This window comes from Carassius carassius, chromosome 3 (genome assembly GCF_963082965.1).
Source record: "Carassius carassius chromosome 3, fCarCar2.1, whole genome shotgun sequence".
Classification (NCBI taxonomy): Eukaryota; Metazoa; Chordata; class Actinopteri; order Cypriniformes; family Cyprinidae; genus Carassius; species Carassius carassius.
The window spans coordinates 39337077-39625434 of record NC_081757.1 but is presented as its reverse complement, the minus strand read 5'-3'; the positions used below and the strand labels follow the sequence as shown (position 1 = coordinate 39625434).

The window sequence follows — 288358 nt, the reverse complement described above, 5'->3', positions numbered from 1 at the left end:
ATATATATATATATATATATATATATATATATATATATATATATATATATATGTGTGTGTGTGTGTGTGTATAATTTAATGTTATAGTATTCTGTATAAAACACAATTATAAACACAGACACACCACACACAGCAGCAATAAACACGCTAATGTTTAACCACATTTCAAAGTACAAGTACCGTTGCTTGGCCTTGCATCATTTCCTTTTTTCTAGCAATTAACTTTTAGTTTATTTTAAATAAATATTTGAATATAAACAAAACCATAATATATATACATATATATATAATTTTGGTTCATACAGAATGCTATAAAATTATATATATATATATATATATATATATATATATATATATATATATATATATATGTGTGTGTGTGTGTGTGTATAATTTAATGTTATAGTATTCTGTATATAACACAATTATAAACACAGACACACCACACACAGCAGCAATAAACACGCTAATGTTTAACCACATTTCAAAGTACAAGTACCGTTGCTTGGCCTTGCATCATTTCCTTTTTTCTAGCAATTAACTTTTAGTTTATTTTAAATAAATATTTGAATATAAACAAAACCATAATATATATACATATATATATAATTTTGGTTCATACAGAATGCTATAAAATTATATATATATATATATATATATATATATGTGTGTGTGTGTGTGTGTGTGTGTGTGTGTGTATAATTTAATGTTATAGTATTCTGTATAAAACACAATTATAAACACAGACACACCACACACAGCAGCAATAAACACGCTAATGTTTAACCACAATTCAAAGTACAAGTACCGTTGCTTAGCCTTGCATCATTTCCTTTTTTCTAGCAATTAACTTTTAGTTTATTTTAAATAAATATTTGAATATAAACAAAACCATAATATATATACATATATATATAATTTTGGTTCATACAGAATGCTATAAAATTATATATATATATATATGTGTGTGTGTGTGTGTGTGTGTGTGTGTGTGTGTGTGTGTGTGTGTGTGTGTATAATTTAATGTTATAGTATTCTGTATAAAACACAATTATAAACATAGACACACCACACACAGCAGCAATAAACACGCTAATGTTTAACCACATTTCAAAGTACAAGTACCGTTGCTTGGCCTTGCATCATTTCCTTTTTTCTAGCAATTAACTTTTAGTTTATTTTAAATAAATATTTGAATATAAACAAAACCATAATATATATACATATATATATAATTTTGGTTCATACAGAATGCTATAAAATTTTATATATATATATATATATGTGTGTGTGTGTGTGTGTGTGTGTGTGTGTGTGTATAATTTAATGTTATAGTATTCTGTATAAAACACAATTATAAACACAGACACACCACACACAGCAGCAATAAACACGCTAATGTTTAACCACAATTCAAAGTACAAGTACCGTTGCTTAGCCTTGCATCATTTCCTTTTTTCTAGCAATTAACTTTTAGTTTATTTTAAATAAATATTTGAATATAAACAAAACCATAATATATATACATATATATATAATTTTGGTTCATACAGAATGCTATAAAATTATATATATATATATATATGTGTGTGTGTGTGTGTGTGTGTGTGTGTGTGTGTGTGTGTGTGTGTGTGTGTGTGTGTGTGTATAATTTAATGTTATAGTATTCTGTATAAAACACAATTATAAACACAGACACACCACACACAGCAGCAATAAACACGCTAATGTTTAACCACAATTCAAAGTACAAGTACCGTTGCTTAGCCTTGCATCATTTCCTTTTTTCTAGCAATTAACTTTTAGTTTATTTTAAATAAATATTTGAATATAAACAAAACCATAATATATATACATATATATATAATTTTGGTTCATACAGAATGCTATAAAATTATATATATATATATATATGTGTGTGTGTGTGTGTGTGTGTGTGTGTGTGTGTGTGTGTGTGTGTGTGTGTGTGTGTGTGTATAATTTAATGTTATAGTATTCTGTATAAAACACAATTATAAACACAGACACACCACACACAGCAGCAATAAACACGCTAATGTTTAACCACAATTCAAAGTACAAGTACCGTTGCTTAGCCTTGCATCATTTCCTTTTTTCTAGCAATTAACTTTTAGTTTATTTTAAATAAATATTTGAATATAAACAAAACCATAATATATATACATATATATATAATTTTGGTTCATACAGAATGCTATAAAATTATATATATATATATATATGTGTGTGTGTGTGTGTGTGTGTGTGTGTGTGTGTGTGTGTGTGTGTGTGTGTGTGTGTGTGTATAATTTAATGTTATAGTATTCTGTATATAACACAATTATAAACATAGACACACCACACACAGCAGCAATAAACACGCTAATGTTTAACCACATTTCAAAGTACAAGTACCGTTGCTTAGCCTTGCATCATTTCCTTTTTTCTAGCAATTAACTTTTAGTTTATTTTAAATAAATATTTGAATATAAACAAAACCATAATATATATATATAATTTTGGTTCATACAGAATGCTATAAAATTTTATATATATATATATATATATATGTGTGTGTGTGTGTGTGTGTGTGTGTGTGTGTGTGTGTGTGTGTGTGTGTATAATTTAATGTTATAGTATTCTGTATAAAACACAATTATAAACACAGACACACCACACACAGCAGCAATAAACACGCTAATGTTTAACCACATTTCAAAGTACAAGTACCGTTGCTTGGCCTTGCATCATTTCCTTATTTCTAGCAATTAACTTTTAGTTTATTTTAAATAAATATTTGCATATAAACAAAACCATAATATATATACATATATATATATAATTTTGGTTCATACAGAATGCTATAAAATTATATATATATATATATATATATATATATATATATATATATATATGTGTGTGTGTGTGTGTGTGTGTGTGTGTGTGTGTGTGTGTGTGTGTGTGTGTGTGTGTGTGTGTGTGTGTGTATAATTTAATGTTATAGTATTCTGTATAAAACACAATTATAAACACAGACACACCACACACAGCAGCAATAAACGCGCTAATGTTTAACCACAATTCAAAGTACAAGTACCGTTGCTTAGCCTTGCATCATTTCCTTTTTTCTAGCAATTAACTTTTAGTTTATTTTAAATAAATATTTGAATATAAACAAAACCATAATATATATACATATATATATAATTTTGGTTCATACAGAATGCTATAAAATTTTATATATATATATATATATATGTGTGTGTGTGTGTGTGTGTGTGTGTGTGTGTGTGTGTGTGTGTGTGTGTGTGTGTGTGTGTGTGTGTGTGTGTGTGTATAATTTAATGTTATAGTATTCTGTATAAAACACAATTATAAACACAGACACACCACACACAGCAGCAATAAACACGCTAATGTTTAACCACATTTCAAAGTACAAGTACCGTTGCTTGGCCTTGCATCATTTCCTTATTTCTAGCAATTAACTTTTAGTTTATTTTAAATAAATATTTGCATATAAACAAAACCATATATATATACACACACAATTTTGGTTCATACAGAATGCTATAAAATTGTGTGTGTGTAATGTAATGTTATAGTATTCTGTATAAAACACAATTATAAACACAGATAAACCACACACAGCAGCAATAATCATTCCCTTTTTTCTAGCAACTAACTTTAAGTTTATTTTAAATAAATATTTGCATATAAACAAAATATATATATATATATACACACTCACCTAAAGGATTATTAGGAACACCTGTTCAATTTCTCATTAATGCACTTATCTAATCAACCAATCACATGGCAGTTGCTTCAATGCATTTAGGTGTGTGGTCCTGGTCAAGAAAATCTCCTGAACTCCAAACTGAATGTCAGAATGGGAAAGAAAGGTGATTTAAGCAATTTTCAAGAGGGTCTGGCTGCAGACTTGCACTTGCACTCTCAGACTTGCACTCTCAGACACTTGCACTTCCGCTAGTGACATCACTTGCAGCCTTTATTTTTTATTTTGTTGAATTATTTTTCATTACTTTTTGTTTGAATCTCTCAACATTTTATAACAATAGCCAGGTGGTGAAGACAAGAAAAAAGAAAATAAATTACAATGTCACTTGCAATCGCTACTTGCACTCTCCGCTACCTGTGACGTCACTTGCAATCAACACAAATCGTGCGTGTTGCCAATGGAGACAAGACGCTGTGGTGGTGATTGAACCATATGGATTGAACGATTAAACCTAATTTAGTACTGTAACGTACAGGGTCCTGCAAGAAATCCGTGGCCAAAGCACCAGAATATGAACGTTTGCGCAAAATCTCTCGCTAAGCTTAGAAAAACATAAACACTTTACATTGCTTAATGTATTAGATGCTATTAAAATATCAAATTAAATATACAGTTCATAATTTTAATGAATATATATATATATATAGTATTTTCCTCACATACCGCAAAATGTGGCATAATGGAGTAAGATGATAAAGGTTAAACTCAATATGCTTCTCTCCAATATGTACAGGCAAGCAGGTGAGCCCAGAATAAACGTAACACGCAAAGTTTCGCGTTAAACATTTTTCAGAATAAACTGTTTACAACTCGTTTATATCACTGTCTTTGTCCATTAAGATACATTGTGTTTTATTTATAATGATTTTCTATAGGAGGAAAACGTTTAATGTACAATTTAACGTACTGCGTTCTGTACTCGTCTGCTTGCCTGTACGGAGTTGATCCTTTTAAAATCACTTAATGCATTTCATAATGCACGTTCATATTTGCTGGTTTGTATACATGTTGAGTCAACAACAAGACATATAGGCTATAGGCCTACTGAATTGTCTTTATCATCTTAGTCTGTTATTAGGCCACATTAAGTGTTTTTCGCTGTATGGGAGGACAAAGTTTGCGCATTGTGTTCATAGCCATCTGCTTGTCTTGTAGTGCATTAAATAATAACTATATATCAAATTTGGTCTTTTAATTAAACTTAATGTATCTTAATACATTATGCCATATTAAGTGTTAGTTTTTTCTACAGGAGGAAAAACGCTTAACGAAAGACTTTGTGCATTGCGTTCATACTCTGGTGTTCTGGCCACGGATTTGCCGGTTAAATTAGTTTAATAGTGTAATCACCACCACAGCGTCTTGTCTCCATTATGGTGTTCCTGTGTGTGTGTGTGTGTGTGTGTGTGTGTGTGTGTGTGTGTGTGTGTGTGTGTGTGTGTGTGTGTGTGTCAGTGATGCGCGGGTTGATCCAAAATGAGCGTGTGCCTGCGGTCACCCGCGGTTACGAGTCATCCAAAAATATTTTCAATGATATTCGGGTCGCAGTCGGTCGGGTCCTTTGAAATAAAGATGCCAATTAAACCTTTGTAATTTATATAGTACTATACACGATTTTGAAATATATAGGCCTACACTTTATTGGCTGAATAACTCTGAATAAATAGAGTGACAACCTTTCCGCTTTACGTTGTACAACAATTTTACCCTTTGTCCTGCCTCACGCACATTGAGCATCTGTCCCGCTTTTTCATTCGACCCTGCCTAATAAATACATGGATACGTCCATAGGCGTAGTGTTTACTTATGTCCAATAGTTCAGAGGAGAGAAATAGAGAAGATGCACTTTTAATAGCGAATGGACCGCAGCATAGCCTACCCTTGATTAAGACCTGTAGATGGCGAAGCAGAGAGAGCTTTTTTTCTGTGGGACATGGAGGAGAATACGACATGAAGCAACATGGTGCATGTGAGTAGGCTACCACAGAAAAAAAGCACATCATCAAGAAACATGCAAATCAGTGCATTCGTTTTTCAATAAACCAAATGACCCACAGGCTGACAAAGTTTGGGCAGCAGAAGTGACGAGCATTTATCATGCCGTACATGACTGCAGTAACAAGTTTGCCCCAGTCATTTTTCCAGATTCTGAAATAGCTTAGAAAAAAGCTGTAGAAACTTTGGGTGATATTTTGGGTCAGGTAGTGTCTTAATCTTTTAGTCGGTGGGTTTAAAAAGAAATATAGGCAATATATTACAGAAAGCTTGAAATGTCTACTTTAAAAAACGAAAAAATATTCAAACCAAAATAAACGGCTACTCTCTAATTATGTAATCCATATGAAATGTGCATTTTTCTCTGGCGTTCATGGCGAGTCCGCATCGTCAACTTCATCTCAGCAGCGACACAGAAAACACCAGTTTATTACTAAACAATTAAATGTCTCCTTGCTAATTTAGACACATTCATAATCATTACTTTAACCGGTTCTTTGTGGCAAGCCTTATGTGTGCGGTCAAAACGCTTATTATCATGTAGGCTAAAGCCTATTTAAGTAATTCTATTAGTATAAAGGGGCAACGCATTTACTACTTTTAAAAAATGCGGGTCCACGCGAGGGGGCAACCCTGTAGGGTCCACAGCGGTGCCCGAATCCAGCAGGGCTTGGAAGGGTCATCCATTAACTTTTACCTTTAACCTGTGGGCCGGGAACCGCCGGCCTGCTTACTGGTCGAGTGCGTCGCTCCTGGTTCACCCTCCGGGGGAAAGGTGGCGCTCGCTCCCCAGCCTTGTGGTGTTGGGCCACCGCCGCCAACTCAATGGCCTCCACAACATCGCCGACGGTGTGACGGTTCCGCATTCCTACTGCCAGCCGAAGTGGACGAGGAAGGGCCCGAAGCAGGTGATCTATCACTACTTGCTCTGCTACCTGGGCAGCGGTGGGACCCCCGGCGAGGAGCCAGTGATGTGCTAGACGGGTTAGTTCAGCTGCTTGTGCACGGGCTGGCAACTGGGCCTTATATTCCCAGTCATGGAACAACTGTGCCGCACAAATGGGTGAAAGGATCAGCAGCTTTGTGGCCTGAACACGGGGATCGGGCAGTGGACCTCTTTGGGCAGTGGCAGAACGAAGCGCGGCGATCTCTCGCTCCGATTCTCCATGGCGGGAGACCATATGCTCCATGATCTGCTGTTGGCGGATGCTCACCTCGGTGAGATGTTTCAGTAAATCCTCCATGGCTGGGGAGGAGCAGCTGCCTGCAGGATACACAAAAGGAAAGGGGGAAAATCGTAGATGAGCAATATGGTCGTAGACCAGGGAAAACTCAATTCTGGGGGGTTTGCTTGTCAGTGATTCTTCCCGATTATGCCCGATAAAGGCCCCAGAGGTTGAATTTATTGTAGGCAACCAGTTTCAATGTGTCTGGGTGAGGGGTGCTGGTGCTCCGCTATATGTACTCCGTGAAAGAGAAAGTGAGGTGACATACGGCCAAGTACTCAGAATTCGTGCTCTGCATTTAACCCATCCAAAATGCACAACCACATATTTGTTATGTATATATAAATACAAACACATGCTTGTATATATTTAAGAAAAATATTTAATGTTTATATATTGAATATATTTATATATGATATAATAATATAAATATATAGATGTATAGACATGTAATTAAAAAAATATATACTGTATGTGTGTGTATTTATATATGCATAATAAACACAGCACACACACATTATGTAAACAGCATTTATTTTGGATGCGATTAATCGTTTGACAGCACTAAATGTGTGTGTGTGTGTGTGTGTGTGTGTGTGTGTGTGTGTGTGTGTGTGTGTGTGATTATAGGGCCATCACTTTAACCAAATTTCTAATGACATTTCCTGTCATGTTGCATCAGTTCTGGATATGTGGAATGTAGCGGTGTTTAATATATTTATTAGCATTTATTTTATTCTGTGAATTAAAATATGCCTACATATGAACCTAGTGCTCAGATTTATTTTTATATAACTTTACTTCGACGGTCCTGTCTTTATGTTGTCCACAATAAACAAGTCAGCTTCTAAATTTTCGGAATATTTGTAATGTGTATTTGATTGATACAAAATGCATAGTTTTAAAACGTCTCTCTTTGTCTTTTTGTTAGGCTGAGAGCAGTGACCTCTATTGCTCAGAAAACGTTACTGCAGTTCTCTTCATTAATCGCAAACAGGATACATAATACAGTATTACCATTGTAATTATTATAACTGGTCAATCAGTTATTTAAGCCTAACTTTAAAAAAAGAAGAAAAAAACAAGCCTGGAGTTATTTTTGTGTAACCTATTTTTATTGATTCATAGCAGCACATTTACAGAAAAAATAGCTGTGAGAGTAAAAATGCCCCAACAAACACAAAATACTGATAATAAATAAATTGCCACAAATATGTCAGAAGTAGCTCATATATTTTATCATCACATCCTACAGAAAGTTTCCAAACCTGACGACACATAGCAAACTGACACACAGTTAGACTGATATAATACCTAGTGTGCACATCATTATGGCACATTAGGAATTATCATGTATTTATGAGCAATAGAACCATAAGAGTTTAAGTTCCTCTTTGTTGAAGGATTAAAAAAGTCCAACAGAATATGAAAAGGCTGTATTTTTTCTTGCAGTTGCTCTAACCGCTTAACTGTTTAAAGCAATAAATTACCTGTTACACAAAAATTAAACAGAAGTGTATATTGCATTAAACAGATCGAAAAGTAATATTGCATATTATCTAGTCACAATTACAGAGATACATACATGTATATTTATTGGAACATATTTTAAAGGGGTGTTGGTTTCATGACCAGTCAAATTATCTGCTACAAATCAGACAAATCAGAAGGCACAACTACCAATGAATGTATGTGTCAACCAATATTAAAAAAAAACTGATTTTAGAGGCATATTGTTTAGTATAGATTTTGTGACTGGGATGAGTAGGAAGAATGTGTCTCAGTTTACAAATAAATGAAGCTATTTTTGATATGCCTTATTAAACTGTGACTTTTAATATGTTTTAAAGAAAAAGACTACCAAAAGGCAGACACTTGCACACTTTACCTATTACATTTTTTATATATTCATTGAACTACATATAATAATTGGTCCCAATAATTAAATAAAACATCATTTTTAGGGGCAATGCTTGTTTTTATGGCTTGTATTTCCCAAAATATTGATGAAATCTTTATAGGAAGTCAAGTTCTGACCAGCCAGTTATTAAATCCCCATTAAAAATCCAGAGTTGAGAACCATGATATTCTTTTGCAATAGTGAAACTGAATCACTGTGCATTATAATGATGACTCTCAATAATGTCTGTGCAGCCTAATCATGATGTTATAGTACATAGGTTACACAGATTATTTTCTTTAAAAGATGTCATTCTGTATGAAAAAAAAACAAACATCTGCAATATGTCATAATTATGCATTTAATTGAAATCTATGCATTGATTCTAATTCTGGAAATTCTTGAGACGAAAGTAAATATTTTCTAAAAAAGAGGTATGGTGAAAAGGTAAATATCCACATAAATATGGAGAATTAATAACAACTAAATCACAATAAAATGCTTTTTTCCAGTTCCCGTTCACAGTTCTTCCCCGTGCAGAGATATATGAGAGCACCCTTCAAGCAAAACTTCTCCAAAGAGGAGGATAAAATAGTCTCTACTTAAAAGTAGGCATAGAAATCACCAAAGGTTCTGAGCAAAGACAAAATACCATAGCAGGCTCAAATGAGCCATTTCTGTGACATTACAGAGAACAGCTCCCTCATAATGTATATATTCATCCTGATGCTAACAACAAGACAATCTGCCAACTAACTTCACATCAGCCAAATATTCAGAGCACACAAACTAGTTTGGCAGCTTTACATCACGTCTGACGCAAGAACACATTCATGAGCTTTAAAGGGATACTCCACCCCAAAATGAAAATTTTGTCATTAATCACTTACCCCCATGTCGTTCCAAACCCGTAAAAGCTTTGTTCGTCTTCCGAACACAATTTAAGATATTCTGGATGAAAACCGGGAGGCTTGTGACTGTCCCACACAACAGCCAAACAGCCAACAGCCAAATTTTCATTTTGGGGTGGAGTATCCCTTTAAATGCATAGCTCACGTGATGTTTCTCTACAGTACATTCAAAACAAACTCACTTCATAGCCGAATATTAAAAACACCTGAGCCATGAAAACAGCCAATATAGATCAAGGGTTAAACATGGTCTTCGGTTTTGACATGCTGATGGCTATTCATTTAAATTGATAAAAAAAACTATTTCTGCTACAAAAGATAAAGGGTTGCTTCCCCAACATATTGAGCATGTGTATTTACTGTATGCCAGTATGTTCAGAGAACTTGTCGATAATACTTGTTGGACACTCCCTTCTGATTTGCCAATAAAAACAATCGGCCTTGTTCCAGCATACCAGACACTGGCAAATAAAACAACCCAAACCATCACAATGACACAGCATGCTAAAAGCATAAACTATCAACATTTTTGAGTCAGTAAAAGACACATAAAATAATATGTCACACATACACATGTTAATATAGGACACTCGGACATGCAAAACAAAGCAAACACCAATTAAATGCAGGAATGAACATTTCTAATTGGTATAGTGTTATACAGATTAGTCTAAACTAGAAGTCCAAAGACACTAGAATTATTAATACAGTAAACATGTTCTGAGATAGACATCTTGATGAAATGTCAACGAGTCACACTGAAAACATATATAAAGTGCTAGGGGGGAAATGCCAAAACACATTTCTCACTTAGATTTCTTCTTTCCCCATTTGACTGCATAAAATAGTTTTACAAAAGCAAAATAGCTTATAGATACTCAAGTGTACCGAGACAGAAAGGGATTAACGACTTTTTTGCAAAAGTGTTGAAAATAAAAATCTCACTGCAGACTGCTTCTGTCAAGCATCCTTGAATATGTTAAACAGTTAAAAACAGAAATCACAAAGTTATCCGAGGCTCACTGAGAAAGTGGGGTGTCTAAAAATCATGTTCAGGCATAACTGCAGTCATCTCATGTGTCCAGATCTTCTCTTTCTGTCACTGTAAAAATAAAGAGATACTCGAGGCAGAATCTCTAGGTTTCCAGGTGCATCAAATATCTGTGTACTTCAATATAGTTCTCAAATGCCTCAAAGCCTTTATTTATGATGGGGTTGCTGCGGAACTAATGACAGTCTTTATAGCAGTTCCTCAGAGAAATGCTCTCGCATTGAGGTTTCTTGAGAATTGAAGATCAAAACAGAAGCGGACTCTGCCAGATCTTTCAACAGGCGACTCTACTTTCTTAGTGTCAATATATAGAGTGAATGGCTTGCTCTGTGTATATGTCTGAAAGAAATATCTACAATCATGTATGGAATGGATTGGGAAGCCACACCTTGAAGGCCCTAGTAGGAGTGGGAGATGTTATTGCCTTGCTCCTGAAGGCTCACCAGAAGGTGGTCAATCTTCTCCATGTTCTGAGAGGTTGTCAATGTGGTTTGTACAGTTCCTGGGTCTGCTATAGACTGCCCAAGTAAAGACTGGATTTGATCTTCACTCTCTTGCTGAGTCTGTCCAGACTGATTGATGGCAATGATCTGGTCAGACAGTGTAGATCCTTGGCTGTTCATTAGCTGACGGCACTCTGCAGGAAATAAATCATTAGAATAGGGCTAGACAATAATTTTATATCAATATATATTTTGATATAATTTTTATTTTATTTTTTTGCAGCAACTGTGAGTACTGTTCATATTTTTTATCCTGGCCGAAACACTTTTGTTTCAATCTATAAGATAATAAGCCAATGTTTTAGTTTAAAGTTAAACAAATTAATTTTAATAAGGTGAGTCTGAGAAACTTAGATTATGTTTATTTGATGGAAATCTCACCTTTCTTGTTTGTATGAAGGCTAAATACAAATACAAGATTTGGCAAATAAATTGTTCTAGAAGTTTGTAGGAGTTTGTAGGCATTCTTAGCAGTTTTTCTAAGGCTTTTTTTATGTTCATATCGATATCGGAATATTCAGAATATTTAGTGATATAAATTTTGGCCATATCGTCCAGCCCTACGTTAAAATGAGTTAAGGCTCTGAATTATGAGTCAAACAGGCAAGTATGTTGAAGAGAATTGACTAACCGTTCTGAATCTCAAAAAGGAACAGGTCTGGCTGCTGATTCTGATTGGGCTGGTTGAGGCTTCCACTCATTGTGGTCTGAAAGAGTTGACCAGGCTGTTGTACTGGAGAGGAAGTGCTAGTCTGAATTCTGGTTACATCACTTTGTGGTGCAAAAAGGGTTTCTTGAGAAGCCATACTCCCTTGCATGCTGGATTGGGCCATGAAGAGGTTTACAGACTGTGAAGGGCCTGTACCAGAACTTGGTGCCAACTGCATTGGTTGCTGGTCTTGGAAGATGGGCTTATTCGAGGAGGGGCTGATCCCCATAGTAGTCTGATCCTGAAATGTCATGGGTTCAGATGACTCCTGCTGCCTGACTGTAACCATGCCGGTCTGAGAAAAGGGAAGGGAAGTGTTTTGTTGTTCTGGAGAAGATAGGCTACTGTTGTTCATCGATCCTATCTGGACTTGCCCACCAAATAACAAATTGGAAGTTTGCTCTTGTGTCACTGGAGAATTTAAGGAACCAAGAAGTAGACCAGCCTGCTGCTGCTGACCAGAGGGAAGTTTGCTTGGTGACTGGGAGATGCTCTGGAACATGGCTCGCTGTGGTGATTGCTGCTGCTCCATTGAAGTGCCTTGCTGAATGGGGGACAGTTGGGGTGGAGTCTGAAATACAGATGGTGCCTCGAGAGAAGATGCCTGCATAGAAGTGTGAAAGGCCAGTTGCTGTGGCTGGCCAGCGTTAATGGCAAGTTGGACTGGTATGGCATTTTGGGAAAGAAACATACTGGTCGCAGATGGGTGAGCTTCCGCTGACATGTTTGACCTACTAAGAATTGTCTGATTGTTTTGGAAAAGGGAAGCTTGGATCTGATCCTGACTGGGTGAGTTCTTCTGTGTGTGGAAAAGAGCCTCCTGTGGGCTTTGGGTTTCGGTCATGGCTGTAGGGTTGTGAAACAGAGAAGGCGAGGAATGACTAGGCTGCTGCTGAAGAAAGCCAGTTGCTTGTTGAAACAGGGATGCTTGTTGCTGCTGTTGGGGTGGGGTTTGCTGGAAGAGAGAACTTCCATTCTGCACCATACCTTTGGAAGAGCTCTGCTGCTCTGAAATACAATGTATTTGAACCTGGGGCTGAAAGAGCTGATGTTGAAGGTTCTCCAGAGCTTGCTGCTGCTGGTGTTGCTGCTGCTGCAACTGGATTTGTTGCTCTTGTTGCTGGATGTGCTGCTGCTGTTGCTGGATTTGCTGTTGCTGCTGCTGGATTTGCTGCTGCTGCTGTTGGAATTGCTGCTGGTGCTGTTGAAGTTGATGGTCTCTTTGTTTTGAGAGTGAATTCTCACTCTGGAGATGGATGTTGCAGAATCCCTTCGCTTGCAGCTGCCGAACGGCCTGCTCCAGCTGTGCCACCTCATCTGGAGGTAGAAGTGAGAGCTGCTGCTGTGAGTTGTCATCAATCTGGGAGAGCCCCACCACTGAACCGCCACTGTTTCCTGTCCTCTCCTGTCCGAGACTCTCTCTGTGTTCCAAGAGGAATGGCTGAGCTCCTTGCTGAAGTAGAGATTTATTAGGCACATGGAAAGAGCCACTGGGTGCAAGACTCTGTTCCTGGATGGTGCTGAATGGCTCTTCATTGGAAAAGACAGAGTTCTGAGATTGATCCTGTTCTCTTGTTTGGTGTGCCAGTGGACTGGAAAATTTGCAGTTATTGGTGGAGACCTCGGCACTCATATCTAAGGCTTGCTGGGCTGAACTGATGACTTCAGAGGTCTGTTGGGTTGCAAACACGAAAAACACGGGCATTTATCAAAATATATGAAAATAGGGACTGATTTATTGTGGTGGTTTCTGTCTCATGATTTAAACAAACCTTGAGAGCCAAAGGGTTACTGGAGACCTCCATTGGAGTGACGTCTTCTCGTTTAACAAGAGGCAAAACTGGCGTCAGCAAGGCAGTATCTATTACTATACGAAACAAAAGACAGGTGGCCAGTGACACTTACATAACCCTGGTTGTCATTGACAATATTACGTAATGCTAATAGACACACAGATGTTTGCTCACCTTTCATTTTTTCAAAACAACAAGGTGTCACTGGAGGCAAGACTTCCTTTTTCACAGTAGCATCGACAACTGTAAACGAGCATGTTTCTAGATCAGTGATTTTTATGAATTGTTCTGAATCCTGTTCCTGGAGGCACACCCACAGTATACATTTTACCAAAAGAAACACACCTAATTCAACTATTCATTAGTAGAGACTATGGATGGGTTAGATAAGGGAGACACCCAAAGTGTGTGCTGTTGGTGTGCCAACAGGAACGGGGTTGGGAAACACTTATTTTTTTTTAACAAATCTGTTGTGATTAAGAGTCATGTTTATGGTGGACATTAAACTGACCTGGCTCTGGAGTGTATGTAAATGGTTGAACATCATGGGAACGTCCAGCATTCGTAACAACATAGATACCAACAGATACAGGAGATGTGATAGCTGGATTTTGATATGGAGGGACTTTGACAATAAGGTGATTCTAAAAGGGAAAAAGTAAAAAATGGAAAAATGGCACAATGTATTTATTAATTTACTTTTTGCAGTTGAATCTGACTTTTTCTTATAACATCATCAATGAGTGACAATTACTGGTGTCTGGAATATATACAGTTGTTTTCAAAATTATTCAACCCCATAGAGACTGCAGTACTTTACAAATACAAGCTTTTCTGAAGATCCAGGATCTAATACAACTTGCATCTATAACAGTTCACTGGCATATTAAAAGTGATATTGTCAATATATAATGTAATATATTTGAGTTATGAGATTTTTTAATAATACTGATATGTCATAATTATTCAACCCCTATTCAACATTGCTGTTTTTAAATCACTTATTTGCATGGTGGGGAATAAAACCATCTCAAAACACAATTAAGCCTTTAGAAACTCTATTAAAAACAGAATTAGCTTGAGCTGTTACACATACAGTTTGGCCAATGCATGTATTGAAGTTGAGTAGCAAAAATGTCAACAGAGATCTCACAAAAGCTAAAGAGAATAAATATCGTAGTACTTTAGAAAGGCTAAGGCTATATGAAGATTTCCAAGACATTGAAAGTTCCTAGAGACACAGCTCTCAGCCTTATTCCTTAGCTTAAAGTGTGTTTTACCAGAAAATCTTTGAGGTTGTGGAAGAAAAAGCACAATATCATAAAATGTTTAATCAGAGCAACTGAGAAAAAACCTGCAATGTACAGCCAAAGACTTGCAAGATGACCCGATGAAAGGAGGAAAACAATTTCAATGCAGTGTGTAAGAAAAACACTAGACAAGTATGGCCTTCATGTTGAGACATCTTGATAAATACCACTCTTGATCAAGAAGAACAAAAAGCCAACTTCAACTTGATAAAATTCATTTGTGTGGACCTGTGGAGCTCTGGAGGAATGTTTTATGGAGTGATGTGACCAAACTGAAACTTTTTGGACCCATGGATCAGCGGTATATCTGCTGTAAAAAAAGGCAAAGTTCATAAGCAGAAGAACGCCATCTCCATCCTCAAACTTGGAGGTGGATAAGTCCTGTTATGGGGTTTCTTTGCTGTAGAAGGAAGTGGAAATCATGACTGTATGAAGGACATCATGGATTCTTTAAAGTGTCAGGCCATTTTGACAAGAATTGTGATGCCTTTGGTGCAAAAACTGAAGCTGATGATCAATGGACTTTCCTGCAGGCCAGTCATACCAAAGTACACATCCAAATCTACTACTGCTTGGTTCAGGGATCAGTCAAAGAATGTACTTGAGTGACCTGTTCAGTCTCCAGGCTTAATTCTCATTTCAAATATCTGGTTGAATTTGAAGAGAGCAGTGGCAATGTGAAAACCAAAGATTATCAGTGATCTGAAAGCTTTTTCAGGTGTGGAATGGGCCAAAACTGTAGTAGAGAGGTGACAGAAGCTTCTAAACACTTACAGACAGCGTTTATAGGTAATTTTTAAGAATAAAGGATTCTGCACAAAGGGAGTTGAATAATTTTGAACATGAATGTTTAGAGCCAATTCGAATTTTATCATGATTCATCAATGTTCCATTCTCAGAATCACTCAAAAGTGTATTAACAAACTTTCTCTAATACTTTACTGATGCCTTTGTTAAATTGATTTCATAAAATGTTATCCTCCACAGCAAATTGTCTTGCAAGTCAAGGGGGTTGAATAATTTTGAACACAACTGTATACAATTTAATGGTTTGTGTACTTTAAGGGGAAGTCATGGCCTAATGGTTAGAAAGTTTGACTCCTAACCCTAAGGTTGTGGGTTCGAGTCTCGGGCCGGCAATACCATGACTGAGGTGCACTTGAGCAAGGCATTGAACCCCCAACTGCTCGCTGTGCACCGCAGCATAAATGGCTGCCCACTGTTCCGGGTGTGTTCACGGTGTGTGTGTGCAATTTGGATGGGTTAAAAGCAGAGCACGAATTCTGAGTATGGGTCACAATACTTGACTGTATGTCACGTCACTTTCACTTTATGTGACGTCAAAGAAGATTATCAGACAATTTGATATGATTCACTCAAATCACCTGCAAATGAAATGGTATGTCAGACCATGCATTTTGTTGCAATTTCAATAATAACTTTATTTTTTTATCTAATTTTTTTAACCCTTTTTACATACATTTGTGTACATTTTGGACCCTATAAATAAGTATAACAGAACTAGCTGTGGCAGCACTCAATCTATTAAAAAACACTGAAAATTACAAACATCACTGGTGGCCTTTTAGGGCAAGCCATTGCAAAAGCAGATATATTAAAAACACTTACTCAAAAAGAAGTAAAAACCGTATTGCGTACTGTTTGTTTTTGTAGATCATTAATCTGCCGATCTTTCCATATTCATGTCAGGCAACTTGTCAGACCTGTGCAATGCAGCCTCTATTTCTGCATGGCTTGACCAGCCCACAGAATCAAATAATAGACACAGCAGGCACTATGGCTTACCTGATGGAAAAACTCCATGTCAATGTCAGCCTCTGCCTTCCAGAATTTATCATCTGCCGTAGTCAAAGAGGCAGAGGTTAAACAGAGCAGGGAAATCCGCACAGAACAGGGCATGACACTTTTCAACATGTAGAGATACCTGAAGCACTCTCCTGAAATAAGACCTTGGTTCCTTTGAGAAAGTTTTTTCCAATAATAAAGACTTCACTCCCCCCTTTAACTGAACAGCTGTGCAAACTCTTCTTGAGAATCTCAGGTACTCCTGCAGGCTGGGCTATAAAAACAGAACCAGTCGGAGAAAGAGAGAAAGCGACCATTAGAATGCACAGCCAGGTAACAATGTTTCTGTCCGGCAGACCATGATTAAATACTTTAGTTTCCGCATATCTGTCATTATGTGCAGGTCAACGAAGCCATATAGCCAAATCAGCTTGTGACTAGTGAAAAAACCTGGTTGTTTTTGCTTTGTATCCACACATGGAAAGCATGAAGGACCATAGGTATTATGCTGGTAATGCATGTTAAGTAGGCAAGCTTTGCATTTTTTACAATTTAATGCTGCGGAACAAATGCTTAATTTAAGTGATTTAGTATACATTTTTCAATCAATTAAAAATCTGAATCAAAAATTAATTACATGATAATCAAATGAATTGCAATTAACAGTGAAATTATGTGTCTGCGTTATTTACTTAAGTCTTAACTGTTCTTCAGCATTTTACACCAAGCGTTCCACATCTTCAAGACTAATGGATCCTCTGCAGTGAATGGGTGCCTTCAGAATGAGTGTTTTCAAACAGAAAAGCAGAAAGCTGACAAAAACAAAACAATAATCCACAAGTAATCCACGGTTCTCCAATTCACCAATAAATGTCTTGTGAAGTGAAAAGATGCATGCTTGTAAGAAGCAAATGAATCATTATGACAATTTTTTTTTTCAAACCATCATTTTGGGCCAAAATATCCATAAACCTCCATTCAGTGAAAACATCCAACCCCAACCAAAATCCGCCAACATATTGGTTTAGAACAGTTTTCACTTGTGAACAGTGCTTGATCTGTGCATATTTCTCTCCTGATTCAGACGAAACAACTTGTTTGGACTCTCATTCTGACGGCACCTATTCACTGTATTGCTGAGCAAGTGATGTAATGCTACATTTCTCAAACCTGTTCAGATGAAGAAACAAACTCATAAATTTTAAACAAATTAAACATTTTCGGATTAACTATTCCTTTAGAATCCTAATGCAAATGCAACATTATTTCCTGTGATAATCAGCATAATGCTACAGATGGTGTCAGCAGAACTTATTACAATCAACCTGAAACAATCATCTACTTGCGGGTGACACTGAAATTCAATTTCAAAACAAAGTAGTGCAATTCACCACACACTTAGTAGCTCTCTTCAGTAGGCACCTGATGTTCTGCTTTGGATTCATTCTTTTTTAGCTCTATGGCCTTAATAATATAAATATCCATTAAACCCCCTTCTAATTCCTACCTCTCCTATATGATGAGAGCACCAGCTGGGCTCACCAGTGGGGAGATGCTAAGAATAACCCAAAGCCACTCACTGCACAGTATGGGAGACGAAGAGGTCTGTAATGTGAGCACAGAGCCATCCGGGCGTTGGATGTTGACTCGAAACACCAGTCTGGCACGGGTGCTCTTCTTCTTAGATCCAGCCACCCCAATACGGGCCTCCACATCAGCATTCCTGAGCTTTAGGATCCCCACGCAGTCTACACTGCACAGACACCCGAACATCAGCTGGTCATCGTCAATATCAATACTTCCAACCACATTTGATAACTACAAAATTACAGAATGCAAAGCTTGAAAGTCACGAAGCTGACATGTCTTTACATACGCCAGAATCATATTGCTGCTGGGATCCAGAGGCACTTCGATGACAGTTGTGCCTTCGATGTCCACTTCCCTACAGGTGGTTGTGTTACGGCCTGTAACTCTGCAAGCCTGGTAGAAGCCATGGGGCTTTACACGTCCAGCATCATTGGCAACAAAAATCTGCAGGCCTACTGACTCCTTCACCCCCTCAAGCTGTGAAGATCAAGAAACTTGCGTTTAACAGGGTAACATGCATCCTTTTATCAATAGAGAAAAGTAAGAACCATAAGACTTGGCACTCAGTTTTTTCCTCCACATTGAAAGGTTTCACATAAAGAAACCCCTAGTGAAAAATAAAGATACTAAAATGTATTTGAAATAAATATATTTAAATCTCAGTATACTGCAAATACATCAACATGATATTATGTAATTAATAAAAATACCTTGTAATTACAGTTTTGGTATCCAAAACTGGTATACTTAAAGTCTGCTAGAAGATGGACTAATGAAGCAGAGAGTGATTTACACTGATTGGAGTGTTTTTGAAGCTGGAGCCACCGGTCTGGACAAGCTCACAGAGACTGTAACTTCATGGGCCCTATCATACACCCGGCGCAATGCGACGCAAGGTATTTCAATTTCATTTTGAAATTTTAATTTCACCATCAAGTTAGATACATCAACCATAACTCCTTCAAAAACAGCCAGAAGCCTTGGAGTTATGATTGATGATCGACTGATTTTCTCAGACCACATTGCTAAAACTGTCAGATCCTGCAGATTTGCTTTATTCAACATCAAGAAGATCAACCCCTTCTTTCGGAACATGCTGCACAACTCCTTGTTCAAGCTCTTGTTCTGTCCAGGCTGGACTATTGCAATACCCTCTTGATGTTTGCCTACAAAACTACCACTGGCTCTGCACCCATTTACCTAAATTTATTACTTCTGACTTTTGTGCCCTCTAGAAGCTTGCGTTCTGCAAGTGAATGTCGCTTGATTGTGCCATCCCAAAGAAGCACAAAGTCAATTTCACGGACTTTTAAATTAAATGTTCCCTCCTGGTGGAATGACCTCCCCAACTCAATCCGAGCAGCTGAGTCCTTAGCCATCTTCAAGAATCGGCTTAAAACACATCTCTTCCATCTTTATTTGACCCTCTAACTTTAGCACTCACTATTCTAATTCTATTCTTAAAAAAAAATTATTAACTACCTTTTTGTATTGTATTTTCTTTTCATTTATTATGCAATTATGTGTGTGTGTATATATATATATATATATATATATATAAGACCTCTAACACTAGCTTGCTCTATTCCATTTCTTTTTATTTATTATATTATTTAAAAGCCCTTGCTACGTGTACTATGTTAAGCTAACTGAGACTTGTTATAGCACTTATATACCATTGCTCTTTTTTTTTGTTTTTGATTGCTTCCACTGTCCTCATTTGTAAGTCGCTTTGGATAAAAGCGTCTGCTAAATGAATAAATGTAAATGTAATGTAATGTAAGGCGCAGCGCAAGTGTGTTTGCTAGTTTCAGTCTGGCACCGTTCGCATTTCCCCGTCCAGCGCCACGTCGTTTAATTAGCAAATGCATTTGTGTTCATTTGTGCGCCCATGGGCGTGCTGGTCTAAAAAAGAGGTGTGTTCAGGCACATTGTTGGCGCACTGCTATTTTAAGGAGCTGAATATAGACTGCGCCATAGACCAACTCTAACCAGGTCTAAAGTCTGGCGCAATGTTTTTTCTTTGTTATTTAAAGAGCGTGTTAGTATAGACGGGTCCACAACACGCATACATGCTGCTTTTTTTTTTAAATGAAGTTTTTTTATTGGTTTTCTTTTATATATAACAAAACATACCAGTACAAAATTAAATAAATAGATACACTGTGTACAAAACAACACAAACAAAAGTAATTATAATAAATAATAATTGAAATGACATTTAAATGCACAACAGGGTAAGCAAGTCACACTTCAAAGGATGACTGATATTAGATCCATGCCTTTTTATGAAGTAATAATCTGAATACAATACCCCACATATCAACATCCCTGTGATTTCCATTCACTTTAGCTAACATTTTTTCATATGAAACATTCTCTATCATAGATTCAATCCACATTTTAAGTGAATGACATTGAATATCTTTCCAAAATCTAAGTATCAGTAATACTGCCGTGATTACCCCTACAGTAACAAGGGAAAACTCTTTATTTTTAATCTGAGGAATATCAGATTTATCTCCTAAAAGACAAATCCTTGATGAAAATGGAAGTTCCACTCCTAAACATCTTCCAAGATATTTCAACACAATTTCCCAGAAAGGATGAATCATTGAACATTGCCAGAGAGCATGAATGTATGTACCAGTTTCTTGTTTACATTTCCAGCATTTATTATCAATCAGACAACCCATTCTGAAAAGTCGCACTGGTGTATAATAACACCTATGTAATACCTTATACTGAACACATTTGCCTCTTGCTTCCTTTATATATCTTCCACTGTAGGACAAAATTCTGTGTGTCCTTATCTATGTCACTATTAATGTCTCTTTGCCAAATCAATCTCAAGTTTTCACAGTTCTTATCACCAATCCTCAAAATGAGTTGATAAAATTTAAATTATTTTTGAAGGGGTCTTGGTAATTCACAAAATGTTTCTAAAACATTATTTTCTTGTCCCATAGAAATCTTTGCCAACATACAGTTTTTAATCTGTAAATATTTCCAGAAATGATCCCGGCCTTCTAAATGAAGTTTTTCTTTTAAATTAGTATAAGATAAAAGCTTATCATCACTAAATAAATCTTTTAGAGTGCGTATTCCATTTCTAAACCATTGTCCCCAAAACAGGGACTTTTTCCCTACCTTAATATAAGGATTATTCCATACTGATGAGTAATGCTGACACATGTGAGAAATCTTACATTTTCTATGGATGTTTTCCCAAACCTCTTTAGAATGAAGCAATATTGGGTTGGTCATATTATGCTGTAAATTCCCCTCATTTTGCCAAAAAGGCCTCTATTGGCCGAAAAGGGTAAGTAAGTTGTCGTTCTATTAATACCCAATCTAAATCTAAAACATCTTCCTCCCAGTGTCTGGTGAGCTTAGACATTTCAAATGCTAATTTGTAAAGCTCTACATTAGGTAATGCTAAACCCCCCCTATCTCTAGGCAAACATAATTTATTAACGCCAATCCTGGGTCTTTTACCTTCCCACAAAAAATTCTTAATCATAGCATTATATCGCTTATATATCTGGTGAGGCATAGTAACGGGGACCATCCCAGATATGTAATTAAACTGTGGTGCTATCGTCATCTTTATTATATTAATTTTTCCCCACAAAGTTAACACAATTTTCTTCCAACTATCTAATTTTGTTTGTATTTTCTGCAACAAAGGTACCATATTTAAATTCAATATATTCTCTAAATTAGGGCTTAGGTGGATACCTAAATATCTAATCCCTTTCTGCATCCATTTAAACTTAAATGCACTGACCGAGGAAGAGAAGCACATTGCTGATACTGGCATAGCCTTTGACTTATGCCAGTTGATTTTATATCCTGAAAATTTAGAATAAGATTCAATCATATTAAGAAGTACTGGTAAGGAGCATGCAGGGTCTTTAACTACTAGCAATATGTCATCTGCATATAACAGTAATTTATGTTCTCTATTCCCTGCAAATACATCTTTAATTCTCGGTTCCTCTCTAATCATTGAAGCAAGCGGTTCCAAAACTAATGTAAAAAGTAGTGGACTAAGAGGACAGCCTTGGCGGGTAGATCTTGATAGATTAAAAAAGGATGATGTTATTCCATTAGTTATTACAGCTGCTTTAGAGTTGGAGTAAAGAATTTTAACCCACTTCACAAAACCTGAACCAAAACCATATTTTCCTAAGGCCTCAAAAAGAAACCCCCACTCCACCCTATCGAAGGCCTTTTCTGCATTAAGCGATATTGCAGCAATGGGATCTAGATTAGAATGATTCATCCACATGAGGTGTAATAGCCTTCTCATATTGTCAGATGAAGATCTATTTTTAATAAAGCCCACCTGATCTCGGTGTATAATTTTAGGTAAAATACTTTCTAATCGTGAGGCTAATAATTTTGTTAACACTTTACAATCTACATTTAATAAACTCATGGGACGGTAATTAGCAGGATCCATCCAATCTCTATCCGGTTTTGGTATGAGTGATATTAAGGCTTCATTAAAACTGTCAGGCAACATATCATTCTCAAGAATCTCTGCATATACCTCAGTTAATATTGGGGTCAACTCATCAACAAACTTCTTATAATATTCTACTGGGAATCCGTCCGAGCCTGGTGATTTTCCAGGTTTCAAAGACATTATAACAGTTCTGACCTCCTCTTGTGTTATAGGTCCATCAATTGAGGCTCGTTCATCAGGGGTTAAAGTGGGCAATGTAACATTAGCTAGAAAGTCTTTTAACTCCTCCTGACTATAAATGGATTCTGATGTGTACAGTTTTGAATAGTACTGGATGAACACCCTATTAATTTCTTTGTTGGAGGTGAGCACCTTATTTCCCTCCTTAATTGCAGGTATGACATGACATGCATCATGTTGCTTTATCTGTCTAGCAAGGAGTTTCCCAGCTTTTTCCCCACTCTCATAATACTTGGTCTTCAATCTAAATAATGCATATTCTGCTTTTTTATTAAAGAATTCATGAAGATCAAATTTTAATTGACAAAGCTGTTTAAATTTAAAATCTGTAAAACGTAACACCAAATCCTTCTCTAGATCACTGATTTGTTTTTCTAAGAATTTCACTTTTCCTACACTTTCTTTTTTTTCCTACTTGCATAAGCAATACTTTTTCCCCTGATAAATGCTTTACAGGCATCCCATACTGTTGCCAATCTCTGAGTTGACCCAATATTAAGTTCAAAAAACATCTTTATGACATCCTGCAATGAATCTACAAAGGCCTTATCCTCCAGCATAAAGGTATTTAGTCTCCACCTCCCCCGTTTCTTAAAATCTACATTCACTTCTAATTTTAATTCAACATGTGCATGATCTGTCAGTCCTATTACTCCTATTATACAATCAGCAACAGAGTCAATTAAAGAGTTGGAGATCAGAAAATAATCAATTCTTGAAAAGGTCTTGTGACAATTTGAGAAGAATGTGTATTTCCGTTCTCGTGGGTTAACCATTCTCCAAATATCTGTTAATCCATTGTCATCTTTAAGAGTATGAATAGCAGCCCTATCTCTGGGGATTGATCTGATGTTTGTTTTGACTTCTATCCAGGATGCCATCCATAGTTTGATTAAAGTCACCTCCAAGTATAATATGTCCCTCGAGGTTGGCTAATATTTTGTTTACCTCATGAAAGAATTCAGGCACTTCCTTATTTGGTGCATATACATTACAAAACACTACTTTAACATCATTGATCTTTGCTTCGATGCAGAATATACGACCATCCTTGTCTTTGTGTTGATTCAACAATAGAAAGTGTATTTTCTTCCTCACTAGTATAGCTACTCCACTCCTCTTGCTTGACACAGAATTATGAAACACATGTCCGACCCAGTCATGTCTAAGTTTCAAAGCTTCCTTTTCATCTTTAAAATGAGTTTCCTGTAAAAAGGCAATGTTAGTTTTCCTGAACTTAAGATATGCAAGTATTTTTTTCCTTTTAACAGGTGAACCAAAGCCATTTATATTCCAAGATATTATATTTATACATTGTCTATCCATCACACGCTGTGTAAAACTGTGCACCTGTTGTGCTCCGATGCAGTTTACTTACTAAGTTCCAAAAATAAATAACAAATAAACCTTTAACATACAAACTGGTATTATACCCACAATCCTTTCTGATAGAAAACCAATTATTTACATACACGCTGCTTATTAAACACAGGGACGCACAGTAGAACACAAACAGTCTGTAGTATAATGTATGTCTGCACTATGTTTGTACTTTCTTCTACACTGGAAGCTCCTGTCGTCAAGTCAAATTCCTTTATGTGTAAACATACTTGGTAATAAAGCTCTTCTGATTCTGATGAAACAAATGTATTTTATATATATAACCTTTTTTTTACTAGGGATGAATAGTACTCTTCTAAAACCTACTGTAGGTTATTCTGGTTTAAATAAATGTGTGTTACCTACCTTGATAGTAGGGAAACCCTGCTGTGTTCGGTCTTTCACAGACCCACGGCTGCCTTCAGTTAGGTAACGCGCTCTATGCTGAGTCTCAGGCTGCACCATAATCTTCAGTTCTTTCCCTTCACTTTTCTGAGGATACTGACGAGACAGTATCCCACCTTTAAGGCCAGAAGCTTGTGGTCCATCAGAGCTATGAAACAAAGATGGTGAACATCAGTTAAAAACTACTTTAACGGCGGTTTATGTACCTTTAATTTTTCCAGAAGTAAAATTTCTGTCACCCTTAACTTTCTCTCTTGTCATTCAAATAACTGTTTGACTTAAGGCTGGAAAACACTACATCATTTTTGGCCAAATTAGTAAGAAAAGTACGAAATTTAAGATTTTCAGCCATCGGAGTTGAGAGATTTGTACAGAAAAATTCCAGTTAATCCAGTCGAAGGGAAAACGCATCGATTCGCTACAGGCCTTTGTTCACCCCCTGGAGCCGTGTGATACACTTTTATTTTATGGATGGGTGCTTTTTATTTAAAATCTTTTTGACTGAAGCAATGCAACACCCACTGACTTCAATGATAGAGCTTCAAAGATCAAAGACCATTTTTAATATAACTCTGACTGGATTCATCTGAAAGATGAAAGTCATATACACATAGGATGCCTTGAGGGTGAGTAAAAGGCAATTTTTGGGTGAACTAACCCTTTAATGGGAGCGTTAGGAAAGTTATGAACAAACATTCTTTCAGAATGTTAACATGACTCTAATGTTCACATAACTAAGGAAAAACATTTAAAAAGGTTTTCAATGATTAGAGGACCTTCAGAAATACAGTTTTAAAAATATTCTTAGCTGGGAAATGTTTATAAAGACATGAGAGTGAGTAAATGACAGATTTTTTATTTTTTTTGGATTCAGTATTTTGGTTCCTTCACATCAATCTCCAACAAAGAGGCACCAAAGTTTTTATGAATGCCATAAGGCCCAAAGTGCACTGTGATACTAAATGACTCACCTTGCTTTGGAGCTGGTCTTGCTGTCGGGGCCAAGTTGCGAAAGCACAAAGTGTGGACCTTTGGCACTATCTGCATCAAAGACATCCATGCTGACCTCTTCAGCAGGGACCAGTTTTGGCCCGGGCTTCTGTCGTGGGGTGCACTTGCGGGCCTTGCGGGGAACTTCAGTGTTGTCATTGTAGGAGCTAGAGCTCACAATGCTGAAGTTGGACACCGACTTTTCTATCCAGATGTTGCTACTCTGCTCCGAGTCAAGAAAGAGCTCATCCTGGCAGGACATGTTGCTCTCATCGAACAGGTCCTCTGGTGGAGGCGAGATGTTGAGGACAGGCCGTTTGGAGGGTGTCATCTGGTGCTGCTGCTGGGTCTGCTGGCCACCTTTTTCTCGACCGGAAAGCTTGTTTTCCGCAGCCAGAACCTCTGCTTTTCTTCGACTGCTAACATCTCCCGGCGTGCTGCTTTCGTGCACGGCGATCCGCTCTGAAGCTGAGGTGGAAGAGGTGGGAAAAGCCCTGTGAGGACCTTCCATGCTCAAAGCAGAAGAGACGGACGATGCATCTGCAGTGTGTACAATTAGACATTGAATAAAGGCTTTGACAAGGTATCAAAATGAGCCAACAGTAACAGTCAAGTCAAGACATTACTCATGATTGCTTTTTATCTTTTCTCTCCAATAGTTCCTGTTTTTAATCTTTCACAGAGCATTATCTATCATTAGGGCAAATATAAAAAAAGCAGTTGAAATGCTGTGGAAATGAATCAACAAACAACGGGAGCAAAATGATCATGCGGAATAACATCTGTGGAAAAGAAAAACAAGCATCTCATGTAGAGTTACTGCAGAGCAGGCATGACATCACTCTCCAAGACATTACGCACAGCCCGCTAGCCATAATATCCTCTCATGTCTTGGGTTTTATTTAAGCATAGATTGGAAATGCAGTAAATGAGCTCTTGCATATGACACTCAAAAACTGTTATATGGCATATGATTCAATATTTATTCCAGTGGAGGGTATAGATCTCTCATCCAGATGTGTCAAATGATGCAAGCAAATTCTTATACAAATTTGCACAAATTTTAATGGGAGTGAGCTTAGCCAAAGAAACAACATAAACCAGTGTCTGACCTATGAAGCAGAAAACTGCAGAGCATTTTGTGTGCAGACACTCCCTGCTTCAGAGAGAAATTCCTGGAATGAAAATGAGACAACCAATGAGTAATAAAAGTGGATCATTAAAATATATTAAAATGAAGATTATGACATTGGTCAATCAAATGGATGAGGTAAAGCATTCATATACCGTAGTTTTAAAGAAGGTACATGAATCATGTCTGTGGTATAAGACTTTTTCAATAATTTTGTTTGTTTCATATAAATGTGCACATTAAGGAATAAAAAGAAATTAGAGAACAATTTATTAAAAGGATAGTTCTCCCCAAAAATCTTCATTTTTCATAATAACCCATACAAAATACTATATATATATAGTACAGACCAAAAGTTTGGACACACCTTCTCATTCAAAGAGTTTTCTTTATTTTCATGACTATGAAAATTGTAGAGTCACACTGAAGGCATCAAGGGCTATTTGACCAAGAAGGAGAGTGATGGGGTGCTGCGCCAGATGACCTGGCCTCCACAGTCACCGGACCTGAACCCAATCCAGATGGTTTAGGGGTGAGCTGGACCGCAGACAGAAGGCAAAAGGGCCAACAAGTGCTAAGCATCTCTCGGGGAACTCCTTCAAGACTGTTGGAAGACCATTTCAGGTGACTACCTCTTGAAGCTCATCAAGAGAATGACAAAAGCAAAAGGTGGCTACTTTGAAGAACCTAGAATATGACATATTTTCAGTTGTTTCACACTTTTTTGTTATGTATATAATTCCATGTATAATTCCACATGTGTTAATTCATAGTTTTGATGCCTTCAGTGTGAATCTACAATTTTCATAGTCATGAAAATAAAGAAAACTCTTTGAATGAGAAGGTGTGTCCAAACTTTTGGTCTGTACTGTATATATATATATATATATTCTCATAATTTTTTGTCCATCCATTGAAAGCCCACACAACCAAAATGTTTGATGTTTCAAAAACTTCAGTCCATTTCCAAAAATATAACTTTTGTGTTTTTTTTTTTTGTTATTAAAATAAATAAGCAAGCCCAGCTCAGGTAACAGTAATGTTGAAGAAATGTAATGCATTATTTTATATGAAAAGTACATAATTACTTTTTTATGGAGTAACGCAATATTTTTAAGCATATGAATCGAGCTGTTAAATCAAAGTCCTTTGAAGAAATATGAATGCTTTATATAATGACCAGATTTAATTTAGAATTCCATAAACAAATTTATGATTTTTTTCATGTGAAGCAAGCATGTTTAGCCTTCTATTAACCATATTTGATTAGCTTTTCGCACGTGCACTGATACATGTTTATATAAAAGCCTAACTTAAATCTATACATCATATGTCTCTTTTGAAGGCTTTGAAGATTAAACCGCTTATGGATTACAAAATGATGGGCGAAAATTAGAAAATTCAAAAAGTATCCCCATTTGTGTTTCAGAAATTAAGTAGTTAAATATCCACATTTAATTTTTATTTGTAAAGCCTATGAACCAATACAATATGAGTGATGTAATTTGAATGAGATACTGAGTCATCTGAATGACAATAACAATGGGGTGAGCTTAACACCCCTCCTTATAAAACAAAGTCAAATTATCGCAAAATGTGCTCTTTACAAAAAACTCATGATTTCCTTTTTTATGTGAAGCTTTAAAAAAAAGTTAGTATAAAGCACTATATAATGTGACTTGCCATCCTTTTACCATCCTCACCTTTTGATTGCTCATATGCAAATCATAATGGCAGAGGATGCATCCACAAAAGTTCAGTTTCTACACTATACCGCTGGTCTAAAAACAAGACCTGTAAACAAAACTGATTCAGATAACAACAACGATTCTACAGTAAGAGTAACAAAACCTTGTTAACACCCAGTGAAACAATAATACTCACACATTAATCAGAGAGAATGATTTGCATCCACCTTTAGCATTTATCACAAAATATGAAACTGATAAGCTTTATTTATACTTTGCTTGCTATTTATGCCGTATCCTCATTTATAAGATTTGTTGCTGTGTCTCACAGGCAGCATAAACAGTTTAAATGAATTAGTTTAATGGGATTGATCAAACTGTTGCATAAATGTGGCATGATAAACATGAAGACACCTGCATGCACAGGAAGTGTGGTCAAGCCGTACATAATTAAATCAGGAAGAAATCTTTCCATGTGCGAAATGCTGTCTGTAATCTGACAATAATAGTAACCACAAACCATTGTCTATTCAATATATTGAAATCGTCCTTTTCTAAACCAAATCAACTGTGGGTGTGACATGTATGAGTTTCAACCATTTGATTTTAAGTCAAAGGCTTAAAATGCTTTTTTTTTTTTAGATCTTTATATTATGTTTCTGGAGATAAGCATCTGAGTCACATGCATCTAAAAAAAAATTAAATATTTGTTAATATTTAATATACAACTAATATACAACTGATTATTTTCCCATCCTTACTTTCATTCTCTGTCACATCAAGACAAGAGTATCTGATCCAGTGACATTTGAGTCAGAATTGTTAATTAATTGAAATTATTAATTGAAACCCTGTTCTGGAGGAGGACTACAAAGCCAGAGGTTTTCATTATGCATTACGTTGCAACCTCTTGGCTGGCGTGCAACAAAACACTGAAACACACTGTCTCTTCTGCTGATTTAAGGTAGTTAAATGTGGCTGCAAATAAACTTTCATTACAGTGGGTCTGAAGTCCAGTGTAACATCAACTTTGATAGGAATTTGAGAATGTTAATATGGAAAAATGCAGGTTAGACAAACTCAACAGAGTCAATAAAGATTCATATTCATAAGATGATAAACCAGAGTTAGATAACAGATAGTATATTCAACTTTGGACAATCTGTAATTATAATTAGAGAGACCCGTGGTCACATCAGAGGGTCCCACGACAGACTGAGAGATTGGTTTGAGTTTAGGAGGCAGGCTGGGGGTAGAACACAGAGAGGGGCAAAACCAACTAATCTGAATAAAGCAGAATATAGTTTATTTACCCTACTGGTCAAACGTTTTGGAAAATTAAGATTCAATTATGTTTTTGAAAGACGTCTCTATATGCTGACCAAGGCTGCATTTATTTGATCAAAAATACAGTAAAATCTGTAATATTTTGAAATATTATTACACTTTAAAAGAACTTTCAGCATCATTAGCATCAGTCTTCAGTGTCACGTGATCCTTCAGAAATCATTCTAATATGCTGATTTGCTGCTCAAGAAACATTTAGCACTATTATCAATGTTGAGAACAGTTTTTATTATACAGCTATACACTACCATTCCAAGTCTGAGGAAAGAAAGAAAGAAATTCTACAAGGGAAAATGTATATTATTAATATAACTTTTTTACTGTATTTTTGATACTTCTGAAAATGCTTATTTTTAAAAAACATGAAAAAGCTTAATGATTCCAAACATTTGACCATTAGTGAATATTCCTGTTAATTTACATGTTAAGGCCATTAAAAAAATCTATTTCGATGAATAGATAAACATCTAGAATGTTTTGTTAAAACACATGGGCAAACTAAATAAAAAAACCTTACTTTACGTTATAATTAAAAAAAATATGTACGAAAACAACATGAAAAGTTTTCTTGAGAAAGGAACAATACCTTGCATGTATGTTTTGCTATTATTCAGTGTAAAAGAGAAGATAATAAAGGAAACAAAAAGCTAGGGTTAGAGACAAGACGATGATACTGTCACACACCTGGACTTATTTTGTGTGTTTTTTCCCCTGTGACCCAGTTTCTGTCTTCCGTGTCTGGTTTGATTAGTTTCCAGGTGTGTCTCTTCATTTCCCCATGTGTTCCATGTCCCTGTTAATTTAGTCATGCCATCCACCTGTGTTTCCCCAATTATCCCTTCTACTTAAGCCTTGTCCTTGCAGTTCTGTTTTGTCGGGTCTACTCGTCTAAATGTCAACTTGTCTACTTGTCACCTGTTACTTGCCACTTGCCTCTTGCCACCTGTTATTTACGACTTACCTTGTTTATGTTTTATTTAATAAATCCTTGTTTCGTTTATCCCTCGGCTCCGTGTTCCTTCCAGCAGCATAAGCCGTGACAGAAGACCCGACCTAAAAAGTTATAAACTGCGTGTATTCCCTCCGTTTTGTTTTCCGTTTTTTTTCACAGTCTTTTTTCTTTCCGTAGTGTTTCATGGATCCCCTCTATCGCCCCGAATACCTCCTCCTCCTGCTGGAGCAGGAGGGACTGTCTCTCGAGGACCATACCAGACGGTTTCTCTGGCTAGCTAATGCCACCAGCTACCCGGACCACGCGCTCTGCACCTTTTATCACGCCAGCCTGAACCCTAGGTGCAGAGCGTTGTCGCCCGAAGATGGTCCTCGGGAGGATTTCGCCGCATTTATAGAGTGGAATCTGGTGAGAAATGGGTCCCCTCTCACGGTCGGCCCAATGGAGGATCTCGCCAGGTCCACTCTGGACCCAGAGCCCAGCCTACAATCTCCCCACGGTACGAGGCATAAGCCCGAGCCCACCGATGACGGAGAGCCAGAGAGCATCCCGTCAGACCAGGTGCGAGAGCCGGCGACACTGCCCACCATGAGGGAGCAAAATATGGAGCGCCAAATGGGTCAAAATGAGGGGGGTTCCAATTCACCTATGCCTGATCCTCTGTTAAGCCCAGGAAGGGCTCCTGATTCCCCGTTAAGCCCAGGACGGGCTCCTGTTCCCCCGTTAAGCCCAGGACGGGCTCCTGTTCCCCCGTTAAGCCCAGGACGGGCTCCTGATCCTCCTGTAAGCCCAGGACGGGCTCCTGATCCTCTGTTTAGCCCAAGAAGGGCTCCTGATTCCCCGTTAAGCCCAGGAAGGGCTCCTGTTCCCCCGTTAAGCCCAGGACGGGCTCCTGTTCCCCCGTTAAGCCCAGGACGGGCTCCTGATCCTCCGTTAAGCCCAGGAAGGGCTCCTGATCCTCCGTTAAGCCCAGGAAGGGCTCCTGTTCCCCCGTTAAGCCCAGGACGGGCTCCTGATCCTCCTTTAAGCCCAGGACGGGCTCCTGATCCTCCGTTAAGCCCAGGACGGGCTCCTGAACCCCCGTTAAGCCCAGGACGGGCTCCTGAACCCCCGTTAAGCCCAGGACGGGCTCCTGAACCCCCGTTAAGCCCAGGACGGGCTCCTGAACCCCCGTTAAGCCCAGGAAGGGCTCCTGATCTTCCGTTAAGCCCAGGACGGGCTCCTGATCCTCCTTTAAGCCCAGGACGGGCTCCTGATCCCCCGTTAAGCCCAGGACGGGCTCCTGATCCCCCGTTAAGCCCAGGACGGGCTCCTGAACCCCCGTTAAGCCCAGGACGGGCTCCTGAACCCCCGTTAAGCCCAGGACGGGCTCCTGAACCCCCGTTAAGCCCAGGACGGGCTCCTGATCCTCCGTTAAGCCCAGGACGGGCTCCTGATCCTCCGTTAAGCCCAGGAAGGGCTCCAGCCCCAGAGCTTACTCCAATGCCTGCTCCTCCAAAATTCCCACCCTCCCACCCACTCCTGCCTCCTCCTCCGCTGTCGTCTGGCTGCCCCTCTGCTCGCCCTCAGCCTACCATCATTGTGGTGCGAGCTCAGCGGGACCGCCATCCTCCAGCGACGCCTTGGTCGGCGTCTCCCTCACCTCCGCCTCCAGCCTCTGAGGCCTGGACTCCGCCTCGGCCCGTTGACCCGTCGGCTCCACCATGGCTCCTAGCTCCTTCCTCTCCGCCGTGGCCCGGCAGTCCGCAGGCTCTGCCTGGCTCCCTCGTCCCTCCGGCTCCGCCTTGGTCTGGCGTCGTCCATCCTATGCCTCGGGACTCCACTCCTCCGGCTTCGCCTCATCCCTCCGTCCCTCCGGCTCCGTCAGGCTCCTTCATCCCCTTGGCTACACCTCAGTCCTCGGTCACTCTGGCCTCACCGCGGCCTTCCAGATCCACATCGCCGCGTCAGTCACCAGAGCCATCTGTTCCGCCTAGGACCTCCGGCTCCTCCCCGTCACCCTGGCTCTCCGTCTCCGCCTCGGGCTCCTCCTCCACTTGCTCCGTTGCCGTGGGTCGAGTCCCTGGAGTCAGTGACCATTCCTCCTCCATGGCTCCTTCCACCGTCGGCCCCACCTTGGGCCGTTATGGCTGTGGCCTGGGTCCTGCTGGGTACCTCCTGCTTCACATCCTTCCTGTCTCCTCCCTGGCTCCTCCCTCCGTCATCTCCTCCCTGGCTCCTTCCTCTGTAGTCCCTGTCTGCTGGCCCCCTCCTGGGAGGCTGTCCTCCACCGGAACCTCCTCCCAAGTTCCCACCCACGCCTCCCTTTGTTGTTTCTACGGTGCGAGGACGCACCTACCGGGAGGGGGGAGTACTGTCACACACCTGGACTTATTTTGTGTGTTTTTTCCCCTGTGACCCAGTTTCTGTCTTCCGTGTCTGGTTTGATTAGTTTCCAGGTGTGTCTCTTCATTTCCCCATGTGTTCCATGTCCCTGTTAATTTAGTCATGCCATCCACCTGTGTTTCCCCAATTATCCCTTCTACTTAAGCCTTGTCCTTGCAGTTCTGTTTTGTCGGGTCTACTCGTCTAAATGTCAACTTGTCTACTTGTCACCTGTTACTTGCCTCTTGCCACCTGTTATTTACGACTTACCTTGTTTATGTTTTATTTAATAAATCCTTGTTTCGTTTATCCCTCGGCTCCGTGTTCCTTCCAGCAGCATAAGCCGTGACAAAACACAAAAGAACGAAACAATAAATGCAAATAAATAAATAAACAAACAAACCAAACAAAACACAAAACTACAAGCAAACAAAGAAAAACAAATGCCAAACAACAGGTCAAACAATTAGAAAATACCAATAAAACAATAAAATTATACACAAATAAAATATGAATTAAACTATAAGAGAAAATTGCCAGGAGAAGAAAGTCCAATTTGAAATTTTAAACTAAAGTGAATTGCATTTTGAATGTATAAATAGGAACTCAAAAGAAAAGAGTGGAGGAGTGTTTTCACCGTGGACAGATTCTTTACTCAGTGTTCAAGACAGGAGAAATTGCCAATTATGCATGAATATGTTTTGGATATAGAATTTCTGAGAATATATTTAGTTTATGTTGATGCAGACTGGAATATACCAAAATAAAAATTCTAACATTCCTACTGTAATTTTATACCTAACAGATTTAGTTACATATTTCTTTATTTATTTTAATGTATGCATGTTTGTTTGTTCGTTTGTTTAAATTCACTTCAGGGTTTATTTGTTTGTTTGTTTTTTTTTTTTTTTTTTTCTGAGCTTTATTTGGAAATTTGGGACTTTGAGGCACTGAGCCAAATATGTTCATTCACAAAGCTAGAACAATGCCGGCGGGCCAAATGGAATTTCATAAAGCAAGACTTGCAGAATAACTTTTATGTGTTTATTATTACTATTATTATTAATGTTGAGTATGTTAAATACCAAGTAAACAATGCTTTTGATTTAAATGTAATTAACATTTATTAACAATATATTTGCTCTTCTGATGCCCCAATAAAAGTTTCGAAATATCTTTTTCCCCCACATTCAATTTATTTATTTATTTATTTGATGGTTTTCCTTAAAAAAAATACAAATTAGGAACAAGATTATGTTTAGACCACAAACCCAATCTATATGCAATCAGATATATTTTCCTGATTAAATAACAAAGTATTATTTTAATATTTACCATTAAAACAACTTTCTGTGCTTAAATGTCCCTATTTTCTGGTCCTGTTGTGAACAATTCATTACATTCGGTGCATGTTACTCCAAAAAAAAAAAGAAATGTTAGTTGCCTGTTATCTTTTATCAAAAGCTTGCTCCACCTCTGAAATGAGTTTCCTCATTGTCACCACACTCTCTCCTCAAACCACCTGTCAAAGACCAAATTAATCAACCACAAAAAATGTGGGCAGGTGAATATGTATCATGATGCATGCCTCAGCTCCAGTCTTCAGCATCTGAGAGAAAAGATGGTTTAAAATATGAAAACAAAGCTTACCTGTGGCGAGAGCCGTCGACGGCGGAAGTCCTGCCTCTCCACCACTTTTTTGACTCATAGCGGCTGCGTTCTGCTCTCTAGAAGACGGCAGCTGCAGCTCTTTCGGGAGAAGATCATATACCGATTCTAGAGGGAATCAGACAAAGAAATATATTAAGCCTCAGACAGTAAAACGCAGCAAGTCAAAATAGCCTTGCACAGATTTCTTTGTGGCAACTGATATATGCAGCGAATTTCCAATTCTCATTTCAAGTGGATTATCCAGGGCAGGGGTGATAATCAGCACAACATTCATTTCAGTACTTTTCCATGACCATAAAAGTCGTCTACATCTGTCAGTCCAATTCTAGGTATACAGTGTCTTTCTGAACCCCTCACGGCCTGGCCATCAACACGGAAAAAGTCCTGACTGCTTATTTTACACCAATAGTAAGTGATAAATACCATTTTTGGCATGCCAGAGGCCTTAGTCACTGCTCTGTGATTGTAGTGAGTTATTTTAACAGAACAAGAACACAATGCCTTTAAACCTTGCTCGCTATTCTGACGAGTACAACTTTGAAAACAAGGCTGCTACAAGGGATTAGAGAAGTTGAGAGGTGATTTTCACTGATCCCAGCAGTTAGACCACATCGAGCACAAAAAATGGATAAAACAAATGAATATAACCGTCACAGACAAGCTCCTCGATTCATTCTGTAGCTTGTCATTTATCACTGGATCTGAATGAGATTATAACGTTTCAGAACAGATCGTCTCTCACATCACTCTCAGAGATTATTTATCAAACCTGCCAACGGAAAATTTGAAGTGAGAGACGATGCCATATTTAATTTAATGTGTGAATAAAACGGAGGCTGTGAAAGATAAAAAAATACAATGTGATCAGTAGGTTGTCCTGTCTTAATGTTACAGGTCAGGGATTTACCAATTTTTTTGTCATCCAAACACAAAATGTTTTCTCAGAGTACCCCCTGAGATTATTATTATTATTATTATTATTAATAAGTTAATAATAAATTATTATGTTAGTTAATTTTATTATTATAATTATTATTCTTTCATTATCAATTTCATAATTTAACAACGCATTTGCATATTCAAGCTTCTCTCAGTTAAATGTCATGACATGCGATTAAGCAAATAAAATATTCCAAATTTTTCTGTGAATGTTTTATTTTAATCTTTTTTATTTTTTAATTACTAATTCATCGCATTTAACGGCAGAATTTGTTTAAAAACCTTACCTTTCATTATTTTGTTGTATATTGAAATTGCAATGTGATAAACACTTAACCCTCTCATATTGCTGCTGCTGAAACATCCAGGCATTAAGAATGCCACACTTTGATGCTAATTGAAATAGTTGCTTTTTAAGGCTGTTCACACTTGGCTTAAATTTTTATAAGAACCAAATAAAAACAAACAGTCTTTGCATTGACTTTGTAGCAGGACTTTACATTTTTAGTTGTGTTAGTGTCTCAGTCTACATTAAATCCACCCTGTTGTTTTTAGGAATGCAGTCTATTTTATTAATAATACTAATAAAATATTATTACATTTTTATTATATTTTAAAATAAAAAGTAATTTGACATTTCACATTGCAAGTTATAAAGCTTCCCTTTCAAATGTTAAACCTTCAAGCTTTTATTTTGGCAGAAATCTGCAGGGGACACCTTTATACAAGGCAAGGCTAATTAAACTAATTTGCTAATTAACTTATAAAAGGTTGAAAACTTTATTTTAAAGGACCAATTCTCACTACTGAGTAGTTGCTCATTAGCATGCATAATACAAGCATATTGGCTGTTTATTAGTAACTTACAAAGCATAAATCATTGCCTTATTCTGCATGATCATATTTTACATCCCTTCATCCTCATCCCTTGTTAAGTATAATAAGCAGCACATTTATTGAGGGAGGATTCTTAGATAACAGAATATATTGTGTTCCCTAATCTACGGTGTTACCAGTTTAGGTTCAGAAAAATAAGCAACATGCAGAGATGAGTTTTTATGGATTAGAATTTACTGTGAACCGAGCCGTTCTGAGACACAGAAAGCACCCGATCATGAGCTGCTTGTGTGTAAATGAACACTGAAACATGCAAGGCATAAGACTACATTGCAGCCTTTTGCGATTGGATAATTGCAATTTGCATGATATTACAATTTTTATTTAATTTTGGTTAGATTTATATCAACTCACAAACCCCCTGCGGTTCACAGTTTGGGAAACTCTGTTCTAGGCATTGTCCATTTTCTTGTCTTTTGTCCATTTGACATTTTTTGAAAGACTTTTTTCCATCAGCTGAATGGTTGGTATAAAGGCACATTGGTATAAAGGTTTGACCTATTGAACATTACTGGCATAAAATGGAATCGCAAAATGTAATGGCTTACAAACAGGTTTCCCAAACACAGACAAACAGGTAACCACACCCCCAAGTCACACCATTGGCTGAACAAGGTTGACATGTTAAACCGCTCCAACCAAGCAAGCATGTTTGTGGAACACCACAGTGTTTATCTACATATGATTTACTTATAGCAGCCTCTGCACACAGGAGAAAAAAAATTCAGATCTGAGTATGTCTACATATGTTCACACTTTTTCCATCTGCATGTATATTCTAATACCTCGTTCTCAGAAGATGTCAAGCAGTCTTGTACAAAATAAAATGTGAAAAGCACCAGTGTGTTTAGAGGCCTCTTAAATTCTGAGAACAAATTCATCTCTTATGCGGCCTGAAATAGATGCAAACATGGGGGCATGGGGGTAAAGGCAAATTCTTGGTATGGCCATGAATACAGTTTACAGAGACGGGAACCAACAGACACTCTCTGTTTCTAACTCAAACAAGCCTAGGAAAGTGGATTTTAAAGGCCTTGAGACCAAAAACATCACAGTTCTTACGCAACCACCATTACTTTTTCCAAATCATTTCCAATCATTGTCTGGGGGAAAAAGCTAATGGTCCTTGATTTTTCCCTTTTATAATTTACAGCACATCTCAGATGGCAGTACCATGTTACTTTGACATACACTTTTGATAGGCTTATTTCAATTCTGGAGCTTGCATCTTTCTGGAGCTTCACCATGGGAAGTCAATGGACTTAATAGTGAAGGTTTAGTGATATTTTCCAGACCTGTCATGGCATGTTGCTTATGAACTTGCAGATCAATAGCATTGTACGAAATTTTCCGTTGAATCCTCACAACTGCTGCTCTTTCTCGTATATTGAGTAACTGCATCTGGTACCAGTTAACATAAATAGGTTTTTCTAATGCACAAAAACACATTAATCACTTATAAGAAATGATAGTGCCCAGCCTGCTCTTTCCCTGCTTAACCAATTTCTGTCTTAGGCTGGTCTGCACATGCAGGAACATGTATCGTGTGCACAGGGCCCTTCAAGTTAACAGATTGCCAACCACATAGACTGAAAATATGCGCTAAGACTGTGGCTGCAGAATCAGTACCTGTACCTTGTTTCTAAGTGTTTCCACTCATTTTTAAGAGAGAGAATTCCTATTTTGCTGCATAGTTTCTTCCCAAACAAACAGGACACAGTGGTTGCCGTTCATGTCCCAAAACACAATTTTTTTTTTCACTGGGGAAAAGAAAAACAAAGAGCAATATCATTAACTTGGTAAACATTATGATGTCATTGCTTCTGCAACGCAATTTCTCACTTTCCAGCTCCTTTCTTGTTCTGACTAGATCAGAAGCCAAAACACACTTGCACTGAATTAAAGGGACATATCACAGTCATTTACCCTTCCTTTTGTTGTTTTAAATGCAGAAGATTTGCTTTTTTGCTTAATGTAACAAAAAAAAAAATCAGCAGAATCTTCATGTTGCTCTTTTTCATACAATATTTGGGTGAAATATCATTGTAATTCATTTGTAATTCATTATCAAATGTGATAATATGATGTACCAACCACCTTCCCAACCTTTTAATTATAAGTGTTAATAAATTCAGATGCTGTCTTAATCAAATAAATAATAATCAAATGGTTGTGAGGGTTGTTTGATTGATTGGTTGTGATTGGTTGGTTGGTAGGTTGATTGGTTGTGGTTGGTTGATTATGGTTGGTTGCAGACATGGGGACTTGTGACTTGGTGACTTGGACTCGAGTCGACTCGAGTCGCTATTTTTATGACTTGTGACTTGTGACTTGACTTGACAAAAAATAAAATACTTGAGACTTGACTCGGACTTGGAAGTTAAAGACTCGGGACTTGACTTGACTTGAGACACGATGACTTGAATGACTTGAGTGTTAATCACATCATGTTTTCAGTTTGAATGTAAAATATATAAATGATTTTAAAAAAATAAAGTTGATTACTCAGCTGGAGCGCAGGCTGAGAATAGCGTTGTAATGACTGGATCACGACACTATCATCAGTCATGCCCTCTCGTACCTTACCCACACCACGCCCACTTAGATCAGATATCACATCAACATGTCAGCCGGAGGGGTACAGAGGGTCATCGCTTTTGGCTTCAATAATATTTTGCAAGATGGCAAACGAAGAACAGCACTTTGCAAGATATGCAAAATACAAATCTCGGACAGCCAGACGACAACCTCATCCGTCATCTGAAGAGCTATTCTGCCAAGTAAGTGCTTGTCAATTTGTTAATGTTATCTGGTTAGTTGGTAGTTAGCTAATGTAATAATAGCTAAAGTAGCCATTAAAGGTTGTATCAGCGATTTCAGGCCCAAAAAAGGACCCAACCTAAATGCTCACATTCATCTAATCTTTCCTAACGATCTGCTACCAGGCCGTCAAAAAAATGTGTTTCTTGCAGGGGCGGCGCTAGGGCTGGGCTAAGGGGGCTTAAGCTCCAAATGTTTATAGTAAACCCCCGAATATTTTGTTACCTTGTCTTTCTCATAGCGCAAAACAATTAATCAGAAGAAAAAATGTGAATAAGACTACAGCTGCACCGATTACCTAATCCTGAAAAGTGCATATTACAGTTTTATATATATATATATATATATTTTCCCTTTGCATTAAAAAGTATTCACGACGTGCTTTTGCAGCGTTGAGCATTGAAGCCAATCACAGACATGTCTGTTGAATGCATTGGCCAATAAGAGGCGTGCAAATGAGTCGCTGTGCTGAAGATGTGTTTTGTTTTGCACGAGCTCACCCCATGGTGGGATCATCATGAGGCTACATCGTGCTCGGCTTGCAGACAAGACTCTCTCGAATCTTATATTTTGCAAGTGCAATACCTTGTAAAAGAGGTAATTACAGGTATTACAAGGAGAGGGTGACTTATGAGGACATAACCCATGTCCCCATTTTTCAAAACGCATATAAATCATATAGAAGGGTTGGGTGTAGGGTGATAGAATATACAGTTTGTACAGTATAAAAACCATTACACCTATGGGATGTCCACACTTTTCACAAAAACAAACGTGTGTGTGTTTGTGTGTGAGAGAGAGAGAGAGAGAGAGAGAGTGTGTGTGTGTTTGTGTGTGAGAGAGAGCGAGAGAGCGAGAGTGTGTGTGAGAGAGAGTGAGAGTGAGTGAGTGTGTGTGTGTGTGAGAGAGAGAGAGAGCGAGAGTGTGTGAGAGAGAGTGAGTGTGTGTGTGTGTGTGTGTGTGTGTGTGTGTGTGTGTGTGAGTGTGTGTGTGTGAGTGTGAGAGAGCGAGTGTGAGTGAGAGAGAGTGAGTGAGTGTGTGTGAGAGAGAGTGTGTGAGAGTGTGTGTGTGTGTGTGTGTGAGAGAGAGAGAGAGAGAGAGGAGAAATGTAACAAAATTTTAATGTTGTATGTAAACTGTGTTTGAGAGAGAGAGAGGGAGGTGTTCAGAGAGGAGGAGTGTTGGATGTTAAGCTGCTATTTGTTTTATGGACTCAATGTTGAAAATGTAAAACATTTCAAACACTGTTGGCAGAAGTGAAAAATAAATAATTTTATGAAGTTACAATTTTGTTTGATTCCATGATGTATTTAACTGAACATGAGTATTTACAATGCAAATCCAAATGATTTTAATTTACCGACAGTTACTTATTAATTGTATTTTCACTTTATTAAGATCAGATTCTGCAGGTAAAATTACAATAATAAGGTGACTTGACTTGGACTTGACTTGACCTACTACAGGACTTGACTTGACTTGACATAGCTTGTGACTTGATTTGACTTGACTTGCCCAAGAAAAAAATACTTGGGACTTCCTTGAGACTTGAAGGTTAAGACTTGAGACTTACTTGAGACTTGCACATGTGTGACTTGGTCCCATCTCTGGTTAGTTGTGATTAGTTGTGGTTGGTTGGTTGTTGGTTGGTATGTTGATTTGTTGTGGTTAGTTGGTTGGTTGATTGTGGTTTGGTGGTTGGTTATGATTGGTTGGTTGGTTGTTGTTGGTTGGTTGGTTAGTTGATTTGTTGTGACTGGTTGGTTGGCTGGTTGATTGGTTGTGGTTGGTAGGTTGTGGTTGGCTGGTTGATTGGTTGTGGTTGGTTGGTTGTGGTTGGTTGGTTGGTTAGTTGGTTGTGGTTTGTTAGTTGATTGGTTGATTTGTTGGTTAGTTGTTATTGGTTGTGGTTAGTTGGTTGATTGGTTGAGGTTGGTTGTGATCAGCAGAAGCTTCATGTTGCTCTTTTTCATACAATATTTGGGTGAAATATCACCGTAATTCATTATCAAGTGTGATAATATAATGTACCAACCACTTTCTCAACCTTTTAATTATAAGTGCTAATAAATTCAGCTGCTGTAAACATAAGAGAAGCTATTTTCCACTAAAATAAAAGCTGAAAAATGAACTAATTAAGACAGGCATAGAAATGTATATTTAAATTTTACAGAACTTGGTTGTTGTTGTTTGTGGTTGGTTGTTTGTTTGATTGACTGGTTGTGGTTGGTTGGTTGGTTGATTGGTAGCTTGATTGGTTGTGGTTGGTAGGTTGGTTGTGGTTGGTTGGTACATTGATAGGTTGATTTGTTGTGGTTGGTTGGTTATGGTTGGTTGGTTGGTTGTGGTTGGTTGATTGGTTGGATGGTTGGTTGTGGTTGGTTGATTGATTGATTTGTTTGTTACTTGTGGTTGGTTAATTGGTTGTGGTTGGTTGGTTATGGTTGGTTGGTTGATTGATTGGTTAATTGATTGGTTGTGGTTGGTTGATTGGTTGGTTGTGGCTGATTGTGGTTGGTTGGTTGGTTGGTTGGTTGTGGTTGATTTGTTGATTGGTTGGTTGATTGTGGTTGGTTGATTGGTTGTGGTTTATTGTGGTTGGATGGTTGGGGTTTATTGTTGTTGGTTGGTTGTGTTTGGTTGGTTGTGGTTGGTTGAGGTTGATTGTGGTTGGTTGGTTGTGGTTGGCTGTGTTTGGTTGTGGTTAGTTTCATAGGTAAATCAAAAATTTTTTGGCAAAATTGTTTGAATCTCAATCACACATTTTATCAGAAAAATCATTCATTCATCCATGCAGCCCTAAATATAATTATGGTCTGTGGTGTTAATCTTCATAATACAGAAGTTTATGCCACACAAGGAAGATGTTCTCTAACCATAAAGCTCAACATATTTGTTTTGTGCATAAAAGGGGAAATGAAAAGAAAAGAAAGGAAAAAACACATTCTGCAAGTTCATTCATACTTTCATTGACTCTTGCAGATTCTTGGCACTTGTTCTAATTAGCCCTGGGTTACGCGAGAGTGCCAGTGCTTTTGGCTGTTGGCCCTTCAAGTCCCCCGTTACCCCTTCCACCTTTAGCCCCTTGTGCTTTTCATCTTGTTAGCTTTTTGGCTTGATCTTCTTGTTTTATTTAACTAGCTAAACCGGTTTCATGAAGTGCCTGCAAGGCTTGTCAAGCAGAAATGTGAACTGTCAAATCACAGAGGAAACAGAAGTTGGAAACAGATTACAAAGGAGTAAGTGACAACTCTATGTACAATATATAGAAAGACTGAGCCTATGTAAACTGTTTCCAACCTCTGTTTCCTCTGTGATTTGACAGTTCACATTAATGCTTAGACTCAGTCATCCAGTCATGCTACCAATCTAATATTCAGGACCAAACTTGATATTATTTATGAGTTGATGGGCTTTGCATGAATCAGATCACCGCATTTGGTCATTTGCAAAACCTTGTGAGACATTAAATGATCAAAAATTTGATTTTACTGCAACCCAACAGAGGTGAGCAATGTACAGTATTTTAATATTTTAAATGGGTCCTGGTGCCTGATACAGACAGTGCATTTGAGGGTTTACAAGGTGAAATTCTCCATTCAAAGGACAAGAGAGATTTAAGCTGGGAATCATTTATAACACTCCACAGATGTTTATTACCTATTCCAGCCTGATGCCGATGGCACCATAGTAACCAGGAGCAAAGTGCAGCCTACATTTCCAAGCATTCTGAGCATTAAGTAGCTGGTAAAGGGAACTTTAAATGGATGCTCTATATGAGGCAAAAACAAAGTAACTGTTGCTGCCCTAAAGCAAGGACTACCAAGCCAGACAGAAAGCGAGAGATTACACAGAAGAACCTGTCTAAAGGTGTACATAAATTATATTGTTAATCAAACTGTGTGGCTGAAATGACATGATTAACACATTCTATAGATAAAATGAAGTTATCTCTCTAATATATAGTATTTTCATATGTATGCAAAAATCAGTGCTTAAAGGAATAGTCCACTCAAAAATTCAATTTTACAATTTACTCGCCTTCAGGTCACAAAGGTGTAAAGTTTGTTTCTTCATCAGAACAGATTTGGAGAAATTTAAAATTATATCACTTGCTCACCAATGGATCCTCTGCAGTGAATGGGTGCCATGAGAATTAGAGTCCAAACAGCTGATAAAAACATAATAATAACCCAGAATTAATCCACACCACTCCAGTCCATCAGTTAACATCTTGTGAAGTGAAAAGCTTCGCATTTATAAGAAACAAATCCATCATAAAGATGTTTTTAACTTCACATTACTGCATTTTGGTTGGTTGTAGTTATGACAGACAATTACTGTAGTTATGATAATGCTGCTTGTTTGCAAACTTTTTTATTTAGACAAACTGGAAATATTAATGAGACATTAGTGTGACGAGTGGGGCGGGGCCGAGGGACGTGGGAACGAGGAGCGAGGCCGGTGGAGTGATTGGAAATGAACTACACCTGTTCGAACCACCGGTCTCCATCCCACGGAGGAGATGGAAGGATATAAAACTGGAGCGACGACAGTGAAGGACGAGAGAGGACCAGGCCTGGGCTTTATTTTATGTTTTGGTTTTTATTTGTGCGCATCAGTCGTCTGCGAGGGGCTGATGCGCTGTTTTGTGTTTATTTTGATTATTAAAATTTCAGTTAGATTGTCCGCCGGTTCCGGCCTCCTTCTTCCGGAAGAATATGAAGGTTATATTATTGCAGTGGTGCCGAAGCCCGGGAGAAGGAGGGACGCACTGCTGAAGATCCCTCGCCGCTGTGGTGAATCCGCGGTGCCATCGAGCAGGCGAGGAGTGTGCCGCCATGGACGCTCGAGGCGGTGGGCTGGAGTGAGTTGCCGGGATGGGCGAGCTCGCTGCCAGCCGCCCGCGATGTGGAGGGGCGGCTGCCGTTCGTGAGGGAGCGGAGGAGTCGGCGCCGTTCGTCAGGGAGCCGGAGCCTGCTGCCGTCCGCCTGAACGGGGAGGAGCAGGGAACGGGGGACTCCTGCCGGCTGCCCAAAACCGGAGGAGCCATCGCCGTCCACTGGGCGGCGGAGGAGTTTCGTGCCGTCTGCCGAGGGCCGTTCAGTGCCACCGCCAGGCACCACGGAGGAGATCCCACAGCTGGTGTAGGGCCGAGCAGCAGTGCATCTGGGAACCGGAATTTTTTTTTTTCTCTCTCCTCTCTCTCGTCTCTGTCGCTCCTCCTTCCATCTCCTTTTCTCTCGCCTCGTCTGTCCTACCCCCAGGTTCCCGCAGGTCCCCGTGAGCGGTCCCCCCCGGAGGGAGGGGGGGGGCAGTAGAGCGCAGTCTCGAGGGTACCCCCCGGCCTGCGAGGGGCGATGGGGGTATGTGACGAGTGGGGCGGGGCCGAGGGACGTGGGAACGAGGAGCGAGGAACCACCGGTCTCCATCCCACGGAGGAGATTGAAGGATATAAAACTGGAGCGACGACAGTGAAGGACGAGAGAGGACCAGGCCTGGGCTTTATTTTATGTTTTGGTTTTTATTTGTGCGCATCAGTCGTCCGCGAGGGGCTGGGGCCTGTTTCAATAAGGAGGTTCAACCAACTCTGAGTTTAAACTTGAACTCTGAGTTGACTTACTCTGAGATGGGAAACTCTGAGTTTTCGGTTTCAGAACAGCTGAAATGAGTTAGTTCAATCAACTCGAAGTTGACTGACTCTGAGTTAAGCGCGTGCACCGTGACTATAAAAAGCCATTATCAATGGAGCGCAGATATTATGATTCACCATGGCAACAGCGTCAGAGAAAAGGAGGTCTGCATATTTCTCACCAGCAGAACTGGATATGCTTATGCAAGCATATGGAGAACTTGAACACATCTTTAAAAAAAAAAAGCAACACTGCTGCAGCAGCAAAAAATAGCTGCTCGAGTCAATGCGTAAGTTGACTTTTTTTTTTATATATACAATTTGGGTGTAGGCTAATTAATTAAGTAATCAGAATAGGCTACTGTAATTTCATGAAAGACTGTAAAACAATTGTATATATATAAAAAGTTGATTTAAAATCTAATTTTAAAAGGTATATTTTTAATGTAACCTCCCTCTACACACACTTTAGGTCAATTCAAGGATAATTCATGTAATTGTAGCCTATATTGTTTATTTGAAAGCATTAGATGTGAAGTTTCTTGTCTGTCCTTATTGTTCAAGTGGTTGAGGTTGATTTGGGATGTAGAAATTAATAAGTACACTGCATTAGTAAGTAGAAATAGTAATTATTACATTAATCTAATTACACTGGTTGAAGATGTAATTTGTTGTTATTAATTAAGAGCTATTTTATAGTAAATTCCCAACTGTTTTAATATCAGAGGTGAAACTGGAAGAACAGTATTTTATTAAACCTATTAATTTAATTTTCATGTAAAGGTGCAATCCTGCAGGCATCAAAAGAACATGGCAGCAGCTTAAAATGAAATGTAAAAACATAATTCAATCAGGTAAGCCTTGATATTTGCTATAGTGTACCTATTTGACATATTAAATAACTAAATAGCATTCAGTGTCTAGCAGTGCAGCAGCATTTTTGACATTGGTCTAAATGTTCATTCTCTTTTGACTACTCAGCCAACAGAAAGAAGGCAGATGCTCGCAAAACGGGGGGAGGACCTGCACCACCACCTCTGACTAATGCAGAGGAGATGGCCCTGAGCCAGAATGCTGGACGGCCAATAGCTGAGGGAATTCCTGGAGGGACTTCATCTGAGCCAGTCACTCCAGAAGATTCAAGTGCCTTCATAAAATGTAAGAGGTGTACCTACAGTATGTGCAAAAAAAAAAATGATATTGACTTTTTGTGATATTTCCTATTCCTATCCTATTTTGTGATAGTTTTTTTGTTGGTCCAAACAGATTCTGACGGTAATATCTGTCTTTTGGAGCCTTCTGTCCCAACAGAACTACAGGAAGTTGTAAGTAGCCTATAGTCAATGCACCATAAATTATTACAAAGTGTACTCTATGAAATGCTCATCTTCACAGGATGATGGAGATGAAGAAACAGTTTCTGCTGCCACAGAGAGGCCTACAGAGGTCATGTTAATATGGGTCTTTACACATCAAACAATCTACACATTCACATTTTTTATTTTGAGTACTTTATATCTATAAATGGTCATTCTTATCTCTACCCTCCCAGAGTGTGGAAAAACAACAGGACGAAGGTCTATCAACTTCTGGTGCACAGATGAACACAGTTCAGTTACTTACAGTAAATGCCACAGTTTAATTCTGTAAAATTTTCACAAAAAGGCTACACTATGTAACTCTAATAATGTATTTTCAGTTGCCAGTTAAGGAGTTATATAGACTTCTTCTCATTAAAAAGATAGAAAAAAACTGCAAAGAACTTATATACTTGGACCGCCAAATCCAAAAGTCAGATCTGGAAATTGAAATTCTGAAACAAAAGCTAAAGGTGAGTGTAGTCACAGTTGTATTCTAGAAAGTATTGAAACTATATGAAAACCTTTATTTATTTTTTATTTTTTTGTAGGAAATGAAGAAGAGCATATAAATTTCTGTGATTTAAAGTTTATTCTTTTTGTGTGGGAAATAAAAAAGACCATATAAACTGCTGTGGGTTTTTTTTTTTTTTGGTGGTAGTGGTGGATATCTTGACTAATCTGAGAAGACATTGCGGCAGATCATATCCCGGACTACCCTTCCATCCTGGAAATCTGCAGGGTTGATGAGGTCTTCCTCAGGATCTTGTACTTGTAGGGCAGGGTGTTGCTCCCCTCTAATCATGGCAATATTATGGAGAACAACACATGCCACAATAATGTTACAGGCCCTTTCAGGGGTTACCCTGAGGTGACGTAGGCAATGGAAACGTGCTTTCAACAGGCCTATGGTCATCTCCACCCGGGCTCTCGTCCTGCAGTGTGACACATTGAAGTGCTGCTGGGGTCCTGGTTCAGGTTCTGGGTAAGGGGTAATAAGATTTGGTCGGCATGGGTAACCCCTATCTCCCAGCAGAAGGCCATCAATCTTTCCTATAAGAAAATTCATATTGTTTTAGTGCTGCATAGAAATTCTCCTGCAAGTGTGTAGTGCATACATTGAAATATGTGTATAGGACATACATTTACTTACCCCTTTCCAGTCTGTTGCTCAGGGTTGACTCTCGATATATTCTTGAGTCATGAACAGACCCGGGCCACTTTGCCTCCACATTTGTGATTATATGTGCAGCATCACATATGATCTTGAAAGTGCAAAGAATGACACATTTACAGTATTGTGATGTAGTCTTTTACCATTTGAAACAGTAGGCTGTCAGTATATACCTGCACATTAATACTTCGCAGAAATCGCTTAAGAGCGAGGCACACTTTCCTGACCGCTCTGCAAACAGTAGCTTTACTAATATGTTCTGCATCTCCGATGTTATACAGAAAACTACCATTTGCAAAGAAACGTAAGGCAACGCAAAGAATCTGTTCTGATGTAAGAGCACGGCCGCGATGTGTGATGTTTCTGATGTATGGATGGATGAGATTATGGATGTATTTTATTGACTGTAAAGAAAAACGGTACCGCTCAAATAAAAATGCATGGGGATATGACAAACAATCCACTCTGGGCCTCAAAATTCTCTCCCGACGTAAATGTAACTCCCTACGAATTAATATAGCCTCTTCGTCAACCGGATCGTCCATAAAAGGACATGCCATTTCATTCCCTTTGATGCCTCTGCGTAACTGAAATGTGCGCAATGAATAAATGTACCGAAAGAATGAATGAGGTGTTTAAACACCGCTTACTCTTTTAAAAAGGGGAGGACACCTTTAGAAACTCTGGGTTTAACGAAGTAAACCTGCTCCCGACCAGGTTAGGTTCACAGAGTAAGTTACCATAGTAACTGACTCTGAGTATAAGTTACCTCTCTTTCAAAAACGGGCTTGACTTACCCTGCTTTCTCAGGTTTGACATACCTCCCATTCTGAAACGGAAAACTCAGAGTTTGCCTCATTTCAGGGTTAACCAACTCAGAGTTTTCACTTAACCTCCTTTCTAAAACAGGCCCCTGATGCGCTGTTTTGTGTTTATTTTGATTATTAAAGTTTCATTTTGATGGTCTGCCGGTTCCCGCCTGCTTCTTCCCGACGATTACAAAGGTTTTATCATTACAATTAGTTAAACAGTTTTTTGTGTGTGATTCTGTAAGATTAAAGATTTTTTTGCAGAAAATGTATTAAATAAATTATTTATATATATATATATATATATATATATATATATAGTTATTGGGTGAACAAAGGCCTCTTGTAGCGAATCAATGCGTTTTTGAAAGAAAAATATCCATATTCAAAACGTAATAATCACTTTAATCTATCTTGCGCTCACTGTTGTAAACTAAGCAGTTCCGAGGAATGACAGATGAGGTCAGGTGTGCACATGTGCCACTCAGAAGTAACGCACGTGGAAATGCAGAAAAGAGGTTAAAACAAAACAATGGTCACTAATTAGAAGTACAAAACAAGGATTTGTAAAGAAGAATGTTGGAGGATTTCAATATAAGCCAAGAGGAGACTGGTTTTCCTTTGCTAAAGTAAGGAAACTTTGCTTTTTATTAAACTTCCCATGGACCGATGCAGTGGAACACCTGCTGAGTTGCATCCAACTGCTTGAAAGATCAAAGACAATTTGTATGAAATAAGAAAGTCATATACACGCAGGATGACTTCAAGGTGAGTAATTTACAGGCTAAGTTTCATTTTTGGGTGAACTAACCCTCTAAATGAATACATTTTTAAATATAAATTATTTTGTGACCCCTGGTCCTCTGGTTGAAAACCACTACCTTACTGTCACTGAAGCACATTTCCTACAGTATGTGAGCTAATTTCCTTTAGGTCACAGATTAAATTGAGACTGTAATTGTAAGCAGATAAATAACTACACAAAAATAAGGGCTCTTTTTGAGTATAGTTTACTAAATTTTAAATCATTGCAAAATGTTTGGAATTTTAAAAAATGTGTTTGTGTCAGTGCAGTTACATGTGTGTCATGCCATGCAATTACTTTGTTTTCATGATCAATCCATGGTATCATTTCTGAGTACTTCATTGAAGTATTTAAATTTTAAGCACATCATTTTTGTCATTTAAGTATATATCTCAGTGGCATCACACATTGCAGTACATCTTTACTTTTTACCTTTGTCCTAAATTGTGATACCATCAATCAAACTCATTGTCACGAGGAAATTAACATGGGATTTCTACTATAAAGAGATCCAAAGAAGATTTAAGAGATTTTAAGAGATATTTTTTATGTTTCATGATTAAGTCAAAATTATCTTTCAGAAACAAAGGTCAAGGTTAGAGCACAAGTACACTGATAGATGAAACAGACATGCAAGCAAAATCTGTAGTCACACATTCAGAGAAAAAAAGTTATTAAAATCAGACAACAGATGTAACATTGTGATCTTACATGGGTCCAATCAGAGAGAGTGAATGCGGTTTCATTAAGTGATAGCACAGCCAGCTTCCACTTCATATATTTAACCTCTGGACCGCTGTGGTATAGGATCTACGCCGTCCCACGAGGGCAATAGATAATGAGAACATCCAAGGACAACAAAAAACAAGGCCAAGAAAAAGCCAGAACACTTTCAAACCAGCTACATTATTAGTCTAGTGTCAATTGCTCTGGCCTAAACAATGGCCTAACCTTGAGGCAGACACGAAGGGGGACTTTACAGACCAACCTGGGACAGGGTGGAGGAACAAAGTGTACCGTAAGGAGGATGTTTGTTTCATTCTGCGTGCCACCACATGCTTCCCATTATTCCACTCCATACACTCTTAACAAATAAGGTTACAAAAGGGGTTTCCAAAGCAATGGCATTAAATAACCATTTTTTTAGTGTGAAGAACCTTTTGTGCAATGGAAAGATTGCATCCATCTATGCCAACAAAGAACCTTTATATTATATGTACTGCATATTTCTGTGGTGCTTTAGATCCAAGGGACGTTGCCAGAGGAGTTAACTGAATGTGGGAATGAGGATGACTTTTCCCTAATATATACATACACCAACCTCTATTCAGCTTACCCCAGACACAGAGACTAGAGGAAAGAATAAAAGCACCTCCTTTCATCATAAGTGGATGAAGTTTGCCAAGTTTCCATGTTTCTGTTTATATTGGCAACTCATATCTGGCAAAAAATAAATAAATAAAAACACACAAATTTGAAATGTGTCTTCAGAATGTCCTCACCGTGGACCTGGTTTCTTTCAAGTTTTGTCAGCAAAATTTTTTGTCAGGAGGTGTACTACACAGTACTAGAGATTATGCAAACAGGACTATAACATTTCAACTCAATGGAAATGCATATGCTAAACTGATGTCAGAGAGTGAAGGATTCAAAAAACAAAAGTTTTTTAAGAGTACTTATAAGGCTACGGAAATACAGAAATTGAAAAAGAGTGAAAGTATTGTTTTTAGACACTTTTTTTGATTTATATTAATAAAGCTTGAGTGCTTAAGTAAGACTTCGGTACATCTTTTTGTGTAATTTCATAATTCTATGTATATTGACAAGCATTTATGACAAACTAAAACATTTCTATTAAAACTTCTATAGCATGCATTTAAATTTGAAATGGTGAAGTTGCAATTCTGTACATTTATATTCATGCAATTACATTTCTGAAAACATTACAACCATTTCACATTTAAGTATATTATTTCCTAAATAAATACTATTTTTAAAAGCATGCTAAAGTATACTTGTTTCACAAGGTTATACTATCTGAGCATGACTTTTGACCTCTTGAATCTTAGAAATGTGGTATACTTTGTACTGAATTCATGATAAAAAATAATGCAAACACTACCTGCTCTGTATGTAATGCTGCATATTTGTTTTAAGAACCGAAGGGGAAGTACATAAATTGCAACATGAAGTGTGAATTCACCTGAGATGACATTCGTGAGGAGCCTGCTCTAGCTCTCAGCTGGATCTCAGCAGTGAGGACAGAAACAAGTCTGTGTCTGCCGTGTTTACCAGCAGCTTCACAGGACGGTGGAGCAGGGGAAGAAACAGACACTGGGCTCAGATGAAAGTAGGGCCTCAGCGCAGTGAGGAATTCATGCAGTTTGCACAAGCTTGGCCACTGCACTGACACAAACACAAACACAAAGCCATCCAACCCTCGCTGAAAGACTGACAATCCACATTTAAATCGCATTTAACAATTCAACACATACGCATTTCAATGCAATAGAAAGAGACCCACATTAACAGCTATTACAAAGATGCAACCACATCGTAGCTGCATGCAAAACTAAATATTTAAAAAAATCTGAATATGTCAAATCGACCCGGTAAAGGTCTAAATGCCTGACATGGCATGATATTCGCTGTACAAAAATGTGAGAAATCACAATTGATGAGTGTTTACAAATGCAACGTTTAAGTGTTTCTAGCTATACCTGTGTGGTTTCCTGTTTATACCTGTATTTTATGATTACCACCTGTGATCCAATTACAAAAAAATGGTGATAATAGGTGTTAAAGGGTTAGTTCACCCAATAATCAAAATTATGTCATTAATAACTCACCCTCATGTCGTTCCAAACCCGTGAGACCTCCGTTTATCTTCAGAACACAGTTTAAGATATTTTAGATTTAGTCTGAGAGCTCTCAGTCCCTCCATTGAAGCTGTGTGTACGGTATACTGTCCATGTCCAGAAAGGTAAGAAAAACATCATCAAAGTAGTCCATGTGACATCAGAGGGTCAGTTAGAATTTTTTGAAGCATCGAAAATACATTTTGGTCCAAAAATAGCAAAAACTACGACTTTTCTCAGCATTGTCTTCTCTTCCGTGTCTGTTGTAAGACAGTTCAAAACAAAGCAGTTTGTGATATCCGGTTCGCGAACGAATCATTCGATGTGACCGGATCTTTTTGAACCAGTTCACCAAATCGAACTGAATCGTTTTAAACGGTTCGCGTCTCCAATATGCATTAATCCACAAATGACTTAAACTTTTTTAATTTGGCTGACACTCCCTCTGAGTTCAAACAAACCAATATCCCGGAGTAATTCATTTACTCAAACAGTACACTGACTGAACTGCTGTGAAGAGAGAACTGAAGATGAACATCAAGCCGAGCCAGATAACGAACAATAGACTGACTCTTTCACGAGTCAAGAACCGGTTGCATCGGTTTTCGGATCACCAGTAGTGTGTATAGAATAATGTGGAATACGTTCACAGCTTTCTCAAGCAGTTTGTGATGCATTTTGGAAACAGGAGATGAGCCCCTGGTCTAATGCACCACCTGTCTTAAGAAACCCCTTCTCAAAGACTTACTTTTAGTCATTATTTTATTTGGGTAACACACATATTCTGAATGCCTTTGGCAGAATTCAAATAAGCCATTTTAATCTAGATTAATCTAGATTAATTCCAAGATTACAGTGAGATTAATCTAGATTAAAAAAATGTATCTATGTCCACCACTAATATATATATAGATATAAAATAAAATCAAAGATACGTTTGAATTTGATTTATTGGCCCTGATAATGCTAAATGTCTGATTTCACCATTAAAACAGGGCCTGCATTGTACCACTGGAAACTCATTTTAAAATATTTTATGTGTTATACAGTATGTGTTATCAGCTAAGCAAAATCATGAATATTTCTATTCTGGTGCCACCATTGAGCAATGGAGGTCAAGACCAAATTTGGATCATCATGTAATACCAAATATGTTTGTTTTGTCGTTGTTGTTGTTTTAAATAAAGAGTACTGTTTGTTAACTGTTTATCATGTCTTAGAAGTAATAAAACATTTTAAGAAGTTTCCATTTTAACTTGTATTTTGGCTTTGTGAGAGTTTTGTATTGTGAGATCAGGATCACATACTGAAACAAATCATAACATGGAACAATATCCCTCTGTAAGTTACTTCTGAAAGCATGTAAAGCTATGGAAAAATCTGATAAAACATTTGGATGTTTTTTTTTTTTTTTAGAGTGAGGTCCAAAAGCACACAGACAGAAATTAGGGACCTATAAACAGTGCAGATTTTTACATATTTCTTCATTTAGAATTTCCAAAAACCTAAAACTGCAGTTTTGCCTTTATTTTCCACCCCCCCCCCCAAAAAAAAATCCCAGATATTCGTTGTGACCTCAGATTTATGTAGCCCACTGTTCTTCCCTGTCATCTTGTAAGAGAGAGTCCTCAGCTCTGTGCGTTTGTCCTTTGGACTCAGACTAAATCCACACCTTGAGAACTTTAATAACATAAGAGCATTCGGCTGGCAATCTAATGAAGGCTGTAGAGTGTCAGCGGATTCATTAGACATGGAGAATGAGAACAGCAATGCAACTGGGCAAGAGTTGAGGTTAACAGAAAAATGAAACAAAAGCATCTCACAATCTCAAAATAATAAACTGACACAGGTTTGAAAAAGAACACAACAAACTTTTAAGTTAAAGTGATAGTTCAGCCAAAAATGAAAATGCTCTCATCGCTTTCTTACCTCCAAACTTACATGAATTTCTTTATTCTGTGAAACATATAAGAAGATACTTTGAGAAGTTTGGAAACAATATGAGAGAGAAAAAATGATATTTGAACAATCCCTTAAAGCTAAGTTAAGCTAGATTTGCAAGCAAATTGAAGCATCACTTCATGTTCAGCTGCTGAAAGATTTTACATTCCCAGAAAGACAAGCATGAATTTCCCTTAGTGCTGAAAGTCACAGCCTAAATCATAGCACAATTTAATAACTTTGCATTTTATGCAAATCAACTTACAAATGAGAATAATACAATCAAATTATACGTTTAGAGAAGAGAACAGCAGTACAGTGCTTGAGAACAATAAAAATGCTAGAGCACACAATAAGTGGAGAGCAGCAGGAAAAATAATCAATTGAAAATTCAAGTTCATTATGTAAAGCTATATGTTAAAAGTGGGACTCTTAAAAGTGGGATTTTTTTATTAAATGCTGCGGTCTCTGCCTGTTAATCTTGACAATTTTCTTGGATATTTTTGGATTTAATCTTAATGCAGCAGCAAATGTCTCATTTAAAAAAAATGACTATTGATAAAAAAGCACAAACACTGGATTAATAAACAGACTTATGCAAGCAAAGTTACATACTAAGTTTAAATGAAGACAAATAAATAAAGGCATGCTGACACTATGGGAATATTATGGGTTATTTCCCTACTACAAAAATTGTAACAGTGCACTGCAGTGATGATGTATTTCTGTGAAGTTAGCATCACCCTGGTTCACTTCACAAAAAACGCAATAGGGTTTTGGCACTGGCTTTTGGATTATTGTAGAAAATAAGCTCTGTGATCAACAAACATTTATAATTCGTACACATTTTGTTCATTATGATAATCTTCACAAAGGAGCACAACCCTTTATGAATTCTGAAGCCTAAATACAATTCCCATAAGTAAAAAGCTAAACATCTGTTATGAACAAACGACACCACAATCACATCACTATCATTAAGCTTAACAGCAAAAAATGTCTTCTATTAAAAATTGAGTTTGAATAGTTTGCAAGAGTGTGATTGCAAACAAAATAAGGTTGTGAATTCACAAAATGCTTAAAATATCAAAAGGGGATGTTACTGATGTATTTTATGTCATTGAATAAATGTAAAAAAAAAAAAAATTATTTTGAGCTTGTGATGACCACCACACTGTCCAGCGGGAAACTGGGCCAAAGGGGTGGATGAAACGCTTCTGGGTTTAAGAAGAAAGTCGATCCTGTAACCTGAGTGTTTCTCATCAGCCAATGGAAACTTCCTGCATATTTAACACACGGTTTGTGTCTGGGTCAGGGCAGCATAGACAAAAGATCAGAGTTCAAAAGCTTCAGGCACTTTTTATATATGCCTGATACAAAATGTGAAAAGACCAAAAAAAGTCACTTATGTAACAAGCCTGAATATTGGATATGTTATACGTGTTTCATGGTTACACAATACTGCCCAGAGAGGTGCCACAACAATTCAGATATTGACCGTATCATCAGTTCAATCCCAAACATATCTCTATATTTAGGTCTTTAGAAATATAAGCTAAACCCTTTGTATTTTATGATGGTTTCATATGGTCTTGAAAACGGTAAATGAATTAATATTTTAAATATACACCTGAAAAAAATGAGAGTGCACACATTGTATATATATATATGTATATGTTCTATATGTACTGTATATGAAGTGCATCAATGGATTTTATAATTAAGTAACAGATTAATCAATTCATCAATAAGGCGTTTTCATTTTAAAACGATCCCTTCTCGCCAAAATACGTGTCTATGATCTATAATAATAATTAATCCTCCAGTGAAAAAGTTCTGTTGTCCTCTCACAATGGAAATAACGGTTTGTTAAACTTAAAAGCATCTTCATGATGGATTTGTTTCTTACAAACACACAGCTTTTCACTTGACAAGACTGGAGTAGTGTGGATTATTGTGATGTTTTTATCAGCTGTTTGGACTCTCATTCTGACGGCACCCATTCACTGCAGAGCATCCACTGGTGAGCAACTGATATAATGTAAAATTTCTCCAAATCTGTTCTGATGAAGAAACAAACTCATCTACATCGAGGATAGGCTGACAAGTGAATGAAATGGAAATTTATAAGTGACTCATTTATTTTCTTACCTTATTACTACTTTACTACGGAGTACAAAAAAGATAAATAAATCTTCTTTTGTGTTCAACAGAAGAAAGAAACTCATGCAGGTTCGAAACAAACTTGAGGATGATGAGATGACAAAATATTCATTTTTGGCTGAACTATCCCTTCTTGAACGCACCTCGGACAACTCAAAATGCTGTCTGTGAACATCTACGAGTCAGAAATAAGCCGGTTCGTCGACTGGTGTGATAAAAATTATTTAATAATAAATATAAAGAAAATGGAGGAGATTATATTCGATCCAAAATGTATAGGTGACTTGTAAGAAACTTACAAGTATTTGGTTGTTTATATAGACAGCTCACTTACTTGGGGAACTCACACGAAATGGGTTTGCACTCGGCTGCATCAGAGACTGTACTTCTTACGTAGATTACGTTTTTATGGGGTTAAAGGTACAGGTTGTAGGACCTGCCACTAGAGGGCGCACTACCAAAACAATAACAATCGCGTGGTTTGATGACGCTAAGAAGGAGCGTGGAATGATGGGATTTGTTGTCTTCTAACCAACCGCTGAAGGCTATATCAATCAGACGGAAAGATAAATCATGGATTTAACGCGAGTTCAACAATTTGTGCAAGTAGATTACATACAAAGTCAATGCAAAGACGCGATCAGACTATGGATCAGACGCGTCCTCGCGTGGGTCTAGAGACGCGATGCCCCGCGTTTGGTGTGTATGCCCCATAATACTAATCTTGTTGATCGTTATAATAGTTATAATGTGTCCCTGAGCAAGACACTTAACCCCTAGTTGCTCCAGAGGCGTGGACCTCTGACATATATAGCAATCATAAGTCGCTTTGGATAAAAGCGTCAGCTAAATGAATGAATGTAAATGTAAATAATAGCATACCTTTTCTGTAAAGATACGAATCAAAACAACTCACCTGTCGAGTAAAACACAAGCGAGATCGGCATCTCTTTCTAGTTGAAGTTTGTCGCGAAGCTCTCTCCATCTAGAAAATGCAACAACGATATTTATACTCGCTCTTTCCCTCCTCTTGTCCAGAGCGGCAGACGGTAAACAGTAATTATGTTCCATAAAAAAGTAACACAATCCACCATAAAACGTGCAAGAAGTAAATAAGGAACTAGCTAGTGGTTTGCTGGACGCTAGACACTACTTCTGCATTTGTCCACGACACTGTTGTCATGTGGTTTCTACATCAGTAAAGGCGGTAACAAAGGGTAACTAACGTCATTGACAGGCGAATGCACTGCCCCGTATCTGTTTAGAATGAGAATTTTCTCATGATTTACTAGTAGAAAACATTAGAGATATTGTTAGTAATCAGCTGGACAAAATATATAACACTAGCCTAGTCGTTTTTGGATATTTTAATGCAAATATCTTACAAATTGTACCTTTTATAAGAAAATCATGATGTTGTTCTACAAAGCTGTTTTAGAAAGCATAGTTAGGTATGGTGTTACAGTATGGTTTGGGAACCTAACTATACAGCTTAAATCTAAATTAGCACACCTGGTGTTGACAGCACTAAAAACTGTTGGACATGAAGAATACTCGAATCTTCAACATTTATATGAGAATTGCATTCTGAATCAGGTACAGAAAATCGTGGGGGAGCAAACTCACTTTTTGTATTCACAGTATGAAATGCTCCCCTCCGGTAGAAGATATAGAGTCCCAATGTGCAAACTTAATAGGTATAAGAATTGCTTTGTGCCTGTATCTGTACGAATGCTGAATAACAGTTTCACTAAAACTAAATAAACTAAAACGTATAAAATTAGATATAACTATAGACTTTTTTTTAGCTATTTTATAATAGTCCAAGTGTGACAAATATATTTTTGAAAAGAGAAATATTTAAATGTAATATCTCCAAATACTTTTTAGTATATACTTTTTTTAGGTATTTTGAGATTGATTATAACGAGACTTTACTGGACACATCTAGAGAAGCTTACAGTCTATGTCGCTGACTCTATAGCACATACGAGGGGAACGCAGGGCGCTAATGCAGTGAATGAAAACAGGATTTGCCTCTATAGAAAACAGTGATCAGCTGCATGGAATTAATCAGACTCTTGGCTGGAGTTCAATCCCACATCACACAGCCTCTCAAGCTGGACAATGTGTTTTCAAAGCAGTTCCCCTCAGCTCACATTCCAAACAACAGCTCGCTAAAAATAAATTCACCAGCCACATCTCCAGGGCGTTTTGCCATCCTTCTGGAAATGCGCAGCCATATGCTTAGCTGCATCTCATCCTCACTGTCGTCGCCGTCACATGACACACAAGTTCATTAGCCAGTTTAATAAGCAGGGACGTGAGAGGGGAAACAACAATGTGAAAAGGTCAACTGCAGATGTCAGAGAGTGACAGGAATACTGAAAGAGTGAAGACGTGAAATAAAGAAACAAAACTGGCCCTGGTCTATGAGAAAAGGCCTAATCCACCCACAACTTTAAATAAGCTCATTAGACAGAGGCCTGTTTCTCTCACACAGTACTGCTATATGTCATCATTTCTCTTTTTCACTTTCTAATGCTTGTACAATTACTCTACCAGCAGTTTCATGACCTTATAATAACTGAGAGACTAATAATGTAATAATTCATGTCACATTAAAGAACTGCTTAGGAAGGTGATTACGATGATCTCTAGTGTTGTCAAAAGACCCGGTACTTCGGTACCAAGTCGGTACTAAGAAAATGAAAATGTCACGGTACCAGGTTTCTTTAAGTACCGGTGGTAACGAGGACCCGGTCAACCCGGTTCTTGACGCATACAGCGCTATGATTTCCGCGAAGCAGAAAACGCGGACGGAATCTCAAAATCCAGTCATAAAAATTAAACTTACATTTTAATATGGACAGTCACGGAATTTGTCAAAGTTAGCATAAATTAATCAAATCAAATCTCCATAAGGACCAGTATCTGTAAATGTTAAGCCACAAAAGTTGGTTGAAATATGAATCCGTGTTCTGCGCGTCTCTGTGTGAATTAATGAATGGCAGAGACGTGCGGGTTTGTTTACTACATAGACTGAAGCGCGTGACGCTAGCAGTAACTTCAGCATCTGCTGTCTCAATGAGGACATACTGTAAATACATAAACAACATCACCAGAACTGTTCTGATTCACTTCACAAACATTTTACCGTTTCATTTGAGTAAAACTAGTGTCAATTTAAAGGTATTCACGTCAACCCGTCAAAATAAAAAAGTTAATTTTTCCATTGTGCTATAAATATTACTATTATTTAGAAGAATGTATGTGATACTGCTACTACTGTTGAAAAAAATAATAAAACTTTATTTTTTTAAAGAAATAAATCACACAACATTTCTTCCATGTTTTTATTTTAATAGAAAATCCCCTTTATTTACCAAAAAATAAAATGTGTTTAAATGTCATTAATTAAAACACAAAATAAATTTGGGTGAAACTTGTTTACTGTTTTTCATAATTATATTACTTAAGGATAAAGAATGGCATTGGTTTTATTTTGAGTGATAAAAAGCGTTTGTTTTTCTTTAATTAGCATATCTTTGCGTTTCGCTTTGGTATCGAAATTGGTACCGAGAACCGTGGATTTTCACTGGTATCGGTACCAAATACTGAAATTTTGGTACCATGACAACACTATTGATCTCACAATCATGAAAAATCTAGAAATAACAGAAGAAAAAAAACTGATATACAGGCCTGAAAAAAATAAGACATTGATATTTTTAAAAAGACACTGAATTTCTAAAGTCAGTATCACCTTTTCTATCAATGTTCATCTGAAAAACACTTTCAGATAGAAATTGTTCATTGTGTGCTGGATGTAAAACTATAAATATTTGTTAAAATGTGTAAAATGTCAAATGTCACTTTTAAATCCTTATCTAGTTATCATCAGTCAATATCAGGGTTATTTTGATTAACTGAACAAAATACTACTACTAATAATAATAATAATAATAATAATTATTATTATTATTATTATTATTAATAAAAATAATAATAGTTTAAAAAATAAATAATAAAAATAGAAAATACCAAAACGCACCGCAAATTTTAAATTAAATTAAAAATTGCAAAACTAAAAACTAAAACTCTAAAATTAAATAAACACTATAAAAAACTAATAAATATGACAAAAACACAAATTTAAAAGGAAATCAGAAAATGTAAAAATAAATCCTAATTAAAAATATCAACAAAATCTATACTCGTATATCAGATTTTAAAATAACAATAGACATAATAAAAGAAATCAATAAAAAAAAATCTAATATAAATTACATACATTTTAAATAAAAATTTAAGAAGAATGTAGGTTTTAGCAAAAAGTTTCTTTTTACACATATAAACTTTAACCTGAAATTCTAATAAACTACACAAATAGTTCCTCTGCTTTCCTTGCAAAATGAGTTTTCACTGTTCCACACTCCTGAGATCTCCTCCAAAACCTAACCTGACAATTATTATTCACAGTCATCATCTCATTTAAAAGAGAAATAAATATTGGAAGGAAATCCCTGTTATCCCTGTTCTGTGTAACCTTGAGCTCACCTCTGATATTTGGCCAGAAGAAGTGGATACGGAGGTTGTTTATTTAATACTCTAGGCCAGAGGTCTCCAACCACATTCAGGCTAAAGACCTTTTTCTTGGCTAGAGAGATGCAACAGGTGTAAAATATTACATCAAATGGAGTGTTGTATTCACATATTTGTTATGATGTTTAAAAAAGCAAAGCCATTTGCCAATATTGATGTACAGAGTCATATGCACTACATACTACACTTTCATCTGAATAAATACATTTTATTGACAAGGGAGTTGAGCTTGAGCTTCTTGACTTTTGTTGAAGTATTGACTTCCTGTAGAATAAAGATACATTATCTGTATAACTGCAAGACATTAATTCAGAAAAATGGGTAACACATCATTAATTGGACAACTGAAATCAATGTCTAAGTGTCAAGAATGTCACGCTTTGACTATGAAACAACAACAATAACAGCAGAAGCGGCAGCGGCAGCGGCCAGCAGACGATTGCCAAGAATTGCAAATGAGATTAGGCTGTGTCTTATGTAACATGTGCGACTAAAGCCCAGATTCAGGATACTACACTACACACCTAGCAGTAGCACTCGTCATTGACCAAAACATCTAATGAGATGAGAATCTACATCAAATCACCACACAGATTAAAATCTAAAACTGTGGCCTCTCTCTAAGGCTGACATGTCCAACACAAACCACATAAAGACCATCTAATACGCAGGAAATTAAACATGCACTAACAGTGGATCTCAGAGAGAAGGGTGTATTTCATGAGAAAGCTGCCCATAATAACTCTCTCTACGAATGAGAGCAATGTTTGAGCCACCGCAGCGAGGGCTTCAGCGGGAATCTGAGCTGCTCCAAGTTTGTGTTCATAAAAAGTGCTGCTCTTTAATATTGTTCAGGCCAGTGCTCTGATTGTGAACTTAAACCTAAAACTATTAGAATTTGATTTTTTTTTTTACTATTTCAGTTCAGTGAAATAAAGATGAGATAAATAATATTACATGAAAAAAATGTAAATGAAACACTTAAATGAAAATTAGAAATAACTGAGAGAAATAAGATGAAGTGCCAATATAAGTAAAACTGAAATATACAACAACAAAAAAGAACTTGAATGAAAATAAAATATGCACACATAAAAATGAAAGCTAAATGTTAATACTAATATATATATATATATATATATATATATATATATATATATATATATATATATATATATATACACACAAATGCATAATATGTTTGTATACTAAAATAAGAAATATGTAAACAAAAAAAATAAGAAAATAAATATTCACTTAGTTTCAAAATGTTTTTTTTTCAGTAAAAAGTTCTTAAAAAATCTGTTTTTTGTTCTTAGTGAAAAGAACATTTTAATAGTTTAAAGAACCTTTTTCCACTATAAAGAACCTGCACTGGAAAGATTTCATGAATGTTAAAGGCTCTTCATGAAACCATCAATGGCAATAAAGAACATTTACTTTCACAAGCATTGGCTTTTCTCATAAACACCTTCAAAAAAGTCATATTCACTCCCTTTAGACCTTTCTTTTTCAGCTTTCTTCAACCACTGTATATAAATCTCTGTGAAACAACACAAGTTCTCTGATGTGCAAGTTCATTTCCCTGTAACCGAAGGAGACACAACATGCACTGAAACATGGAGGACAGTAAAACACAATGAGAATGAAAGTTTGTTCTCACTTCTCTTAAAAGAACAGACTGATTATATATTCTCCACAATTATACTGTCTTATTACACAGTGTTTGGCACACAGCAGATGGCTCCATGTAGAATGTGTTAAATGGATGTCAAACTACATCAGGAGGTCCATCAACCATGTCTGAATGTCTAATGAACTTAAATATCACACAGCCATTCATCCCATCAGAGATATTTATACACAAGATAAAGAGTGCTATGCTGATGTAAGTTACAATACACACACACACCGCCCCCTTAAACAATATGTGTGTATCATCTCACACAAGATAATTTATTTGGTCAACATTTAAACAATTAGTCACTATGTAAACTAACAACAAAACTGCTTGACAGTGCAGAGGGGCATTACCATAGACTGTGCATTACACAAGACGATCGGGCTGCGTCCAAACTTCTAGTGAGCACTACCTAGGCAGTATTTTTGTCTAGGTAGGCAGCGCACTAGGTTTTGGAACACAGCCTGCGCGTGCACGGAGCAGCATAAGTGCAGAATGAGTACCGTGCTGGAAAAGTGAGCAGAAAGTGAGTTACCTTTGGAGTAGAGGGACTTGGGCGAATCGAGGTCGACATCCGCGCTGAAGAGCGAGGTGAAATCAGAGGGCATCGCAGTGCCTCCGATCCAACAAGAAAAGACTCGGACTTGCTCTTCAATTGCAGCTTCTAACAAACTGTCATGGTTTAGTTTGGCCGAAACGAAAAAGCAAAACAAACGAAAGCCAGGTGCAGAGAAAGCAGGCAGTGACACTTCTGGGTATCATAAATAAAGGGTTTGCGTCGCTCCGCGCTCCTCGTAGTGTGTGTAGGTGTGTGTGTGTGTGTGTGTGTGTGTGTGTAAACACTCCGCCAGCGAGCGCGAGTTTGTCTGTTTCCTCTGTGGCCCCGCCCACTCCACGCGTCATCACTTCACAATCACAACACTGAGCTTACTCTGTCAAAATATATGGATGATATTAATGAAAACTACTCCGTTTGTTTACATCAACCAGAAAAAAAAATAGTTAAAATTATTTTTTTTTATGATTGTTACCCTTCATAAAAGTTTTGGGGAGATTTATCCTTGTACGTCCAAGAGAAAACTGGTTTAAGTTGTGATTTGACCTCAACAGATGTTTTAATAAATCAAAAAGCATATCTGTTAACTTTATGCTGAATCTTATTATTTTATTTGATAAATTTCATGGGCTATTCATATTTCAATTCATTATTCAATTTGCCAAAGAGTTAAAGTTAATTGGAATATTGACCTTTTTTCCGTAGGCCTAGTCTTGTATTTTTGTATATTTATATCTGAAATATAAATTGTAAACCCGATTTTTATTTATTTTTACTTATTTATTTGGATGTCTTTTTATAATTGTATATGTTTCTGTTTTGTGTTAGTTTCTAATAAAAAAAAATAGATAAAAACACTGAGGTTCATTAGGCTAGATTCAATCTTAGTTAATATAACACAGATCACTTTACCTGCCACGATAAGTTTTTGAATAATAAAGACTAATAAATTCAGTAATATGTTGGAAATAATTCTTGGGGTATTCTCCTGTCCAAAAAAAAAGCTGTTTAAATGTCTTTTTACATTAGGCTATATACTGTGATCCAGTAAACTATAAACATGCAAAATTCAGTGACAGTATTTCACCTAGGGGCTATTTTTGTCATCACTGTAAGGATGCAGTTATCTACTTATTTTGTAATAGTGTTGACTTCAAAGTGATTTGGGCTAACTTTTCTAAATTTTTAAAAACATTATTTATCATCGAACGTCTATACAAATAAAGTTGTAAATAAATAATAAAAATAATAACTGAGGGACTTACTATTACAAAAAAGTTAAAATGGTCACTGATGTTCCAGAAGGAAGGACGATGCATTAAGATCCAGGGGTGTTTTTTTTTTCATTCTTTTTTCATTTTTAATTTCTTTCATTAAGTACTGCTCTTCAGAAGCTACATAAGATGTTTCCAGAAGACAAAATAAATTCATTTTACCCTGATCTTCAAAGGATCTTCTCCAGGCTCTTCATGCATCGTTTTTTCTTCTGGGGCATCAGTGACCATTTATACCTTTTTTAAGAGTTGCATGTAATAAGTCTCTCAGTTGTCCTCAGTGAGAAAAGATTGATCTCAAAATCTTACATTCTATATGAGTGGAAGATGTTTATAGGATCTTTGTTAGAAAACAAACCTGTGTGCTAGTGTTTAACAAAGCCATCAGTGTCTAGGAGTCACGCCATCATGTCAGAGCTGTTCCTGGGAAAAATTAAGCCATTATTGTCTAGAGACCACGCGAGCGAGCTGTGAGGAGCGTTTGACACCAACACATGATTCATGTTCAGCATAGACTCACTATTGTCCTCACACAATGAACGTTAATGTCAGAGCTGTGTACTAGACAGTTCAATTAAAATCAATTAAAATTCAAATAATATTTAAAAAAAAATCCTAGAGTTTGACAGGAAAAACTTGTCCATACAAACTTTAAATGTGTGAAAGTTTTATAGTTTAAAAGCCATGAGGAGATAATGTAAGCCGTTGTTAATAAAGAACAATTCATTAATTATATATCCTTAACTGCATAAGCATGAAAAAAAAGTGAGATTAGACGATCAACTTGTGATCACAATTATTTAATAATAGACAGATCATCAGAAAAGCTACATTGAATAGTTATTAACTCTCCTTTATAATACCTCTTGAGATATATCTCCATATGATTTGTTGTTAGTTGTCTTTCATATTAATACCAGGCTGCCACGTATTAGTACACTGTTTCAGCCCTGCCATTTCAATCAGTCCAATTTGTGTATCACAATTTGACAAATGTTTATAGCCCTGCCATTATTTTATCTGTATTATTTTATAACTTTGTAGACTACTAAGTGCTTTATTACCCTATAATACACATACCGACAAAACATTTAGACATTCTAAGATGATTCATCACAACAGTAAATTATTTGCAAACAGATTATGCTGGAATAATTGGCACTTTTTTTAATTTATTTTGTCAGTACTACATTATCAACTTACTATAATAACTGGGACTTCCATTTAACTAAATAACTAACTAACTAAATCCTATGCATGAACGTAACACTAAAAAATTGCCACAGAAACAGAATAAACAGCATCATCTTGTGTACAATTAGCGTTTTAAGTAATCAAAACGATTACAATGTTTCTGCATTCACAGATAAAGGGATATTGAATATGTTCGTTATTGTGCATTAATTATATCTAAGTTAATTTTGGTTTTAGATCAAGAAACTATGCATTTGACGTATTTAACACACTCCGACTTCAATTAAAGATGGTCAGGGTGTAATTCCTCCTCCGGGCCGCTGGGCGCTCGAGTGCGTCACGCGTCAGGCAGAAGCGGAAGCGGAAGGAGCGGCGTCAATCAAACTAGTGTGCTGAACAACAGAAAAGCATTATTTTTTCTTTAAATATTCGGATTTATTGGGTAAAAATGCCGGACTTAGCGGTAGAAAAGGTCGTCGTTCATCCCTTGGTGTTATTGAGTGTCGTCGACCACTTTAACAGGTAAATCTGAGAGTTGTGAAAGCTTTGTATTAAAACTGTTAACTCACTGTCATTATGTATCAATGAAAGTAGCCGCTACAAGCTAGCAGTCACAGTCTAAGAGCAATTATACAAATAAACAATATTGTAACAATGCTTAGGTTGGAAATGTTATGTTATGGTGATGCATACCGGCTTAGCTTCATAGAATTTAAAGTTTGTTGTAAGATATTGTAAAAGTAAGCAGATGTCTGTCAGTTATTATGATATAACTCAGCATTATAACTGATCGTTTTTCTCACAAGTAGACCTATAAACTCTCCGAACATGAACAATCAACACACAAACTCCTGAATTTTATAATCTATTATAATTATGTGCCACTGGAGCACAAAAGCAGTCATAAGCAGCACGGCTATATTAGTAGCAATAGCCAATATTACATAATATGGGTAAAAATTATATTAGTTTTCTTTTATGCCAAAGGTCATTAGGATATGAAGTGAAGATCATGTTCACTGGATATATTTGGTAATTTTTCTACTGTAAATATATCAAAACTTTTATTATTAAATTATTGATTAGTAATGTGCATTAATAAGAGCTTCTTTTGGACAACTTTAAAGACGATTTTTTTCAGTATTTGGATTTTTCTGCACCCTCAGATTCCAGATTTTCAAATAGTTGCATCTCAGCCAAATCCTAACAAACCAAACATCAATGGAAAACATATTTATTCAGCTTTCAGATAATGATAATCACAAAACTGACCCTTATGACTGGTTTTGTGGTCCAGGGTCACATATGTACTTTACATTTCTTATGTTAAATCCTGTTTTTGATACTGAACCTTTGATAATGAAGTACCTTACAGTATAATATATGTGTGTGTACATTTATTGTATATGTCAAGGTATTCACGTTACATGCTTAGCTTTTGGAACCGACACTTTCAGACATGATCTGACCTCGCTCATATTCAAAGAGCCATTTTAAGATCTATTCAAAACCAGTGTTCCTTTTTTTTATCTATCTTTTGTGTTCTTTGCATCACATATCTTTGTTTTGTAGGATTGGTAAGGTTGGCAGTCAGAAGCGAGTTGTGGGTGTTCTGCTGGGTTCGTGGCATAAGAAAGTGCTTGATGTGTCCAACAGCTTCGCTGGTATGTTTGCAGCTCTTGGTGCAAAATACACTTCTTTCCAGTTGAAATATAGTTGATGTAATATTTTAATCGTGTGGCAGTGCCTTTTGATGAGGACGACAAGGATGATTCAGTCTGGTTCCTGGACCACGACTACCTGGAGAATATGTATGGCATGTTCAAGAAAGTCAATGGTAAGATTGCTGTACTATGTCCATGTAAAGAATCAATATCATACATACGCGTTATTGAATTTTTGACATGTCATTGCTATAAGACTCGACCTCATGTCCAAGCTCATGTTTTTTTTGTTTTTTTTTCTTGTTTTTTTTTACAATTCTAGCAAGGGAGAGAATAGTTGGGTGGTACCACACAGGCCCAAAGCTGCACAAAAACGATATTGCCATAAATGAACTCATGAAACAGTACTGCTCTAATTCGGTATGTAATACTCTTTCTTTTAAAACTGCGTTATTTCACACTATGTACCCAGCAAGTCATGAATTGTCAAAAGTCAAGACTGAATTTCGTATTTGTAATAGTATTATGAGAAATTATGTAAGTTTTATTTATATATATATATATATATATATATATATGTGTGTGTGTGTGTATATATATATATATATGTGTGTGTGTGTGTGTATATATATATATATATGTGTGTGTGTGTGTGTATATATATATATATATATATATATGTGTGTGTGTGTGTATATATAGATAGATAGAAATTATTTCTGAGAATTGGCAGGAGTGTTTCATTTAATAGATAATAATGGCTCAATTTTCCTGACAACAGGCTATATTTTCTTAAAGCAAAAAATAATGTTGTTGGGTTATTTATTTATTTATTTTTTTCAATTTGATTTTGTATTTCCCAAAGGTGTTAGTCATTATTGATGTGAAACCCAAGGACCTGGGGTTGCCAACTGAAGCGTACATCTCAGTGGAGGAAGTGCATGATGTAAGTAATTTTTGAAGTTATTAAGCTATGTTAATATATTTCTTACATGCTAATTGTTGACATTTTTCTTCGCTGAAGGATGGGACTCCCACATCGAAGACGTTTGAACACGTGACCAGTGAGATCGGAGCAGAGGAGGCAGAGGAAGTTGGCGTGGAGCATTTGTTGCGGTAAGATGGGGATGAAAACATGTACATTTCTGTTTATTTGATTTGTCATTTGGCTGTCAAAAATAACCTGTTAACTATTGAATATTTTCTATTTAAGAAGCATTCGATCGAGCAGCCAAATAAAATCAGTTTAGGCAAAATTCTTCTGATACTGATATCACATAAAATATTTACTCACATAAAATATTGATTCCAAATATTTTAACTAGTAATTTTCTTACATATTGCGAACATTATTGCACAGATAAACTGGGGAGAAAAAGGACAGCTCTCATTCAAACAGAGAGAGCTGATATTGGAGGCAGTAACAACACACTATATTACAGACACAGCTGTTTTAAGTTCATATAAATTTATATTTATAAGCCTATTAAATTGTAATTGTGTCTTTCAATTACTGTAGTGTTCAATGGCTATAATTACTCCAGTAATGTTTAAATATTTAAAATATGGTATCTTTGTTGTTTTACATTAATCTGGATATTTATTGTGAATATCTTAATATATATTACAAGTTTTAATACTAGATGCAATTAATCAATTACTAAAAAAAAATCCTATAAAGAACCTAGTTTATTTGTTCTCATGGTGATTTTTGCAGTGATATCAAGGACACAACAGTTGGCACTTTGTCGCAGCGCATCACCAATCAGGTTCATGGCCTGAAAGGGCTCAACTCCAAGCTGTTCGATATCAAGAGCTATCTGGAGAAGGTTGCAACCGGCAAACTGCCCATCAACCACCAGATCATTTATCAGCTGCAGGACGTGTTCAATCTGCTGCCTGATGTCAACCTGCAGGAGTTTGTCAAGGCCTTCTACCTTAAGACCAACGACCAGATGCTCGTGGTCTATCTGGCCTCGCTCATCCGCTCTGTAGTGGCACTCCACAATCTCATCAACAACAAAATCGCCAACCGTGATGCAGAGAAGAAAGAGGGTCAAGAGAAAGATGACAGTAAGAAAGAAAAGAAGGACGAGAAGGAGAAAGATAAAGACAAAGACAAGGAAAAGGGAGACGCTACAGCCAAGAAAGATGACAAAAAGGAAAAGAAATGAACCTGAACTGGCATGAACTTGGTCTTACACAATCTTGGCTGAATAAGGGAGGAATTCAACGTTTCTTTGCCGCCTCTTGTAACCATCTGCAGTTTAAATTGGTCATTTTTCTGTCTCTTGATATAAATGGTTTACTTCTGGTTTTGATTAAAAGAGAGAAGGGGATTTGTTTCAAATGTTTTTTTCCCTTTTTGATGTTTTGGTCAAGGTTGACCCATTTACACTTACATTATAGTACCATTATTAGACCATTGCAATATCAAGACTGATGTCCAGCACTGCAGGCATGTCATTGCATTGTTTCAGTGTATTTACAGAGATTTTTTTTTGTTTTGTTTTTTATCATAAAAAGCCAAAATGTCAAACAAGCTTCTCTGGCCTAACTTGTTTTTATTTTCTTCACAACATGCAAACCTTATTTATTGCAGTGATCATTAAAAAAAAAATTCCTTGCTGATCTATAAAACAAAATGTTTCAGAAAAAATTCTGCTCAATAATTAAATGGTACTTTCACTTTTCATGAAAAAAAATTTACGTTTTATCAAAGCCATGTTCAGTGTAAAATTACAAGACAAGTTAGCAGATAGAGCAGTCAGCGATCCTCTTGATGAGGACTAAGTAGTTTTGTAACTATGAGTTTCTATGCTACATACACTTTTACAAACTTTTAGAAGTGAAATATGTGTTTGCAGTGAGTGTACAGTACACAACCACCCTATAATGATAAAAATCTACCCAGTGTTTTTTTTTTGTTTGTTTGTTTGTTTGTTTAAAATCTCATTGAACAATTTCCCTTTTCTCAATGTCCCTCAGAGAGTGGCTTGGAATAAAGGGGCGGGGTCAGCAGAGCTCATTTGCATTTTAAGGAAAATGCTACAAAACGGCTTGTGCTGAAAAGAGCTGTTTTTAACCAAACTATGTTACAAACTTTTCATTAAGACCATAAAGAATCATATGAACTTGTGGAAAATGAGCCCTTTAATGCCCTAGAGACTGAGGATCTTCACCAACATCAGGTCAACGGCTTCCTCTTCCTCAGGAGGTTAGCACACATCAGCCACTGATCCTCCCGAGAGCTTCTCTTCCTTTCTATGACACATGAAACGAATGCTTATATTCAGGATAATACCGTAAGAGCTTCTGTAGTACTGTAATGTTAACGTGTCATGCAAAGAAAAGGGATGAATTCAAATAGGCTCACATAGCCAGATGTACTGTATATAATTTATAGTATTAAATATACTTTATAATCAAATGATTGTAACAGTGTAATTTTAATGATCTCATTAGTTGGCATGATGCCAGTGAATGTCAGAGCTAGTGGTGGAAACATATCCACATCGCAATGATTGGATGCTTTCTTAATTTCTGCTTTCTCATTGCTGCATTTTTGTGTTTGTTTTGTTATTGAGATGAAAGCGGCCAGCACTGTACCAAGGGCTTCTGTGAAAGTGCTCTGTGACTGCAGTCCCTGTTACATTACAAAATGATTTCTGAGGTGTCCCGTTTTGTATAGATGTTAATGAAATTGAAAGGCTACACCTGTATAGGTGTTCAGCTAAATCTAGCTGTTTTGATAGCGTTTAATTGTTTATATTCAGAGTATATTTAAATATAGTATTGTTGTAGAAATGTAGAAAATTGCTGTCTTATTCATAGTGTTTGGTTTTAAACTTAAGTTTAACAGTTTTTTAGAAAGTAATTAAAAGTAAATAAAAACAGTATTTTGTACTCCTTGTCCTTAATAAACATTTTCAACTTCAAATCTCTTAATTTCCTACATATAAATATGACTTTGATTGGTTATTATATTGCTAGTTATATTTATTTGTGTGTTTACATGCAAATGTGTATATCCATTTCAGAAAACATTCCATGATAACATGAGCATATGTTTACTGTAATTTGGGTGATGGTTAGACTTTAACAAGAATAGAACAATATATTCGATATATACGACATATATATATTTGACGTTGTAAGTAAATATATTTGATTCAAGATTTACATTAATTTTTTCTTGACCAGAGACGGCACTAAATGACACATTTTTGACTTGTTATTCTCTTATTAATCTTGAAATGTCATGATTTGGCTTTTTTTTTATCAACCAATTATGTAACTTTTGTCATTGGAAAATAGTTTAATTATTATTTGAGTGAAATATCCTTTCGTTCTTTTTTCCCCTTTTTAGATCATATTTCTCTGCAGTCCCTTGGCTTGTCTCTAGACCATCATGGTATTCAGGAACCTCTTTTCAGAAGTCTTGAAGTCCTTCTTCCTGAAAATCAGCAGGCTCAAACACCTCCAGCTCCAGCTTACGAAGGGGAGCATTTAGAGAGTGACCTTGAGGTATTGTCATTTTCTTACCATATTTAACTGGGATCTTGTTTTATCTCCTAAATCAATTTCAAGACATCTTAGAGTGTATTATGCTCACTAATTCATTTTAAGGTCAATCTTTTTATGAGTAATGTTCATAGACACTAATCCTGATTTGTGTTTTCTTCATTAGCCTGTTAGTCAGGAGAGACAGAGGAGGAGAAAGAGTAGCTTTGAGAAGCTTCCCTCTCTTTATTTGTTTAACTGTAGAGGAAGCTCAGGTCATGGTCAGAAAGTGGAGGTCCAGATTACTGCATCCATCAGTGAGAGACAGGCTAAGGGTAGATCAAACAACCATTTGACATTGTGCACTAATTTTACTAGAGCTTTGTGCATCATGAACTCTACATCATTTTCATCACAATATAGGAAAAATCCATAATATCACACACTTTATCAAAATTCCACTGAAGTTTGATCAAAACCACAATCAGATTTTTATTCCAGGATGAATGTTATGGTTAAACACAGATGAAATCAAGCAGACATCTTTTATCATTGGCCAAAAAAGAAAAACATCCAGCACTAATGCGGCTGATAACCATCTGCCCATTGGTGCATCTGAAGAACATGAGATGCCAATGAGAAAGAAAAGGAGGACAGAGAGTTTTGAGAAGCTGTTGTCTCTCAAATCCATTAAATGGAGCTGCGGTTCAGACCAGGCGATGATATATGAGAGACAAGTTGATGGTAAACCAAACGACCAATTGATCATTGCAAATGAGTATCCATTAATGGGAATCTTCTCATGAATCAGGGGAATGTTTCTGTTCCCAAAGATGGTGTGTCCTTAATTGCCACACTGTATGTTATCAACAAACAAACTTTTAATCAAAATCCAAAATTTCAATATGATATGATTTTTACTGCAGGACATGACATATCTTCATCAAAAAATATGAAACGTGGTTTAAAGAAGTTCGATATGCCATATTAAATTATTTGTTTTATTTGTTTTTCCCCTCTTTAGATCATATTTCTCTGCAGTCCATTGCCTGGTCTGCAGAGGATTCTCTTTCCAGTGATCGTGAAGACCTTCCTCCTGTAGATCAGCAGGTTCAAAGCCCTCCAGCTCCAGTACACCACAGTCCAGTCAGTCCAGCCTCAGCTCACAACAACAGAGTGGACTTGACAACTGAGGGTAAGTTTACTGCCCCAAAAATTACACACAACACTGTTTGACATTTCATGTCATCTACATAATTAATCTTTCAACAAATGACTTTCTGAGCTATTATGAAATCGGCAAAATGCTTGGTGAGGGAGGAATCGGCTGCGTCTATGAAGGGAAACGCTTGGAGGATGGCATGGATGGTCCCTGCTGAATGAAAGCCCAAGCCGGCGGATTGATTTGGGGGAAATCCTTCTACATGGTTCAAGGTACTGAGTTACAAATGATTTTGAAGATAAATCTGTAATTTTTCAGATATAATCTAAAAAAAGCTGTTCTTTCATTTTGATGTATTTGAATCTGATTATAATGTTTGTGGGCAATAACCTTGATCTCTGTATTTATTTATTTATTTTTTTGGTTCCAGATCACCAAACCAACATGAAGGAAATTGTAAATAGTGGGAAACAGAGTAACGAGAGGTTGCTGTGAAAGCCACTCCTGCCATTATTGTTGTTGTTTTTCTCTTATAGTTATCAAATTATATAAAAATATATAAATATATAAATTATAATTATATAAAAAAAAATACATTAAAAAAAATTTCGCCTGACTTTTTAATTTAAATTTTCTACCTCTAATCAGAAAATTATTCTATGCTAATTTATATTATACTAAAATGTTTTGTTTATCAAGCTTGTGTGGGTGTAATGATAATGCTGATATTAGAAGATTCGAGTGGGAAAATATAAGTAAAATATTTACGGGCCTAAGTGGCGAAGTGAAACTTGCATGTTTATGAAGAGACTAACGATTTACAAACTGAACTTAAGATCCAGAGCTTTTTCCAAATCTGTATGTTTAGTGGCATATTAAAAGTGATGTCATGTTTTTGAGCTATAGGATTTTCTTTTCTTTTTAATACAGTGTCAATCCCTATTCAAAACTGCTGTTTTAAGTCACTTGTTTATGGTAGGGTCAAAGCACAACTAGAAGGACCTTTAATTAGCTTGAGATGTTACAGATACATATATTTTAGCCCATTAAGGTAAGGTTGAGTATATAGCAAAGTCAAATGAGCTCTCACACTCACAAAGGCTTTAGAAAAGAAATCATTTTATTACATTAGAAGGTCTATGGCTACAAGAAGATTTCAAAGACACTTAGTCATAAAGGTACAGTAGGCAGCCTTATTTTGGTAATATTAATGCAGATAGATAGATCCTATATAGTTCTTTAATAATGTTTTATGGAGTAATGAAACCAAACTGTAACTGTTTTGTAGATATATTTATACATAGCAATTTATCTTCGTCTTTTTCATTTTTTATTTTTTTACCGGAAGTGTTTTTCACTCCTGAACAGCAGGGAGCAGAAGACCTCTCCACTGAATTTCTAACATTAAAACCAGAGAAGAAAAACACCGATTCAAAACACACCAGTTTTATTTCGATATGTTAGAGACCTTCATATATGGAGATGTTATACATATAATTTGATCCGGTGCGTTGTTTCCGGTAGTGTAGGCTCTTCAGAGAGGTGAGTGTCTGAAACACTAAACACATCTCTTATTGTGCTAGATAAGACGATTTTCAGTACATTGTCAACTGTTAATTGTCTCGAAATTTTGTTTACATCTGATTCTAGAGATCGCCGCAGGTTCAAAACATCTGTCTCTGCCTTTACTTCACACCCTGTAGTCTCAAGTCTCACTGTTTTCACGAAATCCTGACAACACTGGTTTTTATTTATTTATTTTACAAATGATACCAGCTCGTGAAGAATCACTATCGTACATGAGCTGTAAAACTGTGTGGAGATTTGAAAGGTTTAAAAGTTTTCTCGAGATTAGAAAGTAAAACTTCACGTCTGTTTTATAGTATTTTGTATTTATTTTAATGGTATGATATAATAAAGCCTTTATAAGTAGCGCTGTCAAACGATTAATCGCATCCAAAATAAAATATTTATTATGTATATATAAAAACACACACATGCATGTATATATTCAAGACAAATATGTTATGTTTATATACTAAATATATTAATATAGAATATCAAATATAATAATATAAATGTGTATACATGTAAATATTTTCAAGATGTGTACTGAACGTGTGTGTATTTATATATACATAAAAAACAAAGAACACTTGCATATGTCAATTGTTTTTGTTTTGGATGTGATTAATCACACACTATGTAAAAGCATATAAAACCTACTGTATCATATTTGATATGTTGATTTTTTAAAATCTGCTGAAACCCAGTTATGCATAATCTTCTACATGCCTTCTGTCGTCTGATTAATAGTAAACTTGATACTTCAGTAAGTAAAAGGTAAAAGGCTGTGTAGTATCACTCTAAAGCTGTCCTTTAGTTTGCTCTTTTTGCTGTGAAATCATTAACGCTTCTATAAAATAAACATAAGAATAACTTGTGTATTGTTACGAAGATTTCAAATGACACATTTCCCATGCATCCATTTCTTTTCTTTTTTTTATCATCCATGCATCCATTTTTTTTGACAAAACATGTTAAAATGCAAGTATGTGATACATTAGGCTTTTGAGGAAATTTGTAGGATGTTTATTTGTCCATCTCTCAGTCATCATTGATTTGCAGTTCACGCATTACATGTCCCCCCGCCCCACAATTAAAACTACAGAGTTTCCAAAATGAAACTAAGCATTTAAATACCAAGATGTATTTTTAGTATACATGGATTATATGCATTTTATGTAAGTAGTATGTTTGGTTTTATAAATAACATGTGCAGCAATTTGCATATTTTTGTTTAGTTTGGCCCTATGTAGGTATAAAATAGTGATAATAAAGACTGAGACACAAATGGCACTGTTTTGCAGAATGACATTTAGCAGCTAACAGCGTTCAGTGCAGTCAACTTTCTGAACCCCTGTACATGTATCATGGAAATACCATGTTTTTGTTGACAAGTTTGAAGGAATACAGGAATCTAATCATCATGTGCAATCAATTATATATACAATCTGAGACCGTGGATCCATAACTCTTATTAAATGTGATCATAGAGTTATAGTGTTTGATTTATAACATTTGATTTCTCCTAGGTTATAATGCTGCTGGCTCAGATAAATCAGTCCGCAGATTTCCAGCATGAGGGAGATGCTCAGGAGGTGACTCTCTGCTTAACTGAGAGCGTGGGGATTGCAGGTCAGAGCTGTACACTTTATAAACATTTTCTTTCTATCAAAAATTGGCATTTTATTAAAGGGGAAGGTGTGCATATGCTGCTACCTTTCCAAAGTCAGGGGTCAGTAAGATTTTATTCAGAAACGATGCATTAAATTGATCAGAAGTGAAACATTTCACATTTTAAACCAAAATATTAAGCAGTACAACTGTTTTCATCAGACTGATGGAAAACATGGAGACTATCTAACCTTCTTATTTGAAACTGTAATAATATTTAATAGTATTGGTACATTTGCTGTGTTTTTATCTGGTCTTGGTGAACATAAGTGCCATTTGAATGTTAGTGTACTCCAGTATTACAGTCATGACGATCTATGCCAGTCTCTAATTGTGCTGTTAATGATTCAGATGGCGATCAGAGCATGGACACAGTCAGTCTGCAGGCTGTGACTTTATCAGATGGCTCCACTGCATATATACCTCACAACACTCAAGGTTTGTTTATTACTGTGCCCAATGAACAACAATTTGAGCAGAAACATTTTAAGATGTAACAAAACTCAGCATCATTTATAGGAAATAAATTCACGTATAGAATGGCAAATGCTATATGTGAACCTTTCCACACTTTTCATCAAACATTTGTATTTACTTTAATGGAAATGCATTCTCATGGGATGCAAATCTATGACATTGTCAACTAGTTTAGCTGCAGGACCTCAGAATTACTTGTTTATCAATTTCATTTTTGTATTTATTATTTTACATATATTTAAGGAAGACTTAAATATATGAAAAAAGAAAAAAAAGGTAATTCTATCTCACAATTCAGACTTTGTTTCTAAGATTTGCATGAAATAAACTGAATTGTGAGATATAATCTCAGAATTGTGAGTTCATGTAGTTTACATCTGGCATTTCAGAGTTTATATCTTGCAAATCATAGACACAAAGTCTGAATCGTGAGATGTAAACTTGAAACTGCAAGAAAACATCAGAATTGTGAGAAAAACTCACAATTACAAATACGAATTGTGAGATGTAAACTCAGAATTCTGAGAAAAAATAGAATGTTAGATATAATCTCAGAATTCTGAAATGTAAACTTGAATTGAGAGAAAACACCAGAATTCTGACTTTATATTTTGCAGTTACTATTATTATTATTTTATCAGAATTGTGTGAAACAAAGTGAGATATAAACCCAGAGCTGTGAGATAAAAAGTTGCAATTACCTTTTTATTTTTTTACATGGCGGAAACACACTTTCATACCTATTAGCCAAATATAACAAGACAGCTAAGATAATAAAAGATGAAATTGAAATGATCATGAAGCATCTACAATCTGTAACTCCTGTATTTCCGGTTTTTAAAATAGTTGCATGAGTTTTTGCTTTTCCATAAAATAATGCAATGGAAGATTTTTTTTTTTCAAACACAGTTAACATGATATTATAAATGAGGCATTAACTGAGTGCTGGTTGTTTTTTTTCCCCAGAAAGCAATATAGTAGAAGGACAGGTGATCCAGTTAGAAGATGGGTCTTCTGCTTATGTGCAACACATCGATGTTCAAAAAGCAGGTATTTTACACTTTGTTATACAGAAAATCTTTATATTAGATTCACCAGACGTGATTTGGATTTTTTTACATTTAGGAAGAGATTTAGGATGTTATTTATTTATTTTTTAATTACACTAGATGAGTCAAATAACTGGACGGGCTCATCTGTGTGTGATGTTGTTGGTAATGAGAGCTTATTGCTGGAGGATGCTCGGACGGTGCAGCTGGAGGATGGAACTACTGCTTACATCCACCACACTGGAAAAGGTTTTTCCTTTCTTCTCTTTTCACTATGCATCAAGATGTTAAATGGGATTCGGGTGAGCATGCTTTTGAATATATCTGTATCAATATTGCATAGCAGATACATATGAACCCAGTACCCTGCAGGCGGTGCAGTTAGAGGACGGCTCCACCGCTTACATTCATCACGCTGTTCAGGTGTCACAACCAAACACCATTCTGGCCATCCAGACGAATGGCACGGTAGCAGATTTGCACACAGAAGCAGCTATTGACCAAGAAACAATCAATGCTTTGGAACAGTACACAACCAAGGTACAACCAGTATGATTAGGACTAATGTAAAGATATTCACAATATATTTGCTGGCAATATTAAAATCAGAGAGCACTGGTATATATCATATGTTATAAATTATTTGGTAACACTTTAGCTTAGGGAACACATATGCAATATTAACATTATTATATATTAATAAATTCCTAATTTGCTGCTTATTAGTAAGGTAGTTATTAAGTTTAGGAATTGGGTAGGATTAGAGATGTAGAATAAGGTCATGTAGAATAAGGAAATAATATGTGCTTAATTAGTGGCTAATATTCTAGTAATATGCATGCTGATACACAACTAGTTAAGATACCCTAAAAAAAAGTGTTACCAATTATTTTTAGCACAATCAAAGTTAGTAAAATAAATAAATATGTAAAGTGTAATTCTAAACCTTGCATTCTTTCCTGGAGATTGAAGAAATTGACTCGTACACAAACTCCGAGCTGATCACCGGTGATCCTCACGGGCTTGTGGAGATGCAGGTGAGAATGTAATTTTCAATGCAATATAAAAATGTCATTAGCCAAACTCGGAGTCGCTCCAAAACGTTTATCCTCCCTCTCTTTAGATCGTTCTTCAGGATCAAGGAGTTCGGCGTAATGCGCAGCAGCCAGGAGAGAAATGTTTTCGGTGTAATTATGACGGATGTGGAAAGCTTTACACCACTGCAAATCATCTTAAGGTTATTATGGTTTATGTAGTTGAGCTTGTAAATAAAAGCTGTTCATCATAGATGGCATTACAAGCGCAATGCATTTATGAGTGCATTTTGTTTTTCAGGTGCATGAAAGAGCACATACAGGCGACAAGCCATACTGTTGTGATCTACCAAGCTGTGGAAAAAAGTTTGCAACAGGTAACAAAAACACTAGCACAGCAAGGGTGCAATACATTTACATTGATTATAAGTTGCATTTATAATGTTACAAAAGATTTCAATTTCAAGTAAATGCTGCCTATTCTTCACTCCTGAAAAAAGTGTATTGTGGTATCCACAAAAATATAAAGCAGCACAACTTTTTATACATTACATTACAATTATATATAACAACAGTGTAACAAATGTTTCTTGTGCAGCAAATCATCATATCAGAATGATTACTGAAGTATCATCTGACACTGAAGAGTAATGATGCTGAAAATTCAGTTTTGACACCACAGGAATAAATTACATTTTAAAATGTATTGCAATAGTAACCAGTTGTAATATTTGTTCACAATATAACTGTTTTGACTATTTTTTTTATCAAATAAATGCACTAATGCAAATAAATGGCAAAATTTTTGGACTGTTATATAATAATCGCGTATAATTAATTTCCTTTTAGGTTACGGTTTAAAAAGTCACATCAGGACGCACACTGGAGAAAAACCTTACCGCTGTCAGGAGATGGACTGTAAGAAATCTTTCAAGACCTCAGGGGACCTTCAAAAGCACACCAGAATTCACACGGGTACGTGTCTTCAAATCTTCCATCCATTTATCGGAATATCATGAAAATATTAACTATCATGGAATTGAAAAGTAAACAAAAGGCTGCATGCATAAGAATCTGAAAAGCTGTTTAAAATAGCTTCATATGAGGATTTGTCCTATTATCTGTCCTATGACACTGTCATACCACGGTACCACCACAGTGCCTCCTACCACTGATCTATTTCTTCTCTGTTCTTTTAAGGAGAGAAACCATTTCTATGTCCATTCCCGGGCTGTGGACGATCCTTCACTACCTCAAACATCTGTAAGGTGCACGTTCGCACACACACAGGAGAGAAACCATATCACTGTCCAGAGCCAGGCTGCAATCGGGCGTTTGCCAGCGCAACCAATTACAAGAACCACATACGGATCCATACAGGTGTGCTGCTCTTTAGCCTTAAAGGGATAGTTCCCCCAGAAATTGAAGTTGTCATTCTTTCTCACCCTCATATCGCTCCAAACCTTTAAGTGCAACTCAAAAGGAGAATTTTTGAATAATATGTTGATCTGGTAAGATTTTAAGTAAATAACAGATTCTGTATGCATATCTATCATGGCCATTTTTATACTTTTATGGTGCTTTTATTTTGTAACTTACCACTAACCTTCATTCATACTCTGCAAATTAAAAGTCACTACACAATTATTTGGTTACAAAGTTTCTTCACAATATCTCCTTTTATAAAGGGTTTGCATTGACATGAGTGGGTAAATAGTGGCAGAACTGTCATTTTTTTGGGTGAACTGTCCCTTTAAATATCTGGGTTTTTCAAAAACTGACCTTGTGTTTTCATGAAAGAAAAGAAAGTCATGTGGATTTGAAAAGACATGTAACTTGTAGCTGTTTATTTGAATCCTTTAATCATAATTTTGAATCTAACCTAACTATAATTATGAATTCAACTCTGTGGAATGTCTAAACCAGTGTCTTTATTGCATGCAGGTGAGAGGCCGTATGTTTGCACAGTTCCCGGTTGTGACAAGCGATTCACTGAGTACTCGAGTCTATACAAACATAATGTAGTGCACACTCCCTGCAAACCCTACAAGTGCAACCACTGTGGAAAGGCGTACAAGCAGATTTCCACACTGGTCATGCACAAGCGTTCAGCGCACAATGACTCAGAGCATATAGAAGAGGAGTCGGAGGGCTACTTTGAACCCCCTTCAGGTTAGCTTTGAAAACGATCTTGATTCTAGACACTAGATGATATTTTCTGAGTGAAACTGGGCTGTGTTTTGTATTCAGAGGCTATAGATGACCCCTCCCTGACTGTTAGCCCTGTGAAGTGTGAAGACTCTTGTCCAGAGATGGATTCGGAGATCTCCGATGTCACAGAACAACATGTAACATTTATCACACAAGATGGAGAATCACAGGTGAACATCAGGGTTATTATACACACAGTTTTCACTCGGAAATTAAGTGAATTTCTTTCAATTGTATTAAACATGAAAAACTGAAATACACTGAAGAATTGGTGTTGAAACAATTTGCACAAAAAATTTCATGACATTGCAATTAGTTTATATGTGCTGCAGTCATAGACTTCTACAAATATAAAATCCAGAAGCTGATCATATTACATTTGCTGAATGGGGAAATTGTCTGATTTCTGACAGGCGGTTGGGAATGTAATCACAATGGTAACACAAGATGGCAGTGTGATCACCATCCCACCCACTGAGTCTTTACTGTCATCAGCCGAGGCTCATTCAGTGACTATGGTCTCAGAGGACGGGACTGAAGGACAGGTGTGTACATTTGGGAACCAAACAAGTCTATTTATGTCTGTGGTTCTCTTTCATCATCTCGTGTTCGAGATCCACCTATGGGAAGGGCATCCGTACCTGACCTCTGCAGAAGCATCCAATTGCACCAAGTCTGGCTAGACAGACAGAAGCATGCAGCCAATGCCAGGTAAGGCCCCGCCCCCTTACCTAGGGGTATAATAATGGCTGCAGCGCTGCTATTCTCCAGTTGACATTTGCTTCTCGCGATCTCTGCATTGACACAGTTCGGTTGGATTACGCTGCTCACCTTCGTGTCTTCAGGGGGACATACCGATTGATCAGCCTCCGCCAGGCGTGACTGTCGTCTTCTCAGCCTTCTGCTGTGTTCTGCATTCAGGGCCGCCCGCGCTCTCGTTGTTTCACCTGCTACCACGGCTGCCCGCCACGGATTTTTCCGATTTCTTCTCCGGTATGTCGCTTTCTAAATCTACCGCTTCTCCGGGGAATAGCCTATTACGGGCCTACCCGGCCGCGTGTGGAGCACTCATCGCTGCTAAGGACCTTAACCTGTTCTGCGTGGTTTGCTTGGGCCTTAAACACGCTCAAGAAGCCTTGGAGAACACAGAAAATTGCAGTCATTGCCTTATGCTGCCCTAAAAGCTTTTACGACGCCGTCTTAAAGTTGCAGCGACCCAGTGTGGCGAGGTCGGCTTTTCTGACTCAGACACGGTGACGAAGACGTGCTACCGGGGGACTCCAGGGGCTCCTCCTCACTTGTTTGGGCTGACCAGCCAAATCCCGCATTCCCCGAAGAGGACATCTTCGCGGGCAACCTCATGCTCGCCAACGAACCGGCCGGTTCCTGCGATGAGGATGATGCGGCCCTTCTTGGGGTCTCAGAGGACGAGGAGGCCATCCCGCCCTCTGGCGTTCCCCAGGCTAGCGGCCACGCAGCTCTGCCTCAGTCCATCCTCCTGGAAGTTTGTGAGCGAGCGGCCGCTCGCCTCAACATTGAGTGGCCGGCTCCACAGAGCGCCACCGACCAGGAGAGGGATATTTACGGCGGAAAAGTGTTGGGACCTCCTCCTGGTCCGAGGAAACAACTCTTCCCCGTCCTTCCAGCGTGCGCTAAGCATATGAGGCACAATTGGAGCGACCCGCTCAACTTCAAACACGGCCTTTCGGGCCTTTAAGTAAAGGATATGGCAGCTCATGGTATGGGTGAACCCCCCCACCCCCACCCCCCCCGCTATTGAGCCTTCCATCCCCAGGCACCTTAACCCCGCTCAGGGCGGGCTGCTCGCTCCCCCTAAGCTGGTCTTGCCCAACAAGATGGACCGTTTTTCTGCCTCAGTTCACCAGGCCGCATACAAGTTCTCGGCCTTGGCTGTCGGGGCCCTGAACTCTCGTCTGTCCTCTCCGCTTACCAGGCGGAGGTTTTGGATGAATTAGGGCAACAGCTAGAAAAGGGAACTCCTTCTCTACCCTTGTGGAAGGAGATCCTCACGGTGAACAACCTCGTCCTTCGTAACGCTCGGCAGGTCGTCCAAGCCTGCGGGCGCTCTATGGCGCTTTCTGTGGTGGGAGAGCGCACGCTCTGTCTTAACCTGTCAGGCCTTCCTGACAGTGAGAAGTGGTGCATCGCGGGCGCGTCGGTGGAGCCCGGCCGGGCTCTCTTCGGCCCCGCCGTCGCATTGATGCAACAACTGTGTGACGACAAGGAGGACGAGGCCTTCAAGTTATGTCTTCCTAGGAAGGCGGCCCCACGCCAGGCACCCCCTGCGCGTCTGCCTAACACTCCTGCCATGGGACGACACTTCCACCAGGGCAAGGAAAGGCCCCGCAACAAACCCCCTCCACGTCACAATAATCCACCGCCTGCTAAGCACTGGGGAAAATCGACTCCCGCCGCGGCCGCTAACCATCTAACCCTACCCCCATCGACTCGAAACGTAAGTGGCCTGCCTGATGTTCGATTGATGGGGGCATAGAGTCCGCGTTTACGGGCCACGAGCCCTTCGGACTCTCTCCCTGTCCCAGGACCCCCGTTCAAAAGATGCAGGGTCTCCCGCGGATGGATTGGTTCCTCTCCATTCGAGGCTGCCCAGCCCATGTGTTTAATGAACGTTGTGTGTTCCCCCCTCACGTTCAGGGGGTCTGTTGTGAGAAAAAGTGCAAAAGCAGTGTCTCCACACCGCATACACTCTGTTCCCCTCACCCAACCAATAAAGGCTTCGGCCCCAGTGTTTCCCCAACTCTAGACACAGAAAAACAAAAAACACATTAAAACAAACGAATCAAATGAATTTGTTACGGAGAGAGGATCTCTCTCCGCAGAGAGAGTCCATCTCCCTGCGGAGAGAGGAAATCTGTCTGAACCCCTGCATGTTGCCCCTGGTGTGTCCACTAGATGGCGCCATTGCATCACAAATAAACCAGCTGGGCTTACACAGCTCCGCTACGGCTCGGGTGGGAACACTCGCGAGTCACGAATGGGCTTGGCAAACTGTTTCGGCTCGCCGAGTGGGTGATGCGTACTATCATGCAGGGATATAGACTGCAGTTTGCAAAGAAACCCCCACATTTCAACGGTGTTCTCTCTTCACACACGGAAGAGAACACCTCACACATTCTGAAAGTGGAAATATCCTCCCTCCTAACAAGGGAGCGATTCAGGTGGTGCCCCCCCAGTCTGATGAATCAGGGATTTTATTCTCGTTATTTCCTGGTCCCAAAAAAGGACCTTTGTGTGTTGAACAAACAATTGAGGAAATACAATTTCAGAATGCTGACTCATGGCTCGCTCGCCCGTGCCATAAAACAGAACGACTGGTTCACATCGGTCGACCTGAAAGCATATAAGCATTTATCCGCCACACAGGAAGTTTCTTCGTTTCGCCTACCAAGGCACATGTTACGAATTCACAGTTCTGCCGTTTGGGCTCAGTCTAAGCCCCCGGTGTTTCTGTCTGTGTGCGGAGGCGGGTTTAGCACCCATGAGAATGTCAGGTCTGAGGATTCTGACATACATAGACGATTGGCTCATCATAGCCGAATCGAAAGAGAAAGTGTTGCAGGACACCTGCCGTGTGCTCACGCACATCATATCTCTCGGGTTCAGAGTGAATGTGAGCAAGAGCAATTTTACACCCAGTCAGAATGTAATTTTCCTGGGTTTGGAGTTGGAACTCAGTCTCCATGCGAGCGCGTCTCTCTCAAGAGCGCGTTCTCTCTCTAATGAACTGTCTGTCGCAGTTCAGAGAGGGGGGGAAAGTACAATGCGACAATACCACGGCAGTGGCTTATATCAACCGTCAGGGCGGCGTGCGCTCGTCGAAACTTCACGCTCTAGCTTACAAGCTTTTAGTGTGGGGCAGACGGGTTTTCCTGTCGTTACGCGCGACTCATGTTCCGGGCCTTCTAAACAGAGGCGTGGATCTTCTTTCAAGGGGAAACCCAATCTACGGAGATTGGCGCCTTCACCCGCAGATAGTGGATATGTTATGGATGAGATTCGGACAGGCAACCGTAGATCTATTCGCCTCGCGCGAAAACTACCATTGTCCTATGTTCTTCTCGCTAAAGGACGTGGATGTCCTCTCATTCTGATAGCACCCAGGTGGCCCAAAGCACCATGGCTGGCGGAGATAATCCCTCTGTTATATGCCGAGCCGTGGCATTTCCCCCCCCCCCGCACGAACCTATTGTCCCAAGCGAACGGGGAGATTTATCACCCGCACCCGGACAGGGTGGCTCTTTGAGCTTGGCCCATGAGAGGACGGACCTAAGCACATTTCTACGCGATTCTTGTATGGCAGTAAGTGGCAAGTGTTCGAAGGGTGGTGTGATGATATTTTGTGTTTCCTCCAAGACCTCTTGGAAAAAGGCAGGTCTTTTTCCACAATTAAGGTCTGCTTGGCTGCGATTTCGGCCTGTCGTGGGCTTTGAGGGCTCAACAGTCAGGCAGCATCCTCTAATCCGCAGATTTATGAAGGGTGCCCATCGCCGCTGGCCAGTCATCAGGAGAACTGTTCCTGAGTGGGACCTCTCCATGGTGTTGGAGGCTCTGTCTCATATCCTTTTGAACCTCTTGGAAGTATTTCCCTAAAGCTGCTGTCCTTCAAGACAGCTTTGCTCTTGGCATCAGCCAAACGTGTCAGTGAGCTACATGCACTTTCGGTTCATCTCTTGTGCACTAAATTCTCTCTTAGTGGAGATATGGTTTCCCTTAAGCCTAATCCGGCCTTCATGCCGAAGTGCTTCCCTGCGTTCACTTCAGAGGTGTTGGAGCTGTCCGCTTTTCAACCACCACCTTTTTCCTCCCCGGAGGATGAGAGGCTAAATGCTCTGTGTCCCGTCCGTGCTTCACGGACATATATGAACAGGACCAGTGCTTTCCGGAAGAGCGACCAGCTCTTTATTTCATGGGCACCCCCTCATGGAGGGAATACTATTTCTAAGCAACGCCTCTCACATTGGCTTGTGAATGCTATAGCTTTGGCTTATGAATCAAAGGGAATGCAGCCACCAGGGGACATCAGAGCTCATTCCACGAGGGGCATTGCCACCTCTTGGGCTTTGTTTAGGGGAGTGTCGCTAAAGGACATATGCTCCGCTGCCAGTTGGGCTTCTCCTCATACCTTTGAGTGTTATTACCGGCTGGATGTTACCAGTATCTCGGTAGCACATTCGGTTTTAGGGGTGGGGTCTTCTTAGCCCTTCCCTGCAACCCCGCTGGAAGAGGTGAAGAAGGAGTGAATGGGCCGGCTGGCCATGCACATCCCTGTCACTAAGCATGTTTTTACATTCCTTTTCTGGGTGTATTTATTTGCACATTGGTTATCATGTGTGTGATGCTAACATTTTTTCATGTGCTTCATATGCACAGCAGTCACGATTGTGCATCAGTATTGCAGGTTCATGAGTATGGGACGTGTCAGGCACCGCCTCTCTGGGGTGACCATCCTTCTCTGGCTTTCAGAACCTCACTGTGAGTGTATTGGGCAATCGGGGAGCTGTCCATGTCTCATAGGTGGATCTCGAACATGAGATGATGAAAGAGAACAATAGGTTACTGTCGTAACCCCGGTTCTCTGAAACATCGAGTGGAGAGATCCATCAGCATTGCCCCGCTTACCACACGAGAAGCGAATATACTTACTGAAGAATAGCAGCGCTGCAGCCATTATTATACCCCTAGGTAAGGGGGCGGGGCCTTACCTGGCATTGGCTGCGTGCTTCTGTCTGTCTAGCCAGACTTGGTGCAATTGGAGGCTTCTGCAGATGTCAGGTACGGATGCCCTTTCCATAGGTGGATCTCTCCACTCAATGTTTCAGAGAACCGGGGTTACGACAGTAACCTATTGTTTTTATTTCCAGCAAATACATCAAACTTTCTCTTCTTAATTATCACATAACTATACTGTGTGGATATGACATATATTTATAGTTTGGTTCCCTTGACACAAAACCAATAGGCCTTTGATTAGAAGCTCTGTGACCAACAAAAGTTTATGATTCTTACACAGTTTGTTCATCATGATAATCTTCACTATTGAACACAACAGAAGTCTAATACAATCGCAAAAAGCTAAGCCAAGGCTATGAATAAGCTTCAATGTCACCATCATTAATTCTTTGACCGCTCTTTCTGGCATTATTTAAAAAAACCTTTTCTTTCAACTTCTGTAGTCCTATAAGCCATTTGATAGCTCAAGTCGAGTAAAAGCTTGAAAAAAATCAAAAGAGGGTGTTATTGATGTATTTTTATGTCATAGAAAAAAACATGAAAGAGACTTTATTAACCACAGATGAATAACTTTACAACTATTAAAAACTTTATTTCAGGCATTTAACCAAAAACCTGTTCAAAATATCCACTGACTTCAAGACGATGGAACTGGAAGTTTTAAAATGCTGCAAACACATTTTGGGGTTTTGGCTTGGGGGAAGTCATGGCCTAGTGGTTAGAGAGTTTGATTCCTAACCCTAAGGTTGTGGGTTCGAGTCTTGGGCCAGAATACCTCGACTGAGGTGCCCTTGAGCAAGGCACTGAGCCCCAAACTGCTCCCCGGGCGCCGCAGCATAAATGATGCCCGCTGCTCTGGGTGTGTGTTCACTGATGTGTGTTTGTGTGTTCACTGCTGTGTGTGTGGACTTTGGATGGGTTAAATGTGTTATGTCACGTCACTTCACAGCAGTCTATAAACTGGTCACATGAACGGTTTGTTTCTGTTTTCTCCAGATGACTACTATGATTCCAGAGTTATCATCTTCCAGGAGCATACAGGATGAGTTATCAGCACATCCAATTACACTTCTGGCTACTTCTAATGGCACACAGATTGCTGTTCAGGTATAGTTCGCTTAGGCTGGAATGCATCACAATTTTGACCTGTTTGATTTGCCATCTATAGGAATTCAGCGCTTGCTACTTAAGGGTTAGTTCACCCAATAATTAAAATTATGTCATTAATAACTCACCCTCATGTCGTTCCAAACCCGTAAGACCGCCGTTTATCTTTGGAACACAGTTTAAGATATTTTAGATTTAGTCCGAGAGCTAAGCATTGTCTTCTCTTCCGAGATTTCAAAACAAAGCAGTTTGTGATATCCGGTTCGCGAACGAATCATTCGATGTAACCGGATCTTCTTCAACTAGTTCACCAAATCGAACTGAATCATTTGAAACGGTTCGCGTCTCCAATATGCATTAATCCACTTTTCCACAATTACTTAAGCTGTTAACTTTTTTAATGTGGCAGACACTCCCTCTGAGTTAAAACAAACCAATATCCCGGAGTAATTCATGTACTCAAACAGTACACTGACTGAACTGCTGTGAAGAGAGAACTGAAGATGAACACCGAGCCGAGCCAGATAATGAACAACAGACTGACTCGTTCACGAGTCATGAACCGTTTCTGTCAGACGCGTCTGATTCGAGAAACGAGGAGCTGAAGATACTGTGCATGCGTGATTCAGCATGAAGCAGACTGACACACAGAGCGTCTGAACCGAACTGATTCTTTTGGTGATTGATTCTGAACTGATTCTGTGCTAATGTTATGAGCCCAGGTAAACCGAAGGCTTGAATCAAGGGCAATCATCGCCAATGACGCCATTACGTAGAGCGCAAAAGAACCGGTGAACTGTTTTTTCAACTGGTATATTGGATCGAACTGTCCGAAAGAACTACTAGTGATCCGAAAACCGATGAGTCAATCTTTTGTTCGTTATCTGGCTCGGCTCGGTGTTCATCTTCAGTTCTCTCTTCACAGCAGTTGAGTCAGTGTACTGTTTGAGTAAATGAATTTCTCCGGGATATTGGTTTGTTTGAACTCAGGGGGAGTGTCAGCCACATCAAAAAAGTTAACAGCTTAAGTCATTTGTGGATTAATGAGTATGCAAACCATTTCAAACGATTCAGTTCGATTCGCTGAACTGGTTGAAGAAGATCCGGTTACATCGAATGATTCGTTCGCGAACCGGATATCACTACACTTCAATGTTTTGAACTCTCTGACAACAGACCCGGAAGAGAAGACAATACTAAATAAAGTCGTAGTTTTTGCTATTTTTGGACCAAAATGTATTTTCGCTGCTTCAACAAATTCTAACTGACCCTCTGATGTCACATGGACCACTTTGAAGATGTTTTTATTACCTTTCTGGACATGGACAGTATACCGTACACACAGTTTCAATGGAGGGACTGAGAGCTCTCGGATTAAATCTAAAATATCTTAAACTGTGTTCCGAAGATGAATGGAGGTCTCACGGGTTTGGAACGACATGAGGGTGAGTTATTAATGACATAATTTTGATTATTGGGTGAATAACCCTTTAAAGTCAAAGCCAGATATGGGCCAGTTGGTTTGTGTATATAAATGTATGTTTTTGAGCAACTGCCAGGAGTCTGGAGCTAAAAGAAAAGGTACCCTGTGCAAATTTTGTGAAATTTGATTGAAACTTGCAGACTGGCTCTGACTTGTCTGCAGCTGACATCGACTCATTCAGACTGCGAATCAGGGGAAAACATCTGAGCAAAGTCATGTCGTTTATTCCAGCTTTCAGTCACTCATTGAACTCTATCTGTCTAGCTGGGCCTGTGTGTGTGCATTATTGAACACAGATGTTGTGTTTGCTCTTCCAGCTCAATGAACAGACTTCACTGGAAGAGGCTCTGAGAATAGCATCATCATTACAGGGAAGTGAAACATCAGAACTGGCCAATTAACTACCTTCACCTCCTGATGCAGTATGACTAGAGATTACACGAGCAAATTATGCCCTTTTGTAATTACCCTTTCGCCACAATTGTACAGATGTTAAGCTGTGCACTATGATAGTATTTCTAACAGATTTTGTTCACTATGATATAGATCTCTAAAAGGCAGAAACCTGTTTGCAATTTTTGAATAAAAAGTGATGAACGGGATGTTTGGTGTGTTGTGATGCTTTCCCAATGTTTCCGATTGCCTTGAAGCACAAGAAGCTCAGATCAAATGCTGCTGAAATTAAAGAAACATGCGAAATACAAATAATACATTTTTAAGTTCAGTTTTTATAATTTACATAGTTATGCTGATAATATGAATTGCATTTTCACTAGTGGTCTCGGATGTTTTGATATGTATAGGCTACATTCATTTTTATTCAAAAATAAAAAAGTGAATATTTTTGGCAAAAATAGTTATAAAAAGTGAAAACCAGTCAAGTTGAGAAATAACAGTTATGCAAACATCATGAATGTTTATTATGAGGATCTGTTTATTATGTGGATCTGTTTATAATGTCACATGGAAATAGATCAAATAAAAAATATTATTTTCTATAAAAAGCCTTTTATAAAAATTCATGTAGCTTTATTTAATATACTGTTTATTTAATATACTGTTATTTGTTATTATTTATAAATTGGCTCATGAAGAAATGGTCAGAATGCATGAAATGATATTGTAGTCAGTACGGCAATACTGAAGAATATGAAAAAGGAAATTGCTGAAAAACAATGCGGTCTCTAGAACTTGTTTGTAAGATGACTTACGCCCCAAAGACTGTCAGTGATTCTTAGTGCTTGATGTCATTTTTGTGGAATATTAACTTCCTCCTCTGACTTCATACTAATAATTGTTTGTTGTGGGGTCATTTACCAGACCTGTTTTTCAGGATTTGATTTTCCTTTTTTTTTTTTTTGTGAATGCAGTGCAGAAAATACAGGAAATCTTTTTTTTAAATGTTTTCAATGCCTGCTACATCTACAAATGGCCTGGTAGATGTCACCTGACACATTTCTACATTCATTTCTATTTATAGATTAAGACTGTTATTGTTTTAACAAAGATTTGCAGATTCATTATGTGTGCTGCATGTGGCCAAAGATTTATGTGGTAGCTACCTGCAGACAATGCTCTTGTTTGGATGGATGGACATTGTTTTATGGAACACAATTTAATCATTGCATTTAAATAAAAACGTGGTGGTGATATGTCCTGAGGCGTGACATACTGCACGGCATTAAACAGCTTTTTATTAGTTATTAGAAAATACAAATGTAAGGTTGATGGGTTTATTTTTTATTTTTTTTACATATGCAGTAAGTGTAAGCTCCAGTTCAGTAGGCTAGTAAGCAAGCACAAAAGTTAGTTCGTCAGAAAGCGGAAAGTGTGATGAGGAGGAAACCTTAAGCGCTTATCATACGAACAGTATCGCGGTAAACAAGTGCTGTGGTTATTTATCACTTAATTATTCATTTACACATTGCATATATATCACAAACTAACATAAGTGACGATCCTGTGTGGAAGATTACTAATACAAAATACATTAAAAGGCCGACTCTAACAATAATAATTCGCACAAATTGAATAAAAGGGTTTATTTTTTTCCTAATTAAGTGCTGTTTATGGCTTAGTAATGCTCACATGGAAAGAACCCTTCACTGACTGTAGTCAAAAACACTAGACTGGACAACGCCGAGATTGAAGGCACGGATAAAAGGAATTCTACTGCGTTCGGTTCTATTTCTAAATGTAAATGTGATGAGATGTATGTAAAGCGTATGTCACGTGACTCGCGCTCATGCTGCGCGCGCTGAGAGAAGAGGATCAGTCTTACAAGCGCTCTGACAGCTTTAACTGAATTTATCATGCTATCCCGGGACGAAATACTCAAACCCATCTGGTACGCCTTCACTGCCCTGGATGTAGACCGAAACGGGAAAGTATCCAAATCCCAGTTAAAGGTAAGCAAAGTACTCTACCGTCAACTGTAAATCAATCACCTGTTTGAGCTCTAGTTTCCGTGTGTTGGCTCTGAAGGGTTTAGAGTCAAGCGCAGTCGTTTATCCACTTAAGGCGAGACACTGCAGGCAAAAACACTTTTTTCAAGCACCTGTCAATTTTGAGATTTTGGGCTTTTTGGTTTTTCATAGTGCTTTTTCAAACTAGTGGAAGGAAAACATCCAAAAGACACTGTTAAGTGTTTCTTTTATAGCACTTTATCTGTTTGTGTCAATAGATTTCAATTACAATACATATTTTTAAAGGCCGTTTTCTCAAAATGAGTTTTTTCTTCAACACTGAGCCATAAATCTCCACTTCAGTAGCACTTACACACACCAAACTTGACATTTTTATTCCTGTCTATATTCTGAAGATTTTTACAGAGGGATTTGTTCATATACATTTTCCTTGATTATATACATTTTATTCCCCCCAAAATTGTGAAAATATATTGTTTTCTGGCTGTTCAAAGTATTTTCTGAATTATGGAGTGACAAAAAAAGATAACCAGAATTCCCTCTGTAAAAACATTTGACTCTGTCAAAAAAATTAAACAAAAAATTTGAAACTGACTTCATCTAGTGTTCAGATTTTTGTCAGTGTCTCGCCTTAAAGTTTTATCTATAATATCAACTTGCTCGTACGAGATGTCTCTTGTAGACATATTTATTCAGACAGGCATAAAAATCTAGATGTAACTTAGATGTTAGATTAGCAGTAACCATCCAAAGCGTATTAATTTTTCCATATTTTACAATAATAATAATAAAACAAGATGACTAAGTCAATCAACATTTTCTTCTATACAAATCAGAATGCTTTTACATTTATGCATTTAGCAGACGCTTTTATCCAAACATCAGTTTTTTAGGAACACTTTTCATGCTTTTTCATCACTATCCGCTCTGACTAAAATTTCAGGATTTACTTTTTCATTGCCAAAATTAGTTTTGTAAATAAATTCACATGTCATTTGCATGTAGTGTAACAAGTGTAATAAGCATAAACTCAGTGTAGCGTGTCGAAACTTTTGACCACGCTTGATCTATTTTATTTTGCATGATTGAACCCAAGTGGCCTAGAGTTGCTGTCTGTCTCTCTGTAGGTTCTGTCTCACAACCTGTGCACCATCCTGAGGATCCCTCATAACTCTTCAGCCCTTGAGGAGCACTTCAAAGATGATGATGAAGGACCAGTGTCAACACAAGGATACATGCCCTACCTGAACATGTTCATACTTGATAAGGTAATAAATACACTGTCTCTTATCAAAGAGCAACTTTATTGTTGTATTTCACTCCAGCAGTGATCAGATGACAATAACAGCATGTTGTTCTTGTCACAGAATGATTACTGTATACCTCCTACCATCACCAATACAGGTTTTTGTTTAAGAATAGATCATTATCATTTCCTGGTGGCACATTATATCTCATGACTCACATCGGCATATTCTTTTTTTTGTGTGTCTGTCTGGTTTTCTGTGCTACGACATTCAGCGGGGTCCGAAATATAGGATTTAAATTGGAAAGAAAATAAATCAATGAATAATGTCATCACACACGATGCATGAAAAGTTTATGTATGCTATTTATATATATAGTACTACTCAAATATGTAATTTTTTCACACTGTTCATATTACTTACGATGCTCTTTAAACATGCTGCTCAATAAAACGATCCCGTCATTAAAGGAAAAGGGCAATGCATAAAACTTTCAAGCTTTGAAATTAATGTGCATTTTTAGTTTAAACCCCAAACTGCATCATTTGCAATATAAAATATATTCACTAGTGGTCTCATGCTATTTCAGCGATCCATTAATGTTTTCAGTACTTTTTAAATTGGAAAGTTGTCCAAAGATAAAACAAAGCTTGTAAATACTAAAGAAGATGAGACCTAAAATGCTAAAACATCTGTAAGGAAGTTCATATCCATGGGCCGTCACTTGTGATTCATGGGGCATGAGACTTGTTACTCACATATTCATTTTTTTATATCACTTGCTGAAAATGAATGTTTAATGAGACTTCTGACGAACTGTTTAAAATTTAATACTGTTTAAGTTGAAGTATGAAGTTTCTGTGGTACCTGTGTCACTTAGTGTAGGATTACAAAAGTAAAGCATGTTTTCAAATACCTTATTTTAAGTTATTCTTATCTCTACAATAGCTCACTATTTTATCTGGGGCTGAAATGTGAGACAAAATGTGAGTTTAGCGTATACATTTCAAGAAGAAAAATGCACAAGCTTGATGTCTCGATTGAAAGCTAATATCTTGTAAATGTACCGCCAGTGTGTTTAGCCCTGTTTTACTCTATTGTCTTTCTCTGTGTAATTTACCCAGTTTTTATATTTTAGCTTCCAAAAACTGTAATCTGTAACTAAATCGCAATTAAAGCATCAGCTATGGTTCCTCATCGGCTAAACACCCTCTGGCTCCGCCTGCTACAGTAGCCACGCCCCAAACTCTCACTATTGGTTGAGCTGGAAAGAGACTGACAGATATTTGTGGACCGCTCTAAATGTTTAGATGGTGCTGGGAAGCTCAGTTGCAATTTTTGGGGAAATAAACCCATGAATGGCATACTGATGAGCAAACAGTAAACTGGGTTAAGAGAATGTATTCTGACATAAAAAAAATTCTACAATTAAATTCGGCGTGAGATTTTAAGCTGATTTGAACTGAAAATACTCTCAGTGGTCTTGCCAGATAACATGCATTTTTCTCTAGTGTTATATTCTCAACATAATTCATCGTATTTTAGGTGTGAATTCGGTTAAGTTAAAGATTTCTGCTTATTTTTCTCATTTGACACACAATACTTATTTCTTAAATAAAGTGCAAAAACGTTTTTCTTAAGAAAAACACCCAAATTTATCTGAAGTTTCGATATATTTTCTTCTTGGAAGTGAAATACAGTATGATTTGCTTTCCCCCAACATTCAGAACTTACAGCATCTCTTCTGCTTACTTTCGACTTCACAGTTGGACATGTGCATTCAAAAATGCTTTTCTTTGTAGCACTACTGTAACGTGTGGTTATGACTTCTGTAAACGTTTCTGTTGCCGTCATGTCAGCTCAAACCTGTTTGACCATTCTTCTCTGACTTGTCTTCGAGGCGTTTTTCTCCCTGAGAAACTGCTACTTACTGTTTTTGGTTGTTTACCCCGTTCTCTTTAAACTCTAGAGACTCTCAAGTGTGAAAACCCCACAATATCAACAGTTTCTGACATACTCGCTTACAGTAGGCCATATTTCTTCAAGAACAAGAACTGAACCTCTTGTTGTTTAAGCATTGATATAGAGGTTGCACTTTATTTTACAGTACGTGTACTTACATGTACTTATAGTGTACTTACAGTGTATTTATCTAAGAACGTTCTGGTAATACAAGGTAACTACATGGGGTAGGGTTAGGTTTAGGGGTAAGTTCAGGGTTAGTACCTAGTTATTACATAGTTATTGTAATTACTATAATAAGTACATAGTATGTACATGGGGAACAGGACTGTAAAATAAAGTGCTACCGATATAGATATATACATTTTATTGCCTATGTTCACTGATTTCCTTGCTGCTTGGTATGAAATTTCAAAAAATCAAGCCCCTTTCAGTTAGTCAACACAAAACAAACTTTATGCGTTGCTTATAAATTCAGCCAAAAGATTTGAAATTGTAGCTCTAAAATAAGGTTTATTTTTAATATTTTAATTGCAGATCCAGGCCAACTTTGACTTCAACGAGCTGAATAAGATGTGCTGGACTTTATCTGCACCAAAGCACATCAGTAGCAAACATCTACTCATCTCAAGGGATGATACCTTCAAGGTGTGGTGCATCTTCAACTTCCTGTCTGAAGATAAATATCCACTTCACATTGTCACAGAAGAGGTTGGTTCTAGTGCATTTAGTGGTTTTTATATCTTTTTCTAATTACATGATATCAAGTGGAAATAACGCTGTATTTTGTGTTGTATCAGCTGGAGTATTTCCTGCGCAGGCTGTTTGCAGCAATGGGTTGCGGCTGGAATGAGGACAGGTTTGAAGACTACAAAATGCAGCTCAGTGCAAAGAAAAAACATCTGGATGCTTGGGAACTGATTGAGCTTATTGGCATGGGCCATTTCACCAAGGGCATAAACACTCAGACTCTCTCCATGGGCATCAGTGTGGTCCATCAGGAACTTGTGATGGATGTTATTAAGCAGGTGGGAGTCTGTGTTAAAGCCAATGTAAAAATCCATTCTCCAAAACTGGAGAAATAAAGAGATGTTCCTTACAAGCGATTAACTTGCTGTTTTTTATTCAAAAGGGCTATATGATGAAAAAAGGCCATAAGAGGAAGAACTGGACAGAGCGATGGTTTGAGCTCCATCTCAATTACATGTCCTATTATGTGAGTGAAGACCTCGCAGAGCAGAAGGGATGCATTTCACTTGATCGCAACTGCTGTGTTGAGGTAAAATCAGTACTTGTTATCATCAGTACAATCATAATTGTGAGAAAAAAGTCATAATTGTGAGATAAAAAGTTGCAATTTTTTTTATTCTATGGCAAAATTAAGCTTCCATATCATGTCGATCCAACCCTGTATGATTTCTTATGAAAGCAGACGTTTAGCAGAATGTCCAAGCTGCTCTTTTCCATATAAAAAAATGAAAAAACTGTCCCTTGAAATATCTAAATTGCTCTGTCTTTGCAGTCCTTACCAGACAAGGATGGAAAGAAAAACCTCTTTATTATAAAATGTGTTGAGAAAAGTTTTGAGATCAGTGCATCGGATAAAAAGACAAAACAAGAGTGGATTCAAGGTATTGCATGTCTGTGCTGGTTACACATAGAGGTTACACTTTCGACTGTGAAATATTTGTCTATCCACAATGTCATGTGTTCATGTGTATTCAGCCATCCAGGACTGCATCGTCCGCATAAGACAGGGCCTTTCCTCCCCACACCGAGAATCCAGACAGAAACGCAGGGAGCTGAGAAACAGGATGAAAGCCGAACAGGAGATGATGGAGAACAGAATGAGACAGCTGCAGTTGGCCAACGAGAGAAAGCAGGCCCAGCTGGAGGCCATGAGCAAGGTACTCTAATCCTCCTTGAAAGATGTTACTGAAAGAGTCAAATACAAGTTACCTGCTAAAACGGCTTCTTTCAAGTATATTTTAGTAGTATCTCTATTGGAGATGTTGGATTAAAGGTGCATTTAGTAGTTCTATATCTAGTGGTAGCATTGCTGTTCATCGTGTACTTGAAACTAGTGAGTTGTGCATCACTACTTTCATATTTACTCCGTCAATAAATCTAATAAAACTGCTAACACAATTGCTTCCAAAAACACAATACTTGGCAATGCTATAGCTTTCAATACAAGATATTTTATGTTAAATAAGATATACAAAACATTCTCTTTCAAACCTGGTAGGTCAGTAAAAATAAACTTAAGCCATGCATTTTCTAGTAGATCTTTTAGAAGGACATCCCTAGTGAAAAATAAAATAAATATACTTAAATGTATTTGAAATACATTTATTTCATGCAAAGTATTCTACAAATACATTTTTATATTTATGTACTCAATAAAATGTCCCGCAGTTGTATTTATAGTAAACTAAACTGATATACTTAAAAGTATCCTAAATTGGAAAAACTAATATGGCACTTAATGCACTTTAATTGTGTAAAAGTAGTGCTGAAGGACAATTAAAGATATACTTAGTATATTTTATTGTGCTGAAGTGGAACTATTGCAGGTGTACTTCAGGTACACTTTAAAGGTACACTTAAAATATTTTGCATTTGAAGTCTGATATTATTCAAACATCATACAATCAAAAGGATGCACCGGTTTTGCAGTCTGGACCGTTGAACGGGAGAGCAGAATCACTCTTGTGATTGATGGACAGATTTGAATTGTTAAGAGAACAACTTGATTTATATATATACACATTTAGGGGCATGTGGTGGTGTTTCAGAGTACCTCTTCTGTTACAATATCGGTTTCGTTATGTTCTCTTTTCGCTGTCAGTTCCCCTTTTGGCTAATTTTCATTCACTTACTTTTTTTTTATAGCACACTATTAGTAATTAGAAACTAACGTTTCACTTCTTTGTCCATTTATTTTCTCCCATTACATTCTCCCTCTAATTAGTTTTCATGTTACATTTACAGTCCTTTTCGACAATGATAAGAAAGCTACAGAACCTACTGAAGCTCTGAGACTGATAAATGTGAAGATATTTCTAGAACTTTTTTTTATCTGTTAAAATATGTTAAAATTGCTATTGAAGCCATAGCTGTGTGGTTTCAAGTGGCTTACAAAAAAGTCCTGTCAAAAAAAGCCCCAAAATATAGCTTAAAAACAGCTTTGCTTATGCAAATTCATTTTAGGGCACCTGCAAAAAAGCACTCCTGAGCAATGAAGCCACACTTCCTGTGTACAGGCAGTTTTGACAGTCACTGGTTCCTGTTTGATATCCTCAATCTCAAGCACAAAAACAGTCTTAAGTCGCTGGGGTATATTTTTAGCAAGAGCCAAAAAATCATTGTATGGGTCAAAATTTCAAGATTTTGATTTTATGCCAAAAATCATTAGGATATTAAGTAAAGATCATGTTCCATGAAGATATTTTTTACAATTCCTTCTGTAAATATATCAAAACCTAATTTTTGATTAGTAATATGCATCGCTAAGAATTCATTTGGACAACTTCAAAGGCGATTTTCTCAGTATTTGGATTTTTTTGCACACTTAGATTCCAGATTTTCAAATAGTTGTATCACGGCCAAATATTGTCCGATCCTAATAAACCACACATCAATGGAAGGCTTATTTATTCAGCTTTCTGATAATGTATAAATCTCTATTTCGCTGAGACTGGTTTTGTGGTGCAGGGTCACATATTATGCTTTACCACCTTTACTTCAGGATTTAATCAGACTTACAGAAGCCTTTCATGCTTTCATTTTCTCTGGATATGGCAGAACCTGCAGGAAGCATCAATGATGGGTGATTTTGAGGAACAGAGAAGACTTCAGACCCAAAATGAACTACTGGACCAATACAGACGGGACCTGGAGCAAGAGAAAATGGTAAAAGCAACATTAACGTTAATGTCCCACTAGCAGACATCTCTCCTCTCCTAAAAGGACCAGGAGTCTCTTGCATATCTATAGCGAATCCCTGACACCCACAAATGATATGCAATCCCTTAAGTTGAGAGAGAGTAAGATAGGGGCCCTGTTTCCTGGATATTAAAGTGTTTTTTTTAGTTATTCAGTCACAAGTTGTCAGCTGAGATGCACGCCTGATGTAATAAAGAAACGTAAAACTGCTTCTTAGGCTCGAATGCAGATGGAAGAGCAGGTGGTTGAAAAGGCCAATGAAGTGGAGCAGTACTGGCAGCGTACACAGGAGCTGGAAGAAATGTACCATCAACTGAAAAAGGCACTAGACGACGAGAGGCAGGCCAAAGAGGATGAAGAAGCCCTGCGCAAACTGCAGGCCAGGTGCACAAACACACAACATTCAGTATACACATCAAGTAGTCAATGTTATGGGCCACAGCATTATGCAGAAAATGTGTGTGTTTTATTTGCAGGCTGCTACAAGAGGAGGCCAACAAGAGGCTTGAATTAGAGCAGATTCACCTGCAGCAGCAACAAGTCTTATCCCAGTCTCGGAAAGAGAAAGAAGAGCTGGAAAAGGAGCGAACAGAGAAGGAACGTGCCCTGCAGGCTGCACAGGAGCAGCTGGAGAGCCTCAGAAGACAGAGAGAGGGGGCACAAGAGGAATACATGGTAGCAGTTTCATAATGATAGAGTGTATTTAGGGATTTTTATACTGTTTGCTATGTCTTCTGTGTTTTACTCTGTAGCAAAAATGTCCAAGTGAATTCACCTTCAGGTCATCTAAGATGAATTTGTTTCTTCATCAGATCACTTGCTCAATAATGAATCCTCTGCAGTGAATGGGTGCCGTGAGAGTACATAAAAACATCATAATAATCCAAGTGACCCACACAACTATAGTCCATCAGTGAAAAGCTGCATGTTTGTAAGAAAATCCATTCAAGACGTTTTATATATAAATAATCACTTCTGGACAAAATACATGTCCATAATGCATAAAAATGCTTCTATCTTCTGTTGTCCTCTCACACTTTTACACAGTGCTTGATCTGTGCAGATTTGTCTGCTGAAGCAACATTATGCATAGCAGACTTTTTATTTTATTTTAGCCGAATCAATGATTTGAAGTTAATCATGAAGTTGTTTATTACAAACATACAGCTTCTTTGGATTTTCTTTGGATTCATGAGGAGTACTTGTGAAATATTGTGATGTTTTTATCAGCTGTTTGGACTCTCATTTTGACGGCACCCATTCACTGCAGAGGATCCAATGGTGAGCAAGTGATGTAGTGTTAAATTTCTCCAAATCTGTTCTGATGAATAAAAAAACTCATGCACGTCATGGATAGCCTGAGGAAGAGTACATTTTCAGCAAGTTTGCATTTTGGGCTGTACTGTTCCTTTAAGGTAAATGATCAGAATTTCAGTGACTTTTATTGTTTTTCAGGCCATTACAAAGAAACTGGAGCGGGCAGCTCACAAAACAAAGAATTGGAAGCACAAAGTCTCTAACCATGAGGGCCTACTTCGAACCATTTCACCAGGTGACAGAGTGTAAACTTTCTCAGATGGCAGATACCATTTCCAAAAGCACCAGATTAATGGTTTTCATGCATTTCTTAGGCTCTAAGTGTCCCACTAGAATGACCAACTGGGGACAGGCAGCGTTCACTGACACAGAGCTGAATGAGATGGAGAGGATTTGGCAGGAGAACAAGAATAGACCATATGATGGACAATAACATCTGAAGCATCCATTTCTTTTATTTGTGTGTATTTATTTTGTGTTTTCCAGGTAGTCATCATCATGACTCTTGTTAATGGTTAAATCTGTTGTTAGTAAAATGTGTTTTTATTCAACCATTTATTAATTGTGCGCTATTATTAATGGAACATTAGCAGCTAAATGATGTGCAGTTGATGGTGTCGATTTTGTACAAGAGTTATCAAAATAATGTAAAATGTGACATCCATAGCTTTTAACGCTTTGTTGTATACATTGTTGTTGTTTTTTAAACACACTTAGAAAATGTGAAAGTATTGTCATTCAACTTTAGTAATTTCAAGTGTATTCATTTTTTTAATGTGAAAAAGAGAGTTTGGAGGTGCTAGTGCTATCAAAGCACCAGATTCCTACCGTATCCACTAGATGTCCTTATTGATACATAGACAAACCCATAAGACCAATTCATACAGTTTTTGTAGACTAGAGTCACTGATTGACAAAATACACATTAACTGAGATACTGTGTTAGCAGCGCATGCATAATCCATTTAGCTCAAAAGTTGCATTTTAACTTCACCTTGTTAGAAAATATATACCAGAATAAATCATGCTGTTCATGATGGGTTGATGTGGTTCATTTTGTCTTCAATCTCTTTGTCAACCGGATGAATTTAATATATTGATAGCATTTTGCATGTATGCATGTAGACATATGCTTTAATCCAAAGCAGCATACACTAAATTGCATTTAAGGTATACATTTGATTAGTTAATGCATTTTCTGGGAATCAAACTTATGACCTAGCATAATTCCATACTGGAATGTTTGAGATTTTTTTTAATCTCTGTTATTATCGTTGTTATAAAATGATTACAGTGCGTTTACATCTTTATTTTATTTTACTGTGGTGGTGGGTGTTGTTAGGCAGGATGCAAAAACGTAACCATAAAATCACACCAACTAGAGTTGTTAGCTAGAGTTGTAACAAGTGGTTTGATAGCTTTTTATGTTAAGATATCAAACTGTCAAAGTAGCCTGATAAAGGGCATATTGTAAATATCTGGCGCCTTAATGAATCAGAACTTATCACTCTGCTTTTGAGTTCCAGATAGACCGTAATTCTGTGCAGTGTAACCATATACTGTATAAAAACATTGTAACTTACAGAGTTAAAGTCCCACAAATTTCCCAGTTGTTCTTTCTGCAGGTTAGAGACTTTCTTTATGAGTGAATCATTGAATCATTTATTCAACCGGTTCATTTGAACACTGATTCATCCGCGAACAAAGTTCCACTTTTGTGTGTTTGAATCAGGTTTGAATCAGTCTATGGTTTGAATGCTCGGAGACGATGCGACGGTTTATTTTGCTTTTGAAGCTGTTTTCGTTGGCAAAGTAAAAATAGACAATGTAAGTGGTAATACTGCCTAAAATGTACGTTGCTAAATATGATGTTTTTTGTTTGCTGAATATCAAATTTGATCATTGAATATCGCCTCTTCGGCTTGGACGTATAACGTCAGGCCTACTAATAAGAACAACATAAGCAGTTTTCTTTTTTACCAATGGTTTTAGTGTGACTTATACCTTCAAAACTAGTGTTTTAACATAAAAAAGGTTTTGGACATAAAACCTGACATTGGCTGACACATTTAACGTTAGTGGGGCGCGAATACAGTAGAACGTTATAAATCAAATCACCAAACTCAGTAAGATCACATTTAAAAGTACAAGTAAGCTTATTGTAGCATATTATAAACATATAACGTGTAAAAACGTTCAAAGACGACTGAAAAGTGGTCGAAGTGCGATTTTTACAGAGGGTAGATTGTTTGCTGATTGCATTGAAAATGTTGATGGAGTGGAGGGATCGAATATGCAAACATATATATATATATATATATATATATATATATAAAATTATTTTTTGAGCCAAGACCCAAAATAACTAAACACACACACACACACACACACACACAAAAGTCTCACTATTGTTCTAAATAAGCAAAGGATACAGGTACAGGCAGTATGCTTTGAATGTCTAAAGAAGGCTTTCTATATATTTGGAAAGGCTTAATATATTTTTATACCAGGCTTGTTCACAGATCTGTCTGACCTCCACAGTAAGGAGTGGTACATGAGGGAGAGCAGGAGGATGGGAGAAGTCCAGGAGGGACCGGTGATGTGGATGTGAGTGACATACAAGCAAACATCAGATGTGAAAGGGGAGCCTTATCCAGAAAAATGGTACACATTGCTTTTCATTTATTTATTTATTTACACTTCTACAGAATTCAGTGACCACTCACTTTCAGCAACTTAAGTACAGACCCCATTCATTTTTTTCCTTTCAACAAAACCTTGGTATTAAACCCTTTAATTAATAAATCAGCCTGCTCAGAAATTAATTAAAATTAATGTAAACATAAGACAAGACTGAGTACTTAACCTTTTGCATAAATTAAGTGTTAATCCACGACACAGTACGTAGATTTAATAACAGAGTTGACAAATGTAAAAAAAGAAAAGAAAACGTGACGTGAAATATATTATAAGATTAAAATTTATTGAAAGTATTAAAAATATTTAATACAAATACAACTGTCTTTTTGTATTAAAATCAAGATGCTGGCTATAAAAAAATCGCCCAAACTTCTTAAAAGTGCACAGGAAGCATACAAGAAGTGAAGTGCCAAAAATGACCAACTAGTCATGCCTATTAGAGACAAAAATGGCAACAATCTTACTACCGACCAAAAAAAGCAGATGGGTACAATACTTCCATGAAGTACTCAACCACCCAGAGCCAGTTGGCCCTGCTAATCCTTCTGCAACAGGTGACATGCTTGATATCCAACTGAGACAGAGGTTAAGCTTTCCAGCAAAGCCATGAAAAATGGAAACGCTGCAGGAATTGATTCCATCCGTGCAGAAATGCTTAAGGCAGACCTCGATACCTCATGCAAGATTCTTACAGACATTTTAAGAAATATCTGAGAACAAGAGACCATCCCAGATAACTGGAATAAAGGCCTTATTGTGAAACTCCCCAAAAAGGGTGATCTTCAGAGCTGCGGTGACTGGCGTGCCATCACACTGGCTCTCAGTCCCATCAGCAGTTTTCTGTAGAGTTCTTCTATACAGAATTGACAAAAATGATTTTAAACTAGCAGGATTCAGAAGTGGAAGAAGGTGCATAGACCAGATCTTAACATCATCGAACAATGCCTCAAGTGGAACACCCCTCTGCACATTTAAAAAGACACCCTATGGAAAATCAAGCTATCCTTCGGAGTTCCACCAAAAATGGTTTCGCTGGTTTCGCTGATGAGGCTGTTCCACAGGAAAATCAAATTCAGCGTCATTGTAGACGGTTACTTGTGAGAATGGTTCCCTGTATAGTCTGGTGTGCAGCAGGGCTATATCATCTCTCCAATTCCAATTCTTTTTGAGGTCACAATGGACTGGATAATGTGGAAAACAACAGCTGACAGACCCAGAGGCATCCAGTAGACCTTGAAAAACTTGACTTTACTAGTGACCTTATGTATTCTGTACAAAAATGTATTCTCCACAAAATTTCAACATCTCCAAGAAAAGACAGACAGACTGAACAGCTTTGCCATGCAGGTGGGCCTGAACATCAATCCATACAGCATGCTGAAACTTATCGAATCAAGTGGAAACAAATCATGATGCCTTATGTCCCACTCAAGACGAAGAGGTGTAAGCCAATACGTAGTTCTTCAGTGGTTATTCCGTAATTATACATTATTTTATTTATTTTTTTATAATTGAAATAGCAATCACACTGCGGCGACTGCCAGTGAGTGCAGACAGTGAATTTCACATGTCGCCTCATGATACAGTTGGCTACTATTAGGTAGGTACAACTGTTAACAACGGAAATGACTTGCAACCACACTGATTCCAATGAACAGCATTTAAAGGAATTGCTCACACCAAAATGAAAATTTTGTCATCATTTACACACCCTCATGTCGTTCCAAACCTGCATGACTTTCTTCTGTGGAATCTACTTCTTGGAAATCGTTTTGAATGTAAATGGGTGTCAAATGTTGTTTTGCCTCGTGTTTCTTTTTTGATATTTAGTAAACAATCAATTTAAGGCTGTATTTATCCAAAAGGTTTGTATAGGTCTTTCTATTCTGGATTAAGCCATTATTCTAGTAATAGATTCTGGGAATGTATACTTTTTGGGAATGAAGCCTCGCAGAGGCATAATTAAATGTGCTATATTAGAAGTTAATGCATTATTAATTATCATTATTATTATTATTATTATTGTGTTCCTGTAGCTCAAGTGGGGGTTCGATTCCCTGGGAACACATGATAGGTAAAAATTGATAGCCTGAATTGACTGTAAGTCGCTTTGGATAAAAGTGTCTGCTAAATGCATACATTTTATTTAATTTTAATTTCTTAACAATATATGTGAACCTGTCACAAAACCAATCATAAGGGTAAATTTTTGGAAATTGAGAGTTCTGCATCATCTGAAAGCTGAGTAAATAAGCTTTCAATTGAAGTATGTTATAGGACAATATTTGGCTGAGATACAACTATTTGAAAAACTGGAATCTTGAGGGTGCAAAAAAAATTGAAACATTTAGAAAATAGCCATTAAGTTGTCCAAATAAAGTTCTTATCAATGCATATTACTAATCAACAATTACGTTTTGATATATTTATGGTAGGCAAATTTACAAAATGTTGTGATGGAACATGATCTTTTCTTAATATCCTAATGATTGCATAAAATAAAAAATCTATCATTTTGACCCATACATACACTTATGACTGATGTCTTGGTCCAGGGTCACATACTGTATGATAGTTTAAAATACTCAAACTAGCCCCATGCAGTTGACAGATCAGCAGATTCAGATCTAAGTTAATTAATCAAGACGATGTGCTGAACTTCCTTTGAACTTTGTTCCAGAAAAGGAACTGAAACTCATTCCATAAATGCTGACAAATTATAACATTTAAGAAACCAGATTCCAGAAAACATGTCCTTACAGTGAAACATAAGACATGCAATAGACACTAGTCTTCACAAGTGAGTGTCAAAATAAACAGGACTATGTTACGCTGTGTCTTCGTTTCTGGCACTGGGCAGGAAAAGAGAGCCCACGTGCAGTTTCTAACGTCTAGTACCTGCAGAGATTGTAGCATTAGCTGAGCTCATCTGTGGGTTTTAACAAAACAAATGTTAGACATTGGAGCCGAAACTAAAGTCACACTCAGAACTGCAATGATGCAAATTAAAGGGAACAGTTCATTCTTAGGCCATAGCTAGTATGGATAACAGGCCTTAACATGCCAATTGAACTTGCACTGAGGTCATTGTCATTATAAAGGCTTTGGACAAACACAAATTACAAGCACACATTTGTTTTTGACTTTACACTGGACATCAAGTATCAAAGTACCAAAATCAAAAGTAAACTGAAATGATCTTAAAATACAATATATTCATATAAATATAAATGTATGACATTACTTTAGTATAGCCACCAATTCTCACTATTAATTAATTGCTTATTAGCATGCCTATTAATAACATATTGTCTGTTTAATTAGTACTTATAAAGCACTTATTCTGCATGACCATATTCTACCCTGTCCCTAATTCTATTTAAAACCTAAACTGAACAACTATCTTACTATTAATAAGCAGCAAATTAGGAGTTTATTGAGGAAAAGTTGTGATAATTAGACCTTAAAATAAAATGTGACCAAATATATTAAAAATGCTTTTGTAAATTTGTAAAACCAGTAACCACTGATCTATAAAGTGGATTGCTCATGACATTGTAAAAAATGAAGCCACTTCGTTGTAACCGAATTCGTTGTAAACTCATGTTTTAACAATTATTTTGTTAACGGCATGCATTTTGAAACAGTTGATATAAACGTTGGTTAAATTAATAATTAATGTAAAAACATATAGGCTACATATAACACTTAACTTCTATAATTCTAGTAGAATGCCATAGAATTTGCACTGTTCTGAAGAGTCTGAAATGAAATGCATCATAGAATTAAGATTACAGACTTCAAGGCATGAAGATGTATTTCCATGATGCATGTTAATCTTTGAATTTTAATACAATAAAGTGCAATATAATAAATATATAATATAAATATAAATATAAAATATTAAAAAATAATAATATTTATTGTATATGTCAATTTCTGCTATTAATACTACCAGATATATATAAGTTTATGTTAAACATTTTCTATATAAATGTTTAGTTTTTGGTCAGTTTGGTCCTACATTTGGATTTTTATATATTGCTTATCCTGCCTGAAAAGACCATAAACATTACAGATGACTTCTGAACATTACAGACAACATCTGAATGATTACATGAAAGTAGTCCTGTGTGACTGAGACCTTACAAATTGGGTGATTTTAGGTCATTTTTACTTTCATTCAGTAATACGCTCTGTCTGTAGGCAATTGCATATGGGTGCATCTAACAAATCCGGTGGCTTTCCTGCCTGATGGCAGTCTAGAACACAATGTGCACTCCATTCATTTATATAGATTAGTGCTAGAAACATTTAATATAGTCTATAAAACATTGCCCAAACCATCTCATTTAAGGGCTTTCTGCACAGTCTTTTTCATTACAGCCTTTCGTCACTCTCATTAAACATATGACGCTCTCTAAAGATGTCCAGCAAGATCTTCGAGAAATGCCAGGAATCACCGTCATACACAGTAAACACCTTTTATACAGAGCCAGATCACACACCTCTCATAAGCCAGCTGTACATCCACATACCTGTGTTGGGTTGTTATACAGAGAAACCTTGCAGCTCAAGTTTACACTTTAACTGTATATGATAAAACATATTTAATTTGAAATATCTATATATAAAAGCACATGCTAAGTGAATGAGATCTGTTGTTTGGACACATCTAAAGAATTGGGAAACGTTAAGTCCTTTATTATTAAGTTCTTATTTCGCCACGTTATTCCAAAAACAAACTGAAGTTCCTTCAAATACTTGTTCTCCAAGGGCATCAGAAAACAATGTGGCAATAGTTCCTTTAAAGGGCTTGTTTGTTTGCATGACTGGCTGTCATTCAAATGATATACCTCTAGGCCTAGTCTTACTCAATAACAGACCTGATAGCTGTGTGCTGGTGGCACTCAAGTTTTCCATAAACTATAATTCTGTTTTTCTCCTCAGAAACGTGTTGACTAATAGAAGACATCACTGTAATTGAAAGCACACAGTTAAACTGACAAGACACATGTGAAATACTTCACGTGTTGGGTTTCGGAAGCACAGATTTGACTTTCGTATAATGCAAAGTAGATTCATGAACATATCTTCAGTCAATGGTTAATTTTTTGGGGGGATGTTTTCTCGATGACTTCATTGTTTAGTGCTCTTTATGGTCTGGTTGGATGGTAGACTTTACAGTCCACAGCTATGTTGGCAAAATTATATCAACACATGGGCCTTCACAGATGATTGGCACCAAGCGAAAGCCAACAGTGCCTCTCTCAGAGGAAATAGCTCTTCCATTGTAAATTAACTTTGGGGGTCTTTGTGGGACTCCGTTAAAGCCCTTTTAGCATTCCCCAACATTGGCAATTCCAACCTTTTCTAGTTTTGCTGGTGTGACCCATTCAAGCGTAACCCAACCTGAAGATAATCATGTTTTGTTAATGAATTTTTATCATTACCCTTAATAGTAACTACAGCAGTAAAGTTTACATTAGGTCATGGTGAGCTACAGTAGAGTGCTGTTTTTGTAGGAAAGAACCCAGAAACGAGTTAGGATGTCCAGGACAATAAATGTAATTTACTCTAGTCTGCTATCATCGCCTCATGTTTCTAATTGTGGTTTTGCAAACTAATCTGGCTTTAATATTGGGGGAAAAGACTGAAAGAGTTGTTTGAAGGTTAATGGTATTGATGTCGAAGGTGGTCTAGTTTGTTTAGCTTTTTACTTCTGGCGATTGTATTTAGGCTTTAAAATTCATAAAAGTTGTGTTGATTTGTGAAGATTATCCTGATGAACAATGTGTAAAAATGACTTTTGTTGGTCACAGAGCTTATCGTCTGCAATAACCCCATAGAAAAATCCTTCTGGGTTTTTGTTGAGGGAACCAAGGTGAGGCTAACTTCAGGGTTGACCTACAAAAATACGTCATCGCTACAGCCAACCTTACCAAACCACAACTTTTTACCAGCTAGCTAGATAGGGTGCTGACATGATGGCATTGAGCGTATAATGTGATGTTGATTCTTTTTTGGTAACAGGAAGTGGAATGACATGACCTATCTTTAGGACAGGTGTGCCCTGCACGCCAGTGCCACCTGCATTCAGCCTACATGTAATCCCCATTCTTCATGCTTTGCCACATTTGCATTGTTCGCATTGCTGATTTGTGAGCAGTCGTTTAGACAAGAACATCTGTCATGTGTGGCGGCTGCCAACAAGAATCTGAAGTATGGCAGACAGTCGGATGTGCTCTGAAATTCAAGTTTAACTATGACCAGCCAGTATTAGCGCCCAGAATAAACAACGACCACTTATGATAAATCTACATAAAACTCTGAAAGAGTAAACAGTTTAATGTGTAATCAAATAAATAAAATGTTGATCTGTTTTATGGAAAAGGATGTTTAATATTTATATGAGCTCACAAATCTTAACAATCTGCATGGAAAGAGGTCACATTTAAACCATTTATGAAACCGAACTGTTATGACTTCAGTCAAAAGATTCATAAGTCTCCTGTGATGGCCAGTGAACTGCAATTCCTCCAGAGCATCCCATTTGTCCCATTCTAAGCATTCTGGAGGGATTCTCTGTTCTGCTGCTTTGCTCTCTCTAATCCTCCACTCCAGGAAGCATCTATATTTGGAGAAAACTGTGAGAGCCCCAGTCCAGATGTTTTGCTAGGCCGACACCTGCTCTCAATACAAGTCAGCAGGGAACAACTAGCCAACATCATGCACGTCCCCAATGCTCTTGCAAACCTCAGTCCCATCAGCTTTTTTTTTTTTTTTCTAGGAGCGGAGACACACTGCAATGTCTCGCCTCAAAGGCGCCTGTGGCCTCTTTTACTTATACATTACCACAAATGAGACCACTTGGCTGTGATCATTAGATGAAACCCGTTAGTTATATCCAACAAAGATTTGTAGATGTTTCATCTTACTGTTTATTAAGTGAGATATCCTTTTCAAAACCCCGGAAGAAAGGCGAGACTTCTTGTTTACCTGTTTTTTTTCTCAGTGGAAGGCATGTATTACATATGAATTGGCTGAATCACACAGTGTATCAAATTATACAAGTTGACATGTTGAGAGCAAAACCAAATGATGACACACTTGAACTGCCCTGGCCTCTACAGTGACATATCTGTCTACTGAGGTCTGAAGAGAGAAGCAATTATTGCCACTTAGCATTTCTTTCAAATTAAAATTTGTGCTGAATTTGTTTTGCAAAGATTGAGTAGCAGTGGTTTATTGGAGATTAAAATGATGTTTTTTGGAAACACTGGTCTCTTCTGGGATGTCCTGTGATGAATATAATTTCCTATTGGCCTCATTCATGAAACATGAGCAGAATGAATTTGTGCAAATTTTTCTTAAAATTATTCTTGTGTAATGTCTCATTCAGTTCAGCGCAGAATCTCCACAGAATTTGATCTTTTTTTTTTTTTTATAAGGGCAAGAAGCTTTTTTAACCCATTGATGTTTTTTGATTAATTTTGATAACTGTATTTTTAGTGTAAAAATAACATTTACAAATATGTAGGGCAGCTGCATGTTATGTTCTTCATAAAAAAAAAAAAAGTAAATAAAAATCAAGCAAATGTTTTATAAATGTTTTATATATCTATGATATAATGAAACAATTTAAAATTGGAACATTTTATACAGAAAGAAACATAGGTATGGATGAATTTTCATTTTGTAGCGTTACACCCTGACTGGCTTAAATAGCTTTTAAAGAGCTTTAGGTTGAATTCATGGATTAAGACATGTTTATGCAACTTGCATGAGGATTATACAGCATTTCAAGGTGCTTGATGACAATTGCTAGTGAGAGCAACAATGTTTTACATATCTGCAGAGGAACAAAATGTATGTCCTCTAGTTTCAAGTCTATATATGTTCCAGGCAGTAAAATGACTTTAATGTAAACCAGAATTACATTTTGGTACATCAGGGCAAGCCAGAAAAAACCCGCAGTTTGGTCAGCACATTTGCAAGCATGCAGCCCTGTCTCATGGCACTTAATTAAGTGTGCTTGCATTACTGTGGCTGTGACAATCCACAGCACTCAAGGGGCTGCTAGAGTTACTTCCACGTGTCAGGTCTGTTTAATGTAAGGTGATGTTATTAAGGTGGTTAACTAAAACCATACTGACAGTTGAGTGAGTGCTGTTTTTACTGAACTGCTGCTCTGCCATCGCAGCTGTTGACCTGAAATAAAAAAGTTTACTCTAATGGCCATTCCGTACCCCTTTATGGCAGTGCTAAGAATAAATGGCAGGGCTCAATTTAAAGATGAGTGAGATTTAGTCTCAGCCTTAGACGTCACACCCATTGACTGTTGGCCATCTGGGCTATTGATGCATTTATGCTGTCAGTCTGTATGAATAGATTCTATTACACTCAACATCAGAATGCTAGAATGCAATAGAAAACGTTTATTTTAATATTCTTTCTTAATGTCACATTGCTCATGTCACATGCATTGTCCAAAGTGGGTGACTAGTTTGTGTTTTCTGTGTGACAATCTGCAAAACCAACTTTCTATGCATGTCAATTATCCTTTTCAGATTACAAGTTCTATCAAAATCTAAATGTTATAAACTATAGAGTTTTCTTCTGATCCAATTTAAAAACCAATATTGCTGAAATGTCTGCTGAAATTAAAATGCTGTTTTGAGGATTTTTACACTTCAGCGTATGAAATTTAGCTTTTGCGTTCTTACATACTTTCATAACATACTTTATAGGACAGGTCTTATTGTTCATGCAGAATTTAGGATATATTGTCATGCAGTCACACGAATTGTAATTAATCTTTTCTAGATTTATTTCAAATAACAGCAAAACCCAAAACAAAATGTAACCAAAAACAGTAAACATACCAGAAACATTAGTGGCACCACAAAGTATTGTACATACAGTAACATCATTTTAGGTTCAGTAACAGACATCTTGCCTGATATTTTTTCGTGTTTCTTAAAACTTTACAGATATGCTATCAAAACAAATGGATAAAATTTTAGTGCCATCAACATCACATATAAGCACACAGAGAATGGAGTAATATAGTGTTCTTCCCTTCATTTCAAACTAACGGATGACTGATAACCATCTCAGGCAGGAAGTGCTTTGCTTGGTCAGTATTTGTCTGTAATTAAGTATAAATATGAGTGTTTATTTCAAGTTAGAATAAATGATTAGAAAAACATATTTAACAGCATATTCAGCAGAATATAAAAAGCTGGAATTGTAATACATGTACATAAGACTCTCCATTCAACAAAAACACACAGGTGACACTTTTAATGCTTAAAAAATAATTTACAGAACAACAACTCCGTTACGCATGAGTATAGCATTCATACTTGGAAAAAAAAAGTTTTTGCAAATATATATAAAAAATACTTTGCACACTAGAGCATAATGTTGTCTGCTCCAAGCTTTCATGTGTCTTTAAAACATAATGCCTTTAGCCTAGTTGTTCTAGTCATTAAAAATCTGTTTTGTACGGAGTGCATATCAATAAGTGCAAATTATTTGCCTTTTACACACTGTGCATCTTTCTAAACATTTGTCAGAATTTGGTGCTTGTTTTGCTTTTTAACAGCAGCAACAGTATTTTTGTTTTGCAGAACACACCTGTTGTCACTACTATTTTGACCCGAGTTTAAGATTAGTGCTATTGCTTTGTCTTGGTTGCATGTAGCAGTTTGTTCAGCAAATATAGTAGTGCATTGCATCATATCACCAATCACCTGAAACTCAGGATCAAGTTTTTGAGAGCAGGTAGTGGGATGCAGGAAATTCAGGGCAGTGTTTTGTACGTCACTGTTCAGGTGCAGTTTTCAACAGGCACTGAAGGCTTTACTATGGTCCTACTAATTGCACAGTGGGTCTCCCTGCAGTGAGAGGTGGTGCTGATGAGTCATGTAGAAGAAAAAGGCTTCATGCATCTGAGATGCAGCTTTGGATCTTATCAATCCATAGCTGGGCATTCTGAGCATCTCCTGCACAGAAGTTGTACACTCGTTTAGTGGTCTTTAGCTGCAGGGACAAAGAAAAAGAGAGAAGAGATTTTAATTTATTTTTAAATTTCCATTCATGCTGATTGGTCATATTAACAGCATGTTTACAATGTCTGCACCCAAACTCTGGCCGCACCCAACTATTAACCTTATTATTTTACATGGCAAGTATCCTATCTACTTGAATGGGAAAATCCTTCAATCTCAAAAATAGCTTGCCATGCTCACATTTAAACAACACATTTCAAATCAAGCAACAAAGTCTGAGGTACTGCTCCATAAATGTTGTCTCTTGTGCTCACATTAACAGAAGCTTATAATTCAGGCTGGACCAGTCAATGCACACGTGCAGTCCTAAACAAGTGTCTGGAGACAGCATTTCCATCGCAACCGGAGCAGCAGCGGTGACACAATGACTTTACCGACTGGCTCTTTTCTTTAGAAGGTAGAAGTTATTCAGCCATATTTTGCTTTGCACTTTCTCCCATTTAGAGTAAAATGAATACACCGTGTTGTTATATCTATACAGTCTCAGCCTCAGACGTCACAAGGCACACAAAATGGTCATCATCTGATGCCAAACTCCCTCATGGAAGAAGAAAACCATTTTGTTTACAACAGTGACAATGATCGCATATCAGGATCAACTAAATGCTGAATTTACACCCCAAATGTGATGCTCAATAAAGCGAACTATGATTGGTTGTCAGATGGCCTCTTGACTGGTTCTTGGACAGCCAAAGCTGCGATGAAGTCAAAACCTTCTGCCATCAATCTGAAGGTCTGGCAATGCAAGACTAGGTGTATCTAAATAAATGTCTTGGATAAAGCCCAGCTTCAGACACTGCATTGCTTCATTAACTGGAGGAATACTTACATCAAAGAAAGCCTTTTCACTGATGTGTTTGGGGGCTCCTATAGTTGGTGTGGCAATCAGGACAGATTCTACTTCAGCCAGGTCAATATAGCCACGACAGCTTGTGTCCACATCCGTCTCATAATACCTCAGCTATAGGGTGTCAAAATGCATGACAAATAAATGAATAAATTAAGGTAAAGACCAAAATACAAAACATTTATAAACGACTCACCTGATGTTTTGTTACATCAAGAACAAACCACCTAGCTTTCCAAGCTTTAAGTAATGCCCCTCGCTTGTACAGGATTCCCTCAAATGATCTGTATAAACAAAGATATGATGGCTTGTTTGCTTTCTCTATAAAGTTAGATTATGCGGTATCAAAAGTGTTGTCTGTCATTGTTACCTATTGTCTTCATTCTTTGGGGTAAACTGATTATAGAGCGTGGCTGCCCTGCGATTAACCCCGTTGACTGCAGTGGGGCTGCTGTCCTCTCCGAGGCTGCTGTCAGGTAGTTGCAACATGGAGTGTCGCTGATAGGCCTGCAGGTTGGAGGTGGGGACCAAACCAGAGATGGACACTGACTGTTTCCGCAGCTATGAGATTAAAAGGGCAAGAGATGAGGCCAGTATATCTGGAGAAGACACTTTGCTACTTGCGAAGTCAACAAACAAAGATGCGTCTTTGGTGCTTTCTAAAGCCTTTATACTATTGCATCCCCAAGCCATAAATAAGCAGCTTTGTTTCTACGGCTTAAAGCTACAGTTCTTGATGGTGATGTGATATTGGGGTTTCTATTAAGAAATGGCAGTTGAAGCTACATTTGTGAGGCAAAGTGGAACTAAAATAGCTGGACAGAAGCAGCACTCACATTGCCCTCCTGTTTGAGGTCTTCCTGGATGCTGTCTCGCACCTTCTCCAGCGTGGTGTGCCAGGGCTCAGACTGCTGCCCCAGTTCTCCCTCCAGCCTCTCAATGTCCTGTAACCACACAAATCCATTTTAAGGCTTTCCTTTACCGGTGCCTTTGATCAACCAGGAAATCTTTGGGTTATGTTTTGATATTTTTGTCATACCAAGCAAGCAGCACCATGTTTTTTGATGGTTGTTTGCTTTATAGTAGCTAGTATAATTTCTGCTATTCACAGATAACATAAAAAATGGATGAGGAGATACAGATTGTGCTTTCAGAATTTCAGAAACACTGAATATTGCACACATCCACAAGAAAATTCATGAAAAAGTATAGTGTGAAAAATACAAGATATGTCCTGAATTTTTTCAGCTGCGTGATGCAAGCAGAGGAAACAACTACTCACTCTTCTGATAGACGCATCCCTTCGCACCTAGGATCGGCTGCAATTTTACTGCATCATGTAACATTTTCACTTTGATCATGGGAGGATAAGGACTTGGTGAGAAACTATTAAAAGACTAAGACATATGGACTCACAGCCAAGAGTTTGGTGATGGCATCAGGCTGGGCACGGCTGACGCTGCTGTAACACGGCCAGACGATCCTCCTCTTGGTGGTGGCAATGGTGTCTGACTCTTCTGTGCTCTGTGAGCGCACCACGAGCATACACCAGTCATAAGACGGGCCTGTGGACAGTGTCTCCCCAGTGTAGAACTCCCATGTGGTCAGATTGGGGATCGAAATCAGCGGTTTCAACACCGCCTAAAGGGGAAAAAAAAACCTTATTTGTTGGATTTTTCAGTTCTGACTTTACATAAAGGCGCTGTAAACAATATTAGTCACAGTAGAATTTTTGCCAGAATTAGCCGCTGAATTAATCACCCTCCCTCTTTCTAAAATCGTACCCATGAAGGTATTGTTCTACCATTATGCATGTTTATATGCACTCATTTTCTGAGTCAATTTTGTCAAATGGAATGAATCAGATCAGATTTCAAATTATGAAAGTTCAGTTTATATGAATGTTACAATCTGATTCACACAGTCATTTACATGTTCATTACAAGCATTCCCAAGAAAACTTTAGCGAATACACAGTGCCCAGTGCACCATGTTCAGAACCAGAGAAAGCCACCATGATAATGTTGTATACTCTTAAAAAGCTGACATATTATCAGAAGAGCTTGTTTCTCAAATGTTTAGTAAATATCCAGTCTCCTTTACTGAACAGTGTGGAAAATTTAAATATACATACGCACGTTTGAAAGACTGAAAACATATGCAAAACATAAAACGTATGGATTTAAGTATTTACATGCTTAATTTTTTCTGTTGATTGGATTATTTCAGCTCTAGCCCTCTTATATTACTTTTTTTTAAAACATTATGCTTAATCTTTTCCCATCCTTAAAATCTCACAGTCTAAAGATTACAACGTGTGACCCTCTCTCCAGTGTTTGGTTGTTACAAAGGTATGGGAAGGAAGAAACAGCCCACAGGGCCCTTTGCTCTCACTAAACTTCATAAAAACTCTCATAAAACCTGTTTTTGTTGGGCTATGGGTGACTCGCTGAACTTACTCACTCATTTTGAAACAGTGTCAGGGGATGACTGCCAGTAAAAACAACTTTCACTCAAGCCTGGATTTGAGGATAGCACACTTTCCCACTCAAGCTTTGTGTTTTATGACTGTCACCACCTGATTCACATGTAACAAGACTGCTTTACAAAAACAAAGAGGCTGTTTTGCAATTGTGGGGAACTATTCTTCACTGTGAATAGGATCTGGCAAAAGACGCCAGCATGTTTGGGACTGGTAGTCAACATAACCTCTAAGCAGAGTGCTTTAGGGTAAAGGCCATTAGATATGTCTGGTACCTCTGTACACACTCAGATAGACTCTTTACCTCCGTCTCTGAGGGACTGTAAAGGTAGTTGAAGAAGAGAGGGCTCTTGCGGTGCATTCGGTTGATACACTCCCAGATACAGATTCCCCTCTTGGACGGCTTTTCTCCTTTGTCCTCAAACAATGTGCCTTTAGTGACGAGACACAAAGAAGAACTTGTGAATTACATATTACTCAGAGTAATGTGATAAGGTTTGAAACAAAATATCAGAAGCCAAGTCTGATAAGACTAGCAGCACTTAAAAGAAGTGCTTCCAAAGGTCATCTAGGGCATCTACAGGTAGGTAAAACTTTTCTGAGCAAGACTGCACGTGTCTGTTGTAATACAATACAGGCATTCAAATCCATGTTTATTTGAAGAACACAGCTGAAAAACATTTGCACAATAACGTAATTATGGCAAAACAAAAAGACAAATACTGTTTTGTGGTGGAATGTGTTTCTTCTTAAAGAATGACATGAAGAGTTTTGCATACACACCGTGCTCCAGGCGCTCGTAGTCCGAATCCAGAAGGAAGTTTTTGAAGCGATTGGAGATGTAGTGGTATGCCAGAAACTTCAGATAGTATTGATTAAACTCAAACTCAAGGGGGTACTGGTTATGAACCTGGAATAAGAAAGACAATGCGTCACACTGGAGAAGCTGTTTGGACACATTTCATGGCCACAGCAATTCAACAAATATGAATAGAACACCATTGAGACCGCAGTTCAAGAAAATTATTAGTCAACGCCCAGGAAATTATTACTTGAAGGGAATTTTAAAATACAAAAAATAGAGCAGCAGGAGGGACATAATGTGGTAATGTATAGCCAACAGGAACTAGACAGAAGAGCTTGCAAAGTTCTCACACTCCAGGCCACCTGGACTTCCTGGCAAAAACAACAGCTGCCTCTAAGATGAGACACTTCTATTTTCAGATGCTTTCACTATATTTCTGCGGCCTGTGACATTGCAGAACCTCCGCTGGGTCATTCAAATGCTCTACGCCTTGATTTCATCACATATTCCTAAAAACAATACATGTCTGTAAATGGATGGGAGTGGTGCGCATTGTCTCTGGAGGGAGAAAAACTCTTCAAGCCCTTTACTTAATGTAGCACAGACTGAACAGAAACCCCAAAATTGCAGTTTTCCACTGGTTGTGCTAAACTTGCCGATGTTGGGAGGTGATGGCGAAACACTCCAGCCAGGGCAATGCTGGCCACAGGCTAAACACCATCTGTGTGCGATCATTTCAAAGGAAGCTAGGGGTAGGTAGATGTGCCGAAGGAGCAGCTCTGTCTAAATTACTTGCCCACCATAGGGATTGCAAAAGGAAAGCTAGAGCATGCATTCTGACAGCTGAGTCTTTCTCATCCTCCTCCTTCTGGCTGGACGCTGCAGGAATGCTGTGAGCTCATGGAAGAAGCACGGTGGGAACAAGAGAGGGGTGGTGTGAGAGACAGAGACTGGGAGTTATGAAGTGATTCTGGGCAGTGTGTGAAAAAGAGAGATGGAGCAATTGGTTATTTGTTATTTAGCAGACACTTATCCAAAATGAACATGGACAGTTCCATTTGGTGCAGCCTGGGGTTAAGGTGTCTTGCTTAAATACACAATGGTCATGGGGTTCATGAGTCTTTCCATCTGTGGCTTGAACATACAGCCTTTGGGTTTCCAGCCCAGATCTTTAACAACTACGACTCCACCACCCCAGATAATACAAAAACATCAGAAGATTGCTGGTTCAAGAAACAACATCATTAACTCCTTCAGCAAGGCAAGTAACTCCAGGTTACTTTGGATAAAGGTGTCTGTTACACGACTGCTTATATAGCCAACTTGCCTGATGTACACAGTCAAGAAACTGGAGGAAGATGGGAGTGAAGCCGCTGCCCTGGCTGCTGGGGGTCAGGGTGCCACGTTGGCTGAATTTGTGGCCAAAAGACAGCCACTCTTTCTCCAAAAGCACCTGAAAGCCCTCTAAGGTCCTGTAAAATGGATCACTGAGCACCTGCACAAGGGAAACCACCTACAGAAACAACAGAGAGCAAGAGAGGAATGTAATGAGTAACAAACACGGGCCAATACTTGAGAAGTACGCAGTGTAAGTAAATGCTGGCCCTATTGGATTTTACCCTTGCTGATTGCAATGGGTGTATCAGTCACAACTTTTATTCATCTTTGGAACACAAATTAAGATATTTTTGATAAAAAAACAAGCGCTTTCTGACCCTGCATAGACAGCAACACAACTACCACGTTGAAGGCCCAGAAAGGTAGCGATGACATTGATAAAATAGTCCATGTTCAGATGTAATTTTATGAAGCTACAAGAATACTTTTTGTATGCAAAGAAAACAAAAATGACTTTATTCAACAATTTCTTTTGTTCACACAGAGCTCGTTCTGGGACTTAACCCGGCAATGTTACTAGGTCCCCGACCCTGAACCAATCCCGCAATCAATCCTGGGATGTGTTTGCGTTCACACAGAAGGCAACCTGGCAATGTTCCAGCAATTTACCGGGTCCAACGTGCAGTGTGAGAGGGGCTATAGGAGGGGGAGATCTCCTCAACAACCAGCAGTGTGCAGCATCCACTTGGATGATGCAACGGCAGCCATATTGCGCCAGAACACCCACCACACACCAGCTTATTGGTGGAGAGGAGACAGAGTGATGAAGCCAATCAGAGTATGGGGATGGTTAGGAGGCCATGATGATCAGAGGTCAATGTGCGAATTCAGCCAGGATGCCGGGGTTACACCCCTACTCTTTTTCTAAGGACATCCTGGGACTTTTAAGCACCACAGAGAGTCAGGACCTTGGTTTAAAGACTCATCCGAAAGATGGTGCTTTTTGTCAGTATAGAGTCCCCATGACTACACTGTGGTGCTAGGACCCACACAGACCTCAGGGTGAGCACCCCCTGTTGGTCTCACTTACACCTCTTCCAGCAGCAACCTAGTTTTCCCAGGAAGTCTCCCATTCAGGTACTGACCAGCTCAACCCTGCTTAACTTCAGTGGGCACCCAGTCTTGGGCTGCAGGGTGATATGGCTGCTGGCCTTGTTTACAAGCAGAGGAACACACTGTAGATAAAACAATCTTTTTAAACATGTCTGAAGATTTCGACAGAGAGGATGACTTGTAAATTTTTGCCCAGCCCTACTTATTTGAACCAGAATATAGAGACAATGAACTAAGGAGATGGCCATTATGCGCAAGAACAGTAGCTCCTGCATCACCACACGCATGTGTCATGGGTACTCTCGTGAACACGCATCGAAGACCAACACGGAAGAGAAAAAAATTGTTGAAGTATGTTTTTTTTTTCCTCAGATTTTTTTTTTTTTTTTTTAATAGCTTCATTAGATTATGGTTCATCCACTGATGTCACCTGGACTATTTTAACATGTCCTTACTACCTTTCTGGTCCTTGATCGTGGTAGTGCTCTTGCTGTCTGCAGGGTCAGAAAGCTCTCAGATTTCATCGGAAATATCTTAATTTGTGTTCTGAAGATGAATGAAGGTCTTACTGGTCTGTGGTTTGGAACGACATGGGGGTGAGTAATTAATGACAGAATTTCAATTTTGGTAAAGTATCCCTTTGACAATTCCCCACCAAACAAGCAACATATGGTGAGGAAGATTACTTACATTATTTAGTTTTCCATTTTACTCTGAAATACATCCAAATACTGAAGAAAAAAAAGGTTGCAACTTCCAGTTTATGTGAAAAAAAAATATTTATAATCAAAATGCATTGTGAATACCACTTCAAAAATCAGTCTGCCAGATAATAAAAGGGCAGAATTTCTAGAGCCTTTTTCAATGAGTTACAGAAATATAATTATTGTAATCAATTTCACAAAGCAATAAGCAATATCACAACACCTTCCAAGACTGAAAGCATGGCCATGTGACAACAATGTGATTCTGTTCTCTCCTACAAAGCCAGACATATGGAGACTATTTAGATGAGTACATCACATCAGGCCTACAGAGAGTATGGCAAAATTATCAAGAAGCAGGGAAATTAACAAGAATAGACTTGTTCAGACACGTGCATGATTCTGACCACAGCTACATTTAACAACCCCAGTTGACACTTAGTTGAACACAATTCTGTTTCTAATGACAGTTAACTGATCAAGAGGGGATGGAAAATCTGAGCTGGGACCGCAAAAATGTCTCTGCTGCAACAGCATAACAAAATTAAAGTTTCAATTCAAAATAGACATTAAACAACAACTTTTTATGTGCAAAGATGACTGTTAGGCATTTGTAGGTTGACATTCCCATTACTGTTTTTACTGACTGACACATGAACTTTTGGTTCAACCAATGGCCGAAATTTGGAGTGCAACTACAAACAGTTTTTAAGGAAACTGGTTATCATTATTTTTTGAACAATGAAATATGATTGAATGTGCATTGGGAATCCTGTTTCAAAATTGGAGAATCATATTTGAATCCTATAATAGGCAAAGACAAGGCAGAAGGAATAGGACTGTTAAATTGTCACATGCTATTGCACACGTGTGAGACGATGCTCACCTGAGTGGTAATGTCCCAGCCATCCTCAAGACTAACTAGTACAGATGATCCACTGTCCAGCAACTCCACCACAACCAGAGCCAGCTGCAGAAGCTTGTGTAGCTGTTGAACACACAGATACAGAGTACAAAACAACACATTCTGTGTTTAGCAATTCCTGTGAATTTATTTTAACACTGCTGTGCACACTGCTGACTAAGAGCTGTGAGAGTGTCTTGGCAGAGATCCTTACAGATAATATTGTTTTAGTGTGTTAGACACAGTGGGGACCATCAGGCCAATGGGTTTTTGTGAGTGAGTGAGGTTTTAGAGTGGTAAACAACTTTATTTTGCTTTAATTGTGTCATGCAGTTTTCCCATCTTTGTCTTGTATAGTTTCCTCATGGGTGACTAGTTTTCAGGAAAGAAAAACAAGGTCAGAGTCACACAGACCAACCTGTTTCTGGTTTTCTTAAGATATAGGCCACTGTGAGTCACAATAAGAGGAAGGTGCAGGCATATGTGTGTTCAGAGGTCATGCTAACCTGTAACATCCATTCGCTCTCCTCCAGAGCCTTAAGGAATGATTCCTCTGTGTCTGAGGACATGGAACTGGGTGCACATGCTCTTAGAAGCTTCTTGAAGGAGCCCTTCACCTGTCTTGTGTCTGCAAACTCTACTGGCACCACTTCACAGTTCAGTGCTGAGTCCAGTCTTAAGCCCTGTCATGGAAAAGCATTTAGCACAAACTTTTAATTTGGTTTTGTTTTATTTCTGGAAATAACAGAACACATAGAAACAAACATTTGGATTATGCCTCTGGGTAGAACATTGTGTAGAAGTTTTGCTTACTTCCAGACCTGAGTCACAAATTTGTATTTCAATAAGTTTTTATTATATTCTATCCAAGACTATAAATTTGAGCAGACCAACTATTAAATTTCCACTTCACAGACAACAACAAAAATTCAAAACAGACAGTTAATGTACTGAGTAGGACCAGCCAAATAACTTAGAGTTTACTTAACTGTCAACCACAGGGCTGATTTATTCCCACTATTCATTTTAATCTTTTTTTGTTTTTTTACATTGAATATTAAAGAAACACATTATTAAAAAGGTAAAACACAACACAAAGTTCTTTCAGGCATCCAAATGTAATATAATTTCAGCCAATACAGACAAATTGTGTCAATAAATCAGAGCTTTTATAAATGGCTATTACAAGGTCCTTATCTGGTCATGAATTTATTATGCGCTGGGGAGAACACTGTCCAAGTATTTCAGGGTGATATGACCTGGTACACTTCAACACAAAAATGAAAAAAGGCTATTTAGAAATGAACACTTCTTTTGGCCTCCTTCCCCATAAAAGATTCATCACACAAGGTCAGCATCAAATCCTTAGCTTCTTCTCTTGAAGAACTCATAGTAAGTGTAACATCTTTACCCTGAGATGAGACTTTTCGCCAAAGATGTAGAGAGCTGCTTGATGCTTGAGGAGTTGGGCCTGGAGGTTCTCAATGCCTGTAGGGGGCGCCAGATCCTTGCCAGCCAACCGCGGGCCCACGTCATGAGCAGCGGGATGCTGGCTGAATCTGCTGCTAGAGCGCAGACTAGCCCACACACCTTTCGGAGAGAGGGGATACAGCAGATGTGTGTGACAGGTTAGGCAGGATTACAGAAATTGCTTTGTAAAAACAAACCATCGTAACTAATATCAAGGACGGGCAAACTTAGCAGTGCTAAATGTGCTAAAAGGTGCTTAGAGTACTTTACACTTACTGGTAGCATAAAATCATAATCAATTTAGCCACATAAAAAAAGGGGGTAAAAAAAGTAAGGCAGGCAGGGGTAAAAAAAGTATGGGGTAGGGGACGTGAAGAACTTCGAATGATATATATATATATATATATATACACACACACATGTATTCCATTTGGATATATATTTTAAAATCACATTTATTCCTATGATCAAAGCTGAATTTTCAGCATCATTACTCCAGTCGTCACATGATCCTTTAGAAATTATGATTTTGGTGCTCAATTAATAATAGTTAATAATGGTTCTTGCTATAATCAATGATGAATATAGTTTTTGCTGCTTTATATTTTTGTGGAAACTGATACATTAATCCCCTTGTTGAGTGTAAGTATTAATTTCCATACATATTATCTTCCTTTCTCCAAACCAATGGAATTGTATCACAGTGTCCACAAAAATATTAAGCAGCAAAATGTTTTCAACATTGATAAGAAATTATTCTTGAGCACCAAATCGACATATTAGAATAATTTCTGAAGGATCACGTGACACTGAAGCCTGGAGTAGTGATGCTTTACAGAAATAAATTACATTTTAAGATAAATAAAAGTAGAATAACATTATTTTAAATTGTAATAATATTTCACAATATCACGGTTTTATTTTCCTGTATTTTTGATCAAATAAATGCTGGAAATCTCAATTATTCCATGTAATATATATTGGCCAATACCCAAACCAATAATCTCAATAGTATGCAACATACTAACTTTTTTCTTTGGAATCACATTATCATAGTTCACTGACCACTTTGCTAACACTTGTCCAGGAGAGTTGAATTTTGACTGACTGAGACTATGTGAATGTTAGCACACTTAGTAAAATGGGGCAGTGCTGTGATAATTCAGTGCTCTGTCATTAGCATCTACAACACATTAAACATTCATTAACATACCACTGAACCTCAAAACTGCAGTTACTACAGACCTGCCAGTACAAACTACTACAGAAGTGGTCTAGCCACAGTATAGTTTACTTCAGGAAACCAGAAAAGTCAGTGGTAACCTCATCGTGGTATGACTTTCAGACAGAGGCATGGAAAGAGGTCAAAGAGATGCTGAGAACATGGATTAAGTCAAGTATGGATTAGGTTAGCAAGAATGAGTAAAACAGAAACTATACCTTGATTGTGAATTCTTCCCTTAGCTGAAGCTTTTTGGTTTGAGTGAGTGAATAGTTTATCCCTGTACCCAAGTACTGGTAGATTAAGGGTTGCAGGAGTTGGTGGTGGCACAGAGAAACAGGAAATAAAAACAGAAAACAAAATTCACACATGCAACAATCAGCCCCTTTGAAGACAGACAGGACAGTCATTAGCAGCTCAGTTTACTGAGACAATGCTGCAGGCCTGTATAACATCAGGATTTTCAGTTTAGAGGTCGACTCATATATTGTTTTTGCCAAATAATCAGTTATCAATAATGGCTTTTAAAACTCTTTGATATTAGGAAAAAATGGCAGTTTCAATATTGATTTCATTTATAGAATTATTTAGATTTCACTAAATACTAATAAATAAATACTGTATTATACTGAGTTCTGCTAACTCTGAAAAGGGGAAATATTTGTTTTAATATAATACCAGATTACTGGAGGTTATTGGGGGGCAAATGCTGACTGCAGATCTTATTGGCCACAATAATTATGTACAATATAATCTTTTTTTAGAGATATTATTGTGCTTGTTTGTTGCACAATAGACTGCACACAGGATTTTATATACTGTATACTGAACTCCTGTAGCTTTGATGACTTCCATGCTTTTAAAAGCTATCTGCGAGAGATTAATTAGGAAGTCAATCCCCCCATATAGGTTAACATACTGGCAAAATCCAATATTGGTCGACCTCTATTTGGTTACCTGAGTTTTGATCAGACGTGACGTGAAGTATGTAAAGATGGGGCATCAATGAAGAAAATATGTTGGTTCAGTGAACAAACAACAGGTTTACATGAATGACAGGAAAATTACGTCAATGAGATGAGTATATAAATAAGAGGAGATTAAAGAATACAGAAAAATATAAGAAATATATATGGAAAACTAGATTTTTATGTTCTGTGATGAAAATGTGAGTGTTGCTTGACTTATACAATGGTAAGGTGTTGTAGGGGGTGGCCAGGGCATCAATATGTGGTTCACAGGGTTTTCTGGGGGGTTATTTCCAGGTTTAGATAGGATTCATGTAGCATAAGATACATACAAGGTGTGGAATGATTCAAATAAGTTAATGTGCCTGGGTATTGATTTAATAACCTGATTTGATTCTGATTCACTTCTTGATTTGATAAGATTTGGATTTAATATAAGTTAGTTTGGAGAACATTTGCTGTAAACTATACAGAGTACCTTGTAAGTTGGTGCATTACTATAATTTTAAAGGTCATAATTAACATCTAATTTACAAGCACAAAGCAAACACTGACTGAGTGATTATAGGAGACATTTCAGTAAGTTGAACTGTTTCTTTCAAAGTAACTTCTGATATTCATTCAAGATGACATTTCATTCTTTAACTAGTTGTAAAGAGACGATCGGTTTAAGTGCACTCCACACTCACTTGAACTGAAGTGTCTAATGCAGTCTGTCACAACACATTCAAAAGCATCAAACTGGGATTTACTGTTTGAATTACATGATAAAATGTACAGAATTTGAAAGCTGAGGCTTTGTTTCATATCAAAAGTAACAGAGCACAAAGCTTACGGTTCACAGATTGAGCGAAAAATGTATATAACAACTGATATCACTTCACCAAAATATGTATTCAAATCGATTAGTTGTTTTTTCAAATCCCTTACCATAAGTATGAGCAATATTAATGTTGATGTCAATACCACTAATGACAAAAATAATATTACTAAAAATGAGGAAGTGAAAAATCAGTTTCACATTTCTGTGAAGAGCACAAGATGGGAAATGTCTTGGCATGCACCTGCTGGAGTATATTTGGCTGTGGTGAGACAGAGAAATGTCTCATTTCAGTGCAAAGCAGCAAAGACATGAGTCTTCAGCAGCAGCTGCTATCTATAACCCAGATTTTTAGAAATATGGCGAGAAACATCTCTAAATCATGAAGTCACCTTAAAGCCATCAACTGGAACTTGCATCTTTTAACCAATCCCTGTTAAGCCCTTTTCCAAGAACTCAACCCATCATGACCTGGCATAATGTTTTATATTGAGACATGATGTTCAAAACGAGACATAATAGACAAATACAATAACAAGATTATATAATGCGAAAAAAAAAAAAAGACTACCAACCAACACTGAAAATTCTGTCTGCAATTACGGGGGAATAAATGACAGAATGTCACTTAACATAAAACCCTGTTATGGTCAAGTCAAGTAACCTTTATTTATATAGCACTTTAAACAAAAAAGATTGTGTCAAAGCAACATTGCTTTTGAACAACACTGATTAGGAAAACAGTGCGTCAATAGAGCAAAATGACAGTTAAATGCAGTTCATCGTTGAATTCAGTGATGCATCATTCAGCTCAGTTGAGTTTAAATAGTATCTGTGCAATCATAATACATGTCTCTTTGATCTGAGGTGAGGTTTTAGTAATGGGGGAGCTTGAATTCAGAAGATGTGAGAATCTGAATCTAAATTGGATCTATATAATACCCTCTCTGTGATGTACAATAAAGCACAAGCTGTTTACATAGGAAAGACCTTTCAACTAGGGATGGGCATTTTCCACAAATATAACATTCGAATATTTGAGCTCACAAAAAACGAATATTAGAATATTCGTTTATTTAAATTAAGTTTAATGAGTCAGACGTTATTTTTCAGCAACATTTGTTTTCGTCATTCTGAACAAGCTTACACACAATAAGCTTTAACATCACACATCGTGTTTTGTAGCTGAAAACCTTTAACAATGCGTGCAAACAAACAAAAGTACAGATTAAAAGCAAAAAAAAAAAAAGTGAACAAAGAAAAAACGTAAAGCAGCCTGCAGCAATTAGGCTATTGTACAGAATGTAGCTTACACTTAACTTTTAAACTGTCAGCAAATCTTTTTTTCTTTTTTTCTATTGTTTCAAATGTTCTTGTTAAGAAATACGGGCATGTAAACATGATTGGGGGAAAGTCAATAAAACAATAAAGCGGAGAAAACGCGCTCTGATGGCACAGACGTTGGCGGGACTCACAAATAATGCTGTGCTAAGCGAATAAGTTTTGTGAAGCGCTTCGTGTTTTCGTTTCACCACTGAATGGGATCCTCATCTGGTGAAATACATGGAATACATGGCTCCATCAAGAACGGTTCCCACTCGTCTCGGCTGGAATCTCTGTAGCTAATCATCGCTGGAGAACTGGCTCAGCCTTTTCCAACGAGTGGGCATTGCCGCATCCTCTTCATCGTTGGTGACGGCAGCTGCATCCGCACCACTCGCATCAAGGAAAATGTTCTGATAATGTTCAAAAAAGTTTTTTTTTTTCTTACTTCTCTCATGTTTTCATCGAGAAACCTGCAATGTTTGTGCCGAGGGTCTAGGGCAGACGCGAGAAGAGGAGTTTTCACTGCATTCTCCAAGTTAGCGGTGTTTATTCGTTGCTTGAGAGATGCCGCAACAATGTTCTTGAATTCGGTCACTTTCTGTGATTCTCCACGGCATATGTGAAGTACTGTAGAAGACCGCAGTTCTTTTAGGCGGCGTTCACATATCGCGTCTTTTGCATGCTCAAGTTCGTTATTTCCAATGTAGGCGCGCGGTATGCGCGCTCATAATGGAAGCGACGTGGTCGTAATGCGCACGCTGTGCGACGCGGTCCCGTTTTTTCCAGGCGCGTCCGCACTGCATCGAGTTAAAAACATCTCAACTTTCAGAATGCCACAAGCGCACCGCGGGTCATATGACAAGAACTAAACATTCAGCTTCATCCTTTCCTGTAACAACGTTGAAAGCTTAGCCAAGATGAAGGAACAGCTGATCATAGCTGTATATGGATTGCCATTTTGAAATAAATTTAGTAGCAGTGCTACTGAAAGCGATTTTTTTTGTGCTGCAAATCCATTTATCCTTTGCTGAAATTTCCGCGACTTCATGGAGAGAGCTCATCATTGTTGCTTAGAATGGAGCGCTTCTGCCCGAGCGCTTTGGAAAGAAGGAGAAAGCGGCGCGCATAGCCTTTTCCACGCCTTATTAGGCGCGATATCTGAATGGCCCCTTTTATTCATTCATTAATAATTTTTTGCTTGCATACACCTTCAAATATGCAGTGGAGAATCACAGAAAGTGACCAAATTAGGTTTTATTGTGAACTTTTTTTTTTTTTTTTTGCGAAATTCGAATATCATTTTTATTTATCGAATAATTAGAGCAGAGCGAATATTCGAATGTTCGACTATCCGTGCACACCCCTACTTTCAACTTCCTGTATATTTTATCAGATTCAAAGATAGTGTGCAGATAATGGTGAATACTTCTGCACCACGTCAAGTAAAAAAAATAAAATCATTCACAAGGGGTGTTCTGAATGTATCTACATGGCTAGCATTTTGAATTTTATGAAACACTGTGCACTTTGGAGAATAGTGGTGACAAATATCTGCAAGTTCAGCAGAAACATCACCACAAAAAAAAGAAACAGCAGACCAAAATCAAAGCAGCATGAGCGTGTGTATGTGTGTGGGAAGAGTTGTGGTCTGTGACAACAGATAATGAGATATCATGACAGAGGATAGTCAACTAACGATATCAGATGAAAGATGGGGAATTGGTTTGATGCTAAATATCTCCTTGGAGTTGACAGAAATGAAAAATAGAAGTCCACTCACCTCCTCTGGCGAAGCTATTGGTGAAGGAAATGTCTAAATGGACAGGGGCCATCTTTGGTATTCTTGATGCTCTTCTTTCGCTTGCTGAAGAGATCAAAACAAACACGATGCATCACATACAGACAAGACATCATAGACCTTTCCGAACCCTAGTGAGCTGCCAACTACCGATTCAGATAGCATCCTGACATAATGGGACAAACACTGATCTGAAACACTCTTTGTGGGTCTGTTAAAAAAGTTAACAGCTTAAGTCATTTGTGGATTAATGCGTATTGGAGACGCGAACCGTTTAAAATGATTCAGTTCGATTTGGTGAACTGGTTCAAAAAGATCCGGTTACATCGAATGATTCGTTCGCGAACCGGATATCACAAACTGCTTTGTTTTGAACTGTCTCACAACAGACACAGAAGAGAAGACAATACTGAATAAAGTCGTAGTTTTTGCTATTTTTGGACCAAAATGTATTTTCGATGCTTCAAAAAATTCTACCTGACCCTCTGATGTCACATGGACTACTTTGATGATGTTTTTCTTACCTTTCTGGACATGGACAGTATACCGTACACACAGCTTCAATGGAGGGACAGAGCTCTCGGACTAAATCTAAAATATCTTAAACTGTGTTCCGAAGATAAACGGAGGTCTCACTGGTTTGGAACAACATGTGGGGGCGAGTTATTAATTACATAATTTTTATTATTGGGTGAACTAACCCTTTAAAGCTGCCATGGAGCACTATCATCAGAACTACTGTAGGATGAGCCATTTGCTGGTAAGAGGAGGCTTCTTTTTACCCAGCAGGTGGGGATAAATGGAACATTATGGTGGCGACACTGCATAGCTGACGGAGCAGGATCTGTGTGGACTATGTCATATGCAATATGGCTGTGGAAAGCAGTGAGTGCAAGGAGAGAGGTGGATGGAAAGTGACCTCGTCATGTCCTGCTCTCCTTACATAACCACAAAATTGTGCTCCAGTTCTTTTGGAAATCAGTCCAAAACATAAATAACATTTTGTACAACCATTAGGAAACCAGGAGAAGATAAGAGCCTTGAAGAACACAAAAAGGGGTACAAACATGTCTAAACAAGAAAGTGAAGAATCAGACGTTGAGTGAAGGATGCACCTAATATCTTTGCAATACCTGGGGACAAGCCAATGAGGGAACGGTTGGTGAGGGTGTTGTTGCCGTTGGGTTTGAAGTAGATGGGAATGGAGCTGAGGATAGCCTGCAGGTATTTCTCCTGTTCCAGACTGCTGGAGGTCTCTGAGGAAGTCGGAGCTGTTAACAGCAAGAAAGCATCATTAGAACAATAATTTCTCTATTGACAATCTCACATAGCCAGACCTTTGAGTAAATTAGTCAATTAGGTGGCCAAAGAAAATGTCCAAAGGTACCACTTTATGTATTAAAATTAATAATATTTTAAAATAATTAAAACATACACAGATGCACTAAATACTCCTAGATTCTGTTAATAAAAAAGATTTGAAAACAAGCAGATGGGTCATAATTACAGCAGAAATCCTAGAGGAAATATCTTATGGCACCAATATTTAGAATATTATGTTGAACAGTCAGGGGCATTGTGTCAGAACTTCAGAAGTGTTGAGAACAGGACTAAATAGCCAAAGGTCTGGTCCACATTGCAGCTTATTCTGGCCAAAACCCACCTACAACAGGGAGACACTGACTCAGACATTACAAAATGACCCACCACAGTTTGTTTTCTTTACATTTCGTTTTGGAGTGAGTTTTTCTCAAAATAATAGACAGCCATGAAAAATATTTAACTAATGCTGTGGTAGGTTCCTATAAAAAGACTGGCTACTTTTGTCAAATCAAGTGATTATTCCATCTTCAAAAGTGCTTGTTGTATCAAACTCATACTTTATAAACAAAAACCTTTAGTTCTTATATTCCCGAAAGTTGAATGAAGTCATCCAATCAAGATAAGAGCATGCCAGATTAAGGATCACTGTCCAGTGTTTGCAACATGTATTTGATAGACAGTGAATAGCAATTTGTCTCAGGCTGAGACAAATCTTTTATCAGAATTAAAATCTTAGAGCAAATATTTACATCTCTGTCTGAATGTAAAACAACCTCAAGGTTCCATGATGTAATATGCATATTTAACTGCACAAACGTACCTGCTGAAGAAGGGTTCTGAGACTTGAAAAGTCCAACCACACTCTTGCTGTGAAAACCACCCGAACGAAGTAAAACCGCTTTGGTGCGAGGGTGTTTCCAACACACGACTGGCAGGCGGTTGTGCCGGTAGCAGCGGGACACCTTATGGAGGCTGCTGTCCTGAACAGTTTGAGGCACCACCAGAAGACCCGGGTAACTGTAAACCCAATATCACTATTTAGAAAAACACTCATGATTCAGCAATTGTAGCGGAGAGATTCCTTTGAAAAAGTATTTCAGTTTCTGTCATTGTTTTTCACAGGGATTCTGTTTTAAAACCTTGTGAGCTACCCACCTATACACTGAGAGCACTTTTAAAGTTGAAATAAAATGGAAGTATCAACAGAGCCTTCCGTATTGAGATGCACATCCGGGAAAAACAGTTGGCTGTTGCTCGAATTTTCAGATGTGAACATTGCACACAAAAGTGGAGTCAGGAGCACTATTTATGCAGTTTGCAGAATTGTAAGCAGCAATGCTACTCACTAGATTTTTTTAACAAAGTCAAGGTGTTGTTGGGTTGCAACTTGCCTGCGACACAATGAGTAGAGCCTGTTGACTGCCGTAACACGGAACTGCTCTCCGCTTTTAGACCGTGTGGAACTAGCGCTAATGGTACCCAGACCCAGCCTCTGATAGTCACGGAAACAGGCTCGCTCCACTAACTGCTCCATAGTGGACTTCTCTGAGGCCTTCAGTGTGCTGCTGGCGGGGGGCTCACCATCATCTGAGACTGAAACATCAACATCCCACAGCTGAAGGGCCATGGCTGCTGACATAGAATATTTTTCTGACATTGTGAAATATACTTACTGGAGATGTCATCATCCTCATGCCACGTCATGCGACTGCCCTTTTCGTTTTTCTTCATAGTGGACTGGCGGCCCATTGTGATCTTGCCTGCCTTTTTAGCCCCTTTCACAATGGTCTTCGATAGTGTTCTATAAGAAACAGATTTTCATTTAATTGAACAATACATCCAAAATTCTGTCATTATTTGCTCACCCTCATTTTGTTCCAAAGCTTTATGACTTATTTTCTTCCATGGAACACAAAGGGACAATTTAACAACATCTTGGCCACTCTTTTAAATATAATGAAAGTGAATAAGCACTGAGGTCAAGCTCCAAAAATGACAGAAAAATATTATTAAGGTAGTCCATATGACGTGTGTGCTATATTCTGACTCTGGTAAAGCCATACAACAGCTTTCTGTGAAGAACTGACGGAAAATATCAAAATTCCTCCTATATTTTTCTTTACAAATCCTCATTTAGTAGTTCTAATTCACAAGTGGTGTTTTGTTTTGCTCAGTCCTCTGCACTTCCATGTTCGTCACTTCTCACTGGAGCTTGCACTATGCCTATTTTTCCTACATCATAGGCTGGAGAGCCACTCTCTCGTGAATGCACGCATGACAGTTAAAGGAAGCTAGATATTACAGTTTATATATGAATATTTTACTTAAGCAAACGCATCACTTCAAAAGGCTTTTATTAACCCTGGAGTCGTGTGTAGCACGTATTATGGTAGATGGGTGTACTTTTTGGGCTTAAAAATCTCGACCACCATTAACTGCCATTAAAAAGCTTGCATTCCTATTGTATACGTCTGAAAGAAGAAAGTCATATACACCTAAGATGGATTGAGGGTAAGTAAATAATGGGCTAATTTTCATTTTTTGGTGAGCCAGCCTTTTAAGTTTTGATTTGATCTCTTCTTGGTGTTTTCAAAAGAATTCATTAAATAAGTAGTGATGTCTAATTACTTAATGTGACATTTTTTGAGTCTAAGTTCTGAAATTAATGAATCTGTTACTATACAGTTTGCAAAACTAGTTTGAATGGTTTGTTTATGAATTGGACTGATCCAGTTCTCAAATTCAGATTGACTCAAGATATTGGGATGATGCAAAGAAAATCATAAGTTTTGTGTGTCTACTGAAGACTTGGAATAGAGTGCAGATTATCACGGAATTATTTTATGGTGCATCCTTTTTAAAGCTTGATAACCTCAGTCCTCTGAGGTCAACAATGTTGTTGTTGCAGCCTCAACAACAGCAATAAAAGGAACAACACAACTCAACACTGAATCCTACATTTCCATTATGTCCACTCCGTAAAACATAAATCGCACTGACCGAAAGCCTGTGTTTCTCTCTTTCTGCTTGGGTAATATGAGCTGTGGTGCCGTCTGTCCTGCTGCAAAGGCAAAGGTGCTGAAGATGGATGCTGGGTAGCGGATCCGTTGCAGATGTTTCCTGAAGATCTCTACCATCTCAGAGCTCACCTCCTCATCAAATGCTACCTTAATTAGCTAAAACAAAGCAGGACATACAGTCAGACCAGTTGTCCAACTCCCATATCATACAAAGTGATGTAACTAATAGAGCTGCCACACCTTTACGAAGCAAGAACATCTGCAAATAACAATTTGAAATTTTTTGGGGGCAAGAGAAATGACTTGCCGAAGTGCTCTGAGCTGGATAGCAGAATGGAACAAGATCTTTTTCTTTTTCCCCACTTTTCTGGGGAGAACATTCCAAACAGAGGTTTGGCTGCGCAAACACTTGTCTGCGTGACCCCAAATCCCCTCTACACCTCCCCAGCACTCCTCTATCTCTGCTCCTCAGGGGTCTGACCTTAATGTGGACTGCAGCCATTATTGAGCATCTGATAATGTACCCTAGACACCAACTGTTGGCAGCCACACGTGGGCAGACCAGCACAAATGACCCTTGCTTCCATACAGGGCCTGATTTTATAGCTTAAGTTAGTAAAACGATAGGAATGAGCCATAAAATCTTTATGGCCCTATAGTCCATGCATAGTGAAGAACACAACATGTGGTTCTCTTGCTCTGTCCTCATCCATAAAGAGACTTCATGATAATGAGTCAAACAGAGAGAGACGTCTGAAATGTGCACATTCCTCTTCAGCAAACAAAAAGTTTAATCAAATTATTCCTAAAGAGGCTTTTCTAAATAACTGCTCTAATAAAAAAGTGCTTTACAGCAGATTGCATCTGGTTCTCTGAAATCGGAAAGACTTTCTGATAAAACTGAGACAGTGAGGCACAACGGAGAAGTTGTAGTTTCAAAACCAAAATACAGGCAATAAGGAAAGCTAACTTAAAACTAACTTAAAAATTATAAAATTAACTTTAAAATAACCATTTAAAATGAACGTGTCCCATATTAGGGGTAAGCTTTGCAATGTCAAGGGTTAAGAAGATCTATTGGGAAATATGCGAATCATTTGTATTTCAAATAAAAATACAATCTATTTACTGGCTGCGTATTCTGTGCGTCAATACCTGGAAGGAGGCGGATCTTAGCTGAAGCCCCTCCTGCATGTTTTGCTGTAGCTGGTTCTGAATGGTGATTTTTTTCTCCTTGGTTAAAGTGGATACTGGAAAACTCCTGATCACGGCCTGTTCGCCAACTGTGCACACACAGACACAAACATAAACACATCATTACAGCAGGGTAAAACTATCTAAATATAGAACAGCAAACTCTCTAACCTCTTTCAAACAAAGTTCTTCCACAACCTACTCGAGATTTATTGTTGCAATCCCATATGAATTCAATTAAAAACATTCAAATGCATTTAAAACAAACTTGGTTTGACGACAAACCTGGTGTGATGCATCTTGTGGCGGCAAGTTTGAATGTGCATAAATGCTAAAAGTATAGTTAATCCTAAAATTTTAATTCTTTTATAATTTACTTACGCTCATGTTGTTCCAAACCCACAAGACTTTTCTTTTAAGTCTAACAACCTAATTTAATAAAAATTACGATATTATAAATGAAACCTAAGAGCTTTCTGTTCCTTAATTGAAAGTCCTGGTAACCAGAACATGCATACACTAAATGTATGAGATTTACTCTATGAAGCTCTGAAGTAACATGAATGCATTTACACTGAATACATAAAGTTACAAGATTCATGTTTCAAATAATATTTTTTTTAATTTATGAATATGGAATGTTGGTAAAAATGCAATGGTACTTTTACATACGAAACTAAGTCTTAAGTCAGTCAATAGTTATGTTTCCACTGTCAGGCCAAAAGTGGGTGTGCTAGTGCGTGCCAGGGCCAGACGCGTTTCCACTAGTGGTCGACCGATATATTGTCAAGACCGATATATCTGCCGATATTTGGCATTTTTCAAATATTGCCATCGCCGATAAGTTTTTCGGTCGCGCTGGACTTTAATTTTTTTGGCGGTGCTGAGAGCGGCAACACCGGAGCACACGCAGTGCTCACACTCTCTCTCTTGTTTGTCGTTGTCATTAACAGTTCTGTTTAATACGGATATAAGTCTGTCTAATAACCAGATAGAATGGATAACAAAGGAATTAATGTATTATAACAATTGCTTTTATATTAGGCCTATTAGTAATAGAAAGGCAAACATACTTTCTTTCTTGTGAAAAATACTGTCATCTAAAGTATTTTCTTTTACACATTTATTTTTAATCCATTGTCAAATTAAATATATATATTTTTTAATTAATAATAATAATAATTAAAAAATATATATCGTTTTTATATCTGCTATCGGCCCCCTGCTTTCCAAAATATCGGCATCTGCATCGGTTGTCAAAAAACACATATTGGTCGACCACTTGTTTCCACTGTCACTTTCAGGACTTGATCGTGCCTCGTCAGTGCTTCCACAGACAGGGTTTTTTGGCCAGATGAAAACCTTGGGCCAAAGCAGGCCAACTGGAGCTACAGGACAGGTTATGGACAAAGGCGGAGTTTCTCCACATCTGTAGATTGTCAGCGCCGCGGATCATTTCATAATGTTTACAGCTATAACATCAGCATTAAAGACTTTTTAAATCATTTTAGCTCAAAACTGACTTTCAGATAGCAGTTTTTACCTAGTGGGTCATGAGGAGTGCCTTTGAAAACGATACGGTAAGTGGTAAGGAAGAGTGCTCCCTCTGCTGGCAGGATGTGTGGCCCTCCCAGAAGCCCACCGGTGGCCTCTTCTCGACCATCAGGGTCTAAAACCACCCGTAGCCCCTCGGACACCAGCTCCTCTCCGGGTAGCAGGGCAGGCCGCAGGATCTTGGGCTGGGAAATATCATTGTCATTAGTGTCTGCTGAAGACCAGGAGCAAATGCTTTGATACAGAGATGATTTTGTTCACTGCTTTTCTCCTTAACAGAAATATAAGATTACACTGTTATTCAGTTTGGACCAGAAAAAAAGCCAAGTCTTTGTGGTCTGCTTTTTGACAGACAACAAACGATTCTCTTTATGATTGAGTAAGCATCATTTATTAGGTTTAGTTCAAGGCACAGTAATCACACTCAAGCCCTGCCTGTTTACCACCAGAGACACAACCCATCAACTTTTACATTGTCCAGAAAGCATGTTCTGTCCTGGCCCTCTCCTGGTGTCATTATCTAGCTCATTAGTTGGATTCAGAAGGGTGACAAGAACTGAAACAGTGCCAATACAAATAAAATAAAATAAATTGGGAACTACAGCAAGTATTTGTTATGTGGAAATCTGTGGTATTAGAAGAACAGTCCACCTCACACTGTGGATGCCAGTTGGGATCTCCATCAGTTACTTCCATGGATTTGCACACTAATAAACAATCTAATATGGTTTCTTTTTCTTCTGAAAAACAAACTTGGTCCTGTACAGAAACCAGGACTTTATCCAGGCTAGAATTCCCTCTTCAACCAAAGTATCTCAGAAGTGTCTCCATTTATCATCAGCTTTGACTACACACAATTTTAGGTTTTTCACTTAAGTCAGGCAGTATTTACTGCAGAGTTTTTATAAACAATACTATATTGGTTCAATTGTGATGCATTATAATGTTTTAAATAATAGATAATATCTAAAATAACACACAAAAACTTTTGCAAAAATGTGTATCTTCAACTACACATCATCTCATGAAGAACTAAGTCAGAAAGTTTCACAAACCTTGTACACATCCCCTGTTGTTCATATTTGTTAAGAACTAATTTGGACTGTTTTTTTCTTGCAAGCAATACATGATCTGTACATATTTGATGGGCTGATTTCACACAAAATGGAGCTTTTCACTTCACAAAACATCTCCAGGGCTCCAAAACACCCTAGGACCCCAGAGAGTTAATTGACAGACTGCAGTTACTTGGGGCTCATCCACACAAAGCCAGAGCTTTTCCTATCCAATCTTTTTTCCTCGTTCTTAAAAGAAATCCGTAACCAATGTGTCATCTCAAATATATCTGCATACACACAAAACCACTGAAACTGACTCAAAACAATATAGTATACATGCCACACCAGTATGTGGTGCTGTAATTCTGCCACAGAGATACAATAAAAATGGAGAACAAGACTTTGAGCATGCACATAAACCTTGAGCGCTGTATACATGTGGGGTGATGACTTCATCGTTTCACAAAAATATACGGATTGGCTGCCCCCACGAAAAGCAAGGGTGTCATTTTTAGATTTATCCACTCCGAGACCCAGTATCAAAAAAATAGTGGCTTCAGGCTCCCAAAAGCTGGATCTGTCTGGACGAAACGCCAATACAATACTACATTTTTCCTTATACAGCTAAATGCATCTCTGTTTGTACGGGCTCTTGGATTATTTTATAGGCTATTTAGACTCTCATTCTGATGGCACCCATTCAATGCAGAGGATCTATAGGTGAACAAGTGACGTAATACCAAAAATATAGAAAACCCAAGACGTGTCATACGTATAGTTTTGAATGGGAAAAAATGCAACACTCAATATGGCCGCTCTATCAAATGAAGCCCTGCCTTCTGAGCAAAAGAGCCAATGCCTAATCGGTAAAGTTAGTGCATTACTGAAGTAGTAAGCAATCTGAGACATGCAGTTAGGACTACACATGCGCACTGGTCTAGCTTGAAAAACAATGCTATATGGGCAAAATGAACAACGTTTATGATACAGCTGTTGTCAGATTTCATTGGTGATTTCAAATATGAGATTTTATTGTAAGCTTGGTGAAAAGTTTTAGAAAATTTGATTCTTCCCCATTCAAAGGGATAGGAGCTGCCTGAGCGCCGTTCCAAAGATGGCCGCCGATTGACATGACTTACTGTACCTTAAAGAGACTTCGGTAATAATAATTTCTCAAAAACTTGTTGTGATAAAGAAACAAGCTCATCTACATCTTGGATGGCCTGAGGGTGAGTAAAGTTTCAGCAAATTTAAATTATTGGTGAACTGTTCCTTTCAGTTGAAGAGTCGTTAGAATGATTTAATCCATTAATGTTTGACTTTTCATTAAAAGAATAAACTCTTAATTGAGTACTGCTACTTTAATAATTCTGCCTAAATGGTAGCACAACAAACCCAATGACATACAAGCTTGGAATTAGCTTTCACTAGTGGAGAGCAAGCTCTTACCTTCTGAATGGGAGGCAGTCTTCTGCTTTCTCTATGAACTGCCTCTAAAGTCTCCATCTGCATTGCCACAAGACCTGAAGAAACAGATAAATACCTGATTCAGGAAACTTTGTGGACAGGTTAGGGTCACTGGGTCACAGTACTATCCATTTCAGTTTCATCTTCCTACCAAAACTGCTTAATATATTGAATTGCCCTTCAGAGCGAGTCCATCTACTTTGACTAGCATTTTTAAATAATGTACAATAATTATTTTCCATGCAGTTCTGACCACAAAGAGTATATGTGAAGCAATATATTAATTTCTGACAAGAGAGGACTACTGAAATCAACTAGTAAAAATGGTCAGCACTTACAGCTGTCAATATATTTCAGCTCTTAGACAGGTGTGATAAATGTATAAACGCTCTGTGTTGAGTGAGTGTGCACACGGTGTTTTACCTGGAATCATACTATGCAGACTCTTGATATGATCCTGCGTCACTCCACTCTCTGTGCACACTTTGTCAATGAAACGAGAGATGAACCTCCCCACAGAGTTGGCAACATCACTGGTCTCAGAGTCTTCAAATCCGCTCTCAGTGTCAAAGCTCTCAGCCACACTCCCTGCAATACTGTTTATTGCATGACACTTGTTATATTTGCAGACTTAAACTCAGCACAACCACCAACAACGTTACTCTCAATATTCTTAAAATAACACACAGCTATTTAAAGAAGCTTTGATGTACATTTACATTTGTTCATTCAGCAGACGCTTTTATCCAAAGCGACTTACAGATGAGGACAGTGGAAGCAATCAAAAACAACAAAAAGAGCAATGATATATAAGTGCTATAACAAGTCTCAGTTAGGTTAACACAGTACACGTAGCATGGAATTTTAAATAATAAAAATAAATAAAAATAAAAAAATAACCGATAGAATAAAAAAAGAATAGAGCAAGCTAGTGTTAAGGCCAATTTATACTTCTGCGTCGGGTGCGCTTAGAAGGTACGGCGTAGCATACGCATTGACGTGTACCATACGTCGTACCCTGACGCGCACCTCCTAAAAAATGTAACTACGCGTCACGGCGACGTGGACCGCAAGATCTGTGATTGGTCGGCTTGGTAGCATCGCATTTCCGGCTACGCATTTCCGGCGTGTTCTTCTGCACCGCCCGCCATTTTTAAATTCAGAAGTTCAGGTGAAAGTTCAGTGAAGAAAATGGAAATGGACCAAGTGACCGAGCGATTAGTTGAAGAAGTGCGGAAATACAGCCATCTGTATGACTCGTCTTCTGCAGAATACAAAGACTGCCAGATGGCAGCGAATTCGTGGAGAGAGATTTCCTCCAACGTCGGTTTGGATGTAGCGGATTGTATGAAGAGATGGAAGAACTGTCGAGACAAGTACGTTCGCCTCCGTAAAAAGCTCGCCACAAGGAGCGGGGATCCAGGAGGGAAAAAAGTCCCAGCGTTTTATTTATTCCTGTCTTGGCTGGCACCTCATGTGAAACACCGGCTTACGGAGTCAAACTTTGACGATAAGGTAAATAATGCACGTCCTTTATGAACCTCTGTTGTTTTTAGGTTAGCTAACTTAACTAGCAATGCTACCACGCCGTAACGTTATTGATTAGTGCAAAAATAATATACCTGGGAAACAAAAAGCATGTGTAATGGGTTTTAATTATATTGTATTTATATTATATGTAATAGATTGTAATTATATTGGGCTTGCAGATAATACAAACGCAACAACGTAGCATTTGCAATGTAGGAATATGCAGTATTCATAGCTCTGTTTATCTGTGAATTAACACTGGATGCATCAGCTTTTATATATAAAAGACTAACTTACACTGTTTGCTATTTCTTTCATAATCGCAGGATGGGAGCGATTCAAGCTCAAACTCCAATGGTTCGGCTGTTGTGAGACCTTCAGCCAATAACGACCAACTAGCATGTCCACCGTCCCCCCAGCCATCTCTTCAGTCCCCCCAGCCATCTCTTCAGTCCCCCCAGCCATCTCTTCAGTCCCCCCAGACATCTCTTCAGTCCCCCCAGACATCTCTTCAGCCCCCCCAGACATCGCTTCAGTCCCCCCAGACATCTCAGTCCCCCCAGACATCTCTTCAGTCCCCCAGTCCAAGGATGGCACAGAAAAGGAAGAGGAAGGAACAAGAGGACTGGGTCCAAATGCAAGTTGCTCGGTTGGAGGCTCAGTTGGAGGAACGGCGGGTCGAGCTGCAACAGAGACTGAGTCATGGAAATGACGAGAGCGACCGGTTTGGGCACACTGTTGCCGACATGCTGCGAAGGGTGCCGGAGGAGCACAGGGCGCAGGCAATGTTTGATGTACTGAAAATACTGAAAATGTTTGATGTGTCCAAGGTCCTGTTTGAGTGGCAGCAGAAAAAATAAACAATTGTGCCTACTTCTACAACATTGCACCTTTTAATTCTGTGCACTATCTTTATATAGTTTGCACTTTTGCATCTTTTAGTAAGTTGTCTGTTAGCACATTTGTGTATATAGTTTGCACTTTTGCATTTATTCATATTTTGCTTGTTTGCCACTCCCCGAGCTGAGGTGACCCTGTAGTGTCAGTGTCTGTGAAATTAGCAGGGATGTATCTGCTAACAGGTGTGCTGACCTCATCTGTGTAGGCCAGGAAGTTGTGTAAAACAGAACAAGCTTTCACAATATCAACTGCTTTGTCTGGCAGACATTCTAGAGGTCGTCCAAGGATTCGCCACCTTGCAACCAAAATGCCAAATGCATTCTCAATCACGCGTCTGGCTCTGGAGTGACGGTAATTGTAGGTCTGCTTATCCATTGGTAGGTTCATCCCTATGTAGAAAAATAAAACAGTATTAATTGATAGGCAATCATTGAGTGTCAATGTAGCTGTGATCAGGAATGAATATATATATATATATATATATATATATATATATATATATATATAAAACATGATCCGCTCTCTTTCAGTCGCCATTGCTTGTTGTAGTAGCCTAAACTCAAAACACCCGCGAGGAATCTAAACACAGTGGAATATTAAAACCCGCCCCCGCCAACTAGCGTTTCGGCGGTGCAACTGCAGAGCAACGCAGACATAACGCAGAAGTATAAATGCTCACGACGGCGTCACCTACGTGCGTAGCCTACGACGTACACTACGACGTACCCTCGACGCAGAAGTATAAATTGGCCTTTAGAGATCTTTTCACATACACACACACAAACACACACACACACACACATACATACACACACACACACACACACATATTATTGCATAATAAATGAAAAGAAAATAGAATACAAAAAGATTAGAAAGGTAGGTAGATTTTTTTTAAAGAATAGAATTAGAATAGTGAGTGTTAAAGTTAGAGGGTCAAATAAAGATGGAAGAGATGTGTTTTCAGCCGATTCTTGAAGATGGCTAAGGACTCAGCTGCTCGGATTGTGTTGGGGAGGTCATTCCACCAGGAGGGAACATTTAATTTAAAAGTCTGTAAAAGTGACTTTGTGCTTTTTTGGGATGGCACAATCAAGTGACGTTCACTTGCAGAACGCAAGCTTCTAGAGGGCACATAAGTTTGAAGTAACAAATTTAGGTAAATGGGTGCAGAGCCAGTGGTAGTTTTGTAGGCAAACATTAATGCCTTGAATTTTATGCGAGCAGCTATTGGAAGCCAGTGCAAATTGATAAACAGAGGTGTGACGTGTATTCTTTTTGGCTCATTAAAAATTAATCTTGCTGCCGCGTTCTGAATTAATTGTAAAGGTTTGATAGAATTGGCTGGAAGACCTGCCAAGAGAGCATTGCAATAGTCCAGCCTGGACAGAACAAGAGCTTGAACAAGGAGCTGTGCAGCATGATCCGAAAGAAAGGGGTTGATCTTCTTGATGTTGAATAAAGCAAATCTGCAGGATCGGACAGTTTTAGCAATGTGGTCTGAGAAAAAGTCAGCTGATCATCAATCATAACTCCAAGGCTTCTAGCTGTTTTTGAAGGAGTTATGGTTGATGTGCCTAACTTGATGGTGAAATTGTGATGAAACGATGGGTTTGCTGGAATCACAAGCAGTTCTGTCTTGGCAAGGTTGAGTTGAAGGTGATGGTCCATCATCCAGGAAGAAATGTCTGTTAGACAAGCTGAGATGCGAATAGCAACCGTCGGATCATCAGGATGGAATGAGAGGTAGAGTTGAGTGTCATCAGCATAGCAGTGGTATGAAAAGCCATGTTTCTGAATGACAGAACCTAATGATGCCATGTAGACAGAGAAGAGAAGTGGTCCAAGAACTGAGCCCTGAGGCATCCCAGTAGTTAGATGTTGTGACTTGGACACCTCACCTCTCTAAGATACTTTGAAGGACCTATCTGATAGGTAGGACTCAAACCATTGAAGTGTGGTTCCTGAGATGCCTTTTGCCAGTAGGGTTGATAGGAGGATCTGGTGGTTAACCGTGTCAAAAGCAGCGGACAGATCAAGCAGGATAAGTACTGAAGATTTGGATTCTGCTCTTGTCAGTCTTAGAGCTTCAACAACTGAGAGCAAGGCCGTCTCAGTTGAATGCCCACTTCTGAAGCCAGATTGGTTGCTGTCAAGGAGGTTGTTGTTTGTGAGAAATGTAGAGACTTGGTTGAACACAGCTCGTTCAAGTGTTTTTGCAATGAAAGGAAGAAGGGAAACTCTGCTACTTTAGTTTACCAACCCATCATAATTCAATGTCTGTTTAGTCAGTTGTACACAATTGGTCTGAAATACCACGGTTAGGAAGCAGGCAGCTCTGAAATCTCCTGGTTATAGTGCACATAGTGCTGGTGGAAAAATGATGTTATTCCCTAACTCTGTTTACAAATAGAGCTTTTCCTGACATTTTAGGCAGAAAATAAATCAAGTCTAAAGTAAAACTAGGCAATACGGATTTTCCCCAATCAATGCAACTTTTGCAGAAGAACTGTCCATTAATAAATCTTGTATGAGATTATTACATTTTATTTAGAAAATCTGAGTTGTGTTAACTCTTGCACAACCGAACATGGATCTGGGTCAAAACCCCACATCTCAAATTCTTCCAAAAGCCAAAAGTATACATCTGTTGTCTGTTTTCAGCTTCAGCTCTTGTACAATGAGCGTGAAGCAATTTTCATTATTAGCACAGTGATGCTGAATGCATTAATACAGAGTATATTATATTTTATATATGGAGTATATATATATTTTAAGAATGGCACTCATCACTGTGTGTGAGATGGAGTGGACACAGAAAATTAAACATATTAGGGCCTTAAAGCAGGGTTTCCCAAGCAAGGGTTTGAGTTGATGAAAAGCTAATTATGAATTATATTGAATGTAAAATAAAAAAATTGTGTATGTTATTATTTATGTTTTTTATTATTACAGTTAAAACACTACTCATAATAAATAAATAAATAATATAAAAAAAGATATAATCAACAGCAGAGAACAGTAATAATGCTTATGTGTTCAAAAATTAAATTCAAATCTCTTATTTCAAATAAATATTTTATGGCTCAGCAGTTTAACTGACAAACAAGTTTGTGAATTCCTGCCTTCAAGGATTTCTTCCTATTTTATTGTCTGGCAGGTGAAAACGGTAAGTCCTATCGCTTAGTAAAGTAATAGCATACTTCTCAACAAAAGACATCATTTGAGGAGTAATTTACAATATTCCCTAATCCTAGGTGCAGGTGAAACTAAAATAATACGCTTGCCATATCAAACACCAATAATTAAAAATAAAGAGTAGAAAGAAAACGTGACATCTGAGACTAGCACTTAAAATCTTCAGGTTGTTGGCATTGAACATTTTCTGAGAGGAAGAGAAAAGGACAGCAGGAGGGAAAGGTCAACTCTAGAGACATGCATTTGGCCAAACATGAAGCCTCCCAAAACTCACCCGTATTATTATTACTACAAAGCTCTACATCCCGATCGCTCCATCTTTTTTTGGTTATGGCTGAGTGCTCCCTCCACTTCATCGTTCTGCTGAAGCAGAGCAGCACTCGGGCTACTGGAGGGGCTGAGAAGAATGTGGTATATAACTGGATAGGGCTACTTCTATTTACATTTTTGCTCACTCACTGAATCAAGTGTATAGTTTCCTGCTGAAGACGCTGAGAAACAAGCTGATTTAGCCTATATTGGAATGTGTGTTTCGTAACCGAGGTGAAAGGACAACCATCAGCCCCTGCTGTGCGTCTTTTCCATTTTAACTGATCTGATGTATGCCAGACGTACTGGAGCACCACTGACCTGCAAAAGTGTTTAGAGCCATAACCAGTTCTCTCACTTTAGAGGACTACAAATGACACCCTGAAACTTTGCTTCTCTGTGACATTTTTATTTCAAAGCAATGAAACTGATTTGAATCATTTTCAAATGATTATGTAATGGTATAAAGCAGATTGTGCTTGAAATATGCTGTTTGCATAAGCATTTTTATAGTTTTAAAAACCACCTTTGGCACACTTTGATTCGATTTGAACACTTTGGCCGACTCTTCTGCTCAGATTAGCTCCAAGTTAGTCAAATGAAACTAATTCAACAATTTTCAAATATTCACAATATTATACTCCATTAATAAAGCTGTAATTGATTTCAGGTTTATCTCCAGATCATCCAAACACTGAAAGTGACAACCTTTATTAATCCGTGTGTGGGACGTTTGTTGTAGTGATTTGGACTTCCCTAATTGGACACCGAAACACACATTTTTCCTTTCTTCCTTTTCACCGTTTCACAACTTGCACAATGATCCATTAAATTTGTGGAGAAAATGTGGAAGATATTTTAATCATTTGCAGGTATAAGTTAACTGTAAGGCAAATGAGTGTGCAGGAAGCATACTTAACTTTTAAAATTATTATTTCATTTGCATGTTCTGAGCTAAAATGGCATATTAAATGTTTTATTTCTTTAGTTTAAGTGGTTGGAAAACTGCATTCAGTAAAGTGAAACAGCAGAGATAACTAGTAACTCAAACAGCAGCAATGCCAACGTCATGGGTTTGATTCTCAAGAAGAGCAGAAATGTGTGCCTTGAATGAAATGTAAGTTGCTTTGGATAAAAACATGTGCCAAATGCATGAATGTCCCTGTATGGTAAATAACACATTCTGCAAGGCATGTTAGAAGGAAGTCTCTTGCCTGTTTGTGAGGATGCTGTTGCTGCCGCTCTCCCAGTCGGCTGCAGGTGTGGAGCGCAGCAGTTTGTTTTTGCTGGTGTCCAGCGGTACGAGCAGATAGACCATCAGGCTGGCGTAGTGGATGGCTTGGCTGAACACTGTGCTCTCCTCGTTCTTCACCAGCTCCTGCTGCTTCTCTTTGCTCAGACTGGGCCAAGCACGTAACTGCTCTGCTGCGAGGTCCATAGCAGTTCGTTCTGACTCACAGGACGCTGTGGACAGTGTACACTGTTCCTGATAGAGAAAGATGGTCAGATGAAGAGATGAGAAACCGGGTTAAATTGCATCCCTTTTCTATTGAAATTGTGCCAGGTTTTGATATCCATCAAAACCAACCACGTTTTGTCTGACTTGAACAACAACTAAAATTGTCACTACAAAATGTACTCATAAACATACAAGGCACACCGGTTTTAGTTTACAAACCTTACACCTAGTAAGAGTTCTTGTTTTATTATCCTTTTTTGCTTATAAGATTAACTGCAATCATAAATCAATTATAAACATAACTACAATGTTAAGTGGGTCAATTATAAATATGCTTGTTCAAAATAAAGTTAAGGGAAAATCAAATTTGAAAATGTGTGTGCCAAATTCTTTAAAATGAAAAGTGTTCACATTGGCATTTTTTTTTGGCAAAGGTTTTAATTTAAGATCACTTGTGGTCATGTGGTGTAACCGTCAAATAAAATTACTTAATTACTTTTACACAATTGTTTTCAAAATAGTTTTTGATGTTCTTAAAAACCTATTTTAAATAAACCTACAAATTATAATTCATAAATATCAGGTTTGCACCATGTGACAGTTTAAAAGCTAACCTTGTCTTGTCATGAAAGGTTAAATTATCTGAGATTTTAAGCCAACATTTTTCATTTAAAAATACAATTAAAAAGAAAATTTAGTTCAGAAATTAAAACCATCATAGAACATGTGTATTCATATCACTGTATTAAATTAATTGCATTTTAAACTTCAAAAATGTAGGGATTAGTCAAACAATAGAAGTAGATTTCAAAAAGTAGATTTCAAGACTTTACCTTGATCTTGGCAGTGATAAGTTGTTTTTCCTCAGGGGCGGTGAGGTAAAGCGCTCTGATCTGGTTTTGCACCTCAGAGTAGAAGGTGGCCTCCCAGAATTGCTGATTGGTCCAGATAGGATGGTCTTGTATGCAGGTGTAGGCAAATTGGTCCACGCCAGCTGCCAGTTTCTGTAAGCAAGAAGATGGATTAGCGGCCAACACAATGTGACCTCTGGCAGCCTGCTAAGATAAACACAGTGCTTGCTACTGTCTATATAACAGGTCAAATCAGCCGAGCTGGGGTCCTCACAGCTCATGAAACCAACTGGGCTGTACGCTTGCTTGTAAAGGAGTCCATTAAAAAGCATGGTGAAAACAGGAAAGTAACACACTGCTGCCAAAGGTTTTAGGAGCAATCTGTCATTTTTTTAGTGGTCATAATGTTCTCAACACATACAGTAGGCCTCACAGAGAGAGATTGCAAAGCAAGACTTTGAAAACCTTACCCTAGTGTTTTTTGGTGCTTTCCGACGCAAACCAGATCACCTGTGGGCTGCTTACTGGCTCTAAAGGACATCTGCTAAAGTTATGAATGCACATATGGATGTGTAATTGTATAATTTGTATAATTTGGATGTATAATTTAGTGGATTGCACACCATGCATGACATCTTTCTCACCTTCCATTGGTCTGTAAAGCTCACACCTCAGATTAAATTACTATCAAATGTTTTCCTGTCAAAACCCCTGAACATACGTTATGACAAACTGTCTTTGCTACTTAGTTTCCTTACAGCTAACCAAACCACAATCACAAGTGAAACTGCAGATGGAAAGAGGAAAATAGAAGAATCAGCAATGGAAAGACGGAAGCAAACATCGTAATGAGCAAGAATAGATTCTGGCTGTGTCCCAATTAGCATACTTTACCAGGCACTAAAAGTATGTGCTTCGCTGGTGATAAAAAGTACATACATTTGAGGATGCAGAAAGACAATACGCTAATGTTGGGACATATTTAATTCCACAAACCTCTTTATTGCATACTGTGTGTTTGTTGCAACTCCTTTTACATTTTCCTGCATTACAAACACCTGGGGCTGATTTGGTCTTTGTTATTAAAAAACAATATCGTAAGAGAACCAAACTCTTCTTCTATATCACAAAAACGATATATGAACAAGAATTTATAGATGCATTTGAAATAGTACATTTAAACTTACAGATTTTACATTACATGAAGTGAGGTACTTAATGCAAACTTGTTGCATCTCTGTCCAGCATTACCTGCCATTCAGGCCACCTCAAATCACAAACGTTCATTGAAAAAAAAAGAGACTTCTTGATGCTTCTTTACTGCAGATTAGGGCTGGGCGATATATCTAACGATATGATCATGCGCATCTAGTCAGTAAATCTGGTTCTGTGATTACTGCTAAATTGCCATCACCTGCTTTCAAATGGAGCGGCATTTAATAGACAGAGCCGTAGATCACTTACAAGCTACGCAATATCGTGTTCATATTACGTATTCATCAAAGGCGATAATGAACGCGATATTGCAGATCACTGCCATTCTGAACCCTTGATATAAAGATGGCTCAGGAAGATGGTAGCTGTTTTTGTTTGGTGGTCGTGTATCAGCTCCAACCGATGCATACTATTTACAATAGACAGCATGCAAAATGTGACACAACCTCTGAAAGCTAATCGCTTTAAAATTACGTCAGCAGAGGCACTTGGGAAGCCCCTTTTGCTGTTTCAATAAATCCAAACCCAATCATGTATAATCCCTGTATATCTAAAGGCTGTTTCACTTTGACAAATATGAATTCTCCCACTCTCTATCACTAGGAAAGTACCAGCAAAGACATTAATGTAAAGGTTTGTTTGGACAGTTGATCTTTCCCTATGTAGTCTGGAATGTCTAATATGTATTTCAACACCAGGAGACCCTATAATACCAATTTATCCACGTCAAGCTGTGCTGATAAATTCTGCTCATCAATAATTTTTGCAGATATAGCTAGCTGGCCAGGTTGAAGCTTTGAGAACTTGCAGATATTCTGAGGCTGTCTAGACCCCGTTTCCTCAAGGCTGACATACAGATGGAGCTGAGTGAAAAAGTGGCAAGAAATGCAGCAGGGCAATCAGTGCAGTTGTTATTGTAGGATGTGGACCAGGAACGCGCATCCAGAGTAGTACTATTTGTCTTCAACATGGATGTGACTGACAGCAGATGTGAGGGGGTCAGTTTGACCTCTTCCAACTGTACAGCCTTGACAAAAGAGCACATGTCAAGATGTTGCATTCCCTGGGGGTTTGTTTGATCAGATTTCATAAAAGTGTTTAATGGCAGACAGGAGATGTGGAGTTAAAACTGATGGCCTTGAAAGAGTACAAGACATTTTTTGATGGTCTTTTTTCTAAATAATAGAGGTCTCAACTGTTGGTTGTCAGCAGGAGTTTTTGCTTATGTCACACCAAATCACCAACCTTCTTCTAAAAAGAGACTTTATGACTCTTTCTCACAGCAAATTGCTTCCATTCTGAACCCTTGAGATAAAGATGGTTTATCAACATGATGGCTGGTTTGTTTTTGGTCCAAGATGGCCTATCAGCTCCGGCCACCTTGACCAGGAAAGTCTACCAGATCTTCTGCCAGTCTTTTAGTTGAATTTCCCAATAGGGATAAAAAGCAAATGCTTATTTTGTGTCAGAAAAAAAAAGATCTCACTGTGATTCATGAACAGCACAGGGTAATGATTTACCAACATTATGGTACAAATCCCTGCTTACTTAATACTAAGAAACATACCATTTGTAGAGCCAGGAAGGAATCAAAACAGTCCAATTTAAATGCATTGTGTCTTAAAATATGCACGTCCATGAGCTAAAAGACATCTAGGCTTAAACAGCGCATTTACAATTCTGATTTATGTAAAACAAGTAGAGCAACAAAGAACATCACGGCAAAATGTTAAATGGTTGAAAAAACCGAGCCGTCTGGCCCATCGGTATGGAGGACATGCTGTAATCATGTCCCACAATGCAAAGTAAACAGGAGAAGGTCAAGCTATGGTCAGCGAGAGCCATGGCAGGGTTATGCTAGCTCGTGAATTGACAAGAAATTAATGTAACGCCTCGACGACAACAGACACCCCAAAACCATTTCTGTTGAACTGTGGCTGAAACACTTGCCTGCTGCAGAGAATGCCAAAGACATTTGTGGTACATTCAAACCACAACTGTATGCACAAATGACATTCATTTATTATTTTAAGACAGATACCCGATACTTTACATAACAAATACAGACATGACATTATTTACTGACAAACACAATGGAAAATCTCTCCTTTTCCCATAATACAATCACGTGGATCCATGCAGCATGTGACAGTCAGTGCAAGTGGTAGGATGGTCAAAACTGGACTATTCCTATTATTATATTAATATGGCATATTAAGGCCTATATTTAAATGTATGTTTTTTCAATTGCATATACAATTTTCATTCATTTGGATGACAAGGGTTTTAAGGTGAGACACAACAGGCAAAAACACTTTTTTCATGCATCTGTCAGTTTTGAGATTTTGGGCTTTTTGGCTTTACAAAAAGTATTTTTCAGGCTAGTGTTTTCTCCACACCGAGCTAAAAATCAGCAGCACTTACAACAAACTTTACAAACTGTTTTTGTTTTTTACATTTCATTCCTTAGAAATGGTAAAAATGTATTTGTTTATGTTTTTCTGGCTGTTCATATCCAAGATCCTCTGACTAAACACTTCTGACTCTAACAAGTCAACAAAAGGAAAATAAAAATAAAAAGTTTAGATTTTAGTTTTTTTATATGCAAATTAGTGCACATTTATTTATACAACTCCTTATTTGCAGAAAACTTGTACTCATACCAATCGCATGCATATTAACTAGGGCTGTGCAATATGGAAAAAAAAAAAAAAACTATCACGATTTCTGATCAATTTTGCGATTTCGATTTTATTTAAAATGTTGACACACAGACATGCTTTACAGTGATAAATGCATTCAATATGAATTTGAAACATATTTCCAAAAGAAAAACAATTAGAGCTTCATCAAAAAGTTGTAACATGTCTGTAGAACAGACATAAATCAAAATAATCACTAAGTAACGGTGTGACAAAATGTCTAGATATATGGCAAAATAAATAAATAATATATATAAAAAAAATCCCATGATACTTACAGGGATTTTTCTTTTTCTTTTTTTGCCATGCTTTGGTCATAGAGCTCATTGTAGCGGTGCCTCAGATGTTTAAATATATTTGTTGCGCCAGGTTCACACGTACTCCGCCTGCAGTGCACGTGCAGTATGTGTATGTGGTGCAATTTCACCATAAACAGATTAATGCTGAAATATGAGTAATATTATTTTACGGTATATCACAATATAGATGGTCTTTATGGTATCTACATTTTTGATACCATAGAAATTGTATAGCTAATTCTTGTCAAGTAAACAGCAGCAATTAAATTACAACTAATAGGACAAAAAATACAGCAGAACAATAAATAGCAAATGCTGCATACACTGTGTAAAATAATCAAACTATAAGTTTTCATGACACACAGACACAGCATTGTGAGTGTGAGAAGAGCAATTTTAAACGCTCCTATCAACATCTCAAGACAGACTGCACCAGTGATGTACACTCATGCTGCAGGTGCACACACAGAACAAAATAAGCCTCTGACAGATCTACAACCTTTCCAGTCATCACAGCAGACATAACTTCACAGTGCAGCAACAATGACACCTGACGATCTCGGTCGAGAGTGGGGTAAAAAGAGAGCATGTTGAGTATGTTCCCATGTCCGATGGCATGCAGACCTTGACTACAGAACAGCATAGCCCTCTGGGAAAGACAACAATGTGCTGGAGGAATGCCACAATGAGCCAGCTAACCATGATAAAGTGCGAGGAAAAACTTTCATATTGTCACAAATATAAGAACATAAATATATCATAAAACAGCTGAAAAATCCATCCACTCCATTCATCCATAAAATGTTATATATTCGAAAATTCCAGTTTATTTTCCCCCAATTCTGCATTTTGTGTTTTAAATAAATTGTAAATATTTAAAAAGAACTGTCTAATTAGCTAAATTCATAAAACTTTAACAATTTAATAAAATGTGTACAATAACAGGGCCCTAATTTGTTCAGAAATTCTGTGTTGTCACATTTTTCTGGATTTATGATTCAATATAATAATAATTCTTAGACTAACTGAAACTTGTTATAGCACTTGCATATCACTGCTCTTTTGTTGATTTTGTTTGTTTCCATTGTCCTCATTTGTAAGTTGCTTTGGATAAAAGCGTCTGCTAAATGACTAAATGTAAATATATTTAATTATAAGTGGTAATAATTATTAAAAGACATAAAACAAGCATTTTTATTAATCTTTTAAAATGAATATAAAAATAAAATGTAATAATCCCCTTTTGCAAACAAAGTGCTGCATGACAGGTTTGCTGTTAAAATGAAATTCTTAAAAAATAAAGTTTTAATAGTTATATTATTATTATTGTTATTGCAACATTCTACTGTGCAACAGAAATATATTTCTTTCACAATTTCCTTAAGATAAAGTTAAAGGGATAGTTCACCCAAAAATGAAAATTTGATGTTTATCTGCTTACCCCCAGGGCATCTAAGATGTAGGTGTCTTTTTTTCCAGTAAAACACAAACAAAGATTTTTAACACAAACCATTGCAAAACCAAATTAAACCATACGGCTCGTGACGACACATTGATGTGTAAAGACATAAAACGACTGGTCTGTGCAAGTATCTGAACAGTATTTACTTAGTTTCTTTTACCTCTGATTTTCACCACAATGTCTGAACTGTTCAGGTTTAATTTGGTTTTGTTTGAGTATGTTTTAGACTCTCAAAGCCGTGATTCCCATTCACTTCCATTATATGACTGACAGACTGCAACAGAAAGTTTTGACGGTTGAATTAATTGGACTACTTTGGCATTTTACAGGGTCCCAAACCACATTGAGATCTCACTGACCTAAAATCCTGCTCCAAATTGATGTTACTAAACATAAAATATGTTTGGAATGACTGTGATTGTGTCACGTTGCAAACAAAATATATTATGCTCAAAACCTGTTTATACAAAGAGCAAATGAGGCTAAAATGCAATATCAAAAGCCAGACTCTGACCTAATTTTTTCCATACCTTGTATCCCCTACTATAACACTTGTAAAAGGTCTTTATATGGCATCTTTAACTGTTCAATGAGCAGGAAGGCTTTATTTGAGTGATGATCTGTGAATGATAGCCCAGTATTTTACTAAAATCAATTAACTGCCCTGAGGCACAGCATTTCCCAGAAGAAAGAGAATGAATCAAAGGCTAAATGAGATGCGTGCCGATCAGTTGTGAGGAACCTTTTGACCTGCTACGGCAAACCTGACGTTTGTGAGAGCGCGTGTTTTCTCATAAGGAAAGCAATGACGTATCGGGTGTCAAGTTGTTTTTCGTCCTACAAATCTCCATTTGAGGTGACTTTGAGGTATCCATGGCATAAAATCATTCTCAAGCCAAGAAAAAATAAGCTAAGAGTTGTTCAGGCTACGTAAAAGCCCTCATTTACAATGCTGAAAAAGGTTTAGGTTGTAAATCAAGGCAAAGAGGTAGTTGTAAATGGAGCGGATCTCTGTGGGAATTGTTTTGTTGACTTTTTGGTCGAGTCTTTGAGTCCCTTTGGCCCAGGGGTAGAAAAAAAAAAAAAAAAAAAACACAGAAAAAGAAAAAAAAAAGGTGTTTGCTACAAGCCTTGAAGTTTCTCCTTCTTAGGGTTAGGGATTCAAACAAACCCTTATCCCAGATGCATAACTCATTGATCATTCATATTCAGCCATTTGTGCTATGAATGATACCTTGAATCATGCAACTTCTTGAGAGATCACACTTGTGCTTCAAGAATGCAAATGCAACAGTGAGCTCTAGTGTCTCTGCGGTAATGTCCATACTTCAGTTGGGTCATCTAGTGAGGGGAAGCCTTTATCTCCTGCCAAGCATGCACTGAGAACCTCAATAACATGCAGTGTGGTTTAGTACAAGGCTACTGGGAGTGAAGGGAAGGGCATGTGAATCTCAGACTCGTGGAAGAAAAATGCATGAGGGTTTAATTGTTGTGCGACACAGAGATCATCTAAGGATAGCCAGAACACAGATTAGAGCCACTGCACAGCATTTTAGTGCATCTTGCTGGAGTTAGAATTGATTTCAGGTAATATGTAAAATATATTTGTTGAGTTGACCTTAATAATTTAGCCTTTGGTTTGTGTGATATCAGTGGCATGAATCATTCTGGAGCGCTGCAAAACAAACAAGGTTTCATTTATCTCTCTTGTTGAATGTGCTGTTTTTCCGTCACGAGGGCTTCACAAATCTGTCAGCTCTTTTTAGTCTAATGCTTTAATCAGGATTGGCTTTTACATAAAAATGGGAAATGTGAAACAGGAAAACTGAAAAACAGGAAATTCAAGGTTTGAAGAAATAGCTTTCAGATGTCTTAATGAAAGACTTGAATTGTTTGCCTCTGCACGAAATCTTCAGCTCTCCAAAACTGTTTGTGGCAGGTGCATCTCATCAATTAAAATGAACAATGACTGTGGAAACATTTTGGATTACGCATCTCTGTAACTAATTAGTGGTGCTCAGTTGCATGTGGACAAACTACTAGCGTAGTAATACTAAGTATTAAACTTAACATGTAACTATCCAGCACTGTTACACAACATTTTTTTCTTTTACACACATATAAAAGTTCACAGTAAAAGGGCATCTGAAATAATTTGGGCTAACACTTTAGGTCTGCATTATTTTTATAATAATTCAAAGGCCTGTCGTAAATAAATTCCTTATATATGAACTGTGTTGAACAGAGAAACACAAGATTTTTGTTGTTTTACACATGTAGATGGAAGTAAATAAAAAAAGAAAGAAAAAAATTAAGTTAAATACACCGTTCTTGTGATTTTAAATATTGGAGTAGGTTTTTACAAGAAAATAATCCTTCAGTCTTTTTACCTAAAAAATGTCATGTTACTTGCTGCTTCTTTGTAATGATTTGTCAAATTTGCTAGCAATTTCTGAGTGGAAACTGTTTCAAGTAAATACTATGATAATTTATATATATTTTTTTACAGTTGTACTGTAAAATAAATGTATTATATAAATCTTTCTAAACACTAAATTTTTTTCTCGAGAGGAATATTACAATAGCTTACAATTTTGCTTAATATTTATAACAACAACAATAATTATAATTATTACGGTTATTATTTTTTATTATAATTATTGATATATAATCACAACATTTGGAAAAATTGTACAGCCCTAAAAAATAAAATCGAACCTGAAAAAAAAAAAACTTTTTAAATTGCAACCACAATTTCTGAATTTTTTTATTTTTATAAATTAAATAAACAATTTCACCCAAATCATGTAGCCCTATCCAAAATGCAACCATATGCTGTAATGCTCTAGCAAATACACAGCAAGTGCTTGCAACTCCTGGGCAACTACCTGCGACTCTTCAAGGTATGAAATTCAAGTTCTTTTCAATTACAGTCTTTCTGACAGTACTTTCTGATAAAACTGCAAACCGTTATTTTTAGACTGATAAGTTTCCTGGAGGTCATTTAAAACCCAAAGGAATTTAAACGCATTCCTGGATGGAACAAACAAATTCATATCATAAGGTTTTGGGTTACGATGACCATGCAAATTTATAATGTATAGTGTAACAGTTAGGTGTCTAAGCTTTTTTTAAGTGCTACTGTCCCACAAACGAGCATGAGGGTCACCGACGTGATATTTGATTACATCACATATCTTCTGTGCATAGTGTGAGTCACAGCAGACGGATCGCAGAGCAGCCCAAAATTAAAAAGCAACACAGTTAGTTGTGTCTGTCTCTATGACAACTATAATGTTGATACGTGATGGATTGGTGTTGAAAGCCAGACACTCTCCAACACTTCCCCCCACTGTACCACAGTGAAACCGAACTAGGCTATACTGACTGTCACGCTTCTTAGTGGTTTTCTTCAGCGATGGGCTGAATAGAATGGATCCCAAAGCCTAATTGTACTCACAGCAAAGTTTTTTCCCTTCCTTACTTAGGAGTAAAAGGAAGTTTTACTCAGGAATATACTTTTAGTAAGGGCTGTGCGATATGATGATTTTTGATCGTGGACGATAAAAATGTCTCCACAATCTGCTTTTGAAGAAATATCGTAGTATGGTGCTCCAGCACACATTCTATCAGCTGCAGTTCTGGCGCCTCCATCATATACTGTACAACGCCACATGCATTCACTTCAATGTTAACTCAGCGGTAGAGTTACTCTCTTGTTATCTGCATGTGCTTTTAAATGTTTAATTCGCACACTGGTCTGACCTGTGCTTTTTCTGAGCGCGTCATACACCCAAAGCGCGCGCTGAAGCCTGTCAAACAGCGCCTGATTATTGAACTAAATTATCTTTTGCACTAATACTGATAAATACTGACCCAAAATAAAAAAGTTTCTGCTCATGATTCTTTCTGACTACCGTATTTTCCGGAGTATAAGTCGCACATTTTTTCATAGTTTGGCTGGTCCTGCTAATAGTCAGGTGCGACTTATTTATCAAAATTAATTTGACATGAACCAAGAGAAATGAACTAACAGAAAACATTACCGTCTATATCCGCGAGAGGGCGCTCTATGCTGCCAGAGATGCTGCTCAGTGCTCCTGTAGTCTACACTGAAGACAGCCCTCTCTCGGCTGTAGACGGTAATGTTTTCTCTTGGTTCTTGGGTCTAAATAAATGCGACTTATAGTCCGGTGCGACTTATATATGTTTTTTTCCCTCGTCATGACGTACTTTTGGACTGATGCGACTTATACTCAGATGGGACTTATAGTCTGAAAAATACGGTAGATACATAATCAACATTTGTTCACAAAGCTGACACCTCAAAGTTTACTGTTCAGGAATCAGAATCACTCAGACTGTTATGATAACAGAGATATATAAGCTCAAACATAAAAATATTAAAAACATTTTTTAAAATGTATTTTAAAAATTGTTGGTGTAGGATATGAGTTTAAAAACACAGTGTAGCTAAAGCCACAAGTCTTCCAAAACTTCATAAAAAATTTCATAATCGAATCTGTAAAACTGTGAATTTTATTAAATATTTTCTAAGGCCATGTCATGTGTGTTTTTATAGAAGGCTAATCAGATTGATTTATGGCACTTGTCATCTCTGTAAGATCTCACATGTAAACTCTCCTGTGTTCTCTGTATGTGTGTTGGCTTTGAAAACTCCCCGTTTCATGTTTCTATTGTTCTCACCAAACGAGTCTTTCACACCTCTGCCAGGTATGACACATTATTCGCATTATTCTTTTATCATTATTCTATTGTTTTTATTCTACCTTTATTAGCCTTTATTGTGGTTTTTCAGGAATTACAAAGACACAAAGCTGCAATCTCGCTTTAATCTCAGTATGCATTTAGCCCTTATTTATCAAAAGTCTTACTATAAAAATACAACAAAACATTTTCTTATGACCTTACGTGAATTGCAGAAATGCATTATGAAGAAGAAATGCACCTGCTATTAGTAGCATTAGAGCTAACTTTAGCATCAAGCTACATCAGACAATTTATGAAATTATTAGTACACTTTTACTCAAAACTCACTTTAAAACCCGATCAAGTGTTTATAATAACTTCCTTTAGCGATCAGGGGTGGAATTTGGTTGTTTTCTGTTGTAAAAATATGCTATTTATAGCCTTTTACATCGCTGCACAAGTTAGCATTTCAGATGTACATTTTCAATTTTTTTTATAAAAACACCCCAGATCTCAAGAAAATCTCATACCAAGCTTTACTATCGTAATCGCGGGTTTATTATTCGGATATTTCGTGTGTACAGAGGAGTTTCAGTGTTGTTTTGGCCAGATAACTACCAGGAAGTGTACAGGAAGCATGTGACACGATGTGGTGGTGTCCGGTTATGACACTCTAAAGATTGACAAGGCGAAGGACCAATCGGAGTCTGACACACACATGAGCTCCCAGCTCTGCACACACACACAGAGATCGCTGGGAGAGGCTGTTTATCATCAGATTGCGTAAATCAGTGGAAAATAAATAGAAATGACGATTCTGTCTGAAGAAATATGAAGTAAACATCAGTAAATATATGCATATATCTCCGCAGATATGCATCTTTGGTCTATAAATCCTTATTGATGCTGTTCAGTGAGTCTATGTGAACACAAATAAACCACTGCTGACGTGACTGAATATGAATGAGTGGTGAATTTCTATTCAAGATGTGGCATAATACGGATTTATTATTTTGCACTCCAGACATAAATTACTAAATAACTGTCACTGCAACAATGTTTTATCAAAATATTGGTGAAATATCGAAACTAGAGTCTTTAAACTTTCAATTGATGCACAGTTTGTCCAGATCAAGTAAGAGAGTGATGTTTAACGTGCTGTGAAAGTGAAACATTAATAAACTGGGGCCGTCGGCGATGTTTGCAAGTAAAGGGGTTAAAGCCACTTTTGAGTGAGTAAATGATGTTATAAAAATAAAACAGCTGACAGAATTTTTATTTCGGGATAAAATATTCCTTTAATAATGTTAATAAAACAACAAAACACAGAGAAAAATCACTCACTGCTCTTGACTGATGAAATTTAATAAACATCTTGATGCTGCAATTTTTGATTGAAAATTATTTTAAAGAGGTCCTATTATGCTCTTTTACAAAGTCTTGATTTTGTTTAGTTCTGTCTAATACGGATAGAAGTCTTTCTAATAATCAGATAGAACAGTTAAATAAAGGAATTAATGTATACAAAAAGTATTAGATTGCTTTTATATTAGGCCTGTTGGCGATAGAAAGGCAAACATTATAATACTTTCTTGTTTGCTGTCAGTATTAAGCAAAATATGCATTTATATAATTTTAACAAATCTTTGAAAGACTAATGAACATTTAATTTCACAAACTTTGCAAACTCAGTCGAATCCAGCTGTGAGATCTTGTGAAGAGTGTGTTTGTATCCAGCATGATCATGTATTCTCTGCATGACAGTCGGTCCGTGTGAATTGAATGCTTTAAACTTTAAACTCATGATTTTAAATTATGCTGCGCTTTATGCACTTGCACACTGTCATATTAATGTCATTTTGTGTAATAAATTCATGTTATTTTCATGTAATAAAGTGCTGTATGTAAAATGAGGGTTACCTTGGCCTTATTTGAAAAATATGATTCCCACTGCACACAAACCTTCCAGAATACTGAGTGACCTGTTGGTTACAGTGTTTACTTTATTTTGAATTATATTTTTATTAAATATTTATTTATTTATGAAAAATACTGTCATTTAAAGTATAAGTATATTTTTTAATCCATTGTCAAATGATTTCAAATTTCTTAAATATTAATAATATATATCGGCTGTCAAAAAACACATATTGGTCGACCACTAATATGAACATGTAAATATGTGCTGTGCATTTTCCTCTCAACATCAAAATAAATCGTAAAAATGACTGTGGTGAGAAAACAGCAGTTAAGAAAGCATCTGATCATAACGATGTGGATATGGATGAACCAGTTATGCAATTCTGTGCTCCAGTCAAGTCATGTTCATTTACTGTCAATAACAATTTTCAGATAGATTGCTTTAAAGCAAGAAGCTTTACAAAATAAACATGAAAAACAGTGTCTGCGTCGCTTTCAACTAGAATTACAACTTCAATCCCTACTAAAAAGCAGCTCTGCAGCATGCTCATGTTTTCACTCGTGAATGTCTGATCTCAACGGACTGAACAGAAAAAAATTAACCAGAGAATATATTGCATAATAGCCATGGATCAATGGTAGTTTGAAGGTGTTTTGGAAAATTTGCACTGACAAGCTGTTTCAAAATCTTCTAATGAACTCCAAACAAAATTGGTTTTGGCTGGATAAAACAGTTAATTCCTGAAGTATATCAGGGCCTTAAGAGTTAAACTAAGCAGATGGAGACAGGTGGATTTAATGAACGCTGGTGCCAGTGTTGATGTGCTATGATTAAGATCCAGTAACAAGAGCTGCCAGTATGACTGCTGTCAACCTGAGCTCAACTCTTACTTACCCGGTAGAAGGCCGTTGTCAGGGGCAGCAATGCGGCGGCTACAGTGTATTCCTCTGAGCTGGAGCAGTCCTGCGAGTAAACAGAGACAAGGAGATGTTAGATGATACCACTGAAGTATATAAACTGATGATAAAAAGAGCTTTGGCCAACTGTACACAAAACATGACATCACTTGCTATTTCCATTGATGTTATATAAGTGTTATTACCAAGGCATGACAATATGTCATGGTATTAGTTGCATGTCCAGGCATCACATTTTTGTTTTAATGAATATGGATAAACATACTGTATATGGAAAATAAAAAGAAGTCGTGCTTATTTTTGGCTTGGCTTCGATTCAGTTGGTTTCCAATGCTTAGGAGCTGTTTTAATGCATATGCTTTTAATATTTTATATAATCATGTAAATTGGAAAAGCCAGTTTTCAGGATGTTCCAATTATCAATTTAGAAGAAATTTCATATTTTAAATTCTTAACTGACATGAGACTGTCATATTTAAACTGGACAAAGCTTTTAAATCAAAACTTGTTGCATAAAAAGATCAACTGGTCTGGGACTGACATTATGTTTTAATAGGATCCTGGAAATAGTCAAATCCAGATGACTCGGCTTTTTAATGAAAAAAATGGCTCTTGGTTTTATAGCTTTATGAAAAGTTCCGGATTCAAAATTGTAGTGTATGACGTGGCACTCTGTTAAACAAAATCTTTATCTACAATAAAAGCTAATTTATTTTTAAACGATTTGTCACTTTTATACATTTATATTGTCTTACATAAGCTGCTGGAAGCAACACCAGGATTATATTTCTAAACAAAACCCAGTCACCATCTCTGTTCTCCATCCTGGCATAAACATCTGAATGTAAAGACAAAGGCAAATCTAAAACATCAGTCCCTGCACAGATCTCGCGTTCCTGACCCCCCACTTTTCTCTTTCAGTTCTTTCTCAGGTTTGGAATGAATTGAGTCATTTGTCAGAGGAGCTGGAACATTCCATCATTCTAAGCTTCTGTACACAATTAAATCACTGGAAATGAACTCAGAGTAAAGTCTGTAATCCTTTACCATAAAAGATCCCAATTATTCTGTGGGGAGACCTTATCGTGGTTCGACTAGATTTTCCTGAAGAATATGTTTGTCTGTGCAAAACTCATCATGATGCTAAGTGGTTGCTTATTTGTTGTTTACAGGTCGAAGGTGTTCTGGTCCCCAGATATGTCTCAGGATCACCTAGGTCTAAGGGATGTCTACCATGAATTAAATTCTTGAAAATAAAACCTCTTTAAGAAGTCTGGCATAATCTTTTACTATACTTTTTAAGAAAACAGCTTTACTGCTTTTATTAAAAACTTTGGTTTGCCAAAAAATAAAGACACGCAGATAGAAAACACAGGAAATGGTATCACAGAGAAGTCACTATATCTTTTAAATATCAGACAATATGTTAAATCACATCACTTGCTCACCAATGGATCCTAGGCAGTGAATAGGTGCCATTATAATGAGAGTCCAAACAACATCAAGATAATCAACAAGTAATCCACATGACTCCAGTCCATCAATTATTATTTGGACTCTCATTCTGATGGCACCCATTGACTGCAGAGGATCCAGTGGTAAGCAAATCCGTTCCAATGAAGAAACAAACATCTTAGAGGTCGACCGATTTTACAGATACCGATTAATCAACCGATAGTTATTCAAATGTACACTGAATGAAAACTAAAATAGTGCATTACCATAAAAAAAAAAATGAACACACATATTAATATTAATTATTATATTTTCAGTTAGTTTATAATTTATTAACTATTGTTAACAATAAGTTATTGTTGAAAATGTATTTGTAATAGTAAATGTTGACATAAACATTAATCTTGATGTTACAAATGGTTAAGTATTACCAAATGTGACCCTGGAGCACAACACCTGTCATAAGTAGCACAAGTATATTTTTGTAGCTATAGCAAACAATACATTGTATGGGTCAAAATTATTAATTTTTCTTTTATGTGAAAAATCGTAAGGATTTTAACTAAATAACATGTTCTATGATGATATCTTGTACATTTCCTTTCATAAATATATAAAAACGTAATTTTTGATTATTAATACGCATTGCTAATAACTTCATTTGGAACTTTAAAAGGTGATTTTCTCAATATTTCAAACAGTCATGCTAAAAGATGGCCATATTTAAAAATCTACACAAAGGCCGTATCATTGAATTTACATACACGTGGATATTGTATGTATACTTTCACACTTTATTTACTTTTGTTTTAGAATACTTGATAATTAGCTCATCAAGATAGCAAAACATGGCAGACACAAACCGGGCAAAAGCACACTACAACAGGTTTTGTACACACTGTTCTACTCGAGCAGTGATCTAAAACAAAGTGATCTAATTGCCAAACCGGAAAAAAGTTTACAAAAAAGTATCATAGATGAGTTTAAAGTTCGGTGTACATTTTTAAAATAAAATAATAAAAAAATAAAATAAAAACAGAGCAAGGGGAAATTTTAACTTAAAATTTGAAAAAAAAAAAAATGTTTTTTTAATAATTAATAATTAATATTAATTTTGGATACTCTTACTATCTATGTCAATGAACCATATCGAACATCGATTACATTTTCAGCTCAGTATGTACAGTAATCACTCACATCCACTTAAATGCCAGTAATGAGACATGTCTCTCACCGAGAGGTCAAGACTGATCTATAAAGTGCTGTTTGTCTGCTGCAGGACAGCACTTCCAGAAAGAAGGGAGGATGTGGAGTGACTGACTCATCACAAACTATACGTGCTGCTGCACAAGTGTGAGTGGCATGTTGAATTTGACACGTCGTTCCCTATAACTCAGTCTGCTATGGGATCTGCAGTCACATGATGTGACTCATTTGCTCACTGCATCACTCGCACACTGTTCGCTGTGAGGCAAGAAAGGGAACAAGTCAACTTCCCCTAAACTAAAGCTTTATTTTAATCACTTTCTAGGAATGCTTCTCTAAAACAGAAGTTGCGATCAATTTAAATGTAAAAAACATGCTACTACTATTCCTCATGGTTTCAAACTTGAACTTGAGCTACCTACATGGATGATACACTACTGGTCAAAAGTTAGGAGTAATAAAGATTTTTTTTTACATGACATATGCACACAAATGCAGCATTTATATTATCAAAAAATATAGTAAAAATGTATTATTATGTATTGTGAAGTATTATATTTTAATCCATTTTAAAGTGTAATTTATCCCTGTGATGGAAAACTGAATTACTCCAGTCTTCAGTGTCACATGATCCTTCAGAAATCCTTCTAATATTCTGATTTGCTGCTCAAGAAACATTTCTTCCTATTATCAATTTTTCCTATTATCGTTTTTGCTGCTTAATATACACTACCACTCAAAATGTTATAAGTAACATAAGCTAAAAAAATTCAATAAAAAACAGAGAGAGATTAATATTTGTAATTAGCAAGGACAAGCTAAATCCATGGTTCAACTTAAAAGAAATTCTACCAAGGTTTCCACAAAACATTAGTAAAAACTGTTCTCAACAATTATTAATAATTGAGCACCAACAATAATTCTGCATCCAATCAGATGATAATTACTGGAGGATCATGTAGCACTGGAGAAATTGTAATTGTAATAATATTTAACAAAATTACTGTTTTACTGTATTTTTGATTAAATTTCAGTAATATTATAAGAGATGTTTTTCAAAAACATTAAACAATCATAATTCTTAACATACATCAAGTGTTGCTTGTTTTCTTTTCCAAGCAATCAAATTTACAAATGTACACTTCTGAATCGATACAGAAAGGAACCTAACAAAGAGCCAGAACACCCAAGCAGCACCCTAGCAACCACACAGAAAACCTTAGCAACCACACAGCAACCGTCAACAACCTAAAAGTGTGATTGCTTTTATAAGGGCAAGCAAGCACTGCACATTTTCTGCAAAGAATTAAAAAAAATCTAAACTACTTTTATTGCAAAATGTATCCTATCTTCGTCGTTTGTTAAGTCAGTGAGGCTGAGCCTTGAATGGGAAGCTGTACTTGTTCAACATGGGAATGATGCACTTCACAACTTCCCAGCACATTTATTTCTGCAGCTTTCACAGAGCATTGCGTAAGTTCATCTGACTTCAAGTCAGATATCTTCCACTGAATGCTCTATTTCCAAGAAAAAGAACTGAGCACAATGGCTCTCCTGCTCTAGAGTTCACAAGCAGCGGTGGCAAAACAACTGCAGACAAATGAGGAAAAGAAATGAAATCAGCAGGTGGCTCACCTAGACCTAGCCTTTAAAAAAGATAGTGTGAGATCCCAGTGTGCCTCACAAACCTTATTTGAATGTGCATATAACAAGTTTACTTTAATGGGATATTTAATCCTGTCATTGTGTATTCATCTTCATGTTATTTCCCCTATCATTTTAGTTTGTAGTTTTTATAATCACATAAGAATTAAAGTGGTTTTGGATCATGCTGTCAATGCACATTCACGATTAGGGCTGCCACGATTACACATTTTGGCTGATGATTTTTCAAAATGCTGCAATTAACTTTTTAGTTCATGTCGCCTAGTGTAACACTAATACACATAAACCTAGTTTATTTATATTTAGCTTGGAATCAAATAGTAAAATAGGAATGTCATAAGAATGTCATTTCTTGAAAAGACTGTGAACTTATTTTAAATATAATATAATATAATTGTTTATATTGTGAAGTTGATAATAGTAGTTGACTTTGGCATGATAACATTTGAATTATTTAAAATATTTACAATTATTTAAAATATTCCCCTTCTTACTAAACTACAACCCGAATTCCGGAAAAGTTGGGACGTTTTTTAAATTTTAATAAAATGAAAACTAAAAGACTTTCAAATCACATGAGCCAATATTTTATTCACAATAGAACATAGATAACATAGCAAATGTTTAAACTGAGAAAGTTTACAATTTTATGCACAAAATGAGCTCATGTCAATTTTGATTTCTGCTACAGGTCTCAAAATAGTTGGGACGGGGCATGTTTACCATGGTGTAGCATCTCCTTTTCTTTTCAAAACAGTTTGAAGACGTCTGGGCATTGAGGCTATAAGTTGCTGGAGTTTTGCTGTTGGAATTTGGTCCCATTCTTGCCTTATATAGATTTCCAGCTGCTGAAGAGTTTGTGGTCGTCTTTGACGTATTTTTCGTTTAATGATGCGCCAAATGTTCTCTTTAGGTGAAAGATCTGGACTGCTGGCAGGCCAGGTTAGCACCCGGACTCTTCTACGACGAAGCCATGCTGTTGTTATAGCTGCAGTATGTGGTTTTGCATTGTCCTGCTGAAATAAACAAGGCCTTCCCTGAAATAGACGTTGTTTGGAGGGAAGCATATGTTGCTCTAAAACCTTTATATACCTTTCAGCATTCACAGAGCCTTCCAAAACATGCAAGCTGCCCATACCGTATGCACTTATGCACCCCCATACCATCAGAGATGCTGGCTTTTGAACTGAACGCTGATAACATGCTGGAAGGTCTCCCTCCTCTTTAGCCCGGAGGACACGGCGTCCGTGATTTCCAACAAGAATGTCAAATTTGGACTCGTCTGACCATAAAACACTTCCACTTTGAAATAGTCCATTTTAAATGAGCCTTGGCCCACAGGACACGACGGCGCTTCTGGACCATGTTCACATATGGCTTCCTTTTTGCATGATAGAGCTTTAGTTGGCATCTGCTGATGGCACGGCGGATTGTGTTTACCGACAGTGGTTTCTAAAAGTATTCCTGGGCCCATTTAGTAATGTCATTGACACAATCATGCCGATGAGTGATGCAGTGTCGTCTGAGAGCCCGAAGACCACGGGCATCCAATAAAGGTCTCCGGCCTTGTCCCTTAGCACAGAGATTTCTCCAGTTTCTCTGAATCTTTTGATGATGTTATGCACTGTAGATGATGAGATTTGCAAAGCCTTTGCAATTTGACGTTGAGGAACATTGTTTTTAAAGTTTTCCACAATTCTTTTACGCAGTCTTTCACAGATTGGAGAGCCTCTGCCCATCTTTACTTCTGAGAGACTCTGCTTCTCTAAGACAAAGCTTTTATAGCTAATCATGTTACAGACCTGATATCAATTAACTTAATCACTAGATGTTCTCCCAGCTGAATCTTTTCAAAACTGCTTGCTTTTTTAGCCATTTGTTGCCCCCGTGCCAACTTTTTTGAGACCTGTAGCAGGCATTAAATTTTAAATGAGCTAATTAAGTGGATAAAAGTGTAAAATTTCTCAGTTTAAACATTTGCTACGTTATCTATGTTCTATTGTGAATAAAATATTGGCTCATGTGATTTGAAATTCCTTTAGTTTTCATTTTATTAAAATTTAAAAAACGTCCCAACTTTTCCGGAATTCGGTTTGTAGTTGTTTAACATCATATGATATAATATAATAATGGAATTTGGTATAATAAAAAAATAAATATTCAAATATTTTCAATAATGTTTCTCTTTTCTATAAACTTCAAAATATAATATAACTGTATTAAGTATTATAAAGTCAAAATATTTATATAAACTTTAATAGTTAGAATTAGGGCTGTCAATAGATTAAAACACTTTTTGTGCAAATTATCCAGTAATGTTATAAGAAGTTTATATAATTGATACATTTGTGCACACCAAAGAACACACACACAAAAATTATCAATGTATAGTAGGGATGTTTTAACTTTCTGTTCAGTGTGTATTTGGCACAAACTATAAATGTAAATGAATGATTACAGAGCACCTTTAGCAAATGGCTGCTGTACTGTACTGTTCAAGCAGTCTGCAGAACAGATGTGCAAAGCTCTGATCTGCTTCCCTTCACCCCCAGCACAGCATAAAACAAATGTGCGTGTGACTGACAGGCTGAGTAAGGGTTTGAAAGGGCCCCCCGCTGATAAAGCAGGCCAGAGCTGGCCCCTAACCCTGCGGCACAGGAAATGACTGGGATGCCATAGTGCATCTCCGATTCATCGCATGCCAGACCTTGGGCTTGCACAACTTTCAGCTCCAGAACCCGCCGTAGCTGGACGAAACGCACAGCAGAAGAAAACAAGACTCTGTATATTAGCCTTATTAATGGGCTTGTTATGAGCTTGTTTTAAAAACAATAAGGTCTATCGGATTTATTGTCTGGCGAGATAAGAACAGTTCAAGAGCACTGACTCGGGCTCCATTCTTACGTCTGAAATCAAACCGGGAGGTGTCCTATATGTCAACAGTCGTCAACAGTAAATACCCGAAGAATGCACAACAAATATGTGTTAACAGCTCTCTGATTTTCCGAGAAGTTGCGTAAAATCAGGCTTCCTCTGCTGGGATCGCCAGAGTTGCGAAGGAGATATGTGGTACCATGGCTCCGTCTTCTTCCACATCTGTCACACACTGCAGTTCGCAAAGCTGACAACCTCAAACAGATGGAGCCAGAGTCCAGATGCCTGAGGTCATGCGCATGTTTGGATGACAATTATATTGTCTACATATTATAACAAACACTTAGGAAAAAAACTATAAATGTCATCTAGCTTTTAAACAAAAGCAATGTGATGATTCAAGGAAGCAGGAAAGGATGTCACAAATGTTTGTCAGCGTCGGTGTGTGTGATTTATTCCTATGACGCTTGCTGCTATCAGAAATACAAATGGAATGCACACAGGTTTAAATACTTGCATATGAAGAGCTTGGTTCCAAAACGCGATAAACACCTTTTTTTCTGCCAAAATAAGTATAGTATCTGGTCGGTATTCAAAAATCTATTTTTTATTTTATGCAAAATACAATATCCGCCGAGTTATAAGGTCATGTTTTCTCCTTTTTTTTCTCCAAACCGCAACAAACACCAGTCTCCTTTCTCTGCAGAATGTGATATATCCGCTCAACCATTCACCATGCACCATTCCACGCACTGTAAACGGTAACAACCAATCACAGAGCACCATTCCACGCACTGTAAACAGTAACAACCAATCACAGAGCACCATTCCACGCACTGTAAACAGTAACAACCAATCACAGTGCACCATTCCACGCACTGTAAACATTAACAACCAATCACCATGCACCATTCCACGCACTGTAAACGGTAACAACCAATCACAGTGCACCATTCCACGCACTGTAAACATTAACAACCAATCACCATGCACCATTCCACGCACTGTAAACAGTAACAACCAATCACAGTGCACCATTCCACGCACTGTAAACAGTAACAACCAATCACAGTGCACCATTACACGCACTGTAAACAGTAACAACCAATCACAGTGCACCATTCCACGCACTGTAAACAGTAACAACCAATCACAGTGCACCATTCCACGCACTGTAAACATTAACAACCAATCACCATGCACCATTCCACGCACTGTAAACAGTAACAACCAATCACAGTGCACCATTCCACGCACTGTAAACAGTAACAAGCAATCACAGAGCACCATTCCACGCACTGTAAACAGTAACAACCAATCACAGAGCACCATTCCACGCACTGTAAACAGTAACAACCAATCACAGTGCACCATTCCACGCACTGTAAACATTAACAACCAATCACCATGCACCATTCCACGCACTGTAAACGGTAACAACCAATCACAGTGCACCATTCCACGCACTGTAAACGGTAACAACCAATCACAGTGCACCATTCCACGCACTGTAAACAGTAACAACCAATCACAGTGCACCATTCCACGCACTGTAAACAGTAACAACCAATCACAGTGCACCATTCCACGCACTGTAAACAGTAACAACCAATCACAGTGCACCATTCCACGCACTGTAAACAGTAACAACCAATCACAGTGCACCATTCCACGCACTGTAAACAGTAACAATCAATCACAGCGCACCATTCCACACACTCTAGACAGTAATGGCAGTGCTTTGAATACACTCTGCATACTAGTTTTCCTCATCTACATTGTACTTTATGAAAAACAAACAAACTTAGGGCTGCACGATAAATTGCATGTGATTGTCATGCGCATCTCGTCAGTAACGCCGGTTCTATGATTAATCATAAAGCGTGCTTTCAGATGGAGTGGCATTTAATACACAGATCACATGATTTGTATCACAGCTGTTTTGTTGTTTGATGATCATTTATGACAGCAGCAGTATTTATAGAACGCTGTCCCTTTAAGACCTACACATCATATCCAATTTCTTTCTCAGCTGTTTTCATTCACTTGAGAAACAAATGACTGCATTTACCTGAACGATTGTCGAGATGGGTATTTTCTCATAATTTTATGTGTATGTGTCTGTTCAGAGGATTCAGTTCAGTGTTCGTGCACTGTCTGAAATGCATGTGCGCGCTTCATCATGTGTGCGCAAGTAACGAATCAAGTTCCCTTTCCTTTTTGGAATTTATTACAATTCGACTGTTATGATTGGTTACATTTTGCAATTAAGCCATGGGTCACATGTGTGCCAAACCGTGGGTTTTGGTCCGTACGGATCATGGATCATCTATGATCCGTTTAACTTCATTTACCAAATAAATGCAGAGTCATAGGGTTTATATATATATATTTGTATATACACCCAATTTATACTGTTAAAAATCAAGTTATAACTAATATTAATATTAAGTTACATTACATATTTTTTCTACTTATTAAAATATTATACATATATAATATGTATTTCCTCATACTCTTATTTTAATCATATTTTTATCATTTATTTTTTGATGAAAAACATTTTTACACTTTTTTTCCATTAACGTTTCCATGACCCCCTTAGCGCTCGAATTTTACATAAAAATTGTAAGAAAGTCTGAAAACCCTCGGTATTAGTGAAAACTTCTTGTCTCAAAGACAATAATAGCCCTAAATAAATGTAATTACATATAAATTTTACACCAAATCTACATAGTAAGAAATGACATTAAACTACATTAAACTAGGTTGCGTAATGACTAGACAGCTTTATTATTGCTGTGTTCACTTTGCAGTGTAAAACACTGAGTTCATAAAGGGAACAATCTAGTTTGTTGCATCACTTGCCGTTGACATAAAAATCAAACACAGCAACAATGTGACAATATCACTGAGTCAGGAAAAACTAAATCAAAAACAAGAACAGATTTATGGTAAAACTGTCTGTGCAATTATATCTCCAGCTATTCTTAGTGTGGACAAAATAACACAAAATATAACTTGAGTAATCACTGGCGTCTCTGCTGTCTGTCGTAGCTCTTCGTTGAAGGCGATGAGAGCACCCACAAAGTAATATGAAAGCAATTTGGGTGTCCAGGCAATCTGCTATTTTTGTTTGTCTTACAGCTCATCTGAGACAAATCCACTGACCTCGCGCCACACGAGACAACTCATTACAAACTATCCCGAAAATGTGAAGAGCTTTTAAAACGTACAATAAAGCAGTGCTACAATGCCACAGAAAAATGATTAAAAAAAATCTTGTGATTGTTTCCCTGATCTTGTGAGCAAGATGATCCAATATTAAGGCTATGAACTCAAGTTTTGTTCTTCGAAAACAGCGCATACCTGTCAGGAACCTAAAATATGTGTGAGCTCTCCGACAAATCTCAAATACCAAACGCTCCAAAGGGAATTAATCTTTCCACTGACGATACCTAAACGTCAGCTCAGCAGCCATATCTGAGGTGGAAGATTCATGTCCTACATAAAACAAAAACAAAAGTTTCCGACAGTAACGGTAGTAACGGCATCAGTCTGATGTGATGATCTCGGTTACATTCAATGAAGAGAGAGGAGAATATTCCTTCTAAAAACTGTTGTAAAGGCATGTTCACCACAAGAACTATAACTATAAAAATAACTTTAATGCCAACTATATTAGTGTCCACACCAATGGATGACAACATTCTCTTTCTTACAAGTGTTCACCGCAGTTATGTGGTGATCAACTCTTTAAAGCAGGATGAATTTTGATTGGCTGTTGTTTTAATCATACAATGTCGTTCCTCTGTGCCATGATGATTATAGTTGTGGATTTTTCTATCTATTTAATCCTTGTTGTGCTCTGCGGAAAATCCTTTACCTAATTTGGTATTCCCAATCGAACATGACTGACCTTTTAAAAATAGTTTGTAGATCTCTCGTTATGCACTATTTGATCCAAGTCTCAATCTTTTTGTCAACTTGTTTTCATTCGATTAACACAGATTTTGCTTTACTTTTTATAACCGTCTGGTGATAGGCTTTGATGATCTGAGTTTCTGCATCTCAGTTTTTGAGTGAAACAGCATTATTAGTGGATAATTCTGGTTAAGTTTAATCAAAAACTGTGGAGCATGGGCTCAGATCAATAAAGCCTATGAAATTGATAACCTGTGATGAAATAAAACAAATATATATATATATATATATATATATATATATATATATATATACAAATGTATATATACAAAAAGTTATACCCCTGTGTACTTTCAGGGCTGGGCTATATTTAGAATGACTTTTAAAACTGTATTCATTGTTACTGGTATATTTAGGTCAGTGCTGTGCTCCATATTTTTTTTTTTTTTAAATAGGTTTAAAAAATAATTATTATCAGTCAAGTGGGCTGTCCATATGCTCTTCATATAGCTTGTCGTCTTCATCACTGTTCCATGTCATCTTGTTGCCTTTTTGTGCCAAAAAACCTTTGTCCTTGACACAGTCTCTGGAGATCTACATGAAATCACTCTTGCTCAGGCTTGTTTCTGTCTCTCATCTTGATTAACAGACTCTGGTAACTGATAGCACATGCATTTCATCTTTTAAAAGAGCCTCCACATATGTATCTCATCTCTCAATGGAAAACAATACATTACAGACCTACATACAGCTTAGCTATCAGATGACATAACTATATGAAACCATTTCATCTGTATTGGTTTAGAATTTTATGTATAAATGTAGATTTTTCTTAAAATGTTGTTTTCAAAACTCTCTGATCTGACAGCCCTGCTCTGCTCGGCTGCAGATGTTGACATCCAAGGCCCAGGCTGTTCTGTATTATTTTGACAAAAGTATGTTAGGAATGTCCAGTGACTCTATAAAAGTCGTGAGCTGTTTAACCTGCACAGCATCATTAAAATCCCGCCCCCCACCAGACACACCGACGTAGTGAAGTAGTAAAACACGAGGAACTACCAGAGGGACCCTACTCTGAGATTAATGGCAATGTGAGAAGTTATAACGGAATGTGACACAAAATAAGTCATGAGATGCTTAGACACGAAAGACAAAGTTATGCAAAACCTAAACAACTTAACATACATCAAACATCCCTCTTACAGGAAGCACAATATTTATAGATCAGTGAGCTGTACCAAACTGTCACACTAAATAATACTTTTCTGAATTAAAACTGTATTATATTCTATAGTGTAATAAATCAGTACTGCAATAAGTCATGCTGGCTCAATGCAGGCTCAGTGCTGGTTGAAGAATTCTGGAAAAATCTGGAACTTCGAAACTAAAAGGTTCACTTCGATTCTACTTGTCAGAGATGTTTGTTTAACACTAAATCTGCTGTCCTTTCTAAAACGACTCCAGGGTTAGCGTTTAATTAATAACCTACTTTACGTCACGGATCCTATCAGGACGTCCCATCGCCAGTATTTTAAAGGGAGTATTTAAATTGTTTTTTTGCACAACAGCAACCACTATATAACACTGCAGGAAACTCTGCACTGAAAAAGTAAAATCCAGTGTTTTTAGTGCTGCAGCATTCCTGTATTTTGTGATCTGGAACTCTAGCAGGAGTAATCGTATTACTTGACTAACTGCTCTGGGGCTTTTGCTTTTAGGTCGCTGTGGTAATAAATTCTGGTAATACTGATGCCCACCTGTAGAGCGCAGTTCATCATGCGAATGATATGATCAAACTGCTGGTGGTCCAGGATAGCACGGTTCTGCTGCACGTGGTGGCTGAGCTCTTCGGTCAGGCACTGGCGTGCTGCTTTGCTTTTCAGGGCCCGAAGAGCTGCAGGGAGTGCCTGAAAGAAACAGCAGCATCAAGACATTACTAAAACATATGCTTTTTAAGTGCTTACCATCCACCTAAAGTGGTTCGCTTGTATACGAGCATGCAAAGGGCGCAATCACTCCAGCTAAATCCAGCCAGGCGACCTCTGACCTATAGTTAAAATTCCAGAACGGTTGTTATTGATGAGATTTTAAGTCTAGACAGAGGCAGCACCCTCCTCTCAGGTTTACTCGGGCCGATGGAGTAGAGGTTGTGTGGAGGTGATGTCTTTACTAGCTCAGAGAAGCCATTAAGCTGCAAGAAGAACATTTTTACAACTGTAAAGGGATGCAAGCTTGCATTGTATAACCTATAGTTTAAACTCAAATGTGTGCTGGCTACCACTCCAATGCAAACACACGCATGTGATGGCAGGCTCAAACATCCTCTGGGAGTAGATTTCCTTTGCTACAGGTAATTTTAAGAGTTATTTATCTTAAAAAAAATGTTGAGATGCATTAGACAAACAGCAGTCACAGTTAAAGTTAGAACAATATTAGTATAAGTGATAAGGGCAGGGAAATTAGAAGAATATGTGTGACTGTTTGTTCACCCCTTTCCTCCTACATCTGTACGACTTGCAGCTGGAAAGCTTTGCTTATCGCGCTGTGAATGCCATCACTAACGCATGCTAATCTGCATGCTGTCTTTTTCCAGATGCACAAGTGAATTTGTGTGTTTAAGGCTTCTGTCATCACAGAAATGATTGCATCACCTTCTCTGTTTCCAGAGACTTGTTGTCAAAGATGAAACCGATGCAAGTCCGGACCACCTCCAGTCTACGAGCGCTGTTAAAGACCGAGCTGGGCTTGCCCATGATAGACACTGCACAAAAGATAAGAACAGTTAACAATGCATTGCACAACACAAAGAGAAGTGTTAATACTGTAAACGTCTTAACTGTGATAAAAATCACTATTACACACCATCTCAAGTGGTTTATTGCTATTATAACAGGAGACACTGTGTGAAGACACCAGTGTCAATAAGTAACCCCTTTCAAAAACTAATCAAATAGCCCAATTCAGGATGACACAAGACCCCTGTGCTTCACACCAGGATCCTGATCACCCTTTTATTCTGCATTAATCCTCAAAAGTTCTACATTTTTTAAATTACATTACAAATAAGTAAATCAGAGGTTTAGAACCTTTTTTTGTCTGCCAAATCCATATTTTATAATAATTATCCGTCTCGAACCAATTTAAACTTAACTTTATCATGCTGACCTTAACCAATGTTACCCTCTCTGAAAATTTAGCTTTGCATCTCAGGAATAAATTACATTTTAAAATATATAAAAAAAGAGAATGGTTTAATTAATAATAATTCCACAAAATTACTGTTTTACTGTTTATTTTATCAAATAAATGCAGCGTAAGTGTGCATAAGAGGTTTCATTCAAAAACAAAAAATTCGTAATTACTGCAAGCCTTTGACTAGTAGTATATGCACTAGTTAATATAATAATATTTTTCTCACTCACCCACAGGGGGTCCAGCAGGCACCACACACTTCCTCTCTGGACGGGTACTGATAGGGGCGGTGTGCTGCTTGGCAAGGCCTTCCTGTATCAACTCCTCCACCCTCTCCTCCTCCAACAAGGGAAAGGGCACCACATGCACCCGCAGATGTGAGCCCTCGGTGGGCCGAGGCACTTTCTGGAACGCCATGTGGGGGTTTGGGTTCTCCTACAGAAAGCATGTCAAAATAACTGTCTAAATTTTGCATTAAGAGCCGCAGCATAATGGTTTTCCTTGTAAAAACTGGAAAAAGTTCACCATCTGTCATCAAGAGCATAACTCTATGAGCACTACAACCTCTACACAAAATGTGCTTTCATTCATCCTGCGAGTGAAAATTTCCAATACCTGGGATAAACTGAGCAGCATTTGATCCAAAAAGGTGATCCACTTTCACGTGAGTGTACCTCACTTACAAAACATTCATCAAAAGTACTATTAAGTCTTTAAGTGTAGTAAAACTTTTAATAATGGGGGGAAAATTACAGAGTTCATCTTTAAAGAAGCCATGGCTCTTAATAATATCCATCAAACGTGATAAGGGGGAACTCTTGGCAAAAACAAAAGGTCAACCACAAGGACAGAGAAAACTAAAGTTTTCTAAACTAAACTAAAGCCACTAAAGTTCAAGCACCTGAAGGAGCCGACAGAGATGGCGTCATGTGCTTACGTTTTTGTAAAGTTGCTCGGACAGCTCTCGCAAGCGCTTCTGGAATTTGAGCAGGTTCTCCTCTTCCTCCTTAAAGCAGTCTACATCTAGGGCCACCAGCTACAGAACAGAAAGAGAGCAGTTCAGTGTAGGAACCCATGAATCTGTGGTCCCAATGTGCACAAGAAATCAGTTTTTCCACCTGTAATTGATTTAACACTACCCAGAACAATAGCTGGAATTTCACTCAGCTACATTGAGTCACGCATGTATTATCTTCCTCTTGTGGAATGATGTTACTTAGTAGAAGAGTAAATATTTGCTATAACAATGATTCAATCCGATTACAGTTGTTTACTGAATCGTGCCATACAGTACATGATGACATAGTCACAAATTTCATTCTGATTCCATCAGATTATTTAGTAATATTCTGAAGACAAAAATGGGCTCTGTTTTAACAACTAGCAAGTTTCCTTGCCGTCTACGGTCTAGATGGGCAGCATCCTAACAGAAATAAATCATATAAGTGACTGATATGGGATGCTCTATATAGGCAGCAACATGAAGAGAAGAGGAGACATGAATCATTAAGGATCTCACTTCGCTTACTCATGCAGTACTCTATGCCATTTTTTTTTTTTTTTAAATAAACAGACTTCAAATACCCAAATGAAGTGAAGTGTGCAATATTAGAGGAATGGCTCCAGTGTTGGATTCCATAATAACCTCCATATTAGTAAATAGTGCATAGTATATAGTGTGTCATTTGGGACATAACTTATTTATGGTATGTTATGGCATGTTGCTATGCTAACACTGCAATACTCAATTAGGGTGGGCATTTGTCCGGTTTTAGGTCAGACAGTCTGGTTTTGAAACACTCTGTCAACCTACCAGCACAGCCTTGAGCCACACAATCATTTGTCCTCCTTTTAAGATCACATCACTATTTAATAGTTTATCCAGTGGTGCATAATAAAAAATATAAATACGTTAAAAATAACCTACTGTATGTTTAAGTTATTATTAAGTGAAGTACGTTTTAGTCACAATATTGACTGTTTTGCTCTGTTCTGCTGTGTAAAAAGAGTCACAGCAGAACCGTTGCATCTTCAGAATTTTTTAATTCTATGATTCAGTGATCCATTCATAAAGACAATCATTTGTTTGATTCCTGAATGAATCTGTCGTTTTGAACGAAATGGCTGAATGAATGAATCAATGATGCATTAATTAAAGTAATGACTTGCCTCCACCTGCTGTCATTTTGAGTTGTATACTTAAAACATTTTTCCAACATTTCAAGTTTCTATATTCTATTTAAAACAATCTCATAACATTTAACGATGAACATATTACCTAAAAAGTGTAATGTAATGGATTATGTTACTAACTACAATTTCATGTCATTTGTCATTTTGTATCAATAAAGGACTACAATTTGTAGTACTGCAGAAATACATCTCAGTACATTTTGTAGTACACTTCAAGACAATATAATTATGAAATTACATATAAAGAAATCTTTTACAAAAATACTCTTAAGTTCAACTGACTGACTATGACACATTTTCATTTTCCACATGAGTATATTCTTTTAAGATATATAATATCTGTAATAAGTAGTCTTATATAGCATACTAGTTCTTTTTTATTTAAGTGTTGTGCTTATTTATGACCAAGACTTGATCTTTTTGAAAGAATGATGACATAACCTGATATGGCTTTCTTTTTTTGTCACTGTAACAACAATTATTCTTACACTTTGGATAGTGTGGATATGTAGGTTAGATGAACATATACATTTAAATGCATACTTTCATACATTTAAAGTGCTGGAAAATGTGCTCTTATAAAGGTAATAAAAATCGGTTTAATTTGGACGTCAATCTAAAGGGATAGTTCATTTTCAAATTAAATTTTGGTATGTTTTAGCTTACCTCAAGGACATCCAAGATGTAGGTTTCTCTGTTTCCTCAGTATTTCCCATTTTGATATTTTTAGGTCCAACCGTTCTTGTCTGTGACTCACATAATGGATGTCTATGGTCACCACCTCAAAGAGCATGCAAAGAGGAGTCAAAATTAAACAATTCCCCATCATAAGTACACATTGATGACCTAAGACACGAAATGAGCGGTTTGTGTAAGAAAACGAACAGTATTTATATAGTTTTTACCTCTTGTACACAACCACGTCCAACTGATCTGAGTTCGCGAGTGCTTCCCGATGTGACGTGCACGCGCGCTCTGGCTTTAGTCTGATCTCTCGCGCGTGTACATCACTCATTGTTTACACTTACTGCCTATGGTTTACACAGATTTCGGAAGTATTACCTTTCACTGTGAAGATCTAAACATATTTAGACGTACAGGAAATTGCAATGGAAGATGATTTTAATATATCCATAGACAACGTTGAATTTTTTTCACAACCATATTTATTTGAAAAAGAATACACAGACCAAGTACTCAGGAGCGATCCGCTGCAGCAGCACGTCTTCAAGCCTCAGAGACAGAGATCTCTTCAAAATTGGTGGTGTTTAAGTAGCAAGTGTTGTGAGATGCCACCAGAAGTAGAGAGCATATGTTGTCACGAATGGAACAACTACAAGATGACGACGAGGACATTGACAGTATCACATCACACGCCTGCCTGACTGAAGATCCTGATTTTTCTCCGCTGTTGAGACGCAGCGTTTTGCACGTTGTGTTTAGTTTGCCACGTATAAACTGGAGGCGACGTCCAATGCCAGAGGGACCCAATGGCACGCTGTCAATAGAGTGAGTAATGTGTTGTATTTTTATTATAAACGCAACGATTATAGGGTGCATTATAAACATTAATTTATTACAATTACTGCATTATATTTTAGACTGTGCAGATTGAAAGCATAGCGTGTGGTAAACAATGAGTGATGTGCATGCGCGAGACATCACATCCGGGGCTTTCCGCGCTTGCGCAGACTAAGCCAGAGCGCGCACGCACGTCATATCAGGAAGCTCTCGAACTCAGATCAGTTGGACATGGTTGTGTACAAAAGGTAAAAAATATATAAATACTGTTCGTTTTCTTACACAAACCGCTCGTTTCTTGTATTAGGTCATCAATGTGTACTTATGATGGGGAATTGTTTAATTTTGACTCCTCTTTGCATGCTCTTTGAGGTGGTGACCATAGACATCCATTATGTGAGTCACAGACAAGAACGGTTGGACCTAAAAATATCAAAATGGGAAATACTGAGGAAACAAAGAAACCTACATCTTGGATGTCCTTGAGGTAAGCTAAAACATATCAAAATTTAATTTGAAAGTGAACTATCCCTTTAAAGGGGGCCAAATATTCAACTTTAACAGAAAGGTTAATTTCTGTCACTGCTTGTAGGTTTGGGATTATTTTTTCAGGTTTGATGTACTTTTCCTGCTTTCTCCAACATCTTGGACGGACTTGTTTTTTTAACAAGTTTGTCGCATTGTATTCTGGGATTGCCTTTCTCACTGCAAGTAGCCAAATGTTTCCTACGTTCACAAACAGCCCTTGCATTTTGAGGGCACCCATGAATTATCCATTCCTACACCCCTGTGTTATTTAGTGGGCTCTGATAAAGAAGTACCGCACCTCATCAAACAGATCGCAGGCTCTGTATGGAGGTCCCCGTTCAGAGACGAATCCTGCAAAAGCCATGCCATCCAACACCTTGGTCAGGAAGTCATTTTCTATCAGGCCTCGCTGGCCCAGGAAGGCAGCCTATCAGGGAAAAGAAGGTCAACGATCAAAGCAAAATCATGGCATCTGCTTAAATTCCACTTCAAACCAGCAGCCAAGTTTCAAATGTTGCAGAGAGAGAAACAACTTCCAGAAGAAACAAAGACAGACGTCTGTTATCTGTATCACCAGCTACATCAAATGAGATGGGCATATGTATATTTTAAACTGATCCCCTGCAGCATCAGCCAGTAAATTAAGGAGCATTTGGCAGGAGAAGTTGCTCAGTTTCAGGATGTCAAGCATTCTTGTGCTATAATCTGAGCCATGTGGGATGGTTTATGAGGGTCGTGTTGAGACGTTGCCACAGAGACATCGGCCGACACAAACAAAAACAGGTTGGGGGGTGAAATAACACTTGCAAATGTAAGTTTGATGCTTTTCATATGGCTCAGTGCGAGGACAATCTGACGGACCAAAGTGTTTTAAACAAACTAACCACGATACCATCGGCACGAGCGCTTACGTTTGCACCCAGGCACTTCAAAGTGAAGCGTGGACGAGGCAAAGCTCAGTGCTTATCTAGCGAGTTCATTGAGATTATTCTTTCATTCTCTGGCTCTGAACCAAACCCACGTTGTTTATGAAAAGGCAGGTGTTTGTACAAGTGCAAGCTGCCTTGGGTTAAGGTAAGATAAAGAATGCTGTATTTCAAACCAGTCAGAGTTGTTTGTAGCGTCTGGCAGCCTATATAACATGAGATGAGATTAATATTTATTCAGTGTGTTAAAGTCCTCCTAAGAAGTTCATATTTACGAGTTGGGTAGTCGTAATCATGATATCAGGTGCGTTCAAATCATTTTGTTCATAGCAAGATGGCAATGTACCTTTTCAACAAAAATATAGTTATAATTCAACAAAATATGCACATCTGGAGTGTTACTGATTTTTTTGTTCAGTTTACTAAGGTGATGTTCACCAAATAATCATGTATTTTTTCATAATTGTAACAATTTTGACATCCACCCTGGATCTTCTAGGAATATTAATGAGAGAAGAAATTATGAGCAATTCATTAGCACATCATTATTTTGATATTTTAGTAGATCAGTAGATCCAGTTCTGGCCTATACTTTGGTTAAAGCAAAACATGTAATCAAAAGACTATATGTGAATAGGGTAAAAAAACAACAACTAATAGATAACACCATACTTCCCCAGTCGATTAATCACTGAACATAATGTCATTTATATTTTATAATAGCATTATCTTAAATCTATTTATTTCGTTCATTTCCAGAAACGAAACCTTAACGGAGGATAAAGCCAGGTTTAAATTTCCTGTTTCATTCTGTTAGAGGTTTAAACTAAGGTGTTTTAGATATCCTGAAAGCGCTAGTTCCTATTCACTGAGTTACTAATGCTTATTTACTTTTTTGAATAAATTCCTTGAAATAACATGAGGGTAATAACATCTGCCTACAGAGCCCTGCTGAACTGTTACAGACCTCTCACTGAAAACCCTGGACATAATTAGCAAGAAGATCCTTCTCGAACAGTCATTATGCAAGCACTTGAGTTTACTGGACTGATCTGGCATGATGACAGTAATTGCTCCTAATCGCTCGTGGGCTGATGGGCCTGATTACTCTCCAAATGAGGTTTAACATGATAAAGCTGCAGATCAGCGCCCCGCTCTCACCTTATGAAAGTGAATCACAGGTTCGGAATGGATGCGAATGAGTTGCAGACAGGACCTGTAGCCCTGGAAGAGTTGTGCAAACAAGCGCAGGAAGACCGCCCTCACCTCCTTATCCTGTCAAAAACAAGAAAGCCAGAATAGAAGCGACTGAGAGACATTCCAGATAAACGTACGAGGATGGAATGAGTCAGAGTGAAAATTTTCTCGCCTCAAAATAAACCGTGTACGTGATGGGAGTTCGAAATGAACAGATTTTTCAGCCCCCTGAAGTCCCAGTTAGAGACAGCCACACATTCCGCAAAATTCACATGTAACCTTGCAAGATTGTACAAGCGAAAATAGACAAACCATGCTCTTACCAGCAGTTTGAGGTTGGATGGAGCAGAACGAGGGGGTGGGAAGGCATTATCTGCTACTTCCAGATCTGGATTCAAAACCTGAAAACAAAGAAGGTATTTACAGTGAGGAACTATCCTGCTATCAGAGGGAATAAGACAAATGGTGCATATATAGCTTATGGAATGTCTCCAGTCAGAATCATCTTTCAATGCTACGTAAAAAACGTCACTTTATTATGGTGCAAGAGGTTATGTGTATGTTGAAAGAGCAGATTAGCGACGATTAAAGACCAAGTGTGAAGAATTTCTACACCACTATAAAAAGCAAATAGAAATAGAAGTATTTTAAAATAAATTTAAACGCCAATTCCTCTGCACACCTGGTGTTGTGGGTTGTTACCAGGGCATTGATACGTGTTTGCTATAGTTCATGATGGTTTCTAGATGCTTGTTTACCGGCCCAAATCAAATTATCAAAGTATCTCTGATCTGGCTCATATCATTGCTGTCAGGAGAAAAACACTCCAAATCCAAAAAAAAAAAAAACTTTTCTCAAGAGCATGGATAAGTTGTTTTTGTCCTCATAAACAACCTTACCAAATGAATAAAAACAATATAATTTGTCCCTTTAGGCATAATACAATTCTATCATTACACATCTGTTAGACATTTTAATTTGACTATTGATTTTTTGACAGATTATTTTGAATACAATCTGATCTTTCACTTACTATTTAAGCTCAAAATCAGTTTGAGATATGGGTTCTGGGTGCAGATCATGAACTACAGTCTATAGTTCAGACAGCCCGACAGCTAAGGAAACTAGAACATAAAAGGTTTTGACACTCACTTTTAAAGCCCATTGGAGATATTGGTTATATAAATGGCCTGATTAAACATCCTTTTAATGGAATTTCAACACACAGTTAAAACAGTAAAAAGAGTGTGAATTCCGTGGTAAAAGTCAAAATTACCAATAGCAGAAGCGAGTATTTTCCATTGGACTGCAATTATATATGTAAGTCTTATATGGTATAATCTTAAAAAAAGTAAAAGCTCCCTCCTCGATGTCTTCAAGATTAATTCAGGTCAAAAGCAAAGTGGTGTAGGACAGGTGAAGTTTCTACTGTTTATTTAGGGTTAGGAGTTTCCTCAAATGTTAAAAAAGTCTTTTACCATATTATATATTTATGTATTTTTTCAAACGTTTAAAATAATAACTAAAGTAAACATATGCATGCAATGCCTACTTGAATTCAACTCGAAATGCACATTAAATAAATTACATGACACTATAATGTATGTGATTTTTATTTTTTACCATGGACAGTGCTTTTTGAGTATTGTGCAACAGGGGTTCGGGGAGCTGGGAGAGGTGTATACACTCCGGTATTTTAATTGTTCCTCCGTCAAGGTCAGCAATGATCACATCGAGCTGTAAACAGAAACCAAAACCCAATCAGAAATTAGCGAATGAGTCACCAGACGTCACCAGAATCTGACCACCTGTTTTAAGGCAGATTGAAAAATGTCTTTCTGTAAGGCCTTGAGCTCACCAGCTCTTGGATCTCGCTCTGGAACATGGAGTGCACGCCGATGATGAAGGGCGTAGGCGAGCTCAACACCTCCAGCAGTCGAGATGGGAGGATGGGAATGTAGGGGTAGCTGTAGTCCAAATCAGAGTTAGGCAACCACCAACAGCATCATGTCAAGCAATCAGCAGATGTTAACATCAGACTGTTCTCATTACATACAGAACAAAAATAGTGCATAGTGTTGCAAGAGACTCTAAAAATAGAATGATTTGCTAAATTAAACACTTATTTCAGAAGAGGACGCATTAATTCATGCTTTTCTTGGCGCATTTAAGTTGTCCTAGTTTTTATGCAATGCACTTAGTTGAACTAGATTTGACAATAATGTAGCTAACGAAATAAGATGCTGTTATCAAGGCAGCTGACGGTCAATTATTCTGGGTATATCGGTAACAGTCAATGTTGACCCACCTGTACTTAAGAGGAAACATGAGGGACTCTAAGGCACGGCAGGCCTCTCCTAGTCTCTGATAGCTGGAAGAGTGGAACAAAACCTTGTGCTCCGTCAGAACTGCACAGAAGAGACTAAGAACATTCTGGATCCCTGGAACACATGAAAATGACACAAACGCACAATTACTAATGACATTTTGGATCTGCAAAATTTTGTTCAAATATATTCAAACACCTTTTCTGAAAACATGAGTGGTTATAACTAGGGCTAGGTATTGTCTACATCACAATATGATATTTATCCCAATTCACCCATCACGATACTCTTACACTGTGATATATCGCAAAACATCATATTTACATGATTAGATCTTGACTGTCATTGCTTAATTGTTTTGTACCACCCATTCAATAAAAAAAAAAAAAAAAAAAAATTTAATAATAATAATATAATGTATAAAATAATAAAAAACAATCTTACTAAAATTTAAGATCAATTTTTAATTAATATAAAAATCTTGACTGTTAATGTTTAAAAAAAAATTTTTTTCTATTATATATATATATATATATATATATATATATATATATATATGTGTGTGTGTGTGTGTATATATGTTTTTCTTTTTTTTCTTTTCAAATAACTGAAATAAAAAAAGATCCTATTTTGCTCCTAGATGTACCTTCCAAACATGTTTGCTAACTAGTGCATTAAGAATGTTGTAGGTTAATAATAATAATTTATTCTTTTCATATTGCTGCACACTTAATCTTGTTTTCTGGCCAACTGCTTTAATGGACTGTGTTTTTAGGAGGATTTCTAAACTAATCTACAAGTAAAATAATAAAACCAATATTCTTATTTGGCAAGCAGCTGTAAAATAATCAAGATAGTTTAGAAGCCGCTGGTTCTTATCGTTGCTCAAACTGGGATCTGGAAAAATCTGGGCTAGTTTCTGTTCTTTTACGTAATTCCATCAGTGCATCTGGTGCTAAATCAACACCAAGAATGCATGCAAATAAACAACGCTCTCAGCGGGTGTGATTCATTTGCATATCTGTCTTTATCACAATGATGCAAAAAAGCCTAGAGAATGACAAATATGTAATGGGGACATAAATTATATAGCAAACTCCTCAACGGGAGTCAGAGAAGAGAGCCAGAGATAAAAGTTTACAGTTCCTGTTTTTGTTTGTCATCAACATACCAATGAGGCTATTAATCACACGCTCGGCAGAAACAGAGACAGCCAGCTATTAACAGACGCATCCGCAGCGCTGCCGGGGTCAACGTTCCCATTATGTCTGTGTCAAACTCTGATATGCACCAATAAACAGGAACAAGATATGAAAATTCACACTGACTGTCCTGTTGACCACATACCTGAAAACAACAATGAGCAAAGAGAGGATGAAATGTTTAGGAACATGAAGTCAATTGCATACTTGTCATTCCATTCGACCCACTTTAGAAATGCAATAAGTCATTGTAAATGTGTGACATGAATTGTCATGGTCCGAGTGGTTTCTAGCATTTGCTAGAGTCCTACAGGAATGACAAGCTGCTCCTAAACGTTCCTTGGAATCTCAGTGTCATCGTGCGAGGCATCCAGTAAAACTCTTCCTGACATTGTGAAATTCACTTATCTTTTGGAACGGCTACACATTTCTGACCCATGCACAGAAAGGGACAGAAAAAGCTGTGACAGAAACTTTTCCGGACGTTTGGCATTAAGGGGTGACATTTAAAACTTTTTTACCTTCACAAAGGCTACTTTCTAACCTCTTTTACCTTTCATTTATTTATTTTTTTTTTACATTTATTTAATACAGGGCTGTTACCGATTAAAGGAAATCAGCTAAATCCATCTTTGCACTCCAGAGGTGGCACTGTGAAGTGGCATTTAGATTCATTCATTCAACCAATTCGTTCAAAATTCTGGAATGAAGCTAATGACTTTTAGGAATGTGTCACAGTATCAGTGACTTGATTCATTAAAAAAACATAATTATTCAAGAACGAAAGACCACTGTGTTGATCAGAGATTATATTTTTAATTATATGTAATTGGATAAAGTATAAAATATTATCTTAAAATGTAGACAAATGTGCATCTGGCTTAATGGACATGGTATTTAAAAGGATAGTTCACCCAAAAATAAACATTTGATCACCATTTACTACTATCATTTACTTATCCTCCAAACCTGTATGAATTTATTTCAATTGTTGATATTTTGAGGAACATTGGTAATCAGACGTTGACTTCCACATTTTTTTCAATGGCTACCGTCAAATGTTTGCTTGCCAACATTGTTTTTGCAACAACTTGATGGTGAGTAAATGATGACTTGAGCCAGAAGCTCATTTGGTTACCTATAATTACTATTTTGTACTTTATCCAATGGTGTAAAATTGATAAATAAATAGATTAAAACAACACATATGCCCACATAGACAGGCCTTTCTTCAGGCCTCACTGTGAGACAAAGGAAATATGGATAAAGTCATTGGCAATGATGTCTGTTTGCAGGCTGCAAGAGGAAACAAGCAACTATATGTTGACAGACAAGTTTTCCTGTTTTTCTTTTGATGCTTCTGTAGAGCACCTGAAGCTGAGTGTGATGTTCAAGATATTATGGCCACATAATGGAGGAAACAAGAGAATGGCAGACAAGAACAGCATTTGAGAACACAGCTTTTTATAGGTCACTAATGTTGACGTTACCCATCTGAAAATACAGTCTAACTAAGGACGGGCTCTGAGCCAGATAGGCCTGATCATTGATAAATCTGTTGTTGATTCACAGAGGAGAACAATGGAGTGGAGGGAGAGCATAAATTATACAAACAAGTTCAAGATGACATTTTTATTAGGCTCATGTAGGTCGGCATGTTGCTGGGATATTACAGGGTTGGGTAACCTTAAGATCAGTCCCAGCAGTACCATGTATCTGGGAGGATGAGACACTGACATGATGCTCTTATCAGAGACCATGCACAAAGAATGGTATTTGGGATTTAGTTTTTTCCTCTATTGGGTCAAAGACTATGGCTGCCTTACAAACCCACTTGTGAACTTTCCAGTGCAGGACAAAGAGCAGGTACTAATGATCTTGACAGGCATCCAGGAAGATCGGTTTGTTTCTCACTGAACCTCTTGAGACATCTTGGAAAGCAACGCAATTTGAGAAAAAGCAGAATTTCCAGTAAAACTGATATTATTCCATTAAAACTGGTTTATTATATACATTAGAATATATCAAAAGTTTGAGATCATTATTTTTTTTTCATTATTTCTTTTAATCAGCAAAGATGCATTAAATTGATCAAAAGTTTCAGTAAATACATCTTTAATGCTTTTCAAATTTTTATTTCAAACAAATGCTGTTCTTGTGAACTTTCTACTCATGGAAGAAAAAATACATCACCGTTTCGACAAAATATTAAGCAGCGGAACTGTTATAAACATTGATAATAATAAGAAATGATTTTTGAGCAGCAAATCAGCATTTCAGACTGATTTCTGAAAGATCATGTGGCACTGAAGACTGGTAAGTTATGATGCTGAAACCTCAGCTTTGCATCACATGAATAGATTCAATTTTAAAATTTATTCAAATAGAAACAGTTATTTTAAACAGTAATAATATTTCACAATATTACTATTTTTACAGTATTTTTGGTATAAAGATGCAGACTTCTTCAAAAACAGAAAATCTTAATGACCAGAAATGTTTGAATGGTGGTGTATGTACAGTATTTAAGTTGTCCAAATGAAGTTCTTATCAATGCATATTACTATTTAAAAACTAAGTTTTGATATATTCACAGTAGGAAATTTACAAAATATCTCCATGGAACATGATCTTTACTTAATATCCTAATGATTTTTGGCATAAATGAAAGACCAATAATTTTGACCCACATAATGTTTTTTTTGGCTATTGCTAAAAATATACCCCAGACACTTAAGACTGGTTTTGTGCTCCAGGGTCACACACATATATATTTATTAAGGCTATGAGAAATGACAGACTGGAATTTTTCTTAATTATCTGAAATGAAAAAAAAAAAAAAAAAAATGGCACAATGCAAACATTTCTTAATGGTTCAAAAAAGGATCTTTCTTAATTTTCTTCACATGATTCCTTTTTCCTGTTTGGGGCAGATTTTGTAGTGAAATATGATCTTGACAGGCTTAGTAAGATTCACCCTTTAAGATGACAAGGCGACTGCTGCTCAAATCAAAGCTCTCAGAGAGACAGCCATGTGATCAAGGAAAAAGCCCACGCTGCTTTAAGGGTCATCAGGTTCATAAAGAGACTCTGAAGGCTTTGTTTAGCAAGAGTGTCATTAATCAGAGATCTACATAAATCCATAAAAAATGAAAACCCCCAGTGAACTGTAATGAAAAACTCTACATTAGTCCACATCGGAGTTGAACAGTTCAAGTCACATTCCGGCCAAAATAAATCATGAACAATCTTAAAAATAGTGCACAGTATGATTACAACACTGATAATATTATATGACATGAAACGGGTGAAACGAGGAAAAAGGTAAAACTACTTTCACAAGTTGCACAACACAAGGTGAAGAAAACACTGAGTGCCGAATTAAATACTCTGATTTTATTTGACAGATTTAGAACATGTGATCTGTTTGTTCAATTTGAAACATTTAATCTTACACGCTGACAAAAGACCTTAAGGACATTAATGTGGTGTTACTTAGCCCAAGACTGATTAGCAGCTGGACGGTAGTACGACATAATGCATCTGTTACAAAGTGGTGCGTGTCCATCTGTCCAAATGCTTTGTGTTGTGCTCCAGCTGAACATTGGACAGCACACGCACCATTAGTACATTCCTCTGCAGTTCACTACTTAAGGTTGCCATGCAACACCATTCATAATAAGCAACTTATTTTCATCTTACTAAATAAAAACTTATTTTTTGTCTTTTTGTCTCGTTCAAAATCTGACACATTTGACTGATCACTCTACCCTTTCAAAATCATCTGTGCATTGTAGGTTGTGAAAGCTTGTTGAGTGGAAAGACTAGTTTTGGTGTACTTCTGCATACAGAACGAAAAGTGCAGCCAATGTGACTTAATCAGAGCAGAACTACATCAAGTAATATGCAGGAAAATTGACATCTTTCGTACAAGAACAGAAAACAAATCTATTAACATGTCGTCACATACTTCATTCTTTTAACTGAACACAAATGTTTCAAGTAGCAATTATATTATCAGCATATCAACTTGAGTCAAAGAGTTGAACTGAAAAAGGAATGTCAGATTTTTTTTTTTTTTTTTTGTATTTGGCTTGTCTCCTGTTTGATTTTATGACTGAAATGAATTGCACACATTTGTGTAATGCTGGTGATCATGTTCTCCAGCATGATTTGAGAATGATCTAAAACATGTAATTTATTTAATGTGTCTGACGGTCTGTACAAAGAGTTAAAAAATTATTTACATTTTTACTTGTCACAAAAGATTTTACATGTCACAAAAGGGATAGTGACCTAGGAATTTTTCTGAATCCTAAAACTTTATTTCCATGTTTAAATTAGAACATCAGGTTTTCGTGGTGTAGTTTTATGGAACACGTTTCGGCCACAGAATTATATACTGTGTATATATATATATATATATATATATATATATATATATATATATAGGCAATTTTATTCTGTAATTCAAGCTTTTTTCTCAAAATTGAGATATAAAGATATCGCAAATTCGTGTTTACATCTCACAATGCTGTTTTCCCCCACAAAATAAATAAAAATGAAAAAGGTAATTGCAAATTTAATCTCACAATTCTGACATTTATTCTCAAAATTGCAAGTCGCAATTTACATTTGTACAATGTTATGTTCCATTATTATTATGTTATCCCATTGTGTGTGCACACACACACACACACACACACACACACATATACACACACACACACACACTGTTAATATGTGGACATTCACTGTATGCAGCATATATATTACATCAGGCAGGTTTGTAGTTGTGATTGAGTTGTCAGTTTAGGGCTGGACGATTAATCGAAAAATAATCAAAACCGAAATTCATAACCTCTAACCGACGTAATTTTCCCATGCCGGTTATTTCGGTTTTTTAATCTTGTTAACACTTCCCCCTTAAAAGCATACTAGCGCGTGTGAAGCCACATGACTCTGCTCTCCAGTCAGTGGCATAAAAGCAAAACACGAAGGTGAACGCCGGTTCAAGACATACTGATGGCGCGTGAGCGGTGAGCCTTGCGTCTTCCCTAAACTTTGTCAGTTGTATTTGTTTTATGGTTTGGACATTCAAGCGATTAGATGAACGGATGTGTATTATTATATCAAGCTACCATGTTTGCGCAGCTGCATTGCAGGTTCCCGGTTTGTGTCTGTCCTCGGACTGTTCTGTGTATTTTAACCGTAGAAAAGGTTTTTCCGAGTCGAAACTATGATACAGAAAACTACATCAGTATATCATCATAAACACAGCCATTTTTGTCTTACGTGAACATAAACAGATGAGAAAGAAAACACACATGTACAGTATTTTTGCTTAAAGAGACAACAGCCTAATAAACGCGCTGCCTGTCATTAATGTTAATCAAAGAACAAAAGAAAATCATTCACTGATCTTGACTGAATATATTTAATAACTTTACTTGATTAATCTTTATTTTATTTATAAAAAGAAAACTATGTAGTGTTTTTAAAATTTTAATTACAGTTTCTGTACCTGAAATTTAGTTTAGTTGTATTTATTTATGATATTGCTAATTGATTTGTTTGATCCTTTCTTATTACTGACCTATCTTATTACTTGTCTTTAACACTTTAATATTTGAAATTTATATTAATCTAGTTGTTTTTGCTATGGTATTTTTTTTATAATCACAGGCAAAATTCCTCTTGCAGTGTTTTGTAGGCTGCTTATTTTTGCTCATGTTATTCAGCTGCAACAGAATGCTTTGAAAAAATGTTTGACATCTAAATGTTCGACAATTTTTTTATATTGGATTTTTTATCTTATTGGAATCGAAACTAGGAATCGATAAGAATCAGAATCGATAAAATTCAAATGATACCCAAATCTAGTAAGAAATGTTACGAACATAGAATTAATCGAGGTTTTGATTTTAGGCCATAATCGTCCAGCCCCATGTCAGTTGTCTAGAAATTTAACAGAAAAATGTTACAATTGCCCCTGTTCTCATCTATTATTCTCATACGAGTCCTCTCTACAAAAACATGTTTACAGGAAGGGACATTAAGCGGAACTATAAAGGACAGGAGGTGTCTGCATAAATATGGAAAAGATAAAAAAAAAAAAGTCTAGTTAAGAGCTGACATGAAAGAAGTACACCACACAATATTCACAGTATACAGTTTACTACTGGCCTAGCACTATTAAAAGTCAAAGACACCCACCTAACTGCTGGAAGAGGAGCGCTATACTTTTCCCGCTGACTGGCAGAGTGTCATTGAGTGGGGTCTGGATGAGCTGCCGGTCCCCCGCTCCCAGCGAAAAGAGCTTCTGAAAACATCAACACACACATTCAGGTTTGGACAAATGTGCAGAAGATAAATACATTAACAATGAATACCAAATAATAGCTCGGAACTACTGTACACAAAAAAACACAACTGAGGCTGAAGCGTATTAAAAATAAACATTTTTAATTATTAATTTGATTATATTAGACTGAAAATCACTTAAAATGTTATTAAGGTTTTAGGTTTCTACAGTAACACTTAATTTTAAGGCCCAATTCTCACTATTAACAAGTTGCTTACTAGCATGCATATTCCTAGCATACTGTCTGTTTATTAGTACTTTTAAAGCACATACCCCATATCTAAACCGCCATCTTACTAAATATTAATAAGCAGCAAATTAGAAGTTTATTGGGGCAAAAGTCATAGTTAAAAGTTAGCTAATCCCCAAATTAAAGTGTGACCATTTCAACAAATACATTTGTAAACACACTTTATATAAATGACCTGTGTGACCTTTTCGCAAGGGTTACTCAACAACGGCATGTTGCGGAGCACTAAATAAAGTTTAATTTGTGAAATATGGGCACTGGAGTCTTCATGTGCTGGTAACTGTAATGAGCTCTAAATAACCCGTTCTTCTGAACTCTGGGAAGTTAAATAATCAGTTATCTGCTAATGTTATGTTATTTTAAATAAACAGTACATTTTAATTTGATATAATATGCTTTCATGATATACAGTATATACATACACCCTCTGGAAGTGATAGAACAAGTGGACAGCTCTCTATATTTTAGCAGGTGTATTTAAAATTTTTTTTTTGATCTTGGCTCTTGTATTGTAAGAAACAGCAGATGTGCATTAAACAGAGCCAATAAGATGCACATGGACTGTTTCGTGAACAGATGCGCTCTGGAGTCTCATGACGCATTCCAAGTGGATGGAGTTAGTCTCAAACTGAAAGATGAATATATACCTCTCCTGAGGTCTGTTTATAACTTACACCCTGTTTGTTCACCATGATGCCACAACCCAGCTGGGAAAAATAATGGTTTCTGGAGGAATGTTTGAATGTTTTGGTGAATTACATCAAAAACAACATGATTTCAACATGAGAGCCTGCAAAATTCTGCGGTCTGCATTAATATATTTCCCCTGAAATCAATTTCTAGATTGTTTAACAACATCTCTTTGTTGATTTATTCATTTAGCTTGATTTATATGACCGCAGTGTACAATAAAGAGTGAATTCAGAAACTCTTTAGAAAAGAAACCATACATTTTAGGGATAAATCTGCTGTTTTAGGAGAATCAGACACTAAAGAGAAAAACAAGACACAAAAGTGAAGAACTGCGGTGCTCAAACCAAAACATGAGAGCTACATTTAGTAATATTTTAGCTCTAAACAAAACAACGGGCTTCTCTCACTGACCCTTAAAGCCCTTTCTATCTCTCGGGAGTCTCCAGTGAAAACAAAATGCAATATGAGACACTCTGCTTTCCTCAAGGTACACAGGTACACAACTGAACCCTGGCTAACCCTCTGTGTGCTTGAGTATCCACAGGGGTCAGGGTTCGAGACAGATGAGGAATTCTCTGGTTAAGTAATGTCTGACCTGGGAACCTCCAGCCACTGGGACCAAGCATGTGAAGAGGTTTGCCACTAGGCCTTCCAGAGAGAAGCTCAGACTGTCGATGTACACGGTGTAAATCAGACCCAAGCAGCCCTAGGAGAGAAAAAAACAACAACAAAAAACAATAAGCTAGTCCCTGACACACAAACACATGTGAAACACTGATGGACACAAAATCAGAGTCAATGTGAGTGGTGCAACAATCGATCGATCTATCTATCTATCTATCTATCTATCTATCTATCTATCTATCTATCTATCTATCTATCTATCTATCTATCTAGCAGGGCACAAATGTGCCCTCTTAAATGGGTACAATGAGAAACTAAGGGATATGGTCTGTGACCATAAATATTAGTTTTTTCACCAAGCAATAGAGCTCAACTAACATATTCCCAGGCATAGCTCATGCCAAATTCATAAATGTAGGCCAAAAGTACAAAACATTGAGACAGCCAGTCTGCATAAAACTTTAGATGAGAGGATTTCCTGCTTTTGAACTCCTGTGATATTCCTCTCGGTCTCTGTTATCCCTGTTTTTATTCCGTCAGCAGACATAAATCTGTGACTTTAATTATTTAAAAGCTGATGATAAATATCATTCTCAACCCAGTGATAGTTTAAATGATCCTAAATCCAACTACAGCCAACTACAGTTATGTACAGGGGGTTCACATAAAAAATGTGAGTAAAATTGGACTTTGCTTAATAAGTTAAGTTACTGGTCACTTAGAAAATGGATGATATACTAAAAATCAGCTCAGTCACTAGCTGGCTGCTCTCTTCTGTATCTTAAGTCTTTAACTCAATGAAAATCATAAAGCCTTTTTTTTACTGCACATTCCTGACATCACTAAAATATATTGGGAACAAAATGTTGTTGTTTTTTTGAGAGGCTGTGTTTCATAGAGAGAGACTACATAAATTGCAGTGGACAAACAGATGGACAGAGAGACAGATTTTTAATTACTCTAAATATTTCTGGGTAATCCAGCCTGGAGACGAGAATCAAACTTTTGGGTGCAAATATTTGAGCTGGCTGGATCAAACCATCCTCCTCCTCTTCCTCGTCCACATCCTCAGCTCCATCCCCATCTGCCTCCAGCGTCTTCGAAACCTGAAACGGAAAACAATCAAAAATAATTTTAAAAGTCTGGAATAAATCAAATTCCATGTAGCTGAGGTACTCTTCAAGTTGGTGGACAAGTACAGCGCAATCATATGAGATAAACCCTGGATGTGATTCTGGAAGAACCAACATCTGGGTCAGATTCAGTCGTGATGTCTTCGAAATAAAACAAGACTCTAATCAGCTTGTTTGTTATTAGTCTTTATAAAAAAAACCCTAACAACAGCGATGTGTGGTGGGCTTCTGAAATTAGGAGTTTGAGATTTTTCATGGACAGTGTAAATTGCTGTATTAAATATTTTATAATTCCAGTTTATATTTACATGGATTTTGGGTTAAAGTGCCCCTATTATGGATTTTTTGAAAATTACCTTTCATGCCGTGTGTAACTCAGCTTTAAGTGAATGAAAACATCCTGCAAAGTTTTCAATCTGAAAGTGCACAGAGTATAAAGATATTGTCTCTCAAAAGAAAGCATCGACTCTGAATCACTGAAACAAGTCCTTTTTAAAACTAATCCAAAGCAGTTTCATATTTACATTATATAATTTACATTAGCATATTGCCTGCCCACTTGTTGGTCTGAATAAAAATGCAAACTGATTGTTTGCCACTAGGTGCTGCTTTTGGAACGGTAAAAATAGCTGGGTCAGTTCTAGGGCCGTTATTGTTTTCACTGTATATAAATGATCTCCCAGATTGCTGTCGGGGTGTAAATTGCCAGCTTTATGCTGATGACACAGTTATCCATGTGTCAGCAAAAACAACTGCACTGGCTGGGCAGCAGTTAACACAGGCTTTACATAACATCTCAATTTCGCTCTATTTCCTCAACAAAAATAGTCAATAAATTCAATAATAATAAAATATAATAATAACAAATACAAAATAAAGCTGTGTAATTAAACTACTGTAGTTACTATATAGACTATTTATATACATAATATGCGGTTTTTGTCATCTTCTGATTGCTCAACTTCAGATGGATCGCCAAATCGTCTCGTTCAATCACACATGTGCCACAAATTAGGGCTGCTCCGATCACGATCTGCCGATCGTTATGCGCATCTCGTCAGTAAAGCCGGTTCTCTAATCAGCGGTAAATTCCATCAGGTGCGTGATTTCACATAGATCAGCTGTTACTACACAGAGCTATTGTTAATTGAGAAGATGCGCAAATCCACGTTAATTTTCAGCGTTTATTTGCGCATCTTCTCAGTTAACAACGGCTCTGTGTAGTAACAGCTGCTCTATGTGAAATCACGCACCTGATGGAATTTACCGCTGATTACAGAACCGGCTTTACTGACGAGATGCGCATTAATGATCGGCCGATCGTGATCGGAGCAGCCCTACCACAAATTTAACCCGACAGCATTCATTTTGCCTTAATTTGTGATTAATACGGTTAACTAGTCGGCACATCTTGTAATTAATTCAATAAAAAATGTAATTGCTCAACAATGAATTTCTAATTAAGATCATAACTTATAACATTATTAGATTCTAAAATGCTTCACTCAGAGCATCATTTCAAGTTTATTTAGATTTGTGATCAAAAGTGGTGCTCTCCGAGAGGATGAGTTGTTTACCGCCTGATCAGTGGAAAAAGAACAGCAAAGAGCAAACACCGAAAATCCTCTATGTCCTCAGCAGAGATGGACAGAGAGTCTGATGGGGGATTGCAGGGCTCTGTTTCCTAATTCTTTGTTATTCAGCACTGCTAAATATCTGAGTTGAGGAGTTGAGAGAGCACTAGAAAATAATGCATAAAGATCACACGATTACATGTTCTCCCAATCACTGATAAAGCTGAGCTTATGTAGACAAGATTAGTCTGTATAAAGTGACTGTCGCTCGGTATTCAGGCTCAATCCAGTTTCCTCAAAGAAACTAAAGCACTGCACTCCAATACATCAAATGTGATAATGGTCATGAGGTCAGACGAGCAGCGCTGCCTTTTTTTCAACAAGAAAGAGAAAACGATAACAGGAGCAAATTAAGTTAGGGGGTCCTGCATACCTATCAGACGAAAGCGTGACAGCGCGTTGACAGAGTTAGTGTCGCAAAGGATGGAGAAAGTTAAGATAGGCTTGCATGATGAATAAAGGAGTGACCCATGCTGGCTGTTATGAAACCACAAACCTGGAACCTGGAGTAAAACTGAGGTGCTGGTCTATTTAAAGATTTTGCTTTTGGAAATTGGCTGGGCTTTGGGTTTGTTTTGTGCAGGGGTCCTGTCCCAAAGGCTGAGATGTTATTTGAAATCATTAAGGCTCACATTATACAAGCCCTGCTTTAGTGTATGAACTAAATGTGTGTAAATTGTCTCCATGTGAGTATTGGGAAAAATTATATTTCCTAAATAATCACATCCAAAGATGGAATCAGCAAAAATACCAAATCACAGTAATTACAACATGTACAACCCAAACTGAGTTTATGGGACAAAGGGAGGATAAAGTCAATAATAAACTATTTAGGCAAAAATGTAGTAGGCCACAAACAACAAATCAATTTAAGGGTTTTTAGAAATGTACTCTTTGTATTGGTTGGGGATTCATTTGGTTTAGATTTCATTTTCCACAAGTGCAATTTTAAAACAAAATTACATAAAATGACAAAATATTATGTTGTGTAATAATGAAGTGAAAAGCATTAAAGGATTTTTGGGGAGTCACATCACAAAAATTTACAACATAAACTAACTTTGCTTAGTTATAAAAACTGAAATTACCTGTTATTTTATAAAGTCCACTGCTACCTTTGAAAGTCGAGAGGGTTTGCAGGGTTTTCCTGTGTATTGATTGTAGCAATAATAACATAATTCATAACACAATAGTCCACAATTCTCACAGCACCAGTCAATCAATTAATGTATTGTGAAAGTGAATTGTGAAGTGAAAAGCTGTGTGCAAATTCAAGAAACAAATTCAAAGACCATTTAAACTTTAAACCAACACCATTATAATTCATAATAACACTTCCTCCAATGAAAAAGTCATCCCCTGTTGTCATCAAGTTTCACCCAAATTTAATTTATGTAAAATGAATTTGTAATGAATGCATATTTGTCATTTTAACTGAACTTAAGACTGGTGGTGATGCTTAAGATATTTTTGTTCATTGAGGGTTTCTGTAAAAAAAAAAATAGTAATAGATCATAATAATTATTATTAAAAGATAATACTACTACTAATTCTACTACCATACTAACAATATACAATGCACTATGGATTGATGAGCTGCTGGTTCATGAATATTAATCACGTTGCGTTCGGTCGAACTGATTTGCTGAAATCAAAACAGGGACGGGTAATAGATGAGCACCAGCCAATGAAATTGCCATTTGCGCATTAGCTCCACCCACTACCGGAGAAACCGGCATATCTTTTGCTTGTTCGAAAATATGAATAATTCTAAATGAACTCCATTATTTTGACAGGAGAAGACAACAAAGAATATAGTTTACATGTAGCATGTCGATTCAGCGTGGTAAGACTCTCGCTCTCTCTCTTTGCATGTGTGAGAAAACAGAGCTATCAGCAAAGCGACGGCGAGTCGTGCTCCTTCACACAGAGTTTACAGTTCGGCAAATACCATAGACAGTAAAAGAGGCAAATACAGGTGTACTGTGCATCCATTGAGATGAATTGAAAAGTACAGATCGCTTGATGGAGAGAGAACTCTGAAGCACTCAGTGTTCAGCGAGTGAAAATATATCTGTGCCAATCTTATAATAGCCTCGAACACACACACACTGGTGAGTAAAATCTAAGAATTTATTAGCCAATGGCTAACAATTGACATAATTTAGTTGCCCTAAGTAAAATTTATTCACATATGCGAGTGATTTACTCGCAATGTAGAGGCTGTTTTGTTGGTTTTCCGTGAATACCTTTAAATTGACACTGGTTTTACTCAAATGAAACGGTAAAATGCTTGTGAAGTGACTCAGAACAGTTCTGGTGATGTTGTTTGTGTATTTATGTCCTCATTATTGCAAGCGTCATGTGCTTCAGTCTATGTACTGTAGTAAACCAACCATTCATTCATTCACACAGAGACATGCACGCAGAACATACAGGATGCAGATTTCAGCCAACTTTTGCGGCTTAACATTTACAGATACTGGTCCATATGGAGATTTGATTTGATTAATTTATGCTAACTTTGACAAATTCCGTGACTGTCCATATTAAAATGTAAGTTTCATTTTCATGACTGGATTTTGAGATTCAGTCCGCGTTTTCTGCTTCGCGGAAATCATAGCGCTGTATGCATCCAGAACCGGGTTTGAACGGGTCCTCGGTACCACTTGTACTTACAGAAACCTGGTACCGTGACATTTTCATTTTTTTAGTACCGACTTGGTACCGAAGTACCGGGTCTTTTGACAACACTACATCTCACATCAAAATCTAACATATTTGTTTAGAACTGCTTTGCAATGTTTTTGTTTGTAAAAAACTTGCTTGATCTGTGCATATTTCTCTCCTGATTTAGATGAAAACAGTTGTATACAAATATGTCGGTGGACTTCGATGTGAGAGGACAACAGGGGATAGGGATGGGTACCGAAACCCGGTTTTAAACTGGCCCCGGGGCTAAATTATGAAAGACCGTAGTATCAGTAAGATCTGACGGTTCTGCTTTCGGTATTGGAGGGGAAAAAATTAATGTACTATGTATTTTTGCTTAATAATGTTATCGTGCACATTTTATCTCACCAAACATTTCTAATGTGCGATCATATTAAGACGTTTGTCTGTGAGATCTGCGAGATCTCTCATGCGCGCCGCGGAGGCTGTCTGTCAGTCACACACACACACACACCACAACGAGCGCGGCGCACACACAGACATAACAGTATGAAAACTCCCTCTTAATAATAAAGAGTGACGATGGCGAAGAGATTTTCTTAATAATGTTATCGTGCACATTTTATCTCACCAAACATTTCTAATTTGCGATATTATTAAGACGTTTGTCTGTGAGATCTGCGAGATCTCTCATGCACGCCGCGGAGGCTGACTGTCAGTCACACACACACACAACAAGAACGAGCGCAGCGCACACACACGCATAAGGGGCCGTTCACATATTGCGTCTTTTGCGCGCTAAAGATCGTTATGTCAAATGTAGGCACGCGGTATGCGCGATCATAACGTTGAAAGCTCAGTCAAGATGAAGGAACAGCTGATAGCTGTATGTGGATTTTTAAATTAATTTAGTAGCAGAGCTACTGCAAGCAGTTTTTAGTGCTGCAAATCCATTTATCCATTGCTGAAATTTCCGCGTCTTCATGGAGAGAGCAGGTCATGGTTGCTTAGCAACGGCAGACTCCTCAGGAGCGCAAGTGCCCGAAGGCTTTGGGAAAAAAATCAGAAAGCGGCGTGCCTATTGTTTTCCACGCGTTTTTAGACGTGATATGTGAAAGGCCCCTTACAGTACGAAAACTCCCGCTTAATACAAAGAGTGATGATGGCGGAGACAGTAAAACGTTCCAAAGTGTGGTTATACTTCACTATTTAAAGTATAATGCAGTTGATGCAGACAATGCTGGTTGTCATAAGTACAACAACATTTTTGCATGTAAGGGCGGAAACACAAGCAATCTGTCAAAGCATCTTTCAAAACTGCATTATGTGCAGACAGAGAAATGCAAAGTTTTCGACTGCATAACACAACACAAAGTAACACAACACAAAGTAACACAACACAAGGTACCAATAAGAATACCGTTAAAGTACCGGACCGTTAAGCAGTATCGGTAAGAGTAGTAATACCGTTAAAACCTTAACGATTAATCTAACGATTAATTTTTCCAGACCATTCGATTATCTCCCCATTAATTGACTACTAACAATTTATACATGTTGATTTACATATCTGAATGAAAAAAACCATGAATTCCTTAACATTGCAATATATGTTTATTGCTCTTAAAATTACAAAATAAAAGACTGACTAAGAATGCATTACTTTGCACTTGTATAGAGATAGCATTCAATAAAACCTTGAAGCCTTGAAAACACATAGCTTACTGAAACAAGCTTACTGAACACATAGGGCCTAGCTTACTGAAAAAAAGTTCTTCTTTCAGATGAAAATAACAACAACTTGATGTCTAGCATTCAATAAAAAAGTTCACCCAAAATACTTGTTTAGAGCAATTGAAAGAATACAGTAACCAATGTAAACTTTAGGGCTTTAAGCTTATACAGAGAGTGCTTTTCCAAAAAATTAAAAATAAAAATTAACAGTGGGAGCCAGCAGCCTGTCATGTAGAAAAAAAAATCTCCAAATGCTCCACGTGAAACTTTGGCGTTCCGCCCTTTTTCTATCATGTCTAATGATTTTGGTTAATATGCACAAGGGAGAGAGAGAGAGAGAGAGCGAGAGAGCGAGAGAGAGCAAGACAGCGCTCGTGTGGTTTGAAGACTGTGAGTGCGCGAGCGCGCGTGAAACTTGGGTGTTTCGCCCTTTTTCTATCGTGTTTAATGATTTTGATTAATATGCACGAGGGAGAGAGAGAGCAAGAAGCGCTCGTGTTGTTTGAAGACTGTGAGTGCGCGCGCACAGCCGGGGCTCTCTCTCGTACGCGCCCTGTCAGGCGCAGCACAGTCATTCTATTCTACATCACTCACCGATCAAATAAGGCTTTGACAGCCGTCAAAAAAAAAGATCAATGCAGAAAAACCCCTGGATTGGTTATATAACGTTGGACAGAATGTTGATCCGGCCATTGCGTATATTCAGCACACATAAGGTAAACGTTTTGCAAACGTTTTTTAGAGGAATAAAAACAGGTCGACGAATCGATGCGCATATTTTGCGTCTACGTCATCGATGACCTCAACGCGTTGTCCCAGCCCTAACGGGATCTGTTTCATACAAACACACGGGGTCCTATCATACACCCGGCGCAATACGACGCAAAGCGCAGCGTAAGTTTGTTTGCTAGTTTTAGTCCAGCGCCATTCGCATTTCCCCGTCCAGCGCCACATTGTTTAATTAGCAAATACATCTACGCCCATTTGTATGCCCATGGGCGTGCTGGTCTAAAAAAAGAGGTGTGTTCAGGCACATTGCTGGCGCATTGCTATTTTAAGGAGCTTAAAATAGACTGCTCCATAGACCAACTCAAACCTGGTCTAAAGCCTAAAGTCAACAGCGCAATATTTTTTTGTTATTTAAAGAGCGTGTTGGTAGAACATGCGCCTCTGGGCGAGTCCACAGTGCGCGTTGACTTTGCTTATTACACACAGGGATGCACATCACACAAACATGCCAAATATTAAAAACAAAAGTATTACAGTGTAAATTAATATTATAGAGTAGTCTACATAAATATAAAAAAGTAATGATTTTGTTGTGAAGTCATTGCGTGTATTAGAATTAGGCTACCTATTTGCAATTCAGCCAATTACTACTTATAATGATGAATGGAATTCTACTTCTTCCCACACCTTCTTCACCTCGGGAAGCTTTGGTGGATTCCTGCTTGTCCAGTAGATGATCTGCTCGCACGCTTTTACTTCATGCATGAGCAGATCGGTTTCTTCGCTTGAGAAGCATTCAGCTTTTCCGCCAACAAATTCCGCTATGTAAATAGCGATCGGCCATGGATCGCATCTCGCTCTCGATTGGTTTATTGAACGTTATGCCCAATACTTATTAAGAGAATAGGGACAACCCATTCCAAAAATGCACCCTGATGCATAGATCGTTTTTCCATCGTTAAAATAGCAAAAGTTGGTTTAGACACGCCTTGAGTGCACCTGCGCAGTGCGCGTTACACTTTATGTTTAGATTGTTAAAATAAGGCCCACAGTTTTTCACTTCACAAGACATTAAATTATATACTTAAGTCATGTGTTTTACTTTTGGATCAAAGTGATGTTTTAAATCAGTTGTTTGGGACCCTCATTCCGATGGCACCCATTCACTGCAGAGACTGCGGAATTTTCTACATCTTGGACGGCCTGAGGGTGATTAAAGTTTCAGCTAATTTTAATTTCTGTGTTATCTATTCATAACAACATAGAGACTTCATTATTTACACAGATAAGGAGAGGTTTTGCCCAAGTAATGTCCCACTGCTCACAATCTGGTTTTAATTGTCTCGTTTAAGAGTCTGCGTCAGACATGCAAGCTCATAATGATGCCCACCTCTCAAAGTCTCCCGTCTAACCCCCTGCGCTGGAGTCCATTTGCTTTGCTCAGACAGTGAAAACATGCCACAAGATCCACCACGTCTTATCAGTGGGAGCACAGGATTAAAATACCCCCACAGATGGGAAACACATTTCAATCTTATTGGGAGGATTTGGTTCAATTATGAAGAAAAATACATTCCAGTGCTGCCTCTTTCAATCTGATAAAAGAAAAATATATTTTAGTGTGTCATGATTTTTACATTAAGTGGGTTAATGGTGTAGCTTTAGGCAAGTACACAACACCTGAAATGCTGGGTCCCTGCAGATGTGTTAAAACAATGAACATGTAAAAAAAAAAACTATTAAATAATGTGAACTGGAATGGAGAGAATTTTGCACTTTCAATTACTTTACTCCAAGACTAGCACATATAGTTCAGGGTGCTTATGTGCAAATTTGAGCCTGAAAGATATAGCCGATATCTGATAGTGTAAACACTTGACAACCATGATACAATGATTTTAGTCATTTTCGTGGATCCATGTGAATGTGGATCGTTTTGACACTAGCCCCTTTCACACATAAATTACTTTACTGGTAAATTGCCAATAAATTACTGTTAAGTAAGAGTTGGGACTCACTAACTCTAATTTTGTTTAGGATAAATAGTATAGGAATTTGGAGTTTGCTGGATCAAAAGACTGTATAGCGTCTAGTCTTTCCTAAAAAAAAACGATGTAAGGAAAACCATCCAGAGAGACATAAAGCATAATAAGATAATGGTCTATCATGGTCATTACGTGAAAGACACCACCCTGCATTACGAACCTCTGGATAAGCATATCAAAGAAAAACAGTGAGGATGAGACTAAAGCAGACAAATTGAAAGGACCTTTCTGGAGACCTTAAGACACTGAGCCTGTGATTAAGAATGATGCTTCAGTCTTAATGTGCCTGATGATACCGTGAAGTACTCTTCATGGGTGGCCTTTTCTCTTAATCTCCTGTGAGGCTCAGTAGTAAAGGGCGCAATATAAATAAAGAAGATTAACAGTATCACTGTGAAATAAAGAGAACGAAAGCAATAGAGCGACAGTGGACATACAGTCGACTCCATAGAGGAGAACAGCGCCAGCTGACAGCTGGGGGTCATCAAAGCTCAAAGACATGACGTGACAAACAGTTTTGTAACCTTCTGGAACCACCAGTGTCTAAAGGCAAAGAATTACTGCTTTGATTGACCATTTAATTACACATTCTTTATCGTGTCATGGTTTGGTTTATTTGTACTCAGCCAGGAAAGCAACAGGAAGTTTACAGTAAGTCTGCAAGCTGGCATCTGTGTACATGCTTGTGGTAAATGGACTGATTCATGAATCTGAAGAATTAACCTTCCAGGCATTTGAATGGTAAGTGGCCTGCTTAACAAATTAATGTGACTCACAACATTGAAATGCTTAGCTTGGGTCATGATGACCACCACATCCTGAATACTGGATTAAGTTAATTACGCGAAATGCCACAGTGCTGGTACTAGGATGCCGCTCTCAATAGATGTGGAATGTCGGGATGTGATGAACTGGTTCTCATCATGATTGTATCATTATTTCCACAGGTAAAAAAATTCCGAAGCCTCAATTTCAGCACAGTATTTCGATTATTGCAAATAATTTTCAATCCCACAAACATTTATTCACTATGAAGGTTGAATGAGTAAATTTATCAACACAGATTAACAGATCAATACAGGGTTTGCACAGAAACTGCAAAATGAAATTCCAGGACTTTCAAGGACTTTACAAGCACTACTTTTTTTGTTTTTTAAGGACTAAAATCAAAGATCTCACTTATCAAACAATCTTGTTATTATCTTTCAAATTCTAATAAACTAATAAAACAAAATGTTACAAATAAAATATAGCACAAAAGCATGCAATGACTGTGGCAACTTTAACCTGTGAAAGGATATTATGGCAAAGTTATCGCTTTCCTTACTCAAACTGATATTTTTTTTTTGTATGATTTTGTATGATTGACCTAAAGAATGAATGCTGTACCATACACTTGGGAAATTATGAGCTATTTCATGGCTTATCGACACTAGGGTGGGTGACAAATTCACAGTATATGCAGAGGAAGAGTTTGTATGCCGAGCTGCTGAGATAGAGACGTGTTCCATGCTTGTAAATGATAACAGTGACACAAAACGCGTCAGACTTTATATGCATTCCCAAATTAACAATATAATGAAAGTACTATCAAAGGTTTTACCACAAACACAACTTTACACTAATATAAGGAGTAATATTGCAAGATCTCATGCGCTGCTAAAAGCCAGGCGAAACGGCTCTATATTTATATCAGATGCGCTGCATCGTTAATATTGAATAAAATTAGCAACACTAATTTCATATATACGGCCCTTCGAAAATTCAAGTATTTCTCAAGTACTTCTCAAAAATATGTCTGTTTTCAAGGGTTTTCAAGGACTTATATTTCAAAAAGTCTAATTCAAGTACTTCAAGCACGTTGTACGAACCCTGTCAATCAGTAATTTAAAATCTTTCTGCCACACTGTAATTTCACAAACAGTATGCGTGTTTCTATTAACATACTGCACTAAATGGAGTCACATCACTATATGAGGAGGATAAGGAGGAATTCCCCCCATTTTCCAAACAGAGTGTTTTGATGACACTTGGAACTGGCTGATAATGAAACTCTCAAAAAAAGCCAAATGTCATTCAGTGGTCTCTACAAGAGTGATGGCTCCCATCTGACCTGCTTTCTGGGGAACAAGAGCCTGTTGCGACATTCTAAATGATTCAAAGCTGTGGAGCCAATTTCCTTGAGCATTCATTGCTCTTTTGAAGGCATCCCTGAATTTTTCTCCTTAAAAACAACAGTAGCATTGAATTTGTCTACAGTGGAATGAACTTGAACTGAGTAGCTTGACTAATGTACATCATGAAAGTGCTTGGAATCTCACCATCATCTCATGAAAAACCCTTTAAGTAAGCATAAATGTGGCAAAGTTTATTGATATGACACAAAAAAAATTAATGAAGTGCAAAGCACTTAGGAGAAATATAGATGGAGACAGCAATAGATGTACTGTAAGTATAATACCAAGGGCCAAAGGACAACTTGAAATGACCTTAAGTGGGATTTAAACCTACAACCTTCGGGATACTAGACCAAACCTATGCCACATCAATGCACTGCATTGGACAAACACTGTAACAGTAGTAGCAACAAAAAACAAAAACAAAAAATTACAACTTTCCTCCAAACAGATCTAGGCGCTGCCATAGACACCCAGCCAGAGGAAGCAGGACAAAACGCCAATTTAAACAACAGTGGTTACACACCTTCTACACTTGGCTCCTAATAAAATCCAAAAAAGTGCTTTTGAAAAACAGTAGGCTTGCACAGCTGTGTGCTCATTAAAATCTATGTGTGCTATCAGAATGACAGTTGATATGATGATATACAGTGTAATTGATGACTGTTACACTTCATGCTCTGTGACTGCAGAAGTAAATGACTGGCAAACACGTATAAATATAAATATAGCCAAACATGACAATGAAAACAGTCCATGCAATTGGAATAAGACTGCAAATTGGAAAACTGGCAGAACAGATGCTGTTGATCCAGTTGCTGACCAACAGTTAATCTAAAAAAATGCTGGGAAGTTTTAAGCCGGTTATACTGATCTTTAGTGAGGTCTGCAAGAAATAAACATGGCTGATAAAATTTAATAGGCTCATCTGTCCAACTGATATTGCAGTATATTAGCACTTGTAGCAAAGAAAAAGCGTGTCAAATTTTAACTTCCTTACTCCAACGGTTTTTACGAGATTCCCCTTGTTACAGCCTCCCTCGATGGGTGAAACTTGGCATGCGTTCTCCTAACAACCTGGTGTCCATGTCTAACTTATTTGGACATTCAGAAGATGTAGGTCCATTAGTCAATATAGGCCTATTTGCAAAAATCTCTTGGCTTGTTTCTGCAGAACAATCGATGAACTTGAATAACCTAATTCACGCTTGAGACTATATTCTGGTGTTTATCCTGAAAATGGATACATCAGAAACAGGCATCAGCGTGCCTTTAACAGCCAGAGGCTGCCAAAACTTGACTCCTTAATGCAAATCTTGCCCTAATACAGTAGATTATCTCAGGCAAAGGCACTGGTGCACTGGTTCCTTGCACTCCAGGACTTCCACTTTGTGCTGAAACAACTCAACATAGTGAAAAAAAGTGGATGCTCAATGTTTTTCCTCTCACAATGTGGGACAACTGAAAATCTTCTATAGGAGCTGTTCCTCTAGCCTCATTATCACTGGAAGGGACTAAGGCTGGAACCCTGATGGGTGCTGGGCAATAGTCAGAAATTACAGCTGCATTCTTTACATAGCTGTCCTTCAACCCCAGCCCCTTGCAGCTCCTCTACTTTCCTTCTCTACTGGACAGAGAAATTTAGGATGCAGCAGTAAATTTTGATGGCATCCTGAAGGCAGATGCCATTACTAAATGGTTCTCAGTATGGTTGACTGATTGAGATACATACATTCTCATCCCAAATATCTTATTTTATGTTAAAAGTACTCTGGTCTTTCTGAAGACCTGTGAAATGTTTTGCTTTGCCATGCCACTGTGAGCATTTAATTAACAATTTAATGCTCCTCTGATTCACTATTTCCTTCAAGTGTGCAATAGAAATGTCCGTGATTGATTACAATGTCTGAATAGCCTAACAATTTATTGGCATATGTCTGCTAAATAGTGTTGCTTTTGTAAAAGAAAATTATGACTAAATATCATCGTCAACCAACTTTTATCATGTGACGAAAACGAGATGAGACACAATGTAAATGCTGGTCAAGTGACGATGACTATAATTAATTGTACAATGCAATATTGTTGATGAATAAAAATGAGACTAAATGTATTTTACAAAATAAAAACTATGCTAAAATGTCTCATCATTTTTGTTGACCAAAACAAGTCGAAACAGAATTTTATAACGTTATTTCATCTCGATTTGTAGCGTTATTATTATTATTTTGCAGTATTTCTGTTCCTGTGTCTCGCTTTAGGTGCTGCATCAGGTCATACTGCACAGACACGGGTGACGTCACTTCCTCAAGCCCCACTCGCGGCATTATAGAAGATGACAACAAACAAAGTTAAGTCTGACACAGAGAAAGGGAACGATGTGTGCACTTTTTCAAACATGTTTGGTAAAATAAATGTTGTAAATTCAAAGAGCATCTTCCATGCCTGGAACTGGATGTATTCTTGAGTCTATAAGGTAACAATAATATAAAAAGATAACATTGCTTGAAATGGGTTTGGCTAAAAGAAAATATTGGTTTCATCTATACTACTAGGTACTTATACTATATTGACTGGGTTAAGTAGAATTGCATTACTAAAAAGAGACTAAAATAAAAATGTTATTACTAAAACTAGACGAAAATAGACATGGATAATTTTGACTAAAATAAGACTAAAATGCTCAGACTTTTAGTTGACTGAAACTTGACTAGACTAAAAAGAGTATGAACGTGACTAAAACTAATAAAAAATAAAATAAAAGCTTTACACAAAGACTACACTAAAACTTAAATTAAAACAGGCCGGCAAAAACAACACTACTGCTAAATGATGTTGCATTTCAAATTTTGTGTGATGTGGACAAAGGATAGACCAAAAATAAAATAAAAAAAAATCGCAAAATGATTCTGGAAGAAAATAATGTTGTTATGTTGTGTTTATGGTCTCTGACACCTGGACTTTTTTTTCAAGTTAAGAAAATAATAAGGAAGAAAGAAAGTCAAAACAAATACAAAATCAGAGATGTCTGGACCCCAAACTAGAGCTTGTAACAAAAACATGGCCTTAATCTTACCTGCAGGTTGACCTCTGCCTCAAAGAAGGTCAGACAGGAGCAGAAGTGTCGTTCTGAGTCTATGTCTGTCAGCACCACTGTGAAGAATGTCGGGAGCTTCCTCTCACGGGACAGTCTCCATCCACCAGGCTGGCAGAACTGTAAAAGCACACACACACACACACACAAAATGCTGTCAAACTTAACTCTAAAGAGCCTGTCATTACCAGAATAACAGTCGGCACAAAAACAGCCAATAAATTCTGGTTACCATAAGAGATGACATAATATGCACAAAGAAAAAATGGGTTTCTGAAATCCACATCCTCTCATAAGAAGGCAGGAAACGCCACTGACTGCCACATTCAGTTACAAAAAATATCCTAATAAATAAACCTGGATAACATCCTGTAGCTGACTATCTGTCCTGCTGCTGAATCCATGCTGCCACAAGTTAAGTGCCACAGAAAAATAAATGATTTACAATCAGTTGTAAATTTGTATCTGTATTGAATGTGATGAAATAAAAAAAAAATAAAAAAAATCTAAATCAAAGCATTTGAATTGGAGTGGAATCAAAGCAAGTGTTTGAAATAAATTAATTTGAAAATGTGTACTGCACAGCAAAATAATCAAGAATTTCAGAAGCACAGTGGCTTTCCTGTAGCTCAAACTATAGTGTCACGGAAGCAAAATTTCAGCAGTTGGTGCCAAAAACTATTATACAACTACTTTATTAGTTATCATTTACCAATTTGAAAATACAAGCATTAAACAAATTTAATCAGTTAATTATACATAATATAATAAGGTCAAACTTTATTTTACGGTGTCCTTGGTTAGGGTTAGGGTTAGGATTAGGGTTACTTTCATTTAATTGTGCATAATTTACTGTTATTATAATAGAAAGTACATGTAAGATGTGTAACAAGGACACCTTAAAATAAAATGTTACCTATAATGATTATTAATGTTAAGTAAATAAAAGAATACAACAGAATGTAGGCTTCAAATATTGTTCAGTTATGCAAACATTGCACTGAAAAGATCAAATGAAAAGTTGGCAGGTCTATCGCACTTTGCAGGACTTAATCAAATGGTAGATTATGGTGCTAGCAACGCAAGGTCATGGGTTCGATTCCCAGGAAAAGCAAGAACAGGAAAAAAAATGTAAATGCACACCTTGAATGCAATGAATAAAAATATATAATTGAAATGAAAATGAAATAGAATGCAATGGATAGATGCTGCTACAGACGCTGCTCTCCTGGCTAGCGGTAATAAAATAGGAGAGAAAGAGACATCAGACTGTGAGTAAATCTGCTGTGTTGGTGCTCAAGTTCAAAGTGGTTTGGCAGGCACAGTGAGACGGGATCACAAATGTTGGCCTGGCAGGAGATAGAGGAGGAAGAGCAACAAAGGAAAGTCAGGAACAGAGATGAAAGAAAGAGTTGGGAAACTACTGCACACTGCACAAAGACTAGTGTTAGACAGCTTTTTACTCACAGCTAGGCAAAAGTGATAAGGTGAGTGGGTGGAAACAGACAATAAAACAGTGAAGGGATAAGAAATGAGTGCCAGAGGGACAGTGAGAATGAAAGACAGAGCTATAGAGAGTGTGTTGGGTTGACCTCAGGGCTTGAATGAGGATGTTGGCATCCCGCTGCAGCCACAATAGAAGGCAGGAAATCTGAAGTGCTGGCAGGCGAAGACGAAAGAGTGGGATGCTTCTTTCCCTTGTCAGATTAGGAAAGGTTCCAGAAAAAATAAAAAATATTCAAAGTATGCGATAAATTCCCAGCCAAATCCAGATAAACAAATAATGAGAGTGTGTACGTGGGGTTGATGATGTTGGATGGCAGTGCCACACAGACCCAAAATGACGCTGTACATTCGATGCAAATGACAACGTACATACAACCCACAGTGAACCTCCCTTAAAATTAAATTTTTATTGCCCTTTAATTGAATGTGACTAGGTCTATAATTGTGGAAAATTGGCTGTGTATTATTACACTTAAGCTACATCAATACTCTTCATTCCTGAGGCTGTTATTATTCGAGTGGCCAAAGGCCCTTAGGTCTGGCGTTTAGTCAAATACTACAAAAACCAAGCCTCTGTCTGAAGTGTTCTGCACGTGCTTGGTTAAGTTAAACAAGACAGAACATCCAGACATACAAGAACTGTGGTAAGTGTTACAATGAATAGTTATTGGATTCTGTTATCTGATGACAAATTAAAAATGAAACACTATGGAGCCCAAACAAGGGATCAATTCTTTAACCATGACTCTGATAAGATGTCTTTGCTTCTGTATGCTCCAAACAGACCTCAAGTACAAAGTACAAAAGGACAAAATAGTGACAATTAACTATTTGTATTAATATTCCCATTCATATTCGTAATTTGTAAAGGTTTCATTAAATGTTTCTGTACTGTCAAGTAAAAAAATATTTTAAAATAGTATTGTAAATAACTGGCAAATTTGATTTTGATCATTAAAAAAGTAAAATATTCTTGCAAAAGACAAACTGCAATACAAAAATTAAAATAACAAACAATAACACTAAACAAACATGTTGTAACATTTTTATTCATTTATCTATTTTCATAAATATTACTGACAAACTCCTAATGTGCAAGATTTAAATCTCATGAATCTCAAGTTCTATGCATGTCAACAGTTATATGTTAGGGAATCAGCTACAGTGGTTGCAAAGTACTGTTTGTTTTTGATGCAGAAAAAAAGATAAATAATAATTTGTTCAGGAATCAGACTGGCTGCTACATCTTTTGACCACAAAAATGGAAATACGGAGAATTTCAAAGATAGTATACTGATAATATTATTGTAATATTTAATAATTTGCATAGAATATCCAACATGTAATATGCTGATTATTCTATGATAATTCTCTGGAGTCACAATAAGTTTCCAAAATACAGCTTGTATGTATCTTTTGACATTTGCACTGGCATAAACAAATTTAAATTTCCCTCTTCCAACCTCAAAGGAATTCTTCTACTGCAGCCTGAAGATAACCAATGTAATGTCACTTAAGTTAGTTTCCCATTTTGGAAATGAAACCAATTGATGCTTCTCACTGTATTCGAGGTTGATCCAGTGGTTCCAGTGGTTATTTTCACGTAGGAGTTAAGAGGTTTTCAAGCTTGGAAATGCAGCATTAAAAATACACAAATAATAACAATCATGGCTGTACTTTGAAACGTCAGTGAGAACAGACTCAAAAGCTGAAACTATCTGAACTTTGAGCTTCACATTACAGTGCTTCACCTGCTGAAGTTACCTTGCCGCTTCGCTCCAATGGAGGCACAAGTCATGTGAAAGTGTCTCAACTGTTCTCCAAACTGTGTGTGCACTCTTGCAACTGTGAAACAGCTGAGTCATATCAGAGAAGACAAACCTTTTCCTTAAATTAGCTCTTAGTTAAGTGACCATGGCACTTTGTAGTGTTCTAGTAGCAGTGATGTCAGAGGGCTTTCGGTTACACTGCTGGCCTGTCAGCAAGCGTTCCTCATCATGTGAGAAATGAGTGGCACGTCCACTCCGCAAACAAGACACAAGATCTGCCGCTTGACCTCTTAAGAATCAGTTCAGCAGCTGAAAGCATGGAGGACAGAACAACCATATTAGATCCTCGTCTGCCTAGTGCTGTGTTCCGTTACTTGCATCTCTGTTTAATGACGACCATAAAAGGCAGAGGACCGCTGCCCCAGTTAAAGGACAAAGAAAGAGCCGCCGCTCTGATTGCTTTGGGTTGAGTAACAGTGCCAAGCTGGTTCATAAGGTACAGTACAGTACATAAGCGGTCACAGCAGAAATGTATTCCTTAAGATTCAAACTGAGCTGACTTCTATGGGTTACATAGTAAGACTATACAATTAATCAAATATCGAAAATTATAATTAGAGCTGCCTCAATTAAACAAGTAGTTCAGCCAGAAAAGACAAAGTCCTTTTTAAAATCATGGTGGCCGCCACTGCTCTCCTTCATAATCCATTCCAGTAGGTGGCAGATTCTTCTTCATCTTCTGGTGTTTTAATGGCAGTTGGCCATCAACATTCTGGACTGAAGTGTCCAGAAAAAAACATGGATTCACGATGGAACTAAAAGTGCTAAATTGCTGAACTGTTTTCAGGTTTTGGCCATGAATCTCATTCTGCAGCACTCCTTTTGCCGGCCACAAATGTACTTTGTAACTGCTTAGATATTGTGTTGAATTTCACCAAATCCAGCCAGAGCACTTGGGAAACAATTAACAAGCTACATAGACTGCAGGGAAACCAGACACTAAACCAGATATTAATATAAATGATTTATTTTTGTGTTATGCAGAAGAAAATCAAATAGGTTTAGAACAACATAATTAAATTAGGACTGAATCCTTAAAACTCTTAATTACACTGCTAAATTTAGGCACAGTTGAAGCCTCCCGTTCTAATCAAGAGGCAAATAGTATAAATAAGAGAGTTAAGTTACACTGTTTTTTAAGATCCAATTCTCGCTATTAACTACAACTTTTTGCCAAGCTCTTAATTAGCTGCTTATTAATAAATAGTAAGGTAGCTGTTAAGTTTAGGTATTGGTAGGATTAGGCATGTAGAATATGGTCATGCAGAATAAGGCATTATTATGTGCTTTATAAGTACTAATAAACATCCAATATGGTAATAGTTAGGCATGCTAATAAGCAACTAATTAACACAGAGTAGTGCTGTCAAACAATTAATCGTGATTAATCGCATCCAAAATAATAATACATTTTAAGTAATACGTTTCTGTGTACATAATATAGATGTGTGTATAGATGTCTCTGTTGATAGTCAAGACGATATTAGGCTCATTCTCCTATGAATGTATTAAATAATAATAATAATAATAATAATAATAACTATTATTATTTGTATTTGTATTAGGCGGCCTATTATAATTCGGCTATCAAACTGCCCAGCTATTTCACTTCTGCACCGCATTTCACACACACATACGCGAGCAAATGAGGATTAGAGCCTGTAGCTGGTGAAGGAGTCTCCATCCACAAACAGACATACATCATCTGCAGATCTAAGGTATTTCACTGCACTTTAACAAGTAATCTGAACGCCCTATATATGGGCAATATTTTAAACGAGCCCTCACTAACGGAGTTTAACGCCACAGTTATGTTAGAATGCATCTCATTCTTGTTTCTGTGGTGGTTGCATCGGACTATACACGAACTAGCTGTTTTAAATACAGTACTTTTAAAATTTAATGTTAGTTTATCAATATGTTTGAAAGTATATTTTTTCGATTATTGGCGATTCCATATGCTCTCTCTCACGCACCTGCAAGGTTTAAAACACCAAATAGTTAAGCTATGACAAGAACAAAGAGTCTCTCCCTTGCTCCACCCATGCACGATAATATTGTGTATCATCGATCTCACGGGCTATCGATATAACGATTTGAAAAATGACCAAAACTACCCTCTAGAGTAGATTATTTTTGAGAACAAGCAAAATATGTTTGCTGTGTATATGGACTTATTGAAATTGCAAATTCATTCAAAGAAAGCAGGAGGTGCTTTAAAGTGACAGAAACAGAGGTTTCCCTGGTAATGGCTGTACATAAGCAGCACCAGAGGTGTCAAGTAACGAAGTACAAATACTTCGTTACATTACTTAAGTAGAAATTTGGGGTATCTATACTTTACTTGAGTAATTATTTTTTAGCCGACTTTTTACTTCTACTCCTTACATTTTCACGCAAGTATCTGTACTTTCTACTCCTTACATTTTAAAAATAGCTTCGTTACTGCTATTTCATTTCGGCTTGTTTTCATTCCGGCTTGTCATCATTCAAAAAAAAAAAAAAAAAAAACTATCCAGACAAATCGCGCCATCCGGATGGAGTGAATTTGATTGTGGTTGGATGAGAAGTATAAACAGATACCATTCCGACACCCTATTGGTTTGTACGCGATCCATCGCACCTGCACAAGACACAAAACACATCACACTCCAGACAGGACATAGCCAGTTTTGGGTTCGTTTATCAAAAAATATATTTCTTAAAAGTAAGGTTGGATATGGAACCGGTATGCACCTTACTGAATAAGAGGAAGCAGATTTCGGTGCCTTTTAAATGCCTGAGCGATCGATTGAAATGTTTGTCCTGGTTCTCCGAAATGTACACAAGAAGCACGGGCATCGCTAGGCTTTTTTAGCGGGGCTGTAGCATTTAGCTCCATAAACTGTATACAAATTTGTGATCGCCTCAGAGTCAGTCCCCTTAAGTTTCATATGAAACCGGCGTCAGACCGGTCTCCTCTCCGTCTTTCAGCGCGCTCTTCAATCCGCAGACCGCGGCGGAGCAGTGCGAGCGGAAACAAACACAGAGGACACAAGGTATGTGTTTATCGAAAGATTGTTAGAATATCCGTATCTGTGCAGTTCTTTGTCATAAATACAGTTTACAAAAGGTCACGAGGGAGCAGTCGGTTTCTCATCTTCTGTAAAGTTTTCGCTGCGTTCACCGCTCATCACTAAACAGCTGTTTCCTCCAGCAAAAATCTAGCCCTTAACACATATGAACGAACACTTACACTTATTTAAATATACTTAATTTAATCGTACGTACTTTATACATACACCAGCTACTGTGCAAAAGTCTTGGGCACGTTAGTATTTTCACTAAAGAATGGTGTTCGGCCAGTTATTTATATACTTTGCTGTTTCAGTATAAAATATGTTTACATTTCCAAACATTCATTTCGCCGTTGTCAGACTGCTTGTGCATTCAAAATCGCACTAGATTATTAATAAAATTAATGGCAAACTGATATTTCCTACTGACACACTACAGCATATATATAAATAACTGGCTTAAAACCCTTTTTTGGGGTGAAAATACTAATGTGCCTTAGACTTTTGCACAGTACTCTACTTTACAAACGACTGTTGCTACTTTATAAAGAATGAGCATACAGTCATTCACAGAATGGATTAAAGACAGTGACAGACAGCACTCATCTTAACTAAATATCAGAGTGAGTGACAGAGATACAGTCGAAACATTATGTGTGGTTTTTGTATTAAGTAATGACCCAGATTATGAAATACATTTATTAGCCTTAGATTAAGCATAACTTGGGAAATAAGAGCATCCAAAGTGAAAGCTATGTATTTATTTTAAATATTTGTAATGTTCTTTAATGTTATCCATAGTTTTTTTGTGGGTCTTTTTTTTAAAGTATCGGTTCAGGCACCGTTTAGGCGCCGGTACCGTTTTAAAAGTATCGAAATGGCACTGGATTATTTCTCACTGGCTCATTTACCAAATGGGTGCTTTCTCTTCGTCCTCCACAAATTAAGCTAGCGAGACGTTTTAATAAATTATCGTTTGCGATTGACGACGCGATTGACAATGTTGTGATAAGTAGGCTATACCAACTTTGGAACTCGTTACCCCCCCCCCCCCCCCCCACACACACACACAGACTGGACATAGCAAATACAGGAAGCTATCAATCAAGAAGGTATCAGGATTATGAGTTTTTTCATTTTTAGTTTTTGATTAATCACTTGGATTAATCATTCACTTTGACAGCACTATAATCTTTCTTGTATATAGACAACCATACAAGGCTAATTGTTTTTTAGCCTCCACCAATGTTCTTGTCCATTGCCCTCGCAGATTCCTGCAGCTAAACTTGGATGTACACTTACATTCCATTAAAGGTTATTGATGACATGCCTCTGAAGTTTGACTTTTTGCACCATAACAATACAATACAATAGGCAACTATAGGGTGACCATATGAGCCATTTTCCCAGGACACGTCCTTACCAGGATTTTTATATTGCCTAAAATATCCAGATTTTGGCTGTTTGTGCTTTGCAGATCGATCATTGTATGGCATTCATAAGTGTCATACAATGATTGGTGCGCAGCGACGCTTCAAGTTGAATGAACGAACAAACACCTAACATGTACGTGTATTTGCATTACTCTGATCGTTCTCTGTAGATCTCACCTTATCACACGCCACGACTGGTTGATTATGTAACATACCTGCATGTTATTGGTCAAACTACTTTGGATGTTTTAGGCAATATAGAAATTCTGGCAAGGACGCGTCCTGGGAAAATGGCTCATATGGTCACCCTAGGCAACTAGTCATCATATCTCTAGTTCTTTAATGTATTTGCATTGTACTAAAGTACGTTCATTTTCAATGGGCATATATGCGGCTGAAACAGGTAGCCTAGTGCATCCCAAATTTTTCAACATGAACATTTTAATATAACATTATAGTCATTATGGCCTATGGCTTTTAGAATAATGTTTTTTTGAGGAGGTGGGGTAGTGCACAATAGGCCCCTGTGGTGCGGCCTAAGCTTTTGTTCTAAATGGCATTTTTTTCCCTTACATTACTTTTACTTTTATACTTTAAGTAGTTTTTTAAACCAGTACTTCTACACTTTTACTTGAGTAAAAAGCTTGAGTTGATACTTCAACTTCTACAAAAGTCTTTTTAAACCCTAGTATCTATACTTCTACTTAAGTAATGAATGTCAATACTTTTGACACCACTGAGCAGCACTGAGCTTACAAGCCCTGCTTTATCAGGCATATAAGATGCAAGATGTTGAAAATGATATTGAACAATTTTCAGAAAAATCCGAAATACCGTCATATAAAAACACCCACGCCTCGTTTTTATTTTTACACATGCAGTACGTGCTCATGATTATTCAACAAAGCCTAGTTTTTAGAAAATTGGTCAGTTTTGATATCGTGGTGGGTCGCCACAAACAAATAAACATTTGGGAAACCCCACAGCACAACAACCTAAACCCAACTTCATTATTTATTGCTTTAACTGCGTTTGTAGCTGGTGCCAGTAGCCAGACTGATAAACAAACACAGACTGGACGTTAACTTTGGGCCAGGCGCATGCGCCCGATGAAACCATCTATATAAAGACACACATACAGCATACGTTTTGAAAATATTTAAATGCATATATTTATATTCATATAATTTTTATTATATATAAACATATTTAATATATAAACTGAATATATTTTTCTTAAATATATACATGCATGTGTGTGTGTGTGTGTTTATATATACATAATAAATATACACAGTACACACACATATACTATGTAAACAAAAATTTTGGATGCGATTAATCGTTTGACAGCACTAACACAGAGAATTGGTCCCTATACTAAAGTGTTACTGAGATTTATTCTTCAGAACAGGGATCTGAAGCATAGGAGTTATGCAATGCTGCCATAAAATTTAGACAAAGCACAGTATTTTTAAGACAACTGAGCCTTAGGACTGGGAGTAAGCATATGATGCCTAAAAAAAGCTGTCCAAGTTAAGCCGCTCGCTACGTTTTGGAACACAACTTTTAACAATGTGCGAGGATAAGAGGGAGGGTGTGATTTCATAAGGTGTGAGAATATAGGTTATACACTGCCTTATGTTAAACTGATTTAAATTTGTTTTTCCCCCCACAACAATCTACACTCTATACACTTCTTATTTATTTTTTTTGTCTTTGCAAATTTATTAATAATAAAAAACTAAAACGATTCCATTGCATAAGTATTCGTACCTTTATCTGAGACAGTTGAAATTTAGCACAGGAGCATTCATTTTGCTTGTAGATGTTACTACACTTCAAGTGAAGTTAACTTGTGGCAAATTCAATTGAACGGGTATGATTTGGGATGGCACTCACATCTTAATAAAAGGTCTACCAGCTGAGATTGCATATCAGAGCAAAAACCAAGCACTAAGGTCAAAAGAACTGCCTGTAAAGCTCAGAAACAGGTTTGTGTCATGCCACACATCTGTGGGAGAGTTCAGAAAAAAATTCTGCTTCATTGAAAGTTCACAGAAGCATGTAGTCTCTGTTACCCTTAAAGGTTTAAGTTTGAAACAACCAGGACTCTTCCTTCTGGCCAAACTGAGAAACTGATGGAGAGAGGGCTTTGGTTAGTGTGGTGACCAAGAACCTGATAGTCATTCTAGTTGAGCTCCATGATCATACTGTATGTGGGGATGGGAGAAATCAACAGAAGGACAAAAATCACTCCAACACTCTGCCGATCCAGTCTTCATGGCGGTGTGGCCAAACTCTTAGATTACCTGGGCTGATAAAGATTACATAGTTTGATGAACCTCAATTCTAAGCATCGTGTTTGAAGGAAACCAGCTCTGCCCATCACCTGCAGAGTACCATTCCATAAGTAAAGCATGCTGGTAGCAGCCTCATGCAGTGGGGCTGTTTTTTAGTGGCAGGGTCTGAGGGACTTGTCAGAGTAGAAGGAACGCTCATTGCAGCAAAATACAGAGATAGCCTTGATGAAATCCCAGTCCAGAGCATTCAGAAGCTCTGACTGGGCAGAAGGTTTACGAAGTTGTGACAATTTTGTTTTTGCTTTGTCCGTATGGTGTATGAGTGTAGATTGATGTGGAAAAAAATAATTTAAAGAATTTATAATAATGCAGCAACATAATAAAATGTGAAAAAAATAATACTTTTGCAAAGCACTATAAGTGGAATACACACTTCCTGGGCCATCATAACCTTTTTACATCTTGATAGACAACAGCTGAAAATCTCTCAGGAAGAAGAACAAAAACATAGGGGAAAGAGGTGTCAGCACTGGTTGTCCCCCATCAACACTATACAGTTTTATCAGTACGGACAGCAGCTAATGCAGAATCCGTATATGGGACAGTCTATTTCTGTCAGCCACAGACCAAAGGTAGGAAATGCTCAGCTGGGTCAAGATGGAGGCCCCATTCTTCTGAATGTGTTGAGCAGAAGGAAACCTGGAATAACCTGTGATGAAAACACTTCCTGAGAACATCTTCAGGGTCAAAGGAAATTAAAAAAAAAAGCGTTTTTATGGTCACTAACAGATCTAAATGATCCACAAAACTGAAGTAGCACATGCAGTGTTCACATTACCAATACGACATTGTTTTAAAATCAGTGACAGTCAGGATATTTCATATGGTCAGTTATGCAATACCGCACATATGGTTCACTTTAGGGACAGATATTTTTAGTTGGTCTACAGGGATGCTTATAATTTAACAAAGTGGGCTGAGGGTGAGTATGTGTAGTCGCTAAAAAATGCCAAATGAGCAACATACTGACAGCATCGTAATTTCATGACCTCTAATTAATTGAGTTGATGACAATTCATGCATGTCAGAAATGCTGAGGAAAAGGCAAATGGCATGTCCTCAATCTGTAACGTGTCAATTACTTCAGCCACACATTTCCTGTGAATGGCTCATACAGCTGGATCTGCCGTGCTCTTCGCTAACATGCTTCTCTTGGGAGATTTCCTCACTTGAGATGAATTTTTCTGCTTTCTTTAAAACAGTATAAATTGAAAACACACTGACATTTTAACGGGTGAATTTTAGCCTGCAATATTTCGACCCTAACAACACAAACATGCAGCTGTCCTCAAGAGAGTTGAGTGATGTTTCACTCTAAACATTTTGCAGAAATGGGGGAAACACTTTAGACACCCTCGGAACTTCCCAGCACTGCTCGGAATATAGAAATGAATTTTACCTATGTAAAAAAACTACAGGGCAGGTGTTAGCATGATCTTTAGAAATACAAAATGTCAGCTGAAGTCTGTTCTTCTTTTCACTCTCACTGATAAGCATACAGCAGTTTTGCCCTGTAGGTGGAACTCAAGCTGAACTTACCTGTTTGGTAGCTGTGAATTAATTTAACTAAAACATGATGTTAGGAATAGGATATGTTGCTAAGTAGTTTCTATGGTGGTCTGAGTGTTCTATGCATGTTTCTAAGTGGCTGCTATGGTTTTCTGAGAGTTTTTTTATTATTTATTATGTTGCTATGTTTTAGCATGTTGTTATCTGGTTGCTATGGTGTCTCGAGTGGTATTCTGTATTTTGTATTTGGTTGCCATGGTGTACTGAGCGTTTTTAACATGTTGCTATGTGGTTGCCATGGTGTTCTGAGTGTTTTTAGCATTTGCTATGCGGTTGCTATGGTGTTCTGGGTGTTTTTTAGCATGTTGTTATAGTGTTCTGAGTGTTAGCATGTTGCTAAGTGGTTCCTATAGTGCTCTTGGTGTTTTTATCATGTTGCTTCGAGGTAGCTATGGTGTTCTGATTGTTTTTAGTATGTTTCTGTGTGGTTGCCATGGTATTCTGTGTGTCTTAAGAATGTTGCTCTGTGGTTGCCATGTTGTTCTGAGTGTTTCTAAAGTGGTTCCTATGGCGTTCTAAATGTTTTTAGTCTATTGTTATGTTGTTCTGAGTGTTTTTAGCATGTGCTATGCAGTTGCTATGGTGTTCTGGGTGTTTTTTTCCTATGTTGCTATGGTGTTCTGATTGTTTTTAGGCAGCATGTTGCCATGTAGTTGTCTTGCTGTGCTGAGTTGTGCTTAGCATGGTTCCTATAGTACTCTGAGTATTTTTAGTATCTTCATATGTGGTTGCTATGGTGTTAATTTTTTTTGTCTAATTGTTCTAATTTGTTATTTGTTACTATAATGTTCTAAGTGTGTTTTTAGCATGTTGCTATGTGGTTGCCATGGTGTTATAAGTGTTGTTTAGTTTTTTTTTATTCACTGAATTTGCATGACCAACCTCAACATGAGCAAAATCTCTGTGGAGAATTTATTTGCCCTCACGTGAGCAACTGTAAATGTGATCACACATTTTATGATGTTAATCCAAGCCAATCATTTCAAACAATCATTCAGCTAGTTTAAAGAATTGCACCTCTTTTTAAGGCACCGAGTCTCCTGGAAATTGTAATGATTCCTCCATGGATTCATTGTGAATACATCTCTTTATGAATTACCACATCACATGCAAACAACCAAACATCAACAATAACATCAGGACGGTTGACTTCACAAGCTAAACAACAAACAGCAGTTCAATTACTGTGTGCTTTGACTAACTGAGTATAAACACCTTTGTCCCAGGACTGGACTGCGGCACAATACAGGTCTACGTCACACTGCATACCCCTGCCTGTGAGCGCAGCGATAGTGAAGTGGGCACAGGTGTTTCCTGTGGTTTTCAGAGAGTCCATCACCACCCACATTTTCCTCCATCCAATCAGCTATCCGTCTTCTGTTTATGTTTTTCAGCTGACTAAACATCAGCTCCATGCTTCAGGTTTGGACAGTTACTTGAGTTGGCCACTCTTCACTCTCAGCAGGAAGAAGAAAATGGCCCTGCTTTTCAATGAAGGGAGGGTTTCCCTTTATTCTCAACACAATGGCTGTTCATAACACAGGACTTATGGACTTATATTTACTATAGGTGTCACACTGATGCTGATGACAAGGATTTTTTAAGAAGCAACTGGTTGTACAAGAATACCTTGATGTTGAACTGCAGTGCCAGGCTGTGTTACGTGGCACTAGTAGTGCAGGTGTAGACAGACATCTGATTACCATATTTGTTTCATTTTGTTTAATTCTGTACTGTTGTTTGATTTCGTTTTGTTCTGTGTTTGGTTTTGTTTGTTCTGTGTTGTTGTTTAGCTTAATTGATTTAGCTTTTGTTTTATTTCCATTGTACAGTAAAGGCAGACATCAGGGCCCGTATTCACAAAACATTTTATCTTAACACTAAGGGTTCTCCTAAACAGATGTAAACGTTTTTAGCTATTCACAAAGCTTCTGAGACAAACTTTTAGTAAGGATTAGAGAAGTCTTAAGCTAAGTGTAATGGTGGGGTTGACCTCGCTGTTATGGACGATGTCAGCATGCTTACTAACTACGCACATAGTGATTGGCTGATAGTCTCCATCAGAGATTTATACATAGAAATATTGTAGAGCGCAATATTATATAATTCCTTACATTTATATAGCGCTTTTCTAAGCACTCAAAGCGCTTTTCATTGTCAGGGGGTATCTCCACATCCACCACCAGTGTGCAGCATCCACTTGGATGATGCGACAGCAGCCATATTGCACCAGAATGCCCACCACACACCAGCTTACTGGTGGAGAGGAGACAGAGTGAAGAAGCCAATCAGCGGATATGGGGATTGTTAGGAGGCCATGATGATCAGAGGCTAATGCGTGAATTTGGACAGGATGCCGAGGTCACACCTCTACTCTTTTCGAAAAACATCCAGGGATTTTTAATGACCACAGAGAGTCAGGCCCTCGGTTTAACATCTCATCCGAATGAACGGTGCTTGTTGACAGTATAGTGTCCCAATCACTACACTGTGGCGCTAGGACCCACACAGACCACAGGATGGGCAACCCCTGCTGGCCTCACTAGCACCTCTTCCAGCAGCAACCTAGTTTTCCCAGGAGGTCTCGCATCCAGGTACTGACCAGCTCAGGCCTGCTTCGCTTCAGTGGGCAACCGGTCTTGGGCTGCAAGGTGATATGGCTGCCGGCAATTATGTTGCCATATATTCAGATCAAGGTTTAAAAATAAAAATGATGCACGTTCAAATAAAGATTTAAAAATGCTAACTGTCGCTAATTAAACAAGTATATGTTCAGCTACTTGTCAGACACTTACATGTGTGCTTCTCCTATGCAGCTGACAAGCATCTATTCTATGTCAGGCAAATGACTTAGTCTGACCAAGTAGTTGATGTATAAAAAATAAATAAATAAATAAAAAACACATTTATGGTTACCAAACCATTTGAGAATGTTGTTGAAACGTTCCTTACATACATATAATTAAACCGGTTTAGTATAAGAATTTTTTGGCCCCCAACCCCCTTCATTTGGAGGACTTAATTAGCAGGATGAGACGCTCCAACCCCTTGTGATTTCCCACCAATCCACATGTGGTCCATACCTGGGATCTGTAACCTTTATATCTAGCTCAGACCCTTAATTACCTGCACTCTGCCAGAAACTTGAATAACCAGGAATTGTCTGGGCAGAAGTCAGCTATTTTTCCTGTTCTGTCTGAATGATGTTAACCAAGTTGGTCCCCCAGTGAGAATGAGACATTACGGGCTCGCCAGACAATCCGGAGCACTCGAGCTGCAGAGCCAAAGTACTTTTTTGTTTGTGTGCATCTCTATCTTGTTAATTCCTGGGACCTCATTGGCTGGTTTTGAATTTGTGGGACTGGTATGGGTCCTTTGTTAACAGGTTTTCCTTTGGTAGCTGAGATGAACAGAGACAGCCGGAAATAACAAAGCTCTCAGAGTATGGCTCAGCTCCCTGGTCTTTTGTTTCATTATGCTTTGCCTGCCCTCTGCCAGGAACTGCAGATACTAATCAATTCAAAGGGGCCACGTAGCTCACAGAGGTCCTGTGTGCACTGTACACTGTCATACATTTTCCTTTTCATATTTATTAGTCAAAACAAGTCTAAATGTTTCCATTATATCAGTACACAAATATTCTGGCAATATCACAAATTATCTTTAAAAAAATACTACTAATTTTCTTTCTGGCTTTCAGCTTCCTTCTAAACAAAGACCCAAAGGACAGATCTGGATAGGGCCAGACCCACTTTAGGACAAAGCTCACCTCTGACTAGATCCTCGTTTCCTATGACTCCCAGGCAGGCCACAAGATGATTAGTCATGAAAAGATTGTCCTGACAAATACATCATTCTTTTTTCCAAAGTCTGGACGCATGCTGGGATTTCGAATGTTTTGTTTTCTATTTTCCCCTCTTTGTTTTACAAACACTGACTAAAAAAAAATACTGTAAGACGTGAGCTTAAGCCATTTGCACATTTGCCCCTGATGACACAAACGGAAACCAGCAAAGCAAACAGAGTAGGTGAAATCATTAATCCCTTCAAATCCTTAAAGGATAGTGACCAAAATGTAATAATTTACTCACCCTGGAGAAGTTCTAATGTAGTATGCCATTCTTTCTTTATCGGGTCACAAAAGAGAAGGTTTTTAAAAAATGTCCTGCTCACACTTGTGCATATAAGCTTTTTTTTTATAAAATGCAAAACTATCACAGAATGGTCACATGCAACACTTGTTGTACATTCCAAATGTTCTGCAGGTAGGCTATATGATAGAGTTTGTAACAATAAATAAATAAATAAATAAATAATAAAAATTACATTTAAAGTATTATTTTACAAAAATCCTGACCTTGACTGTTGGTTCGTGTGCATGACTCCATCTTAACAAGATACTATTAACGCCAAGTTCAATCCAACTTACCCAGGAAAAACTAACAAGTTGTGAGAAAACAAGATTAATAAAAATGCAACATGAAATAAAAGGACTAGAAACGCACAAAAAAAGTGTAGTTGTGAGTTGAATATCTCTGGACCAGAACTCCAGTTGTCAAACAGAATAAAAGTTGACAGATGTGCAATGTTATGACAAAAACAACAGATATTCACCTCGGCGAAGAAAGAACATTGGCTAAATTTTGTGTTGTGTTTTATTTATCTTGATTTCTCATGTGCTTTTCCTGGTCAAGTATGAGCGAACTCTCTATAAAACCAACTGCCATGTCAGGATTTTCATTAAAGGGTTAGTTTACCCAAAAATGAAAAGTATGTCATTGATGACTCACCCTCATGTCGTTCCAAACCCTTAAGACACCCGTTCATCTTCAGAACACAGTTTAAGATATTTTAGATTTAGTCCGAGAGCTCTCAGGCCCTCCATTAAAGCTGTGTGTACGGTATACTGTCCATGTCCAGAAAGGTAAGAAAAACATCATCAAAGTAGTCCATGTGACATCAGAGGGTCAGTTAGAATTTGTTGAGGCATCGGAAATACATTACGACTTTATTCAGCATTGTCTTCTCTTCTGGGTCTGTTGTGAGTGCGACTGCTGTGACAGTTGATGTACGACGCTGCTGATGTGTTTTCTGGTGCGCCCAATAACAAAGATAACACATCAGCAGCTTTATACGTCAGCAGCGCCACTGCAGTGTTGTGAACGCACTAACAACAGACCCGGATTAAAATATCTTAAACTGTTTTCCGAAGATGAACGGAGGTCTTATGGTTTGGAATGACATGAGGGTGAGTCATCAGTGACATAATTTTCATTTTTGGGTGAACTAACCCTTTAATAGGCCTATATATTAAATGCATTACATTTCAGTTTGTTATTCGCCAAACCCTACTGTATACCTGTGATACTGTTGCATCTTTTTTAAAAGCTTGATGCTGGTTGCTTATTATTGATATTATATGGAAAAGCATGAGCAGGACATATTTTCAAATTCTCCCTTTGTCATACAAAAAAAGGGATTTTTTTTACCTAGTTAATGACTTAATTTTCATTTTTGGGTGAACTAACGGCTCAAACCTTAAAGCCTAATGCCACGTTACATCTGGTGTTTAATTAATAAACAGACAAGACAACAGACCAGACTATAGCTATTTGCACATTTTCTGAATACTTTATGCGTCCTTCCCGGAAGTACGAAACACATTCCAGATTACAACAGGGATTTGGAGGAAAGGGAAGAGAAGTTCAAAAAGTCAGAGCAACATATGAGATAGATGACACAAATGGTTACGACCCCCCCCCCCCCATCCCCCCATTGTGGGAGGTCACATTCCTTCATTATAGGATGTCAGGCTCCGATGAGGAATTTTTTTTATTTCATCAGTACACAGCTCTCTCAAAGTAAAGCAAACACACAAATATTAAGATGTTCTGACTGTTAGTGGCCATATTTTTTTTTTTTTTTATGAAAAAGGGTTTCATTTATCTTTTTTTCTCTCTTTATGTGTGTGTGTTTAAATATATACACACAATAGACAGATAGATAAGATTTTTTTATTTTATTGTAATAATATTTCAAAATATTACAGTTTTTACTTTTTGGATCAAATAAATGCAGTCTAGAAAAGCCTAAAAGACATCTTTTTTAAACATAAAATAATTTAAAAGCTAATGTGCGCATATATACTACAATATAATATTTCTGATCAAGTCACCACTGCTAAATAAATCAGGCTATTGCCTGAAATTATCTAAAGACTTATGGTGTATTTCAGCGAATTTTCTTTTTAAAATGCAAACATATTTAAAAAATCTTTTCTCCCACCCTCAACTTTATAGAGGAGTAGAAGTAGTATGTTTTTCTTCAGGCTTACGAGATTACGGACATAATCCATTTGATGCAGTCAGTAGAAATGAAGCAGAGGATTCTGGGTTTAGTTGCTGGAGACATAAAACACACATTGCAGCCAGCAGCAATATGGCCAACTTGCTTTAGGAGGTGCCAAGGGTCTATGTCTGCCTCAGTCCCAGCATGCTGGGGAAGGCAATGCTCATGCAGTCAGCACTGCCAAGTGGCTCGTGCTTTCGTGGGAGGTTAGATGAATGGGCCTTGTTGTTAGTTTAACAGGAACATTTTAGTCCATCATTCTGGCCATAATGCAAAAGCCTCCAAGCTCTGCCAGAGAATGAAGAGCAAATATCTCCAGAGATAGAGGTTAATGGCAAGTGATAATGGTGACAGTGACAAACAGGTAAAAGGGTAATGTTATCAGAAGAAGAAACCCATGCACAGCCTTGAGATGTTCAAGCATTCTGACTAACGTCAATGATTATCAGCCACCTGAAAAAGTAACTCTCAACCTCAGACATGTCAGGAGCTAAAATACATCCTCTGAAAACATGCTAGGTTTTGGTTTTTCACTAAGATTATTATTTTATTTATTTATTTATTAATTTATTCAAAGTATTTATCTCAATATGTTTCAGCCTTTTGACATTATTCACTATATACACCAATATATTTTTGGTTACTTTGTTGCAGAAAAAGCTGCTTACTGAATGAACTGTACAGGAATAAAGCATACACTCAACCCTCACACTGTGAGTAAATTACTCGCATATGCGACTAAATCTTCATTCTGGTGATTAAATGATGTCTAATATTAGCCAGTGTGTCAGTTGGAAGCTAAGTATAAGTTAAGCACAGATATATTTTCACACGCGAACACTCTCTGACTGAGGGTTTCAGAGTTTCACTCTCCGTTCGGCTGAATGGATGTGTAGCTCATGCACAAAGCTGACCTCATCCGTCATTCCCCCGGAACTGCTTCATTTACAACTGCGAGCGCAACCTAGATCAAAGTGATTATTACATTTTGAATATGGATATTTTTCTTACAAAAAGGCCTTTGTTCATCCTCCGGAGCCGTGCGAGACACTTTTTTTCAATGGATGTGCTTTATATTAAACTTCTCATGGACCGATAGAGTGCAACACCCGGTAAGTTGCATCAAACGGCTTGAAATATCAAAGACAATTTTTTCAATAACTCCAAACGAATTCATCTGAAAGTAGAAACTCAAATACACCTAGCAAGACTTCAGGGTGAGTAATTTATGGCTTATTTATTCTTTATTTATTAGTTTTTTCCATAAACCTAGCACATACCGAACCGTACCAAGAAAAAGTTGAACTGTTCCACCCCTAATCTAGGATAGCCTGAGGGTGAGTAAATTTTCAGTACATTTGTATTTTTGGTTTAAATATTCCTTTAAGCATCAAGTTACATTTAAAGAGGCAGTGTAGAGAAAAGAAATCTCTGATAGCCGAGGCACTCCATAATTAAAATGTCTTTATTGCAAAAATGACATGACCTAAATGGACAATTTAGGACATGTCATTTTTGCAATAAAGACATTTTAATTATGGAGTGCCTTGGCTATCAGAGATTTCTTTTCTCTACACTGCCTCTTAAGATGTTCTACCTTGGACTGAAGAGCACCCAAATCAAACTTAAAAGGGATTGAGCACGCCATTCATCTTAAATCTAAACACCATCAAGTTACATTGTTGGGAAAAGCACCCTAGAACAAAACAAAACTATGGTTGTCAAGTAGTTTAAAACATGTTTTAATCAAGTAAAATACAGCTAAATTCTAAGTATCACTGAACAAATGCATGTATATATTTTCACAGTATTTTTATTAAAATAGCAAGAATAATACACCGATGTAACAGATAACATTGACTAAAATAGTTTGCCATGTGGGGATTTCCATGAAAAAAAAAATTATGGAACCAAATAATTGTTTTGAACTAATTCATTGGACAGTTTAAAAACTGTTTAGCTGAATCTGCCTTCTCTCAATTGTTGAATTGCTAATGAAATTTAAAACAGAGACACTGCTAAATATATCTTTATTAGTGCTTTCATATTTGCAAGTCGTGACATGAGGAACAGGCAAGAAACCGTCCTCAGGCACAGTCTTTAAAAAACTTAATGGCTAAATAAAATGTGTAATAAAAGCAGTGTGATGTTAACAAAATTAATACTGGATAAATCCTAAATATATAACATAATCCAACTCAACTTCAGTACTTCTACTGTTTATTTTAAGCCCTCAAGCCCTTAAGCAAAAAAGAAAATGAATGAACAAAAGGCTCCATATGACAACCGCAATACATCATCTACAATTTATTCCAGTTTAATGACTATCAAAGGTCATCTCCAACATGGAAGCTTTCTGGGATGCACCTGACCACACGCCATTAGCACTGGCACATACACAGTCATAAATTGAGCTCGTTTGGCAGCTGAGAGGTCTCATCTGAAGTATCCCATGTGAAAGACCAGGACACCCAATCTGATGTGACATTTTAAAACACACAAACTCATGACGCATTCAGAAATCATACAAATTGACCTATTCAAGACAAAATGCATCTTTCTTTTCTAAATTTGGATCAAAAGGACCCAGGTCTGAGTACGAGCATATCAGCTTATATTCTTATTTCCTAAAAGAGGGTAAAAAGCCTAAAAATAAAAGAGCAAATCAAAAACAACATCATTATGTTCTCTATGAATGCATTTCCGATAACATTTTATTTTCAAGATAAATGAGTCGAAAATGAGTTAAATGTGTCATTTTACACGAGCACACACTATAGTCGAATGACCCTAACATACAGCATTGAACTTGAAGCACAGAGGAATGTAAGGGGCTCTTCAGCCCTTATAATGTGACTAATATAGCTGCAGACCCTGAGTAAGAGCATGCTTGTGTGTGAAACGAACATCAGTGAATCAACATACTAAAATTATGATTTTGGCTGGTTTATTAATGCAACATTTTGATAAGAATGACAGTGAATAATCTAGAAACTCAAAGGCATTCAGCTACTACAAAATCTGCAGCCTACCAATATCAAAGAGGAAAACCATGAAACAATGCCAGTCATTCCTTCGCTATCTGTGAGGGTTTAATTGTAAATTCATGTTACAATAAAGATTTGTGACATTTAACCATCACATTCCAAAGAACTTATAAACAAAAATTACCATGAACAGAGTCAAAACACAATATAATTGTTTAATACCTTTTTTTCCCATAATTCAGAAAGCATGAACTAAAGAGTATTAAAGGGGTCAAATGATGCGATTTCAACTTTTCCTTTCTCTTTGGAGTGTTACAAGCTCTTGGTGCATGAAAAAGATCTGTAAAGTTGCAAAGACTAAAGTCTCAAATCCAAAGAGATATTCTTTATAAAAGTTAAGACTCGTCCATGCCCTCCTAAAACGGCTCATTCAAACACCCCCCACATCTACATCACGATGTGGGAAGATTTGCAAAACGCCGTCCAAATGGTCACACAAAGAAATAAGACATGACTTTTATTCTCGCTGTTGTCACCGGCGCCATGTCGTGGAGACCCTGTGTTTTGTTGTGAAAGCAAAGCTACTTTGTTTGGCCTTCTAGAGAACTAGAAATCAGTGGTTAACCTTTTAAGGGGCGTAACATTTCCATCACACGCTTGAGGCATTCAGTCAATAACAAAGCACGGGATAGCTGGCCAATCGGCATAGGCGGGGCATAGAGGAGAAATAATATTGAACAGTATGTGGGAAATAATGTGTTTTTTTTTACCTTAAACCACATAAACACATTGCATTACACCAATTACACAAATAATGTTATTTTTAATCAACATCATATGACCCTTTTAAAACAAACTTTTCCAAAAACGGAATCCATGTTGTTATATTACAAGAGTGCTTGTGTACTGAATATCATCCCAGCTGTGATTCAGGTGCAGGTTATCACATTCCTGCTATAGTACAAGCAAAGCACAGTGTGTACTTGTAAAACTGTTTCATGTTAAACATGACAATGTTTTCCCTGCTCAAAGCGTTCTGTAATTTTCATTTCCTGTCCACTAGCGAGAGAAACCCCACTCTGAGTGAGAAAACACTGACACTCTGATATTCAAAGCCATGTTCCTCACTCCAGCCAACCAGATCAGAATTAAGGACTATAACTGTTGTATACAGTAATACAATATGAAAGCAAGATGTACCTGCAAACAATTTATACCAGGACACCACAGTAAGTAGCCAGTGCAAGAGATTTTTAAGGCAGTTAAAGAATAATGAAAAATATAATGTTAAATATAGTTAAATATAATGAAATAAACTAAAATAAATGTCAGACTTTAAAAAAAAAAAATAAATGTCACTTTTGCAAATGTATGACTCTTAGCCAACTAACCTAAAGGTCCATTTAGGTGGATTTATGAAGACACTAAATGTTGACCTTTCCCTCTTAACTTTTGTACATATATTACTGATTAATCCATAAGGGTTTCAACCCAGTTACACTCTTTGTGGGTCATAATTAATTTCTCAATCTCTTTGAGGCAATCAGAGAACATCTGTGTCTTAACTGTGTGAGACCTTAACTAACCCAGCCAGTCACTGTTATTTATGGGTTGCCTGACTTTTATTTGTTGATAGCATTGCTCTAGTTGTGGACCATCTTTAGACAAGCTGTTTAATGTCCCCTCAAACTGTTCTGTACTTTCTTTCCAGTGTGATCTAAATGGAAAGCAACAAGTGAATCTGCATAAAGCGAGCTGAACCTTCATGTGAGGCAGGGTTAAAAACAGCACGCAAGGAGAATAGCTGGAGAACTTCCTCCAAGATTGAAAACACCTTTGGAATGAGAGCTGTAAACATGATGGGGTGTTTTTCTATCCCTTTATACTAGGAACATTCCTCATCTGTGGCTATTTAGTTTGCTGGGGGTTGTTGTGGTAAAGAAAGAATTTCTGCTGTTCTGAAACTAAAAACAGTCAAATCTTTAGAAATCTGCAAATAATAACAATTTGCATACCAAGACGAAAATCCAAATTGCCCGGCTGGTATATTAAAAACAATATTCAATGAAACTACAAAAGACGGGACTGAAGCCATTTCATTTTCGTGTGCTGGGGATGTTGGGGACACTTAACCCCAGCAATGTGTTTTTATGAGTTTGTTATTTTCATTATTTAACAATCAATCCAAAAAAAACGGCTGAGTACAAAACCCACACAAACAGACCAAACGGATCCTCCATGCAATTTGACAGAAACGTGAATTTTGACAAAATAAGACGCAAATTTGTAACACTATAAAGGATTCCGGTCAACATATTTGTGTGCTCTGCTATTAACAGTTACAGATGCTTATTGGCAACTGCATGTTTGCATCTAAAGACTAGATAAAAGTGTACGTGAGTACCGTAAAAGAATCTTAGACCCCATGAATGAGCCAAAAATGACACAAGGTCGGGTCAGAGCATAAGAAACACATTGGGCTGGGAGATCAGTAGAAACATGTGCACATACTGATAGGTTTGAGTAAACTGATGGAGCAGAATCTATGCTGATGGGGTCCTCCACATGTTGCTGAATGCTTCGGAGATGATGCTGTGTAGATTAACCCAAGCCATGTTTCCTGAAACTCAGCAAAACACTCTTCTGGTTTGATTCTGCAGTCTGCTGGGAGTACTGGCACACCCAATGACTAACAAGAAGTGACATACATACAGCTCTGGTCTATTCTTATACGATAAATCGCCCACGCTATGCACTGTGCTGTACCCGCAGTGTTCAAAGAGATGTGAATGTGTTTGATGAATGTTGTTCTAGAGCGCTTACTCAAAAACAACACACGAGATGAGAAAATGGAAAAACACCATCGCAATTAATCTTACATAAAACCACTAATAACCTTTCAATGTGAATAATTCACTACAGTGCAAACTATAAAAATAACAACATGTCCAAGTGCTAAAGATGTTCAAAATATGTTTAATATGTATAACAATAATAGTACTGCTTAACTAACAGAAACTGGTACTCAAACCTGGCTGTTCACATCTAGTTCACTTAGAGATGCCCACAAAAATAAACAGTTTGAGTTCAAGCTGATTGTGGAATGCGTTTGGTGAGAATACAATCTAATAGTGCTAGGTACTGACACAGATTTTATGATTCAATTTGATTCCAATTCACAAGCTCTTGATTCGATTTAATTTAATATCAATTAATTTGGATATATATATATCAGGTACATTAAACTAACCCGTCAGCTGATACATTACTATAATACTAAAAGTTAGGGCTGCACAATTAATCATGCACAATAAATATTTTAATTGTGATCATGATTTCTGCTTCTCTCGATTTAAGCATAATCATCTAAAATATTTGCCCACTGGTTATATATCCTAAGAATGTTACATTTTATTTACTTATTTTGCATGGGTAACAAGCCACCACAAGCTTTCATAGTTGTGGTGACCAAATGACAATAGTTTAAATCCTGCGCATCAGAGATTTTCAACCATGCACACATACTCTCTCTACACAATGTGCTACTGAGCTGAAAACACCATCAAAATGTAAACTGGAGTTTAGTACTGTATAAGTTGAAAGACACATCAGCTGAAAACAGCACAGACTGAAAGATTTTGGTTTATCAAAATGTTAAATCAATATTGCCAACCAAGCCCTACAATCTATACTATAGTTGACCAAAGAAGCAATATCCCTGTTAGTGTCTAGCAATGAGATATGAGCTGATAAACCATAGCTGATAACATAAATGTAACAATTTGACTTTTAAAAGCAAAATTTGGTTTGTGATTTCAATTTGAAATGTAACTCTGACCCTTTGACCATGATCACTGGTGCCAGACTTGGTGGTTCCAACATCTACAACAATCTCTACAAAAAAATGGTGCATCAAATAAACAGAAAAATCCAGTGAATTACAATCTGCCCCAGTTGACACAAAGAACACTGATACTTAATATAAACACTTTACAACTGCTGAAGGACATTCCCTATACTTGCAGGAACTGTATGAAGTCATTAAGTCTATATTGAATGAAACCCCTATGGAATGTTTTCAGCGCTTCTCAATACAAGCCTTCAGATATACAAGCAGTTCTTGAGGAAAAGGACCTTCATTGTGTTACACCAAATAATGTTACTGCTCAAACCACGGACATGGAGTAAAATCCAATTCCACTGTCTCTGACAGACGAAACAACCACCATTCCCGGAGTGGGGAAAAGATCATGTTCTCTTAGAATCACAAACATAAATCAGTAAGAATTCATCTGAGCCTGGGACTGACTCAGATTGTGTAACCTGTTGGCTGACCAGAGACTCAACCACCTGCTGGAAAATAGTTAGCCGATTTCTAGATGACTGTCTAGATTACAGTCTCTACAGATTCAGAATCAGTGGGAGACGGTGCTGATGACCGTATCTCAGCAGGTGAGTGTAAACAGCCAAAATGAGTAACTGACTGACTCAAAATCAGTCCTCGCCATGAACAATAAGCCTCTTCTCACAATAAAATAGCCAATGTCCTTCACTGATCTGATACAGACTTTTCTATGAGCAAAGACGAAGCCAAATATCATAAATACTGTCGTTATCCAAAGATATTGGGTAACCAAGCATATTTATTTGGTTCACTTACATTTAAATGACTAATAAAGCAAGAAAGCAGAGGGAGAACAGCCTGTGTTTTGCTCAATGACAAATAATAGTGTCTACAACGTGCCAAAACGCATGTGTCAGGTTCTCAGAAATGTCCTCTTTGTATTCATGGTGGTTCATAAAGATTTTTTTAATGACTCTAAAAATGTCATGTGGTGTAACCGTCGATTAAAAGGTAATAACATATTTTCCCTACACACTGAACACGTCAATGTCCACATCTTATTCAAAACATTTTTGAAAGTATTATGAAATATAATTCATATCAATTCTGGGAAGTCGTGCCATATGACATTTTACAGCCATGTCATGAAAATGACAAACTATCTGATATTTTAAGAGACTTACTGAACTTGAAACACAGTCTTGAGATTCTTCAGGGGTTCTCTGTATTCTATCACACTATTCCTGCATGTTTTTACACTTTCATTGCAACATATGAATTTTTTATAAAATAATAACGAAAGACTTTCCTCAAGAATCGAATTGCTCTTCTTCATTGAGGATGGCTACATCTCCTTTTTGAGATATCAGGGTCTCAAAATTTAAAAATATCATAATGAATCTTCATTCGGAAATTAAAAGCAAGCTCATAAGAAGACGTGTATTTTATATTACAGTTGAATCTTTAATCCTACGATTTCATGCAAAGGTCAATATTGACACATTACGCCTTGATAAACATGTAAACAAACAGTTAACCAGGCCACAACCCAACAGCTTAAGATGGACATTTGTAGCTTCTTTACTCAAGAACCAGGACAACTTTAAAGCCAATGCTAAGGAGATGTACAACATGTTCTTCTTCAGCTCAGATAAGCAAATATTTGGTCCAGAGTTAAGTTGATTTGTGTCTGTTAATTGGGCTGTGTAGAGCGATAGATCGGACAGAAGCACAGCAAAGCATTTCTGCACACCCTTTACAAAATGGACAGGACATGGGCTTGGAATTCTCCAATTAGTGCAAATAGAGGCAACTGGCATAAACCTTTAAGTAAACAATGATTATGCATTTGTTGACAAAAGGAAAGGCTGAAACATGAACTACATGAGTTTCCAAGTATGTGGGCAGATGTATTCACAGACTTCAGGAACTTTGAGGAAAACAAAGAAGTAGAATATACACTGGGAAAAACAAAGACGTAGAATATACACAGTTTTTTTCCATTCAGCTACTTCCAGAAGGCAGCTGTTTATGAATAAATGACTTGAGTCTACTTTTGGGTTTTTGTTTTCAGAAAACAGAAAAAAATTACTCCTTACCATCTCCACACCCTGGGGAAATGCCGTGCCATCCCAGTCCTTTTTAGGGAAGCGCTGAATGATCTTGCCGCATCCTTCACCAGATCCTAAAATTTATAGAGAAAAAAAAAGACAGAGCATTAACTGAAATGTGCAATTTTATTATTACATTTTCAAAACAGCATGAACGGTCGTATGGGGCATATCAGGACAATCCTGAACATAAAAAAAAAAGAATATTGCTAAGCGTGATCACAATTCCAGGTTTCCTAACTGGCACAATTACTCATGCATTCCTTTTGGTCTTTCTGGCATCCAAAACCATCTTTCCTGGCCCATTTTTTATTTTTTTTTTTGATGACAAAGACAGCATTGTATGCACAGGGCCAAGAGGGTTTCGTCAATTAACATTTACTAGTGTAAACATTGTAATGTGACAACACCAGCCCTTATGAACACAACCAAAACTAGAGAATGCAGCACATTTTAATGGAATAGTTTCTAAGAGGTCAGAGCCACCGGGCCTTTAACAGCTAATTTTAAGGCTTCATATCTTAACACAGATGTGGAGTTAAGACATTATCAAATACTCAGTTAGAAAAAATGTGCTAGATATCATTCTTCTTTGCTTATCTGGGGAATACATCACTGCCTGTGTTTTTGATAATATCTGGAACAGGGAATTGGAACCTGGAGTATACACCGGGTCAGGGGACGTTGGAGATCATTACAGTTTATCAGAATGTGAGTTTGGAAAGACCATTGAAAGTATGTTATTACAGATAGACAAAACAGGCCAGATATGTACTGGACGAACACATTGCTGGATTGTCACATTTTTGGAGTAAATGACTGATCAGATGACAGACAACTTCATAAAGATATTGCTCTTGGAATTGGGATGTTAAAATTTGAGAAAATACATTTTGACTGTTTGGGGAAATGTTTGCCAAGATGTGCAAATGCGTGTATAGGTGAGATATTGAATCCTAGTGTGAAATGACGTAAATGGACAGTTCACCCAAAAATGTAAATGCATCATTTAGTCACCCTCATTCAGTTCCAAACCTTTATGAATTTTGTTCTGTGAAACACAACAGATATTTTGGAAAACATCTCACAGTTTTTTGTGTATACAACTATAGTGTGGACTATAGTCAGTGTGGTCCAATGAGGGTGAGTAAATCATCACTTTTGCATAAACTGTTTAAAAAAATTAAATTAAAATCTTCTCTTTGATACAATCATATATTTATTTGACACAGACGTGTTGCTTTTTTCTATGAAAACAGTAGTGCTGACAGTCAACCTGCATCTAGATAAAATCATAGCTTTAAAAGTCAAAACATGGGCTTGAGCTACTCTAAACACACTAAGCACCTCTCATGGGTTTATGTTGACCGTGCAGAAAGATACAAGCTGTTTTGATTCGCAGGGTCTCTGATTCCAGTGTAATACTCTGCGATGTCATCAAACACTTGATCTGCCAAAGAGATAGATTATGGATTAGGGATATACCTTACAGATTTATGAATATAAAACGACTATAATAGACCTAAGCATATTTATCTAAAAAGAAAGGTAACACTTTATTATAGGGACCAACTCTCACTATTATTAATATATTGGCTGTTTATTAGTATTTATAAAGCACATATTCTGCATGACCATAATCTAAATCACAAATCTTATACAATACCTAAATTTAACAACTACCTTACTAACTATTAATAAGCATTTTATTAAGCGTATTAAAATAAGGAGTTTACTGAATGACCTGTATGACTTTTTTTTTTATTATCTACTGGAACAGAAATTATATTATTCAAAAAGTTTTCAGTATCTTTTTCATCCAATGAAAGTCAAAGGGGTCTGACATTGTCCGAATCTTACTGAATACCCTGTGAAGTCCACTATCCATAGAGATCTCTAGGGCAGAACAGTAGCTTTGATGTTGTGCTATCAGTATTTACCGGCATAGAGAAGCTATCAATCTTTGAGCTGGCAGGTTTCAGCCAATCAGCACTTGAGAAATCCTCACATTCCACAACATTTTACTCTATTTAGTTCATATTTCCCTCACCATTCATCACTGCATGACCTTAACATTAAACGTAACGGCCGTGTCCTGATTCTGAACCCCACAATAGAACGAGACACACGATAGTAAGTATCCACTCTCAAAAACATCCTGGGAGAAACACTGTCAAACGGTATTTTCCACTCCATATCTCATGCGGAAAACTTGTTTAAAGAACATTTCAAACAACTGAAGACTTAAGCAACAGTCATGACACAAACATCAAACTCAGCTAACAGAGTAAAATCTGGTCCTGACATGTGCGTATCTGCACTACGACCTGAAAACACACCCTACAGCAAAGAACAACACATTCAAATCTTGTCGTGAGGTGTGGTTCTACTTTGCGTTGGAGGAAAGTCAAAACAATGATTCAGAAACCAAAACTGGAGTCTGACATTTACACAAACAACTAAAATGTGCTCAATCATATTTACATTTTTCTGAACAAAACCTAAGTGGTGCTAGAACATGCCGCCACAATGCCGAGGTGCTGTAGATGGCTGCAAGGGCATTTCTATGTAATTTCAACATCATTTGTAGCAATTTTTAGCATAATGTTATGTTATTGCTAGGGTGCTCTAGATGGCTGCTGCTAGCTGTTGCTGAGGGAAGGCAGACATGGCTTTGCAATATATAGCTGTTTTATTGTGTTCATGTAGCTCAAGTGGTAGAGCATTGCTTTAACAAGCGCAAGGTTGGGGGTTCGAATCCTGGGGAACACATGTTAGGAAAAATTGTTAGCCTGAATGCAATGTGAGTCGCTTTGGATAAAAGCGTCTGCTAAATGCATAAATTTAATTTAATTTTTATTTTGTATAATTTCTTTGCTTATCAGAAAACATCATTCTGATTGGTCAATTATCTCATTCTGTTGTCAAATACTTGAGTATAATGAAGTTAGTCTAAATTGTATATTTGGTCTATAATGTTAAGTCAGCCAATCATTATTGCAGATAAAACCTGTTGTGGGATTATTTTGTTATTATGACTATCTAGTACCTTGAATATTATTTGAGAAATTTTTTTTTATTTATGAATATATTTTACATATTTAAGTATGCCGCTTGACTATTTATTAATAAAATATCCTAAATCCTGAAAAAAATATTCTCAGCTCTTTTCAACATTAATAATAATAATAATGATAATGATAATAATAACAATAAATGTTTTTTTGTAGAAAATCAGATTGTTAAAAGGATTTCTGAAGGATTGTGTGAATGGGGTAATAATGCAAGAAATTCAGTTTCAAAGTCAGCTTTGATTGTTCCTAATAAACTGTTTAACTCCACTCTTAAGTGGATATTAAATTATGTTGTGGGATAATTAAATATATTCTAAATAAACTACAAACATAAAATTATATAGATTTATGACTTTTACCAACAAAAAGTGTCTTAGAAAATTTAAATCAATATATTGTTTTCTGTAAGTGAGTAAACAAGAATTTTCACAGCTTTAACTTGTCAATGTTGCCAAATGACTATGGTATAAGTGGGATAATGCATGGCTAGCTGTAGTGTTGTCAAAAGACCCGGTACTTCGGTACCAAGTCGGTGCTAAAAAAATTTAAATGTGACGGTACCAGGTTTCTTTAAGTACCGGTAGTACCGAGGTCCCGTTCAAACCCGGTTCAGTGCTATGATTTCCGCGAAGCAGAAAACGAGGACGGAATCTCAAAATACAGTCATGAAAATGAAACTTACATTTTAATATGGACAGTCACGGAATTTGTCAAAGTTTTTAAAACTAAATGAAGAGAAAACTGAAGTCGTGTGGTTTGGAGTTCCAAATAATCTTAATGATCTGGGTGATTTAGCCCCCTTTTGTAAGCCATTAGTCTGGAATTTAGGTGTTCTTTTCGACAGTGATCTCAGGTTTGAGAGACAAATTTATTCTGTCGTTAAGTCTTGTTTCTATCATTTGAGATTAATAGCGAAAGTGAAACCATTTCTGTCCACTCGTGATCTCGAAAAGCTCATTCATGCATTTATATTTACAAGACTAGATTACTGCAATGCGCTGTACGTCGGCATAAATAACTCACTGATTAAATGCTTACAACTAGTTCAAAACGCCGCTGCGAGACTTTTGAACTCGTAAGCAAGACCATATTACCCCAGTATTGAGCTCTTTAAATTGGCTACCGATTGACTACAGAATAAATTTTAAAATTTTAATTTATGTTCATAAATCACTGCATGGTATGGCTCCGTTGTACCTGGCAAATCTTATTGAGAAATATGCACCAAAACGGTCCTTGAGGTCAGCTGACCAGCTGGTTTTAACGACTCCAAGAACAAAGCGGAGAAGTGGAGATCAAGCTTTTGTAGCGATAGCTCCTAAACTCTGGAATGATCTACCCCTTTCTATCAGATTGGAACGTACATTTACAGTTTTTAAACATAAGCTTAAAGAATACCTCCTAGCTCTAGCATTAAATGGGGTATAGTAGTTGCTTTTGTAGGTTATCAAACTGAGGGGTTTAATTCATTATTTATATGTGGTGTTAATGATGTATGTTTTTATGATTGCGTATGTGTTTGTACAGCACTTTGTTAAATGACAAGTTGTGTAAAAGTGCTTAATAAATAAATAAGGAAGGAAGGAATAAGGAAGGAAAGTTAGCATAAATTAATCAAATCAAATCTCCATATGGACCAGTATCTGTAAATGTTAAGCCGCAAAAGTTGTTTGAAATATGAATCCGTGTTCTGCGCGTCTCTGTGTGAATTAATGAATGGCAGAGACGTGCGGGTTTGTTTACTACATAGACTGAAGCGCATGATGCTTGCATTAATTTCAGCATCTGAGCTTCAGAGTTCTCTCTCCATCAAGCGATCTGAACTTTTCAGTTCATCTCAATGGACGCACAGCGCATCTGTAATTGATGCTCTGTAAACTCTGTGTGAAGGCGCACGACTCACCGTCGCTTTGCTGATAGCGCTGTTTCTCACACATGCAAAGAGAGAGAGAGCGAGAGTCTTACCACGCTGAATCGACACGCTATATGTAAACTATTCTTTGTTGTCTTCTCCTGTCAAAATAATGGAGTTCATTTAGAATTATTCATATTCATTTTCGAACAAGCAGAAGACATACCGGTTTCTCCGGTATTGGGCGGAGCTAATGCGCAAATGGCAATTTCATTGGCTAGCGCTGATCTAGTACCGTCCCTGTTTTGATTTCAGCAAATCAGTTTGACCGAACGCAGACAACGTGATTAATATTCATGAACCCAGCAGCTCATCAATTCATAGTGCATTGTATATACATTAGTATGATAGTAGAATTAGTAGTAGTATTATCTTTAAATAATAATTAATATGATCTACAACCTGATTTCCGGAAAAGTTGGGACGTTTTTTAAATTTTAATAAAATGAAAACTAAAGGAATTTCAAATCACATGAGCCAATATTTTATTCACAATAGAACATAGATAACGTAGCAAATGTTTAAACTGAGAAATTTTACACTTTTATCCACTTAATTAGCTCATTTAAAATTTAATGCCTGCTACAGGTCTCAAAAAAGTTGGCACGGGGGCAACAAATGGCTAAAAAAGCAAGCAGTTTTGAAAAGATTCAGCTGGGAGAACATCTAGTGATTAATTAAGTTAATTGATATCAGGTCTGTAACATGATTAGCTATAAAAGCTTTGTCTTAGAGAAGCAGAGTCTCTCAGAAGTAAAGATGGGCAGAGGCTCTCCAATCTGTGAAAGACTGCGTAAAAGAATTGTGGAAAACTTTAAAAACAATGTTCCTCAACGTCAAATTGCAAAGGCTTTGCAAATCTCATCATCTACAGTGCATAACATCATCAAAAGATTCAGAGAAACTGGAGAAATCTCTGTGCTAAGGGACAAGGCCGGAGACCTTTATTGGATCCCCGTGGTCTTCGGGCTCTCAGACGACACTGCATCACTCATCGGCATGATTGTGTCAATGACATTACTAAATGGGCCCAGGAATACTTTCAGAAACCACTGTCGGTAAACACAATCCGCCGTGCCATCAGCAGATGCCAACTAAAGCTCTATCATGCAAAAAGGAAGCCATATGTGAACATGGTCCAGAAGCGCCGTCGTGTCCTGTGGGCCAAGGCTCATTTAAAATGGACTATTTCAAAGTGGAATAGTGTTTTATGGTCAGACGAGTCCAAATTTGACATTCTTGTTGGAAATCACGGACGCCGTGTCCTCCGGGCTAAAGAGGAGGGAGACCTTCCAGCATGTTATCAGCGTTCAGTTCAAAAGCCAGCATCTCTGATGGTATGGGGGTGCATAAGTGCATACAGTATGGGCAGCTTGCATGTTTTGGAAGGCTCTGTGAATGCTGAAAGGTATATAAAGGTTTTAGAGCAACATATGCTTCCCTCCAAACAACGTCTTTTTCAGGGAAGGCCTTGTTTATTTCAGCAGGACAATGCAAAACCACATACTGCAGCTATAACAACAGCATGTCTTCGTCGTAGAAGAGTCCGGGTGCTAACCTGGCCTGCCTGCAGTCCAGATCTTTCACCTATAGAGAACATTTGGCGCATCATTAAACGAAAAATACGTCAAAGACGACCACGAACTCTTCAGCAGCTGGAAATCTATATAAGGCAAGAATGGGACCAAATTCCAACAGCAAAACTCCAGCAACTCATAGCCTCAATGCCCAGACGTCTTCAAACTGTTTTGAAAAGAAAAGGAGATGCTACACCATGGTAAACATGCCCCGTCCCAACTATTTTGAGACCTGTAGCAGAAATCAAAATTGAAATGAGCTCATTTTGTGCATAAAATTGTAAACTTTCTCAGTTTAAACATTTGCTATGTTATCTATGTTCTATTGTGAATAAAATATTGGCTCATGTGATTTGAAAGTCTTTTAGTTTTCATTTTATTAAAATTTAAAAAACGTCCCAACTTTTCCGGAATTCGGGTTGTATTACAATTTTTTTTTACAGAAACCCTCAATGACCAAAAATATCTTAAGCTTCACCACCAGTCTTAAGTTCAGTTAAAATGACAAATATGCATTCATTAGGCCTAAAAGTAAATTTTTACATAAAGGCATTGTGCTAGAAATATTACTATTATTTAGTAAAATGTATGTGATACTGCTACTACTATTGAAAAAATTTATAAAACTTTATTTTTTTAAAGAAATAAATCACAATATTTCTTCCATGTTTTAATTGTAATAGCAAATCCCCTTTATTTACCAAAAATAAAATGTGTTTAAATTTCATAAATTAAAAGACAAATTAAATTTGGGTGAAACTTGTTTACTGTTTTTCATAATTATATAACTTGTAGAAAAACTTTAAACACAATTGTAAATAAAGTTTTTTTTTTTTAATTAGCATATTTTTGTGTTTTGCTTTGGTACCGAAATTGGTACCGAGAACTGTGGATTTTCACTGGTATCAGTACCGAATACTGAAATTTTGGTACCGTGACAACACTAGCTAGCTGTGCAGTAAACAATATTAATGCACTTCTAGGCCTCCATGCCGAGCATTAAAATCATTTGATGCACAGCTGGCCATGCATTATCCCTTATATATGGCATTTGTTTCCCAGTTGCACTCACATACCAGAAAGGCAAACCACCAAGGTACCTCCTACAATGCAATTCTATTATATTTTGGCTTGTTTTTTTAATTTGATAACTGAAAATAAAAAAGACACACCTCACCTCAAAACCTTGCTTTTTTGTGGAGGTATATATGGCACACTTTGGGTTAAGGGTTTGTTCAAGTAGAGAAAATTTAAGAAATCCAAAGACATTGTCCAAAAATAAATCATTTTCATATTCAAACAATTGCATTATTAAAACTCCTGATTTATTGCTACATTTCTTATTCACTGGAAAACTGTTATTCATCTTCAGGCATTCTGATCTAGATCAGACAGTGCAGACGGCTGAAAAGTAGGGAGCTGGCTTCTCTTTGCGTCACCACTACGTTAACATCTAACCTGAACTGGCTCATCACACAGGTGTGCAGGGGAGACAAAACACATCCCATCTGTGCGGGGCTTTGGAAAAATTCTGATGCCCCAGTTCTGCACTATATCAGTTAGGTAAAGCAAATATTTTGCTTCAAAAAACAAGTGAGTGTTTTGCCAGAAATCCCAGAGTCATCCCACAATCAGCCTTCACAATGCTGTCCAAAAAACAAGATAGGCAAAGGAATATGCTATCATTTGCATGGTAAAGGGTATGAAAGATTTGCAAATTTGTGATGTCAAAACATCCAGATTCCAGGAAGTACGCCAGTAGACCAGAGCAGCTGCATAACTGAAAAATAAATGTCCTGAGCAAAATGTAACTCATAGGGTTTTCCAAAGAGTTGATGCACCAGAAACAAATACAACAAATAGCAAAATGATAAGTGTAATTTATTTTGGCTGTCTGAAGTCAACCACACCACCGGGTGCTCAGAACAAAGGTGCAAAGCAGTTCAGCATCAAAGATCTTCAAGCTCTTGTGGATGATCATATTGTGACTTCTTATTACAATTGGTTTAACAAAATTGCATAGAATGAAACATGGTTAACAATGTCGGAGAGTTTGGGTAGAGGTCATCCAATCCAAACCGCTTTGGATATTTCCATATTATCACTTATCAGGAAACTGAAAGTGATCAATCCAAGTTCATCAACAGTTCATCAGTGTAACCTTTCACCAGCTTCAGTGAGAAACAATGAGCCGTTTAAAGCAGGCAAATCATTTGACAAAATCAATCATCTTTGTTTTTCCATTTTCAAAGAACTTTGAAGATACTTGCGTAAATTTTTTTCTGTCAAGAACATTTTGTCTGCTATGATAAATATCTTAATGGAGAATCCAAATGATCTATTCTAGGCCAAAACTGCAATCTTCTATTGCAAAACAGCCAAGTTGAAGAGAAAAGAATTTCACTTCCATGACACAATTCCAGTCGATATCACCACCTTATCTTTCCATGAAACAATCAGCCCTGAAATCAACATCCTATTATCCACACAATGTTAATAGAGGTGTTAAAATGAGATCAGTCGTAATAAACTTCAAAGATTTATATGGCCTGCCAATCGGGTTTTCCACTGTCCAGTGGCAGCAAAACATTTCCTCTGTACATCAGAAGTGCCATCTCTAACCACAAAGCACTAATTTATGCTAGTAACGTTAGCATAGACTTCACACATATTTGTGATTTTGTCAGGAACTGACTCTTTCATTTAAAAGGATATCATATCAGGAAGCAGATACCAATAACAAAACAGACATAGAAATGAAGAGTGTCCCTATTGGATAATACTATGGATAAAAAGCGTCTTTTAATGACAAATAACCAGTCACGGAGACATAATTCTCCAAACACAGATTCCGATTCGGTGAGCAATGACAAATATAAATGATTCATAATCAAATTGTGATGGAAAATGCAATATAAATCTTAGAACATAAATTTTTCTAAAACTAAATTAACATTTAACACTAAAATATTTAGGACTAAATCACTGTTTATTTTTTAGAACGTTTATTAAATGTTGACAAAACTGACGCAAAAAGAAACTGACTTCACAGATGCTGATACAGTCAATTTATTATGCTGGTAAATAAGATAAATTAAGAAAAACGATAACTGCAGTTGGGTTGATTTGATTAAGTAATGATAACTTAAACAGATAAAAGAAATAACTTAAAAATACAGGTAACTTACAAAAATTAAGTTTACTGAAAGTATGTTTTTTTATGTATAAAAAGCTTTCACACAGTAATACCAGTAAACTGCTGTAAAATTACCAGAATGACTTTACCAGTAAATTCAAAAATGCACTGCTCACAGGCAATGACATTTCATTTTTTTTCTGGTAAAGGACCATTTACAAATCCATTTCAAAATACAGGTAAATTCTGTAACTTCATTCGTCAGAAATGACCTCTTAACAGCTGTGCTTTGTTGTAAAAATTTATGTTTTCATTTTTACATCAAACTGAACTACACAGCGAGGAGTAAATGCGTCATCTGCATCAGAATGTTTTTAATTGGCTGTAAGCCGTTGGATTTCAACAGCACTGGATTGGCCCAGAGTAGACCTCTTACATTAGTGTGTTTTGAACTCGTACGTGCTCATACCGGTCATTTTCATTCTGCGTTCACACTAGGGCTGCACGATTAATCGCATGCAATTGTCATGCGTATCTCGTTAGTAAAGCCAGTTCTGTGATTAGCGGTAAATGTCCATCACCTGCTTTCAAATGAAGCGGCACTTAATAGAGCTGTAGTTCACTGACAAGCTACGCAATATCGCGTTCATAATCGAATTGCATGCAATTAATCGTGCAGCCCTAGTTCACACACAGCAGAATTCCTGCTATTTACTGGTAATGTTACAACTTCCCTTACTGCTAAATTGCTGGAACGAATTTACCAGTATTTTTAAAAAGGGGCTGTTTATACATGATTGCTTTACTGTAATTTACTGGTAATTACTATATGTGGGAAAGAGATGATACATTTGCATCATCAGTCTCCTCATGCAGCATTTGTCATATGTTACATTTTAATAAAAAAAAAATTATAAACAATGTAAAGCACTTACACAGGTGATTTAAAGTGATAGTTCAACAAAAAATTGAATCCTATCATTTGCTCACTAAATGATGACAGAATTTTTATTTTCTGTTTATGTCTAAACAGGGTTTTCACTGTGCTGTATGCCTACTGAAATTATGCCAATATTTAATTTTGTATATTTACACAATATTAAACTGAAAACTTTTAAACAAAAAGACATATTGTGTTGAAAAACTAAACACTTAGAAAGTTTCATAATTTAAACTGAACATGAGTCAGATTCTTGCTAATGCATAATCACATTTGTGTGGACCATTTTGGAAAGCAGCCTACTTCTTAAAAAGACTAATCTTTAGACATAATAGACATTCATAAAAAAAAATGACCAAAAAGCCAAGAAAACATTATTCATTAACTAACCAGGGATGGGTAGTGTACCCAAAAACTGTACTCGAATAAAATTATTTATAGAATTATTTACAGTAATTGTTTAAAGAAACAGTCTGAATAGTTACTTGAGTAAGAGTAAAAAGTATCAGATAAAATAAAATAAAAAATACTTAAGTAGTTCCACACACACACACACACACGCGTGCACACACACACATATCTTCTTCAGTGCTACATAATCCTTCAGAAATCATTACAGTATGTTGATTCATTATCAATGCTGCTCTTTGTAGCTTTCATCAGAGAATCCTGAACAAAATGTCACAGGTTCCCAAAAATATTAAGCAGCAAAACTGTTTCCAACGCTGGTAATAAATCAATGTATGAGAAGGATTTCTTAAGGATCAAATGACTCTCAAACCTGGAGTGACAGCTGATGAAAATTCAGATTTGCATCACTGAATTAAATTACATTTTAATGTATAATAATCACGTAGTATATATGTATAAATAACCTCTGACACTCCGCTATCGAACATCTGAACATAACAAAACCAAATGCACATTCTTTAAATGCTTCTTCCATCAGTTCTGCAAAATGTAAACAAATGTATATTTTTCAAGAATAAATATTGTGAAAATATCAATATTAATTGTGTCTAAATAAAGGCATTTCTCCTGGAATAGGTCGCACGGAACTGCACAGCTAACGCAGTTTTGGCAGGTGTTTATTTCATACTGCGACAGCTTGTATAAATTATACATTGCATTAAATGTATAAGGTACATGTACATCAAACTGGCAATGTCATAGTGGTATCGTGTACTATAATCGATGTAGCCTTTCTATACCTGTCGAACCGTAGACAGCACATGCAGTGTTCATCTTATAAAGATCTTGATAGCTAGCAAACAATAGCCTTTACAGATTTACTCTCAATTGACTGTAGATCCAAAACCACGTCTTCAATGCTCCTGATGTTCTTAAACTTTTTTACTCTAAATGAGAACAGCTTGAGACGACTCAAGTGCGTGCGGCAGGGAACTGAATGAATCACTCAAAGTGACACGTGAACCAATTTACTTTGATGAATTTACATGGTTTGCTAACTGGTTTGATCAAGCCTTTGAACAGAAAAGAATGAATCATTCACGTATGGCCCAGAAAAAAAGTGATGGCGTGTTTGGAATAAATTGAAGCATTTTAAACTTGTATTGCATCATGATAAAATAATGAGAGAAGCGTCGTCCACAGTAACGAAGTAAAAGTACCATTTTTTTCACAAAAAATATACTTGAGTAAAAGTACCCATCTTTAAATATACTCTAAAAGTATTAGTTACCCAAAAGATTTACTCAAGTATGTTACTCGTTACTACCCACTACCTGCCACTTACACAAACAGCTAATTGTTGTAAAACTCCAATACATGGACCAGCTCATCAGAAACTGAAGAAATATCCAAAATTAAGGTCCATACCACATGCCTCTATTCCCAAGGGTTCACATCTGTCAAGTATAAAAAGAGTGCTCACACAAACATCTGCACATGGAAATGCTTAAAAACACCGTTTTGTTCATGATATATTTAGTGTTCCACACCAGGTTTTACTTACATTATGTAATTCATTTTTCAGCACGCAGGTTCAATCAATACATGATCTTGTAAAGAAAGAAAAAATCTGCAAGATACCACTCAATTTATGATGATGTGGCAACAGGGGTTTATATTTTTTTGTTTTTTTTTGCCAATGACTATTTACTGTTCTTAATACAGCAGCATTATTTATAGCCAATAAACTGGTCACCCATTGTGAGATTACACTCAAAAAATTACTTTCTTTTATGTCGTTCACTGTAAACAATTAATTTTGACTTAACACCATTGTATCAGGTTTCTAATTTCAACATGACTGCATCATGTTAAACTGACTTGTTTGAAAGAACATTATTTCAATCAAGAAGCTCAAAATATGTTTTACACTTCCCATCATGCTTTGCACAAGGATGGCTATGGGGAGAGCAAATGTTATAAAGTTTTATTTTACTTTACTTTTATTTTAAGCAAGACGAGAAAATAGGGTACTTGTCCATGTCTAATGTTAAATTTTGTTGGTACTGTATTTTAAAAGGTTATGTTGGTATTTCCCCAGGGCCTCCTCCCGGTGAGACATGCCTGGAACACCTCCCTGGGAAGGCGTCTAGGAGGCATCCGAAATAGATGCCCGAGCCACCTCAGCTGGCTCTTCTCGATGTGGAGGAGCAACGGCTCTACTCTGAGCTCCTCCCGAGTGACCTATGTCTCCCGGCTGGCCTGGGAACGCCTCGGGGTCCCCCCGGAAGAGCTGGAAGAAGTGGCTAGGGAGAGGGAAGTTTGGGCGTCTCTGCTTAGACTGTTGCCCCTGCGACCCAGCCCCAGATAAGCGGAAGATGATGAATGGATGGATGTTGGTATTTTTGGGCAAGTTGCATTTGTGGTGGTGAAGTGGAGCATGTGCTTGGGCTGAGGACCTGTTATAAAGAATTCAAGTTGCTTTAATAAAAAAGCAACTCCAATGGGAGTGCTAGGGATATTAACAATGCCATCTTTAGACTTTATACAATATCTAATAAAGAAAAGTTATGCTAGAATGTTTTTATAACACTTTGGCTGAACTTGAATGGAATGGATTCTACTCAAATAGTTAATTACTAAGCAAACTGACTAAACTTATCAAAAATGACATTCAACCAAAAACACACTCACCAATAAGACAAATACCTCAGAACTCTCTCTAAACAACTTGGAACTTGGGCTTCTTCTGTGGAACACTAAAGAATATAATATGAACAATGTTTTTGTCCATACAACATTGGTCAGTGTGGTCCAAAACAACATTGAACTCCACTGACACATTTCCGACCTAGAGCATACAGAAAGTCATACAGGTTCAAAACAACATGAGGGTGAGTAAACGGGGACAGGATTTAAAATTTGGGGTGAATTCCCTTTATAAAAACATATTAAGTATTTAAAAATCAAGATTCAACCATTTTTTCTGCTGTCAGGTAGATTTTTAGTTGTTCCGCTGCCGATTTCTCTTGTGCATATGTAAGAAAAACATACACTTCAGTAACATGAGAAAGGCATCTCAGAGCAGTTCTTCCAAATTAGGAATGTGCAATGCCTTCTCATTTATTATCTTTACCTAAAGGGGATAAAAATTCAAGCTGTTCCTGTGAGGATGATTCGTGAATTCATGCAATCCCCCACAGACGTCAGGAACACTGAGTACACCAGCACAACACAGCCATTTATGCACTGGATATCTGTATGAGCCAAAACAGGGCAAACTGCTCACCTATTCATATGCCACAAGTGACAGAGAAGATTCAGCTAGAGCAGCCCTTAAAGACTGAAGCCTGGAGAAAATCCAGCTTATCTGATGCCCTCAGTAGAGGCTAGTCAGTGTCTTTGAGTTACTGAAAGAAAGGCCTCACTCAAGTGAACTCTATGGACGGTTATCACTGCTGAGAAAGACATTGCATGAACATAAACAGTTGTCTATTCAGAGAAGACAGGCTGGAGTTCAGCACACAATTAAATAATTTATGGGTATGGATGTTTTCATACTAGAGTCATGGTCTTTTTGTTTTATAAAAAAATAATAATACTTAAGATTTAAGTGGACTAATAAGTATGTTTCCCTTAGTGATAGATAGGGGTGCTCCGATTTATTGACTACCGATCACTATCTGCAGATAATCGCTTTGGGATGTTTGATCAGCAGTCTCTAAAAAGGTCTATCTCATAAACAGTGAGAGGGTTGGCATGGCATGCAGCTGCACCATCTCAGTCTCTGTCTATAGTAATTAGAAAACTTTCTGTGAGACATAATTTCACAAACAGTGTGAGTGAATCACTTCGCATGCGCGCTCGCTCTCTCAAATGGCTTCAAATCAAATCGCATCTGCAATAGCGAGCTGCACGCTGCACAGTTAACACAGGAATTGTCACTTGCACAATCGAGGCAGTGTCGCATCGTCACTAAAGTTTAGAAATTGCATTTGTTTTTCATTCTTGACAGTGTTTAAACCATAAAGCGCTCACATGTTCTCCTAGAGCCCATGCACACTCACAGCGCACACACGCAATGCCAGGTTCACATTACTCCGTTTGCAGTGCTTATTTGGTGCATATTTTTTCCGCGCTCATGTCGGCAGTGTGTTCCATGAGCAGTGCATCTTTAGCAGTGCAGCGATCATTTGTTTGTTTGATTGCAGTAAATATGAACATTGGCCTTGGCGATATACCAGTCGACCACTACTTGTGTGCATAAAACAGACACTAACACTGTCAAAACATGCCATCGGAGAAACACTAACTAGCTAGAGTTTCAATCAATGATTTTTGCTGTCCAAAACGGTTTCTACAAATATTTTCTACTGCCAGAGTGTTGGTACAAGACTAGTTTTCTCTGGCCTTGAAAGCATGGAATGGAAAGCATCAGCAATATGACAGCTTTCGGTTTCAAATTATTGTAGTGTTTCTGAGTCTCTGAGAGAGATGGGTTTTGGTAATATTATGGATAATAGCATGCCTATGTATACACAGAATAAATGCCTCATTAGTGTTTGCTCCTGCTGAAACAGAGGTCCATGACCTATTTTGCACAGACACTTAACTCCAAAAACAAATGCAGTCAATCTTGACCACAGTCTCAGCTACAGCATACTACGGTCTGACAAAGTCTGCCTCTGTTTTTAAGCAACACTGTACAATCTGACAAGCAACAATCGCATAAAGGCAAGGGAAAACAATGTGCACCAGAATTTAGTCAGCTCCTCCACCGCACACTGCTGGAGATGTGGGATAAATGTAAGATTATTCGGTCTCTGAATATGGAGTTCACTTGAGAAAAATACTGTTTGGTGCATAGCTTTTCTTATTTATATGTCCATAAAGTAAGACAAAAGTTAGATCTATTTAAAAACTTTAACAAATCTCATAGCATTAGTAAGTATTAGTAAGATATTTAAATGGTTTATGATCAAAGCTTTGTGGTTTCTAATGTGCAGGTCAAGTTATATCAATCAATGAAAAGAGAGAAGGACAAACAATTATTCCTCAAAAGCCTAGTGGACCATATTAATCACTTAAGTTACTTCAGTTCAGAAGGCCCAATGTTCATGACACTTACAATATAAAAGTTAGTTTATAAAAATCAAGAAATATTTCACAGCAAAAAGACAAATGTACATGACCTGAAGGCGGACATTTTTATATTCAAGTTGTTTTTACTTGCTAAAAAGTATGAACCAATTAGAGGACAGAAAGCATGTAGTGGAATAAGTAAAACCGGTTTTTCAGTAAAGTTTTGATCATGCTGACAGTTTAGATGCCATAGAAATGGATGTATCAAATATCATACAGTACGTTTTATAGGGTTAAATTAAAAATGTCTTTTTCAGTACTTTGGCATTTCAAAGTCATCACGTCACAGCATCACGTCACAGCATCGTTTTGTGTGCAGACGTGCGCTTTTCAGATGACCTGCTGCTTCCTTCGGCATTTGCGCATTTAAACACGATCATGTGCGTTGAATTCAGAGCAGTGTGGAGCACCTGTAGACTCCACGCGATTACGCACAGCTCGAGACACGTAAAGTCCTGTTTCCTCTGCATCCGCTTTCCACAACACAGGAAGAGCTATCCGGCAGATCCTGAAGGCGCACACGCACACACACACACACACACACAGAGAGCACCGGATCGCTCTCCAATGACCCAAACCTAGCGGCTAAATGTGGAAATCAATGCAACGTAGCGCGCTTGAATCGCCATTTAGAGATCAATAAGTCTGGCTTGAAAACAAATAGTAACAAGCAAACGCATGAGTCACTTAAACCGCGCTGTTCATGTACACGCGACAAATACAGTAGGTGTGTGCTGAGATTTACTCAGTGAATGGTGCTAAAACACTCATATATCAAACAAAACACATTATAAGACATGCTATTATGAAAACATTGAGCGGTGTTGAACATGCATATTAAACAATAGCTAAATGACCACACCATCCTAGCCAGCTCTTTTAAACCCCCATTTAGACAAACACGTACTAGCTACTTGATTTATAAACACAAACAGCAACAACCAGAGTTTATTCCCTGCTAACACTGACACGTACTTCCTCTTGATACCGATAATAACACGTCAAGGAAAGTGAAATCCATCAATTAATCTCTTGAAGCGCAGCAGTATTGCAGTAACGTTAGTTGTTGCTAACGGCCTAAATAAATCATAACACCCCTCCACTCACAAACACGGCAGCTTACCAGCTTTATCCTGGTCGTATCCCACCACTATGAAATAATCAGCCAGTCTAGCCATGGTTTCCTCTTTTGGTGAAATTCTGCAAGACAATTCAGCATTTTTCTTTCTTCAAAAGCACAGCCATGTTTGACACAGAGGGAGCCAGTGCGCGTGCGTGGACTGACGGTTGTCCGTTCATGGGCGTGGGTCTGACTCCAGCCATAATAGGCTACATACTATACTACTAAAAGGGTTCTCCCTGACGAGAATAATTCCATGTTATGTTATAATGATGCAAAGTGAGTTAGTGTATTTACGTAGTAAGTTAGTCTTAATGTGGACTATGCAAAGGTATGAGATCATAGATTCGTGATGGAGCACATATGCGTCAGCAGAATTTGAATTTGTTTTTGTGACGCCACAGTGTTTCAAATGTAAATATAAAAGTTACAAAATAATATCTCATACAATACGTGGTAATAATAAACAACTGGTCGCTACATTTTTTTTCTCAGGTGGGAGAGATGTATTCCAGCAAATCTAGATCATTTAAAACGAAAAAATGGACCATGTTATCTCATTTATGCAGAATAGAAAAGGAAAGTGTTTATCAGGAAATGTGTAGACTAACGTTTGAATATGGCACCGTTCATATTAGCTCATAACAGGGAAATACAAGTCCATAATCCACTAGAAAAGTTTTAAACACTTCAATTGAGTGTATGTTTTTGTAATTGACCATCCATTCGTCACTGAAAAGTAACATAAAAAAGTTTATTTTCTTTCTAATCATTTTTTTTTATCCAAATGAAGTGCATAAAAGCCAATTAATCTTGGCAAAAGATACAAAGTTGCAAGTTAATTACAATTATGATTAAATAACGATAAGCAGAATAAACTATTCTAATATAGGTCTTTAGCTTATCTGTACAACAAAATAATGCTGCATAACCTTTTCAAATGTATGACCCTGCTAGATAATACATGTAATGATACTTTGGTATAGTGTTACTGAATGATTACCATGTACTTAACAAGGAACCAACAAAAATAACATGAAAACTCATCATGACATAAGGGTGTTCAGTGACTCACAGTTAACTGTAGCATTCCTGAGCATATAATACACAGGTAGACCTATTTCCCACCTGCATCTGTGGGTTCCCTCATTATACTTCAAATATCAACAACCCATTGTCATGGCTATGACATATTGATTTAGCAAACATTATTTTACCATATATGGGCTGAGAGGCAAACAACTGGATGGTGTCCTTGAGTGAATGTTGTGCAATCTTTCACTTCCCATATAAGGATAAAAACAGCAATTGACATGAGCTTATTACATTTTTGTGAAAAACATGTTGGCTGTTCTATGAAAAATTATACAAATTAATTTTAGTAATTATTTTATTAGAATAATTTAATCTGATTTAGTCTAAAGTGAGGGGAAAAAACATTTACAAACTAGGTGAAGGTCAGTAGGCATTCTCCCAAAAATTAAAATGTACCGTTATCTGTGTTTACATATCCAGAAATAGAGTCTTACCTCTTACACAGAAAATCTGACAGGTGTAACTCAGAGGTACTTTAGTAGTCAAAGATCAACTGTCAATTAGAAAATAAACACTATCAATATTAGCTTAATCAATGTAAGCTTAACAACCCTTTCAAATACTGTTAAAATCATTTTTATTTATGAGACAATTTTTGTTTAATTTGATCTTTTTGAACTTTTAAAAATTTTGATTTTGTGTAAATCTAAATTAATTGCATTGGCCAATATGTTTTATGCAGAATATTAATTTCATATAAAAGAAAATTGTCTGTCTTTGTGTCTGACACACAAGTAACAGTTGTACCCCTAGCCAACACCCAGATAAAAAAAATCACGAGCAATGTAATAGCAGAAAGTAAATTTAATGTCACGTTGGGATTTTTCAAAGAATTCCCCAGATTGGCAGTTACTTATTATTCCCAGAAACTCACAGAAAGTTATTTTAGCAATAACCCATCAAGTTCCCCAGTTTCATTTTCATATTCTCTTTCATGCTCCAATTGAGGTGGCCACCCTGAACTACAGAAATGAAGAGCTGGGATGAGAGAGAGCGTGTTAACTTGCTCCTCCCATTTCTCTGCAGTATAAATGCACTTACGCCTGCTATGCAGAGTCAGACTATTAGCAGAGTATCACCGCTGCCATAGCACTAAGAGCAAGTGAAACACCTCTGGATTACTTTCTACACAGACTTCTGAAGCCAACCCAAGAGTACTTCAACACAGGTATGCATTTTCAAAGGAACCTTATGTGAATCTGTTAACTGCTCAGTGTCTTTTCTTTAAGGGTCAAGGCTCATATGCACAGGTTATCTATAGTTATATAAGAAACTGAACCCTAGTTTAGCATCTATAAGCCAGGTAACTTGTTTCTATCTGTTAGGCAAAAACTTCATCTGATTTGAAAGGAATTTTGAGTGATTTTTTTTAAAAACAGGTACTGATGGAGTTAAGGACACCCTGTTTTGTAAAAATCCACTGTATTATACATCATTGTCCCTTTCACTGCTTATCAGGGAACTGAAGCATAGTTGCAAGTTTACTTATTCAAAGGAAGTGCGACCTCAGCCTGACATTGTAAATAAATGCATGATGAATGTAAATGGCTTGGATTTTGGACTCTTGAGCAAGCGTGAGCAAAGCATGGTTTGCACAGAGTAGGGGAGTTGCATGCAGGTGATTGGAGGTTTCAGCTGCTTTCTTTCAAAACGGATATCTAACAGATGATTCATTTGCTTTTTCCTTCAAGATTTCAGTCACGATGCAACTGATACTGCAGTCAATCTTCTGCTGCTGCCTGCTGGCCACCATTGCACCCGGTGTGGACAGTGCAAAACATGACCTGAAAAGAAGGTAAGCTGATGTGTTGATTTGATTTCAGGCTTTTAGTCATGTTTGGAATTGGTTGGAAAGTTTCTAAGGAACACTCTCTTTTCTCTACTTGATACTTAGTGTCCGGCTGCAGAGATTGAAAAGGGATTTGAACCTTGCTGCACTGAGGGCTTTAGACAGCAACCAGTTTGTCAGACCAGACGATGTCAAAGACAACTTAAGGCCACATTCCAGGTAAGAATTAGCAAGCATTACCAGCTGTAAATTATGTCATTGTTTTCTCTAAGTTAAGTGTGGTTTCACATGGTGAAGTACAAACTTGTAAGCCCAGGAACATTAAACTAAGACTTTAAGCCAAAAGCAATTGCTCAGGATCTCCAGGCAGGCATTAATGTCCTTTTCCCTTGTCTGCCTTTCCAGCACTGACATCAGCATAAGGACAAAACGCTCCAAGAACTCCATCAACCAGTCCAGGAGAGCGGGCTGCTCGCTTGGCACCTGCACGGTGCATGTGCTGGCACACCGTCTCCATGATCTCAACAACAAGCTGAAGATCGGGAATGCACCCGCTGACAAGATCAATCCCTACGGGTACGGCCGGCGGCGAAGGTCCGCTCCAGAGAAAGTAATGACACTGCGACAGGAGGGCAGCAGGCTGCGGACGGTGTGGAGCAGCTCAAACTCTCAATCACAGCTGCACAAGCTGGAAGCACTGCTCAGACGGACGTGAGCGCACGGGGTGGGAGCGCTCAGGGACACGGCGACAGAGGCTCGCCGGCCAACTATGATATTCTAGAAATGCCTCAGACTCCTGCCAAGAGTTCTCCAGCGTACTCTTTTCCAAACACAGGGGCTGGAAGAGCAATCTTGCCTTCTGAAGGCTGTCCTCGGAAGAGAAATCGGCAAAGAGAAGCGCAGAAACAACAGCAGCTGTTGAAAACAAGTGAGGACGCAGATGGAGAAACTGTATAAATGTGCCTTGGGTATGAGCAAGATATCGTTGCACTGAAGTGGACTGGCCTCAGGGAAAAGCAGAACCACCTCTCCTGGGACAAATGGACTGTCCTCCAGGTGAACCATTTGCTGGGATTACAGCCCCTAGTTTAGCTGTTCCTGTCCAGAAACTGTGTCAGAAAGTCTTTGGACTTCAAGTCGATTCAACAGGGAAAGATTCATGAATCTGGAAAGGAATACACAGAAAGACTTTTAAAATGCCAGTGGAGGTGTTTCTAATTTGGAATCACATTTTTGGACACTGTATGCAGGATGAATGCTTTTGATTATATGAACTGTCTGTGCCGGTCCACAAGGATTGTATTCTACCTTACTTGAACATTGTTGTTGTTGTTATTATTGGTATAGAGATATGTGCAATCTATTTCATTTTTATTGCAAGTATATGTATATTTGAAAACAAAAATGGTCAAAGATATTAATATTTAATTGTTTTATATTACTTTATACTACTTACAGAGATAGAGCTATTTTTGTACAGGGAAAGATAAGGGCATTCATTAAAGGTAGCGTCATATCTATTATTCATTTATGTCAATGATGTCTCAAGCTGTGGTATAGGATAACTTTTTATGCAATTATATATTTGTAAATGGGATCTATTTTATTTGTGTTTGTGTGTGAAATGGATTAACATTGTCATTCAATAAAACCTGCATACAATTAAAGCTGACGTCTTCTGGCCCTCGTCTGTTTGTTCCACAGGAAGTGAAGGTAGTAAAAGGAAATTGTCTCACCATTGTTCCTCGTCCGGATTGCCGAGTGGACAGATGATCAGCACCTGGTCTGGGTTATTACATGTTAAAGACCCTGGGGTGCCTAGCAAATGGGGTACAAAGTGCATTCCTTCTTTCTGTTTTTCATACCCACTCGCATCATACAAAGTGGGTTATCTGTATTTGAAGGGGGAATGGGCCAGGACTATGTTTAATGGGACCTCTGCAGGGGGTGGATTTGTGGGATGTAGAGCAGAGGTGAGAGGCGCTCCATACGACATTCCACTTAAACACATCATTTTCATTCCTGCCTTAATGAGATGGAACTTCCGAAATGCACTTTTTACTGTTGCACTCATATAAACCTAATATAAAAACCACATCATAAAGCTAATCACAAATGAAGACATACAAGTGTCAGAAAAACAAAAAATCTTCCTTTAAGAATACAGGCTGTAGCCTTCCATTAGTAAACTATTTGTTCTTTATGTTCAAGTGGCAAATAAGCTTCATTATTTAGAGCACTCAATTAGGCTGGAAAGGTTGACACATTCTGAAAATTCCATAAAGTTTAAATATACGGAGTCAATATCCACAACAGAACCTTACAGACAGCATGACCGTTGTTATGTTTTCTCAATGTTCCATCGGATTAACTGAACGAAAAGTGCACTGTTACTATGGTTACCTCACCAGACAAACACAATTTCTGCTTGCCAGAGTCCGTTTACTACCAGGTAAAAAGCACTTTGACTAACTTGTAAACTAATTTTGAAACCCCAACCAAAGCACATAATATACTTATTTTGAATTTGCATTTGAATAAGGAATTAAGCTTTTTTCACAGTGGTCAGATGCTCTCAACCAAAAGTTGCACCTTGCGGCTAAAAATTATGTATTCATTCAGTCAAGCACACTCCTCTTATCGTATTTTAATGCTATGGCTCCATCTTGTGGTAACAATTATTGGTGTTATCATTCTTTTGCCAAGAATTTTTTTAAATGTGTTCTGGGACTAATGCCATCTGCCTCACTCATCCACACCTCATAAATATTCACTCCTGTCAGTGAATATTGACCAGCAATCAACACAACAACTCATTTATACTTTGGGGCCTACATATATTCAGATTAGATTTAAGAATTTAGTTAGTACCTACCAAGAATTTTTTCTTTCTTGTTTTAATTTTTTTGTGTTGTTTAAATACCTGATATTATGTTATCCAATATAAAAACGGCCATACGTTTTTGTGTACCGTCTCTTTCGAAGTATGCTCATCTCCACAAGGGGGCAATAATGAATGATGAAAAAAATATTTTTAAAACCTCCTTAACCTGTCTACTTTAATAAGCTAAACATCTGAGAAAGACAAGTGACTTTGTAATTTTAGCCCTGTGTTTTGATTTTAGGCTTAAGGTGGCAAACTGACTCTGCTCTTCCATGTGAATTCCATGTGCCATATCTCATGCATCACTGGGGGGCAGTACTGAGTGTTTTTTTTTTCTTTCATTTCTTTTCTGGGAGAACTTCATTGGTTTATAATTGCAGTGCAGCTGAAGAGAGGACATAGTTCTGTAAGATCTAATGCAGGGTAAGTATTTCAATAAGATTAATAACATTTAGAACATTATGAATAAATTACCTGACTTTGCTTTCTCTTAAAGCAGCACATAGCCACATTAATATGCTATTTTCATAGACCGTAACAGTTTTTTCTTGATACGTTTAGTAGTTTTGTGTCTGTTTAATTTGACCTTTTACCAGCAATTATAATGAACAGTTACAAATAGATGCCACTTATTCAACATGACATCAAATCTGTTGCAATAATGCTAATGCAAGAAACCCACCGATTAATTGGGGCCCAAGCACTGCAGTGCAAGGACCCTATTGGAATTGCTCCGTTTCTTCTTCTTCTTCTCCGAAATGAATCACATTTTTGAGGGCCTAAACATGCTCCAAAACTCACGAAACTTTGCACACGCATCAGGACTGGCGAAAATTTACATCTGATATAGGGAGAAGGGTATTCCTGCACAACCGGAGGCTGCAGTTTCAGGACCGCAACTCTTGGACCGCAGCTTTAGGACCCTAGTTTTTTTGTGACAGCGCCACCTACCGTACTGGATCAACACCAATTAAAGATGGACGACGTGGACAGCAATCAGACGGTGAGTACCGATATTTAATTAAGTTTTATTTTATAACGTTTAAACGGTGCGAAGTTTACATAGTGACAACTGCTAACTATGTATTAATAACTAATTCCCACCAAATTAAGAATTTGTGAGCTAGTTTTATTAATTACTACGACGTTAATTCATGGCCATGATTTCATAAATCCTTGTTGAGTTTTAATGACGAAGTATTATAAGGGAATCTAGCCTGCACATTAATTAAACTTATCAGATGAAAAGAGCATGGTTTATGTAAAGTTTGTAAGATTTACCTGCAGTTTAATGTATTGGTGTGAATACTGGCTTAATAGTCGTTGTTTTACCATATTTATGTATAAAATATCTTTCATAATTAAACTGCACTGACTGCCTAGTTGCAGTATGTGTTAGCCTGTTGTTTTGCCATTGTTTTGCAATGATGAATGAGGCGTTTTGCAATTTTAATAGCTTGTTACAATTTGGCCTAGTCTGCAGGTCTACTCCACATACAGTCCATTGATATCATGTGTTAGTTTCTGTCATGTTCTGCATGGCCAACATGAAGTGATTTTATGGATTTGGTTAGGCTCATTGTAGGACAGATGATTAAAAAAGGCACTAGGGATATTTTCATGATCTCAAAATATTCTAACAAGTAGGCTCTCTCTTTTTCAAGATACATATAACAATCCAAAAAGGGAGACCCCTGCCCGAATTGAAGAGATGCACCACATGCTGCAAAGACTGTCACTTTATATATATATATATATATATATATATATATATATATATATATATATATATATATATATATATATATATAAAGGGTTTACTTTGGTGCTGTTGTGATGTTGTCGCAAAAATGAAATATATATAATATATATATATATATACTGTATATATATATATATATATATATATATATATATATATATATATATATATATATATATATATATATAAATAAATAAACATTCTTGAATCATTCTTGTGTCTTGTCTTGCCTCTCAACAACTTTTAAAATATTGGCTGTAATTTAGTGACTCCATACACTGATTCCAACTTTAATTTACCTGATAATGAGCTAATTCACCTTAAGGAGGTTAATCATTATACTGTATAATTCAAGAGACTAAGACTTTTGAGGTTCTTCATTTTTTACAATTGTTTTAAAATTGATATACATCAATTTTACAAAATTTATATTTCATTTATATTTTTTGTAAATTCATGTTTAAATGTAAAATTGTGACTCAAAGCACACTTAGTAATTAACCTCTGCTGCATTTTGAATCAAAAATCAAATATATATTGATGCTATATACAAAGTAACGTGACTGCAAACTAAACCAACAGGGTACTAGAACTGCGGTCCTGAAACTGCAGCCATCGCTATATCGTCCAGTTAAAATTCAACGGAGTGCGCCTCGAGCTATGTTTAATGTACATTCATGAAAATCGATACACACATGTAACACACCATTACCTACAAAAAAGTATGTTGGTACAAAATCCAAAACCCAACAGGAAGTAAGTTATCTTGAATTTCCTGTATGATTTTTGTGCAGTTTTTGCCATTTCCATGCCTCGTACTTTGACGAACTCATCCTACAGTTTTAATCGGATTATTTTAAAATTTGGTGAGGGTCATCATAAGACCTTTGTGATGTTAAATTGCGAAGGTTTTGAGTTTTCGTCAAGGGGCGTGTCCCTGGCTCCCTAACAAAATTTGATGTTTCGCCGTGAAAAAGGAAGTTGCTGTAACTCAGGCAAGCAATGTCTGATCTTCCCCAAACTTCACACGTGTGATAGGTGTTCTGTTCTGGACAAACACCCATGACCAAATTCAGTCATAGTCATAGCGCCACCTGCTGGTAACAGGAAGTGACAAGGTTAACACTGTTATGAACTCCTAGGGACAAATTAAAAAGTGTAAACAAGTGTTAAATAGGCTGGCAACATACTAGATACATACTAATACATGCTAGCAACACTTAGCTAAGTGTTAAAGCATGCTAATATTGTAGTGAAAAAGGAAGTTGCTGTAACTCAGGCAAGCAATGTCCGATCTTCTCCAAACTTCACACGTGTGATAGGTGTTTTGTTCCAAACAAACACCCATGACCAAATTCAATTATAGTCATAGTGCCATCTGCTGGTAACAGGAAGTGACAATGTTAACACTGTTATGGACTCCTAGGGACAAATTCAAACGTGTCAAAAAGAGTTAAATAGGCTGGCAAGAAACATAATAAAACATGCTATCAACATTTAGCTAAGTGTCAAAGCATGCAACTAATGCATTTAAATAAGGAAGTTGCTGTAACTCAGGCTAGCAACGTCGGATCTGCCCCAAACTTTAGACATTTGACAAGAGTCCTGTACTGAACACATCAACATGCCCGTACTGATGATGAAAACCTTTCATCATCAGCATCATATTACTGCATTGAACTAGGAAGTTACTGTAATTCAGGCATTCAGTGTCCAATATGCCCCAAATTTAACAAGTTTGATAAGAGTCCTGTCCTGAACACATCAAAATGCCAGTATTCGATGATAGTGCCACCTGCTGGCAACAGGAAGTAGCATTTTTAAAACTGTTATGGACTCCTTGCAAAATAATAAAAGCATCAACAAGTGTTAAATAGGCTGGCAACCTTCTAGAAGCATACTAAAACATGCTAGCAACACTTAGCTAAGTGTTAAAGCATGCTACTAATGCAGTGAAAAAGGAAGATGCTGTAACTCAGACAAGCAATGTCCAATCTGCCCCAAACTTCACACGTTTGACAAGGGTCCTGTCCTAAATAAATCAACATGCCCATATTCGGTTATAGTCATAGCGCTACCTGCTGGCAACAGGAAGTGTCATTTTTAACACTTTTATGCACTATTTGCAACACAGTAAAATATGCCATTGTGTGCTAATCATGCTAGAAATATTTTCAAACATTCTAGCAACACTTAGCATGTGCAAAATTATGCTATTAATACTATAAAACAGGAAGTTGTTGTAACTCATGCATACAATTCCCAATCTGACCCAAACATCACGTTTTATAAGAGTACTGGCCTGAACACAACTAAAGGCCAATAGTCAATTATAAGTATAGCGCCACCATGCTGGCAACAGAAAATGACTTATTTTATACTAACTTAAAAATGACTTGTCTGATCTGCCCGAAACTTTGCATGTTTGGTAAGAGTCCTGGCCTGAAGACATTTACATGTCGATATTCAGTTATAATCATAGCGTCACCTGTTGGCAGCAGGAAATGTGGCACAAATATTTACTATTTTATAAGCATATGGCCCAAAGTTCACTGTTCCTCCTATGGGCACCGGGTGGTGGTGAGCCCGAGTGCGAGGGCCCTTTCATCGCTGCTTGCAGCTTTAATTTCTATTCTTATCCTGCTACCGCACATGCTGCTCTGTCTTCTCACTCCCCAGGCCTTAGCACACAGGAAATGATGCGGAGACTCCAGACGCCCATAGTGAAGCAGCTTTCCAGCCCATGTTTGGGAAAGGGTAAGCACTTATGATCTGTCTCTCCCTATCCTGCTGCAAGAAACAGTCTAATATTAGTATTTTTAATAACAGTCGTTTTAAATTTTGTATTATTATTTTTTTATTGCAGCAGTTATTTATTCCATCATTGGATTGTTTACTGCAGGAATGGATTCTGGTTCCAACCAGAAATGCTATCCTGGTCCCTAAAAGGAGACACTGCAGAAACATTTATATTTGCTGATTTAGCAAATGCTTTATCCAAATTAATGCTAGGGCACAAAACAATCCATCCTAAGGAGACATGAACATTAGAAGTGCTGCAATACAAATACCATTTCTAGTAAAAGCAGATGTAGGTGTGATACAAATGATAATTAAATTACAGTTGTTTGAGAAAAGCTGACATTTTTAATAGAAAGAGGGGTATAAGCATGGGTCCTGCAATTCCTATCTATATCTCTTTCATAGTCTGTCCTTAAACGTATAATCACACAAGGAAATGTGTGATTTGCACAGAAGCTTGCATCGCACAATGTCCTCACAGTGGTCTTACAAACTCAATCGAGCAATAAGACATGTCACTAAATATATATATATATATATACATATATATTTTATATACAATAACTTAAACATACATGTACATATTTACATTTGCATATCCTGTAAGCTAACGAGACTTAAAAATGAGGATAACACAAGCAATTTCTCAAATGGGAGGCAACACTATCAGCAGAATTTCAAGAGTAAAACAAGAGAAGCACAAAATATGGAGAAGAAATATACCTGTGGTAAAGGAGCAGAAAATTTTTAATATATATATATATATATATATATATATATATATATATATATATATATATATATATATATATATATAATGCTATATAAGTGCTATTGTTGATGGTTATGGTTTCTTTTTTATTTAATGTTTAAGTCAATTAAGTTTTATTGACTATACTACTAAACTATAACTTAACACATTGTTTGCAATTACATTGTACACAGAGCCTCTTGACAGCAAAGCACCTCTAACAAAACAGAGAGGCAGTCATTCATTATTTACACAAGTATTTACAGCCTCAATGTAGAAAGGCATTCAAAGAAATTTGCACAGCTTATATTACAGATCATGTCTCAGTAGCTTCGGTTTAGCTTCTATACTCATCAACTCTGAGCTGAAGCCATTAAGACCTACCTGTACTACATTAATACTCTCATTGTACTCTCATTAACCTTTGCACCACACAGACCCTCAAATGCCTTAAGCCCCTTTCATACTGCACATCGGTCCCGGCATATTGCCAGAACATTGCCGGGTCAACTTCTGTGTGAAAGTAACCACATCCCGGGATTGATTCTGGCATTGAACCCGGGTCGGGGACCTAGCAACATTGCTGGGTTTGACCCGGGATGAGCACTGTGTGAACAAAAGCCAGATCTAATGCCGTGTCGAAGTGATGACGCACTTTGAAGAAAGATCAACGTTTGCGACAAAAAAAAATGTGCAAACTGTAATGAAGCAGAGATCAGTTAGTTCCTCACTTTCCGCGCTGACGCCGAGATTGTTTGCTTGCTTCAGTGAAAGTATAACATGCGTAGCGTTTTCGACTCGTACATTACACATCAGGCCCTGATGTCACGTGTCATTAAGGGATCTTTACGGGTTGTGTGTGAAAGCACGCACATATCCCGGGAAATCACTGGCAGTGTGAAAGTGCAAAATCTAGCGACCCGGGAACAATTGCCGGAACACTTTACCCGTTTATTTGCTGGAATGGCAGTGTGAAAGGGGCTTCAGTCACATGATCCTGAACTACCTCTGATCGATCAGAGGGAGAGAGAATGGGATGGGGATTTTATCAAGCTGCACCTTAATTATAGCCTGACAAACCCGCTTCCAGTTCCTCCCTCAGCTCTGTCCAAGCAGCCTGTGATAATACCCCAACACATCATTAGGATTGTGAGGCGTCCACATGACCTGTCTCCAAGTTTCAGGTCAGGCTGAAAGGCACACTTGGTCTGACAGAGAGAGTTGTGTAGGTTTTGCTGTTGGAGCTCCAGTTGGATAAGGTATGAGATAAAAGCAGCCGTTACAGGAACATAAAGGACAACAGTCAGATCAGGTAAACCTACTTCCCCTTTGTCCCCTCACACTAAGTTTTAACAGTCTGTTTTCCATATCTCAGTATGTGTGTTTGAGTGTAAGTGGATCATGCTGTGTGCTTCTAACAATTACTGTGTGTAAAAAGACAGAGGGTGAGATGGTTTGTTTATTCTATGGTTTCAAATGGATGTGTTACAAATAGAGGCTGGGCATGCTCCCATGCTCTGGGACAACATGAACAGCACCCTTTCTGTCAACACCCAGTTTAAACTCTGAAGCAACCAAGAGGTATCAGTTTCAGGGGTGATTACCTCTGGACTTTTAGTGACATGATGCCCCATGCAGACCCATAATAATGACCAGAAGGACTGTTTATCTGGGGCTGAAATGATACGTGTCTAAAGCAAGGTCAGAGCTGAGATTAGAGGCTGTTTTGGTGGTGCAGGGGTGAGGGATAGCTGAAGCTAGGGCTGGGCGATATATCGAATATTAGCGATAATATCGGAATAATTTTGACGACGATGTACAATTTGAATATATCGGGAATATCGAATATTTCAAATTCAAGCATACTTTCCCAAAAGAACGCGCCGAATGTCCAAAAAAAGAACCTGTAACTGCTGACTGCTCTACGCCAGTGTTGCCAGATTGGATGGACGATTTCCAGCCCAAAAGCTCACAAAAACCCGCCCACTCCAACAAAAAACCGCCCAAAACTTTAACTAACAAAATAATGTGATACAACATGTCAGTCAAAGGTGTTAAGAGCCATTTTAACTCCTTAAAGCTAAATAATAAATAGGCCTAATAACGTTAGATAAATTTCCCATGGATCAAATGGTGGCAAATACATTAAAGACAATTACCGAATATGATTAAAATAGGTTATGCAAGCAGTCACCGTCAAAACATTTGATTGATTTACAATTAATTTACCGATACCCTCGAAAAAACATATGCATCATTTTCAATGTCAACAGTCAGAATTTAAATGCATAAGTGTCCAATATAGGGAAAGCAACGTAATTAGGTATTTCACACTTGTTTATGCACACATATAACAGTCAAATCTGTGTTGTCATTCATTGATAAATACTGTATGAAAGTTAACAACAACAACAATAATAATCGTTTATCACTGAGGTGGTATGTAAATATATTTTCACAGCGGTCCACATGAGAAACAATACCGCCCTAATAGGGGCTTTAGTCTATTGTGAAGTTCATATTGTAGAACATTACATTTGCACAGTCAAAACTAAGAAGATATACCAATCTGTACTGTTTAAAAGATAAAAGACAAGATCATTTAGATATAGATTAGATATAAATAGATTATGTTATAAATTAAATAATTTAACTGTGCTCTATTTTAGGAGTTGCAGTAATATTAGAGTCTTGGTGTCATCTTTCCCTCAAAAGGTGTAATTAACGTTTTGAGTGTTAAAACACTCTCCCACTCTTTACCATGTAACATATATTTAGGCATTATGATCACTCATACAGTTCATACATTTAAAATTAGATCCATTATTGCTCATGAATCATCACGTGTGTCTGTAGATCACTAGTGATTGGCTAAAAGTACGGCCGCGACGTCCACATCAGCATCAGCACCTCTGCACTGCAGTTTATAACAACGTGATGACTGTTCGGATGCAGTATATGCACACTTGAGCTTGTTTGTTAGCCAATTAGCCTATACAATTTATATTTTTGAAAACCGCCAAACTGACCCCAAACCAGCCCAAATTTTGTCCACCCGCCCAAGACAATTTTTACCCGCACAATCAAATTCAAAACCGCCCAACAATCTGGCAACACTGCTCTACGCCCCTCTACTACGAGACCTTTAATGATAGCGGTTGCCAGATAACAAGAGTTTAAATCTCCGAATCAGAGCTCCACTGTTACAAGGATACATTTTCTGCCCGGTGTTTGCTTATTTTAAGCAATCTGGCAACCATGCGCACGTGCTCACTCCTCATTGCGGAAGAGCCGCCGACGATAATCTGAAAACACTAACAAGCTGGAATTGAGCCATCTAATGAAAGCGTTGTTCAGCTGGGGCCCGTTCTTCGTACGTCGCTTATTACATCCGAGATCAAATGACACATCCAAGATGATATCATCGTGCTAATCATGATCCGGCTAATTGGGTTCTTCGAACACGCCTGTTGTGTATGATTAGTATCGCTGGATTGAGTTATCTGAGATAATTGCGCTTCCCTTTCATAGGTCACTTCGATGCTGCGGTGACGTCACCACGTATGGGAACACCTTCGGTGTGACGAATGTCTGAAGCCCTATACCATCCCGCCAATCTTAGCGGCTTGGCCCGATGTTATCTTGTTGGATTGAATCCTGCCGTGGATACGCTTCAGGATTATATACAACGAAACGAGTTTGACGCACACGCTTTTCTTCATGTTAATATGCCAGGGACTATGCCCTTCACTGAGAGTGCTGTTAGACTGCTATTGCACATCTACCCTCTCACTGCAGTCCCCATACTCTAACTTTGACTGTCTCGCAGCAAGGGCACCTCGAGCGTCATTGAACTGAGCTATCATTCGCGCGCCCCCTCAGACACTCTGCACAATCCGGCAAATATGGCCAGCGTATGACGGTTCACACAGCCGCCGCGTTCTCGCTAGCGGCGTGGCCCGATGTGTATCTTGTTGGATTAAATCCTGCCGTGGATACGCTTCAGGATTATACACAACGAAACGTAGCGAATGTGACGCATGCGTTTTTCCTTCATGTTTGCTTAGGACTGTGCCCGCCTCCAGAAAGCGCTGTTGGACTGCTAATGCACATCTAAGCCTCTCACTGTAGTTTCCACACTCTAACATTTGACTGTCTCGCAGCAAGGGCACCTCGAGCGTCATTTAACTGAGCTATCATTTGAGCACCCCCTCAGACACTCCGCACAATTCAGCCTTCAGAGTTTGAGGGACGGCGCGGAGGCTGGCAAAGATGGCCAGCGTATGATGGTTCACACAGCCGCCGCGTTCTCGCTAGCGGCGTGGCCCGATGTTTATCTTGTTGGATTAAATCCTGCCGTGGATACGCTTCAGGATTATACACAACGAAAAGCAGCGAGTTTGATGCATGCGTTTCCTTCATGTTCTCTAACATTGACTGTCTCGCAGCAAAGGCACCTCGAGCGTCATTGAATGGAGCTATCATTCGCGCGCCCCCTCAGACACTCTGCACAATCCAGCCTTCAGAGTTTGAGGGACGGCGCGGAGGCTGGCAAAGATGGCCAGCGTATGACGGTTCACACAGCCGCCGCGTTCTCGCTAGCGCCGTGGCTCGATGTTTATCTTGTTGGATTATATCCTGCCGTGGATACGCTTCAGGATTATACACAACGAAACGCAGCGAGTTTGATTCATTGCGTTTTCCTTCATGTTCTCTAACATTGACTGTCTCGCAGCAAAGGCACCTCGAGCGTCATTGAACTGAGCTCTCATTCGCGCGCCCCCTCAGACACTCTGCACAATCCAGCCTTCAGAGTTTGAGGGACGGCGCGGAGGCTGGCAAAGATGGCCAGTGTATGACGGCTCACACAGCTGCCGCGTTCTCGCTAGCAGCGTGGCCCAATGTTTATCTTGTTGGATTAAATCCTGCCATGGATACGCTTCAGGATTATACACAACGAAACGCAGCGAGTTTGACGCATGCGTTTTCCTTAATGCTTGCCAGGGACTGTGCCCTCCACCAGAGAGTGCTGTTGGATTGCTATGCACATCTAACCCTCTCACTGCAGTCCCCACATTCTACATTGTTTGCCTCGCAGCAAACGGTGCTTCGAGCAGCATTGGATTGAGCTGTAATGCCAAACGTTCCCTCAGACACTCTGCGCAATCCAGCTTTCAGAATTCGAGGGGCGATTCAAGGGTCCTGCACAGACGACCCATTTATGACGGCTCGCACAGCCGCCGTTTTTCGCTAGCGGCAAAGCCCGATGTTCAATCTGTTGGCCTAATTCCTGCCGTGGACACGTTTCAGGATTATACACAACGAGACGCAACGGCTCTTATACATACACTTCCCCTGTGCACGAACGCCACAAGCTTTTCGTGCCCGGATATTTTAACATGTATGACAGCGTTGCAGGAAGCGGAAATTTTGAGACCGCTAGTATGGTCTCGGCCGTGTGTGAAAAAACACTGACGGATTACGACCCATTCTGGATTTACACCATCTGAATCTTGCACTCAGGAAGTTCCTCAGATTCGCTTTAGAGAGCAAAGCGTATCAGTACTTCTCAAAGTGCATGGATGGATCTCTGGCCCCGTTGCAGCCCCAGGGCGTTCGTGTTTGAACTATTTTAGGCGATTAGCTGGTGTTTAGCGCAATCGCAGACTCAAGCACACTCTCATGGGGATCTTGTGCTGAATCATTTAACAGCCTGGGCTTACGTATGGAATGTTTCACCCCGTTGTCTCCGCATCGGACGATTCCGGTGACACGGCGATGTGTGATGTCGCTAAAAATATGTATGTCAACCGAATTCTCCTGACCGGAGTCCGGCTGGGGATTTGCGCTTCCCGAGAGACTGTCACGACGGATGCGTCTTTGACCGACTGGGGAGCTGTTTGTCAAGGGAGTTGGCACATAAACAGGTTGAAATTACTGGCTGTTTTTCTGGCTCTCCAGTATTTCTCGAATCTGCTGATCGGCCGTCATGTGCTGCTCAGATCAGACAACACAGCGGTTGTGTCATACCTGAATCATCAGAGAGGATTATTCTCTCGCCCCCTGTGCAGGCTGGCGAAACATGTTCTTTGTTTTCAGAACTTAATTCTATCGATCCGAGCTGTTCATGTCCCCGGACGTTGGACTTTGGAGCGAATTTGCTATCCAGGCAGACTCTGGAGCAAGCGGAGTGGGGATTGCACCCCCAAACGGTGAGTCTCCTATGGCAGATTTTCGGGGAAGCGAAGTGGAATTGTTTGCGTCAAACACGACTACGCATTACCCGCTTTGGTTCTCCCTATGCCCTCCAGCACCCCTGGGCTTGGATGCATTAGCCCACAACTGGCCCAGGACCAGTTTGTATGCGTTTCCCCCAATCTGTCTGATTTCGGCGGTATTATGCAGAATACGGGTGGACAGGGTGGAACAGCTGCTGCTGGTGGCTCCGCGGTGGCACACACACAGCCGTGGTTTGTGGATCTGATCAATCTGTTAGCGGGCTCTCCATGGGAGATTCCCCTCAGACAGGATTTATTATCACAAGCACAGGGACTGATTTGGCACCCGAGGCCAGATCTATGGAATCTGTGGGCGTGGCCTCTGAGCGGAGTGAGTTCATATGTCCCGGTCTTTCTGCTGAAACTACCGAGACTATACTGAATTCTAGAGCAGCTTCTACGAGACGTTTATATGCTTTCAAGTGGAGACTGTTTACGGCCTGGTGAGAAACTCATAATATGGATCCAGTTTACTGCCCAGTGGCGTCAGTACTGGAGTTCCTTCAGGAACGTTTTTCGGATGGAGTGACACCAGCTACCCTAAGGTTTACGTGGCAGCCATTCAGCTTACCACGAATATATAAATGGTGCCTCAGTGGGCCGTCATCCACTGTTTCTCGTTCATACAGGGTGCGCGACGGCTGAGGCCTTTCCGCCCCGTGCGGGTCCCTTCATGGGTTTTTCCATTGTGTTGCATGGTTTATCAGGGCATCTGTTTGAGCCCTTGGAATTGTTCCGGATAAATCCTGACTTTTATAGCACAGACTCTGTGGAAGTGTTGTTGCGACCAAGGCCTAATTATGTCCCTAGGTCGCATCTATCCCTTTCGCTTTCAGCAGGTGGTCCTGGAGGCTTTTTCTCCTTCTGCGGCAGAGTCTGGGGATCTAAGTCTTTGCCCTGTGAGAGCGTTAAAGACTTATGTGGATCGTACTGCCCCATGGCGTGAGTCTGACCAGCTGTTTGTCTGTTTTGGACATAAGAATAAGGCCATGCAGTTACGAAACAGCGCATGTCCCATTGGCTGGTGGAGGCTATTTCCTTGGCCTATGAGGCGCGCGGGCTCGCTTCACCCTTAGGAGTAAAAGGTCATTCCACGAGAGCAGTGGCTTCTTCTCAAGCCTTTCTCAGTGGATCTTCTATGGATGATATCTGTGCTGCGGCAGGCTGGTCCTCACCGAGCACTTTTATCAGGTCTTACAGTCTGGATGTGAGGATGGCTCCTGGCTCCCGGGTTCTCTCCGCTTGACCAGATGCTTCCTTGGATCGAAGCTATCAGGTACGTCAGGCGTGATGGTATAGCGTTCCCATACGTGGTGACGTCACCGCAGCATCGAAGTGACCTATGAAAGGGAACATCTCGGTTACGTATGTAACCTTGGTTCCCTGAATAGGGAACGAGATGCTGCGGTTCTGGCCGTGCCATACCTTTATAGCTTTTTTTCTTCTTCTTCGTCATGAAATCTGAGGTAAATGGCGCGCGGCACCAGGTATATATATGCTTACGCATGCTGGGCGGTGCCACACGCTATTTGGCCAATAAGATTGGCGGGATGGTATAGGGCTTCAGACATTCGTCACACCGAAGGTGTTCCCATACGTGGTGACGTGACCGCAGCATCTCGTTCCCTATTCAGGGAACCAAGGTTACATACGTAACCGAGATGGTTCATGTGTTGGCTTAAAAGGGGAAATGTATCGATACTCGAAACCATGATCAGCAGTGCAGCGATTGGCTGGTGGCAAGACGGCAATGTAATGACGTCATATAATTTAAAACGACACCTGACGAATAACTTGACAAATTTCTGGACTTTTATAAGGAAACAGCCAAGCAAACAAAACTACATAAATGTTATAATAGATACATGAAACAGATAATAGATGCATGTTTTTATTTTATTTGAATTTTTTTCATGATTCCCAATTATTTATATTCGCAATTTATAATAGTTGTACAGTCTTTACATTTTTATTTCAATTTAGAAATTATCTATTCATTTCATTTTATATTTGGACAGATTTGTTACGTGACAGCATTAATGAAAGTTTCTTAAGGGTCAATATCATGTTATCTGCATCTCCTGCGCTCCATCAAGCCAATCTTATAATAGCAGTCATCACTAAAAATAATGCACAACTCTATTATCTGTATAGCATGTGTGTAAGACTCTAATACTATTATGAAGTAATAATTTTATGACAAATAAATATTTCAGTGAGTAAAACTGGCTGTGTCTATAGTAGGCTGTTATGGATAGCACAGCATTTTTATATTATTTTTTAAATAATTTTTAAAATGATTATTATTTTAAATTATTGTCCCTGGATCATTACGATACTCTTGTAATAAAGTAGCGGTGGTAGCAGACATATTTTGAGTATCAGTTCTGGTTGAAAAGAAGCGATCTAATCTTGTTTACATGAAATAAGCCTGCTCCCGAGCAGGTTTAAGCTTACGGACCTGTTGCTATGACAGCAGCTCCGGGATGAGCTTCAAAGAACCAAATGATCCAAGATCACGCCAAATCGTCAACATTCAAATCCAGCTAACTGAGTTAGCGACGTACGAAGAACGGGCCCCTGGTCTGTGTTCTGTCGTGAGATCTCAACTGTATTGTTTGCATTTGTGATCGCAAAATAAATGCACTTACTCGACCGCTGATGTTTGAATAGAGAAACATAGGCTATGGCCATTTGGAATTACTATTGGGAAATTTCACTGATATGTTTACCAGTTTCCATAATATAGACAGAGAGAATGCAAAAGTCTTTGGTATTCATTTATATATATTTATATATAAGAAATAGCTATGTGCTTCAGCAACTAGCTCCCCATCTAAGAGGGTTTTTAGTGTCAGTAGGAACATAGTTTCATGCCACAGAGCTTCTCTTAAAACCGCAGACAGTTGACAGACTTGTGTTCTTAGCTTAAAAACTTGTTAAAAAATTAAATAAAATACTTATCCCAGTTGCATAGTTTAAATTGTGAATTGCATGCACTAAAAAGTTGACAGAATGCACTTTCTGTAACTGTTACTTAATTTGCACTGCTTCAGTTACATATAGGCCTACATGTATTCATTTAATAAAAAGCAGTAAGTGATCTCTTGGTCTAGATTTTTTAACTGCTTAAATTAGCTGTTTAATCTAAATAGTTTTTTTTTTTTATTATTAATGGTCAAAAGAAAATCATGTTTTATTTTTTATTATTTAAAATGCAAATGCAAACATATCGAGATATATTCACCATATTTTCCACGTAAGAGCGGGCGCCGCCATCGAATATCGTAAAAAATTTGACAATATCGAGATATAATTTTTTTTATATATATCGCCCAGCCCTAGCTGAAGTTGTCCAAAGAGATGCTCTTTTGGCCACAGATTCCGTTCACATGAACATTTGGGTTTCGGAGAAAACCAAAACAGTAGTGACTGGATGACTGGACATGGCCCACAACAGACACATGCACGTGCAAACATAAACCCAGTAACACATTTGAAGTGTGCCCACTAAGAACAGCCGAAGCAGAGATGGCGGTGACGGGGGCTGAAGGTAAGAATGGCAGCAGTAACACAGCTGTGCATGCTAGGTCACAACAGACAGAAGCAGAGTGTAGGCTACTGATTTCAGAACCAGTAACTATTTCCTGACAGGTCTTGTAAGTACAGTGGCAGCGTAGGAGGACTTCCTTGTTGTCCCTGAAGTGTTTTGAGTGCAGTGATCTTAAGCAAAGTTTTGGGTGGAAACAGATGCAATGTTCTATCAAAACAGAAACAGTTTATGGAAGCTAAGGTCATGGCCTTGAGTCAGCATCATTTTCAGACAGACTTTGATTTGTGTGTTATGTAGAAGATACTGAAGCTTGTGATCTTATGGAAAGCGTGATTATGATTAAATATTTATGGTAATTGTATTTCTCAATCAACAAAGCTAGATGACATATGCTCCAGTTTTGTGTCAGATATCCTTTGGCTTGTTCTCAGATGTCAACAGTACCTATGGTAATGCAGCTGGCAACAGTCAGTATGACGGATATGGAAGTTTCTCAGAATGGTTTCTCAGAATGGAATCCTTGACAAAGGAAGCTGGTTCTTGCCAAGGATAGCATCTGATGTGGCCACTGTGGACCATGTTCCTAACTGTTCATGGAGAAGTAACACCCAGCACTCAGACACTTGATCTGTCTTCACACACACATATCAGTTTTATAGGGCAGTGTGTCTGCAGCTGTGCACTGGCCTAGTGACTGACTTTGCAGGCCTGAATCAATGGCCTGGGAATGCACCTAGCATCCCAGGATTATTTACAGCAAGCGTGTTGATATGAGCCATGAAACATACATCAACCTTGTTGTTTTGAGGAGTGATAGGAACTTAGGAACTAGCACAGCACTTCTGTAAATGCTTGTTTGGTTTCAACACTACTTAAAAATTAGATAATGTTCATTGAATTGGCGGACATAAGATGTGGGGGATGACTTTATGAATTCCACAATTTAAAGGGATAGTTCACCCAAATAGCAAAATATGTCATTAATAAGTTACCCTCATGTTGTTCCAAACCCGTAAGACCTCCGTTTATCTTTGGAACACAGTTTAAGATATTTTAGATTTAGTCCGAGAGCTCTCTGTCCCTCCATTGAAACTGTGTGTACGGTATACTGTACATGTCCAGAAAGGTAAGAAAAACATCTTCAAAGTAGTCCATGTGACATCAGAGGGTCAGTTAGAATTTTTTGAAGCATCGAAAATACATTTTGGTCCAAAAATAGCAAGAACTACGACTTTATTCAGCATTGTCTTCTCTTCCGTGTCTGTTGTGAGAGAGTTCAAAACAAATCAGTTTGTCATATCCGGTTCGCGAAAGAATCATTCGATGTAACCGGATCTTTTTGAACCAGTTTACCAAATTGAACTGAATCATTTGAAACGGTCCGTATCTCTAATACGCATTAATCCACAAATGACTTAAGCTGTTAACTTTTTTAATGTGACTGACACTCTCTCTGAGTTCAAACAAACCAATATCCCAGAGTAATTCATTTACTCAAACAGTACACTGACTGAACTGCTGTGAAGAGAGAACTTTCCCGGAGTATCAAAGATCTGCAGGACTGTCAGCTTACAAATATTTCATTTTAATGTTGTCAAATTTAATGTGTCGTGTCAGATAACTGTATTGCCTCAATTCAAACATGTGAACCGATCTAGGAACACACCATTTTTCAAGTTTAAGTCCACCGAAGTTAATCTACTCTTCTGTCTGATTTGTGGTTAAAGGGGTCATATGATGCTATTTTAAAGATCACTATTTTGTGTATTTGGTGTAACAGAATATGTTGACATGCTTTAATGTTAAAAAAACACATTCTTTTTTTAAATACTGTACATTATTGTAGTTCCAACAAACACAGTCGGCTCTGATTGGCCAGTTGAACCAGTGGATTGTGATTGGCCGAACACTGCAAGCACGTGTCGGAAATGTAACACCCCTTTCCATAATCACGAGCTTCAGCTTTTAACATAAATGTAAAGACCGAATGTCGTTAGTTTTACTATCAGTTCAAGTCCGAAAGAAGAACAGTCAGGTGACAGACAGTGATGATGCTCGTATGTATTTGCAGTACACAAGCCGCGATTAAGAAAGCTAACTCTACTGTGATGTGACCCTGTTTCTCTCTCTCACACACACAAACACAACGCAATACTCTACACGGCGCAAAACTCCACATTTGAACAGTCAATAGCAAATGCTTAAACTATTAAGAAAACATAATTACAGTAGCCGATTCAGAATAAGTGTCAGATTGTCATAGCAAAGTCAGAATTGACACTTTTTTTTTTTATATAGCCTTGCACAACCAGCTTTGTAGGTTACCCTCCTAGGTTCACAAAACTGTCGTCCGTCCATAAAATTGTGCTTGTGCTGTTCTGTTGTAAATAGTGCACAGTGCTTTGTGATTGTCCGAATGCCTCAAGCATGTGAGGGAAATGTTACGTCCCTTATATGTAGAGCCCGACCGATATGGATTTTTGGGGGCCGATGCCGATATTAACTCAAAAAGAGCCGATTTATAAGCCGATATTTTGATTTTAAAAATAATCTGGATATTAGACCCATTTCCTATAAACTGCACTTACACAACATTCAATAGCAAAATATCTGCCTGTTCTATGTATGTGGGCTGTATAAACCATTTTCCAGAATGGACTATGTTAAAAAAAAGCCTTAGATTACAGTCTCAATGACTAAACAATTGCACATCAAAAGTATATATTTTTTAATGATCAAAAAACAGTCTGGTTTTAAACATTTAACACTTTTACTTTCTTTCAGTTGAAGCTGGTTTTAACAGTCTGTGTGTGTACTGTAAATAAATTATAATACTAAAGTTAAAGTATTTGCAGAAGTAGTCCCACACTTTGCTGCTACAGCATTCACCTTTTTCAGCCATCTGTAGGCAGAAAGAGAGACAAAGAAAGAATAAGCATGTGTATTAATAATATCACCATGTATCATTACTCATGTCATCATTAGAATTATAATAATAATAAACTGGGATCTCCTACATAGTTAAAAATGAGAAATATATATATTTTTTTTTATTTGTCAAGCAATAGGTATTACCTATTTATATTTAACAATATTATTTCAACATTTTCCTGTTATGCCTGTAAAGCTGCTTTGAAACAATATGTAAAAAAAAAAAAAAAAAAGCGCTTGTTCAGCTCACATTTATTTACATGTCCCCTCTGGTTTAATCATTTCTGACGCACCTACTGTAGTTACTGTAACTACACTATATTTGCTCTCACAGAACATCATCTTGCCTACTATTACCGGAAGATTACGGAATCAATTCGAAGTTGAATGGTTAACGTTAGTGTCATGAACACACCGCTGTCAATTTTGAGAAGAACCACCTTCAAACAAGTTAATAGTAAGCATTTAAGGGGCCTGCTAAAAAAGAAGCTATTAGCGTTAGAGTAACGTAACCAGCCTGAATTCACCAAATTGTTCTCTGGACCTGAGGGTAGCCTCTTCTTCCTTGCTTCTCTCTTAATTCGCATCAGCAGGACTAGCGCTATCGCTCGCTTCTTACAACGGGACAGATACATGTTTGCTGCTGACCGAAAGGAGGAGGAACAGACTATGAAAGAGCTCCCGCTAAACGTTTTTAAAACCCCGCCTACGCCATAGCGCAGCGCAAATCGCGTTGTATCTGAAGGGCAACGCTGAGCCCAACGGCAAGCGCCGTGCATACCGCGTACTGTGTGAAAGGCCCAATTACGCGGTCATTATGTGGGAAACACACCGCAATAGAATAAGAATAAGTTAAACGCTAACGTTATAGTTTGACCTCCTATTAACATTCGCGCTCTTCCACTGATAAACATGGTATTAGCTTTGTGGCTAATCTAATATAGCAATGCATTAGCGGCTGTAAGTGATGTTACAGAATATTTAGAAGTGATAATGATAGGATCGTTAGCTAGAACTACCACACAGTTTTTATATACAGGGTATGAACTAAATCTACAATCATTTCACATGACGAACGACAGACTCACCGTCTGGCTTGTTACATCTCCGTGGCTTGGCTGATCGCTTTCTTCTGTAGTGGACTTCTGGCTAAGGATGGCTGAAGCGAAACAGTCGTTCCGAAGCTTTGCGAGATCCCGAAGCGCAGATGTGTCGAAACACTGATCCGAAGCGTGATTCGAAACACCCATGTCACGTGACTATGACTAAACGAAGCCTCGAAGTGTTTCACTAATTGTTTCATCAGGTGTGGTCCGCCGAATCAGCGTTTGATTGGAACGGTCGGGAACAGACCACACAATCGCACATCTGTATAAAAGTGAAATAAACGCATTTTGACCTCGTGGGTTTTTGTGAGAGGAGTTTGACTTTGAGATAGCGGATTTTTGGTGATATAGTGACATAGTGCGATTTGATTAGTTATAGGCAATTTAGACTTACATTTAAATTTACACAACACATTGACTGAGAGGCTAGAGACAGACAGAGTATACATATAGTGACACATTAATAGATACATAGATATTAATATATATAGACAGCTAGATTAATAGATAGATACCTATATAGATAGATTACAGATACATATATAAATACATATATTATAGATAGATACATATATAGATAGATTATAGATACATATATAAATACATATATTATAGATAGATACATATATAGATACATAGATTATAGATACATATCTAGATACATAGATCGATTCATATATAGATAGATAGATTTGGCTAGATAGATAAAATGGAAGCTCCCCAGAAGAGATGCTGTACATCTGTGGTGTGGGAGCATTTCCATTTAGAAACCCCAAATAAAGTGAGATGTGTGTATTGTGATCGGCAGCTAGCCTACTGCAACAATACATCATACATGATGCGCCATTTGAGGAGCACTCATCCTGCCATTTTGCAGGGTGCAGAGGATGGCATTCCCCCTGTACCTAGGCCTGCTACTGACACTGCTGGGCCATCTAAGCAAGGTATGCATTGTTTGGGATATAATTATAATTGAAATATAATTACAACCTTTTGGGACACTGTTTATAAAGTTTATAAGTTATATAAAGCACTGATTATAAACACTGGAAGGTTTCCAAATAATGAACCAGTAGGCTATACTTTTAATAGATGTGCACTAATTGAAGCTGTATTTTTCCAATGTATTTGTCTGAAAGTATGTTTTGTCTTCTCTTTTAAAAGTCAGACAGAGGGAATTGGATGAGGCTCTTATAAACATGGCGGTGAAGGATCTGCAGCCCTTCACCATCGTGGACGATGAGGGATTCAGGGCATTTGTGAACAAGCTTGATCCAAGCTATGTCCTCCCATCCCGGAAGGTGCTTAAAATAATGGTCAGCGAAAAGTACAACAAAGCCAAGGAGAAGACAATGGAGGACCTACAAAAGGCCGAATTTGTTAGCCTTACAGCTGACATGTGGTCCTCCATTAATATGGATGGATATCTTGGTGTGACTTGCCTTTACATAACACCAGAGGCAAAAATGGCAACTGTTGTACTGGGTGTAAGGAGGTTTTACCAAACCCACACAGCCCAGCATCTCATGGAGGCTAAAGCCTTGCTAATGGCTGAGTGGCGAATAACCTCCAAAGTTCAGTGCATGGTGACTGACAATGCATCTAACATGATCCTAAGTGCCCAGCTACTCCACCTTCGCCATGTCCCATGTTTTGCTCATACTTTAAATTTGATTGTGAAAAAGGCACTAGATCAAACCCCAGTCATCAATGAAATACGCCAGAAGGCCAGAAAGATAGTGGGGTTGTTCAGATCCAGCTGCAAAGCAAAGGACAAGCTTGTGGAGATGCAGAGCTTGATGGGAAGACCAACTCTGAAACTGATACAGGAGGTTGACACGAGATGGAACAGCACATTTGACATGCTACAGCGCTTGTATGACCAACGTGAACCAGTGGCTGCTGCACTTTCCAACTTAAACAATGATACTGCTCCCCTGACAAGTATTGATTATGACATTATTGAACAATCATTGTCAATACTGCAACCATTCAAACTCGCAACAACAGAGATGTCAGAGGAAAAGAGAGTGTCTGCTTCAAAGCTTATACCACTGTACAGGATGTTGCAGCACAAGCTTGCACAGAAAAAAGGAAATGCAACGCAGGAATCAACTGTTCAATTAGGTAGGCCACAATGAGCATACTACCCATGTGATTGGCCATAACTGTCATATTATTGTCATTATTATAAATATGTGTTTCTCCTGTTTTGGCTCATAGGCTCACATCTGCAAGAAGGTCTGCACTCCAGATGTGGAGGTTATGAGAGTTTTAGAGCCTTGGCACTGGCTACACTGCTGGACCCAAGGTTCAAAAATGTGGCATTTGGAAATGCTGCCAAAGCCCAGGAAGCTGAAAAGCATATCACACTGGAGTGTGCTTCACTGATGCGTTCAAACACAAATCCTGGTGAGCAGTTTCAGTCTGTGTCAGTTTAGGATTTGTTACTAATTGCTGTTTTCATTTTTATTCAGACCCAGAAATGTCAACATCACACCCATCATCATCACCATCACCATCAACATCAACACCAGTAGAAACACAGGACAGTTTATGGGAACTTTTTGATACTCGCATCCATCAAACCAAGATGATACACAATGCTACAGCTGATGCCACAGTGGAAGTGAAAAAATACATCAACGATGCGTATTTGCCCAGAACTCATGATCCACTAACTTACTGGAAAGAGAGAGCAGTAATCTTTCCTCATTTGTATGTCCTTGCAAAAAAATATCTTTGTATGCCAGCAACAAGTGTCCCTTGTGAGAGGATTTTTTCAAAGGCTGGAGAAATTATCTGTAAAAAAAGAAGTAGGCTAAGTCCTTCCACAGCAGATAAATTAATATTTTTGAATAAAAATCTCTAAAAAAGTGAGACATTGTGGCTTGATTTCTTTTATTAATATTCATTTTTCATGACCAAAATAACATTATGCACAGTGAGGAGCCTATAGGTTACAAGTTTCACATATTAGAACATTATAATAATAAAAAAAACAACACATTTTTTTAATGGCTCGTCAAGGTTGTTTCAGATCAACACCTGCAAGTGACCACTAGGTGTCACCGTTGAGACGGGTGTCGGATTGATTCGAAGCCTCGAAACAATATGGCACATTTGGTTCAATTGTTTCATTGGTTCACGAGGCCTCGATTTTGCCATCACTACTTCTGGCGCTGTTGTTAACTCTGGAGCTGCAGAGCTCCCTCTGGTGGGCACACTATGCAACACTCATAACATGAGTGAAGCATGAGACTCTGTTTCTCATGTTTCATCGGCCGTTATAAATGCCGATGCCGATTTAAATGCAATTAGCTTATATCGGCCGATAATATCGGCCGGCCGATATATCGGTCGGGTTTTACTTATATGACATGTAATCTGGATCATATGATCCAAAAATCAAGTACTCGTAATTGGAGTATATAACATTTTATAATGCTCATAATCAGATTAAAGTTATTTTTTTATAGATTACATGATTACGTATTACTCACACAATGGCAGCAAATCATTCTTAATTTATGGATTCTTTCTTAATCTTTTTTTTTTCTCTTTTAAATTTTCCTTTCTAAAAACCCCGCTGTCTATCACACCATTTAGCTTTGACTATATTCACAATATAAAATGGCTAAGTAAATGTCATGTCAATAATTTTGCAATCCATGCAAAGGATCCCCACAAAGAGATTCCTTGTCAGCCAGACTCCTATGACATGAAATATCTGAGGAAGTTAATATTTCAACAACACATTTGCATGTTTACAGTTCGATTTCACTTAATGATCACATTGGCCTGCAGGTAAACAAATGAAATATTTCTTTTTTTAGTGTTCAAGGGTCTAAATTGTGTATATATTTTTATGATTTAATTATTTATTAGCTTTTTATCAATCAACTCACAAACCCACTACAGTTGTTACATTAAGACCAGATTGGGAAGACCTGATTTAATGTAATGTGTAATGCATTTTATGATGTTGATATCAAAAAATGTAAGATATTTTCCTTCTCTTTGCTTTTGTATATCAATATGGTATGTTTAATGGTAAAACAAACTAGATAAAATAGTAATCTAAACAGTAGTCAAAATACATTACCTGAAATGAGTAATCTAGATTACATTACTAACTACAATTTTTATAATATAATCTGTAATCAGTAATGGACTGCAATTTGTAAGTAATCTACCCAACTTTGACTCTGAGTGCACGTAATAGCAACTGTGACGTTATATGTTAGCCATAGTACATTTAGTGTCTTAATCAATAGTGTATTTATTCTTGAAACTGAAACTTTATTTTCCTATTTTGCTATAATTTATTAATATCTGGACATTATATCTGCAACAGAACAAGTTCTTTCCTTTTCAGTTGGTTGTTTCAGCTTGTATATGTGTGTTTTCACAGGGAATGTGGTCTAAGTACCTTTGAGTTCTGTCCACACTGTGGAGAAGCTGGTTCTATAACACACCTGGTTTCAGCTTTCCACACTGCAGACAACATTTCTCATTGCTTAAACCTGAAAAAGTTGAGAAGCACAAGATTAGACCAAACTATAGTGCTCAGTGGCACTTAAAAATGGGCAGTGCACTTTTCAATTTTAGTTCAAAAACTAATGCAATTTAATTTTGAAAACATGAAAGAAAACTCATTGTAAGAGCTTAGTCAAATTACCAAATATCTTGTATTTTAATTGATATTGGTGGCAAAGAAAATGGATTCAGAGTTCAGATCTTCAACCCGAGTCTATTCTATTCTATGGATTTATTACTACTTAATTTGATTATGTACTTGTTAGTGATGAGTCCAGAGTCAATGGATGCTGTACAGAAACTTGCAAATGGAAGCAGGCAGGCCTATGAGTCTGATCAGAGCATTTGGTCTTATGATCAAACTGAACAAGCTATCATATGTAATACATATGTGTGTTTTTCCAAGAGTCCAGTGCTGCAGTATCTGTATTATCTTGTGCAAGTGCCCATTGCCATGTCCACACTGAGTAACAACAGTCTGTTCCTGGAATACTCCAAAAACCCACTGTGAGAGTTCCTACACAAAGGCGTGTGTGTGTTGCTCTCCACTGATGATCCCATGCAGTTCCACTACACCAAGGTCAGACTCAAACTACCATCTTACTGCTGGACGCCAATTTCCTAAATGTCCCGGAAGTACCCCCTAAAATGTTCTAACCTTTCAATAAATAAACTCAGTAATGGATTTTAATCCCGTAAAGCCTGCCTGTATAATAGGAATTTGTTATTATTATTTTTTTTACATCAGGCCTATATGAATCCTATAGTATGATATAGTAAGAATATGGAGCAGTAAGTGTTTATCTTAAAATATTACTAACAATAAGAAGTAATTCTGAAACCCTATTCAGACAGTAATTGTTTCTCAAGGGGACTCAATGTATTTTCAACATTTGCTGGGGATATTGCCATCCAATTCCAAAATGTTCCCAGATGAATAACCCTGAATCATTTTTCTTTTTTTTTTTTTTTTGACAAACACCAAGGTAATCCACATTTTTATACACGAGGGGATAAATCCAAAAGTAATTTTATAAATCCCTTTCGACCAATGCCAACCACTGCAGGGCTGCCAACTTTTGAGTTCATCTTAGAGTGAGATTTTGGGGGTGGGGCTTTGTCAGGGGGGAGGGGCTTATGCAGGGGCGTGGCTTGGTGTGGAAAAAAAATACAAACACAAAATCCTTGCATTAGCAGAAGTGTATTAAGTATATATTGATTGTCAAAGTATTTGGTATATGTACAGAATTTCTTGGGAGATTAACATTTAATTTTCACAAACATTTTACAGAAATAGGATTAACATCCATACTGACACCACCACCAGTCAAATATCTGAACTTGATTGATGAGTTGTGATTGATATAAATAAAATCTTTTTAATAAGGCATGTCCTTGACTTGACATTCTGTTCTTAGAAAACAATAATTAACATTAACTAGGCAGTAGGCATGTCAAGATATTTGTCATCTGGAAATGCTTTTGTACTGTTTTGTTATGATAAAGTTATGTAAAATAAGTGCTCAGTGCTGCAAAACAAACAAATCTGCTAATGCTAACTTAATCCTATATAAACTATATAACAGCATATGCCTATTTGTTAATAGTCTAAACTGGACGGAGACACGGAGCACCCTGTAAGTCACTGACCTGCCTGCGTTTAGAGCCCTGCGCGGGACTGTTTTCTTAAACCCGCACCCGCACGCTCCCGCTGTATGTATGACTAGGCCCGCCCCTAGGATGATTTTCAGTGTGTAATCTACTATAAATTTAAATGCAGAATGTAAATTCGTAATAGTTTAAGAAGTGGGGGAAAAAATAAATAAAAATGCAGCACATGCTGCAGCCACCAAAAAAGATCGCAGATTGGCAGCACCGTCCTTCCCCCGTCGCCCTCCCCCGTCCAAACACAGAAGCTGTGTCTCATTTAGAAGGCTGCGCCCTCCGAAGGTTGCATTCAAAGGCTGCATACGTCATCGAGGTTGTCTCATTTCAGAAAAGCAAGTAGCACACTCCAAATGCGTCCTTCGAATGCGACCTTTTTTCACAGGAATTCGAAGGATACATGAGGTGTATGCTTCGCTGCTACAGATAACCCACAATTCTTTGCGTCGCCATAAATAACCGTTGTTTATTTGAAAAAATGGCGGCAGCAGATCTTTTTTTTTTTTTTTTTTTTTTTCAACAAACTCATATACAAACAATATGGCTTACATTCTTTTCAACATTCCAAAGGAGCAGGTGCAACAACAACAAAACACACACACAAAAAATAAAATAAAATAAAATAAATAAATAAATAAATAAAATTAATTGAATTAAAATAAATAATAAAATAAAAATTACAGCTAGGGCTTTGATCGCAAAGTATATTTTTCAATTAAATTAAGAAGTTTCATTGCTTGTTTACTTTTCATTATGTTAAGGGCTTTGGTGAAAGAAAGAAACTCGTTATGAAATACATAGAACCTAGGTTTCACCTTCATATATTTACATTTGTGAATGTAAAATTTTGCAAGAATAATTATATTATTTACCAGGAAGTCCCATTCATTATTGTCCAATACAACTCCATAAACAATGTCATTCTGAGAAAAAGGTTCAGTACGGATCTTTGTGTGCAGCCAGTCATGGATATCAGTCCACAGACCTTCAGAGTGCATACATTGAAAAAATAAATGAACAGAAGTTTCAATATCATCACAGAATACACAATTGTTCGTTTCAAAACCACACCTCTGTCGTAATAATTCACCAGATGGATACACACCGTTTAAAACCTTGAAATGGATTTCTTTCGCTTTTGGATTTATGGGAAATTTTAAGTATTTAGAGCGTAATGAATATATAGTATCTTTGGTGAAGATGTGTTTAATTGAGTTTCGAAAAGACAATAAAGGGTGTGTAATATCATCAAGCATCTTTCTAATCATTTTATTAGGAATTTTCATACTCTTGAAATCACAATTTCCAACTAATAGATGTGGAAGATAAGGGGAAATTTGAGTTGAGTTCAAAACAATCTCTTGAATCAAATTTAATGTAGGAATGGGAATGGCTCTCATTATGGAAGCGAAGGAATTGCGATCAACTAAAAAATCATATTTAAGACAAAAATTTTCGTATGTCATCACACTCCCATTTGCATCAGTCAAATGAATCAAGGACCAAATACCTTTATCCATCCAATGATTTGTTTTTAACTGTAATGTATCTGTTGTTCCAAATCGGCGTGTTATGCGGGGTGAAATTATGGTTGTACAAAAGTTTCCAATATAAAAGGACTTGCTGATGAAATAGGGATAATTTCGCTGGGGATATGATACCAAAAGCTCTTATTGTTAAGGAAAGATTTTAACCAGTTAATTTTCAGTGTTCCGTTAATAAAATCAAAATCAATAGCCTGTAGGCCTCCTTTCTTTGTATTCTTTGGTCATTTCTGTTTCGGCGGCAGATCTACACACAGGCAGAGATGTGGTGTTTAAATGTAAGTATTTTAAAGTTCTTCATTTTTAAAAAATTGAATTACAAGTGTGGTCAACATGATTACAAGTAAAAACTTTTTTTTAAGTTACTTTCCAAATTTAGAAATTATTTTCCTAATATTTTTTTCTTTAACAAGTGTGAGAGCGCAACGACGCTATGTGTTGGCATAGCAACGTGATACTTCCTGTTTCCTTTTCCTTCCATCCTACGAAGGCCTTCTCGTTTAATCCCAGGGTTAAGGACACTCCGTATACGCATCCTAGAGAGGATTCGACCTCCAGAGGATGCGACCTCCGGAGGACGTGGCCTTCTAGACACAGCTAGTGTGCACATACGTCTAGATGGTCTAGACTGGTTCGCATACGCATTTGTAGTGCGTTCTTTCACTGGAAATTTTGAATTATCACATTTTTCAAGATATGGGGCAGAAAATTTATAGACCTATATAGTTTATATAATTTCATATAGTTATTATCACACGAAGAGTTACATTTTTCTCTAAAAGTCAGCATAATTACAAGTGTGACATTGCTTTTATACAACAGTTCAAACAAAAATCATTCCAAACACAGCCACTGTTTTGCGTCTCTGAGCAACATGACAGTGATTTGTTCCTGAATAAATCAACCGTTTAAATGATTCGGTTCAATCGCAATGACTCACTTATTAACAGTGACTCACTGCCACCTACTGCTGGTTTTAATTTCATATTTACGGTACCTTCTTATTTTTTAAATAATTTCGAACATCAGTTTTCAATGTTTTATTTTTAAAATATCAGAACATTATTTATTAATTCATAACTGCAGGCTAAAGTTACCATGTCCCACAGAGCTGCATTAAACAGTGTGTAAAAACATCTCAATGGCACTTCAGATGCAGCTTCTGTTTTCTCTGCATTGCAAAGATCCTTTTTGTTGATACTGATTGCATTTGCTTGGTAACAGCCCAAATGCAAGTATTTGACCTAAAAGATGGTGCACACTTCTAGAAAAAATGGCGTAAAGGTAAAAAAAAAAAATTCAGGAGTCATCTGTCAGCACAATTAGAAATAAGATATCAGCACAGTTAAAGTGACATTATTGTCTATTTATCGTTATCGATAAAATCCCAGAAATACCAGGGATACCATTTTTTTGTCAATATTGGAAACCCTTAATTATTTTCTCTTTATTTTGGTGTGCCACCCCAAGATTTACTTTGGCCTCATCTGGCCACCCCTGTTAAAATTTTCTGGGGGCGCCACTGGTCCCCAAACCCAATGCAGTCCTCTACCTGCATCTAGTGATGGGAAGTTCGGCTCTTTTCAGAGAGCCGGCTCTTTTGGCTCAGCTCCCAAAGAAGAGCCGGCTCTTTCGACTCCTGAATGGCTCTTAATTTAGGATTTTTCGTAGGCCTTTGTTTTGCCATAACTTTGCCAAAATTAATGGTTTGTGTGTTGATAACCCTTTCATATGCAGTGCATGATTATCCTTATAATTGCCTAATTTTGTGCACTTATTTTGTTACAAAACCATTCTTTTGTTTAATATTTTAATCAAACATTTTATTGCACAAATTAACAACAAAATCGGAAATAAATCCACAGAACTAGAACCAAACTCAAGCAAACAGTATTAATGTCCTCAGTGAAGATTGGCATTCAAAAAAATCCGATGCCTCAGCTTTGATGGACTGATCCTATTTCTTCTTTTTGTGATTATCTGCCCTGTTTTTGAGAAGATTCTCTCTGAAGGAGCCGATGTTGCCACAATACACAGTCACGACTCGTTAACTTGCAGTGGAGTGCCGTTTCGCTTCATCCCCTCTATGTTTTAACCAGAGGTGGAAAGAGTACAAAAATATTCTACTCAAGTAAAAGTACCATTACATTAATGAAATTTTACTTAAGTACAAGTAAAAGTACCAGTCTAAAAATCTACTCAAGTAAAAGTAAAAAGTATTTAAAATTTTAAAATTTACTCAGAGTAAAAATTACTTAGTTACATTTTAACAGTGGGAGGGAGTCAAAAATGGGACAGGCCAAGGGTGTCAAACTCAGTTCCTGGAGGGCCACAGTCCTGCAGTTTAGATTTAACCATAATTAAACACACCTGATCCAGCTAATCTAATCATTTAGGTTTATTTGAAAACTACATGATATGTGTGCTGGAGCAGGGTTAGAACTAAACTCTGCAGGGCTATGGCCCTCCAGGAACTGAGTCTGACACCCCTGGGATAGGTCTATTAATCTCAAACTAGTTGCTTTTAATTAAAGGAATCAGTTATTTAGAATAATAAAACATTTGGGCTGTTACCAGGCAAATCAGTATCAACAAACTCATCTTTTAATGCAGAGGAAATGCAGAAGATTCATTGGAAGTGGCATTTAGATGTATAGGACAAGAATGCATTTAACCTGCAGTTACAAATGCATGAATAATGTTTTGATATACAAGACATAAAATGTTGAATACTCATTTGAAATGATAAGAAATTAATTATTAAAAGAAAATCAAAAGATACTTTAAATGTGAAATTAAAATGGCCAGTATGTGTCAGCAAGTCACTGTTAATAAGTGAGTCATTGCGATTGAACCGAATCATTTAAACGGTTGATTTATTCAGGAACGAAACACTGTCACGTTGCTCAGAGACGCAAAACTGTGCTTTGGTGGCTGTGTTTGGAATTATTTTCTGTTGTAGAAATAGAGCTAAAAAAGGCAATATGGTGTCTAAAACGCAAGTCTCTTAATTAACTTGTTTACTGAACTGTTATATATATGTATGTATATATTCATGATGATTTTTGGTGGGAAAGACGACTTTCTTTGTGTGATTTTGATTTAATATATGAAATTTGAATAAATGAATTTTCTGCCCCTATATCTTCAATTTTGTGATCATTCTAAATGCATTTTAAGAGACTGAATCACACAGTGAAAGAACGCACTATAAATGCGCGCACACATCATTAAAACAAAAATTGATATTATCAAAGACGATATATAGGCTATAGCACACTCCTCACCACTGTCTTTTTGGCTAATTTGTGCAAAACCTCTTGCTAAAATGTCAAAGCTTCATTTTAACCACCAATGCAACGATGCAATTACTTAGCTTACCCTCTACATTCTTGCGAAGGGTTGATGTCTTGTCGAGATTTTATAAGCTGCTGGTCTTCCTAGGCAAGTACAGCTTACACTGCATAATAGAGCATACATATGGCCAGGGGTTCACTTCATTTCCTTCGAGTTCAACTTCAGAATATGACGGGGTTTCGTTTTCAGCGGTGTCTGCACCACTAACGCCTGTTTAGACCGTCTGCATCTTTCTTGTGATTTTAGCGCCAGTTTGCCCTCCTGCCCATTATTTACTGAAATAGTTTCCAGGGAGCGATTTATTTTTTTTATTATTATTATTTTTTTTTTTACTCAGTAATTCATGTGTTTTAAAATGTAGCGAAGTACAATACTTTA

At 37.6% G+C, this 288358-nt stretch overlaps 6 protein-coding genes and 1 long non-coding RNA gene across 15 annotated transcripts; 5 read left to right on the top strand and 2 right to left on the bottom strand.

Moving 5' to 3' along the window:
• Positions 1-10459: 10459 nt before the first annotated feature.
• On the bottom strand, positions 10460-63782 carry LOC132126761 (nuclear factor of activated T-cells 5-like). Of its 6 annotated transcripts, XM_059538247.1 has the most exons (15): positions 63457-63782; positions 35219-35344; positions 26067-26625; positions 25057-25243; positions 18883-19073; positions 18587-18759; positions 17146-17280; positions 17007-17059; positions 14402-14534; positions 14065-14151; positions 13870-13964; positions 12020-13769; positions 11329-11522; positions 11177-11224; positions 10460-10921 (listed from the first exon to the last, which is right to left on the bottom strand). In XM_059538247.1, exons 1-15 carry the CDS (start codon positions 63527-63529, stop codon positions 10874-10876), a joined length of 3852 nt encoding a protein of 1283 aa, XP_059394230.1. In that variant the 5' UTR covers positions 63530-63782; the 3' UTR covers positions 10460-10873. The 6 variants fall into 6 exon arrangements, with proteins under 6 accessions (XP_059394230.1, XP_059394239.1, XP_059394256.1 ...); XM_059538256.1 differs by having other exon boundaries at positions 11177-11522; XM_059538273.1 differs by lacking the exon at positions 11177-11224 and having other exon boundaries at positions 10460-10936; positions 11274-11522.
• Positions 63783-66258: 2476 nt separating this feature from the next.
• LOC132126754 (26S proteasome non-ATPase regulatory subunit 7-like) lies at positions 66259-70151 on the top strand. The gene is made up of 7 exons (XM_059538230.1): positions 66259-66467; positions 67518-67609; positions 67690-67782; positions 67932-68029; positions 68475-68555; positions 68634-68725; positions 69327-70151. The coding sequence occupies exons 1-7, from the start codon at positions 66394-66396 to the stop codon at positions 69781-69783; spliced, it is 987 nt and encodes a 328-aa protein (XP_059394213.1). The 5' UTR covers positions 66259-66393; the 3' UTR covers positions 69784-70151.
• Positions 70152-72045: 1894 nt separating this feature from the next.
• On the top strand, positions 72046-73309 carry LOC132115272 (uncharacterized). Its single transcript, XR_009425463.1, has 3 exons — positions 72046-72136; positions 72300-72856; positions 73137-73309. It is a non-coding gene; the product is annotated as an uncharacterized LOC132115272 (long non-coding RNA).
• Positions 73310-74661: 1352 nt separating this feature from the next.
• On the top strand, positions 74662-90246 carry LOC132126747 (zinc finger protein 143-like). Its single transcript, XM_059538218.1, has 16 exons — positions 74662-74816; positions 76370-76472; positions 76863-76949; positions 77955-78038; positions 78158-78286; positions 78384-78577; positions 79003-79074; positions 79161-79274; positions 79373-79448; positions 79921-80046; positions 80272-80451; positions 81016-81243; positions 81322-81452; positions 81696-81827; positions 88051-88161; positions 89962-90246. The coding sequence occupies exons 2-16, from the start codon at positions 76376-76378 to the stop codon at positions 90043-90045; spliced, it is 1845 nt and encodes a 614-aa protein (XP_059394201.1). The 5' UTR covers positions 74662-74816; positions 76370-76375; the 3' UTR covers positions 90046-90246.
• Positions 90247-91890: 1644 nt separating this feature from the next.
• Positions 91891-101583, top strand: swap70a (switching B cell complex subunit SWAP70a). Its single transcript, XM_059538206.1, has 12 exons — positions 91891-92052; positions 93198-93338; positions 95817-95990; positions 96080-96307; positions 96412-96558; positions 96802-96910; positions 97005-97186; positions 99087-99194; positions 99445-99611; positions 99704-99902; positions 100683-100779; positions 100859-101583. The coding sequence occupies exons 1-12, from the start codon at positions 91957-91959 to the stop codon at positions 100975-100977; spliced, it is 1767 nt and encodes a 588-aa protein (XP_059394189.1). The 5' UTR covers positions 91891-91956; the 3' UTR covers positions 100978-101583.
• Positions 101584-112050: 10467 nt separating this feature from the next.
• Positions 112051-281352, bottom strand: LOC132126706 (myotubularin-related protein 13-like). 4 transcript variants are annotated; one of them, XM_059538173.1, is made up of 42 exons: positions 281308-281352; positions 234601-234686; positions 207549-207686; positions 193307-193453; positions 192319-192429; positions 190633-190738; positions 183196-183328; positions 182746-182854; positions 182511-182624; positions 181211-181288; positions 180852-180965; positions 179063-179191; positions 175460-175558; positions 174753-174957; positions 173982-174091; positions 173088-173237; positions 160184-160252; positions 146963-147133; positions 145885-146156; positions 139157-139329; positions 138716-138789; positions 136198-136393; positions 134616-134743; positions 133441-133616; positions 132114-132241; positions 131832-132033; positions 131261-131457; positions 130251-130388; positions 129100-129183; positions 124424-124498; positions 122925-123103; positions 122020-122196; positions 121496-121597; positions 118782-118967; positions 117433-117559; positions 116954-117081; positions 115584-115808; positions 115004-115111; positions 114538-114728; positions 114364-114451; positions 114150-114281; positions 112051-113291 (listed from the first exon to the last, which is right to left on the bottom strand). In XM_059538173.1, the coding sequence occupies exons 2-42, from the start codon at positions 234601-234603 to the stop codon at positions 113193-113195; spliced, it is 5571 nt and encodes a 1856-aa protein (XP_059394156.1). In that variant the 5' UTR covers positions 234604-234686; positions 281308-281352; the 3' UTR covers positions 112051-113192. The 4 variants fall into 4 exon arrangements, with proteins under 4 accessions (XP_059394156.1, XP_059394143.1, XP_059394149.1 ...); XM_059538160.1 differs by lacking the exon at positions 281308-281352 and adding an exon at positions 251928-252095; XM_059538166.1 differs by lacking the exons at positions 124424-124498; positions 281308-281352 and adding an exon at positions 251928-252095.
• Positions 254033-256475, top strand: LOC132126698 (pro-adrenomedullin-like). Its single transcript, XM_059538149.1, has 4 exons — positions 254033-254187; positions 254711-254814; positions 254914-255027; positions 255214-256475. Exons 2-4 carry the CDS (start codon positions 254723-254725, stop codon positions 255521-255523), a joined length of 516 nt encoding a protein of 171 aa, XP_059394132.1. The 5' UTR covers positions 254033-254187; positions 254711-254722; the 3' UTR covers positions 255524-256475.
• Positions 281353-288358: the final 7006 nt, after the last annotated feature.

Excerpts from the sequence above, each read along its gene's own strand:
- LOC132126761 (XM_059538242.1), bottom strand. The coding sequence starts at position 63,529 with ATGCCCTCTGATTTCACCTCGCTCTTCAGCGCGGATGTCGACCTCGAT. Across the intron at positions 14,535-17,006 it reads ACATGGAGTTTTTCCATCAG|AATCACCTTATTGTCAAAGT; the intron begins GTAAGCCATAGT and ends TTTCCCTTTTAG. Across the intron at positions 11,225-11,328 it reads AGAAGATTGACCACCTTCTG|ACATATACACAGAGCAAGCC; the intron begins GTGAGCCTTCAG and ends TATTTCTTTCAG.
- LOC132126754 (XM_059538230.1), top strand. The coding sequence starts at position 66,394 with ATGCCGGACTTAGCGGTAGAAAAGGTCGTCGTTCATCCCTTGGTGTTA. Across the intron at positions 67,610-67,689 it reads TGTGTCCAACAGCTTCGCTG|TGCCTTTTGATGAGGACGAC; the intron begins GTATGTTTGCAG and ends ATCGTGTGGCAG. Across the intron at positions 68,556-68,633 it reads CAGTGGAGGAAGTGCATGAT|GATGGGACTCCCACATCGAA; the intron begins GTAAGTAATTTT and ends TCTTCGCTGAAG.
- LOC132126747 (XM_059538218.1), top strand. The coding sequence starts at position 76,376 with ATGCTGCTGGCTCAGATAAATCAGTCCGCAGATTTCCAGCATGAGGGA. Across the intron at positions 80,047-80,271 it reads GCACACCAGAATTCACACGG|GAGAGAAACCATTTCTATGT; the intron begins GTACGTGTCTTC and ends TGTTCTTTTAAG. Across the intron at positions 81,453-81,695 it reads CACAAGATGGAGAATCACAG|GCGGTTGGGAATGTAATCAC; the intron begins GTGAACATCAGG and ends GATTTCTGACAG.
- swap70a (XM_059538206.1), top strand. The coding sequence starts at position 91,957 with ATGCTATCCCGGGACGAAATACTCAAACCCATCTGGTACGCCTTCACT. Across the intron at positions 92,053-93,197 it reads TATCCAAATCCCAGTTAAAG|GTTCTGTCTCACAACCTGTG; the intron begins GTAAGCAAAGTA and ends GTCTCTCTGTAG. Across the intron at positions 99,903-100,682 it reads GGGCACAAGAGGAATACATG|GCCATTACAAAGAAACTGGA; the intron begins GTAGCAGTTTCA and ends ATTGTTTTTCAG.
- LOC132126706 (XM_059538160.1), bottom strand. The coding sequence starts at position 251,982 with ATGGCTAGACTGGCTGATTATTTCATAGTGGTGGGATACGACCAGGAT. Across the intron at positions 136,394-138,715 it reads GACTGCCTCCCATTCAGAAG|CCCAAGATCCTGCGGCCTGC; the intron begins GTAAGAGCTTGC and ends GATATTTCCCAG. Across the intron at positions 117,560-118,781 it reads TTCTTGACTGTGTACATCAG|GTTCATAACCAGTACCCCCT; the intron begins GCAAGTTGGCTA and ends TTCTTATTCCAG.
- LOC132126698 (XM_059538149.1), top strand. The coding sequence starts at position 254,723 with ATGCAACTGATACTGCAGTCAATCTTCTGCTGCTGCCTGCTGGCCACC. Across the intron at positions 254,815-254,913 it reads AAACATGACCTGAAAAGAAG|TGTCCGGCTGCAGAGATTGA; the intron begins GTAAGCTGATGT and ends CTTGATACTTAG. Across the intron at positions 255,028-255,213 it reads AACTTAAGGCCACATTCCAG|CACTGACATCAGCATAAGGA; the intron begins GTAAGAATTAGC and ends CTGCCTTTCCAG.